The sequence below is a fragment of the Arvicanthis niloticus genome, chromosome 17 (assembly GCF_011762505.2).
Source record: "Arvicanthis niloticus isolate mArvNil1 chromosome 17, mArvNil1.pat.X, whole genome shotgun sequence".
Lineage (NCBI taxonomy): Eukaryota > Metazoa > Chordata > Mammalia > Rodentia > Muridae > Arvicanthis > Arvicanthis niloticus.
Window position 1 is genome coordinate 42,136,032 of NC_047674.1, and position 288,358 is coordinate 42,424,389.

At 41.4% G+C, this 288,358-nt stretch overlaps 2 protein-coding genes across 4 annotated transcripts; one reads left to right on the forward strand and one right to left on the reverse strand.

Annotated features, from left to right (window-relative positions):
- The first annotated feature begins 60,139 nt into the window (after positions 1-60,139).
- Smap1 (small ArfGAP 1) lies at positions 60,140-136,467 on the forward strand. 3 transcript variants are annotated; one of them, XM_034521359.2, is made up of 11 exons: positions 60,140-60,497; positions 99,439-99,572; positions 107,112-107,197; positions 108,387-108,462; positions 111,824-111,904; positions 117,346-117,426; positions 121,745-121,835; positions 128,997-129,124; positions 132,636-132,801; positions 133,556-133,863; positions 135,530-135,938. In XM_034521359.2, the coding sequence occupies exons 1-11, from the start codon at positions 60,380-60,382 to the stop codon at positions 135,662-135,664; spliced, it is 1,404 nt and encodes a 467-aa protein (XP_034377250.1). In that variant the 5' UTR covers positions 60,140-60,379; the 3' UTR covers positions 135,665-135,938. The 3 variants fall into 3 exon arrangements, with proteins under 3 accessions (XP_034377250.1, XP_034377249.1, XP_076771261.1); XM_034521358.2 differs by lacking the exon at positions 111,824-111,904 and having other exon boundaries at positions 60,230-60,497; positions 135,530-136,467; XM_076915146.1 differs by lacking the exons at positions 111,824-111,904; positions 117,346-117,426 and having other exon boundaries at positions 60,230-60,497; positions 135,530-135,897.
- Positions 132,950-215,432, reverse strand: B3gat2 (beta-1,3-glucuronyltransferase 2). Its single transcript, XM_034521360.2, has 4 exons — positions 214,740-215,432; positions 166,204-166,348; positions 137,039-137,187; positions 132,950-136,959 (listed from the first exon to the last, which is right to left on the reverse strand). The coding sequence occupies exons 1-4, from the start codon at positions 215,331-215,333 to the stop codon at positions 136,873-136,875; spliced, it is 975 nt and encodes a 324-aa protein (XP_034377251.1). The 5' UTR covers positions 215,334-215,432; the 3' UTR covers positions 132,950-136,872.
- Positions 215,433-288,358: the final 72,926 nt, after the last annotated feature.

The following is a 288,358-nucleotide window of genomic DNA, read 5'->3' on the forward strand; positions in this document are numbered from 1 at the left end:
TGTCATCAAGCCATCTTGACACAGACGCACAGAGGAAAAAGTCCAAGAAATAAGAAAAAATAGGCGAACTATATCTATAAGTGTTATACATTTTGATGTTATAACTAACTATCAATAAAATATTGTCAAACCACTTTTATTTTAGTTTTTTTTTAAAGAAACAAGAATGAGGCTGTAGGATGGTGACCTTTGTAGCCACCTCAAATACAAAGCCATTAATCAGTCTCAGCAATTGTGCTGGGTAGTTTTATCAAGCTAGAGTCATCAGAGAGGAGGGGACCTCAATTGAAACAGTACCTTCCTAATATCGGGCTGCAGGTAAGCCTGTAGGGCATTTTCTTAATTAGTGATTGATGGGAAGGGCCCAGCACATTGTGGGCAGTGCCACCCCTGGGCTGTAGCCCTGACTTCTATAAGAAAGCAGGATGAGCAAGCCACGGGAAGCAAGCCAGTGAGCAGCAACCTCCAAGGCCTCTGCATTAGTTTTTGCCTTTAGGTTCTAGCCCTGTTTGAGTTCCTGTCTTGGCTTCCTTCAGTGGACTGTGACTCAGGCTATATAATCTAAAAAAGGAGCTTATCCTCCACAAGCTGCCTTCGGTCATTGTGTTCCTTCACAGCAATAATGGTAGCCCCAAGACAGCAATATTGTGTGTGTGTGTGGTGTATTCCTCAGGCACTGAGTGATCTAGTATTTGGAAATATTCATAAGAAGTCCAAAAATAACTGTGGTTCACTGACTCATTTACCTCAAGCATATCAACCATAACCTATTAACACGTGTTAATAGATGGACCACAGTGTCAAGTTTTAAAGACAGAACTTGCACAGACGTGATTCATGAATCAGAAAGCACACAACCTCAGTGGTTCAGGGGTCCATGAAGGTTGCACAAAGAGAAAACTCTTATCACATATTCACCAGAGTGATGAAGCTCCAGCCGGAGGTTTCTGACTGGTTGAGCTAAAGCGTTGTTGTCTTAGGTTATCACCATTCACTCAGAGTAGAGGTTGGTATTCTTAGTTGCAGCTCAACATCTGGAGTTACCTCAATCCAGTGAATTCCCAGCTAAGTATGTCATCACAGGGAAGGGTAAAGGGAGGGATGTGGAGGCCCAAGGGTGGCATCTGGGTTCTGTTATTGAAGAATGAAGAGAAGCACCTGGAGTCCACTCTCCTAGGATAGGACAAGCTCGTTTCCTGAGTGATGAGGCAGATGATGGAAAGGTGCAGGTTCGTGGCATTTATTTAGTAATGACTGCAACTGTATCACTAGGGATCATTGTTTATCTGATCTTGCTTTAACTAGTGAAATAGTTGCAGTCACTAAAAATCTCTCAATCAAAAGGAAAAAAGAAATCCTAGTGCCAGATAGTTTTAACACAGAATTCTACCAGATTTTCAAAGAAGAGTTAATGCCAATACTCCTCAAAATACTCACGAAAGAAAAATAGAAGGAACATTGCCGAATTCATTTTATGAGACCACAGTTACCCTGATGCCCAAACCACATAAAGACTCAACAAAGAGAATTATAGACTAATTTTTCTTATGTGCATAGATGCAAAAATAATCAATAAAATATTTGCAAATCAAATCTAAGAACACACCAAATACATCCTTCACCATGATCAAGTAGGCTTCAGCTCAGAGATATAGGGATGGTCAAATATTCAAAAATCAGTAAATGTAATCCACCATATAAACAAATTGAAAGATTAAAAAAAGCATTTGATCATTTCATAGATGCAGAAAAGTCCTTTGAAAATCCAAAATACCTTTATGGTAGAAGTCTTGGAGAGATTAAGGATACAAGGGATATACCTAAACATAATAAAGACAATTTGCAGCAAGCCTATAGCAAAAATCAAATTAAATGGAGAGAAACTCAAAGCAACTACTTTAAAATCAGAAATAAGAAAAGAAGGCTACCCACTCTCTCCTTATCTGTTCAACATAGTACTTGAAGTTTTAGCTACAGCAATAAGACAACTACAAAAGATCAAGGGGATACAAATTGGAAAGAAATAAATCAAAGTATACTTATTTACAGGAGATATAATAATATACACAAGTGACCCTAAAAATTCCACCAGGAAACTCCTAAAGCTCAGAAACACTTTCAGTAAAGTGGTTGGATACAAGATTAACTCAAAAAAAAAAAAAAAAAATCAGTCGTTCTCCTATGTACAAATGACAAACAGACTGAGAAAGAGATCAGAGAAACAACATCTTTCACAATAGCCTCAAATAATATAAAATATCTTGGGATAACTCTAAGCAAGCAAATGAAGGTCTTGTATGATAAAGACTTCAATTTGCTGAAGAAAGAAATTGAAGAAGATATCAGAAGATGAAATGATATCCCTTGTTCATGGATTGCTAGAATCAACATAGTAAAAATGGACATTCTACCAAACGCAATCTACAGGTTCACTGCAATACCCATGACAACTCCAACACAGTTTTTTACAGACCTGGAAAGGACAGTTCTCAACTTCATAAGAAAAAACAAAAACGAAAAGGGAACATTCAGGATAACTAAATTGATCCTGAACAATAAAAGAATAATAAAAGAACTCATAAATAAATAAACGAACAATAAAAGCCTTTTTTTTAACCAATTCCATATCCAATAGATCCAATCCCCTTAATCTCCTTTAGTTGTCTTCTTGCTCTAGCTAGAACTTCAAGTACTGTATTGAATAGTTATGGAAAGAGTCTCATTCCTAATATCCAAAATATATAAAGAACTCAGGAAACTAGATATCAATAATAATAATAATAATAATAATAATAATAATAATAATCCAGTTAAGAAAATGGGTACAAATCTAAACAGAATTCTCAGTAGACGAATCTCAAAGAGCTGAGAAACATTTAAAGAAATGTTCAATGTCCTCAGCCTTCAGGGAAATGCAAATCAAAACAACTTTGAGATCCATCTTACTCCTGTCAGAATGGCTAAGATCAATAAAACAAGTGACAGTTTATGCTGGTGAAAATGTTACACAAGGAGATCACTCTTCTATTGCTGGTGGAAGTGCAAACTTGTACAGTCAGTATGGAAATCAATATGAGGTTTCCTCAGAAAATTAGGAATCAATCGACTTCAAGACCCAGGTATACCACTCTTGAGCATATACCCAAAGGATACTTCCTACCATAAGGGCACTTGCTCAACCATGTTCACTGTGGCTTTTTTTTTTTTAATCTAGGAAACAACCTAGATGTTCCTCAATAGAAGAATGGATTAAGAATATGTAGTACATTTACACAACACATTGTTACTCAGCTGTTTAAAAACTGAAATCATGAAGTTACAGGCAAACGGATGGAACTAGAAAAAAAAAATTATACCAAGTTAGGTAATTCAAACTCAGAAAGACAAAATATGGTATGTATTAACTTATAAGTGGATATTAGCCATTAAGTAAATAATATATATAGACTCAGAAAGATTAGATAAATAGGGGTCTATGGGGAGGATGCATAGATCTTTCTGCAAAGGGGAAATAGAATAGATTTTAGGGGTGGGCTAGGGTAGGTGGGGAGGGGAGCATAAAGGATCAAGTGGAGGGGTGGGTAGAGGTGGGAAAGAGGGAGACAACCTAGGGAGAAAGAGTGAGAATTAGGGAACATTTGGAGGGTGGTACAGTGGAGATCCTAAAATCTAGGAAAATGATCCTAGTGAAGACTCCTAGTAAAAGAAGATGCAGAGTCTCAACTGGCCAGCTCTTGTAGCCAAGTAAGACTTCCAGTGGTGGATCTGGGTTGCATTCAATTAGTTGTTGGTCAAAGGGTGCCCGTGGAAATCCCCAGACAACTCAGGCTGATGCTAAAACAAAGGGTTGCTTTCTGCATAGACCCCTATGCTCTAGTGTCTTTGGTATGGAGATTTACTCTGCAGGTTCCTGAAAAAGAAATGTGGACATAACCCAGCCACAAATCCTTTGACCTACAATCTGTCCTGTATGCAAAATATGCCAGGGCAAAGGCAGCTGGTGTCACAGAACTTGTGGGACTAGCCAACCAATGTCTGATTTAAGACGCACTCCATGAGAAGGAACCCATAACTGGCACGGCTTGGGAAACCAAGAACCAGAAACGAGATAGCCTACAGTCCTAGGGTAACACCACACTGGTCAAAAAATAGATAGGTAGAAGATGGATAAATAGACAGACAGACAGACAGACAGACAGACAGACAGACAAGCAACTAACTAAAAGATAAGACAAACCTAAAAGGTGTAGATGTATGTGGTGGTCATCTCTGCTTCAAATAATTTTATTTTTTAAGTTGTTAATTTAGAAGTTATTTCTTATTTTCATTTCTTTTAATTGTTTTTTCTTTTCTTTTGCCCCTGAGACACCATGAAGAGTAAGTGACTAGTGAGAAATAAACCCTTTAACTTGTAAAGAGATTTTATTTACAGATGGAGCCTGAGGGTCTCTTTGGAGCACTGATTGCTTTTCCTGTGAGAAGGTTGGTCCCTAGTTCCATCTTAGAGTTACATAGCCATGTCTACAGTGGTATTAATTAGCTGAAATTTGTTTTGGGATTTTGAATCCCCCCTCCCCCCAACAAAAGAATAAAGAAACAAGAACACCTTCAGTTAAAAAGGAAACAGACATAAGTCCCACAGGTAGAGCTGCCCCAGAACATCAAGGTATTGTTAGTGTCCTGGAGAAAAACCTTTCTAAGAAGTGAGAGAAAAACAGAGTCCATTTTCCCTGAAACTTTAACCAGTGCCTGTGGTGGTTTGAGTGAAAATGGCCCCCATAGACTCATAGGGAGTGGCTCTTTTAGGAGGTGTGGCCTTGTTGTGTCATTATGTTGTGTCATTTAGGAGGTGTGTCATTAGAATGAGTGGGCTTTTGAGCCTGAGAACCTAAAGCTAGGCCCAGTGTCACTCTCTCTTCCTGATGCCTGCAGGAATGTAGACCTCTCAGCTCCCCCAGAACCATGTCTGCCTGTGTGCTACTGAAGAATGAAAAATTATAAAAATCATTTTTATAGAATATATACATATATAGATGCTTTTTAAGTTCTTGAGGAAGGGTCTCCCGAGTATGGGGGTCTTCACTACCATGCTTGACACCATGACAATTACGGACTCAACGTCTGTACTGTAAGCCAGCCCCTAATTTAATGTTTTCCCTTTATAAGAGTTGTCATAGTCATGATGTCTCTTCATAGCAATGGAAACCAGTAGGAAAAAATATGACTGGGGAACCCAGGGTTCCTCCCGCCATGCAGTGGGCAGTCGGCGGGGAATGCTTTGGGTTCCTCCAGCTGGAATTTGGGCCCGGCTGCTTATTAACTAAAAGCCTCTCCATGGTTCCTCACAGCTCCTCATGAAGGCCCCAACACACGAGGAAGTCCTTGGGTTTCCAAAACCGGTTTATTGACATGGCGGATGGTGGATGGATCTGGATGCATACCCCATAAAACCTAGGGCAGACCTGAGTTAAATAGGGAGGGGAGGAGGGGGGAGGGGCTGGGGAGAAATGTTTAATCAGCTCCACCCTCTGGCCTTCAGGTACCTTATTAGTATGTAAATCTCTCTAGGGTCTGGATCACTCCCTCCTGTGTACATGACTGAAAGGTGAAGGTGGAATGGAGATTAGACCTTGTGTTAGGCCCGACAGAAACCCTAACTAAGACAGTGCCTAATATCTGTGCTAAGCGAGAAACCTTGAAGGAGAGTGAAATAATTTGTTGTAGAAACTAGACCCTTTTAGGGTTTAAAGAAGTTCCTTTTGTGTCAATTTGATGGGTCCATGTGTCAAATATTAGAGATTACAAATACAGCAGAGGCTATGCAACTTTTAGTCATGAACTAGTATGACGTGGTTTCCCAATGGCTGGTTTGTTTCATATACCCACCGAAGCAAAGAAGAGGCTACACTGAGGTGACATGTTTGCCCCCATAGAGCTCCTACAAATAATATTCCTAAAGCAATGACTAGTAAAGATGACCATGACCCGAGGTAATAAGGCCCAGTAAAGATAATAACCAGATAATAACCAGAATTGACTCACACTTACTTCAACTGTCTAACAGTCAGACATAGATTATGAACAACTATGATTAACATGCTAATAGTTTAAAAACTGACCCTATCTAAAAAAGATAAGCAAAATAGAAATTGCCATGGCATAGATGCATAGCAATGAGAATATAGTATATAAAAACAACAACCAAAGAATGCAGCAGCTGAAGTTAATCTGTTCCGGTTTCAGTGAGGACTCTGAGGACCTGTGGTTGGAGGAAGTTGGGAGTGAAGATGCTAGCAGAAGGAGTGGCTATATTTGGGGAGACTTTGGAGCTTCGTGCCATGAGGAAGGGAAGTGATAACCAGAGCTTCTGGAGCCACAGACCGCAGAGGCACCAGCTCCTCCCTTCTGACAGATGGGAGCATCACCATCAGATTCTTACTCAGGAGGCTCCAGGCTTCTCTGGGAAGGAAGGAAAAGCAACAGGAGGAAAAAGTCTCATCCTCTCTGTAACTTGTTCTGAGGTCAGAATGGGGCTCTGCTCCTGCTTTGTAAGTTCTAGGTCTATCCAGAGTGGAAGAATATTAGTGCTTACCTCTGCTCAGGAATAACGGCTTTGCAGGCTCTTGAGAATCAGCTGGAACTAGTGCACTATTTATGACTTCTCTGCTCAATTCCTACACACCAGGAACTCAGGTATACCATACCATGTCAGCAGGGAAGACTTCTGACTAAGGTGCAAGAGCTTACCTAAGATGCCAAGTAGTGGTGGAATACAACTTTAGTCCCTTTGGTGATGATGTCCCAAAGGCTTATCCATCAGTTGCAGTTCAACACTTCATCACTCTTTGATCTGGAGGACAGATTTTCTTCATTCCAGAAGGGCAACTCTCTGGCAATACTGTCCTTCAGAATCCCTGCGGTGGGTGCAGACCCTGAGAGAGCTCTTTGTCTCTGCAGTCCTTACGGATGATGTGGTAGGGAGATGCTTGGGCTCCATTGGAGGTGGTGGGATGTCATTGGAAAATCTTGAGAGCTTTGTCACACCTGGGTCCAATTGGACCCTTTGAGTGCAGCTTATTGAGGTGCATGTCCTCCTTGATGGCAGCTGCACCTGGTGAGTGGCATTCAGCACTGTCCAGAAGGGCTAGTGCCAAGGGCTATCCTGGCATTCTGGAAGGCATCAAAAAGGGTGTTTTGGAGTCGATGGTGATTGCATGGCCAGAAGCTGCTTACTTTTGGCAATTTAACTCTTATTTAACTCTTAGCTATTTTGTGGCCAAAAGCTGCTGGCTTCTGGCAATTTAACTCCTGCTTATAGCAGCAGGGGATTAAGAAAAAAGGCTGAGTTATCTGGGCTCTTTTCTTTCTGGCTCAAGGGCCCCTCACTGGCCAGGAGAGAGGCTCAGGATTCCTTAACTCTTTTTAAGCCAGAGAGGAGAGAGAAGGAAGAAAAAGAAGAGAGTCAGGCAGACACACACACACACACACACACACACACACAATTAAAAACAAAATAACTCTTAAAGAGTAGAAATAAATAAATACAATACTTAAATATTATTTTATTTATTATTATTTATGAGTACACTGTAGCTGTCTACAGACACACCAGAAGTATGCATCAGATCCCATTACAGATGATTGTGAGCCATCATGTGGTTGTTGGGAATTGAACTCAGGACCTCTGGAAGAGCAGTCAGTGCTCTTAACTGATGGGCCATCTCTCCAGCCCAATACAATACTTATAAGTGGTAATAAACATCTGACAGTAAGGCTTGGAGAGTAGCAATCTATATGAAGTTTCAGTGATGGCTCTCTCTCTCTCTCTCTCTCTCTCTCTCTCTCTCTCTCTCTCTCTTTCTCTCTCTCTCTCTGCAACTCCAACCCACCTTCTTCATTAAAAAAAAAAACAACTACAGACAGTAACTATTTAAATAGTGTAATGAGTTCATGTGCATCTTGCCATGGCAAATAGAATGAATACTTGTCTGAAATGCTCCTAGAAGCTATTGTGTAAAAGTAAATATTTTATAAAATAGTGTAGAAACTGGGATTATTATGTGTGGTCAACCATGTTAAGTTTTATTTGACTAGGGGATTATATCCTTTTATTAGTTTGAAAATCAATAATTTCCACAAATTCTACACTCTTTTCTTCAGGGATGTATCCACTTGTTAATGTTGAAAAAAAAAAAAGTGTCTTGCAGGTGGGATTCCAGGTGTGGGCATCTTCTTTGTTTCTTTTCTAACCATCCTTCTTGCTGGAAGCACAGAGGTCTTTGTGCTCACAGATAAACACTAGGTGTTGCTTTTAACAAAATCTCAAACATTTGATTTTATCAATAAAGATGGGGGAGCCAGATGCTGGGGTAAAAGCCTGCTAGCTCAAAGAGGCAGAGGAAGCATTCAGCTGACCTTCCTCTTCAGAAGATCTCCCCAAAGAAAGCTTTCTTTCTCTACACTGTCTCAAAATCCACTCAAAATGAATGCCCCTCTTTCTATTTCCTGTGCATCTCTCTGTCTGTCCTCCTGACTTCTCCTCACTCTCCATTTTTTTTTTCTTATGATCACTTCCTGTGAAGTGGTTGCTTGCTCCATCTCTTGACCAATGGTTGACTTTATTTAATCCCGTTTACTATAAACAGAAAACTCTTGGATTAATGGTGTGTGCTGAGCCACAACACAACTAGAAACAGTTTTTCCTCCAGTAAATAACACAATCTTGGGGTTCACAGTGTGATAAAATATCCTGCAACAACTAGGAAAACCAAGACTGCTAAATATACAAGGCTGCCTTTTCGATGGAAAAGATGTATAAACAGTGTTCCACCCAGAAGACTGGGAATGGAGGTGGCTAACAGTCTAGGTGACCCCTGAACTATCTGTAGAACCAGGCCATACCTACTTCCTCCAAGTTTCCACAGTTGGACCAGAGATGGCCAGTAGTCTGGATGACTTCTGTACTATCTTCAGGGCCACAGGTTCCCCCAGGATCCCATAAGAAGGACCAGAGATAAATAATAGCCTACGTGACCTCTGTGCTATCTGTATGATCCATACCAGATCCTCACCTAGGCCCCTAAGATAACACATGTAGCCTACCTTTAGAATCCATCTTCATTGAAGAAGTGGCACGTGATTCAGAGCATTTTCATGTAATTATTCATCCTTGTGTGTATGGGATCATGTTACACTAGGAAACTTTTTTTCCAAATTGTACTGTACTTAAATATGCCTCAAATAAACTGTCCAGTATTAGACTCTAAAACTTTGAACCAACACCAGCTACTGAGTCCTGTTGAACTGGATTTCTTTCTTGCCTCATGTGGATCTAATTATCCCACTGACCAGGGTATTTGTAGAGACCCTGGATTCAGTCCTCTCACCCAGGGTTTAGGGCCCTAACTGAGAGAGTAGAAGTCATCATGGGTTCTAATTAGTCCTCTGAGACAAAGCGTTTATACAATTACTGAGATATCTGTTGAGATCCAAGGGCGCAAAATAATCAGAGCAATAGGTCTGCAACTTTATACAAGTGACTGTAAAATGTAATCTTTAGTTTCCTGAACAAGGACCATCATAGATGTTAATCACTGGAAATGCATAGGAACTAATGTAAACAGAGCCCGTGATAAGGAGGAGAATAAAATCCTTGTCAAGCTGAGTACATTCAAGTATTGCTTGGACCTTCTCAGAAAAGAAAGGTGCCAGGGAGTGGTGGAGAGAATGAATGTTATGCTGAACTCCGCAGGGTGACCCAGTGGACTTCATGGCCAGTCTGGCTTCTCTCCACCCCAAACCAGGCATAGAGTGGCAAAACAGCTGAGTTCCAGGGGATGGGGAATGAGGAGCAGTTGCCAACTCTCTCTCTCTCTGTGTGTGTGTGTGTGTGTGTGTGTGTGTGTGTGTGTGTGTTACATCAGGAATGTAATCAATGTAGTTTGATCAATGGTCCCTTCATGGGGAAAAAAACTAAACCAGGCCCAAATTCTAATACAATTGCAGCTAGGGCAGAAAGCACCTAAGCCAGTGTTGCTTAAATTCCCTGGTTATTCATTATATGGATGATATTCTCTTCCACTGCTCATCTCATCAATACTTAAACATGATTGCTTGGTGGTAAATAAACTGAAAGAGCAAAATTTTAAACTTTGGGCCATGTCAATTTGGTACACTTCTATCTGTGCATCACTGCTAAGGATTTGACTCTGCCCTTTAAGCTGCTTTCTGGAGACTCTCAAGCTAAATTCTATAGGAAATATAACACCTGAAGCAGAGTGGGTTAACAGTGATGCTGATAAAACTCTAGCTCATAGAAGTCATCCATTACTTCCTTGCCCACCACTTTTCCTTCCTTACTCCTCACTGACTGCAATTATACATCAACTATGAGGTAATGGTATTATAGAAATTTATGCAAACCATATTCTCCAGGGTGATGTGTAACTCATAATTTATAAGAAATTAGAGACCTAATAATGATGGGAAGGACACATATTAAACAACTTACTGGTAAAGAACCTATAGAACTAATAGTGCCCCAAAAATAAAATTCAGGGAGATTACTTGTTCCATACTGAGAATAAATGGCAGGTTGCATCATCAGGATACTCGGGGTCTATAGACAATCACTATCCAAAAGATCCCCCTTTAAGATCCTTTGAAGATACCCCATGGGCGTTGTCTAAAATTACATCTAAAAAATCCTATAGAGATTGCTTTTCTAAACTTTTTTTTTCAGATAGCCCTTGAAAGGAGAAGGAGCACGTGTTTTATATAAACCACGTGTTACACACATACACACACAAAAGAAAGTTGTGCCCACTCTGGGTTATAAAGCTCCACAGTGTAAACTTGCTGTAATTGAACAGCTATTAGCTATTTCTCAGCCATCGACTGGTGTAACTGACTTCGTCTATATATTAGCACTTGAAGGACAAGGATGCTCTGAGAGCCGGAACTGGCCTACCGTGATAGCAGAAGGGTTGCAAATGGGGAAATGGAATGATGAGAGGGAATATTTGGAACAGGGTCCTTGAGGATGGAGTCTGGCAAACAGAAAGTTGGGAAGAATGGGGTATGAGTATCTTGGAGACAGAAATGGAAAAAGAGCTTAGTGTTCTTCCTCGGCTGAGTTTCCTTGCTTTAAAAAACAAAGGATAAATAAAGAAATAAAGTAACTCAACTATTGGAACATGACAGTGATATTGAACTGCTGGTACCGTTGCCCACCTCCTGGACTACTTGATGTCCACCCTGCCTGCCCTTGGGGGTTGGGAGTGAGGTGGAGTGGAGTCAACAAAGCAGACTCTGGAAGCAGGTGAGCAACGCTGCAGCAAGCTCATCTGAACACTTCTGTAAGCTCCTTTAATACCCTCCACCTGTGCCCCATTGGTCCCAAGAAAGCATCTCTTCTAAACAGCAGTTCTGGATTGGCTGACATTGTTTGCATCAGCAATCCTTGGTCTCTCAGATAGTCTTTATATTAGATCCTCCTGTAGGAGATGCCTTTGTGTCTGTGTGGCCCCTGGCATTTATGTACAGGCAGCCGTGCAGTTACTCCCTCTCTGTGATGGTTTGTATATGCTCGGCCCAGGGAGTGGCACTATTAAGAGGTATGGTCTTGTTGGAATGGGTATGTCACAGTGGGTATGGGCTTCAGAACCCTCATGCTAGTTGCCTGGAAATCAGTATTCTGCAAGCAGCCTTCAGATGAAGATGTAGAACTCTCAGCTGCTCCTGCACCATGCCTGCCTAGATGCTCCCATGTTTCTGCCTTGATGATAATGGACTGAACCTCTGAACCTGGAACCTGGAAGCCAGCCCCAATTAAATGTTGGAACCAAGAAAGGTTTTTTGTTTGTTTGTTTGTTTGTTTGTTTGTTTTGTTTTTTGTTTTTTTTTTGTTTGTTTGTTTGTTTTTTCCCTTCTGGATAATATGGTGGCAACAGAATGCAAACAGAATTATATGTTGCTCAAATTCCCTTGGAGCCAGGAAGGAAGTAAACCAGAAATGCAATCAATAGAAATTAAGATTATTTTGACCCCTCTTTGCAACAGGCAAAGAGGCACCTTGTTGATGTTGTTCTTATGTCAGTCAGGGGCAGAAAGAATGGCACTCCTTTGTTCATCCTAGCTTGATCCCTGGCTTGGAAGCCAAAGTTGTCGTATATCTAGGATTCATAAAAATAGAATTAAATCAAATTCAGGTATCACAGTACAAGAGGAGGAAGACAGGCAGAGATCTGTGGACTGTCACCCACAGACCTGTCTTCCAGCACAAGGCATAGGCAGGACACAGACACCCGCTTGCCACCATGCTATATACAGCATGGATGGAGGATGTCACCCAGGGCCCTGCCAGCCTAGTGGCCAGCCTGTAGTAGTAGAAGCTACCACAATATACGACTATATGGTGGTCAGATGGGAGAGAAAGGGAAGTGGAACAGCTTGAACATTATGAAGAGAGATGGTGTTGGGCCCCATTTTGGCCCTGGTTTGAGCCTTGTGGACAAACTCGAACCTGGTTCCAGTTTTAAGACCTATCTCAGTCACTTCCATGGGGGGGAGGGTGGCTCAACAAGACCCGTTTGGCCCTGCCTCTGCCCCCCTGATGCTGATGTAGAGCTTTGCCATTGGCCCTGTCAGTCATCCATACCCTCCTTCACCCTTCCCCGCCCTCAAGTCATCTCACCCCACCAAAACTCCTCCTCCCTATGCTCTGAGTTTATATAAGCAAGAGGCTGATACATTAAAGTTGAGTTCCTGCTTCCACAAGACTCCGCCTCGGTGTGGCTGTTCACAGGTCGCCTACGCTCACTATCTCGCTCAGCCCTGGAGAGACCCGGTTGGACCAGGACCTCCCTCTTCTCGCCTGGACCTGCCGGCAAGGAGGCTGACAAGATGGAACTGGAGACTCAAGGGTGGAGAGGAGTAGTCTGTTAGAGTGGCCAGCTCTGCCATCTGGGGCCGTGGTGAGGTCCAGCCCAAGCTGCAACTGAGGGCCATGTCTGAGTCCGTGACTATGCAGGGGCCAATGTCCCTGGTTCATATTACCTTTAGAGAACACTGGGATGCCCCTGGTTGGGAGAGCAGCCGGAGAACCACATGGAGGTCCAGGGCTATGCATAACTGGCCCCATCCCTCAGTGGATGAGCTGATCCCATCTCTCACTAGAGGCAGCATAGTGAAGCTGATACTGGTGGCTGGTATGTGGGTGAACCAGCTCCATACCGTGATTGTGGGAGACCTGACCCTGCCATTCATCTTCTGTGGGATGGCACTGGTGCAAAGATGATGACCCAACCCCCACCCCTCTCCAATTCCAGCAGTTGGGAAAGCTGCCCATAGAGTCATTAGCTCCGAAGAGCTAGCTCCGCCCCTCACCCGGTAGCAGCCCTTGGGAGAGCTGGCCCTGCACCTCTCCTGGATAGTACAGCAAAGCTGACCGGTGGTGGGGGTAGAGTCCCTGTCATTCTGTTGCCATTAAGTGGTTCAGGTATAGGGGTGATGCCCTCCACCCCGCCTGTCCCTCACCACCTTTGCCATGGTCCTGGGGTCATGTGAGCAGGTGAGCTGGCTCTGCCCCTCGCTGCCTGTAGCACTCAGAAGGGCACTTCACCTGGGAACTACAGTGGAGCAAGCCGTGATGGAGTATAAGTGAGCCAGCTCACAGAGTGTGAGACTGGAAGAGCTGGCCCAGTCCCTCAGGGGCCGCAGCACTAGAGAGCACCTTGACTGAGTAGCATGAGAGCTGGCTCTGGAGGAGAGGATGTGGGTGAGCTAGCCCTGTAGGCATGAAAGGAGGAGAGCTGACCCTACCTCCCGCATTGGGCAGCCTAACCAGAGAAGTGCTGGAGAGCTCACCCTGATGGTGTGGATAAGGAGAGCCACCTCAGCCACCACCCAGGCTGAGAGACGGGACTCTGAATTGGTCCACTCCAAAATCTATGTCACCTACTTACTGTTGGGACCCATGAAACAGCTAGTCCTACTGTTCCAACGCTGCAGAATATGCATGCAGGATAACCGGGAGGAGTCCTGGTTAGGACCCAATATTAACAGAAGCCAGAGACCCCGAACCAGATCAACGGCACTTTGCGACGAACAGTTGCAAGTGAAGACGTGTGGACAGAGGGATATACTGTGAGACACACTGTGACTCGCTACAGCTTCCGGGATAAGACGTTTTCTATGCTTTGGTTTTGTTGTTTGTTTGCTTGCTTGCTTGCTTGTGTATTTTATTGGAGGGAGGGGGCAGTCGCAAAGGCGAAGGGCAGATATGAGGGGACAGGGAGATGAGCAGGACTGGGGTGCATGATGTGAAACTCACAATGAATCAATAAAAAATTTACAAAAAAGATTATTTTGAAAATTTCACCTAAATTTGGGTACAGCCTAAATAAATGTTACATCAAAGTTCGGGCAAAGGCCGGGCGGTGGTGGCGCACGCCTGTAATCCTAGTACTTGGGAGGCAGAGGCAGGCGGATTTCTGAGTTCGAGGCCAGCCTGGTCTACAGAGTGATGAGTTCCAGGACAGCTAAGGCTACACAGAGAAACCCTGTCTCAAAACAAAAACAAAAACAAACAAACAAACAAAAAAAGTTCCAGCAAGTTCTTCCTCCATGAAACTGTCATACTTTGATATTGTTCACATTTTGCTTCATTTACATTATCAGCTGGATATGTATTTTTTCATACTTGCATGGAAAAATCCAATCGTTTCCTGAGATTTTTTTTTTTTTTTGTAGATTATTTTGTAGATTAAAAAAAGATTTTCTGGGATTATTTCTCAAGTGCTCCTGAATATCCTGCTACGTAGTGGAAGAGTCTTCTTGAGCTCAAAATTAAAATTTTCCTGACTTTTAAAGGTCCTAAATCTTATAGCCATAGCTTAAGGTCTTTAAAAGTTAATGACCAGGTTAAGAGCACTGGGTCTTCTCCCAAGGACCCCAGTTTAATCCCCAGCACCCCTATCAGACGGATCACAGGAAATCTGACACATGTGGTGTCCGCAGACATATGCATTGGCATGCACATGTCCACACACATCTATGTGTAATTAAAAAAAAGAAATTAAAAAAAGACTTAAAAGTTAATGGCCACTGTTAATTACATGGATGTCGTTTGTTTCTTACTCTTGTGCTTGCCCTTGGTGTGATAAATAATCACTCTGACAAGGCGGGAAGCTAGAGGAGGCTGGCCGTGGGCATTCGTATCCTCTAGTAAAAGCTTCATTTTTTATTCCAGGCTTCTAGTGTGTAATTACTAGTGAGTGTTTCTCCTATCAGCTTGGCATCTGGAACTAGGGCTGTCTGGGCGCCTGGTCTGCTGTCAGGAATGTAGAGGTCTGTGCTGGAATTCACTACAGGCACACCCTATACCCCTATCTAGTCAAAGCACAGCCCTAGGCGTGGCGTGGGGCCAAGGAGGCCACAGAAAAATACCATGTGTCATATTGGAAACATCACTTTGTCAAATAGCTCTCTCTGCATGTCCCTTTAAGGACTCCCACTACAACTGAAAACTGATGATGGTCCTGCCTACACTAACAGATGCTTTAAAGAATTTTAGAATCTATGAAATATTAATCATATTGCTAAAATCCTTTACTATCCACATGAGTATGAAATAACACCAGCAAATACTTAAATGACAGATATAAAAACTAAAAAGGGGTATATGTACCCACTTAAATCACCCTCATTCTATGCTGCATTTCCCTATGCTGACTTGAATTTTTAAACTTTTTTTTTTTTTTTCACTTTAAAGGATGATGCTTTCTCTGTTGCCTGGAAGCATTTTTCCCTAAAGGAGACACAACTTAAAGTATGTGTGCAATGAAAAGATCTTGAAACTAACCAATGGAAAGGGCCCGATATTCTTCTAACATCAAGGTGAGGCAATGCTTACGTCTATCTAGAAAGTGAACAAAAGCCCATGGCATGCCTGTAACAGGAGACAGTATGATACTCTGCCATTCTAATTATTGTTCTTAAGCCTTTTTATTGCCAATGTCAGGAATGGCTATTGGAATACAAAGAGAAGTCTCCAAGACGACCTGTATGATTAATAAAACTACTGACATTAATTACAGCAAAAAAAAAAAAAAAAAAAAAAAGCTACCAGAAATTAGTCAAGAGATGGATAAATTGAAGACCACAGTTTTACAAAATAGATTATTTTTCCTTCAAACATATCTTGGTTGTGAACCATTTCCTAGCATGTGTTGCTTTAATGGGCCAGATTTTTCCCGTACTTTTGTTTGTTTGTTTGTTTGTTTTTTGTTTTGTTTTTTGGTTTTGTTTTTTTTGTTTTTTCAAGACAGGGTTTCTCTGTGTAGTCCTGGCTGTCCTGGAACTCACTCTGTAGACCAGGCTGGCCTCGAACTCAGAAATCCACCTGCCTCTGCCTCCCAAGTGCTGGGATTAAAGGAGTGTGCAAACCACCACCCGGTGTTTCCCGTAGTTTTGAAGGTCAAATTTGCATAAAGAGATAGACAAAAATCTCTCCAGTGACCTTGAAATGGTTGTCAAGGTTAAGATGGTTTTCCCCTTCTTTCCTTGGCTCCGTTTCCTATCCTCACAATGCTCTGTACTTGCCTGTATTAATTAGATTGGCCATGGAGGCAAGGCATCCAACCTTGCCCTCTATCACAGCCACCAGCTTTTCTTTTATACATTAGAAGGGAGGGAATAATAGGAATGCAAAGATCCTTATGTTCACAGATAAGCCCCAGAGAAACCAGGAATGTTAAATATGCTAGGCTATCTCTTCAACAAGAGAGATGTATAACCTGTTTTTTACCCAGAAAGCCAGGAATGGAGGTGGCTAATAACCCAGATGACCCCTGCACTATTGGTAAGCCAGGCCATTTCTACCTCTCTCAAGCTCCCAAAAGCAGGACTAGAAGTGGCTAACAGTCTAGGTGATTGATATCCATGCCAAGACCACATCAAGCGCTGACCCCTGCCACTGCCCTAAAGATAACACATGTAGCCTAATTTTAGAACCCATCTTCATGGAAGAAGTGAGATGTACCTTTGAGAAGAGTTTCTATGTAATTCTACTGCTTTATGTATATGAGATTGTATTACACCAGGAAACTTTTTTCTAAATTGTTCTATACTTAAACTATGCCTAAAATAAACTACTTGAGGTCAGGCTCTCGAAGTTTGAACCAACACCAGCTACTGAGTCCTGTTAAACTGAACTTTCTTTCTTTCTTTCTTTCTTTCTTTCTTTCTTTCTTTCTTTCTTTCTTTCTTTTATTTACATTTCAGATGCCATCCCCTTTCCCCATTTCCCCTCCCTAGAAAACCCCTATCCCATGCCCCCTTTTCCTTTTTGCTTTTACACAATTTTTTAAAATGTTTATCAAAGGCGTTATAAGTTTGGTATTGCTCAATCAGAAGTGTAACCCAATACCCAACCTAGATATATAAACTATCTTTGACTGGTGGAGACACGTGAACATCTGCCTCCATGCCCCCTCCTCTTTCTCTCTCTTTCTCTCTCTTTCTCTCTCTTTCTCTCTCTTTCTCTCTCTCATCACCTAGCTTCTCCTCTCCTTCATCTTCTCCTCTCCTTACTCCTTCTCTTCCTCTCGCTACTCCTTCCCCCTTGGCTCCTCCTACATATCACCCTTCCTGTTAAAATAAAACTTTTCTCTCTAAATACAATTAGAGCATAATTATGCCTATTTGTATCAGTGAGGCACGAGATAGTCCTAATACCCAATCCATCATTTTGTTGACTAACCAGAACCTCTGCCATCTCTCCTAACTAAAACACTTAGTTTTGAACCAGGCTTTTTTTCTTGGCTTTGGAATGAATGTCAGCTGAAAACCATCCACTCAGATCTTTTCTCTCAAAATGAATAGCCAGGATTGGCTATGAGACTATAGGTTTTCAACCCCGTCAGAAATCCAGAATGACTGAGTTAACTGAAATTATGGGAAGCACAAAGCATGGCTTCTAAAACTTAGCAAATTTATAGAGACCACTGAACACCTGGACAGTCCCTATACTACAGAACGTTGGAGCATCCAATCTTCAGCCTTCTGGCCCAGAATCATCTGACAGACCTTAGTGATGCAGGATTATTAAGGGCTGATTACTCTGTCTAGGCAGATATAATCAGTCGACTATTCTGCAAGTGTGTCCTTTTCTGGACAGTAATTTGTCTGTAGATGGAGAGAGGCAATTCTTGCCTAGTGGCTGTCTCCCCACAGCTGGAGTAACTCCAAAGATGCTCAATTTCTTCTTAGAATCCAAGGCAGGAAGCTGTCAGGAGCAAACAGGTCTCTAATCAAAATGAACATTAATATAGAAATGTTTGTAACGTCAATTCTGTAGACTTCTGATGTTTTGAAAACCAACTATCCATGTAAGGCAATCTGGACTGTTGTCTGTTAACTCCTCTCAGCTATTTCTAAATAAAATATAGAAAACACCCTAACAATAAACTCAAAGCCATGAATTTGCTATAGTCCCTTAACTCACAGGCTAAACCGAACTACTTTCTTATCCTCAGAAGATTGTTAATATGCTAGCCTTGGTGGTGGCAGAGCCATGCAGGAAAAGGAGAAAAAGAAAGTAACTGATTGTAGAATTCACGATTTGTTGATAGTTCTTAATTTTTTCTCCTTCCACTGGAAGTATACAAAGCAGTACATTCAAAGCCTGCTTAAGTTAGGTCACCTTTATTCTGTAGTGTCAATGCCCATTTGTTTTGGAATAGTGGATTTTCCATCCTCAATTAATCCAGCATAGATAATCCTCACGAGCATATCCCAAAGCTAACTTAATCTAGATACTCCCCAGGCATTCCTGGAAGTTTCCCTCCTATGTCTCCTAGATAATTTGCGGTTCTTTCAAATTGACAGCATGTACCATCACATGGGTTTATTCGTTTCTCTTCTGTCCAGTTTCCCAACCATCCCCACTTTCCTTCATCTTTATATTTGAACATTTAAAACATCATTATTTCTAAAACACAAAAGATAGAAATATATTCAAATGTGAGTTTGGTAAACAGGGTTCCTGAATAGGAACACCCCTTTCCACATGGGATTGAAATGGAAGGAGATATTTACTTCCAATGAGGTAAAACCTGTGGATGGAGCAGAGCTAGCAGGGTGATTGCTGGAACCTCCTTCAGGTGCAGGAATAGAACATTACATGTGTGTTCCTGTGCAGTTTACTGATAGCACGGCCCATGTAATGCTCCCCACAGAGGAACTAAAACATGGACCATTAGAGAGCTACTGATACAGTAAAGAAGTGCCTCTTAATAATTCAACAGAAACACTAACCCAAGAAGGGTTTAACAGTCATTTATTGAAATGAGCACTTTACTGTCAGGCTATTTTCAGTTAGTAATTTCATCCCCATTTTGTGCCAAAGGTTACTGCTTTCCTCTTTTCTATTTTCTATCTAGTTGCATGAAACAAAATATTATTTTTTCATTACTTCTTTTACCTCTCTGCAAAGGGATGTATCTTTTCGCTCTCTCTCACTTGTTTTTTACTAATTTTTCCCGGAGTATAAAACAGAATCTTTGCAACAATAAAGACATTTTACAGAAAGGGGTTTTGTTGTTGTTTTTACATGTTCTTTGCCTATGTTAATCTGAACACTCCAGACAGAGTTTGAGGCCAGCCTGATCTACATACTGAGTTCCAAGCCAGCCAAAATCACATGGTAAAACCCTGTCCTTTTTTTTTTTTTTTTTTTTTTTTTAAAGAAGTTTTGTAGAATGAATATTTTAAAAAATTCTGGTGCGGAGTTACTACCCACCTTGATGGCTTATGTTCCTGGATGAAAGACACACACAGCCTTTGTATTTTAATTTTAAGCATTTAATTTGTATTTAGTCTGTATTTTAAGCAGCAACAATAGCTGGGCAACTGCCTAACCTCCATGCTGTTAGAATCAACTTTTCTACTCATAACTCCAAGTTACTACTTACTAATTTCTGTGTTCCATCTGGGCTGCTCTTGACCCAACTGAGCAGTCCTCTGGGCCACTTTCTCTTAACCCTTTTACTGGGGAGCTCTTCTCCCTCCTTGTCCACTCTTCTTCCAAGGCTGCTTGGCTTTCTCCTTTACTCTGCTTCCTAGTCACACTCCAGAAACTTAAACCCCACCTCTCTCTTTTCTCCCTAGTTATTGGATGTTGGCATCTTTATTCACCAATCATAATTAACTGGGGGCAGGTTCCCAGAAGCTACTTGCAGATTCCAGATCTTGGGGGCCAGCGTTTAGCATTACAATAACAGCAAAAGACAAAAAAAACAAAACAAAACAAAAACAAAACAAAACAAAACAAAAAAAACAAAAAAAAAACCTCGACAAAGTTTGGCTGAGACAAGCTCAGAGAAACTTCACCAGCATACAACTTGTGTTAAGAAAGTGAGAAACCCTTGGACTCTGAAAGGGGTAGGTTAGTTCTGCTTGCTACTGATTGGAATGGTTGAGATAAAGGATTCCGTTTAGGAAAACATAATCAAGAAGGAGAATGGAAAGAACCATGGGCAGAAAGAACCTCAGTGGGGGTGGGAGAAAGGAAGTCACACAAAAGCGGTCAAGGCAATAGTCTGAAAATAGCCCACCAAGTGAAAGACCATGTGACCTTGGGTTATGCTCATCATTGGAGCTGGCCTCATAGGATGGGGCTAGCGGTATAACTTGGTAACTTGGTGTAACTAGGGCATCTGTCTTGACTGCAGAAGGCCGGTAGGGTCAACCCCCAGCCCCAGGAGAAAGAAAAAAGGAATAGAAAAGAAGAAGAGAAAGAAGCAAGGCCTAATGGCTCATGTCTTTAATTCCAGCTAGGCAGAGGCAGAGGTGGAGGCAGAGGCAGGTGACTCTCTGTGAGTTCAAAGTCAGTCTACTCTACAAAGCAAGTTCCAGCTGTAAGAACTAAATGTGAATCTAGAGTTATATAGATTTGTTCCTTTTGCAATTTCACTTTATTATGTATGTGAATGTATGTGTATGTGGGCAACTGTGTGCTACAGGATGTATGTAGAAGTCAGGGGGCAACTTTGGAAGTGTGTTTGAAAGAAATAGAAACTGTTTGAGACCCCTAACCAATAGAATAGAGCCTAAGACCCCTAGCAGATAAAGTGGAGCCAGGCTGGCTATGTTCCAGGAACTTAGCTGACCACAAAAAGGCGGAACCCAGAATGCAGGTCAGCTGGTTCACGAGCTCTAGGTTCTAAGAACTGTCTAACCACAAAGTAGATAGTCGAGCAAGATTAAATTCCTGAGAAAAGCATGTACAGGGTGTTCCCCACATGACTGACTAAAGGATGGAATGGTACTTTCCACTGATATTCCCCCTAACCCCCCTTGGTTTGTGGTTTTTTCCTTTAAATACACCTCACATTCTGCACTGGGGGGTCAACACTCCTCTGCCCCTGCGTGAGTTACGAGTCTTGACCTCAGCCGGCTGATCCCAAAATAAACCTCTTGCTGATTGCATTAAGATGGGTGTGTCTTGTGAGTTATTGGGTGGCCTCCATCTTCCGAGACTTGAGTGAGGGTCTTCCCTCTCAGGGGTCTTTCACAGCCAATCGAGGGCTAAACAGTGAGGCCTTATTTCAAGAAACAAAGCAAAACAAAGCAAGTTGGAGCAAGTTATGTTATGGGCTAAGTTAGCTAAACAGAATAAGAATGGGCTATTGGCAGAGGAGCTGGTTCATTCAGTAAAGTGTTTACTACGTAAGGATGACTGAGATCCCCAGTACCCAGGTAAAAACCCAGGTGTGCTTCACTTCTATAGCCCAGCTAAGGGATTAGGGTAAAGATGGGGAAACCCTGTAGTTATCTGGCCAGCCAGTATAGTGCAACTGGGAAGCTAGTTTCAGTGAGAGACCAGGCCTCAAAAAATAAGGTGGAAAGGAAAACACTCAATTTCAGCCTCTGGCCTCTGCACACACACATACACACACATGCACACATATATGCACATTAACATGTGCACATACATATACCACACATACAAATAATAAAAAATAAAAATTAAAGATCTAATGAATAAATAATATGTAAATATTTATATAAAGATATTTATTAAATAAATAAGATAATCTAACAAGATGTGCGTTATTAAAAAATAATTTCCCTACTATTGTAAACATCTCTTAGGATCCTCCGGGGACACCTAGGATCATGTGTAGAGAAGAGTATGTGCTAGATCCTGATAATACAAGAGCCACTAACCACAGGGGGCAAAAAGCCTTTGAAATATGAGCAGTCTGATCTTGAAACTAACTAAGTTACTTTATTTTTTTTTTAAACTATTTATTTATTATATGTAAGTACACTGTTGCTGTCTTCAGACACCCCATAAGAGGGCATCAGATCTCATTACAGATGGTTGTGAGCCACCATGTGGTTGCTGGGATTTGAACTCATGACCTCCGGAAGAGCAGTCAGTGCTCTTAACCACTGAGCCATCTCACCAGCCCAAGTTACTTTAAATAATTACAATTTAAAAGGAAATGGTCATACAGAGGCAGTGACTACCTTATTGGAGAATTCAACAGTAGAGACAACAACAACAAAAAACCTGTGTATTTGGGTTAGAATTTAGAATATATTACTCTAAGAATTCTTCAAACTTAAAAAAATATTTTAGCTTTTTAATAGTGATTTTATATTTTAATTAATTTAGGGTTTGTAATAATTGGGGACACATCTTGCGTGATCCAGTGACTTGCTGGAAAATTCCATCAGTCTACTGAATTATTTACATATTCATTTATGGAACCGCCAGACTCAAATGACCATAGGTGGTGAGACACAGGGCCTATCTGTGTTCGGCTCTTCTGTCCTTGGTATATTGATTGCTTTTTCATATCCCTTTCTTTATGCCACTATGTGGCTGCTGTAGGCTGGAGCTGGAGTCACCATGGGTGAAAAAAAGCGTAGAGATGGCTTATGGGTAAGGAGAGCCGTATGGCTACCTCACAACACAGCAGATGAAGAGGAAATGGCTAGGGCTTGGGTTGAAAGACAGGAATGCCTCTCAGTGACCTTCCTGCTGCTCCCTCAACCTCTCAGGGACTACACAACGCCATCTATCCATCCACTGACCCCTGCTCAGCTGTTAATAAATAGATGTGTGATTGTTCTACTTTCCAAAACTCCTCAAGTTTGTCCAGTCTCATCATTAGCTAGTGGTGACTTCAGGAGAAGCTGCATCTTTGTTGTAATATCCTAGTTGGGAATATAGGAGTATTTTGAGGGACACAGAGGTGATTGTGATAATCCAGCAAGGTTGGGCAAAAGCTGTCCTGAGACAGGCACCTGAGACAGGCACCTGAAACAGGCAGCGCTATATGGAGCTCGAGTCTCCCCTCCAACAGTCTATGTGAAAAACTCTCCAACATACTAAGCAGTATGTGAATGAGTTTGTGAAGCAGAGTCCACATCATCTTTGGGTTGGCAGTGAGCACGTGACTGCGTTACCTCTTCGTATTCCCAGTCCATATTCCATCCTGTGTCCTGGCCTGCCCTGGGCTGGAGTAACTCTGGGGAGTCAGCCCTTTTCTCACCTGCTTTGCTGGAGCACGGCTAGACTGTGGGCCCCAGCAGCCCCTACTCAGAGTGCCACGTCATTGTCTCTTCAGGCACACATCCCTCCTCACCTGATGGAGGTGAACAGGCAGTTCTAAAACCCAAGTTTTCTGCATTTTCCAGGGATGATTTGTCTAGCTTCATTTGAAAACCCTCCCCTTGCGGGCTTTAGAGCCACAATCATCCGTCTCCAATTAAACTCTTTGCAGTTCCGAGGGTGGAATCCAGGGCCTTACACACACTGGACAAGCACTCTGACCATTGCCTACACTGGAATTTTATCTTCCCAAATTTTCTTTTTTTTTTTTCTTCTAATTATTGCTTTGCTTTTTGTTTTCATTAATTAATTTATCTATTCACTTTACATCCCTATCTTAGCTTCTCCGGGTCCCCACCTCACACAGCCCCTCCCCTATTCATTTGCTGCTTCACCTTTAAGAAGGAGGAAACCCCCCTCCCCGCCTCCTTCACTCCCCTAGCACATCAAGTCTCTGCAAGACTTGGAGCATCCTCTCCCAATGAGGCCAAACAAGGCAGCCCAGTTAGGGGAATAGGATCCACAGGCAAGACTCAAGGACAGCTCCTGCTCCAGTTGTTAAGGGACCCGAATGAAGACAAAGCTGCACATCTGTTACATATGTGAGGGGGGCCCCATGCTTGCCTTTTGGTGGGTGTTTTAGTCTCTGGGAATCCAAGAGTCCACGTTAGTAGATTCTGTTAGTCTTCCTATGGAGTTCCTGTCCCTTCCGGCTCCCTCATCCTTCCCCCAACTCTTCCACAAGACTCCTCACGCTCGTTAAATGTTTGGCTGTGGGTCTCTGCATCTGTTTCAGTCAGTCAGAGGACAGATGCCCTAACAGGCCACTATGTGGCGCTATAGAGGTGAAGGCCAAAATACTGACATTGCTAGGACCACTGGACATCCTTCTGAGGAAAGTTCATAGAGTAGAGCTGGCCCAGGAAAGGATTGTGTGTGTTACACATGAAAAGGCTGGAGGGTGGGGCTACCTAAGTTCCTGGGGGACCACGTGATTCCAGTACAAGGCCAAGATTTTGGATGCAGTGCTTTTAAGTTCAGGGTTTTCTCTCCTGGGTTTCCCTGTTCTCGCTTCCCTTTGCAAATGCAGTATTTTCTCTGTGCTATTGTATATTGGAAATATAATTTAAAAAAATAGGGGCTTGCATTAGGTAAGATTATCTGAGTCACTTGCTCTTTGGACCCTGGGAGCCCCCGTGGGTCCAGGTTCAAAGAGACTTTGAACATTTAAACACTGTTGTGACTGTTTCAAACTACAAGGACTTTTAGAGTGCACTAAATTAATTTTGCATTATGAGATGAAAATGAGACTTTAATTCTTGCTTTTTATAGAAAATACAGAAGTGCAGAAGCAAATAGAGGATCATCCATATTTCTAATTCAAAGATCAATTGATGCATTCACTATGCTAATGATGATTTCTTCTTGACACGGAGGAGATCCGTCATCAAAGTGGGTGTGTTATTCGTTGCTGTGAAGGAAATCATATGCCCTGGAGAATTGTGGGGTCTCTAAGTAAGAGGGAGTCAGTTAGAATATGTGCAAGAATTCTCACCTTGGTTGAAAATGTTCTAAGAGAGAGCTGAAGGAAGAAGGGAAGGGGTTTTAGTCTGTGTTGGCTACTGTCAAAAAGCAGGGCAGTTCTATAATCAAGAATCTATATCATTTTTGCTCAAAGGAAGGACAGGCTGGAGTGATAATAAAATTGTAATCTGAAAAGAAACAAACCTTATGGCATTATGTTCAAGAGAAACATTTGGTATTGTAGGGGTAGTACATTAACTCTGTTCATACTCTTCCTCTTTCTCCTTTCCTCCCAGTCTTCCTCTCTCCTCTCTTCTTCCTCTCCCCTCCTCTTCCTTTATGGTGAAGTGATAAGACTCAAGGACTCATGCAAGCTAACCAAGCTCTCTACCAGGAAGCTCTAGTGCAGTACACACTTATCTGCTCTTAGGCAAGATTACAACGTATCCTTATTCACCTCATCTTATTATCTCAGTGTAACTTAGTCTGAGGCTCAATCACTTTGTGGCATGCCAGCTCTGAAGACTAAGGACTACAGCTGCTGCTGCTGCTGCTGCTGCTGCTGCTGCTGCTGCTGCTAGTGGTTGTGGTGGTGGTGGTGGTGGTGTGTGTGTGTGTGTGTGTATGTTTCTTCCCCCATTCAGGTATTCGTTCAATAAATATTTAATAATCAGCTATTTATTCAATAGCTGCCTTTTCTTTTTCTATTTTTACATGTGTGGCACGCATGCGCATTTGGCATGTGCATGGTTGCACTTGTGTATGTACAAGCGTGTGAAGTCTGAGGCTGATACAAAATTCATCCTCCACTGCTCTTCCATCTTACTCACAGACGCTAGGTCTTTCAGTTAAGTCATATCAATGATATGGCCAGTCTTGTTATAGCCAGCTTGCTCTGGGGATCCCCTGTCTCTGCATTCTGAGACTAGAATTACAGGCTGTCTGACACACCTACCTAGAATTTATGTGTGTTTTAGAGATTCAAAATCCAACCTTAAGCTTCTGATCCTCCTGTCTCCACCCACTGAATGCTGGCATTACAGGGTGCCACCAAGCCCTGTTTTTTAATAACTGTTATTTAGCAGCTATTTATAGCACAGAAATAGGTCAGAATGTAGGAGAGAAAGCACACTGTGTGTTTGTCTGGGGATTATATTCTACTGTGAAGATGAATAAACTTATTGGGAAGGACAAAATGCATGCTTTTCTTCTGTTCTTACAACAATCAACCAGGGAGACTTCCATGCCCTCAAAAGGAAAGAGTTCCTTCACCAGGAAGCTGCCTTGGACACCAGCTGGGAGTTCTTTAATCCTCCTCAGTTCTGATGCTGTCTAGTTGGAAATAGTATCAGGTCAAAGACTGCTTGCTACACACACACCTCAGATGCCAGCCACAAACCCTGCATTGTTTTCCTTGTGCGGATGTCATACTAACTATAAATCGGGATTCCCCACAATCCTCTCATTTGGTTTGATGGATGTGATGGTTGGTTTAAATTTCAGCTTGCTGCAAATTCTAATCACATGGGTAGAGAGCCGTGCTTGAGGAATTTAATTGTCTTAGTTGACAGAAAAGGGCTCAGCCCACTATGGGTAGTACCACTCCCTAAGCCATGCACCTAGACTGCATATACAAAGTAGATGAAAGCCAGGAAGCATTTGGCATGCATACTGGCTAGGATGCATCATTTCCCCGTGGTTTCTCTGTCAGTTCTTGCCCCTAGCCTAGAGTTCCTGCTTTGGTTGCCCATGATGATAGACAGCAACTTGTAAGCCCCAAACAAACAAACAACAAGCCAAAAAAAAAAAAAAAAAAAAAAAAACCCAAACAAACAAAAAACAAAACCCTTTCTCTTCCAACGTGCTTTTGGTCAAAATCTTTTATTGCAGCCACAGAAAAGCCACCTAGGACAGTTAAGTGCTTGAGTCTCTCATAACACTCATCGGAATATCTGTGCTTTCTGGTTCATTACAATGGGTATCTGGGATGACAGGTACAGGAACATGCATAGGAAGCTACATGGAACTCCCCTGTGCTTGGCTGGCTTTTATGAGGGCTTCAGTGCACAAGCAAGATGGAATTGTGGACAAGTCTGTATAGATGTGATTGCAAAAGAAGGCCGTGAGTTAACACTACTCAAGCATGTTGCTAACTGTTGAGAGACCTCTGTGAGGCCGCAGGACCATCGGGAATGGCAAAGGTAGACCAGAAGTTTCCTTCCTTCCTTCTTTCCTTCCTTCCTTCCTTTCTCCTTCCCTTCCTCCCTCCTTCTCCTTTTCTTCCCTCTTTCCCTCCCTCCCTCCCTCTCTTTCCCCCCTTTCCATCCCCCCTCTCTTTCTTTTTTCTTCCTTCCTTCTGCTCTGTGAAACCCCACAATTGAGCCAGAGACTTTTTTGATCTTTAGCCTAACAACTGAATTGTTTTGGCAAAGGCTCAGAGAATTATTTTATGGTCATCATCAAGATTGAAAGGTATTTTATTAGTGCGTATGACTCATCTTTTTTATTCTAATTCATTTTATTTGTATGAGTGTTTTGCCCGCATATGCATATGTGAACCGTGTGCCTGCAGAGGTCAGAAGAAGGCACTGAATCCCTGGAACTGGAGACTGGATGGTTGTGAGTTACCATGTAGGTTCTGGAGACTCAACGGTAGTGGAGGGAGGCAGTCCTTTGCAAGAACAACAAGTGCTCTTAACCACTGGACCATCTCTGGAGCCTGTCTATGGCCATATTGGGCAAGAGAAAGTCTATAGTTTCTTGGGTGGTAGGGAATCAAGGTTATCAGGAACTATCGAAGAAAATGAGAACAACAAAAAAACCTGTGACAACAAACAGGCATGTGCATATATAAAACAAAATTAAACGTGGTAACAGCAAATGCTGTGAACAATACGGGGTAGAGACAATTTGCAGTGCCGTGGGCTTTATTTTGGAGAGGTCACTTTTGAAGTGACTGAAAGTGGATGACATGAGAGAACAAAGCACAGGTCAGAGGGAAAAGAGATTCATGCAGAGCGGGACATTGAAAAGCTGCTGGGCTGAGGGGAGCGTCAAGCAGGCTGGTGCGAGATAACGATGTGTTACCGGGTCTTCAGGAGGAGGTAAGGTCCAAGGGAGAGGTGGGGGAATCAAAGTCACGTAGGCCTTGCAAATGATGATAAAGTGTATGGATACTATTCGAAATGTGATGGGAGTCCCTGAAAGGTTTAGAACGGAAAATGAGAATCATCTTGTGCACGGGAGTGTATGTATGTGCACGTGATGTAGTTTTATTGTGGTACAACCGGTCTACAAAGAGTTGCGTGTTTTTTGAACAGTCACTCTGGCTGATAGAGAGGGCATGTCCGTGGGAAAGCATCAAGGGAGAGGCATGATAACCAGCCAGGAGACTGGTTAAAATGTAACTGTGTGGATGAGGATGTAGCTCAGTGGCAGAATACATGCTTAGTATGTACCAGGTCACAGGCATGATCCCAGCACACAAGACCCATTACCCTTATTAGTCCAGGTGAGAGAGATTGCACCGTCACGGTGGCACCCTCGAGAGCTCTTGTCAGGGAGCTGGACAAAAATCACAGTCAGAGTGAGGATCAGGAAGGAAAGAGGTAATCCAAAGACTTGGGTCTAGGAGCACTGGGCAGGGCAAAGGTCCTTTCTGGTAAGCGGAAGGGATGGGATGCCAGCAAGCGGGGAGCTCCAGCTTGTGAGAACATTTCGGGTTCCTAATTAAATTGATTTAATTTCCTTAGGGGAATTCTACTTGTCATAAAGAAGCAAGACTTCTGCAGAGTGCGAAGGGAGAGACTGTGCTGAAGGTGCGAAGAAAGAGGCGAACGTGTGAAAACTGTCACCATGAAAAGTGGGAGAATGGTCTCGCCGCGCTCCTAGATCTGGATGAGCGTCTTTCCAAAAAATTGTGTTTTGGCTAAAATGCCAGGATTCCAGTGTGCATGTTGGGGTTGCAGCTTGCTAGCCTTGAGTCCTCCTCTCTCAACAGTCATCACTACTGCCAGCTCCCAATGAGACCTAAACCTTATCATATGAACACGTGAGCAACCCTCATAAGTTTATTTGTAAGCCCTGGCCTTTCACAAATATCCCTTCCATCTCTCTAGCTTACCCACCCTAGCATCCGGTTGAAGTTTGGTCTTTTGCTATGTATTGTAATGCTAAATACTGGTCCCGCAAGGCCTGGTTGTCTCCAAGAATGAGAGACTGCATGTAGACCCAAGCGCTACTATGTAACCTTGCCCCCCCCACCCCGCCCCCAAATTATCCCTGATTGGTAAATAAAGATGCTGACAGCCTATAGCTGGGCAGGAGATAAGCAGGGTTTTTGGGTCCCAGGATTGGGGGTCTGAGGAGAGGAAAGGAGGGAGAAGAAAGTGGAGAGAGGGGAAGATGCCATGGGGTAAGAATCTTGAAAACATGACCACGAGGGCCAGCCAGTTGGAGTTAAGAGCAGCTCAGAAGGAATGTGGCAAGTCATATTGTGGGGTTATTGGTAGGGAAATAGACACAATAATTTAGAGGGTAGATATATGCCCAACTTCAGTGCTGATTAAGGCTTACTATAAATATAAAGGTAGTGTGTCTTTGATCTGGGAGCTGAATAACCAAAGGGGTCAAGGAGGGCAGGGGATAGAAAGCCCCAATTTGAAATTAAAAATGTTCTACAAACAGCATCCCAAGTCAACAGTCCTTAACTGTACTCTGCAACCTATTCACATCTCTAGCTCCGCCTCCATGTGGATCCTTCTCTTGCTCAAACAGCTGGTGGATCGCCAGCATCTTTTGAATACACCACTCACCCAGCTCTTCTCTCTTCCTTGTGCTCACTAGGCAGACCTCCACAGGGTTTACATAGAATTTCCCATGCACTTTCTCTCCTTTTCAAACATAGCTGGAGGGGAAAGAAAAGAATCTAACCTAATAAGTCTGCTTTAAGTTTAAGTTCCCAGAGTTCGAGGATGCCCTAGATCCCCCTGAGTGGCCATGGTATTTCCCTTCATGTAGTCATTCTCCCACCTGACCTAGTGACTTTATTCTCACATCCCTAAAATCATCAACTGCGTGACTTTTGCTCTTGGCTAAGTATCATTGCGAATGTTTGGAATGGAATGTGTGCAGAATGGAAGTTCCCATGAGCCTCCACTGACCCAGTCACCCTCAGCATCTGGCTACCTGTATTCTGACAAGTGACAGCTCTCATTGTGTCCTGGTTCCATCCACTGTCATCACGGAGGTAACAGTCAGGCGGCGATTCTCTCGTCTCCCTTCTAGTGCTTCCATTTTTCTTTTGACTCTTGGTCTTTCTACAGTTACACATGCTGTAATTTTTTAAGCTTTCACCTTTTATTAAAAGAGTGTGCGCGTGCACACATGTGCCACAGTATGCCTGTGGAAATCGGAGGACAACTTTCTGGAATTTGTTCTCTGCTTCTACCATATGGGTCCTGGGGATCCTTATTTATCAGGCTTGGTGGCAAGCACCTTTACTGCTGAGCTATCTAGCTTAACCTTATACTTAAAAAAAATAAAATAAAATGCCATTTAAGGGACTGGGAAGATGGCTTAGCAGTTAAGTGTGTATTGCTCTTGTAGAGAACCTGAATTCGGTTCCCAGCATCAACGCCTGGTGTCTCGCAACTACCTGTGGCTCTAGGAGTTCTGATCTCCTTAGGCACCTGCATGTGGCACGCCACACACACACACACACACACACACCACACAATAATAATAATAATAATAATAATAATAATAATAATAATAATAATAATAAAAATTAAAAACACTGTTTTTATGAGACAGGATCTTGTAGCCCTGGATGTCTTGGCATTTGCTATGTAGACCAGGCTGGCCTTGAACTCACAGAGACCCATCCATCTCTGCCTCCTGAGTGTTAGAATTAAGGATGTGTTCCACTGTACTTGTCCTTGCTTCCCTCCTGTCTCCCCCTTTTCCTTCTACCATGTCTTATCAGACTTACCTTGATAATATCCCACTGAAATTTCATATCGAAAAATCTGCTTGCTTTCCAGCCTGTTTAATCTGTCTCCTGCCTTGATGATAATGGACTGAGCCTCTGAACCTGTAAGCCAATCCCAATGAAATGTTGTCCTTATAAGAGTTGCCTTGGTCACGGTGTCTCTTCACAGCAGTAAAACCCAAACTAAGACAGTCTGACACCTTCTCTGGCCTTCCAACCCCACACCAGTCAACACTCCCCAATTCAAGATCGAAGGCAACGTCACCTTCCAGATTTCAAAATTTATCATCTTGACTCCTCCCTGTCTCACAACCCACATCCAGTCCAATAGAAAAATCTGTCCCTCTCTGACTATTGTGGGCCACCTCAAGTCTTCCCTAATGGCTCCAAAGATCAGTACTTTATACCCTGTGCACCAGTGGCATGTGCCACACCGTTTTAGAAGCCTTGAGTGCATTTAAGAGAAGAGGAAGAGACTATGGGGAGATTTCTAAGCAAAAGAACACAAAATCGTGGAAGAGTAAAATGATATATTGAAAGCCAGCTGGTAGTTTCACATGATTCACAAGAATGTACAAGATCTACCTGAAGAAATACAGAAGGAGCTATTTGGTTAGGGGTAGTGTATGTTTTATTTTGTAGATAATCAGAAGTCACTGAGAAGTTTAGGGAAAATCAGATGGAAGATAAGCTACAGGAGGAACATATCTAGGGCCAGGGAACAGCCACAGGAAAAGCATATGGGCCGGTGAGGTGGCTCCGTGGTAAAGGGGCTTGCCACTAATCACTATGACCTATGCGTGTGTGAGTGTATGCATGTGTGTAGTAGTATGTATGTATGTATGTATGTATGTATGTATATATGTATGTTCTGTGTATTGTGTCTGTGCATAGAGGTCAGAGAATGCCTAACAGGAGTCAGTTTTCTCCTTCCACCTTGTGGGTTCGGAGGATCAAGCATGGCAGTAAGTGCCTCCACCTGTTGAACCATCTCACCAGCTCAGTTTATCAGTAATTTATCTCAATGTTTTTACAGCCAAAAAAAAAAAAATACTCTTAATATCAATCAACAGTTTCAATAAAAGTTAAATCAGCAGAAAGATCCATTTCAGAACTGAGTTGTTTAAAAATAGCTTGCAATTTTGCATTTAAAAGGAACAAATGACGTTATTTCCAGGCATCTTCATTAAAAATGAAGCTTCTAAAAGTGAACATTTCAGTAACTTAATAAGTGAATTGAGAGGAAAGTGAGTCAGAAGTTTTTGTTTGAGAAACAGTCTCCTTCTGTAGCTCAGGAAGGCTGAGTGCTGGGGTAATAGATATGAGTTCTGGCTCAAAAAAGCCTTATAATTAATGCAGTATAGAAATAAAATATTATTTTTATTAACTAAGATTACAATTAATCCAGTTAATGAATAAGTTAAAATGTTTTTGTTAAATAAAGTCAAAATCGCTTCAGGAAGTTCCCGAAACGGACTAGATTCACTAAGCCCCTTGCTCCCCTACAGTAAATAGTAAATACTGCTGAGAGTCACTCTCTGAGCTCACACAAGCCCAGTCACCTGGAAGAAGCAGAAGCCAGCTAAACTTCCCAGAAGCAACAAAGACCAGCTGAGCTGCTTGGAAGAGGCTCTGACTAACTGAATCCCCTAGAAAGGATCCTTCCAACCTGCTGAGCTGCCTGCAGGCTGTGCAATGTACAGCAGATTTCCAGCTTTGGTGAGCTGCTCCTCGTTCTGGGGGTAGGCTTTGATGATTCAGTTGTCTTGTAAGTAACCCCTCACCCAGATTCCTGTAAATAACCCCAATAAAACTGGTATCTGGACTTTGGTGGTATCAAGACTTTAGTCTGCAATAGCCCTCCTATCTGGGGTGAATATATGAGGATGTTGTGTCTCCCCAGGAAAACAATATTTCATTTCATGTATCACTATTATTCCTAATGTGAGTAGTGAAATATTTAAAAAGGAAAGTTTGTTTATGGTCTAACATATAATGGCACCCTTTTTTGCTTGCTTGCTTTTAATAGTCATAAATTGTCCATTTGCCCAGAGCTCTGAAAATTATGTAGTTGGATATGGTGTGTGAGAACTGAGGGAGATAAGCCTGTTACAGTGAAGACATTCTTAGTGTTGGCTTGAGGGAACATTTTAAAGAGTTAAATGGTATGTGGAGAATCTGAGAAATAACACAGCACTTTGAGGATTTTAAGACACCTTCAATATGGTAACCTATAAAAGCCTTTTTTTATTAGTATATACTGTATATATATATATACATATATTATATATATACTATATATATATATATTATATATATAGTATATATATAATGCACATGCATTATGTGAGGGTCTTACTCTGTGCTCTATTGCTGTGAAGAGACACCATGATCACAGCAACTCTTATAAAGGAAATCATTTAATTGGGGTTTGCTCACTGGTTCAGAGGTGCAGTCCATGATTGCCCTGGTGGGACACATCAGGCCACACAGGCAGACATGGTGCTGCAGAGGTAGCTGAGAGTTACACATCTGGATGGGCAGGCATCACAAAGAGAGGCTGGGCCTGCCTGCCTTGAGCCTTTGAAACCCCAAAGCCCACCCCCAGTGACACACTTCCCTCCACAAGGCCACACCTCCTAATCCCTCTCAAGTAGTGTCACCCCCTAGTGACCAAGCATTCAAATCTATGAGCCTATGGGGCCATTCCTACTCAAACTACCACAATGAGTAATTTCTATAAGCAATATTGCAGAAGCAGTAGGATCTGAAGGTCAGAATATAAACATGACCACATAATCCATGCTATAAAGATTCTTCATCAGTTTTATCCCAATACCAATACGATAGCTCATTTTGCGGCCCTGCCCAAGGTGAGTCATCCATTAGCTATTGTTGGGCATTTAGGTTGTTTCTGTCTTACAGTTTAATATAAATTTCATCAAGAGTCTCACCTGAATGCCTTTCCAGTGGAAATATTTCTGAAGTCAAACTAAAAGTAACATTTTCAATTTGTCTGCCTAGATCTCTTTTACACATACACACAAAGGCTGATCCACTTCTGTTGCAATTCCTAGGACTAGTGTACATAAACACTATTACTCACTGTGAAAGGCGAAAAGGACCCAGTGAAGCTGACCTCACGGGGGATTGCCTTTATGAACCTCATTTCCGTTATCCAGGCTTCCAGTGGAAAAATGCCTGATCACTTTTTTTTGTTGTTGTTGTTGTTTTTTGTTTTTCGAAACAGGGTTTCTCTGTGTAGCCCTGGCTGTCCTGGAACTCACTCTGTAGACCAGGCTGGCCTCGAACTCAGAAATCCGCCTGCCTCTGCCTCCCAAGTGCTGGGATTAAAGGTGTGTGCCACCACCGCCCGGCTGCCTGATCACTTCTTAGTGAGGAAGGCCAGACCTGACAGGACAGCCAGGGCTATACAGAGAAACCCTGTCTCAAAAAAACAACAAACAACAACAACAACAACATCAACAACAACAACAAAAAATGAATAAACCTCAGCTACCCAACAATCAGCTGAATGGATTGTCAAAGGAGGAACTCCAGGTGGAAATAGGTTAAAGCTCTCTTACTGACATAATTGAGCTGTTTTTAGTCACCTGGAAACTCTTTGAATGTAAACAGGCCACTTGGGGGTCCATTTAGACACTCCCAAGTGACCACTGCAGTCCGCCATCTTTCTCTTGCCCTGTTTGATTCAGTACAAGCATTAGCGGCTGCTCCAGGCTCTTTATTTTGTGGTCAGCTGACTTGAAGAAGTTATTGCACTTTGCAAAATGCCAACCTTATATTTGGAACTAATTTGCTCCCACGGCAGGATCTGGCTGATTAGAACTTCAGCTATGTCTAAAGAAAATTCTACGGTTAGCTGCGTCCCTGGGATGCATGCTGTCTCACCGGGAGCCTGTGAGGAAACAGCTTGGTAGACTGAACTTATTCTCCGCCTTTTTTCTTCCCAGGAGCCTTCCACAAAACAGCTGGCCTTTTCTAAAATGAAGTTGACTAGCCATTTATGAGATTTAAGAAAGGACTAATTACTATTGTCGGCTGATTGGGGAGCGTTGCTATTTTTATTTTAAAAAGAAACCACATACAGAGAAGCATTTGTTTGGTGACTTGCTTGTAAAATTACTTTTCACTAACTATGGTTTTAGAAGATGACCATTGCACAGAAAAAAATAAGCCCAGCTATTTATTATTATTATTATTATTATTATTATTATTATTTCAAATTTTTAGAATGATTCTATCTTAATTGTAGTCACAAAGTGACATGATTTTGTGTTTTTTTTTTTTTTCAAGTAGAGGCGAGAGATAGTGACAACCTTGGCCTGTACTTTTTACAGGTATCCTTATTAATTTTTCTAAGTGGAGTCTAAGGCTATTGTCCCTTTACAAGCCTTTTCTTTAGGATCCAACAGAGATGGCAAGAGATCATTAGAAAAGACTATAATGACCCATTCCAATATCTCTGGCTCCCTCCTGACTTGCAGTTGAGTCTTCTGACACTCGGCCAAATCTTTATCGTCAACAAAAGGACCATATGTAAGACAAAAAAAAATTGTTCCTATGGACTGCTATAATGAAAAAAAAAAAAAAAACTTTTAGCCGGGCAGTGGTGGCGCACGCCTTTAATCCCAGCACTTGGGAGGCAGAGGCAGGCAGATTTCTGAGTTCGAGGCCAGCCTGGTCTACAAAGTGAGTTCCAGGGCAGCCAGGACTACACAGAGAAACCCTGTCTTGAAAAAAACAACAAACAAAAAAATGAATAAAAAAACAAAAAGAAAGAAAGAAAGAAGGAAAGAAAGCAAGCTTTTAGAATGGGTGATTTATAAGCCAGAGAACCGCTTACACCTCTGTAGATTAGAAAATTCAAAATCAAAGTACCAACAGCTCTGGTGTCTAGATAGCATCTGATCCTCATGTATGTTGGCTCCCATGTGTCTTCAGTGGGCAGAAGGACTCTGTTCCTTTAAGTTTCTTGTAGAAGGGCACAGCATTCATGTCTTAATCACTTATTCAAAGGCTCTGTTTCGTGTGTGTGTGTGTGTGTGTGTGTGTGTGTGTGTGTGTGTGTCTGTAGGTCAGAGGACAATCTTGGGTGTCATTCCTCAGGAGTGTGTCTAAACTTGTTTTTTGATACAGTCTTTCATTAGTTGAAAGCTAGCCAGCAAGCCCCAGGGAGTTGACTATCTTTGCCTCCGCAGCTCTGGGATTAGGAAATGTACCACCATGCCTTATATTTTCACATGAGTTCTGGAGATCAAAGCCAGGTACCCATGCTTGCAAGGCAAGCACTTTATCTTTCCAGCCTGAGGCTCAACCTCTTAAAACCACTGAGGAGTGTGAGCATGATTTGTTGAATTAATCACAAAATTTTCAGGGACTACACAGACCATAGAAAGTATTTTCAGGATTGAAGACCCTAGCTTCTGGCCTTGCTACTGCTCTTCCTTCACTGTCTACAGCTAGCGAGCAAACGGTTTTTAGCTCGATACTTGCAGCTCAAGAAACAGCATGTCTCTTTCCTCTTTTCTACATTCTTTGTGAAATATCAACTCCAACTCCTTCTTTATGTTTGCTTCTCCATTGGCTAAGTTTACTCGTGATTAGACTTTTAGTCTGCAGGACAGATTCCTAGCCATGTCCCTGTCCCGTTGAAAAATAAATGCAGACAAACAACCCCTAAAGATAACAACTACGAATTGGGAGCCCATTCACTGTTCTTTCATAGGACCTTGCCCTTAAGCTGGAAATAACACCTACATCCAATTTCAGTCACCTGTTTAACTGGGAGGTGATCTCCTCTGTAGAGCATAATATTCTTAAGAACACTGCTCATACTTTTATTCCATAAAGCATGAGATGTACGACCTGATGCCTTTCTTCTTGGAATCTGCAATCTAGTTGTGGAAAACAAAGTATGTGGAAAGCCAATTGTCGAAGTCCAGCTTCGACACCAGGGGGTAAACTGAGTCACGCAGCCTGGTGTGGCGTCAGCAATTGGGTCGATGCTGAAAGCAGTTTGATGTGGGTCAGCACTAAGAGGGGCTGATGGGAGTTGGTCCAGATAGCAACCTACAGGGGCTGCTGTCTGTAGCAGCCAGCAATTAGAGAAAAGAAAGGAAAAAAAAAAAAAAAAAAAAAAACAGACACACACACACACACACACACACACACACAGTGGTTGAAGTAAAAGCAGGCTCCAGCGAGGTTTTTTTCCCCCCCTTAACCCCTTTTTATACCTCTGAAGACAAAGCTTTTCTATTTAGAAGGACAATTACCTCATATACACAGGTTACACATTTTCTGGAAACAATCACCACAAAGACATATTCTTCAAAACCAGATTAAAATCATTACATGAGAGGAAATTACAACAGGATTATTGATTATGCATTTCTTTTCCGAAACATATCTAACTAAACAATTCTGTCTATCCTGCTTTCCACAAACTCTTTGTAACCCCTAAGCCATAATTCTCTTGTCATAGATGAACAAAGTGTAAGCAGGCCAGATCTATAGCAGCAAGTTTCTGCCCACGCTTGCTTGATAACAGCCTGTACTTACTAAGGAACAGGTTATCTGTCTTATGTCTTATTACTGGTGTCCCAATCAGCTAGATGAGCTAATCATCTGTTCTCTGTTCTTATTCTCAGAATTGTTTATTTATTCACAACCTTTCTGTTCCATGGTACTCACCAAAAACCTGTTATTACGTCCCTAGATTACAAAATCAAGGAACTCAGGCCCTACCTAGAGTGAATGCTTTCTTTAGTCATTAACTGTCCTGAGTCTATTTTTCTTGCTCCTATAATCATGTGCTTGCAATGCATGAACGCTCACTGACTCCTTCCTCTAACTCATGAAGCTCTTGCCCGTCTATGAGGAAGGGGCTCATTCTATTTTTGGGAAACTTGCCCAACAGAGTGAGCTATCACCCAGGAAGTAATCACACCAGGCTATAGGCAGTGAGGGTCTCCCGGTGTCCACTCACACCACACTGAGTCATTGGAAAATATGGCAAGAACAAGCAGGAGAAAGTGCATCAGTAGCAAGAAGCAATGTCAGACAAAGTCTCTGGGGCCACGCCTTTCCATCGTAGCTGCGTGAGACGGTGAGCTGTCTCAGGGAGCTCATTTGGCCCCTGTAGCTCCTGCATGGCATCTACCAGCCAATAGTAAAAATAAAACAAAACCTGAAGAATTTATAAAGAGTGACAGCTGAAACAATCTGAGGAGTTGCCATGGGGAAGTTAAGATTTGATTGTTCAGATGTTGGTGTTGCCATAGGCTACGGAAGAGGGCAGAGGTCGATATTCTAGGAAGGGAAAGTGAAATAAACAGTAATATGGAAATTGGGATGAGGGGGTTGGAGAGATGACTCAGCAGTTAAGAATGATCGCTGCTCTTCTGATGGACCCGAGTTTCGATTCCAGTGGCCGTGTCAGGTGGCTTACAACTGCACATAACTCCAACTCTGAGGGATCCAATACTCTCTCTGTCTTCCTTAGACACTTGCACACATGTGGCATGTACACACACACACACACACACACACACACCCTAACTTACTAACTGAATAATCTTAAAGGAAAAGTGGAATGAGCCTTAAAATGTATAAAATCTTCCAGACATAGGCATAGGGCACGAGGAATCAGATGTAGATAAGTAAAAGAATGAAGCTTAGGAAAGAATGCTGTGTGTAGTAAGATGTTAGCTTGGTCCTTAACAAAATGAGGAACCAGTATAGTGTTCTAAGTGGATAATTTCTGTATGGGGTGTTGTTGTTGGTGGTGGTGGTTTTGTTTCTGAGACAGAGTGGTACTGTGCTCCAGACAGAATGTTCCAGACCTGGATGGACTGGAACTCACTAAGTAAACAAAGTTGGCCTTTTTGATGGTTTGTCTATGCTCTGCCAAGGGAGTGGCACTATTAGAAGGTGTGGCCCTGTTGGAGTAGGTGTGTCACTGTGGTGTGGGCTTTAAGACCCTTATCCTAACTGCCTGGAAGCCAGTCTTCCACTAGAAGCCTTCAGAAGAAGATGTAGAACTCTCAGTTCCTCCTGCACCATGCCTGCCTGGATGCTGCCATGCTCCCACCTTGATGCTAACGGACTGAACCTGTAAGCCAGTCCCCAATTAAATAGTGTCCGTTATATAAGAAGACTTGCCTTGGTCATAGTGTCTGCTCACAGTAGTAATACCCTAATTAAGACAGTCTTGTGTTTGGAGTGATCCTCCTGCTCTGCTTTCCACATACTAAGATTATAGGCATATGCTACCACATACTTTATTTTTTTATTTACTTATTTATGTTGGGAATTAACCCCAGAACTTCACTCATGCATACTAGGCAAGCACTCTACCACTGAGTTATACTCCCAGCCTTTGTGTGAGCTGTTGTTCTACTTGACTTCAAGACATTTTTTTTTCCATCTGCTTTTATGTAATTAACCACTGTATTAACTTTGACCTTGGCCACACCACTTTAGAGTATTGGGAGTTTGTCCCTTGGGGTTGCTGGGGTTGAGTGAGCAAGTCCAGGCTGGTCTCCATGGTGATGAGCTTCTCTTTTATTGCTGCCGAAGTCCACTACTGTGTCTTGTTGGTTTTATTTTCCTGCTGCTTCTCAAGATCACCCACTTCTTACCATCTCTATCAGAGCTACCCTGATCTAATGTCATTACCTCATCCAGACTCTGCCAGAGAGAGAGAGAGTTAGCTGGTCCCCTGCATCCACCCTTGCCTACATCCAATCTGTTCTCCACATTGGTGCCAATAAATTGTTTTGTTCTTCCTCAAACTATAAATCTGTTGATGTCAGGCCAGCGTTTTAAATATACAACTTCTGGTTACTCTTAAGTTAAAGGCAAAAAATCTTTAATCATAGGCGACAAACTGTGAGTTCAAGTTCCTCGAGAAACAGATGCTAAGATGGGACTAGCTATGAAAGGTGTTTCTCAGGAGGTACACCTGTCGAGAATGAGTGGGAGGTGGAGCATGTGGAAGACTGTCAGACCCCATGCAACTCTAAGGAAGAGGAAGGCAGGCTAGACAGGAAGAGGCTCAGGTTGCCACAAAAGTTCTGAGAACACATTGGCAGGATCAACTGGGCTCTGAGCCAACGTTGCTGTTAAAGGAACTTCTTGCCTGAGAGTAGTTACCTACCTGGAATACCTGGGTACATCTAGGTTTTGGCTGTGAATTATTGACCCCAGGGGAAGTATGAGCCAGTGTGAGTACTGTAGTGGATCCGGAAGGGTCACAGCTCAGATTGCTTGCCCGAGGAAAGCTGAAGGGGTTGGCTTTTAGGATGACAAAGCTCTGAGTGGTTGGGCCCTTTCCCACTTTCCCAACCACATCTTGTACCATGAAGCCTTTGGTATTTTCATCCTAGCTATAGAAGTTAATTCTTTGAATGTGAACATTAAATGTTTTCAGCCCACTTCTGAGTGCAAACACCAGTTCGTGCTCGGTCAGCTCAGTTTCTAGGCTCGTGTCTCCCCTGGTATATCCTCACAATATTAATGCACTTGCTTCAGACCATTGCTTCTGTGACTCCTTGATGTCTATCTGTCTTCTTCTTTAGACAATGGACTTCAGACAGAAATGGGTCCTTCTCACTTGTGACTATTGTGCAGGATCTTCCTCTGTACATGACATGTACACAATTGCTCACCTGCATAAGACCAGCACACTATGGCATCTATTATCCTCTCATAGCAGGAGTAAAGGGGAAATCTTCAAACTCTGTCAGGCCGTGGACATGAGGTCTGATCTCCATTCAACCTGCACCCTTCAGTCACGTACACAGGTGGGCACAGGTGGGCGTCATAAACAGGCCCCAGGCCCTAGAGAGATTTACATACTAATAAAGTACCTGAAGGCCAGGGGGTGGAGCCAATTAAGCATTCCTCTCCAGCCCTTCCCCCTTCTTCCCCTCCCTATTTAACTCAGGTCCGCCCTGGGTTTTATGGGGTGTGCATCCAGATCCATCCACCATCCGTCATGCCAATAAACCGGTTTTGGAAACCCAAGGACTTCCTCGTGTGTTGGGGCCGCGCTGTGAGGAGTGAACAGCCGGGCCTAACTTCTTCCTGGAGGAACTCAGAGCATTCCCAGCCAACTACACACAGCCTGGCGAGAGGAATCCTGCGGTTCCCCAGCCAGTTTTTTTTACCTATAAAACTCTTAACTGAGATCATGCCACTCTTCTCTCCCATCTGGCCCTATATTAGCTGCAGGGGTCTCAGGAGATACTAAACTAGAATATAAAGTAGAACTTTTAGATGACATCACCTAAGCTGGCATGGGACTTTTCTTCAATGCAGATATTTCGGGTCACTAATGCTCATTTTGGTGATACAGTTTTCTTTGAATTTCCCTGATTCTGTAAGCATCTCCTTATTCATTCTCCTCCAAGTAGCGTAAAGTCATTGGGTTTACCAAGCTAGAATTTGATAAACCTGTTTCTTTGGTGCCCTATCTGGATTCATTTCTCTACAGGAAAAATACAATAAATACATCTTCCCTGGCTGGCCAATGGTCTATGATCAAAATATTTTCCTTGAATGAGTGAATGAATGAATGAGTGAGTGAGTGGATAAATGAGTGACAATAAGAAATTCAAGCCCTTTATCTGCTTGCAACTTGGGTACTTATGGCCTTTAGCTGCTTTTTCTTCCTCACTGATAGTTGATGATTGTACCCTTTGAAGTGACACCTGTAGGACCTGAGAAAATGTCATTAGGTTAGTGAGGGTCAAGGAGTGTTTCAAAAAATGGTCCATCCAGCTGGAAAGAGCTGACGAGCTAAAACTATTTTAAAAGGTAGCTTCTCAGATATCTATTATATGATATGGGTTTTAAAAAAAAGAGATGCACTGGCTGCACCACTTACTGAGAACTAGGAGGAAGTTGAGCTTGGGTTTGCAGAGTGGCTTTCTTATCTGCTTGCTTTATCCCCTGTTTGTATGTTGATACACGGTCTTATTATGTAGCCCTGGCTGGCCTGGAGCTCACTATGTAGATCCAAATTACAATCACCCTCCTGCCTCAGCTTCCCAAATACTGGGATTATAAACATGTGCCTAGCCAAGACAGACTCCTACATAATGCCATGTTCTAGCAATAGTAAGACTGCAGCTTGCACAAGAGGTCTGAAGTCCATTGAACATCTGTGAGAGATCTGTGGCGACAGCCGTGTTTCAGGAGTTGTTGGTAGAGGAGGCAGGACAGCTCGCCCTCTCTGCTCTGAAGGGGCCAAAGCAAGATAACCATGGGGTGAAGTAAAATGTTGATCTGGAATCCACTATGCAAAGCAGATGGTCAGAGCTGCCAGGGTAAAGTAGTAAGGTAGAAATGTAGAAATAGAGTGGGAGCTGACAGATGGAAAAATGCGGCACCAGAAGTGATGGGAGGCTTACAAAGGGCAGTAGGGAAAATAAAACCACCATGGCAAAGATTCTTAGAGCCTGCAAAGAGTGTCCATCAAAGTTGCTGGGACCTGTGGCTTTGGGCACATACAAAATTAATGATGCTAATGCATCAGAGGGTGAAAGTGGAAGCTGGGACTGTAGAGCCTGCTACGCCCATGCACCGAGGGAGACACAAAGCATGAGCCAAGAGCTCAGCACCAGTAACTGTAGTTACAGGGTACCAGGAGAAGCTTTGCTGCTGTATGCATGACCATTACGTGCATTGTTACATCTCTTTTCATGGACATACAATAATTGCACATGTTTCTGGAATGCAGTGATCCTTCCATACCCGCATGCCATCTGCAATAATCAATTAAGGGAAATTAGTATTGCCACCTTCTTACATCTCTTCCACTTCATTGGCCAAGAAAACTTTAAATCCCTTCTGGTTGTTTATAAAACATGGTATGAATTATTGTAAACAGTTGTTGCTGCTATGCAGAAAATCAGGACCGTTTCTTCCTAATTTATTTGGGTATCTTTATTTGACCTTTCTCCCTCCTACCCCTCCACACACTTTTTCTAGTCTCTCCTGAATACAGTACTTCTCTTCGTGTACAAATACTATTTGGTCTATTTTATTGGGTTCTGATATCTATCATCCATCTCCACCCCAATCTCTTCTGTCTGCCCCAACACTAGGTAGGAGAGAAAGAAGGTTAGAGGGAAAACGTAGACCTCTTTAGTCTATTTTCTGCTGATTTGGGGAATCATTTTTTTTTTTTTTTTTTTTTTTTTTTTTTTTTTTTTGGAGAAAATTGAATCTTCATCTTCAGGATATCCCCAACCAACAATCATAAATAGCAATGATCACAGCAGCCAGGGGAGCAGCAGCTGCCACAGACCCTGTCAGAGCTCTCCCATTTATACCCATGCCAGAGTTCCCAGAATTCCAAACATACACTGCCTGCAGCTGGCAAAAATTACACCCCTTCAAGAACATGAGACATTTATAGTTAGTGGCCATGGACAGTCCCGATCCTACCCCTGCGATTAAAACAAAAACATATTCATATAATATAACTGAGTTTTTAAAGAGCTGTAAGACAGACATAGCTATACAACGAGCACTTGTCTAAAAATCAAATTAAATCAGAACAAAAGAATAATGTGTAAGAATGAGTTAAGCTATGCTCGGTTTCCCCATGCTTCCATTTAGATTCATGTTCCTCAATACCTTTTCCAATAATCTCGCTACTGAAGTAGTATTTATCACAACAAAACGCACATAGCCTGGAGATACAGGTAAAGGAGACAAACCCAGGCAAATCACCACTCCAAAGAAGATACAGATAAGATTCTTAGTGAGACCAGGCTTGGTGACACATGCCTGTAGTCCCAGCCAGGAGGACCATGTATTTAAGGACACCTTGGGCTACATAGCAAGTTCAAGGCCAGCTTGAGCTACGTAGGTAAAATCATCTTTAATAGCCAGGGTGTAAGTGTGTAGTTCAGGGGTAGAGTGATCATTTAGCTTGCACAGAGCCTTGGGTTTGATCCTTAGCAAGACACAGGCACATGTACACACACACACACACACACACACACACACACACACTTCTATAATCTCAGAAAGCCTTCACAAAAATGGAGTGTCTAGTTGTTCTCCATCCTGGTCATCACAGGCAATTATAGGTCTAGTGTCTACAGCTGTACATTAGTTGTGATAACTGGAGTCATACAATATATTTTCTTTTGTTTACTGCATGTAATGCTTATCTTATTTCCAGGCATTGGTTAGTGTGATGGCTGTTTTGGTTGTCAACTTGACTGTATCTGGAATTAACTAAAACTAAATGGTTGGGCATACCTGTAAGGGGATTTTCTTAATTAAATCATTTGAAGTGTGAAGACAAGTTTCTTATTCATCTTTATTTTACATGCATTGGCATATTGCTTACATGGATGCCTGTGAAAGGTGTTGGATCCCCTGGAACTAGAGTTACAGACATTTGTAAACTGTCATGTGGGTGCTGGGAATTTGGAAGAGCAGCCCAGGCTTTTAATCACTGAGCCATCTCTCCATCCCCAAGACCCACTTCACCATTAATCTAGCCACGCATCCTGCTTCAAGTATCTATAAAGGACATAAAAGAAGGAAGGTTGCTTTCTTTGATTGTTCTTACTCTCACTAGTAAGTCCATTCCTTCACTGCCTACTTCTTCCAGATTCTAGCATATATTGTAGGGTAATGGGGGTCCCATGTTTGCTCCGCCACAGGGCTCCGCTGCTCAGGGATGCGGGATGAGGGAGTGACCACGCTTATTAACCACGTTGTTACCAGGTGGGTGTTGGGCCGTAGGGCAGCCCTGGAACACCGCTCTGGGGGTGAAAATGCGCAGTCTGAGGTGTGGAACAGCTGAAGCAGGCTGGGGGTCCCTGGACCTGTGTGACTAGTCTGGGGCCTTCTGGTTCTCAGGCTGTCAGACACCCAGGTGCCTCTGGATGCCTCAGAAGAGCTGAGAAGAGAGTAGGGGCGGTGGGCTGGATTTAGCCCGGGGTGGGGATGGGCCGGATAGTGGGGAGCTCCGGCTGGTCCCACAGGGAGAGTTCTTGGATTGATGGCTGTAGGCTTAGGCTTGGGGTTGGGCTTGGTGGTCATGGCTGGGAGCATAGAGAGGCCTTCTACAGGAGATTAGACATTGGCTTTATAGGCAAAAGCCTTCTCCATGGCTTTCTATGGCGGATTTCGAGGAAAAGAGGCAGTCCATAGTTTTAAGACATTTATTGTCATGGTGGAAAGTGGATGAGTAAAAGCATACCCCACTTCTCAGGGTAGGCCTAAAATTAAATACCCTTTGCAGGGAGGAGTGTCTGGGAAGGGAAGCTAATTGGCTAAGCTCTTCAGGCCTTTAGGTACCTCATTAAAATGGAGATCTGTCTTGAGCCTATGTGACCACAGGTCATGCCCTCTACACGTGGAGGGGCTTGGGGCATTGTCCTTACATGACTGATAGCCACAAATCTATGGGGGGCTGTGGCTAGTGACAGAGGCCTGGTACCCAGAAACAGGCAAAGTGCCTGCCATCCCTTCAGGGTTTCCAGGGTTTCAAGCCTTAGCTCAACCAGAAACCAGGCTACCTTTCATGGTCCCACAATATACTGAAGACCAGATAAACCATTCAGCTTTGTAAACTGAACAACTACTAGATTATTGGGTCTTCCACTGGTAGGCAGCCATTGTTGGACTAGCTGGATCACCGCCTCTAAGCCATTCTAATACATCAGATAGATAGATAGATAGATAGATAGATAGATAGATAGACAGACAGATAGACAGATAGACAGCTGGCTCTAGTCAGGATTCTCTACAGGAACACTGACTAATGTACCTGGGTTGTTTGGGGGTTCCCATGGAGCCTCTTTGGCCAACAACTTGATTAGGTATAGCCCACTCTTGGTACTGGAAGATTCACTTGGTGATGTCTAGTCTCTGTCTCTCCCTAGCTTTTGATGAGATAGCTTGAGAATAAATTCTCGTCTCCCCTTCTGTTAGAGGGTCCAATCACACAGATTACTCTCAAAGATACTTCTCATGGTAGCCTCCTTTCCTCTAATCATGGGTGTAGCGGGAACCCGATTAGTCACTGGAGATGCCGAGAGCACTACATGATGAATGGGTGATGCTTCTGTAGAAGCTCAGGGATGAGTGAACTCAACTTGGGTCACTGTTGTAAGACACAGACTCAAAGTCAAGCAAAGAGCAATGACTTTTCTTCTTGTGAGACCCAGGCTGTTGGCATACAGAGAAAAACCACGAATGCTCGTCATTCGTGTTGGTTGGACACATGCTTGTTGCTAGCCTACTGAGGGGACATTACTCACTGGCCATTGCTCTTCCGAGTCCACAGGTACTTGTTGAGAGCTCTTGGTGCCCTTTTTGGGAATTTGGCATTTGTCACTGGGCTCGGACAAGGAAGTAGGCTTAGATAAGAATATCAAAGGGCTGGAGAGATGGGTCAGCAGTTAAGAGCATTGTCTGTTCTTCCTGAGGTCCTGAGTTCAATTCCCAGAAAACTACATGGTGTCTCGCAACCATCTGTAATAGGATCCATGCACTCTAGTGTGTCCAAGGAGAACAATGTACCCACATACATAAAATAAACAAGTCTTTTTTAAAAATATAAAAAACAGTGACCATGGGGCTTTGTTTACTACTTTACTTAACTATTCCCTTGTGTGATCCTTTTGCCTACGACTTAATTACAATCTTGTGTGATCTCCTAGTTTCCTACTTAACTTGACTACTTTGTCTTTGATCTAAGCACTGACCATGTTTATTGGATGTTCCTAAAATGATATAAAAGCAGGTTGGAGAGAAATGAAGCTGCTTCAGCCTCAGTATACGGGCTGGAGTCATGTTATGACTTTGTCTAACTGTTTTTCTTTTTCACTCCTCCCTCCCTCCCTTGAGACCCTGTTGACTGACTGAGCTGGCTTAGTCATGTACTACCAAGTGGATAATATCTATGATGATGGTATCAACTGCACCAATCCTAGGCTATGAAAAAGCAGCTCTCTTTGGAAGGGGTAGATGGGTGCTCTGTTTTAGGGTGTTGGGGAAAAATGGACTTCAGGAAAAGGATAGTAATGAAGGAGTGACATAAAGAAGTCTAAGTAGTAATGGGATAGACCATCTCCAGGCCTCTGCCTGGCGGCCTTTCTTCATTGGTATCTGGAAGGCAGCATGTGGCCTTTCTCTGGATGCCCTGTCATTGTAAAGCTCTCACCTTGGGTGAGGTGAACCAATAGGTCTCACTGTCTCCAGCTTAGTTCTCCATGGCTGACCTGGGCCACAGTCTCCAGGAATAACATATTCAAACGAGACAGTACTCCTTCCTCATTTTCTTGCAGAAAGCTTTTGTTGAGATGGGGTGGAGAGGCGCTGGGTCCTGGTAAATGACAATGTAAATGACAATGTAAATGACAATGATTACTGGCAGTGGCCAGTAGGGGTGGAGATGGCTACCTGGACACAAGCGAGAGGCTGCGCCTCCTGATGGCTGTTCACCGCGAGCACACTCATTCTGGTTGTCTGTGCTTAGGCTGGAAACAGAGCCAAAAGATCATTTGTGCATTTTTCCAGCATCATGAAGGACTAACTTTTTGATATATGGTTGCCTTATTATTCCCCTGTTTCCAGGGGCCATGGCACTATCCATAGATTCCTCTAATTCTCTATTATCCATATTTATTGAAATAGATATAAAGCAGGGGTCCTTTCTCTTAACAACTTACGGTTAAAGGCTGGGTACAATGATGAGTGCCTTTAATCTGAATACTGAGGAAGATGAGACAGGAAGGAGGGAGGAGTGTGACTTCTAGGCTAGACTGGAATACTTAGTGAGACTCTTGTCATAAAAGCAAAACAAAACAACCAAAACTGATAGGAGTTACTCAGAGGTAGAGGGAGGCCCTAGATTCTAGGGCATTGGTAGGAAGTGAGAGAAAGTCCTTATAACTTGGTATTTGCCAGTACCCCAGTGCCCCATGAACAGGAATAATTTCTAATGTGCAATCTACAGGCCTAAATTCACCCAGTGTTAACAACCAACATCCTTACTTTGTATGTAAAGACGGTTAACGTGAGGTCAGATGTGCAGTTATCTATGTGAACATGAAGCACACGCTCTTTTCACAAATATTTTTCAGAGTACTGTCTATTCCACATGAAGCGGACGATGCTCTTTTGCTCTGGACATTCAATTTATGTTTCAAGCACACTTGGGATAGTCTAACACTGGTACATGGATCAACACTAAAAACGGGTCAAAAAACCCAGAACAGAATGAAACAAAACAAAATATCACGGCTGGAAGAAGGCTGAGCTCTTGTTACTGCCTAACTCACTATCCAGATCTACAGGGTAAATTCATTCATCGCCTGCGAATCTCTTTCTCATTACCATGGGGGACCAGTCCCTTACAGTCATCACCATCACCATCACCATCACCATCACCATCACCATCACCATCACCATCACCATCAGCACCACTATCCCTAACACCACATCATCACCAGTATCACTTTCATTCCCACCACATCCATGAAACAAAACCCAAAGAACCACATGCAACAAACCAAACCTCTCACGTAAGTTTTGCATGGGGGCTAAGGCAGGGAGATAACAAAGAAAAGGTCATCTTGGACTGTATTGTGAGAGTCTATCTCAAACTAAAACTAAAAACAACAGAAATGAACTCTTTTTTTTTTTTTTTTTTGAGACATGTATGTAGCTCAGGCTGGCCCAACTCACTATGACCTCTAACTCACAGTGATCCTCTTGCCTTACCCTCCCACATGCTGGGATTACATTTTATGTATGCTATACTACTCCTGACCATCCTCACTTGTGAGGATGGATTGGTACAATGTGGAACTGCTGCTGCTGCCGCCGCCACTGATGTGCAAGGATCTGAGAACACTTAAGAACAGGATCATTTCCCATAAAAGCCACAAGAGGACCAGTGTGGAGGATGTTAACCCCGCCCCTTCTCTGACCTGCCCCAGCACAGGACAATTCTATACTTGCTAATTCATTACGTTGAAATCCTGCAGAGACAGGGCAGCAGCAGGGTTGACTCCTCCCCACCCATCAGAACCTGTTCCCCATCCTCCCTTTGGCTTCCCACTGCCCCCCTGGGGTCTTCTTAGCTTTAGAGGCAAGTAAGGAGGAGGCGGGCTGAGGAGCCCAAAGGGAAAGGATTGTTCCTTAAAATCTTCCACCTCTTTAGACTCATCGAAGGCGGAGTGGCAGCGCGGGGTGGGGGCTGGGGTGTGTTAGGGGAATGTTGGGGATAATCTGGCTGCTGGAATGAGTAGGGCAGAAAAGACAGGGAGGAAGCAGCCACTCTGCAGGCTGGGAAAGATGCACAACCCTCGTTAACGTCTGGCGCCTCTAACAAAAATTGCATATTCCTCAAAAGCAATTTTTGAAAATCTTCTACTCTTTGAAGCTTGATTTTAAATAGCCACACCTTCCACGAATCTAATGGGATTCCAAGCCTCTGGGCATGCTCACAAGGGCTTAACCTGGGGACATCTTCTCTTTTCTGGAATTTGAAGTTCTCCTGTGCGGACCCTTGATGCTTCTTATGGCCGGCATGGAAAGGAACCCCTGGTCCTCACATAATAATGAAGCTGCCTCCATGGGCCGAGACTGGAATGGAGACTGTGGCTGGAGAGGGATGAGAAGATTTGGAAGTTGGAAAGTGGATGGAGCTGAAACGTGTGGCTAAGCGGAACAGCTAGTATAATAAAGCTGTTATGGTCTTACACAAATCTTTCTGTGTATATTATTTTCATTTCTCTTGGAGTAGAATTGTTGAAATATAGATGCATATTTGTAACTTGTTTTTCCACATGCTTACACAATTCCATATTCCTGCTGCCAACATGACTTTTAATTGTTTACCAGCTTAATATTAATATTGCCAATTTTTAAAAAAAAGATTTAGAGTCATTAGACCAGGTTAAAGGTGAAACCACGCTGCTATTTTTACATATATTTCCCTAATGACTAATAATAGGCTTATTGGTGGCTCGTGTACCTCTTGTGTGTTGTCTCCAGATCTTACCATTGTATGGCTCATTTGGCTTTCTCAGCCAGTCTTTTGTCTCTGTCGTGTATTCCAGATGTGGCCACTGCTTTAGTTACTTTTCTTTTGCTGTGGCGAAACACCATGACCAAGGCAACTTATTAAAGCAAGTGTTCAGTTAGGCTTACACTTTCAGAGGATGGAGTCCATGATGGCGTGGTGACGGGAACAGCTGGCAGCTGAGAGGACACTGAGAACAACTGGAGGCTTCTGGAATGTCAAGGTCCAACAGAGCCACACCTCTTTTCTTTTCTTTCTTTCTTTCTTTCTTTTTTTTTTTTTTTTGGTTTTTGTTTTTTTTTTTTTTGGTTTTTCAAGAAAGGGTTTCTCTGTGTAGCCCTGGCTGTCCTGGAACTCACTCTGTAGACCAGGCTGGCCTCGAACTCAGAAATCCGCCCGCCTCTGCCTCCCGAGTGCTGGGATTTAAGGGGTGTGCCACTACTGCCTGGCAGGGGCCACACCTCTTAATCCTTCCCAAACGGTTCACCAACTGGGACCCTAGTATTCAAACAAAGAAGCCCATGGCGGCCCCTGTTAATCAAACCTCCATGTCCTCTAAATCTAGTTCGCCTTTTATTTTTAATTTTTGAAGGTTTTCACTTAGGGTAGGCTGACCTCAAAATCATTATGTAGCAGACAATGGCCTCGAACTCAGAAATCCGCCTGCCTCTACCTCCCAAGTGCTGGGGTTAAAGGTCTGAGCCACCATATTTGGACTATATTTTACTTCATCTTCAAGAGCAACAAACTTGAAATTTAAAGATTTTTTTTTTTTTCTTCTATGACCAGTACTTCTTCTGTCCTAAGAAAACTTTGCCTATCCTAAGGTGATAAGGGATGTATTTCAAATAAACAATTTAGTTTTAAACAAGCAATTTTAAACAAACCTATACCAATTTCCATTTTTTTCTTCCTGTTAGCACGTGGTTACTTTTAGTTGAGAGTTATGAAGATGATAATTTTAGTAAGAAGGTAAAATGTGACACCAGGAGAAAATGTCATGTGTATAAAATGTCTCATCACAGAATTCCTTAAAAAAAAAAATGGATTCTTTAAAAGATTAGAAAAAAAAGAGGTCATGCTCTTTCATGGTCCTTGTTTGTTGAGGATTGTCTTAGGGTTTTACTGCTGTGAACAGACACCATGACCAAGGCAACTCTTGTAAGAACCACATTTAATTGGGGTTGGCTTACAGATTCAGAGGTTCAGTCCATTATCATCAAGGCAGGAACACGGAAGCATCCAGGCAGGCATGGTGCAGGAGGAGCTGAGAGTTCTACATCTTCATCTGAAGGCAGCTAGCAGAACACTGGCTTCCAGGCAGCTAGGCTGAGAGTATTTAAGCCCACACCCACTGTGACACATCTACTCCAATAAGGCCACACCTCTTAATAGCGCCACATCCTGGGCCGAGCATATATAAACCATCACAAGGCCACTATTGCAAAAGAACCTTAGGTTTAATTACCTAGACACAAAATGATTCTGTTGCTCACTATTTGGAGGCTGGGAAGTCCAAAGGTACAGTGTATGTATATATACTCTACCTTTGGAGTGTGTGTGTGTATACACATACATATGTATGTATATATACACATATATATACATTTTTCTATATATATGCTTTCTCTATATATGTAGATGTATCTAGACCTCTATATATCTAGATCTCTCTCATATATACACATGTATATATACGTATATATGTATATACGTATATATGTATATATATGTTCTCTATATATCCTTTCTCTCTATATATATGCAGACAGATATATCTAGATCTCTCTATATAGATATATCTAGATCTCTATCTCTCATATATATACATACACATATATGTATATGTGTATACATATATGTATATATATGTGTATGTATATATATATATGAGAGAGAGAAAGAGAGAGTGGGGAGGGAGAGAGAGAGAGAGAGAGAGTCACAGTTGCCCTCCTCTTCATGCAATCTCATTTGGCAGGAGCTTAGGGCCCCTTGTATAAGGCCCTAACGCATTCATGATGATTCTGCCTTAATGATCTAATCCTCCACAGCCTCACCACCTGACACCATCAAACTGAAGTGTAGCTTTCCATGTATTCATGTCAGAAGGCCACAAACATTCAGATGGATACTCATTCTCAGCAATGCATGCCCTCCTTACATTTGTCTAACAGTTAAAGAATCTAAGGAAAAACCGACCAGCCAGTTTGTAGAGGCTGGGGTGTCTGTGGGGATCAGGGAACAGGACAGGAGGACGAGGCTGCTCTGGGATGAGTGACCTCTTGTTGATGGTCCTCCCCTGAGGCTCAGCTGTCAAAAGAAAGGTATCTGAGTGGTCACATGTGTACTATAAGGGTGGTGGCTGTCAGTCATTCCTCAAAGAGGGATTATGGTTCAAAGTAAAACAGGCATCACCACGATAATAAGCAGAGGCAGATTCAAGGCAGATCCCTCCAACATATCTATTGTATATGTATCTTTTAGCTTGGATTTATGTCTCCTGCTTACATAAAACTAAATAACTTTGAGTCTTTCTTCCAGTGACTGAGCTTGTTGAAGTTAGAGTCTTGCTGGGATCAGACCTGTGAGGGCAGAATGTACTCAGTCAGACCTCTTTAGGGTTTGCTGCTAGAGCCACTTGCAATTTCGAGGTTGACATTTATGAATAAATAGAATTTACCCTTCTAAACTGAAATGCAGATACTGTGAAATATATAATGGAGGGGGAAAGACTGACATACTAAATAAAGTATGGTGTTTTGGTCAGGATTGGAAGAATTAGAAGCTATATTAAAAAAGGAGAGAAAGATGGATCAGTTGGTACTCTGATGATCTGAGTTCAATCCCCAGACCCCACAGGGTGGATGGAGATGATCAACTCTCAGGAGCTCTCTTCTGTTTTCCACATTCATAGCGCAGTGCAGAAGTGAGTGTATACACACACATTAATTATAAACATAACAAGGAATTTGAAAAGAAGTGTCACAAACTGGATTTATAAAACAGAACTGCATATGTTAGATTATATATATTTTTAAAAGTTACTTTAAAAGGTATGTTTCAGCTGGGCATGCTGTAACATGCTTTTGATTCCAGCGCTTAAGAGGCAGATGCAGGAGGATCTCTATGAGTTGGAGGCCAGCATGGTCTGGCTATTTAGGGAGTTCCACGCCAACTTGGGAACACAATGAGACCTTGTCTTGAATATATATGATAAAAATAAATATATTTAAAATCTTTATATTATAATATATATAAAATAAATATATGAGATAAAAATAAATATATATGAAACAAAATATAAGATAAAAATAAATATATTTGAGACATAAGACAGTAGAAAAGACCAATTATTAGATGCTAATTTATTTATTTATTTAGTGATTTCCTTAAAGCACTGTTTGCACTGTCTGTTTGCTAAGCATGACGTTACTTGCTGACTGGAACAGAGTGACCTGGATGAAGGGCTGAAACACTGGGTCATTGCCTTTAACAACCTGCTGACTGCAAAGTATGCTTCTATAAAATCCTGCTTGCTTGCCAGCACCGCCCTACGATTTTAGAGTATAAAGTGAGACTATCAACTGAACCTTCAGGAGCTGTATTGGCTTAGTTCCACCCGTGACATCTCTTCCACTCACATTGTTTTCAGAATGCTTATTCCAGAAAATTCTCTCTCTCTCTCTCTCTCTCTCTCTCTCTCTCTCTCTCTCTCTCTCTCTGTGTGTGTGTGTGTGTGTGTTGAATTATGTTTCTTAGTTTCACTTCTGGAAGCTAAATGTTTTCATATGTAAGTACCAACATTCAATCTCGGTTACTCATTCATTCATTTATTTTTCTCAGCAGATATTTGTTTAGGGCTTTGGTGTGTATTAGCACTGTATTGAAAACCCTAGGTAAGGGGCTGGAGAGATGGCTCAGTGGTTAGGAGCACTTGCTGCTCTTCTGGAGGTCCTGGGTTCAATTCCCAGTACCCACATGGTGGCTCACAACCATCTGTAATGGCAGTACTGAGAGATACTATGCCTTGTTCCAGCCTATACACACACACACACTGCATGCAGGCAAACACATAAAATAAAAATAAATTCATCTTTAAAAAAAAAAAAAAAAGAAAAAGAAAACCCTAGGTAAGCTGGTGTTTGTGTAAAATAGTTCATCAGCTATCATAGTAGAAAGGGATGAGGTTGTAACTGTTTGGTTTAGTAGTTCTTGTGGGTTGTTTGTTTGTTTGTTGTGTGTGTGTGTGTGTGTGTGTGTGTGTGTGTGTGTGAGAGAGAGAGAGAGAGAGAGAGAGAGAGAGAGGAGAGAGAAAGAGAGAGAGAGAGAGAGGAAATTCCAGGTCAGCTAGAGTTACACAGTAAGACTCTGTCTCAAATATATATGATAAAATAAATATGTTTGAGACTTCTATATTATAATATATATGAGATAAAATGTATCTGTATATACTATATATAGCCAAGGTTGGCTTTAAGCTCCTGATTCTTCTGCCCCCACATCTTGAGTGACATTATAGGTATGTACTACCGGCTCCTTCCTCTTCATCAGGTGTTATTCCTCTGTATATAGCACCACAGTACTTGAAACGTTGAAAGAACTCAGGAATATATTGTTGGCTGTGAATGTGAGGAGGAGGCAACTCTCCTGTAAAGACAGAGGGTTGGGGCATGTACAAGGAAAAAAAGGGACAATTTCCAAAAAGCTGTCACAGATATTTCATGACACTTTAACAAACCGCTTAGGAGAGTAAAGTCTAGAAATCAAGAATTTCCACAGTCCCAGGGCTACACAGAGAAACCCTGTCTCGAAAAAAAAAAAAAAAGAATTTCCACAGTCAGACTTGAGGGCAAGCTGCCCCTTCCATCCTTGTATCAGGCCTTTGCCTTTAGAGACATGAAGATAGCTTTTCGGGTTTCCAAGCAGCGTAGCAGTGACTAAGGGATTGGCTCCACCCTGCTGGCTTCTGGTAGCAAGTATGGCCACTAAACAAATGTCTGGGTCTCTGTTGCTGTGCTAAAAGCATGAAGAATTAGGAATCTGAAAAATTCCTTTTCCTGTGCCGAGCAGTGGAATGTTGTGAATTCTTGTATAAATCAGCACTTGCTTCATAACGAGCACTGGGAAAGAATGCATTTCTGAAGGAAGATGGGGGAAGTGTGTGTGGGTCATCTTCAACAGAAACTTTACTCTTGGACCAGTGAGAAGAATCACATGCCACCAAGCCTGATGACCTGAACTTGATCCTTGGTACCCACATGGTGGAAGGAGAGAACCAACTTTCAAAGGCTGTCCTTTGTCCTCTACATGTATATCATGGCAAGCACACACATGCACATGTGCATGTGCACAATGAAAATAAATAAATGTTATATATATGTATATATTATATATATAACATGTTATATATATAAATGTTATATATATATAAATGTTATATATATACATATACATATATATACATATATATATATATCATGCTTTCCATGAAGAAACGCATAATGGTGTTTGATCATACATCATAAAAGTGTTCTACACAGTTTTTAGGAACCACAAATAAGTAGTCCTCTCTGGCATAACTGTTTTTCTTTTTCAAAACCTTTTATGTATTTATTACCCACACAACCAATTTACTCAATTTCAAGCAAGTTAAAAAAAAATGTCAGATTCCCAATTTAAACATGACCAATTCTTCAGGGGTAAAGAATCTTTCAGCTCCATCTGGTACTGCTGATGGACTCAGCATCTGGACCGCCATGACTCAGCATAGGAAGTCAGTTGTTCCATGATGTGTGAATCCCTCCAGACTGAGCGTGGTGGACTTGTATTTGATTTTATTAACAGTTTCTATGTGAATCTTTGGGGGAAAACTGGGGATGATTTTTGTTTTATTTCTTGGCTAGGTATCATTTGATTTTGAAAGTCTCGTGAGATGACATTTCAAGAAATTAAGTCAGGAGTAAGATGCAGGAATGAGAAGAGAGGCCTCTTTGGTGCATCTTTAATATATATTTATGTACATGTGTCTGTGTGTGTGCGTGTATGTGGTGTAGGAACACAAGCTACCACATAGATAGCACCATAACATGGATGTAGAGGTCAGAAGAAAACTTGTGGGAGTTGACTCTCCTTCCATCCTGTGGGTTCTAGGGATCAAACTCAACTTGTCAGATTTGATGGCACACATGCCTTTCCCTGCTAAGCCCTCTAACCTTTCAACAGCCTGGTGATGAATCTTTTAAATCCAAAAGGGAAACAACAACAACAACAACAACAACAACAACAACAACATATGTACTTTTCTTTGAAGGCAAAGTTGAAGGCTGTGTAGAGGAGTGACATCATTTTGGCCAAGTAGCCCTTCTATAAAACAGGACACCCAATCCTTGGGTATCCCCAATGGCTCTCTATTCCTCTAGCTTACGACCTGCAATACACCAGTTAGGTATATTGTATCTGTTAGGCTGGTGTCAAGCCCTTGAAATAATGGTGGCCATGCTGCTGACCAGGAAGTCCTTAGTGAAGGACGTAGCTTGTTATAGGATGGTAACAGGCAGTATATATGATGGTGACAGGCAGTTGAATGGTGAATGGGCAGAGTGCCAGAAGGGCCAGCCCCATCTGTCCAGCTCTGTCATTGCCAGACTGAAAGACTTGCCCCTTCTCTTCTTGATCTGGGTTAATGGTATCACTATTGTACCTGTCTCCCCACTTAGAAGTCTTGATGTTTTTCTCACCTCCTTCCTCTCACCCCCCCCCCCCCCAATAGAGTCAGCTGCCAAATTTTGCTGCTTCTAATTTTAAAACATCACTTGATTCTGTGTCTCTCAAATCCTATGCTATTTCCTTAAAATAGGTCTTCGCCATCTCTTCTCTGGACCATTACTGAAGTAATCCTATCATCTGTCCCTCTGATAACAGATTTCCCCACCCAAGTTCTCCACATTGCCACTGTATCACCGAGTGCAAAGCATTACTGTATACGTTGATATACTGTATCACTGAGTGCAAAGTCATTTTGCCTGATAAAAGCGCCTGTTGCAAACCTCCGGCGCCTGGAATGCAAACCCCGTAGCTTGTCTCAAAGCTTAAACACCTTGCCTTTAATCTACTTTTTGTGCCATGGCTCCTGTTTCTTTCTCTGATCACATTCCAGATCCCTCTGGCCTTGTATGGTCATGTCTTCCATGTAATCTTCTGCTTTAATAAGTCTGTGTACTTTTTAAAAAAGTCATCACGTTTTATTTTTCCTTTTCCATCTTCAATCACTTGCTTTCCTACATTGGCTCAAATCAAGTTTAAGCATCTTCTCCTCTGTGAAGTCTTGCCTAATTTTCATCATGTAACACTGAGGTCCCTTTGCTCTATGTTTTACTGTTGCTGCAGATATAAACATAAAACCTATGTTTTATTCACATGTTTGTATTAACAATAGACAGTAAGCAGCCGGGTGTGGTGGATAGATGCCATTAATCCTGGCAATCAGGAGGCAGAGGCAGGTAGACCTCTGTGAGTTTGAGGCCAGAGCCTGGTCTACAAAGCAGAGTTCCAGGATAGCCAGGGATACAAGAGAGACCCTGTTGGGAAAATCCAAAAAACACCCACCCACCCATAACAACAACAACAATCAAAAAAACCAACAAACAAGACAGCCCCAAACAAAACCAACCAACCCAACAAAACCATCACAACCAACAAGTATAGATAGGAAGCTTTTGGTTATCATTGGGGTAGAAACCAACTACTATTGGTAAATGAGAGCAGTGTTGTCCCCGCCCCCAATGCTTCGTGTCACTGTCTTCCTCTCTCCCCACTACAACCTTAATACAAATAACTAGAGCTCAGTGGCTTCTAGATTGACTACCCAGAGGAACACTTTTCAACCAGGTCACCATCATTCACTTGTTGCTATGGAGCATTTGAAGCTTGCTCATACCACATAGGAATGAGCTGTCAGTGTAAAACACACACACACACATATAGGTATATATATGTATACATACACATGTAAACACACACACACACAGATCAGAGGACACTAGGTTGACACGGGGTTGGAGAGGAGGTAGAGGAGGAATGTATGTGATACATTGTATGTATGAAATTCTTAAGGAATTAATAATTTTTATTTTTTAAAGGGATATTATATACATACATACATATATGTATATATACATATATACATATAGGTATATATATGTATACACACACACATATATATGTAAACTTGAGCCAAGTGGAATTTCAGGTTGCTAAACTACATTCTTGTATGTTGCTTGGAACATCTTGTTGCCATATTGTGGTGGTTTTAATGAGAATGTCTTCCCTAAGCTCAGATATTTGAATAATTGGTCCCTAGTTGGTGACATTGTTTGGGTAAATTTGGCCATGATCTTGCCGAGGAAGTATGTCATTTGTGTCAGGATTTGGGTTGTAAAGCCTATGTTCCCAGGATGCTCGATCTGCTTCCTAGTGGCTGTCCCAAGATGGCCCCCAGCTTCTGCTCCAGTGACCATGTCTTCTGCTCACTACTGCCAGTGCTTCCCTGCCATGACTGACTTTTATCTCTCTGGAATCTTAAGCCCAAGAGGGATAGGTAGAGTGTACCACAGAGAACCCTGCTTCCTGCCAATCTTAGCATGCCTCCTATCACAGGCCAGGCTATGTGTATTCTGCTTACATAGGCCCACACAGTATTGCTGATATTATTACAGAGCAAGCCAATTCATTCCAACTGGTTGGCTGGGTTCAACCTTAGTGAACCTGATGGGCTATAATTGAGAATATCTTCTTTTTAAAGCCATCTATTCTTGCAGGGAGGAAATGTTTACATCGTGTTGTGTAGGAACATCTTCTGAAACACACTGCCAGTCTTCAGGAGACTTGTGCTTGGCCTTCTTGCAAAGGACCATCATAGGACGGGACAGTGAGGCTTATGGAAGGAACCCTTACCAGACTATTCAGTCATTTGTATGTGATTCTGCTCTGCTTGTATCTGGTCTTAGGAAGGGGGTAGAGGATATAGGTGGAGGGAAATGAAGGGAGGGAGTTCCATGTTAGGCTGCCAAGGAGAACTCATCATCCTTACTGGGTGCAGACCTTCCAGTGTGGTTATTTTAAGGTGGAAGGTTAAGTTTAAGCCTAACAAGCTCATTGGTTCTCCTGGGTGAACTTTGTTGGAATTACACCTAAGTTTGTCTTTGGGACCTTAGGAGAAGGAAGAGACTTAAGTTTCTCCCAGGGAAGGGATCCCAGCAGTACATGATTTCTTAAAGTGACATCCCTTTAATATTTTGCTTTTTGATCACTTCCCCTCTTCCTAGATGGGTTTCATTGCCTGGTTTTAACTCTTCCTCTTATAGCATGGCCAAGTGACTTGATTCTTTTGCCTCATTTTCCTGTATATGAGGCTATCAATACTGTTGAGAGCTGTAGGGCTATACAAGTGAATAGTTTATTACACAGAGTAGCCACTCAATAAATGTTATCCCTAAAGCACTGTCTACTTTTCCCTAAAATGTAAGACACTTTTAGCCCCATTTCACTCCTCCGTATCTATTTCCAAACTTCCCATGCACAAACATGGGCTGCATCTATCCAATATAACTATAATTTGAACATTTCCAGGGCTGTGCAGGCATTTAAATGCAAAGGAAACAAGTGAAAGTCACTTCCCAGTAAAAAAAAAAAAAATAAAAAAATAAAAAAATAAATAAAAAAATTCCATTTTCAGGTCCCTAGAGGCTTCAAACGACGATCAGGTGTCAGGACTGGGGAAACTCGCCCTGGGGAGTGCCAGGCGCCTCTCTGGAATCACCTTGGGAGACACCCGGCACGCGGCCCGCTGGGCGCATGCGCAGCGCCCACCGCTCCATCCTCCCGGAAGCCGCGGCTCTTCCCGCCCCTCCCCTCGCTGGCTCGGGCGGAGCGTGCGGCGGGGCCCGGCGAGGAGGCGGGACACGTCGGCGCTGCCTCGGCCGCCGTCTCCCCTCCTCCGGTTCCAGCCGCGGCCGCCGTTTCCTGGGCCGAGTCCGCCCGCGGCCCCAGCGGCGCCAGGTGCCTTCGCCCGCCCGGCCTTACCAGCGCCGTCCGTCCGCCCGCCTGCCAGCGTCCCGGCCCGCCGCCCCGCCGCCCCGCCGCCGACATGGCGACACGCTCCTGCCGGGAGAAGGCTCAGAAGCTGAACGAGCAGCACCAGCTCATCCTGTCCAAACTGCTGAGGGAGGAGGACAACAAGTACTGCGCCGACTGCGAGGCCAAAGGTAGCGCGCGGGCTTGGTGGCCGCTCGGCCGGGGCCGCCTGCCACCGTGACCTTCCCACCCTCCGCGGCGTCGCGTCCGCACCGGCCCTCTCGGGAGGGCGGGCGGGCGGGCGGGCGGTCGCAGGCTCTCGGCTCGGCTCGCACGGAGGTCGCGGCCTCAGCCTCGGGCTTCCGAGCCGGCGTCGCGACGCTGCCACCGCCTCGGGGCGCCGGCTGGGTGGTGCTGATAGGGCTGTGGGAGCCCTCCTGCCTCAGCCTCAGCTACTTCGTGGGTGGAGCCGCCCTTAGGTCCTAGTCCCCTGGTCGACCCTCCCTTCCTCCCTTCCACGGGACCGCGTCCTCCCTTTCCCCAGTGGTGCGGTGTCCCAGATGGAGCCCTACTTGCCTGTCCACCAGACAAGTGAACAGGGCGTTTACTTCTGCTTCTGAAAAAAAGGACGGTGTTTTGGGGTGGTCTGAAATGTCACTGCATAACATAATTGAGAAAGGGTTTTCATTATTTGTATACACTATGTCTCTCTCTCTCTCTCTCTCTCTCTCTCTCTCTCTCTCTCTCTCTCTCTCTCTCACACACACACACACACACACACACAACTCTGGATGTTATAGCAAGGAATTTGATTGCATGTGTCCTTCGGAAAGTGAGCTATGTTCATGAAGAGTTCAGTCGTTAGATTCTTCCTCCCAGACGACCCACTGGAGAATTTGCGGACACTGGTCTGTCTGCTTCATAAATGTGGAAGGTGCATTTGAAAGATACAAAGAAGAAGAAAAACAAATCATTAATTTTAATTCAAGCAGAGGTGTCTTCTTGAGCCTTTGAAACACACTATTTTTAGCTGATAACGTTTTGCTTGGGGATGTGATTTATTTCTAATGTAAGTAATGTCGTGGGGAGGCATGTTGCAGATTTAAAAATCCTACTTTGTATGTAGTTAGGAAAATATTTAATTGTAAGTATGTTTATTTGATTATTCGCTTGGAAATAGGTAGTTGGTTGTAGCAGAGACAGCCATTGTGAATGGTGCTTAAGGTTCCTGCATTGTTTAACATACTTTTTTTGAGTTTTTTTTTTTTTTTTTTACTGTTTTCTCTCAACACCAAGCAAGAGTCCATTGCAGTAGGCTGAGTGGTATTTGAATAAATTGAGTCTTATAACATCAGTATTGTCTCTTGTGTCATAACAGTTACATGTATACACTTGAATTAGAATTTTTATGTCGCACTTTACAATATTCTAGTAACTTGACTGAGTCAACTACGTAGTTACCCGACATAATCGTTATGCAAGGCATTTAAAAGAAGAGGCATGCCTGATTTTTGTAGTAACGTTTATTTACTCGCTTGGTACTTGATTCTGCGTGTGGGTATTTGGAAATACTATTCTATATTGAAGCTCAGTCACTCTCTCATCTGTTTACTTGTAAAACACTCAAAAAAAAAAAAAAAAAAAAGGTTATCAGAAGCTGAGGAAAAGACTAGTTCACGATTCATCATCTTAAGTCCTAACACAGTTAGGTAAAGATTCGGCTAACTGGGGAGCTGTGACTAAAAGCCAGTGATTCAGGGCTGCAGAGATGGTCTAGGTGAACAGCACTGGCTGCTCTTCCTGAGGACCTGGGTTTGATTCCCATCACTCTAACTCTAGTTCCAGCAGGTCCCGTGACCTCTGCTGGCACCTGTAGCCACCAGGCACGCAGATGGTACAGAGACACATGAAGACCCAAACATGCTTGTGAAAGAATTATGCAAGTCACTAATTCCTTTCATGAATACAAGTAACTTAAAAAATTAAAATTTTTTTCCCCAAAAGAGTGTTGCAGACAATCAGATTTTCACTAAATGTATTAACTTTTTTTTTTTTATTTACTGTTTTTGGGAGATGGAAGGAAAACAATTATGTTCCTCTTTAATTGGGTAAAGAAGTTTTACTTCTGAAGAGTCGGCAGCAACTGTTTTGATCACTGTTGTGGAACCACTGAAACCAATCCATGCATATGGAGTGAATAGCTTTTCAGTTTGCACCTGTTTAGTCACTTAAGTAGTTTTTCCTTCTATCTTGAGAAGTGGGAAAGTAGGATAGACTAGTATCAATGGCCCACAGGTTCAGCTTGAAGGCCATGGGATCTGTTGGCAGGAATTTAGATTATGAGTTTCTACCAAGTCTAGAATAATGATTTTGTAAATTATCTTTATAATTTGTACAAAATATTTTTGTAAATTATTCTATTGTTTTATCTTGATACTTCAGGAAATAGTCACTGGTATGACCATTTCATATCTTACTTAAGTTTTATATTTGTGTGTGTGTGTGATGTTTGTGTACACTGTGGGATCAAACACCATTGATTCCATATGCTAGACAAGCATTTTACCACTGTTACATTCCCCGCCCCCCTTTTTGAGATGATTCTGTCCTCCTGGTTAGCCTCAGTCCTGTAATTTTCCTATCTTTCTTTCCTGAGTATGCATTACTACACACTGTGTAACTTTATAAAGTTTTTGTGCCTTTGGTATGGGCAAGTCCATTTTGGCATATTCTTACAGTAGAATCTTTGGCTTTTTGTATGTTTTTGAATCTATTGTTATATATGCCAGTAACCATAATAAATGTAGGTGGTGAGTTGTGTTTTCTTACTTTAAAAAAAAAGATAGCCCATTATTGTTTGAGAACATGGAGCTAAAGGAAAGCTTAGTTTATCATGTTACCTGATGATACGTAGCAGAGGCATGCCAGTTGGATTTTGACATTTTCTTAGTCATTAGCTTGTATTTCTGGTACTGACAGTATTCATAAGGAAGGAGGACACGATGGCACAGGTTCTGTTCCTGCTCTTGACCCTGTTCTCCAGTACATTATACAAATGGAGAGTAAGAACTGACAGATGGAGTTGCCCGGCTCTGGCTCTCACTGTGACTGTAGGAGTTTAAAGCGGTTCTTGTGCTTCTTAATTGGTGGCAGTTTGGGCAGTGGTGATGTGAAGTCATCTTAAAGTTGCCATCTTAAATCTAGTTTTCAGAATTTAAAGCTTCATTCATAAGTAATACTGGCTTTGATTTTTCTTTTAAATATGTAAAAATTGGGATGAAAATGATTCTCTTGCTCAGTAAGTTTTAGGGCAGTTAGAAACTCAAGTTTTTGAACCCTAGAGTTAGTTTTGTTCAGACTTTGTAGTATTCAAAGGGTAAGCTGCGTGCTTAATTCAAAGACTTCTTTATTCCGTAGGTCTTAAGGACAGTTAAGAGCTGGATTAGGTTTTGGGACAGAAACTTTCGTAAGACTGAAAGGAGTATGTTTAACAGAGACTGAATATTCGCAAATGAGTGATTGTGAAACTGTGTGCTAAGTGTAATGGTAGCAGCTATAAGAAGTTACCTTCTGCTTCTTCTAGCCCTTTCTTTCTCTGGGCCTTGACCTTTGCTGACTGGCTCTTGATTCCTAGAGCGCTGCCTCAAAGCCTTTGCGCTAGTTCTAAGTATGAGCCTTCTGGCTTTCTGTTGTTTCAGCTTTTGTTCATCTTACATTTTGCTTAAACGGCCTTTCTAGGGAAATAGTTCCCTTCCCCTTCATCCTCCCAGACTAACTGTACTTTCATTTAGACACTTGTGACACTGTCCTAAATCTTACCACAATTATAATTAGACATCACTGAAGTAATGATTGGGCACTTCTTATTTCTATTGAATGACAGCTTTGAAGGAGAAGAAGTCTTGTTTATCTTGTTCAGAGTAGCTTCTTCAGCCTAAGCACAGTGAATGATGTTTGGTAGGTAAATGGAACTCAGCAAATACCTTTTGGTTGTAGGAATGAGTGTGAGAATGAACAGAGCCAGAGTCAGGGAATCGGTGTGCGAATGAGAGTACATTGTAAAAGGGAATGGCATTCGGAGGAATCCTGTGTGTGAGTCAGAAGACTTGTGAGTTGAAGATACAGTGGATTTTCACTAGCTAGAGCAAGAATTAGAGGACATAGCTGTATATACCCAGGGTACGGTATGTTCTCTGTATGGCCATTTGATTTTGGTGAGCTGTCTTTAAAAATGATCAGATTTGGTTGAGATGGCAAGGGAGTCGCTGAGTGAGATGATTTTTACTAGTAGTCAGAGGCTGAGGGTAAGAGGACTGTGCTTCATGTAATGCTAGTGTATGAACCAGGATGTAGAGCAGGGGGTAGATACAGAGCCACTGCATCTAGTTTTTGTTAGGAGTTGAAGGGATCATTGAAAGACCTTCAGGAAGTTAAAACTCAGGAGTCATTTTGGACTCTGACCGAATCATGCTGGTGTTGTCATTGCCTGACTGCCATAGCTGCCTTTCACTCTCCTAGTTGGTGACTGAGAAGATGGAGACACTGCTAGACTCTTTGGTCAGTTCCTAATGTAGTGGCATGGCTCAAGCTGCACTTGTGTTTCACATCCCTAAAATTGGCCGACTCTAATATGTTCAGACACCTTGCCTTTTAGGGAGTCTTTGCTTTCTAATCTCTTCAGAGAGTAGAAACAGCTGAGCATGTTTGCTTGTAAGAGCCAGCCAAGAGTTAACCAGGGCAAGGGGGTTAGAGAACATGGTTTAGTGTGTTTGTTATTTTAACCTTGCTAGAGAAAAGGCTTGTAAAAGAACTTTTCTGAAAAGTCAAGTTTACCCTGAGGAGCTGACGTTCATGCTTACAGAATTAATCTATATATACAGAGGTGTGTAGCTAGTCTTTGCTACTTTGTGGGGTTTTCTTTTGTCCCTCCCTTCGTCTCCCCATCCTGGGTTTATTACTCCTGGGTCTCCTATTACTAGTTAGGAGAGAAAGAAGGATGGGGGGGGGGGGATACAGAGATCTCTGAATCTAATTTATTTCTTGTTTCTTCTTTGCTTGTAGTTGGTCTTTCTACTTTGTGGGTTCTTCCTTTTTCCCACCCTTTACCCCCTCCCCACTTTACCCCCATCACTATAGGAGAGAAAGAAGGATAGAGGGGAGAGAGATCTATGAATCTAATTTCTTTTTTGTTTCTTCTTGGAGCACAGTTACTAACACACAATGACCACCAAACACCAGCTCTGCCTCTTGGGGTCCTACCATTTTATATATCTCCTGAAAAGTTCCCTGAATTGCAGCCAGCAAAAGCATGCCACTGCTAGAACATGAGGCAACTCATAGTTAGCTGCTCCCAAGCAGCCCCATATCCCCACACCTGGGATTAAAACAAAAATACATTATTTTACTATTTCTGTTTTTTGGGCTTTTTAAAAATACTTTCATTTTTAAAAAGTTGTAAATCTGAAAGTTCCCTCAAATGTTGAAACTTGGTCTTTGTAGATCTGTTATTCTCAGGATCCTGCTGATGTGACAATCATGTGTAGATCCCTGATATCAGAGCTGGAAGTCTGACCAGTGGAAGTATGTCACTGGTTCCTCTGTGACATACTATTTTAAAACTTGAACTGTATTTTTTCTCCTTGTAACTTTTTGTCCTTAAAAATTATTTGCAATATTCTTTTATTACTTGACTGTAGTTTTCCTGTAAAATGCACATACCCTCATGCTTTTACACACATACCCTCATTCTCTCTCACACAGACACACACTTTCTCACAAAGACATTTAGTTTTACACACACACACACACACACACACACACACACACACACACACACACACGAGATCCCTGAAGGATTGGAGCCCTTCCCACCCTTCCCAATCCCCAATATAAATGTTACTGACCTTTAAAAAGCTTGAACCCTACTTGTCACTAAGACTGTAAAACATTAGCCATTCTGATTCTATAAATCACAGACTCAAGGGTGTTTTCCTTACTGCTAATGGTACCACCATTAGTGATCTTTGCGGGCAGAATCTAGCCATTGTTTTCTTCCCTAGTTTTCAGTTTTCTCAAGTAAGATCAAAGAAATTGAGAGGGTGTTTTAGTTAAGTTGTAATTATGAGAAAAGTTGACTGCCTGTGAGCTGACCACTGCAAAGATTTTCCATAACAAATACAATTTTGCTGGTAGAACAGGTCGGTGTTTTCTGGACAATATTAGTTTTTCTGCTGCTATCACCAAACAGTTGAGGTTTGATACCTTAAAGGAAAGAGCACATAGTTTGAGAGGCTGTGGGGAAGGCCCCTTGTCTGTATCAGATGGGGTGTGAGATAGCTTGTAGGCTGAGATCACTTAAACAGGAAGACAGAGTGGGAGGATGGAGGTTTGTTTTTATTATAACAACTCAAGCTCACAGGAACTAATTAAGATCTGGTGAGAATTGCCTTTAAAGGGGAGTACTCCTAATGACCTATTCACCTATTATAAGGGTTCATTTGTGTGTGTGTGTGTGTGTGTGAGAGAGAGAGAGAGAGAGAGAGAGAGAGAGAGAGAGAGAGAGAGAGAGAGAGAGAGTGTGTGTGTGAGAGAGAAAATGTGTATGTATGTGTATATGTGTACAGACAGAGGTCAACATTGGTTGTCATTCTTCAGGAGCCTTCTGCTTTGCAGTTTGAGATTGACAGCTGGGGCTTGCAGATTTCGATAGGCAAAATGAGCTGTAGGGATTCACCTGTCTGCACTTCCTCGGTGTTAAGTAAGCATGCAGTTCAGTGCTAGCTTTTTATATGTGTGCTAGAGATTAAATTTAGGCCACCGTGTTTGTGTGGGTAAACTAGAACTTAAAGTTTCACCAGCTCTCACATTACACTGAGGACTAAGCTTTTAGAACGAGTCCTTGATGGTCAGACTACATTCAAACCATAGCACACCATCATGAAGATGAAGTACCATGCTAAATATCATTGTTTCTGTACAAAGTTTTTCAAGTCTTGTCCATAAGTTTGTTAAATATTTCAATAGACATGCAACCCTTATCAGTTAATGTCAAATCTGTGCTAGACCTGCAGATTTCATGAGAACTTTAGAGGTGAGTTAGCTCCAGTGTAACTTTGGTAAAGGTTCTATCTTATCCTAATATTATAATGTTTCTTCTAGGAAATGCTATACATACGTTAGATATAGTACTTAATTCTCAAACCAGCATTTTGAGGGGATGTTCCTTTCATCTGTTTACTGATGAGGAAACAGTCTAGAGTCTAAATTGCTTTATCAGTGCTATATAGCCAAGAAGTGGTAGAACCAGGGCTGCTGCTGCTTCTTTTTTTAAATGTTATTTAAAAAAAGGGTTAGGTGACTACTATATTTCAGATCCTTTTTTTAGGACCTGAGAGTCAAAATAGGAAGGAGGTACATGGAGCTCTAAGAATCTACCAATCTGCTGGTGTGCACAGAGTTGCCTGATTTGCGGTCTGTTCTTGCTTGGCAACCAAGAACTAGGATTCTGGGATGGTCTCTATGAGTAATAATAATGAATCTCTTATTGTTCCCAGAATGTTTCTGAATAGATGTCCCCGCCCTACTTTTTCATTTGCATGTGTAGAAGACAAAGTCTACTTGGCCAGAACCAACAGTGTCTTAGGCATTGAGTCTCTAGTGATCATCTCTGATAGTTCATGTATTGTTAAAACCCATGGCTACAGTAATCCAGTGTCTTCCCAGTGGAAGAAAACTCCTTACTCCCGATGCCCATTGCTAATTGTACTTGCTATCTTAAGTCATAGCAGCATCAAATACAACTTCATGTTGAACTCTTTGAGTCCTCTAGCAAATGGCTGAATCTGAGGGTGATCTTAGAGACTGCCCATCATAATTGGTGATATGTGTTCCAGTGTATATCATACAAGGCATGTTGAAGTCTTGGCATGTCTGGGCTGACTCCACAGCCTAGTTTGTTAGTAGTCTAGCTGGCTAGAATGCCACAGAGATCTCCAGTCTCCCCAGCACTGGAATCATAGACAGCTCTGCCATGCCTGGCTTTTTATGTGGCTCTTGGGGGAATCTGAACTCATTATGAGTGTGTGACAGTGTTTCTTCTGACTGAGCCGACTCTCTAGCTTTAAATGTTTATATTTTACAAAACTTGTTTTTACTGAAAATTTAGGTTTTGGTGAGTCAGCTTACCTGGTATTCTCTTAAACCATTTCAAGCTGTATTATAAACCTTGCAGTAATATTATAAATTGAAGAGTCCTTTTGTTTTTTAAAGCCTTCTCACCGTAATACTTCCTTGGATGATTGGGGTTCAACAGCTCTCCACTCCTTTCAGTTGACTTTCACCTCCAAGCCTTCTTCCCCTTTAAAACGTTTTAGTTTATTTGTTTTTTTTTTTTTGTTTTTTGTTTTTTTTTGTTTTTGGTTTTGGTTTTGGAGACAGAGTTTCTCGGTATACCCCTAGCTGTCCTGGAACTCACTCTGTAGACCAGGCTGGCCTCGATCTCAGAAATCCGCCTGCCTCTGCCTCCCAAGTGCTGGCATTAAAGGTGTGTGCCACCACTGCCTGGCAAAAAGTTTTAGTTTAAACAAAAATATTTTAAGATTTATTTTTACTTTTTGTATATGAGTGCTTTGTCTGCATGTGTTTATGGAGGCCAGAAGAGGGAGTTGGAACTGCTGGAATTGGAATTATAGACAACTGTGAGCTGTGTATACTAGGAACTGAACCTCATTCCTCTACAGGAGTACCACGTGTTCTTACTGGGCCATCTCTCCATTTCCTTACTATTATTATTTTTAATAGTATCAGCTTAGTCTAGAGGTATACATTCAGCTGATAATGTAGCTTTATTTTGTGTAGGTATGTGTGGCCTATGTTTGTAAGTGTGCAGATGACAGATAAGACAGAAGGGGATATTGGTGACTTCTTTTAGCTCTCTCTACTTTATTCCCTTGAGACAGGGTTTCTCACTAAACTGGAGGCTTGCTGTTGAGGCTGGGCTGGTTGGCTAGCAAGGCCCTTGGGATCTGCCTGTTTGTCCTCCAATGCTACAGTTACAAGCACACAGCCATCTCTTTTTATGGCTGATGGGATTTTAAAATCAGGTCTCTCTCTCTCTCTCTCTCTTTTTTTTTTTTTTTTTTTTTTTGCAAACCTTACTGAGCCTACTCCCTAGGCTCTTAAAAAATACTTTAAGATTATTTATTCTAATTGTGCTTGTATGTGTGTTTGTGTGTGTGCATGTACGTACACATGCTGTGGTGGGTATATGAGAATGTTTTAGTTGATGGTCATCTTTTTACACCTTTATACGTTTCTGGGATTTGTGGTAATAAACTCAGGGTTCAGGCATCTGTGGTAAGCACTTTTACCTGCTGAACTATCTTGCCACTTCCACCCCATTAATTAAATGTGTGTGTGTGTGTGTGTGTGTGTGTGTGTGTACACACCATGATATACATGTGCGGTCAGAGGACAACTTACACAAGTTGGTTCCCTCTTCCCATTATGTGTGTCTTGGAATTAAACTCATTGGGTTTGGTGGTAGGTGCCTTTACTCTAAGCCATCTTGCTGGTCCTACAATACTTCCTTATACTCTTCATTAAAAAAAAAAGTATCTATAGGTTAATATCCAGGCCACGTGTATTTATCAGTATTAGTATTGTCTGCTTGATGTATCAGCTAGAACTATGTTTAACTATCATAGTATTTAGCTACCATATAGAGAACTTATTTAAAGTTTTACTTTATTTACACACTTTGTAAAGCTATCTGAGTCATGTGCCAGCATTATGTTCACATATGTTGAATGGTAAATGTGAGGATTTTGAGTGCAGCAAGGAGAGAGAATTGCAGACTTTTAGCAAACTTCCATAGTCTGTTCTCTACCCACTCAAGCAATTATTTTGGTCTAGGTTTCACAAGAGGTCCAAGTGATTGATGATAGAACTTCAGATGTGTGATCTTGATCTTTTGTAAAGTGACTATTTCAAAGACCAGTGATGTGCTCAAGCCCAAGATTAAAAAGCTATGAAGAGAATTCTGTGGGCAGTCATATTCAGGATAATTTTATCTTCTGATATAAGAAAATCCCTAAGAATTAGTTTAGTATTGATGTGTTTAGTTTATGTATTTCTGCTCCTGAAAATTACTTGTGGTGTAGAATGGAGATGATATCAGAAAAGAAGCCGAACACATTTAAGATATACAGTGTTCCCTGGTGCATCCACTTCCTGTGATACAACTGTGTACCATGGACCTTGCTTTTGAACTTAGATTTTTATAAAGGATGGTGATTTAGTTGTATTTAAGATAGCATAGGACAGTGATGAACTAGTTAAAACCAGTCATTTTTAGAACAATCACTTAAAATACATTGAAAAAATATTGTATACTGTCTTTTCAGTGTACATATTTATGTAGAAAATTCCAAGAATTTATTAAAAAGAACTATTAAAACCAAGAATTGCGTTTATTCGGGTTGTAGGAATCAAAATGAATATATAAAAATCACAACCATATATACTAGCAGCAAATATTTTGAAGTTGAAAAATTTCTGTGATGGTGGCATAAGTATAAAAACCTCAGGATGAATTTAATAAAATGTGTGCAAGGCTTGTACTCTGAGAACTTACAAGAGAGTGTTATAAAAGCATGAACAGATACACCATGTTCACGGATTAGAAAACCTTGTTTTAAGGATGACAGTCCTAATCTCTGATTATCTTTGTCAGAATCATAGTTTTATTTGATTTAGGATTTAACAAGTTGATTCTAAAAAACAAAACAAAACAAACAACAATAAAACCTGAAATACAAAGAACCCTCATAAATATTAAGGATTCTGAAAAGGGGGAAACTCTAGGAGGTCTGACTTCCTGACTGTTGTCAACACTGTGATGTTGTAAGGATAGACATAGATAAGTGATAACCTGGAAAGATACTGTGGTCTCTTAACTAAAGTGACAGGAACAAGGCAGCTCAGTAGGGAAAAGACACTCTTTCGCATGTAGCAACAGAGTGTACTTGGAGCTTTAGAACATAATAAAAACTAAAATGGATCATAAAACTAACTTTGAGAGTTAAAAATCTAAAACTTTGAGAAGTAACATGAGAGAAAATCACTGGAATCTTGAGGTAAGCAAAGCTTTTTTTGAGTATAACAAACGTAGGTTCTATAAACATAAAAGTGAAAAAATTAATTTCATTACCATTAAAAAGTTATCTTTTTTTTTCATTTTTTTAACATTTATTTAATGTATATGAGTACACTGTCACTGTCCTTAGACACACCAGAAGAGGGCATTGGATCCCCTCTTTTTTTTTTTTTTCTCAAAAGAAAAAAAGACAAGCCATAGCTGGAGAAAACAAAGTATCTGAAGAGTTTTTGCTCACAATATGTAAATAAATACTGTCAACTCCAAGTAGCTATGGAGCTGTACAACTTTTTGGCTCTGTGTTACTAGAATTTTTGGTGTGAGTTGAAAGACTGACTTCCCAGGATTTAGAAATCACTAGTTTCCAGAAACTTGAAACAGGAGAGGTCAACCTGGTGCTTTAGCATAGTTGTGCATCTGTGAGCTTCCTTTCTGACTTAGTGTGCTGCTTGAAGACTGGAATGTTGCTTTTATCCTTGCCTGTTCTGGAAAGCAGATCATACGTTTCTTAATCATGTACTTGCGGTAGCCTGTCTAACATACCAGTGACTCAGGGAGTTTGGAAAACAGAATTAATTTGTAATGTATTGTATGTGCAAAGAATTCCTCTGCCATAGATCTGGAAAAATTTCTCAATTTTCATGGCTGTTTTGTTAAAATGAATTACTGCTTTGTTAATAGACAACTGGATCAGAGGTTTTCCCTTTGATTTATGGTTGTCTTAACTCCAATGTGGCTGAGTAATAAGGCTGTTTTTTGAAAAACCAACTGTTCTTATGCCGTAGAGGAATGAGATTTTAGAGCAAACTGTTTTGCCTCCTGACCTGGATGGAGAAGGAGGATGTGATATGAAGACATACAGTTTACTGGGGTAGATCGCTCAGAGCAGAAACCAGTTGTAAAAGAACTGAATAGTAAATAAGTGAGTATATATATATATATATATATATATATATATATATATTATGGTATAGAATGATTTTTTTTATTATCAGTCCAACCTAGCTAAGCTTTAGGTTTTTGTAGATCATGAATATTCACATTCAGACTATATTTATAATACATACCAACTATGGATCATTAGATGCACAGCAGACTAGTGGCATTTTATATGTATGTGTCCCTGAAAATATTTTAAAGGAAAAACATAATTATTCTTTATTAAACCCAGGTAATCAGAATTAAAAATTCTCAGGGGTCCCCTTTGTAGAAAAAGGCCTTGAAATTTTTCTAAGTTTACCTCCAGGAACTCAGCTAGATTCTTAAAGGGAATATCAGAGAAACTACTTTCGCCTTCTGCTGAAGCAGGAAAAGGAGCCATTCTGAATGAAGTTCTGTACACCAGAATGCTTAGTTCTTAATATTTGTCTTTAGGAAAAACTGTTAACTGGATCTAAGTTAATTGTCCGGAAAAAAGAGCAATGTGCTTTTGTCTGACCACTGATGGGAGGTAGAAAGCCAGCAAATTACAGTCAAGAGACAGCCATAGAGCTCATTGAAGGACTGAGAAAGTCCTAAGACTGGAGTATGCTCCTTCTTCCCCCATACCATAGTACCAAAGACTTATTTTCAGCAATTCTTTTTTACCAATCATTAACAAAAATGAAATTTAAAAAAAATAGTCGAGGTACTGGAAAATGTGTCTGTGGATACAATATTTATATAATATTTCAAGTAAATTTGCTTAAAACGTATAAATATACAAAGGACTAAATTATAGTGTCAAGTTGAATAAATTTATCTAATATTTATTAAATTCTTTTAATTCAAAAAGTCTTATAGACAAGGGTATCAGTCCCAGTTAGAAACATAACCAAGGAACAAGTTGTTACTGTGTCATGGTTTTATTTCTGACATGGTGGAAAGTAAATCTAGGGCTTTGCTCTTGTTAAGCAGGGCCATCTTACCACAACCTATACTCCTAGCTCAGGAACCGATTTTTTTGTTTTTGTTTTGTTTTTCCAGATGGGGTTTCTCTGTAGCCCTGGCTGTCCTGGAACTCACTCTGTAGACCAGGCTGGGCTTGAATTCAGAGATCCACATGCCTCTTCCTCCTGACTGAGAGCTTGGAATTAAAGGTGTGTGCCATCTCTTCCCAGCAGGAACTGAATTTTTAAGGTTACTCCCATTTAGTTAAAGGTTAATATTTATTTTTAGCCCTTGAAGTGTTCATATTCAGGTTAAGTCACCTGTGCCTACCTCCTGGGCTCTGGGATCAAATGTATGTGCTAGTCCAGCAGGCTGCTTTTAGAGTACATACTTTAGCAGATTAGTGACATAAATGTACATGCCCTTTAAAATGTTTAAGGGAGATCTTAATTACCCCCTTTTAAGCCTAAGGTTAGTATTGCTTTATTAGCAATAAACTTCTAATAAATTGCTTTATTAGGTCAAATGATATGAAAACAATGTTAGAACCAGGACCAAGAAATGGAGGAAAAGCAGAGATGGGGCCCACTGATTTTAGATCCTGTAGACCAGCATTAGTGTGCAGATCTCACTTTAATTGTTCAGTATTCAACTTTTCAGCCAATAAGGGTGTGGTTATGTAATCACAGCCTAAAGAGAGGAACACATGCTCTCCTATGGAATCTAATTTGCTTGCCTGTGATTCTAGGGTTGATTACCCAGGGTGGATTTCTGTGAAGACAAGGAAGCAGCCATCACCCTGGGCTCTGGTTCTTTGTTCTGTCTCACCGGTTTACTGGGAGCTTCTTCAGCTCTCAAACTGTATACATCCGGGTCAGGACAGGCACGGGGGACCCTGTGGTCTTGCTCTCCATCCCACTTCCTCCTCTGCAAGGTTCACTCTCACATCCTACAGAACAAGTTAGGAGATTGCACTCTTGCACATCTTTAAGACTCATATGAGATATATTTTTGAAAAGAGGTTTTAATGGGAACTAGAGTATGTGCTGAGTGTTAGATCACACTGGGAATTTTTGGTAGGCGCTATCTCTTGACTTTCCTTAATTGTTAACTTGACTTTGCTGGTTGGTTTTTTATCAACTTGGCACAAATCTAGCCAAATCTTGGAAGAGGTTATCTTAACTAAGAAAACACCTCCATCAGATTGGCTTGTAGTAAGTCTGTAGGGAATTTTCCTGATAACGGTTGCAGTGGTAGGGTCCAGCTGACTGGATGTGGTGCCACTGCTGGGCAGATGGTCCAATGTTGTATAAGAAAGCCAGCTGAGTAAGCCATGGGGATTGAACCATTCCTCCAAGGTTTCTGCTTCATTTCCTGTTTTGGGTGCCTATCCTGACTTCTTCAGTGATAGACTGTGATGTGAAAGTGTAACATGAAATAAATGGCTTCTTCTCCAAGTTGCATTTGACTGGGGTGTTTTATCATAGCACTAGACACTGACCAGCGTAGAGTTAATTGAAAACATCGTCAGTTGATAAATTATCTTTATCAAATTGGTCTTCCAATCATCAAGGTCTGTCAGGGATTATCTTGATTGCCTTAGTTAACATAAAAAGGCCCAGCCAACTGTGGGTGGTACCATTTCCTGGGCAGTTGATTTTTGGGCTCTATAAGGAAACCTACCTAAGCATCAGGCTGTGAGCCAGCCAGGAAGCAGCATTTTTTTCATGGTTTCTGTTTGGGTTCCTGACTTGATTTCCCTCAGTGATGTACTATATACTGTGATCTGTAAATGTTAAGCTAAATAAATCTCCTTTGCTAACTTTTTTTTTTTTTTTTTTTTTTTTTTTTTTGTCAGTATTTTTAGCACAGCAACAGAAAGATGCAGGAGTAGTGGTGATATCTGGTCTCTTTTTAGAGAGTTATAAAATGCAAGGGATTATTGATTTCTGAAAATAAGATACTCAAACAAAATGAAGAAAATAATAATTGAGTCATGGCAGTACGTATGTGGGTATTCAACTATATTGTGTATGTAATATATTAACTTTTATGTAATCTTTGTTGAATTACTTTTAAAATAAAGATCAACCATTTTGAACATTCTGAGAGTCTGTAAACATGAAACTCAAAAAAAAATGTAAAATACCATTAAATGATTGAAAAGGCAGTATGCCTTAGGACTAATAAAGTTTGCTTTTTTGCTCTTTATGATAAGTCCTAATCATTTTAGGATCTGTGTCAAGAAAAGTATAGTGTTTGTTAAACCATGTTAAAATGTAGTAATTGATCTTCTGATCTGATTTTGCCATCATCCTCTTTAAAGAAGATAAGGAAAGTGTATCCTGAAAACATACCAGAGCCTCTGTGGCTTACTACTACTGTGGATGTGTCCCAGGTTACTTAACAGCTTGCCTTCCTTATCTGTGGATTTTGGACCCATGGATCTAACCAATGGCAGAAGAGAGATTTTTTTTTTCCCCCAAAATTTATGTGTGTGCTAAACATGTAGACTTGTAATTTTCATTATTAGTTTATAAGCAACGCAGCATAATAACCATGTAGATGACTTTATATGGTATGGAGCATAAGTAATCTAGAAATAATTTGAAGGATGCAGAAGACTGTATGTAAATTGCATGCAAATATGCTGTTACTATTCATGAATTATATTATCTACTGTGTGGGAGGAGGGACATTTATAATCAAACCCTACGTGAGTACATTTCACAGATACTTTTTGAACACCTAGTATTATGTAGGAAATGGGTTCTGATGGCTGTGCAAAGTGAAGGTGTGAAGTTAGGGGAATTGTGATCTCAAGACTGCTACTTAGAGCTTCCCATGGGGCATTGATTTTACCTTCCTTGCCTTCCCACTCCCCCTTATCCTCTCCGTTTCTCCCTCCCTCTCTCCCCCTTCCCTTCTTCCTTTCCTTCCTTGCCGTCTTTCTCCTCTTCCTACTCTTTTTCCTCCTTATCTTCCTTCTCCTCATACTCTCTCTTTATGTAGACCAGGATAGTCTTGAACTCTCAAGTGATGGTATTACATGAATGTGCCACCATGCTTTTTTTTTTTTATGAGAAGAATGGAGTCCTGGCCCATTTAACTAAATACTTGAACATCTTTCTTCTTTCTGTCTTCGTTCTCATTGTAATCTCCTCTAGTGTCTGGATTTTGGCTGTCACACTTGCTTTTGGACTATGACTATCAAGTATTCATCTGTAGGAAACAAGACTACTTCCAGAAAGTATACTTCCTATTGCTTGAGAGACCACAGAAGCTTTCTGGCTTCCTCCCTGTGGCTTTCTCTGCTTTCTTATAGCACCCAGGATCACCCTCCAGGGGTGTCACCACCCACAATGGGCTGGGCCCTCCCACATCTATCACTAATTACAGAATTGTCTTACAGGCTTGTTTTCAGCCTGACCTTTTGGAGGCATTTGCTCAGTTGGGGTTCCTTCTTCTCAGATGACTCTAGCTTGGGTTAAGTTGACATAAAAACCAAACCAAACCAAAACAAACCCCAAAACTAAACAACAAAAAAACCTAACCACCATAGAGTTCTTTTTTTATTTTTTACTTTTTATTCTTCTCTCATGACTGAAGTTTCCCTTCTCTCTACTCTGCCCAAATCCACTCCTCTTTTTGCCTTCAGAAAAGAACCTGGGAGGTTGATTTCCTCACAGGGAAATCAATGGAATATGGCAGAACAAGTTATAGTAAGACCAGGCACAAACCCTTATATCAAGGCTGGATGAAGGAACCCACTAGAGGAAAAGGGTCTCAAACACAGGCAAAGAGTCAGAGACAGCCCCTTCTCCCACTGTTTGGAGTCCCACAAGACCACCAAGCTACACAACCATAACATATATACAAAAGAACTAGTGCAGACCCATGCTTGACTCTATGATTATCCATGTAGTCTATGAAGCACAAGGTTCTTAACTATAAAGAAATCAAATGGAGTTTTTAGTTTCTCATCTTCCAAGTACAGAAGAAGGCATACCAGAAGTCCAATGCAATAGACTGCAAGCAGATCAGCAGGATTGTCCATGGCGTTTGCCTTAGCAGCTGCATCACAGCGAGTGGAATACCTACAGCTTGGCCCGGAGAGAACAAGTTTCCTTAGACAGCCATTTAAGGATGCAGCCCTTCCCCCATCATCAGATGAACAAGATGAATCAGCTTATGAGGTAGTAGAGTCTGAGTGTTCTAAAATATGAGGGAACAATTAGAAGATGATCTCATTTACTGAGAAAAAGGCTAGTGCCACACTGTAGGAAACTTAAGGTTATTCTCTATACTGAATATTTGCGACTGGTAAGTATTTTTAAATACTCTAAGGGTGTTTAAAAATAATCTGTCCCTGACTGCTAAAAACTTTCATGCTTATAAATATTCATGATAGCAAAGTTTTATGTGTATACTTAAATTTCCTCAGAATAAAATCTAAAGTGTATGTTCATGTGTATCAAATTTAAAACTATTTGATCTATGTCGTCTGTAGTGATGGGGCTAGCTAATATTCCCATCACTAATATGTCAGCTGGCTGACCTGTACCCAGTCTGCTAGTGGGTTTTTATATTTTTAATAGGATTCCTTGATTTGATTGAAGAAATGATTATTTTGCTATTATGCATTTTCATCATAGTTTTATGATTAAAAAAGTTTAGTATACTTATTGGTCATTTCTGTTCTTTTGTGAGCTGTTCTTCAGTTTGGGAGGGAGAGAGCCTTGTACCTCTTCATAGTGTTGGTTACTCAGTCAGACCAAGAGAATATAAAACATAGGCAGCATTAGTCTGGGCATGGTAGACTGTAGCCATCTAGCCCTGTATTCTACTCATTTTAGCTATGAACAGGAAGCAGTGGTGTATTTGGGAAAGCATTTGGTGTCTGCTCTGTAGTTATAAATTATATGAAGCTTAGAGTTAGAGGGGTCTGGTCTGATCTCTCCATATGAGACAGATATACCTGCTCTTGCTGACTTGCTCAAAACTGTGGAGCACTAAAGTAACATGGGAGTGAATGCAAATTTTGTGTGTAAACATCTGTGAGGTCACAGATTAATGTGTTCCATGTGGCCCTCATAAAAATGTTAACTCAGCTTTGAGATTTTTTATCATTTTCTTTAGATCCATTTCATTTCTTTAGCTTTCATTGTACATAGTAGAAAAGGAGGTAAGTTTTGAATGTTGATAATCCTAGTCAAATTACATTTAAATAATGGCAACATTTGAAAAAAAACCCAGTTATTAGAATGAGTCCTGATTTTATACAACTGTTTAGTCATTTTGTTAAAATATGAATCAGATTATAATGTAAAATCTTTCAGCAGTTGATTCCTGTTTGATGGTGGCTGCAGGGTTACCAAAGCAGATGGTTAGCTCATGCAATAAACTTGTAAACAATGCAGAACATACTTAAAAGTATTTAGGGGTGCACATTTAGCTTAGAGGTAGAACACTGTTTGCCTAGTATGCACAGACCTGGGCTCAGTCCTCAGTACCACGCAGAACAAAAAACAAACAAAACCAACAACAAGAAAAAAGGAAAGGTCAAATACCTTGTATGTTCAAGAGAGAAATTTTACAAAATGTTGATAGAACACTGTGAAGGGGTAAAGAAAAAAATTCTATAATGTGCTTGCTTACCCGCTCGAAGTTTTTAAAATTGTTTTAAAGTTAACATACAAAGTCATAGATTTCATTATGGTACTTTTCACACTCTTATGTCATTGTCCGTTTCCATTAATTCCTTTATCATACCTGCCCCTTCCTCTTCCTAAATAGTTTTTTCTGCTTTCATGTCATGAGAACTCCATTATCTCCATACCCCCAAGCCTTCTTCCTTCACTCTTTGAAGGTCATCTTTGCTTTCATGCCCTACAGATAGATAGACACACATAAACACATAAACCCATAAACCCATAGACATAGACTCTGATTGATGTATATTGTTCTTTTAGCTCCCCCATTTAATTCATTTCTGCCCTGATAATTATTCTTGATATTTACTGCTTTTGCATGTGGGAATTTCTTGGTTTTCTAAGACCTTGAGATCATTATGTTAGTTATTTGAGATTTTTTTTTTTCATGTAAGCTCTTGTAGCTATCAGCTTTCCTCTTACAACTGTGTTAGCTATACCAAAGGCTCTGGTAAGTTAGGACTTCATTTTCATTTGATTCCAGGAATTTTACCGTTCCTCTCTGATCTCAAAAGTAACTCATGATTTAAGAGTGTGTTGCTCTGTGTCCAGCGTATGTGGCTTCTGAGTTTCTCTTGCTATCGATGTCTAGTTTGATTCCACTGTTTATTTCAGTTCTACATTTGTTAAGACTTTTTTTTTGTTTGTTTGGTTTTTGGTCGAAAATATGTTATAGAGAAGGTTCCATTTTGTGGGTTTTTCAGGTAGGTTGAGCAATTATTTTATTTCTATTAGCATTTGAGGTTTGCTGGTTTACTGTTTTGGACAAGATGGATTCCTTCCTACTTCTTTTCTTCATGTTCTTCTAATGCAGATTGTTTTTTCCTGTGTTCCTGTGATTTAGATTGATGTCCCTCCTTCCTAATACATAGCATCCTTTTCTGAACATCTGCGGTGGATTGATAGGGCCCTGTTAGCATTGAGAGCCTGGCTAGTTTGGGATGATGAAAACAGTCTTGACTCTTCTGCTGTTGGCTCTGATTGCTTTTTCATTCCTCATCCTTCTTTCTTCTCTTTCTCCCTCTCGTTTCTGCCTTTTCTTTGTTTTCCCTTTCTTCCACATGTTTAAACTCTGAACTATAGTGTCATTACATCTGTGATGATACCTATATTACAGGGTATAGAGGAGCTTATGAAGTAATAATGTCTAGCAAAGAGTTTGGTAGAAGAGGAAGACTTTGTAATTCTGCTCATTTTATAGAGACAGTCATTAAATTACTTTGTAGGAAGCATTTATGAGTTATATCTAATTTATGAGTTGTTTCTAAACAATACAATGTGACATTCTAGGGTTAGTAGGGTTAGGCCGTGCAAGAATACTTTATGGAAGGCTCAAGAAAAGTAATTATTTTACAAAAAAATTATTTTTCTTTTCTGTAGACTAGATATTATTGATTAGAGATTATATAGCAGAAGCCTTGCTGTGGTGGTTTGAATAAGAATCCCCACCCCACCCCACCCCAGAAGGCGATTGATTATGTTTGACTACTTGCTCCCCAGTTGAAACAGGCAGGGGATAAGCAGAGTACATTCTGGCTGTGTGTGTGCAAAGTGTTGTGGAAGCATGAAATGGTACGGAAGGACAGTGAAAGGAAAAATGATGACGACTAGATTTTGGGGAGGGCTTTAGTTGAAAAGTTGATTTTTTTTTTCTTTCTTTCTTTTTTTTTTTTTTTTTTACAAGGCATATGATCAGACTTAAGTGAGAGCGGGGCACAGTTGTTTCAGGAAGGGAGAGCTTTGAGAACAGATGTGCACTTCTCCGGAGACAGGTCTGCGTCCCTGGCTGAAATTAAGGAGAGAAGATAGACTGAGGCTGGTTGCTTTTGGGGAGCGATTAGCATGGATGAATTTGCCAAAGTCATAATTACTGGACTAACTAGAAGCTTGTCTAATTTAGAGGCTGGATGACCAAGATTTTAGCAAGGAGGGAATAAATAGAATCATGGAAGAAATCTGAATCAGAAGTCTCAAGGAAAAAAAAATTTCAAAGGCGATCTTCTCAGGAAAATTAAATATGATAGGATATAAAGGAAACGAAAAGAGCTCATTTTATTTTATTTTTAGTTGACATAAAATTATTTTCTGAGGTGGGCATAGTGGTGCATGTCGGAGCCAGAGGCAGGCGGTAGGCTAGCACTGTTTCTCAAACTGTAAATGTGCCTTTGTCATTTTCTAGCATCTTTTCAAAATTTCATTCATTTCCTTGTGTTTAATTTACTTTTAAAACAATGTTTATTTTGCATTGGAAATTCAGATAATGTATACTGTGTCTAGAAAATGGTTTGTGATTTATTTTTAAGCTGAGGAAATATTGTTAATATGTATGTAAGTAGCCCTTGAAAGATGATTTGACATTTTGTTATTTTGTTTTGTTTGGAGGATGATAGTTAACTAGAATAAACAGTTAAAATGTACAAAACTAGGTTTCTAGGGATATTATTCAGTTGTCAATATACTTTTAAGAAAATATACATTCATTTTTAGCACAAAGTACAGTACCTTTTGTGTAAGTGAATATTTGATTTGACTTCCCACAGTAGAACTTGTTAAACATTTAAATGCAGTATATTGTGCTGTAGTGTACACCCTCTGCTGGTGAAAATGTATTATTGCTAATTAAACAAAATCACTTTAGTAATTACTTTGAATGAAATATAATACTTTGTAACTTAAGAGTAGTCACTCTTAAGTAGCGTGAGGAAAATAAGGTAGAGTTTGGGGAAAATGCCCTTCCTGTTTAAGAGGAATATGTTCTTTTTGCATAATAAATTACATAATAAATTGTTCTGTTTAAAAGTAGTCTCCTGGTTAAGAAATGCTCACCTGTTACACGAATGATTGTTATTGCGTTGTGGCTGTGTGTGTGTGTGTGTGTGTGTGTGTGTATGCGTGGTGGTAGTATTGTTTTTTGAATTTTTCTGTGGAAGCTACTACTTATATGTCTCTATTTAACTGAATTTAAACTGTAGACTATCACACCCAGGGTGGACATTGATATAATTCACCAGTGACTGAGGTTTTACTTACTACACTCAGGTGTGTGTATAATATATGTGCATCTCACATGAAGAGTTAGAAGGGTTACAGCACCATAAACCTTAGCCTTCTTCTCATAAATACACAAACCTTTCTCCCACCTCTTGTTCCGTATTACTAACTTAGGAAGCCATGGGTTTTGTTTTTTTTTTCCTACTTCAGTGTTTTTATTTTATTTTAAAATGTTTTTTAAACATTTAAGATAGAGAGATTGCTCAATTGGTAAGAGTATGCACTGCTCTTGAATAGGATTTGTGTTCAGTTCCCAGCACCCAGGTTGTCTGGCTTATGTATACGTATGCACACAGAAACATAGACACGCTATGCTGCTCAGTTTCTGTCAACTTGATACAAGCCTAGACATACTTAAGAAGGAATCTTAATTAAAGAACTGCTTCCATTGGATGGGCCTGTGGGTCCTGTAGGTATGTTTTTGAGGCATTTGCTTGATTGCTACTTAATATAGGAGAACTCAGATCGCTGTGAGATGTGTCATCCCTGGACAAGTGGTCCTGGACTGAGTAATAAATGTAGCTAAGGAGGCCATGAAGAATTGGGTGGTAAGCAGTAGTCTCCGTGATTTCTGCATCAGGTTTCTGTCTTGGTTCTTGCCCTGCCCTACCCTTTCTCTGAGACGGACTATAACTTGTATGCTGAAATTCCTCCGTCTCCACGAAAGCAAACTGAAGCTCCATTTCTGTGATGTGTCCAACAGTACAATTGGCTGAGTTGTAATTACAAACCCAAACTGTCTTTAAAAATTTTTTTTGTTTGTAATAATTTTATATTCCTACTTGTTACAGTTTGAACCTGAAATACCCTCCACAGGCTCATGATCTGAATGCCCGACCAGTTGGCACTAGTTTGAGAGATTCTGGAAAGTTGGAAGAGGGGCCTAGCTGGAAGAAGTTGGCCTTAGGTGGGGGCTAGGTCCTTAGAGTTATATTATTCCTTGTGTCTTCTTCGATGTGAGCAGTTGTCTTCTGTCAGTACTCTTATGACCATGATGTCCTGCCCCATCTCATTACATGTAACGATGAACCAAACCCTCTGGATGTCTGAGCTGAGATAGCTCCTTACTCTTCTGTTGTCTATGTCAGATGTTTTGTTAATGGACACAGAAGTAACTTATAAACTGATAATGTGATTTTTTTCTGTTTTTATCTGTTGTATCTGTAGTGCTAATTTGATGTTTTCATATATGTATGTATGTATGTATGTATGGATATGTGCATGTATGTATCATTTTAGATCTGATTTGTTCTTTATGTACCCAGAGGAGATAGGCTCTCGTTGAACATGTTTTAGTCTTTCCTACAACCTAGTAACTCAGTGATAGTAATGTTCCTAACCCCGCCTGCTTCTGTCCCCAGTATAAGTCCCATTCATTGGCTTCTTTTCACTCCATAGAATTTAATGACTGGTAATTTTTTTGATTCTAAACATTTGAATTTTACTTATCAGTTCTAGACACAACTAACTACTATTGGTTTTATTTTTTATTTTTTTGAGATACATTTTTGTTATGTAGCCCAACTATGCCTGAGTTTATCTTTGTGCCGTAGCCTAGATACTTTTCCTAGAAGTAAACTAAATTCATTGTAAGGCTCTTAATTAGTTTTATTTGCCATTTCTTGATAACTAATCTCTTCAGGAATGCTGCTTTCTATAGTTTGTTTGCCTTTTAAGTTGTTTTATGCAGTTTGATAAACTCATTATACTTATATACACTGAAATGGGTGTTTTGTTTTAGTAGTAACAAATATGGAAATAAATTACTTGTAAATGTTTTCTTTTTACTAAAATTTGCCTGTCTCTCAACTTTCTTAAGATAATAGTTATGTTCAGGTTTATTTATAACATTTGTCCTCATGAAGTTCTCAGGGAACTTGGAGAAAATGACAGAATTACCGATGTTGCTACTATTCCTGTGTTCCAATGAAATCTTGACATTGCAGGCCAAATGATACAAATTATCCATTGTGTTATTCTTTCTGTGCTCTGAAGACTAAATCAATTTGTAGAGGAAATTTTTAAACATGTGTTCATTTACATGTTTTATTTTACTTTCCTAAACACTGCTAGCACATATTTTTCAAGTCAAATGGAAACATTTGGTTATGTTCTGTATCATGTTATTAAAACTGCTTTGTGTATCATTGCATTCACTTTTATAGCTTTGAAACCATTGATTACATAATTATAGTTTGCTGTTCTTAATGTGATACAAAATTTTTCTTCACCTTTGTAGTCCTTGTGCTAAAAATAAAAACAAAGCCAATTTATTCTATAGTTCTATTTGTTAAACTTTTTATTTATCAGTGTTATTATATATAACATCAGAGCCATTAAATGGCATTAGTTAGCCATCTGTTATTTGTGAATTATTGGTAAAAGACAGTTAGACTCCACAATTAGTTCAAAATGTTTTAGCTAATACTTTCCAGTGTTCCTTATATGAACCTTTTAAAACAGTATCAGTTCTTACACTCAGAAACATTAGTTATCAAAATTATTTCTCTACTGTAAGATGGAAGTTAATAATTTTATAGCCCTCTAAAGACAATCTGTCCCTCTGTTTGCTTCATTGGAGTATATATTTTATGACAACAGAATAATCCATTTTTTTTGCTAGACCTCTATCATCTAGAATGCATCTCGCATACAGTGAACATTCAGTTCTTATGACAGGAGTCAGAATAAATGAATGACTAATGAGCCTTTTGAGATTTTCTGCTCATCTGACTCTTGTCTGCTGTCCAGTGCAGAGCTACACAACATTCATGGCTACTGTCACATGACACTGTCTCTGGAGAAGACTGTGGCTCATCGTCATTTTTGTTTCCTTTGAACAGTTGACATTTTCATATCATATGAAATGTATAAGAAGCATCTTTCTGTCTTACAGAACTATATACAGTTGAAGTGAACTACACGGAGGGTACAGTCTTTTAATTGAAATGCTTGAGTAGCAGGTAGCCTTGTCTACAAAGATGAGGAGAAAATATATACAGTATATGTATTGTGCTTTGTTGTAGGACCTATATTCTTGAAATGTTGAAGTACAGTTAAAATTTCAGTTATTTTAGTTGTGGAGAGTCCATATAAATTGTTAGTTCCATAGCCGTAAACTCTGAATTAGTGATTCAATCTCTGCTCTGTCTTAGAAGATGAGGCATCAGTAGAAAACTCCTCTTCATTCAGGGTTCATTTTGAGTATAGAAATATGGCAATTTATTATTTCTACTAAGATAAGAAGAACTGAATGGGGCAGAATGGTGGCACTTGATTAGGAAAGGTACTTGTTCGTCCAAATCCAGACTTCAGTGAGCTCAGTGTCCTCATTCCTAGGCGCAGCTGTGGTGGGACAAATGTCTTAGTTTTGATTATTAATATCCACCATGGCTTATCTTCTCACAGAGGATAATGTCTTAGCCAGATCCAGTCTCCTTCCCATTAGACCATGATTCTTTCCCCTTTTATTAAAAATAGATTATTTTATACACTCTCTCCCTTTGTTCCTCCTGTTTTCCCACACCTCCCCTCTTTTCCAGATCCACGCCCTTTCAGTCTTTCATTAGAAAAGAACAGGTTTCTAAGAGATAACAACAAAACATAATAATGTAAAGTATAAAATAAAAGAAAACCATCACATCAAAGTTGGACAAGGTAATCCAGCAGAAGGAAGGAGCCCAAGACAAGGCAAATGAGTCAGAGACCCACTGGTTCTGCATTCAGGAGTCCCATAAAAGTACTGAAGTCTGTAGTGTATATGCAGAGGGCCTGCTCCAGACCTGTGGAGGTCCCGTTACTACTGAGTCTCCTTGAATTCATACGCAGTTTGCTCAGTTCAGAGGGCCTTGTTTGCTTGGTGTCCTCTTAACTCTTTTCCACTTCCTCATCCGAGGGGTTCTGAGCTCTAAGGGGAGGAATTTGATGGAGACATCCCATTTAGAGCTGTGTGTTCCAAGGTCTCTCTTTGCCTAATGTCTTAGTGACCTATAGTTCTTAATTATATTTACAAAGACTAAAGAATGTGCCACTGGAAAAGTAATGCAAATTTTTAGTCCCTGTCGACTGTTAAAAATAATTTTTTCATACAATATATTCTGCTATGGTTTCCCCTCCCTCTGCTCTGCCCAGTTCCCATCCCATCCACCTCTACCTCCTTCCTGCTGTCTCTCATTAGAAAAAACAACAACAACAACAGGCATCTAAGGGATAAAACCACATCAGAATAGGACAAAACAAACAGAAGGAAAAGAGCCCCCCAAAAAAGGCATCCCATAAAAACAAAACCGCCAGAGTTGGGAGGGAGATAAATAAAATAAGATTTTTTTTTTTTTTAAAGAAAAGCCCCGACAGGACATTCTGAGATAAACAACCCCCAAATGTTCGGTAGTATAGGGGCTTTCCAGGTGTTCAGCGGTCTGTATAAATTGGCTAAGTTTTAGAAGCTATGCTTAGTGCTTCCCATAGTTTTAGTTAACTCAGTCATTCTGGACTTCTGACAGGGTTGAAGACCTATAGTCACATAGCCATTCCTGGCTATTTACTTTGAGAGAAAAGATCTGAGTGGATGGTTTTCAGCTGGCATTCATTCTAAAGCCAAGAAAAAAGCCAGGTTCAAAACTAAGTGTTTTAGTTAGGAGAGATGACAGAGGTTCTGGCTAGTCAATAAAATGATGGACTGGGTATTAGGACTATCTTGTACCTCATTGGTACAATTAGGAATAATTATGCTCTAATTGTATCTTGAGAGAAAAGTTTTACTTTAACAGGAAGGATGATAGGTAGGAAGAGCTAAGGGGGTAGGAGTACTGAGAGGAAGAGATGGAGTAAGGAGAGGAGAAGATGAAGGAGAGGAGAAGCTAGGTGATGAGAGAGAGAAAGAGAGAGAAGGGGGGAGCATGGAGGCAGATGTTCACATGTCTCCACCAGTCAAAGATAATTGATATACCTAGGTTGGGTATTGGGTTACACTTCTGATTGAACATTACCAAACTTATAAAGCATTTGATTAACATTTAAAAAAATTGTATAAAAGCAAAAAGGAAAAGGGGGCATGGGATAGGGGTTTTCTAGGGAGGGGAAATGGGGAAAGGGGATGGCATCTGTAATGTAAATAAAATTAAAAAATAAATTAATTAATTAAAAAAAAAAAAAGAAAAAAAGAAAAGCCCTGACAGGACATTCTGAGATAAACAACCCCTAAATGTTGAGGGTGTTTTCTGTTGGCCAACTATTGCTGGGCATGTGGTCTACCCTTAAGAGTAGTTTGTTCCCAAGTGAGACTTCCAGGGAGAAATCTGTTTCAGTTGTTAAGTGGTTATCAAATTGAGATAGCTTCTGGGTTAAGGAGTGTGATGTGTACATTTCCCTTTTAGCTCTAGGGCCCTGTCTGGTGCAGACCCATGCAGGCCATCTACATGCTAACTCAGTCTTTGTGAGTTCATTTGTGTATTGGTCCTGCCATGTCTAGAAAGTCTGGTTTCCTTGATGTTACTATCCCCTGTCTCTTATACTCTTCCTGACTCTTCTTCCACAGGGTTCTCTGAGCCCTGAGGGGAGCGGTTTGATGGAGACACCTTTTTAGTGTTCTGAAGTCTCCCACTCCCTGCAGATTGTCTGGCTGTGGGTTTCTGTTCCCATCTGCTGCAAGAGGCAGTTTCTCTGATGATGGCTGAGTAAGGCACTGATCTAAGAGTATAGAGGAGTATCATTAGGACTCATTTTATTGCTGCATTCCTCTTCTAGAACAGTAGTGTTTGGTTTCCCCTTAGGTCCCTGGTCTCAGGTACTTGGTAAGCCAAGCAGTAATGGGTATGGGTTCCATCTCATGGGGTGACAGAATGTCACTATTTCTTTACCCACTGATGGACTGGCACTTAAGTTTATTCCGCATTTTGTCTTGTTAATATGCTGCAGTTAAAGTAGGAGGGTTGTTATTTCTTGTTTGTTTGTTTTTTTTTTTTAAATGGGGGAGGCACATACCCAGTAGAAGGTCTGCTGTTTTGTATAGTGATTCAAGTTTTAATTTTTTTTGAGACTGTTACATATTATGCTTTATGCCTTCACTTTTTTTTTTTTAAAAAAAATCACGTTTTTCCTTCTTTCCTTTTCCTTTTCTCCTTTTCTCCTTCCCCCCCCTTTTCCCCCCTTTCTCCTATTTCCCCCTCTTTTCCTCCCCCTTTCTCCCCCTTTCCCCCCTTTTCCTTTTCCTTTCCTTATTTTCTTAAGACAAGATCTCTTTGTTGCTTTGGCTGTGTTGGAACTCACTATGTATGTAGACCAGACTGGTTTCAAAAGGACAGAGCTCCACTTACCATTGCCTCCAGAGTGCTGGGATCAAAGAGGTGCATACCATACTTGGCTATCACTATCTTCCTAATAGCTTTTTAAGTATGAAGTGATCTGATTTGTATTTCTTGATGATAATGATGTGTTAAGCACCTATTCCTATCTGTGCTGATGGTTTTGATTTTGTTTGATTTGTTTTGTTTTGGTGGTATTAATTGAAAGATTTTGTGTATGCTAGGCAAGTGCTCAGTCATCAACCTATATCTCCAACCTCTCTAAAATTTATTATTTATTTTATATTTGAGGCAGTTCTAGCTAAGGTGAACAAGTTGCTTTGAACTCATTGTGTAGAGCAGGTAAGTCTTGAATTTTTGATTTTCCCTTCTTAGTCCCTCAAGTAACTGAGACTGCAGACATGCATCATCAGGCTCATCTTTTGGTAACTATTTTCATGTCTTCTCTAGAAAAGGATCTGATAGACCTTAATAGATTTAAAAAAATAAAATCTTTGGGGTTTCCTACATAGGATCATATTTATCTCTACACAGGGAAAAGTTCGTGGTTTCCTTTTAGGTTTGGATGGCTTTTCTTTTCCTTGTTTGATTTCTTTCCTCCTGGTCCTCTTCCTCTTTATTTATTTATTTATTTATTTTTGTTTTGTTTACTGTTTTTTGAGACTGGGTTTCTCTGTGTAGTAGCCCTGGTTGTCCTCAGTTTGTAGACCAAACTGGTCTTGAACTCACTGAGATCTGCTTGCCTCCTCTTCTTGAGTGCTGAGATTAAAGGAGTGCGCTCCACATCCAGCCCTTGTTTGATTTCTTTATATAGTATTTCCAGTACAGTATTGAACAGAACTTGTGAGAGTGGGCATTCTTATCATGTGCCAAATGATAGAAAGATAGCAGTTTTCCCTCATAGACTGTGTTTGCTGTGACTTTTTATAGATTGCTTTGATGAAAAAGTTCTTTCTATACCTATTATATTCAAAGTTTCCTATCATGAAATGATGTTGAGTTTTTCCAAGGGCTTTTTTGTATGTGTTGAGATGATTCTGTACTTTTATCATTTGTTCTGTTAAAGTGATATATCACATTTATTGCTTTAAACCAACCTTATATCCTGAAACAAGTACCCTTTCCTATCTGGCTTTTAGATTAGATTGTTGTTACAATCCACGTGGCAGGAAAAGATATTTAGTATGATTTTGATTGTCTTAAATTTGTTAAAAATTGGTTTGTGTCTTAATGTGTGATCTATCCTTAGATGTTCTGTGTACATCTGAGAAGAATGTATGTTTTTCTATTCTTAGGGGAAAAGTTCTAAATAGGTGTGTCAAGTCTGGTCTGCAGTTGGGTCATGTGAGGTGTCCTGTTGTTGGGTATGAAAAGAGGTTATTGAAGGGTGCTGCTTGTAGTTTCTGCTTTCTGATCTGTCAGTATTTGTGTTTATACGTAGTACTCTGATACATGGTATGTATTCTTTCATAACTATTACATATTCATGTTAAATTGATCCATTTGTCATATAATGTGACCTTTATCTCTAGAGATAGCTTATGATGGAGATTCTTTAGTTTTCTTTGCTTTCATTTCTTTCAGTTCAAGCCTGTATATAATTCTAAAATGAACTTCTCATGGACAATAGGAAGCTAGAGCTTGTTGTTGAATTTTGAGACAGGGTCTCTCCTTATGTAGCTCTGGCTGGACTGGAACAAAATATGTAGACCAGGCTGGCCTAGAATTCACAGAGATCCACCAGCCTTTGCCTCCTGAGACCTGAGATGAAAGGCCTTGCCCGTCACACCTGGCCCTAAATCTCCCCTGCTCTGTATCTTTTTATGACTTTAGTTCATTAATTCTTAAAGTAATTGTCTGTAAGGATTTTCTGTTACCCTGTTGTTAACCTGTGTTTACTAAAATGTGCATGAATGTTATGGTGTTTGTGTGGAGGTCAGAAGACAACTCCTGGGGTTTTGTTTTCTTCTACCACGTGGGGCCCAGGGGTTGAATTAAGGCTGCTAGGTATGGTGGCAGGCACCTTTATCTGCTGAGCCATTTTGCCTGGCCTTTCCTTTTATCTTTAAAGGATAGTATTGCTAAGTTGGCAGTTGCTTTTTTCTGATGTGATGTTTTTGTCCCTTTTGTATTGAAAGATGTCTTACATATTGAGTAAGTTGTGACCTCTTTTGAAAAGTTCTTTTTAGTGATTTGACAACAGTAATTTAGAGGTTTCAGAGTTGTATCTGCTAATTGTAAACTAAAGACTGCCTTAATTTTCATATCAGACACTGTGTTTGGTATGCAGCACACAGAGATCACTAAATGAAGTCCTTAATGACAAATAATTGTTTCTCAGAAAAACTAGCCAATTAATTATTGAGTGGGCCCTGTTTATATTCTCATATTCTCATTCTCTCTCTCTCTCTCTCCCTCCCTCTCTCTCTCTCTCTCTCTCTCTCCCTCTCTCTGTCTCTCCTTCTCCCCCTTTTCCTCCTCCTCTTCTTCCTTCTCCTCCTCTCTTCCCAGCCCTCTTTTATATTTTTACAAAATGTTATGTCAATTACTGGCCATACGAAGAGGTTCCCTAGTGAGAAATTAAACTGTTTAATTTGAGACACACTAACAAAAAAAATTGAAAGAACAGAAGGTGCTGTTGTTTCATACTCTCTGAAGGGAAACTATATGGAGGTGCATATTTAGGACAAAAACCCAAAACTAATCAACCAACAACAACAACAACAACAACAACAACAAAAACCCTCAAAAACCAGAGGAGTAAAGTCATGAGGAGAAAGCTTACCTATGACAACAAGCAGACTATTCTTGTTCTGTCATATTGGGTTGGAATATGAATGGAGTCATGCTCAAGGCAAAGCAAGGATAAATCTTAAATCTTGTAGATATAATTTAACCTGGAGTTGTGAAAAAGAAAATTTAAAAAGGATCATGCTCAGCCTGGTCATACAAGCAACATAGAGGAAACAGAAACTTTTAAACTGTTGGTGTTACAGGCTGAAATGATGGAGACTTTAATCTGGAAATAGAATTCATAAGAAAGAATTTACTCTGTTCTGGTTTGCTTCTTGTTGTTACAATAAAATAACCTGACTAAAAGCAATTTGAAGAATGGTTTGACTTAAACTTTCAGGTCACAGTCCATCACTGAGGGAAGGTAGGGTATGAACTCAAGGCAAGAAGTTAGAGGCAGGATCCATGGAGGTGTGCCACCTGCCAACTTGCTCTCGGCATCACGCACAGCTTGCTTTCTTACAGCTCAGACCCATTTGTCAAGGGTTGGTGTCAACTACAGTGAGGTAGGCCCTTCTATATCATTAATCAAGACAGTCTCTGTAATCTCTCTCAGATATAGCCATGGGCAAGTCTGATCCAGGCAGGTCTTCAGTTGAAGTTCACACTTCCCACTTGACTCTGTGTAATGTTGACAATTTAAAGTAACGAGGACACTCGCCCTCTTACGCTGCCTACTCTATGTGAGGACATCTGTGACTGCTCAGATAACTAGTTATTGCATTCAGACGATCATTTCTAGTGCTCGTCTACCTGGCTGCTCTGCGGCATTGGACACAGTTGATTATATTTTCCTCAAAGCCTCTCTCTTGGCTTTGCATTGTTTTCCCATACCCCATGATTCAGTACTCTGTTCTATCTGCTCTTCGGTTGCAGGTGTTATCAAAGACATTTCTCCATACTGAACTTTAGTCCTGTATTCTTTAAAATGTGTGTGTGTGTGTATAAGTATGTACGTGCATGAATGTTTTGCCTGTATGCATGTCTGTGTACCACTTTTTTTTTTATTGAGAACGTTCTCTTTTTTTATTTTTCATTTTATCTAAATGGGTGTTTTATGTATGTCTGTGCACCTGGTGCTGGCAAGAGGCCGGAAGATGGTGTTGGATCCCTGGAACTGAAGTTATAGATGGCTGTGACCTGCCATGGGGATTCTGGGAATCAAATCCAGGTCCTCTGAAAGATCAGGTCCCTTCAGCTACTGAAGCATCTCTGCACCCCTGAAAGGTTTTATCTTTTAATACAATATGTTTTGATCCTCTTTCCCCTCTTCTTGTTTCTTCCAGATCCTCCCAAGCTTTTGGGTTAGGTGTGGAGCTGTGTCTACTTCTTCTCTGTGTTGGGAACCCATCTGGCTTTTGAACCTTTGCAGGCCTGTGTGCTTACTCCCTTAACATTTGTGTCATTATTGCACAAGTGTATCTTGTAGCAAGTTGCTGTTGTGGGTTGCAGACTTTGTAGCTGGGAGATATTGATGCTTTTCTTTCGCTGGTAGCATGCAGAATACCTTAAAATACCACGAATGCTAGTCAGTAGTGGTGAAGCTTCTAGGTTGACACCAGCTCAACTTCTCTTGTTTGATAACATACATAAGTGTTGTCTTAATAATAGAGCTTTACCATCAGGTTATGGAGGGCATCCAAAAGCTCTGGCAATAGCCTGTGATGTGTAGGAGTTGGTCAGTGACTTAACCCATTTCTGATGTTGGAAGTTTTACTTGGTAGCAAAAGATACACAGTTGGGGTATTGCTCAGTGACTCAGTCCAGATTGTTTATATGTTTATATACTTAAGTCTCCATTTGGTTTTTAAATGGTCTTCAGTGTGTGCTGTTCCTCCCCATATTCCAGCCTTTGCTCTTCTCTTCCATCCCCTTCCTCCTCAGCCCTGCATTCTAGTTTCTCCTTTATCTTCATGACACTGCATTGTATTGACCCTTCCTTGGAGGATCTTCTCTTACCTGATACCTTACTAAGTACCTGGCCTCTATGTTTATATGGATTACAGCACACATTGACGCTTAAAAGCTAATGTTCACATGGAAGAGAAAACATACAATGTCTTTTTGTGTCTGTGTTATTTCACTCCTGATATTTTTTTTCTAGCTCTGTCCATTTACCTGTGAATTTCATTTTTCTTAAGACCTGAGTAATCTTTCATTGTGTAAATGTACCACATTTTCATTATCCATTCATCAATCTAGGCCTCTTTCTGTTTCTGCTATTATGAGTAGAGCAATGTACATGGATGAGCAAGTGTCCCTGGGCTAGGGTGTAGAGTCTTTTGAGTAAGCTAGATCTTATGGTAGATCAATTCCCAGCCTCCTGAGGAACCACCACACTGACTTGCATAGTGTCTGTATAAGTTTGCACTCCCAAGAGCAAAGAGTAAGTGTGTCGTTCCCCCTGCCCTGCATGCTTGCTACCATGGCTGTCATTTATTTTATTGGCTGGTTTATGGTTAACTCTCAAGTAGTTTTGATTTGCATTTCCCTGACTAAGCATGTTGAACATTTCCTCAAGTATGAAGCCATTTGTGTTTCATTTTTGAGAACTCTTTCTTTAGTTCTCTACCCCATTTTAAAATTAGTCTTAACAGTGTTCAGTTTTTTTTTTTTTTTTGGTTGTTTATTTAGTGTAGATCCTATATGTCAGATGTATAATTGGTAAAGATCTTTTCCTATTTTGTAGGCTGTGTTTTGCTCAAATGGCAGTGTCCTTTGCCATAAGCTTTTCAGCTTTATGAGGTCTCACTTGTTAATTGTAGGTATTAGTCTGTTCCATACTGGTGTCTTGTTCAGAATGGTTCTGCCTGTGGTAATGCACTCAAGCCCATTTCCCAAGTAACCTTCCTATCAGACTCAGGGTGTCTGCTATGTTGAAATTTTTGATTCATTTGGAGTTGAGTTTTGTTTGTGCATCACTTTTGCGCCTGGTGCTTGTGAAGACCAGAACAGGTGCTGGACCTCCTGAAACTGGAGTTTAGATGGTCTTGACAGTGCTCTTAACCAGTGGGACATCTCTCTAAACCCTAACAATATTCTTAACTGCTTCCTGGATATTTTTATTTCACTGTGTCACTATCACTTAAAACATTCAGCAGATTTGTAAGTTTCAAGGCTTTACCAGTACTTTACAGGTATGTCTAAAATATCTAGGATTTTGTGTCTTGGCCTTTTCTTTTGTCACTGTATTTTCTGCCACTAAATCCTACAGTTATTTCTGCTGATAGTCACATTTATTTCCATTCTTGTTGGTCTCATAATTATTAGTCCCTTAAAACCATTGGTATATTAAAGCAAATCAGGCAGTGCATTAGTCCTGTCAGACAGTTTCAATTTGCAGTAGCCAACTATGGTTTAGAAATACTACATATTGCATACTGCCTTGACCAATATGATGGAATCTCATACTCTGTGATTTACCTGTGATTTATCACTTTGTTCAATGTATTCATGATGTATGCTCTACCTGTCCATTGGTCACTTAATATCTGTGTCACCTAGTTGGTATCATTGTGCTTCTGTTTTAGAAATAATCCTTACTTTACTTAATACTTTTGTTAAAGCACAACTGTATTGATGATGGCAATTTGGATATGTCAGAGAGAGCTGTCTAGTGCTTCAAAGCTTTAGGTGTCATCTCATATCATTTGAAGAAGGGTACAGGACAGTATGGTAAAATAGATGTTAGGAGACAGTAATCATCTTTTCATAACTTTTACTATAGTACATTGTTATAATCGCTCTTTTGTTATTGCTTATTGTGCCTAGTTTGTGAGTTAAACTCCATCACTTTGTTACCAGGCAAGTGACTCTACTCAGATGAAAATATGAATAAGCAAAGCGAAGTTCCTATGGTATTAGCAGTTCTAAGTTTAGCTTGCCCCAGGATCTTGTACTCATGCTGTTAAAGCTCTAATCTTTAAGTGCCAGTCATCCAGTAGCCAACAGCTGCAGTTATATACAGCTCTGAACTTAGAATGTATGGCCTCTGCTCTTAGCTGCTTCCTGGCAGCCTGGACTGATAACTTGCTTTCTGGGACTCTCCAGCAGTCAGCATTTGCAGCTCCTCCTTCCTTGTAGCAATTTGCCATCTTTTGCCTCTGCTCTTTGCCATCTCGCATCACTTCAGCAGTTCATGGTCACAGCTTTGCACAATTCTTAATCATCACCATTTTCTTGAGCTATCATCTGTCTGCTGCTGGGTGTGTTGTTTGCTCTTTATTCTTCCAGCTCAGTGTGCTATACCCATGATTAGTCAGAACTAAGCAAGAAACACTCAAATGAGGCTTTATCTGGGGTTAGGCTGGGGGTGGGGCAGTGCACAGGAAAGGAGGACAGGTAGACCCATGCAGTGTCTTGTTCATTAACCACAGCCTTTTACTTTAATTAGGTCAGCCTGCCCCAGCTGTTAGTGCCAGGGCCTCTCTGACCAGATTGAAGACTGCTGTGGATGTCCAAGTGTTTGTGAGTGGGAAGAGGGGATCATCATGGGTGGCTATAGGCAGAGCCATACAAAGGCTCTCATCAAACTGTTATGACCAAAGTGAAGTCTCCAGGAGCCTTTTGCAAGGCATGTGGAGTGGCTGTGATTAGAACAAAGTCTCTTGTGGTTTGAGTGGCGCCCGATACAGTTGTGTTTCTCAGTACCTGGAAGGAAATCTCTGGGGCTGTTCTGTTCATGTGAAGCCTCCCGCCAAGCATTGATAGTGGATTGAGGAAAGGCTCCCTGAGCAGCCTTAACATTGCCCGTGTACAGCTCCAGAAATGGCTGCTTGATTGAGAGCTCCCACAGTTTTGCACAACAGTGTAGCTGAAGTTGTGCTTGCTACTACCACCAGGGTACACCCTCAAGTGAGGAGGCAGTATCATGCGGAGTCCCACTGTAATTAGGAACCACGGAGGCAGCTCATTTTTGGCCTCCATCTCTGCCCCACCTGGTATAGTTACTTGGTTTTGTTCTCCATGGCTGCCAAAGGGACAGGTAAAGGATTTAGCAGGTTTGAATCAACCAGCCCAACAATTCCTGCCTCCATAGCTTCAATCATTTAAATAGGAAAAACATTAAGGGGTGCTTTCAATATAGATTTAACATGAAATTAACATTCTTCAGTGAGCTTTGTCTAACACTACTTAACCCTGTGCCAAATACCCTTTCAGAAGGTTGGGTCCCCCTGACCTGCCTAGATAGATAAATATGTATTAGGTGTCTGTCTCTGTGTGTATGTGTGTAGTCTAAGCTTCTGCGTCTGTATCTTGGAACTCATTTCCTATGGCTTGGTGGGTTTTCTGTGTGATTCTGTGTGCTGAGTGTTTAAATCGAAGACTTAAGAATAATCTAGAGTTTTGCTTTTCAAAATGGGTTTAGTGGATGGCAACATGGGCATCTTGGGGACTTACTGAGAAAGCAGAATTCTTTCAGTCCAAGGACTGAAGGATGTGCCAGTTCAAGGACTGCAGAATTAGAGCCTTCGTTGTCACAATATTCAATAAAACATATATAGGTAAGCTGAGATATTGGGCACCTTATTCACCTTTCTTGGTTTGACATTTAACTACTAAATTAACTAAACTACCTATTTTTCTATTTTTACCTATTTTAGATTTCTGTGTAAATTTCAAACTATGCTATATTGTTACTTAATAAATTGTGAGAAACAGCTGGGGGGTAACTGAAGGCAGAACTGCAACTCAGAAAGAAAGGGAGGAGAGAGAGAGAGAAGATTGTGTGTGTGTGTGTGTGTGTGTGTGTGTGTGTGTGTGTATGTGTATGTTTTCATCCTTTCTGTGTGACAGAGGGATCTGTGGATGTGTTTAATTTTTACTATTTTCTAATGACTGGCTTCAGTGTGGTTTTTCTAGAATGATGAAATTAGATGCTTAAATAACTTGCAGTTTTTAAAAAAGCTTAATACCTATATATGGCTTTTATGAAGCTATGTTTTTCATAATCAGGTAACTTTTCAGAAACCCAAAAACGTTTTTTCAGAAGCTTCCCAGAAACTTAATTTTTCCACTTAAAAATTCTACAAGCAACATGTGAAAATAATCCAGAGAAAACTTAAAATTTCAAATGGAAAGAAGACATTTAAAACATAAAGAATGATAGAGTCAGGGCTCAGGTTCTTATATTCATGTTAGTGTGTCTGCTGTGTTCTCTAGGATTCCTTGACCATGACAGAAATAAATACCATTTATAGAACGTCAGTTTTTGTATGTGCATTAAGTGTTAGTGAAACAAACACTTGTTTTGTAGCCAGTGCCCTCCAGGCCTGCACTCTAGTGCCAGGCATTCTTCTCTGACCACATCCTCAGTTCTCAGCGCCAGGCCCTGCCTCCGCCCCATGACATGTGGGGAAGCTTCCAGTTCATATGGATTATATTCATACATTTTCAACATCATAAGTGGTTTAATACTCTGTATTTCTTTTAAAATGTTTTAAAATCTGATACTTTTGAGATTTGTCATGAGATACAAGGCTTGTTGAGACAGTCTTGTTTTCCTTATTGCAAATACTTCTGTTTTAGATGTACAGTAGAGGCCTTTTATAGATTAAAGAACATTTTGAGAGTATGAATGTTTTCATGTTTCTTGATAAACATTTCTTCTTTCAAGTACCCACTTGTTTTCATTGGCTCATTTTTGTGTGTGCCCTTTTTTTATTGATGGTTACATTTATTTAGATGTGCTTTTGCTATTTACCATAGCATGAACTCTAACCCTCATTTCTGATTCTCTAGTTTTGGAATGTATACCTTTCATAGATACATTAAAAAGGTTTTTTTGTTTGTTTTTTGTTTTTTAATGAGTCCTCTGTACTTGGACAGCTACTCAGGATGCTGCAGGACAGTCACAAGTTTGAGGCTAGCCTGGACAGTTTAATTTGACCCTGTCTCACAGAAAATTGATTGATTGATTGATTGTTAACATTTTAATCACTATCTTGTTTAGTTAATAGCTTTTCTTTGGGGCATATGTTACTGCTGTTCAAATATTCGTAGTGGAATACTGTTTGAGTTAGTCTTTTTAACTTTTTATTGATTGATTGTATGTTTCATGTCATGTATCCAGTGCTACTCATCTCCCGTCCTTTCTTAGCCACCCTTTGCTCTTGTAATCTTCCCACCAAAAGGAAAAAAAAAATAAAACAAGCAAACAAACAAAAATTTCACCATGGAAGCTGTAGTGTGTCACAGTGTGTCACATAGTATACCCCTTTGTCCACCCAAAAACGCCGTATCTGGGCCTGTGTGGTAGCTGAGTTGATCAGCTGGCCATTTCTCCAATGCTGGTTAGCTCTCCAGAATTGCTCAGGTTAGCTTGCCCCAGGGCAAGGCAATGTGGCAGCTGGCAGGGGGATGGGGGCCAGCTCTGGGTTGGCTCACCCTTGCCTTTGCCACTAGGGCCAACTCTCCTGAGCTGCCTAGGTGAGGCTTCAGTGGCAGGGCAGGCTAGTCACATCAGCCTGTTTTCTCCATTCTCGACTCTACAGTTCTGCCTCTCTTCTCAGTGCTCAAACCATTCCACTTCTCTGTCTCTCCATGACTTGCACATCATAGTGGCTCGCCTGCACGATGGGCCTCTGGGTGCATTCCACCACTTGGTGGTGGCCAGGCTTCTGTGAATTAATTAGTTTTAAAGTCTTGGAGTTAGGAAAACATTTCCAGGAAAGTAACACAAGTAGAATAATTAATTTTCTTTTCTCTCTGTGTGTGTGATGTATGTACATAAATATGGGTGTGCATGCTCTTGTGTGCTTACCTGGAGGCCAGAACAGATGTCTGGTATTTTTCCTATGGATCCCTGTCTCCAGTGCCATCTTGACAGGATTTCTTACTGATCCTGAAGCTTACATTTTGGCTAGGGTGGTTGCCCAGGGATTGTCTGGCTCTACCTATCAGTGCTGAGGTTGTAGGGATGCACAGCCATGCTTGGATTTTTATAAGGATGCTGGGGATTTGAACTCAGGTCCTCAAGCTTGGATAACAAGTGCTTATATCCACTGAGATACCTCTCTAGTCCTGATTAAGTTCTTAAAGATTGATTTATAAACTTTTAGTGCAGGTATGGTATGGTATTCTCTCAAACTGTTGTCAGTATCATTTAAAAAAACAAAACAAAACAGAATTTGAACATGTGATTTCTGTAAGCTTCTGTTAACAATTGTATAAAAATTAGACTGCAGCTAGAATACAGTCAAGATGTTTTAGTTTTTAATGCCTGCCTTTCCTTGCTTCTTTCCTTAATTAGGTCCCCGATGGGCTTCCTGGAATATTGGTGTGTTTATTTGCATCAGATGTGCTGGGATTCATAGAAATCTTGGGGTTCATATATCCAGGGTCAAGTCAGTCAACCTAGACCAATGGACACCAGAACAGATACAGGTAAACATTACGTTATCAAGAAATTATTAAAAATGTATTTTAAATAATTTAAAATACTTAATTCTTGTGTCTAAGGATTAATACTGAAATGCACACTGAATTGGCATATGCTAAATAAAAATTTTGAATGTTATTTCACTTATTAATCCACTGATATTAAATTCTTTTTGAATCTGTGGTAGTCAGTTTTAAATTTTTTTCCCCCTAAAGTATTTTTTTCATTTAAATGTTTTAATTGGTTGAAGACATTTGCTTGTATAATCCTATAGTTTTACCTGCCAGTGGAGGGAGTCTGGGTAAGATTAAGGGGGGTGGGAGAGATCACCTCTTGCCTGAACATTGACTTGAAGGATTTCTCTTCTGTGGAGAAGTGTTGCTGGTGTTCAGAGAGGCTAGTAGGAGATGACAGTCCAGTGAGAAAAGGTTACACTGACAGTTTTGGTTTATATACAGTAGTTAGCTTTATTATAGTTAAATTTTACAATTTTAAGAGTTTGCTATTTTTTCTGGGCGAGAGTTTTAAATTTTTAAAATCTTTATAATCCTTATGTAAAAAAGTTACTTTTATTGGTCTTACTGTGTAATTTACAGTAAAATCACAGATTTTTATTTATGTTTTTATGCTCTTTGAAATTGCCATCAAAAATTCTGAATATATCAATATACAGCCATCTTCTGGTATTACAAAAGATTATTTCTGGGATGCCTGGTAGATACCCAAAATCCACTGATGCTCCGGTGCTTTCAATAGCTGGAATAATATTTGCGTGTATCCATCTATCGTGTTTTAAATCATTCTTAGTTTCTTACAGTATTGGATACTAGGTAGATGCCATACAAGTTGTTGTTAGACCACTTTGTTTGGAGTAATAAAAGAAAAGAAAGTGTCTGTCTCTTTCTCTTCATTTCCCCCTTACACACTCGTGTATGCATGCACACACACACACACACACACACACACAAATATATATGCTCAGTACAGATGTGTGGTTTGACTTTGATATTTAGTCTGTAGTTGGTAAGATGCTACAGATGCAGAGCTCAAAGATACACAGGACCAACAGGTATGTTGTTGAACTTCAGTAATATGCATAGCTCAGAATTAGAAAAAATAAACTTGTGTGCTTGTAAACTAAGATAACAGTAGAATTTCCAAAGATCTTTAGGCTATAAAGTCAAGTAGAATTGGTTTAATTCTATCTTAAAATGAGCATTTGAGGTTATTGCTGGTAAAGGCTGGCCATTCAAGGAAATGTTATCTTTTGAGTATTTCCAAAATCCCAGAGAAGCGGCCATACTCTTTAGATGAGAGAAGTAGACTTTTGGACACTTTATGTGAGATAGTATTCTTATTCACATCTCTGTAGCAGATGGGGGTAACTAAATGATGTTGTGATCTTTCTCAAGAAAGAATTGTGAGTAGATTAAAATATGTAAGTTGTATTTGTAAAGATTTATAGAGGAAAAAACATTGAAGTCACAAGTATGTGTACTTTTTAATGGCTCGTTTTAAACTAAGGTCAAGACATAGACTTATTAGGCACTCCTGCTCTTTGGAAATACTTTTCTTCTCAATAAGGCCATTGAGAAGATTTGAATAGCAGATTATTTGAGGCAGATAGCTGTACAATTTAGAGTATATTTTCCCCATCAGAACTCTAGTTAACTGGTTTTCTGTGATATAAATAATAGGTACATAGCAACTTATTAAAGGGTTGGGGATTTTAAAAATAATGTACAATATTTGAAATTATATTTGAACATGATGTTGGGGTATGCTGTGTGAAATTGTGTTTCTGTCCTTCCTCGCCTATCTAAGGCATTCTCTGATTGGCTTTAATAAAAATCTGATAGTCAATTAGCTGATCAGGAAGCGGAAGGTAGAACTTCCTGGAAAGAAGAAAGGAACTCTGGGAAGAAGGAAGGCCTTTCTCTTGGAGACATGGGAGGAGACAGACTGATCACAGACCTAGAGTGTGTAGCTAGCCATGTGGCTGAATGGGGCTAGGTGTTCCTGTTAACTTAGATGATCTAGTTGAGAGTCTGTCCAGCCAAGGCCTAAGGCTTTGAAATATTAAAAGGTCTCTGTGTGGTTATTTGGGGGAAAAGCTGGTTAAGAAATAATTGCCACTGTATTAATTTCCAACATTAATTAATATACAGGGCATAATAATCATTTAATTTACAATTAGCACCCAACATGGGGTATTTAATTTGGTGTTATTTGTCAGCTTTTTGAAATAAGAACTATTTTGGACTTTATATTTGTCTTTATAATTGTCTATCAACAGTGAATGCTTTGCCCAACATTTTGTCATAAGAAATCAAGTAGCTAACACAAATGGCCAGGCATTTTGGTCTGAATAGTTAGATAAGAGCCGCTATCTGTCTTTTGAAGTTGCTTTTTATTCAGATCTAAAAGTCTATTGTATTCCTGTAGTGGTAAAATGTTCAGAAATGCCGAATTGATACCATGCCATTTTATTAGTTTATTTACCACTTAAAAAAAATTGTCATGTCACAGAGAATGAGTCACAGATCTTGGTGAGCTTTTATAAGTGTTGACAAATGTCACCAACACCTTAGTGGAGGTAGAATAAGCATTTCTCACTGTAGAGTTTCCTTGTGTCAATTTTCTATCAAATCATCCGAGGACAAGCACTATACTGATTTCTGTCTCTATGAACTAGTTCTTAGGGGCCTTTTTTGGCTACCCCCTGGGGGGTTATACAAACCTGTTAACAGCATTCCTATAGGTCATTCATGAAAAAGTGTGAGTCTACCAAAGTCTAGCTTGGGGAACTAGTGAATTTATTGGTCTTACTAATAAGGGTACAGGTGAGAGTTTACCTGCAGTAGCATGGGTGTATCCTCCAAACACCACCAGCAGAAACTCTTACCCCAGCATAGTGAGTTCTCCCCTATAGCTGCATAGGTGGAGGTTCCTCTCCTAATTCATTTTCTATAGTCTGTATATGCTAGCACCTCCAGAGACTATGAGGCCATGTACAATTAGGGAAGAATTATGTACAGCTAGATAGTGGGTATTGTAATGGAAGGAGTGATTAAAATCTGGTGAGGGTCCAGTCACAGTCAATAAGCTAGATCTGGGGTGTCTCTTGCAAGAGGTGCAACTGCTCTGATGCAGATGGTGGCTCTTATGCTCAGTGGACAGTGCTGTGCATAAATTGAAACATGTGTCTTGGAAGTCATCCCTATGTAGTCTTCATTCATATCTGGAAAAGTTATGGTTGTAATGTGGCTTAGTGTTCTGTATTCAGAATAATTTTCTAAAGGCTTTTTGATATGAAAATACTTGGAAGGTATTTATTAATCAAAGTAAGAGAAGCAACTTCACCACATTTAAATCTACTCTGTGTCACCTTATAATCACTATTACCACTCCCATGATACTTAGATAATCATGCCTACTATTTTCAAAGATGCTAATCTTTTTAAAAAATGCTTTACCAAAAGAATTAACCAGGTCTCAGTCCAGTTAAACTTTTAAGTTTGAGGTATGTATGGTTTTATAAAATGTAGCCACTTAGCATGTATTATTTCAGGGTTATTTATTAGCTGCTATTAGAAATGCCAAGTTCTCATCACACACACACACACACACACACACACACACACACACACACACACACACCAATGTTGTATGTTCCTTCATTTTTTAAATACATCTACAGAACATGCTGTTTTAGAGTTGTCGAATGCTTATTTTTAGACAAATATTTTTTTATCAAAACATTTTTGTTACTCTTTAAATAAAGTTACTTATGTTTAAAGCCTTGACATTCTTTATTTTAATGGGGTTTAGGGTTAGACTGAATGTCTCTGAATGTGAGCTTGTCAGGTTCTGCATTTGTTTGTTTGAACACAATTCTTACCATGCATCTTAGTTGGCCTGCAAGTCACTGTGTGGACTAGGCTCACCTCTAATTCATGGAGATAGATCAATTACCTCTGTCTCCACGTGCTGAGATTAAAGCATGGATGCCTGTGCCCAGCCTGTTGTCATGCACTTCTCAAATTTTTGGAGAGGATTAATTTTTGTATGGTTTATAAACATATCTTTCACATTTGAGTTTTACAGTGATTATTCTTTTAAGTTTACCCATCGTCTATGAATCATTACTTATTCATTTTAATCTTTTCAATATCTATATTGAATTTGAACAATGAAGAATGCCCTGGTTATTAAGAAATGATACTTCCAATGTTTTTAGCTTGCTCAAAACTTTGCACTGAGTAAAACAAGTCTATCATTACTAGAGTGGTTTGTGTCAAGGCTAGACTAGCAACTAGAAGTGTTGAGATTTGCTGTTGAGTGGGCAAGCACAGATACATAGATGACTATGACTGCCCCATTCCTCAGATTCTCTCATTGTAAGCTTAGTCCTTTCTGCCTAGCACAGTAGCTTGAAAATATTTTCAGTACTTACCTTTGAATGAAAAAGCCACTTATCACTGTTAGCAATATGATTTAGCTTTCCTCATAAGTGTAATCCACCCTCAGAGGATAAACCTTTTTCTTATCTCAGTTCAAAAGAATGTGATAGGATGCTCAGGTTAAATATAAGGGATAGGTGTTGCTTTTCATCCTGAAAGAAGTATTTTTAGTACATTTTTGACTGCTTATATACTCTGGCATAAAGCAGAAAGATTATTAGTAAAATGTATATAAATGTTTATAATTTTATTATTACCTAGTTATTGCTAGGAAAACCTATTACGAGGCAAATTGGTAGCCTTTAGCTTGACTTGCCTGCCTCAATATCAATTTTAAGTCTCAGAAAAAGTACTGTGACCAGCAAGATGGGTCAGATGGTCAAGATGGTCAAGACACTTGCTGAGCTTGATGACTGGGGTGTGTGTGTGTGTGTGTTAAATATATAGATAGTACCTGCATGTTGTGTGGTCTTTATAATGTTCCTTGTATGTATGTTTCAGGGCTGCCCATTTGGTATTGGACAAGCATTTGGTGTGTCTTCCCTGGGGAAGACTGCTCTCCCACTGGGTGTATTCCCTAGTTGTCTGTAGTTTTTGTGCAGGGTTGAGCCTCTTGAGCTTTCTTTCCCCTAAGCATGTCTGTTACTGCTACAGTCCTTGTTGAGCCCAGTTTTTTCCCCTCAGTTTGTTAATTTTGCTTACTTTTGTTTTGGCTTGTTAGACAAACAAACATATAACAGACACAGATTCAAATGTTAAATTGACATCTTCAATTCTTTTTAGCCTGTAAAATGTCTTTTTTTTCCCTGTGAGTGAAATTCAGTTTTATTTAAATGCTACATTAAAATGAATTTGGATTATAAATTCAAGAGAACATGCCTCTAACTACATTATTGAAATTAGAACTAACTAGGAAGAAAACAGAGTGTGCTTACAGTAAAATTTTCTCAGTGTGCATTCTGACCATTTGTACATCAGTAAAAAGGGTTGAGAGAGAACCTGTTGTACTTAGCAGAACAATCCTGTACCCTCTTTATGCCTCAGGGTCCTAACCTCTAAAATGAGAACCAAGTCTCTGAAGCAGAGCTTGGTGTTTATAAACCATGTAAGACAATAATCCTAGTTTTATTGCACAGAGGCAAAAATTAAACTACTGATGGTGGTTTCTGTTGGTTCCGTTTGGAGTTGAATTATAAAAACTTAGGCCTGTTACATCTCAGTTTTGTTATGTGTAAAATTTCTGTAATACCTATCTCAGGGCAGTTTAAAATGCAACCGTGTATTTGCACATGTGTTCACACGTAAATAAAAATACATGCACATAGAGAGCTGAGGCTAATGCGGGACCATACATTAATAATGTCTTTCCTCTGTCGGTTACAGGACAGAGCTTTTTCTGCATTTCTAGTATGTGATATCTTGAAACTCTGGGGACAGCTGGTTCATGCCACCTTCTTTCTCACTTCCAAATGACAGCTGTCTTTTACAGCCCGGTGTCTTCATCCTTGTTTGACATTGCCTCTTCATCTCTGCTGCTCCTCGGCTTGGCTCTTTCTTCCATTGTTCTCTAGTCTACTTTTAGAAACCGTGTTCTCCCCAAAGTTCTCTCTGTATCTGTGATGTCACTGAGCTTCTCCAGCAGTCCTAGGACACAAACAAACCACGATTCTACACAGTCCTGTTCTGGCAGCTGTGTCCTGTGGAGTAGCTCATTTCCTGTTCCCCCCTCCTTCCTGATCTTTATGCTGTTACTTTGCCTGCTGTCTAGTTGCAGTGAGTAATGTCACTAGAACAGTGTTAACAATTGGTATGAATTACATGTGTGCCAGGATGAATCTTTACTGCCATACTTAAATAGATGCATCAGTAGATATTGGTAGTGATTAAGTATGCTTGGTTTTCTTAGAGAGGATTGAGTCTGCTTCCCAGGACCCCAATGCTGCTCAGCAGTGATCTGTCACTCCAGTTCCAGAGGAGCTGATGCCTTCTTTTGGCCCCAACAGGCATCAGGCACACATGTGCTATATATATATATATATATATGAAAGTAAAACACTCATATACAGAAAATGAAAATATTTAAAAAGATTTATGATTATAAAAGCATGTCCATTTATATAATCTGGTATACGTAAGATATCAATTATACACTGCATTCTTCTATGTTTTCTAAATTCTTAGATTTTTGAGAGAGAGATTTGTTACTAGCTTTGTGTATTCTGTACCTGAAGTGATTAAATTGTAACAGAAGTGTGTTATTTAGATGATAGTTCTGAAGGTACTAGTCTAAGATTAGGCTTTATTGCTTTTGGCTATATTGAGGTCAGTGGATGACAATGGTGGGGAGTGCATGGTGAAGTGAACTGTCCTATTCTGAGTCAGGAGAGGCCCTGATGCTTCCCACTGGCTCCACTTAAAGGTCCCATTGCCTCCCAGTGGTGCCACTTTGGGAAGCAGACCCCTAACAAGTGGACCTCTGGGGAAAACTACAGAAGCAGTCTAGACTTTTATGTGGAATTGAGCCACTAATGTACAAAGGTGGTTTTTTTGGGGAAAAACTTTTAGTAGAATCTCAAAGGGTGGTCATTACAAGCAGCCAATCCACTTATGTGAGATTCTAGGCAGTGCCCTCTCTTCTATCAGGCTTCCATGGTAATCTTTCTAACTTTAAATTATGAAAATTCTAGAATAAACTCTGTAGTAAATTTGATCTTAAGTTGGTAGTCCTGGAAATGCCAGCACTGTTCAAACATTTCACTTTTTGTAAATATTAGAACTGCCCACAAAATGTCAGGGATTTTAGTTTCAAGAAGTTACAAGTACAAAGGTAGGGTTGCATTCACAGTCAATAACATTTAGTAAATCATGGAGTCACATGTGTTTATAAGATGAAGGATTAAATATAATGCCTCTGTTTGAAACTTGAATAATTAACCTTATAGTTAGGATTTAAATTATTATCTTAAGGAGAAGAATATATATTGGAATTAGTAACGGTTACTCAGGAGTTGTATATGTGTGTGTCAGAGTTACTTTTGTTTGTGTGAATAATGAAAAGACTTGTCATCTTTTTTATTACAGTGCATGCAAGATATGGGAAATACTAAAGCAAGACTACTTTATGAAGCCAATCTTCCAGAGAACTTTCGAAGACCACAGACAGATCAGTATCCTTTGAATTTATATATTGTATATGTAAAACGAGTTAGCGCACTTTTACCATTAATATATTATGTTGATATTTAGGAAGAAGTGAACTGTATTATAGTATCATTAATTAATGGAAATTACCTGCGCAGGTGGACATATGATTCCACCAGTGCTCAGAGGTAGAGGTATAAGGTCCTAACTTACGTGCCAACTTCCAAGTTTGCTACATAGTGAAAACCTGTTTCATGGAAACCAGGAGTAGGGATGTAGCCCACTCTCTGAGTGGTTTTGCCATAAGCAGTTCATGGGAAATGAGAGCAACCAAACCCACCATAGCCCTCATTAAGTGATTTCCTTGGATTAAAAAATAATGTTGTAATGCATTTTAATGTTTTCTGAATAGCTTTCTGTTAATAATTAGAGTCATAATGCTTTCACCCGCCTTAATCTTTTATTTTTATAAAACAGTATCAAACAGATAAACTTTGACCTTGTATAATTATTTTTTGTAATACTCTTTACTAAGGTAATGCTGAAAAGCTTTCTGGTTGTAAGTGGAAACCTTAGTTGTAGCTACTGAAGTTGTGCATTCCTTGTCTTTGCAAAAAAAAAAAAAAAAAAAAATTTGGCCACTATTTTAGTATATAGGAAATTCTGAGTTTCTCCCATTCATGATATCACTGGTAAGGTAAGAAAAATCATGTTGGAATCAGCCACTTAATCTTTCTGAGTTGTTAATCCATTTATGATGTGAAAATAGCCATTAGATTATAGTACATTTACCCAGTACATTAACTGAGTGTTGACAGAAATTTAACAAATGAGTATATAGCATGTAGCACACACTGTTGGCTGTATTCTGAGCACTGCATGGATGCCAGCTTATTGAAAAATGAACCTGAGCTAAACTGAAGGTGCTGGATGTGGTGGTTTTAGAATTAACAATTATGCTGGTTTTTTTTTTTTTTTTGTAAGTTGGACTGATTTATTATTTGGTTATTTGGTTATTTGTTTTGAATGAGTTTTCCTGAAATAAATACACTTTCTGTGGGATAAAGAAAAGTGGGTTATGGACCATGTACAGAATAGATGAGCAAATGGGGATTGAGGAATAGAGAAATTAGAGTGGGCCATTTGGAGGGGAACAAATGAAGGGAAATGTACATGGGACTGAACTCACTTTTTCCTTAAGTTATCTGTCTTCAGAGCAGTAGAGTTTTTCATCAGAGATAAATATGAAAAGAAGAAATACTATGATAAAAATGCCATAGCTATCACAAATGTAAGTAAAACCCTCCCTTTTCACCAATTGGTGTTTATAAGTAGATTTCAAAACAGCTCAATTTGTTTATTGTAAAACATGTTAGTTACAGCAATTTAAATACTGGGGTTTTTTAGTAACAATGTTGAGAGCTTGTAAAGTAGTTCAGGTTCAGCTTACTTGACTGGTGGTTCATGGTGCTGGGCCCAGGGAGGGGGGATATTAGGAGCCGTGGCCTTGTTGGAGTATGTGTGACCTTGTTGGAGAAAGTGTGTCACTGTTGTGGTGGGCTTCTAGACCCTCCTTCTCGATGCCTGGAAAATCATCTACTGACTGCTTTTGGGTCAAGATGTAGAACTCTTGGCTCCTCCAGGACCATGTCTGCCTGCATGCTGCCATGCTTCCCAGCATGATAATAATGACCTGAACCTCTGAAACTGTAAGCCAGCCCCAATTAAATGTTGTCCTTTATAAGAGTTGTCTTGGTCATGGTGTCTGTTCACAGCAATGGAAACCCTAAGATGTTGACCTTTCATTAAGGGAATTAATTATGTAATTAAAGAGAAGTTAAAGCCACCAGTTGAAAAAAAAGAGGGGAACAAACATTACTTTGCAAATTCTAGAAATGAATGATAAAGAAAATTTGTAGTCTATTTTCCCACTGTCTCTAAGGGCTTATCAGGGGGACCAAAATATCTGAGCCTATTTCTTTGTTCTAGCCTAAGATTTAGATTCCTGCCTGAAATTACTTCTTTGTTCTAGAAATCTAGGCAGATTCCTGCCTGAAGTCCACTTTTTTGTCCTTGGCCAATGTCAGATTTTTCCCAAGCAGCCCCAAAAGCTCCCTACCTCTCCTCCTTTTTTATTTCATAAATAAGACTGAGCCTGTCTTAAGTTGTCTTAGTTGGGTAAGAATGCCTTCCTTACCCATCATGGAATATGCATTATCAAAAGCAGTCCACTTATGTCTTCGTTGTTAAGGCTCTATGTAGAATCTTACCTGTCCTTGGCTTGCCAGCCTGTTAATTTAATAATAACTCTGTCTGGGGGTCCATTTTTAGTTTCAACCCATGTACTTTGGCTTCCAACATGTTGATGTTGTCAAAGACAAGCTTTAACATGATGGACTGGAATAAAAGTATTCTCAGGGCAAAAAGGACTAGCATGACAAGCTATATATGCCATTCTTGAAGCTTGACCAAAGTGGAAATACTGACCTCAGAAAAGTGTCACACTGATGCCTTTGCCTCTGCTTCAGGGTCGCTGCGAGCCAAGCCACTGGAATCCATCATGAGAGTGAGAGAGACTAGAATAGATCTTATTGCTAGGGATTTGTTTTTAGTTATAAGGAATGCCTTCAGCAGGCTGCCCTGGTGATGCTGACCTAGAATCTTAGTCAAGAGCCTGATGCAGAAGGATCCCCAAGGTCAAGGTATGCCTGGGCTACAGAGTGAGTTTAAGGCCAACCTGGGCTATGTCCCCGTAAAGAGCAATCAATGAATACTTGGATTCCTAGAAAAAGCCATGTGAGATCAGAAAGAAAGAACTACTCAAGTGGGCATTTGAACTAGAGGGTCTAACAAGAGTAAAGGTTCCCACAGTCAGTAGAGGCAGACAGGAGTTGAGAGCAGGAGGAGTTGTAGGCGACTGACGAGCAGAGTGTAGCCAGAGCAGGGAAGAAAAGGGTGATACAGTACACGAGGTGTGATCTAGATAAGGAGTGTGGACTTTGTCCTTACATAAGGTGTGTAAATCACTGAAGATAAGTTTGGATGTGAGAATTACTTAGTGTAGAGAGTGCCTAGGAAGGCAGGAGAACTCCCAGCTGACAGTAGTGCTCTCCACAATAGGGCAGCTGGTGAGGGTTGAGAAGTAGATGGTTTCCAGAGATTGAGAACTTCCGAGAGAATATACTCTTTTGTCCTCTCTTACACCTCCTAAAGAGGACAATGATCACTTTTATAATAGATTGTCCTTTTGTTTCTGGATCTTCTGAATTCCTGTCTCACTTTTCTTTCTTTCTTTTTTTTTTTTTTTTTTTTTTTTTTGCTTTTTTACAAATTTGTACAAAGAAGTTTTATGATACAAGTTACCTAATTAGTGATCTCAAGTTTTTAATCCCACATATCCATGAAATTTAATAAATAACTCTAGGAATCACCAGCTTTCAGTCAGGCTTTAAAGTACAGTTTGACCCAGTCCTTTCTCCTCTTTTAGACAGCATCTTGTTATGTACCCACTCTGGCCTGGAATTCACAAAGATCCACCAGCCTCTGCCTCTGAGTGCTGTGGATTAAAGGTGTATGCCAGCATTCCTGGCTAGTTTGACATTCTCTTAATGGAATATCTACATTTCCCTGTGCTGTGCATTTACTTTTATGCAGGGCTTGGTTTAATATTAAGTGGCTAGTTTACACAATTACCAGATTCAACACTATACAAGGGGGAAACAGACTTCTGAAGTGATTCAAGAACTACTGTCATAACTAGCTAGCAGATTGAAGGAGGACTGGGCACCTTGGAGTATTATTTTGACATCATATGATGGCCCATCTATAATAGCAACTCCAAATCCCCGTAGGCACTACCAGTATGACAGGGAAATATAGAGACATCAGCTCTATGGCTCCAAAGATCTGCCATGTATGTTGTAAACATATTCAGTTACATTTGTGTAGTAAAGAGAGAGCAGTAAGAGAATGCTTCTGTTAATCATGTATGCATGTAGACACTGGGTAGGAAGATGTGTGCAAAGCTTTCGAGTGACTTCTCTCTCTGCTTTAGTAACCACAGGGCAGCACTGGGGCTTCTGTCTGCACTCCCCTCTTCAGGGTCTCGTGAAGAGATTACTTTGTAATAACTCTCTTGCTACTCATCTGTTATACTAATCCAGGCTTTTCTCCCACTCTTTGCCTATGCTTTCTTAAACATCAGATTAAAATTTTAATTAACTGTTAATATTTTCCTTCTTTATTTTCGATTTTTAAAGTTATTATCAAAAACAAAAAAAAATATTTTTGCTTTCCTCCTATGTTGCATAAAACTTTTTTCTTGCTTCAAACTACTAGAGTTTTAGTGGTAACCCTTGACTGCTAATGAGTTATCAGAGAAAATTATACTTCAGGTAGTTTTGTATGGTCTTGTTTAAGTACAATTTAAAAAAATCCATTTTAAATATGTACAATTTCTACTACTATGTCTTTTTAAAAATATTTCACATAGACATTGTTTTAAAAACATACTTATTCTTGATGAAATATTTAACATTCTTTTAACTACTTTCATCAGAAATGCATGAGTGTTTGAATCTTTCTGATGTCTGTTGGTTTTGACCACTGCCTTCTCTTCTTTCTCCTTCCTCACTTTGCATCTGCACATCTAGATTTCCTCTTCTGACGCCCCTCTCCAGCCTTTGGTATCCTCCCCTTCTCTGCAAGCTGCTGTTGATAAAAACAAATTAGAGGTATAGTAATGTTTTCCCCATGTGCATTTGTACCGTTCATTGCTAGGTGGGCTTCTCCTCACAATGCTGTGATTTAGGAACACCAGTTCCTAAAGAATTCATGCTTTGAATGATCTCCAGAATGAAAAACGTCAAATACATCAATCTACTGAGTCTTGTTCTGTGCAGTTGGTATGATTAAAGGTTTCAGCCTATATTAAACTTCAGAGTGACTGATTTGGGAACTGTTACTATATGTAGCTGTTAAGTAACTTCTCTGTTGCTATATTCATTACTACCTTAGGAATTTTAAAGATACATTGCTGTTGAATTCTTTAATATGTAGAGTTTTGGTCAAAATAACCCTTTTCTGACTATGATGTTGTTGCTATAAGCATTTGAAAACTAATGTCAGATTTCCTTTTGAAGAAATATCAACTGTTACATAAAAATACATATTTTATAGGATGGTGAATTTAGAATGGTCAGTGATGGTTGTTAGAGTATATTCTGAGTGAAGGTGAAGTTACAACCACTCTGTATTCTTCAAGTCTTGTGTGTGCACATTTGCAAGTTTAAATTTCCTTTGTTTCTACCTTTTCCTGTGTCTACTTCTTGATAAACGGCATGCTAGACTTGTGGAACACAAAGCCAAGTAAGATGTAACTGTACCCTTGTAGACTTTAGAGTCTAATGGGGACAAATAGGTAACTGTGCAGTAGTTTATAATGCAGTGTGTGTATGCTGTGATTGAGAGAGCTTAGCTACTGTTATAGAAAATAAACTTCTGCGTTTTGTATTCTGAGTAGGCACTTGCTAGCTCTACGGATCAGGAGGTATTCCAGGTAGAGAAAGCAGCTCGTGGAGAAAGTATGGTTAGAAGGCCATGTTTAAGGACTTGCAGGTTGAATAGTATGAAGGAAATAGGCCTGCAATGGGGAGAGAAGTAGGGAAAGGCCCGAAGAATCCACTGAAGGCGACTGGCCTTAATCTGAAGGCTGTGGGTACTTTAATAAGGAGTGTTAAGGGGAAAGAGGTGAGGATCGGATTTTCATATTCTAACATTGTTCTACTGGCTCTGCTGGGAAGTCAATTTTGTGGTAATGAGTGAAGAACAGCATTAAAAGCCAGGCTTAGTCTGATGTTTGGCTGCCTTCATCTGCATCTGTATTAGTCAAGCTCTGGCAGTGCCTCCCAGGGGACAGCTGTGGGGGGAGTACCTCATAGAGGCAGGAGTGGGGGGAGGGGATGGGGGTTTGTGGAGGGGAAACTGGGAAGGGGGATAACATTTGAATGTAAATAAATAAAATAACCAATAAAAATTATGAAGAAAACCCAGGCTTAATCCAGGGATAGATTGACAGAGATGTCTGCTAAAATGGGACAGAGAAAAGAAGAGTAGTTTTGAGAGGTCTTGAGGTGGAGTATGTGGTATTTAATAACTAGAAGAGGGGGATGCTTTGGAAGCCTTTGCTTCCATTTCCAATGGGATAGTGACCTACAGTGAGATAAGAATGCACGTTGGAGAAAAAGATCTGACTTGAAGAGAGAAAAGGAACAGGAGATGAATTTAAAAAGTTGGGCATGTTTTTGAGGTTACAGATGCCTAGTAGATACACCTCAGATACAGAGGTGTGAGAAGTAGAGTATAAATAGCTTACTGAACTACCCATTTCCATGAGAATAGCAAGTTATCAGAACATGCAGTGCAGAATTCAGGGTAAATGGGCTCAGATGATTTGAATGTTCAGTTTAAGTTTGGGGAGCTCTGTTCTTTTCCCAGTCTTCCCTCTTTTCCTCCACCTTCCCTTCCCTTATTTTGAGACAAGGTTTCAGTATAGTTCAGGGTGACCTTGAACTTCTGATCCTCCTCCTGAGTCCTGAGATTGCAATGTGTGTCACCATGCTTGGCTATTGTCCTGTCTTTTTCCTGTCCTACTTTTCTTTGCCTGTTTCTTCTTTCCTTTTTCCTTTCCTTCTTTCCCCTTTCCTTTTCTTTCCTGTCCTCCCCATTCTTCTTTCTTTTTCTTTCATATTTCTCCTCTCTTCTTTTTCAGCTTTTGATTATGTGCGTCATCTCTGGGTCAAACTCTATGATCCTGTTTTAGAGCCCAAGGTGTTAATGTTGCCTCTAAGCCCAGGTCATTCTGTAACTGGAATCAGTTGTGTTTCATTAGCTGAAATTCTAGTACAAAGGGGACTCAAGGCATGCACCTTGTCCTTATTAATGTAACTAAGTACATTTATTTTGGGTGCTTTCATGTATGTCCACCAATCCTGGTGATTGAGATGCCAGCCTTTTCCATTTATGATGTTTTCCCTAAAAAATCACTTTGTTTCTGTAGGGGTTGCTGTGTCAGAATACCACATGTGCTGTAGCTTATGAACAGCAGTAGTCTATTTCTCACTGTTCCGGAGGCTGTAAAGCTCAAGACCAAGGCATGTGTCTAGTGTGGGCTCCCTTGCTTATTCATAGACTGACATCTTGCTGTGCTCTCACTTGGTGAAAATGGGTAAGACTCACTCTGGGGCCTCTTACAAGGACACTAATCTCAGTCATAAGGGTTCCACTCTTGTGACTTAATCACCTCCCACAGGCCCTCACCTCTTAAGTCTGTCTCACACTGGCGGGGATTTAGTCTCAGCATACATAGTTTGAAGTGGCCACAAACATCCCAACCATAGAAATAACAAACAGCTCTGAGAGGTGAAGGAGCAATTTACTTTGCTTATAATACAAGGTAATACGCTCCACTGTGCTTCAGCACAGTGCTTAGCATCTGTGGCCCATCAGCAGAAAGGGATGCTGATTAGTTGTTGTGTTCCTAAATTTTGTTTTGTCATTTGTAAGAAGACAGCATTGACAGTAGTTTCAGATAGTTTTTTGTCATGATTAAATTAGACTAAAGAATTGTGCATAGATGTATTTTGGAAATGCAGGTTTGGTTTAGGTTTTGGTTGAGTCACATATAAATAATGCTTCTAGCAACAAAGGCTTATATTTTACTTTTACTCTGAACTCCCAAGTAGTTGGGCAGATAAAAAATATTCTGAGAAATAACCTCCTTCCTAGATGGCTTTTTCTAGACCAGTTTGATATATGCTCATTTGGTAGTTGAAATAGATTGCTCTTTATGCTTTATCACTTTAGGGATTCAGAAAGTACAACTTTATGTTACATTTATTTTGTTCTTGAAAAGCATGATTGAAACAGATGGCTGGAGAGGATTGTAGTCTTATAAGGAGCCTTACATTGAAACTTTTTATCTAGGTTGTTCCAATTTGCCTTTCTGTTGTTATAATAAATACTATGACCAGTAGCAATTTCAGGGAGGAAAGAGTTGATTTTGGTTTACACTTGTAGGTCACAGTTCATTATTGTGGGGAGTGGGAGGAAGAACCTAAGCAGGAACTCCAAGCAGAACATGGAGGAATGCTGCTTATTTGTGCTGTTTGCTTTCTTATGTGACCCAGGCCCTGTTTATAGGAAGGGGACCCTCACAGGGGCCTAAGCCCTCCCACATCAGTCAAGACAAGCTTTCCTATGACCGACCACAGACTAGTCTGACCAGGCAGTTGTTGACTTGAAGCTCCCTCTTTCCTGCTAACTATATGTTTCTAGTTGATAATAAACACTAAGACAAGGTTCCGGAAGCTTAGCCTGTATTCCCACTGTGCTACACATACACTATTTGTTGGCGTCTATACAAGTGCACTTACCGGTTTACCATGACTCACACTTCTTGTCAGTAAAAGGAGAAGGTAGCAGGTGACTTGCTGTACAGTTTTGCTCCTATTCTTTAGCTTATAGTTGAAGGCATTCCCATTTATGCCATAAATAGACTTGTGATTTTTTAAAATTTTGGGTGAGTGCCCAAGTTTGTTTGTTTGTTTCTTTCTTTCTTTCTTTCTTTCTTTCTTTCTTTCTTTCTTTCTTTCTTTCTTTTTTTTTTATATTTTGCCACAGGTACTGAAATATAATTTCTCATATTGGTATCCTGCTTTGTAGTTTACACTGTTCTGTTTTCATACCTTCTAAAAATAAGTACATTAAATTTATGTTGACTTCAATGAATACTTGTAAGCAATCACTATATAGCTATTATCTATCAGTGTGTAAACTGAATGTTGTTATCACTCAAGATCTCTCTTCTGACTTTCTTTTAATTGCTTTACTCCTTGTACGTTAGAGGTAGTTAACACCCTGACCTGTCCACTATTGTCACTGTCAGGTTTGTGTTTTTATGTGTGCAAGCATGTGCTTTAAATTATTTTATTATTTTGTAGCTTTATACTGATATTCATACTTCCAAAGAATGTGTTCTTGTTTTTGAACTTTATATGAATGTTATGTGTCCTTTGGAGCTCAGTTGGTCCACATCATAGCCTAGGAATTGCACTGTTCTCTACTGATTTGCTGTGGAAAATGAATAAGCACTGACAGAGGCCACCTCAGACTTGAAGGCAGCTACAGATTTACTCTGCACATAGCTTGACTGTTTTATGTACTTGTCTTTTAAAATCAATCTTCCTCTCCCTCCCTCCCTCCCTCCCTCCCTCCCTCCCTCCCTCCCTCCTTCCCTCTTCCTTACCCCACCCTGTGTGTGTATGTGTGTGTGTGTGTGTGTGTGTGTGTATCTTTAAGATTTGTTGTTATTGTTGTTCATTCTCCTTGGAGTATAAACCATGAACATCATAATACCATCATCTTGGTTTACTGTAACTGTTTTATACCAGTTATTTGGTTCTGGCCCCATGCACTGTTCTTAGTATTTTTAATGAGAAATTTTTATATTTTTTTATAAATACATAAAACTATGATAATGACCTGAGAATAATTTTGTGGTTACTTTGGAAATTAAGATAGTTTTGTATTTGAGCTCCTGTGTTTTCCTGATACAGTTTTACTTTATATCACCATGACTGTCTGTCCTGTTGGACATGTGATGCATGACTTGGGAGTCAGAGGCAGTCTTGAGTTTCAGGACAGTCTGGCCTACAGAGTGAGTTCCAGGATCGCTAGGGTTATATACTGACACACTGTCTCAAAAAAAGTCCTATCAGTTGGTTTACTTCTTATACATATTGTGTGTGTATAAAATATTTCATACACACACACACATATATACTTATCTATATACATATACCCATGTATAGTTATATAGTCTGATATAAACATGAGAATTTGCTGAGTGGAGTTCTTACCATTTAAAACAAATTCTGAAGTTTAAATTGCCTTACTCAAGTTTTGAGTAATCCTGTGTATTGTCATTTAGCATATAACATGGATGAGAAAATGAAATTGCTTTTGACTTTAAGATTTCAGTAGCATGTGGACAGTGGAAGCACTTGATACGTCTGTCTTTCTCAAATGATGATTTAAACTAATAAAACAAAATTGAACTAAACACTTCTAAAAGTTTTAAAATGTAAACTTATGAAAACTTTGGGCTATGTTTTAGAAAGAAAAGGAAAAAAAAAAGGACGAGAAAAAGAGAGAAAAGGAGCCAGAAAAGCCTGCCAAACCACTAACAACCGAAAAGGTAACGTTTCTTTTTAAAAAATAATCTAAAATTACCATCATATTGTATGTCTATATTAAAGACTTTCTGGATATTTATGAAATTCCAAACATTAGCCTTTCAGCAAGTAATTATACAGTTAATCCTCCATACTGGGCATAGCCTTCTGAACATGATTTCTAGTCAAATATAAATGTGGGTGTACATCATCTGAGATCCTCACAAAACAAGTGTCCTCTTCTCAGAGCCCCTGTGACTGTCATGCACAGTGAGACTGCAGTAGATGCTGACAAGATAGAGATGAGACCTAAAAGCTCAGGGAGGATTTCGTGTGTCGCAACGTGTGAGCTAGATCTTGAAGCATGAGTAGGTTCATTGTGGGAGGGAAGAAGATGCCGGACTGAGAAGGCAGCCTGAAGGCAGTTTTGGAAACTGGAAATAAAGTGTGAGTTTGGACAAATCCGTGTCTGTATCTGAGGAGCAGTGAAAAGGACAGCCAGAGGGGTAGAGTGCGCTCACAGCATGGCATGGATTTTCCGGTTGAGGAGCGGCTCTGGAGTACACCTCTTCATGACTTCTCTTTCCTCCTCCCTCCCTTCTATGGCTCAGGCCAGCGCAAACTCTTTTCTTACAGTTGTAAGTTACATTTGAATTGATGTGGGGTGTGTGTGTGTGTGTGTGTGTGTGTGTGTGTGTGTGTGTGTTTGTTCTAGCAAGTGTACACATGTCCACCAGAGAGTGTGGAGGTCAGAGGACAACTTCTGTAGCTGGTTCTCTCCTTCTACCATATGGGTTCTGAGGATTGGACTCCGATCACCCAGGCTTGGAAACAGACGTCTTCAGTAGAGATGAGCTCTGCTGTCTCATTAGCTCCAGGCCAAAAGTTTGACTCCTTCCTCAGCCTCTTAAGTGCTGGCTGATAGGTGTGTGGCACCTCCCTGGCTAATATGTGGGTTTCTAAAGGAGTTGGTGCACCTAATTTAGAGGCTTTTTTTCCCCCAGGACTATTTTGGCAGTAGTATATAAGAAAGGTGTGATAGACAAGCTAGAGTTAAGGAGAACTTTGTTTTTGTAAAGAAACTGGCTGTACAATTATGGTGTGCGGGTTTTGAATGTTTTTCATCATACATGTGTGGAAACATGGAAAGAGAATGATTAGTAAGGCAGTGTACTTGATTTTAGCTTTTGAAAATTTAAAAGTCTACTTTATTGAAGCAAAAGTTACATAGATCGTGTTTACTGGTTCTCTCTTGTCAGTGATTGGAATGAGCACTGCCCTCAAAGAGTTATAAAGTAGTCTTAAGTGTTGAATATCTGTGAAGTATCCAGGACTCGCGTTCCTCAGATGTCCACTACCTGACCTGGCATTTGAAAGGTTAACTTTAAATGAGTACATAATCAGCTTGAGATAACATTTTATTTTACAGTGAAGATTGGCTACTGTGTTCTTACATGATATTGTAAATCCAGAAAGCATTGAGTAGCTAAGATAAGTTAGTGCCTTATAGAAAGCAATATGAGATGACAGTAATAGTTAAATAACTATACAGTAAAGTACCCTGAAGCCTGGCATGAGGAACTGTTGGAGTTGTAATAGCTTTTTAATACTTGGTTACTATTAAAGTAACTAAAATGAGGGTGGGGGAGAGAGAATATGAATATGTATATGTATATGTATATGTATATGTATGTCATGGTAGAAAGTCATATTTTAAGTTCTGTTACAGGCTTTGTAGTAAATTAGAAAGATTTTTTTTCCCATAGAATTTCTGAAATGTTTTTGTAGTCTTTTAAAGTTTTATTGCAAGTGAAGCAATAAAATAAGGAAGAAATCCAGTTACTTTATGTGCAAAGCTTTCATTTCCTACTTAATGAACGAAAGCCTTTTGCATAGTAGGCATGGAAGCTGTACAGTTCTTTTTGAAAATTAGAAATTTTCTTAAATAGAAAATGAGGAAATACCTTCTCAGCGAGTGCTTTATCAGGAAGTAGTTTTGCTGAGTTAATGCTTACTGTTAAGAATAGTGCAGCAAGGTATAACATTCAGTTAGACGTGTTGCTGAGAAGAATGGAATCATCTAGAACTTTACCGAGTGCCTAAGGTAGTTTGCACTTAAATGTCATTTTGAGCCCTTTAGATATATTATTTCATAGTCTTTGCAGTGCTTGAGGCTGATATGATTATTCTTTACATTCATTGCATGAACCTAAGAGATACAGGCTGGGCAGTTTATTCCTGATCACACAGCTGCTAGGTAAGATGTAGCTGAGCTGAGAATCCACTGAGCAGGCTGCCTTGCTAGCATGCACGATGACCAGTAACACAGTGTGAGCACTGTCAGTGTATCTCTAACATCCATAGGGAATAAAAGGAGGGGAACAGGTGAGGGCAGAGATCAACTCTAAAGTTTCTACTACGTGCTGTTCATTGTGCTTACTGTGTTGCATGTATAATCCTGGGAAGCTTCAATATAGTTATTATGCAGATTTAATGCAAAAAAAAAAAAAGAAACGGGAAATTCAGAAAACAAGTTGGCTCAAGGTGACATATAATAATTGGTGGAGCCCATCTCTCTAAAGGGTGGTTGCTCAGAAGGAGTTTCTGTTACCTTACTGTATTAGCTACTGTTGTTGCTGCTGTGAACAAATACCTGACATAAAAGAAACTTAAGGGTTTATTTTGGTAACATGGTATAATAAAAAGAGTATGGACTTTAGAGTGAGAAAGAACTCAGTGATTATGATTAAAGCTTAATTTTAACTAGGTTGTGATATATACTGTAATGCCAGCAGCCAGAATGGGGAAGCAGGAACTTGAGGCTACATATTGAGACAATGTCAGAAAACATTTATAATGAAACAAATGATCTGAATTTAAAGGTGTTATTACTTATGCCTGTGTCTAAAACTGAAGACATAGCTAATATGTAACATATACTTACGGTGTATGATAGACGGTAACAGGCTTTTGAAACATAAGAGTGAACAGTCTCCTTCCCTGACATGCACATCCTGAATTCCTCACAGATATGTCCACACTGGCCTCCAGCAATGTGTCAGTTACCGTTTAAAATTTTCCCCTTGAGAATGGGTTTCTGTTTTCTTACCTTGTACTTCTACGTGTCTGCCTGTCTTCCCTGGTTTGGGAGCTATATAGCTTGCCTTCTGGCCTCATTTTACTGATGAATCCAAGAGAAACGGTTTGTTTACATTTTCCCTCTTTGTACTTGTTAAATTGCGCAGCTTACAGATTACATATGTGCTGCTCTCTGTATTAACTAGCCAGCAAAGGGATGTTGTTACCTCATTTTTGAGGATCACCTGTTAGACCTGTTACTTAAAGGAACAGGAAATGTCAAAACTGTGCAGACAGCTGGAAAGTAAGCTTTTATTCCGTTTTAGTCCGTGGAGTAGCACTGTAAATCACAGAAAGATTGCACAGTCAGGCTTTTACAAATAAAACCATAATTTGAGTGGGATATCTGCTGGTTGGGAGTCTCCTTAGAGTTTATACAATTGCTTTATTTGAGTAGACTTATGTTCTTGCTTGTTGGAACAATTTGCTTAGTAAATTGTAGATCCTCCTAACCTGATCCTCACTCACATAGTTCACTGAGATATTCTAATAAGTGGTTCTCAACCTTCCTAATGCTCTGACCCTTTAATGTCCTAACTCATGTTGTGGTGACCCCAAACCAAAAAGCTATTTTCATTGCTATTTCATAACTGTAATTCTGCTTTGGTTATGAGTCATAAATGTAAATATCTGTGTTTTCTGATGGTCTCGGGGCCTCTGTGAAAGAGTTGTGTGACCCCTAGGTTGAGAGCCACTGCCTTCGAACTCCACTCATTATGATATGCACACATCCATACATACCAACAAAATAATCAAATAAATAGAAAAGAAAATCTGGGCCTGATGATGCATTCTTGTGGTCTCTGCTACTTGGGAGGTTGAGGCAGGAGGCCTGCAAGTTGAAGGCCTACCTGGGCAACTTAGTGAGACTTTGACTCAAAATAAAAAGTAAAGTAGGTGTTAGGAGTGTAGCTCAGTGATAGCATTTGCCTATCATATAAGATGATAGGTGCAGTCCTAAGTACTAAGGGGGAAAAGGTATAATAATTTTATTTAGAGGTTAAATTTCAGTATTCACTATTCAGGGGTCTCATTGTATAGAAATTACCACTGTAAGTTCAAAGACCATGATTACCTGTTTAAAAATAATAATAAATGCTTTAGGATTCCTTATACTAACTTCATAAAAATTATGTATAAGTGGGACTTAAATATTTGTTTGATTAATAAAATAATCGATGAATCCGTTGATTTACTTCAAAGCTGCAGAAGAAAGAAGACCAACAACTTGAGCCTAAGAAAAGCACCAGCCCCAAAAATGCTGCAGAACCCACTGTTGATCTGCTAGGACTTGGTAAGTGTGATGGAAATGCAAAACAGTTGAAACCTCCTTGGAATGAACATAAGGTCCAGTTCTTCAGTATTATATCAAAGATGTGGTGTGTGAGGTCTGACGAGTGTGCCGAGCTCTCAGAAAAGGCACATTTTAATAAGGAAAGCCAGTGTCTGTCAGCTTTGTCTTTACTGAAATACAAGTAATAAATTCCTTGGGGGCGGGGAGAAAGAAAATAGTCTTGAAGCTTCATAGATGTGACATTTCAACATTTAAGTAAAGATCAAGTCATGCCCCCGTTTCTCTTAGCCCTCCCTCTATGCTTAAAAAAACTTAAGGGGATTTCTGCTGTCCCTTTCATAAAATAATTCTGGATAACCTCATTAGCAAATATAGAAATTCAAATTTTAATGAAATTTTATAAACATAAGCAATGCATTTAACAATTTGTTTTGCATATACAAATTGTTGATACATTGGTTTTATGATGACAGTTTTGTACACACAGTGTCTGACTGCATTCACCCCTTTTTTACCTCTGACCTCCTCCCACTGCTCTCAGTCCTACCTGGTCCCTTCCACTCTAATATTAGTCAGTGAGTTTAATCAGAGTTCCTTACAGGAGTATAGATCAAGTATGTTTTTAAGATGTGTGCAACTCACCAGTGGCTTCAGCACTCAAGAAAATGTCTCTCCCTCACACATTGAATGCCCATAGCTCTTCAGGGAGGGCTAAGGCCTCATGAACCGCTTTAAAAAGACTCCATTTTAATGACAGCTGCTGAGTGCTCAAGAGTGCCTTGGGCATGCCATTCCTGGAGGACAGCATTCCACAACATCCCATCCTTTTTTTTGTTTTTGTTTTTTTTTGTTTTTTGTTTTACCTCTACTTCCCTGAGCCTTGGAGTGGGTGACATAGTTAGATACCTTGTTTATAACTGAGCATTCGGTAGTCACTTAGGTTGAGACTTCGACCATTTGAGCTTCTGCATTAATCATCGCTCACTGCAAAATGAAGCTTCCTTGACCAGTAGCAGGAATGTATGGGCATAAACTGAAATATTTAGAAGACAATTTCTTAGGCATATCACACTGATTGTGTAAACAGATATCTTAGTAGTACTTTTTTTTTCTAAACTAGGGCCTAGCCATAAGCTTTTGAAATGTTTATAGTAACCAATGTTAATTCTCCCCTGAGAACTGAACCTCAAATCCAATCAGCAAGTGGTTGCTCACCCCTATAGTCATGCCTTGTTGTATCAGTATCTTGTCTGTTAGGTTGGTAGTACAGTGCACAAATTCACAATTTCCCCCTAGAAAGCTTGCATGGTACTTTCTGGAACAGAGAAGGAATGTCTACTTCAGTCCTAGCTTGATTTCTATATGCTCTATAATCAGAATATGTAGTGTATTCAGCAAAAGAATCTTGCCTTATAATTCTGGTAAAAAAAAAAGAAAAAAAAAAAAAAAACAGCATGCACTGTTTGGGGACCTTGGGGCCTTCCTGGCTAACACCTCATGGAATTAACACATCTCTGGCACTCTTTGATTAGGAATGAAATCTGAGAACAGCTTTGTCCGTGTATACAAGGGTCCCTCTATTCAATGTCTATCTTACTCCTTGTGTTGTTGCTTAACCTGTAAGCATCAAGCATCAGACTTCCCTCTGCCTTTTTCTGACACACGACACATTTAAGTTGCTCCTCGAGCCTTTTTATCTCCACTAGTTCCTCTTCTGCTTTCCGGTTCCATGTGTTCTACTACTCAGTCCTGACCGACAGCCTCTCTGTCTCTCATGGGACTTTTCTTGTTTTCTGGCCTGTACTTGGATTTGGGGTATATATTTAAGATAGGTTTGGTAGAATTTGCTGATGAGTTAATTAATACAAGAAATGTGAGAAAAGAAGAGTTAAAGGTGCTGCTAAGCATGTTCTTGACTGGACACTCAGAAGATAGAATCTGCCATACAGGTGGGAAAGTCTGCAGGAAATCTGGATGGAAGATCAGGAGTTTTGGTTGGCCATAGTTAATTAGAAATATTTATTACACTAAAGATCTAATTTTAATAGAAGGGGATCTTAATTAGGTAGTTAGATGACTTAAGAGTTTAGAAAGAGGTCTAGATGAGGAATACAAAATTGGATGTTATTGGCTTGTAGGTACCTATCATTGAACATTATGAAATTAGATTAGCTCATTAACAAAGTGAAAATACAAAGGTTAGGAGAGAAGAGAAGGGATGGCTACTTCAGTCCTAGCTTGATTTCTGTATGCTCTATAATCAGAATATGTAGTATATTCAGCAAAAGAATCTTGCCTTATAATTCTGGTAAAAAACAGCATGCACTGTTTGGGGACCTTGGGGCCTTCCTGGCCAACACCTCATGGAATTAACACATCTCTGTGCCTTGTGGTTTTCAGTTATTTAGAGGCCAGGAGATAAAGGACCTAGAAAGACTTAGGTGACCAGAAACGAGTGAGTGAGTGAGTGAAATGCTGGGGTGAGTGATGAGTGGGACCGCTGTAACATCCCCTTGTAAGTGAGGTCACAATGTGCTCGTTACTGCTGTGGTGACAGAGTTCTTCAGAGTGGTGGTGGCATATAGGAAAAAAGGTTTACCCTCATGCCTGTTATGTCATCTGAAGCTAGCTAATGTTCTGCTGCCTCAGCTTCACTGGCTCCAAGTTGACAGCAGAACTGTCAAGCAAGAACTGGTCAAATGTCTAAAGACAAAAAGTAAAGATTTTAGGTTTTGTTGGCCATAAAAATCTCTTGTAATAACTGCTTAACCATAGATAATACTTGACTGAATAAACTGTGTTCTATTAAAACTTATTTTGTAGAAAAGACAGAAGATCAAATGTGTCCTGCAGGCCAGAAGTCCCCATTCATTGCTGGCAGTTATGGCAAAGGGACAGGAGTGCATAGCAGGTTATTAATGAGCATTTCAGTGGTGACATAGTAACTTAAATACCACTAAATATGCAGGTAAAATGTGGAAGAGAGGAAGGAATAAACAGTTGTCTTGTGTTTCTGACTGAGCAAGCAGAATGAAGGCTAAGAAATCAGTGCACTTAACTCAGACAAGAGTAACTTGAAGCTGGTAGGGATGAAAGATAATCAGTTGGATTTGAGAGACCGGGAGGCCAACAGGGGGAGAAATAAGTACATATATATAGAAGCATTGTCCTCTAAATAGGGGGAAGAAATGGAGCAGTTATGACAGGGGGATATGAGCAGGAAAGAAATTACTCTTTAATGGGTGACATTACAAGATGTTTACTGTTAGAAGTGAACTTGTAGAGCAGGCAGGTCTGATTCCAGTAACAAACAAACAAACAAAAACACAAACACACCTCCTGTAACGATTTCTCCCAATGACCTAAGGAGATTAGATCTAGTAGGAAGAAGAAAACACTGGCCTTTGAGATATTCATAACTATATTATGTAACTACATAACTACATAAAGTAAACTGCAAGGCAGAGAACAGATCAATAATGTTATAGCTGAGTTGCCACAGTTGATCCTCAGACCTGAAAGTGGAAGAAATAAGTGATTGTTAGCTGATGAAGTCTTGGGGTTGGTTACCTTGCAGCCTTATTGCAGTAGCTGAGTTGAGAGTTTGCTCATTACCTCTGCTGATACCAGCTTGTATAATAATTAACTACTGCCATCCATACAAACAACTATCAACAAACAAGAGTATCCAGTAGCTTCTATGGGCTAACCTTCCTGACACACTCGGGATTGTATCTGCTACCACAGCACTCTTTTAGACAGTGGAAGAGCTTTAGGAAACTTTTCAGGAGAAACCCCACATTCATGCCTTCAGGTTATTGGTATTTCTAGACTCATTTAAAGTTAATTTAACAAAACCTGTTATGAATGGGATTTAATGGGTTCATGAAAACTCATGAGGCTACAGAGAATCAAGGAAGCCCTTCCTAGGCTGGAGAGATGGGGCACAGTACATCCATCCATACAAACAACTATCAACAAACAAGAGTATCCAGTAGCTTCTATGGGCTAACATTCCTGACACACTCGGGACATTAGTGTGCTCTGCTCTTGCATAGAACCTGGGCTTGGTTCCCAGCACTCATATCAGCAGGTTCACAGCCACCTGTACCTCCAGGTCTCATGCATATTACCCTCCAAGACTCACAATTAACAATAAATCTTTAATTCTTTAATTGATAAAAGTACCTTCAGCTCAGAGAAAACAGTGATCCTAAACCTGGATCATATTGGTGTTTGCTTTAGGCAACAGACTAATTTCCTGCATAGGAGCGTTTCTTCCTCTCCACTGAGACTGCCTGTTTAACCCCTGCCCCTTTATGCAGAGAAGGTGTCCCCGGAACCCTTCAAGGTCCGTGCTTTAAGTGGAAGGCTTGAGAAGAACACTTGTTGGTGTGGAACTTAACCTTCCTGGTTTCAGTTCCACATTTTATAAACAGTTTCTACAATGTTTTTGTCTGTGGCCATGTGTGTACTGAATGCACACTGTAGGGCAACTTAGCCCGTACTAAACATTGACCAGCAGCCTTGTTTGCTTGAATATTCTACCACACCCCCAACTGTCTCTGTCTCTGTCTCTGTCTGTCTCTCTCTCTCTCTCTCTCTCTCTCTCTCTCTCTCTCTCTCTCTCTCTCTCTCTCTCTCCCCTTCTCTCTCTGGGTGGGGCTACGAGCATGCGCATGTCTTTGAACTTCTAAGGGTGTCTGAGAGCTTCGAATGCACTTTACACCCAGATAGTATTTCATGAAGTCAAGTATGACTGAGCTCAGGAGAGTGTGGGCAAGGCTCCTTCTTCTACTCAGTATTATGGCTCCTGCTCATTAGACCAGGCCTGACCTGAGGTTGGCCAGGCTGCAGTGCTGATCCCCCTGGCACAGTAGATGAGGAGCTTGGTGCAGAGGATTATAAATGGAGTAGAACAGACAATGCATGAGGGCAAAGATTACTTTTTAAGGGCATCTCAGGTGGTTTTTTTTTTTTTTTTTTTTTTTTTTTTTTGGCAAGTTAGCCAAAAAAAGAAAACAATTTAAAGCTTGGAGTTTTAAAGTGGTTCATGTGACTTGAGCCTACAAATTAATTCACTTAGGGTTTATTTCATCCCATAAAGCAAGGAATATATTTTAATATGAAGGAATTCCAAACAACATTTGACTAAGGAACAAAACCTTTAAATGACTTCTTGACTACAAAATAAAGTTCCTTGAACAACACAAACGTTTAGAAGGCTTCAAGAACTTGACTACTAAGAAGGGCACGGCTGAGTCTGCTAGGGCTTTGTTGGCTCAGTAGGTACCTGAGGGATTGGACTTCATAGTTCTTTGTGACAGGTTGTACTCAAGGCTGAATGTTCATGCTCTGTCAAAATGGTAATGAAAAATACAACATCTGTTTGCCTATCACCTTCTTACCCACCGTAAACTAGTTTGGCAGTGCATAAAATTTTATGTTGCCCTTTGACATTATTTCATCATCTTTGAAAATAGATGGTGACCACTGATGACTCTGCTATTCAAGTGTTTACTGGGCACCAGTAGTTTGTTGAACACTAGTAAACATGTGAAAGCAATCTGGGGTATTTACAGGCATGTATACAGGAAATGGAGGCGCAGTTTTAAAGGTAGAAAAACGTGCTGGAGGCAGTTGCTTCTGGAGACTCAGTTTGAAATCTGGATTAATGCTAAAGTTTAACTTAAGTGTGTATAAATGCAGAAACAAGAAATAACTTATCTCAACTTATTATGGTGATTTACCATGTTTAACATGAATAACTACATTTTAAAAATGGTTTTCAACATCTTAGTTTTTATTCTGTCAATAAAGGACATGCTGTAGTGGTCCTTTGATCAGAAGACTTTTACCGCTACTGTGTTGTAGTAATTTTCATTAATTGAGGGATGATCTTATCCCAGTTGTTTTCCTTCCATCTGTTTGTTGCTGACCCTACCCATCTATTCTTCTACACATCACTGAACTTTGTACAAAGACAGTGGAACGGGAAGAGAGAGAATCAGTATTTGAATGGTTTTCAAATGTTTACTTCCTTTACTTAGTACAAGTAATTATTAAACATTTGAAAATTGGGCCTTAATTTGAAAAATTTAGTTAGGAATGTTAAAACGTAGTTAGGAATGGTTGTAATTATGTGGCTTTTTAAAGCATCGTATCAAATACATAAAATAATGCATTTCAAGATGACATTTTCCATATATCTTTGGCCACACAGCCTGCTCTGTTACTATCCGTTTTTTCCAACACACTGTTCCAGTGACCCTATGACTTTTGCAAAAATGTGGTTTGGAGACAGGTCAGACAGCTCACTGGCCTAGGGATCAGATGTCTGTCCTATAGCTAAGACACATGAACTTTGCTACTTAAAGACTAGATGATCCACAACAGAGTCAGTCTTCAATCTCTCTACCCTAGTACTTGGAGACAGCTAAAGTTTCACATTTCATGGGGCAGAAATCACAACATGTCAACATTCTTTAAAGACATCTAGGATGAATAACGAAGATGATAATGAATCCTTATCTGTCTTTTTCAAATACTGAATATTAGAAACTGACCTTCAGAATAAATTGAAACAGTAATTTTTGTGAAACAGGCCAAAGTTAGCGAGCAAAGACAGCATGTTTTAAAATTCATTGGGAACTTGTATTTACTGAAGTGTAAGGTTGAAATGTTTCAATTAAGGTTATTAGAAGTTATTAAGAATTGGCTCTTCAATAATTTTGTGTAAGTGTAGCTTTTGTAGTAATAAGGAATATTTATGGGAGTGATATTAAAAGCTTACCATTAAAATACCACGTAATGAGAAGTCTGGGATAGAGAGAAGCTGGAGCTGGTGTGTTGTTGTATATGTGTGGTGTGGGTGTAGGTAAAATCAATCAGTGACTTCAAAAAAAGTAAGTCTTCAGACTATTGTGAATTGTGTGTTATCATTTGTTTAGAAGAGGTAGGAGTTATGCCCGGAATCCAGTAGAAGTCTACTTCTGGGAGAGGAAACAAACTGAAGTGTTCTCTTTTAAGTCCTAGGGTGCAAGGAACACAATGCTTTATTTTGAATTGTTCTTATTTTTAAAAAAGTAAATTTAAAAAATAGAACCCTGTTTCCTGTAATTTAAGAGATTCTATATTGACAACAATGTATATTCCTTTCAGATGGTCCTGCTGAGGCACCAGTGACCAATGGAAACACAACCACAGTGCCGCCCCTGAATGATGATCTGGACATTTTCGGACCAATGATCTCTAATCCTTTACCTGCAACTGTCATGCCCCCAGCTCAGGTGTGCAGTGAAATGTGGTTCTTTGTGACAACACTTCACTTTGAAATTGTCCCTGAGCTATCACTGGCTGAAAAGCTATTCTTTAGTCCAGGATTCAGCAAGCTAGTCTGTGGTTTTATTTTGTTTAAACAGATAGTTTCATTCAAACACAGCCGCTTCTGTTGATTTATAGTTTTTAGCTACTTTGGTACCACAGCTATTGAATGGTTACAGTAGAGTTTGTTAGGACCCATACAAGCAGACTTCAGCATTGTTACAATTTTAGGGAAACAACACAATTTACAATGTATTTTTGGGGTGGGGATGTGTGAGATAATCTTAGCCTGACCTTAATTCACAAGCCTGTGTTATGAGCATTGTTGATGCTAATATATTTGATTCCATAAGTTCTGGCAAATTAAATGTTTGTATTTTTCTGAAGGTAAATTAGGCTTTAAGATAGTCTTAAAATGAACCTTACTAAGTAAAAACCATTGAATACAGCAATAAGATTTCTAAAATACTAATGGTTAAGAAATTAAGTTATATATTTAGTATTACATAGAATTTCCTTCAGATGAAACATTAACTTTCAAGGTTCAGTTTAAAGTTACTCGGAAGCCTGCTGCAAGCATGTTCATTCCCTAGTACAGTGGAACACAAGTAGCCAGTTTGTTTCCTGAAAGGCATTTGAGATGCAGTGCTTCTTTTCTATATGAAAAGTGGAGCCACGTCTGAGTTGTGTGGCTGTAAAGATTTTCATATCTTGTCCATGTATCATTAAGACTAATAATGTTTTATTATACATATTTTTGTTATGAAAGTTATTATATACTTACCTTGAATATAACAAGTAAATTTCTTGGGAATTAGGCTAAAGTCATTATCAACTTTGACTATAGCAGTAGTGTGTATTTCAGCAAAGGTAGCTAGCTCATTGGTGTCTTTTGACTGAGGGCACTGTGGAGATACTTCATTCAGTATGCTTGCCATGTAAGCATGAGGTCATGAGTTCTGATCCCCAGCATCCACATAAAATGGGCACAGTTGTAACCTCAGTGCTGGGAATGCTAGAAAGACAGGTAAAATCCTGAAACTTCATTGGCTGGCCAGCCAGCCTAGCCAGATGGAAAGCTCCAAGTTCTAACCTTAATGCTAGTCAAGTTCTAGCCAGTTGGTAAGCTACAAAGACTAACCATCATGCCGTGTGCACTCTGATTAGTACCTCATAGGATGGTAAGGTTTTCTTTTCTTTTCTTCCTTTCTAAAAAAGCCTTGTTTGCACACACACATTCAAGGAGGCTGATAGAGAACATTAACTTCCCCCAGAACTGGAGAGTTACAGGAGGTCATGAGCCACCATGTAGGTTCTGGGGAAATTAACTTGGGTCTTCGAGGAGAGCAGTAAATGCTCTCTTTTTTTCCTGTGTCTTATTTTACATACTTTAAATTTCAGAACAAACTAAAACAATAACTGCACAATACCCAATCATGCTGTTCTGTGGGAGGGAACTTTCCTGCCTTAAGGCACAGAACAGAATAGAAGAGATCCTTTAGATTTGAGCAGAGAGTAAATGCTCTTAACCATTGACTTGTCTCCCCAGCTCCAGCATGGTTCATTTTAAAAATAATATCATAATTCTTTTCTTGAACACTGTTTATGAGCCAAAGTTATGCCAGTTTTTATGCCCTATAAAATAATTTATAAGATTTACCTTTTATCCAAGCTACATGCTAAGATTAAAATCCAAGTACATTTTCAAATACATTTGAAATTTGCCAATAAAGTATAACTGAGATGTGCATATTCATATGAGTTCTGAGCATATGTAAATTTTAGTCAAAGATTTACACAGGTATAAAAATGGCCTGGGTTTACTGTCTACGTGGAAGTAGCTGACCGGAGTGTACATGTATAGAGGGTGGGGGGAACTGAGCTCAGCAGTCCTTTCCTGTCTACATAGGACAGGAAGGGAGGGAGTGGGGAGATAGACAGACAGAATATAAGTATATGAGAATGAGTATGTGCAAGTGCTGATACCAGCCCTGGGGTCCCGAAAGGCCAGAAAGTCTGAGTTATAAAACGGCAGGCACTCTGGTGGTGAAATGATTGCAAACACACCACCAATAGACCAGCAGATTCCAGTGCTTGCTAGGTACGTGGCTTAGGCTGGCCAGTTTTAGCCAGTGTCTATTTTGAGGTAGATGTTCAAACTTACTTAGATAATATTTAGACCATGAGACTGTTCTTCAGACTATTCTGTTGTGAAACCGGAATTAGTATTTCCCGGAACATTTGGACGTTTTTATGATTATGTCTCACTCATCAAGAATGGAACCCAAGGTGCTGAGTAGATTCCAGTGATGCACAGAAGTGATGTGATATCATTTTGTTATCACTGTTAATAATAACTGCATAGTTATCCATTTCATTACAAAGTACCTGTGGTTACGCCTGCCCTTATTTTATAGGACAGAAGTCAGGTGACCCAAGACTCAGGAGTAGGGATCAAGTCCGGCAAAACTGGCTAGGAACCATTCTATTGACCACTGTAATGCTATGCTTCATTAGTAACCAAAATACAGTCAGATTAAAAGACACTATTAGGTTTAGTAGTCTGTCGTGTCTAATTTCTTGCACATTTTAGAGTTTTTACAAAATAAGACAGCCTTTTCTGTGTCACTTACAAGTCTTACTCAGTTAGAGTCAAAATATGGGTCTACTTAAATAAGTTTGAATAAAATGCTTTGATGGTAATTTACTGCATGATGTTCTATCCAGAACAGTAAATGTGTGAATTTAACTTCTGCTTGTTAACCCACCTCTATCTGAAGTTTCAGAAGAATATGAGCCAGCATTTACTAGACTTCAGAGAATCTTTTATTTTTTCATTATTTAAAACAAATGGTTAAGCAAGAGTGTCAGTTGTAATTCTGTAAATCTTTGTGTAAGATATAGTAAATTAATGGAAAACTTGTTTTATAGTAAATATCTAAATTACTTTTATTGATTTGCCTCTGACTAGCATGAAGAATATGGCTGACTATAGGTAGCTAGTTTTCTGTACTTTCTGGATTAGATGCATTCTAGTATTGTAAAAATAAACCTAGAATAGATGTGTAAATGTTTTATGGTATAGCTTTGAAAAGATAAAAGCTTTTAATCTACCATTACAGAGCCTTTGCTTCTGCAAGTTGTAACATTCTTTATTCCGAGTGACCCTAGTTCTTGAGAGAATTGGTGACAGTCTTCAGACTGAACCTGCATGTTGTCATACCCACTGTGATCCAGGACCATGAGCTGGGAATGTGTGGCTGTGGGGGAGCTCTGGTCTTCTTGGTTTTCACTACAGGTCCGCCATGACATTTCACCGGCATTCCAGATGCTTGTGTGGGGGCTGGAAAATGATCTTGAGAGATGTTAGCATTCTTCTCTTAGAATATACTACCCAGTTCATAATTTTATGTGAACTTCAGTAATAGATGAGCTGTGCTGCATGGAAATTAACAGTTTCTTTGGTGTTTTGCCTAGGGGACTGCCTCCATACCTGCAGCTGCTACCCTGTCTACTGTAACATCTGGGGATCTGGACCTGTTTACTGAGCAAACTACAAAGTCAGAAGAAGTAGCAAAGAAACAACTCTCCAAAGACTCCATCTTATCACTGTATGGTACAGGAGCACAGCAAAGCACTCCTGGTAATTGACATGGTGTTCCAGTCAGTTGACATGGTGTTCAGAATACATCCTCTGAAACTACATCAGTTACATTTTTCTATGGTAGTAGTGGATGCTTCTGTTGCAGCTTATATAACTGAAATGAATGAAGCATTAGAATTAAACAATATAGGATTCACAAAACTTTATTCATTTGAGACTTAACAAGTTGTTCACATATCACTTAATATTGCTCTACACGTTTATAAGACAGGAGGTATTCAGGAATTACTGGCTTTGGAGTTACATGAAATTTGACTTTGTGTATACTTTTGTTTCCTCTGCAGATAAACAAATAAGCAGTCAGAACTATACATACATATACTTATGCAAAACTTGGAAGTATCTTTCATTATAGTGAAATTATAAGCATATGATTTATTCAGTTTTAATCCATCAGACCCTTCGTCCCAAACTAAGTTTATTTCACATATAGACTGAAACTGTGTGGCCCACCCACCCACTTCCTCATAAAACAAATAACCACCTCTCTACCTGCTTGGTTGGTTTTTGGGAGAGCAGTGATGCAGGTCATCAGGAGCAGCATGTACTCTTAGGCTGTGCATCTGTGCATACATCTGTCTGCATCCTAGAAATACCAGGCTCTGAAGGTTGAGGCTTGGGTGGTTTTCAGCTGTCTGCCCCTTTTCTGTATCTGGAGAGGAGTACAGCCATATAAAAGAACCTCTTGTTGACCCATTCTTTTCTTTTTTTATTCACGGTTCTTACAATATAGGTGTGTTTATGGGACCCACAAATATACCGTTTACCTCACAAGCACCGGCCGCGTTTCAAGGGTTTCCTTCCATGGGCGTCCCAGTGCCTGCAGCTCCTGGCCTTATAGGAAATATGATGGGACAGAATACAGGCATGATGGTGGGCATGCCCATGCACAATGGGTTCATGGGAAACGCACAGACTGGAGTGATGCCACTTCCTCAGAATGTTGTTGGCCCTCAGGGAGGAATGGTGGGACAAATGGGTGCACCACAGAGTAAGTTTGGCCTGCCACAAGCCCAGCAGCCTCAGTGGAACCTCTCACAGGTAAGGCTAACATCCTAATCCACGTTTGTATTTTGGGTGCTTTTATTTATTTTGAAAGCCATTGAGGAACATAAGAAAGGGGTAAGTTTGATCGGATCCAAGTGTTTATAGGTAAATGACTAGTTACTGTCCTTAATAAGAATATTCTAGAAATAAATGTTAGGAGTTTCCTTCTCCCATTTCAGACTGTAACGTAGTTGTAATGGCGAACATGCCTGTACTAGCTAGAAGTTATCTTGGGCAGCATATAAGAGACACACCTCAACTCCTTGGCTTGGTGCCATGCTTACTCGGCTCCTAGGTGAGATCTCTTTATAGTCCACTTAGACCAGAGTATCTTCACTGATAAGCTTGCATCTTTTTTATTAATTCTTATCAATGAGAAAGAAATCCAGCTTTATATTCTCAAAGCACAGTTTGATGAGGGGGTCAAGGCTGCCTCTGTCACGTGGTTACTGCCTGTTGACTTATGAGGGACATCCATTGGCTCAGGAACCCCGGTGGTGAGAGTGTAAACATGCTCACCTCAGGTGTTCACTGATAAATTCCATGTCTGTCTGGCTTAGGTTAAAGCAAGGAGTAACATTTCTGTTGTCGTTCCACACACAGAGATTTGGTGCTCATGGTTCCAGTCCCTTTCCTGCTTGATGGTCCACCATGAATCTTACAGGAACCAGGACCACTAAGACCCCTTCAGAACATTGCCTGCTAACTAGCATTCACAAAACCACTGCATATCTTACAAGTGCTCCTCTGCGGTGTATAGGAATATACACACACAATGCTTATGCATTGGAAGCCTCAAAAATTGTGTCAGATATTAGTAGCAACTTTTTTGTGACCATGATGCTGAGGCTTGCTCAACTCAGGTTAAATTACAGGAGAGCTAGTGAGGAACAGTAGTTCTGTCAGCAAGGTCATATAAGTCTTCATGAGCAGAAGGGAAGATGGAACCTGCCTGCCTGTAGACACATTTGTGGTTATTATGTCTTGGGTTTTCAAAACAGTAAAAATAAAATTCTGCACAAAGAACACAGTTAATGTTGAGCATAGGTTTGGAACTATTTTCCGTAAATCCTGCATCTCTTGTTCTGTCACCAAACTGGGTAGTGAGAGAACCACTGTGCTAAGAGCCTGATAAGTATACTGGATTCGAGCCTGGAAGAAAAGTGCATACAGTTTATTGTATAGCATATAGTAAAATTCAATTTTAGCTGTTTGTCACTATAACATAAAACCTAAAACATATGCTATGTGACCTTTATAATGTTTAGGAAGTATATTAGGGCCATTTAGGATGTTAATAGAGAATTACAGGTATTTTGTAAATATTAGGGTAGTTTTAGGATGTTTTACTTTCTAAAATTTCTCAAGTCCTTGGGAGTCACAGAAGAGTGATGGACTCAGTCAGATACAAACTCAAAGATTACTTTGGTGTGTTTTTCAGTTGTGGTTAATCTAGAAAGTGAACTAATTATGGGTCACTTTATAAGTAATGCCTAACTCAGAAAAAAGTAGTTGTTTGATTTCAGTAGATAGACTTCTGTGTGGTCTACCTCCAGTGTCTGGACTAATTTTCACATCCGATGAAGTGTCTGGCTATAGCTAAAGAGTCAAGAGTGAAAAGTGAATCATCCTTGTAAACTGAGCCTTTTGTGTTTCACAGATGAATCAGCAGATGGCTGCCATGAACCTCAGTAGTGCAAATGCTAGTGCAGGTTTCGGACAGCCCCCCAGCACGACAGCGGGGTGGTCGGGAAGCTCGTCGGGGCAGACGCTGAGCACGCAGCTGTGGAAGTAAGACGCTGCCACGGAGTTTCATCCAGAACTGACACCTGACATTCCTCGCTACAAAGGCATCTAGTTCCCATTTATTCATGTACATACATATTTTTTCTTTCCCCCATTTGTTCACATTAAGAATTACCTGATTGACCGTGTTGGTCTGTGCTGATTAAATTTGATGTGAAAGCAGGTTGAGAAACCATCTTATGTGGAGGGCAGCTTTGCTCATATTTCCCATGATGTCATAAACCACATTGAGAAGCTGCTCAGTTAACTTGCATAATCGGTTTTATTCTCAAAATTATAGCTCTAACGTTTGCATATAAGGGAAGTAGTTATCATGTTAGTAATACCTCTAACAGTATAAACCCCACCCCCAAATTAGCCAGTAATCCTGTAGGAAGGTACTGTATGATCAAATGTTTAATCATATAAATAGAATGTAAATGTATCACTGAGCACTGTTTTCTAGTGTATCAAATTCTTTTATTCATCACTCACTCCACTGTGCTGTTGTTATGATGTGCTTAACAGGGAACATGGTTAGTGAACGCAGATAAACCTGGATGGTACTGTAAAACTCAATGAAGGTTTCAGAGTTCAAATTTCCATTGCCTCTTGTAATGTGGACCTCTTCTCATGTACATAGTGCTAATATGAAGACCTTTATCTGCACTATATGCACACAGGGTAACTAAAACAAAGCCACTTTTAATCCTTGAAGGTATATCCAGGTTTATGACAGTAATTGTGTTTACATTTTATGGTGCCTAGTATTGATAAAATGTTATTTCCCTATATTAAACAGATGAATCCACACACCTTTTTTATTTGTGGGTTTTATTTCCTACAGTGTACACTGCCATCAGCTTTCCAAATATTTCATGTTGTAAAGCCAGGAATTTAATTGGGAATATTTAATTGACAGAATATTCTAAAACCTATTTCATTCTACCAGTTATGAGATGTCTTGGTGAAAGGGAGGGAGGGAGGGAGCAGTGAGATACCCTGGTGTTCTTTTCAGTGTCATGTAGCTTCACTGTACAAACATCTTCCAATTCAGAGAACACATGCAGAACAGATGGAGACAACACATTTTGTAGCATCCAGGTAGCTGTCGAAATGGATGTCTGTTGGCTGACAGGAAAGGCTGGAGGCAAAGGACCAGTACCTGAATGAGCAGCAGGCGAAGCTCCAGACTTCCTCACCTGCTGGTCCTGGCGGCTACACTTCAATGTTCACTGTGTCCAGGTGGTACTTTGGCTCATTGGCTAGGTTGACCTTCTCTGTCCGAGTGTGCCACACGAGAACCTACGGAGGAAGGGAATAATTTAAACAGCCGCACTGCCAGCACTCAAGCTTCAGCTGCACGAGGGAGATGAAGAAGTACCTTGGTGCAGTTACTAGCTTTTGGTTCCAGTTCTTCCACTGTTGTGATCTGCTTTAGAAAGTCAGATTCTTGCATCCCTGGCTGGGACCCGCGGCGCTTAAATACAGCTTTCGGATTGGACAAGATGACTTGCAGACTCACGGCAAATCCTTTGTATGAAGTAAAGAAAAAGACTCAATTACTGATATTCTTTTTCCCTTTGTAATTGTGGTCACATAAAAAAGTACAAATACCGGGCTGGTGAAATGGCTCAGTGGTTAAGAGCACTGACTGTTCTTCTGGAGGTCATAAGTTCAAATCCCAGCAACCACATGGCGGCTCATAACCATCCATAGTGAGATCTAATGCCCTCTTATGGGTGTCTGAAGACAGCTACAGTGTACTTACATAAACCTTTGGGCTGGAGCAAGAGGGAGAAGGGAAGGGTGGGGAAAAGTACAAATATCTACTACATGGTTAGATCTTGGTATTCACACTTTAGTAAGGAGCATTGCCTGCATATAGTCTCTAAGGAAAATTAGGCCATGATTTTGTACACTGATGACACCTGCCACAAAATATGAAGTCTGTTGATAATCAAATTTCAGAAACTGCCTCAGAGAGGCCACTACAGCTCCACATTTAATACTCGACACTATTGCAGAACTAACTCTCCTTGTGGTGTTCCAGTGCTGGCCCAGCCTTCCTGACTGCTTTTGACAGTGTTAATGTGTGTTTATCATCAAGGTCAGCGCTGTTTCAAACGACTTGACAAGCTTGGTAGAGGTACTGATGATCATGTGAAACAAGTATTACTTAATGTATAAGCATGAAGGGGGAGCTTAGAGATTAGTACAGGCAGTTGGTTTTTGTATTGGAGTGCTTAAAATCGAAAGGATTTAGCTTAGTGGTAGAACACTTGTCTCACGTGGAGGAGGCCCTGAGTTCACACTTCAGCACTGCAAAGTCAGAAATGTGAGCTCCTTCCAGTGATTGGTTATATGACAGAATCGTCACTGTTTAACCTGCTGTAATACACTCCTAATGAACTCGACAGCCAACTGCACATATGACTCTTTTAGAAATCTGCAGCCTGAACCTTTGCTCCTGACAGTAAACTTAGGCCCTCTAGGAGTTGCTGGGTTGAGAGCCATGCTAGGAACTTCTTCATAGGAACGTGTGTTTACTCTTTCATTAGCCTTTTTGAAGAAGCATCACACCATCAGACAGTAACAGAAGACCACATCACTCATATGACCTCCAGATATCCTGCTGCTCAGTCATGTGCCCTGGACCCTGCTGCCTCTTGTGGAAGTTAATGCTTAACTATGCACAGACAGTGCTCTAGGAAGTACTGAGTGAAGCAAAATCAGAAAACATAACTCGTAAAATAGCCTTCAGACTCCAGTATCCTTCACTAATTCTGTATGAAAGGACCCAGTGCATTCTAGTAAGCAACACTGTAGTCTTTTGTTTTTGATTTGATTTGGTCCTTGCATTTGAGACATTGGCCAAGTCACGTTAACTCTGTAATGCCCCCATTTCTTAATCTGCAAGAGAAGTATGAAAGCTCAACCTTTGTGTAGGGGAGCATGCAGAAAGACTACTGACTTTGGAGCACTGTGCAAAAGACTGCAATATATAAATAAACTTGCCACTGTGTAAACAGTACCAAGAGGGGTGGGTAGTACCAGCCTCCATTCCCAGCTGCCAGAACCCTGGTAGACAGGTAAAGGGCCTGCGAACGTTCATGTGGCCAGGCCACATGTATGTCATGTGACTTTGATAAGGCATCTAAAGTCTTCATCAGGGACTTCAGCCACACAACCCAAACTTGAAGGTGGTAAAGTGCCTTTTCTCGTCAGACTAGATTGCATTAATGTTAATGACTTCTTGCTTTTTGTCATGTTCTTTATCTAAATGCAGGTCTGCCCTTCTCCATCATACTGGGGCTTCTGGAATATTCTTTATGTGGCTTCAAGGCACTGCTTTTTATATCCCTATTTTCATAGCACACATAGTGATCCAAATTATGCAGAGGTAATTCTGAAGATATAAACCATCCAGACCTATTTCCTTCATTGTCCCTTAGTATGTTAAACTCACTGTCTGCAGCTACGGAAAAATTCAGATGAGATGAATATTTTCTCCATTTCCCTGGTTCAGGAATATTTCATCATAGCCTAGATCTATGTGGCAAAAAGAAGCACAGGCCACATCCAGGCCTGAAGCTACCATTGTTTTTGTTGGGTGTTTTCTTGTCCTCACTGTGCAGTGGTTTGCACCTGAACAGCAGAGCCCTTAGGGAAGGGCTGACAAAGTAACCTAGTTCCTAAAAAGGGGGGCTGGAGGGAGAGGGAGGACGTTATCCAGAAGTTCATCATTCACCTACTTCAGTGGGTTCTGCCCGTTCTCTGCTCAGGAAGCAGGTCACAGCCGCAGCAAGCAAGCATCATAGGGCATCTAGGCCAAGCTGGGTTGCTTCCGGGGAAGTCCGCTGCCCTGATGAGATAGCATGCTGAGCTAAAGTGCTGTCTCTTGGAAAGAGGCAGCAATTTTAGCTCCTGACCAGTGATTTCCAATCTGCTGTGAGTGTCTTGGATTTTTCTTCAGTTGTAAGTATTTGCCTCGAGCATTGTATCCTTACTGGATTTGGCTTTAAAGGTTCTGCTGTGTCTTTGGAGGTATTGGGGATTCTGACAAAAACCATAGAAGTGGGGTTTTCTGTCTGGATCAGTTACAGAAAAATGTTTTATGCCAGTGAAAAGTGATTGAAGACAGGCCTTCCTTAACATCTAATGGTGCTCTGGAGGGAGGGCATATTCCTCACTAGGCCCAGGGACAGGGTTTGCCTCAATAGATGACATGCTTACTGAATGCATTAGAGTCTAACAAATCCATTTCATTTCTAGACAAGATAAAAACCATAGGAGAATTGGAGAAGAGATGGCTCATTGGTTAAGAGCACTTGCTCCTCTTCCAAAGGACCCAAGTTCAGTTGCCAGCACTTGTGTCTTATTTCACAGTCATCTTAACCCCAGTGCCAAGGCTTTTGACACCTTCTGACGTCTGTGGGTACCAGGCACGTCCTTGGGTGCATGTATGTACATGCAGACAGAATACTCTTTAGCAAAAGACATATGATTAAATAACAAGAAGAGTGTTTAGTCATTTGGGGTGAAACACATATGATATAGACTCTCTAAGAATAGGTAAATGTCAACCCCCAAACTGTCAGAGTTTCTCTGAAGAGGCCACCCCACAGGAAAGGAACCGCCAAACTCTTACTGTCTCCTTTGGTTGACAACTGAGAGTGTGAGGGGGCTATATAGCAAGAATTTGCAGAGCAAAAAGCTCTGCTGGTGGGTAGAGGTTCTCAAGCCTTCAGTGTCATCAACTGATGCCCACAGAAGTTCCCAAAGTAGAGAAGCAGGAGGAAGGAGTTGTCAGTTATCCTGACTCACTTAGCCTAGGAGTGGTCATGTTCTCATTAGCAAGAGCACAGCAACCTAGTGAACATGGGCAATGACTAGCTAGTGTGGGGTCGAATTAGCTCTGAAAGCTCAGATACTCCTGCCTAAATGTAAAAACAAACCTTGAAAAGATGGAGTGCCTTCAAATAACTTGATCATGTCCCAGTACAAAGATCAAGAATATTTACTTACATTTATAATATAGTATATATTGTTTGTATGTTCATATTACATACACATGCATGTCAATAATTACCCAACAATTTAGAATTCAATTCAAAATGTCTTAGAACCAGAACTTCCTGGGAAGAAAGAAGCAGGAAAAGAAATACTGCAGCAAAGAGAAACAAATCCAGAAATGATAAAGATGTGACATTAGAGTGTAAGTGTTTCATATTCAAGAAGAGATGTGAGCATCCTGAGAGAGAAGAGAGACAATGCCATCTCACTGACATAACTACAAGGAGATGTAGGTGTCCTGGGTAGAACTAACATCTGAGACAAAAAAAGAATAAAAGCAAAAATGATCTTTAAAAGTTCAATAATAAAGATTAAATATATTTCAAATATATGGAAATAATCACAGAGTAAATTACAGATCAAATCCGGGGAAGTGGGAAAGTGGTTAACTGAATGCAAGAGAAAACAAGCCATGAAAAGTTTGAGTCTAACGAAGTACCCGGAAGCTGTTGTGAGGCTATGCATGTGTGCGCACAGTATAGAGGCCAGAGATCAGTGTTTGCTGTCTTCTCCCACTCTCCACCTTATCTGGGGGTCAGGGTCTCTCACTGGAGCTGACCAACTGGCTAAACCAGCAGGCCAGCAAGCCCTCAGATCCTCCTGTCTTTTCCCTTACTCTTGCTGCATTTACAGGCTTGCGCCACCACGCCCAGCTGTTTACAAAGGGGCTAAGGATCTAAATTCCAGCCCTCATGTCTGTGTAGCAAGCATGTGACTCATTGAACCATCTCCCCAACTACAAAAAATCTTTTTTTTTTTTTTTAAATACAAGCTCTTACTATGTTGTACTGACTGCTGCTCCAGTAGGCTAGCTTGAGACCTCCTGTCTTAGCCAACTAAGAAGCAGAGAATATATTTATATATATAGCATTACAGCAAGCATGGCAAAAATCTCTAAAATCCTTTAAACTAAACTAGAACACTTTTATAAGCTAGAAAATATAAATAAAACCCAAGTACTATTACATGTAAGAGCAGACACAGGGAAGAAGAGAGAATGCAGAAGAATAAGGAGTGAGAAACGGCTTCCGTAGGCTCAGTGCTTGGCCAAGTTTGGCCTTGCTGGAGGGAGTACTTCACTAGGGCAGGTCTTTGAGAGTACACAGCCACACCCTACTTAGTTTCCTGACTTGAAAGTATAAGGCCTTGGCTTCCTAACTCATGCCACCACGCTTGCTGCTTGTTGCTGCACCTGCCCACTATAATGGCCTTCTGTTCCCCTGGAATTGTAAGACCCAAGAAACTTCCATAAGTTGCTTATGGTCATGATGTTTTAATCACGGCAACATTAAAGTCACTAATACAGGGATAAGCATGTATCCATAAGCATCTGTCTGTAAGTTCTCGAGAAGTAGAAGGCACAAACCCTCAATATGGAGAGAAGAGGTTCTAGTGACACGAATAACAAAAAGTATTAGCTTTATGACAGTTTTGGACATCTCATATTAAAATAGATTGAAAGATGAGCTACCAACACATCCGACAACCTAGAACAGTCTAACAAAGAAATGAAGTTTACGGTTCAGCCACCTTCCAGTACTACAACTTTCTAGGGCCAGACAACCCTCAGCTGTGAATCCCAGAAATCATGTAAAGAATGAACAGAAGTTCTACACTACTTTTTCCTTTTACTAAAAAGGGAAGGAACACGTCCTCAAATTATCCCGAAGGCCAGCCTTGCCCTGACACACAAATCATGCAAAAGCATTACAAGAAAACTACAAGCAGAGCTCATGCAGGAAGACAGCCTCCTCAAGGTTCCACAAGTCCATGCTGGCATGGAAAAGGCAGTAAGCCATGGCCACATACGTTAATCTCAAGGTTGGGACTTGTCATGATCTCAACCGTGTAATTCACTATTAGAAAACGTAAAAGGAAAACTATCTTGATAGATGGTCTACACTCTTTTTCCGAAATTCAGTATCTTTTTTATGACTGGGGTTGGGGGATGGATATCACTGAACCAATAACAAATGTGACATTTTCAACTTGATAAAGGGCATCTGAAGAAGGAGAGGAGAAAAACTAGAACAGAGAAAACAACTGACATTTTACTTCTAGCTGCAGACTGACTCTAACTCCTGTAGGTTCTCATGAGACACAGACAGCTACTCAACAATGCAGTGGAGATCCTTGCCATGGGAAAAAAGCACCTCCCCCCATTTGCTTTTAACAAAATAGGTGACACAGATGGGCACAAAGTCTGTAAAGCAGGGCTCCTCTGACCCAGTCGGTAGCCTCAATAGCAGTTGCCAGTGTCTCCTGCTGGACTGTCACCAACTTGGTCTCACCACCATGTACCTGACCCACTAGCACATGTTCTTCTCTTACTCTGCAAAGAAAATAATTTTGTATGCCTTGGAAATCAAAGCCTACCCCCATTTCCTGCAACATGACATATTGATACAAGGCCTATATAGTCTGATCAGGAGATACTAACAACTTTCTGAATCACTTCCCTAGGGGTATGGGAGTCTTGACGTGATCTTTTTTTTTTTTTTTTTTTTTTTTTTTTTTTTTAATGTGTGTAAGTGTTTTGCCTGCATGTATATCTGTATGCATGTATAACATGCATGCCTGGTGCTTATAGAGACTAGAAGACAACATTGGATCCCCTGAAACTGGAGTCACAGATGGTTGTGAACTCTGTGGATCCTGGAAATCAAACCTCAGTCTTTGGAAGAACAGTCCGTGCTGTTAAACTCTGAGTCATCTTCCCAGCCCCTAGACATGTTCTTTGAGTGTTGCTAATAGCAATTAATTTCAAAAATCTCTCTCCATCCACGTAAGAAAAAAAATGATTACAAACTCAAAATAAAACACACACACACACAGACACATATATACATACTCTAGTGAGAACTTGTGGGGAAAGAAAGTGGTACCACTTCTCTCTGGAGTCTCTGCTTCTCATAGCTCTTCCTGTCAAAGCAATACATACACTGCCTCTTGGAATATAGCATGTGTGAATTTCAGTACTGTTCCTGGTTCAAATATGTGTTTAAATATAAAAACACATATGTGGCCACTAAAAGGATGTCTTAGTAATTCTTCTGTTGCTAAGAAGAGACACCATGACCAAGGAACTCTTATTTAAAAAAAATTTTTAATTGTGGGCTTGCTTACAGCTTCAGAGGTTTGGTTTATTGTATCACAGGAAATATGCGGGCTCACAGCTAGACATGACGCTGGAAATGTAGTTGAGAGTTCTATAGTCTGATCCATAAGCGGGGGGGGGAGGGAGGGAGGGAGGGAGAGAGGGATCTAGAGAGAGAGAGAGAGAGAGAGAGAGAGAGAGAGAGAGAGAGAGAACACCAATCTTTAAAAGAACTAATCTTTGCCATTGGCTTCTCTTGTTTTTTTTTTAGCAAAATCATTTTACCTATAACTAAAAATTTTGTGGTTGGCAAATATATTTCATTAATGTATATACTTAACATATGCAATATCAGAGTGTAGGTGTGTGTGTATAGGTAGGTGTAGGTGCACAGCACATATACGTATATACATATATCATATATGCATGTATGCATGTACACATATATATATGTATATACACATATACATATATACATACATCATATACATATACACATGTACATATGTACATATATACATATATATATATATATATATATATATATATATATATATATATATATGGGTGCATATGTGTACATGTGCCAGAGGTCAGAGGTCAATCTCAAGTGTTGGTCCTCAGAGCTCCCATCTTGTTTTCTAAGGCGAAGACTCACTATGTGGAGGACCTGAAGCTTGATGATTCTTGCCAGCAAGCACCAGAGATGCATCTGACTCTACCTCCTCAGCTCCAGGGTTACAAAGTGAATGCCACCATGCTTACAGTTTACATGGTGCTGAGGGTAAAACTTGGGTCCCATGTTTGTGAGGCAAGCACTTTATGGACGAAGTCACCTCTCCTGTTGCTAGGGCAGCAGTTCCCAGTGTGCTGGCATGACCTCTTGGGGTATGGGGTGTTGTATCAAACAACCCTTCACAGGGATTGCATATCAGATATTTACATTAGGATGCATAACCAAGTAAATTATAATTATGAAGTAGCAACAAAATAATTTTATGGTGGGGGGTCACCACAACATGAGGAACTGTATTAAAGGTTGCAGTATTTGGAAGGTTGAGAACCACTGCCCCAGAATATTTTTACTACTGAAGACATAAATTTGATTAATAGGAAGTATAATTCTTCTAGCTTTGTGTTCCCTGCCCCCACCAGAGATTGTTTTAGCCATTGTCAACCTCTTGCTTTTCCTTATGAACTGGATGGCTCTCTTAATTTCTAAAAAAATTACAGCCACAATTTTGAGAAGATTATTGTGCAGCTGTGACTTAGTGTGAAGAACCTCACAGTCTTCTCTGTACTTGGGTTTCTAATCTTTTAACGAGAAGTCTTTCCATTCAGTTACTTCATTTCATTTTAGTTTCCATTACACAAGGGCCTTATTCGTCATTTCAGCATTTTATTATTCCTGACATAACTGTGAAGAAAACCAGAAAGGTGAAATGTCCTCATTTTCTGCTTGTTTTGCTTTTGTATCACTATGTAGCCATGTAGCCATAGCATGGAACTTGCTACGTAGATTAGGCTGGCCTGAAATTCTGAGATCTGCCTGCCTCTGTCTCCCAAGTGTTGCGATTAAAGGTGGCTCCCATACCCGACTGACATTTGTGCTCCTGTATCCCATAGTATTGGTAAGCTCATTTGTTACCCCAGTATTTTCTCTTGTGAAAGTCTATGGAGATCTAGACCGGGGATCTCTGGTTGATTGGTATTGTTGCTCTCCCCATGGGGTCACAAACCCCTTCAGCTCCTTCAGTCTTCTCTCTAACTCCTCCATTGGGAACCCCAGTGATCAGTTTAGGAGCACATAAGGAGGAACCCATGGCTCCAGCTGTATATGTAGGGGAGGATGTCCTTGTCAGGCATAGGTGGGAGAGGAGATCCTTGGTCCCATGAAGGCTGGATGCACCAGTGTGGGGGAATTTGAGGGCAGGGAGGTGGGAGTGGGCAGGTAGGTGGGGGCACATCCTCATAGAAGCAGGAGGTGGGCGGATGGGATGGGTTTCTGGGCAGGGGGAAATGGGGAAAGGGGATAACATCTGAAATGTAAATAAAATATCCAATAAAAATTTAATTAAAAAAAAAGTCTATGGCTGATACAGTTTTACTTCCTCCTTTCCTGGCTTCACCCAGTGTGGACACTGCTTTTTCATTCTCTTAGTGAGTTGTCTCTCCAACCCCTGCCTAGTATTTTTATTTGAATTTTGAACATTTGAATTTTGTTAACTTTTTTTTAAAATTTTGCATCTATTAACATGACCATAAGGCTTTTTTTCTTTTATATTCACATGGTATATCAATGTTGACTTTTGTATCTGTGCTTACATTCCAGGGATAATTCACAATGATGGACATGAAAAAAGCTTTTAAAATGATGTTAGTGTCTATCTGTATGTCTCTCACATATGTGTGTGTGTGTATATATATATATATATATATATATATATATATATACATATATTGCATCTATACATCTATATATAAAAGGGAGACAGACATAATTACATAATTAATTGTTACATCTTTGGTATCAAAGTGATACTGATCTGCCAGATGACTCAGAAAATATTTCCTTTCTAAAATTTGGAAATGTTTGTGAGGGATTATCATCATCATCATCATTATTATTATTTAATCTTTTTTATAGTCCAGTTGTTAATTTTTCTTTAGATATTAGATAGAAATATCAAGAGAAGCCATCTGCACTGGACTTTTGTTGACTACTGATTTACTCACTGTGTTTTTTGTTTTTATGGAATGGCTCAGCTTTTGTTTCTTCTTGAGTCAGTTTTAATAGTTTAACAGTGAATTTATTTTCACCTAGATGCCTTAATTTCAGATACATTTTTTTCATAATACTCTGAATTTTTACAAAGTTTCTTTAAGGTTGGTGGTTAATAACTTCCTTTATCCCTGACGTTAGTAATGAGACTTCACCTTTTTTTGCTGGGAACTCTATTGACAAATTTGTGTGTATCTGTGTTGTTTGTTGTGTGTTTGTGTGCATTGCATTGTGTGTTGTGTATGTTGTATGTTTGTGCGAACTCAGTGTACATGCGTGTGCTCACATAAGAGTGTACAAGCAGAGGCCAGAAGATGTCGGTGTCTTCCCACACTACCTGCTACCCTATTCCCTTGAGGCAGGGTCTCTCACTGAACCAGAACGTGGGCAGGTTAGCTAGGCTGGCCAGCAAGGAAGCTCCTGGCATCTGCCTGTGTCCATGCCCCAGCACCCGTTACATGAACATGCTCAGCTTTTACATGAGAGCTTAGGATTCCAACTCAGGTCCTCAGGCTACACCGCAAGCTCTCTTACCTGTCAAGTCAAGCCCCTAAGTTTATATGTCAAAAGGACCTTTAGTTTGAGTTTCTGTTTGAGTTCGCTTTTCTAGTCTGTATATGGTTCATTTCATTCATTTACTTATTGGGTATCTAATCATTTTCAAATTACCTTTGGTTTTATCTTTTCCAGGTATCCTATGATAGAAGGTTACAGGATTAGCTCTCCCCCTCTCCCCCGCCCCCACCCCCACCCCCGCAGGCATTTAAAGGCCTTTAACCATTCCATTAGCTGCACTGTATAGGTTCCATAATGCTACCCTTCTATTTTCATTCATTTCAAAATATTTTCCAAATTATTTGATTAACTGCTTATTTAGAAATGTGTTGTCTAATTTTTATAGGCATGGGTTTCACAAACCCCTGTGGTATGTGTACTGATATTTAAATTCTCTTCCTGCTTAGCTGCTTTTCTGTTGCCGATAACAAAATATCCCAGACTTCAGTTACAAACAACTAGAATTGACTTAGGCTGGAGAATCAAGGACACCAGGAAGGCAAGGGCATCATAACATGGCAGAAGGCCAAAGGCAAGCAGGCAGGCATGGAAGAGAGGGATGGGCTTGCCTTGTGACGACGTACTCTGGTAGCAACCAACCCAGTTTTGAGAGAGCAAGAACTTCTGCCTGTTTCCTGTTTCCATGGTTCTAAGGCTGACAATTTACACCCCCCTGCGTGACAAAACACACCACGACAAAGGCTCCTTTCTAACCCACCATGCCTGGCAAGCAGACAGAGCTGCTGGCATGTTACTTCTCCTCAATTTAGAAGCATTTTCTTCTGCTGGAGAGCATAAAGTTCTCAGTCAGGATTCTAGAGCAGATTAATGGACCTCTCCTCAGGCTTGCCGTGGCTCGCTCTGCTCCCCTCCATTCCTCTCCAGCGCCTCTAATTACTGTGTAGTTTCTTAAAACTCTTAAAAAAAAAACAAAAACAAAACAAAACAAAAAAAAAAACAAACACTTAAGCAGTCATTGTTCTCCGTGGGGCCTGGGGAACTACACGGTACTTCTAAGAGAAGTGCTTTTTGGAGGCAGTTCATTTAAATCTCTAGTCTGAAGACAACAAAAACACAATCTTCTACAGCCATGGTCAGGCTGAACGTGGATGGTGATCCTGGGAGCCCAGTGTGAATCGCACAGCCTTAAGTAACTGAACTCTGCAAATGCTCACCTATGTTTTCTGATCAGGAATGCCTTTGAAGTTTAGAGGCGAAGGGACTTCGCTGGTTCAGAGACCACTGGGAACACAACCTGCGCCATCCTGTAAAGGGCAGATGCAACCACAGAGGTGCATGCCGGCACTGTTTCATGTTCTCAGGCACTGTTAGTTATTTTTAACTGGCAGTAAAAAAAAAACGAACTGTACATTTTAGTTGGAAGAAATTAGAGATTTACATTCTCCATGGCATTATTAAATGGGTCATGCTAAACTACTCCACAAAAACAGAAAAAAAAAAAAAAAAAAAAAAAAAAAAAAAAAAAAAAAAAAAAAAAAAAAAAAAAACCAAAACCAAACTTTTGTCTTGTTCCAACCCTGGGTAACAGCAGTGGAAGCCATTCCTAACTGCTTAAGGGGTTCAGTAACAAAACTGTCACGTGTGTCCTTTCCCAGCGCTTAGTGGGAGCCTTGTTGGGTTCTGATTCTAAACTGCAAGAAGTTTCCTGATGACCTATAATGAAATGGCATGGCAGTATAGGATAAGGATAGTCACTGCAGGAAGACTTTTAACCCGATGCTCCTGGGTTCACATTTCTCCTTTCCCACTTTTTTAAAGGTGCTTTGGTGAAGTGATGTCAGTGGACCATGCCTCATTCTCTTCAAATGTGAAATCATGATGTTTCTTTCGCTCTTATGAGCGGTTAAGGCAGGTAGCACACACAGCCCTGCAGCCGAAGACTCACCAGAACTAAAGACGTCTCTTATCCATTCCCCAGGCCAGCTCTAAATTCCTCATTTCCAAGATTATACCAAATAACATCATCTTTCAGTTTTCAATTTCATTGGGCCATTATTCATTTGTTCCAGAAAACCTTTCCAGGGATGGTGGCACACACCTGCAATCTCTGTGCTGGGCGATGGAGACGGGAGGACCTGGAGTTGAAGATTATAATTGACTACACAGCAAGTTCAAAACCCATTGCTTGCTCGGGTTAGCACTGATGCTGCTGCTGGGCAAGACATGGTCCTCTCTGGTAACTCTGAGTCCCGTTAGGAAAATCAAGACAAGTAGGGCCAGGTCCTCAGTGCTACAGAAGTCTGTGTAAAGCATGTTGTGGACACAGAACAAGGAGAGTCGAGGATATGGCTGCAATGAGGGAAGTCTCTGAGAGGGAAATATGAGGTGGATCTTGCATCAGTTGAAGTCCACCCAGAGGAAGCGGGGAGGCTTGAGGCCAAGCTGTGATGGGAGGACCAAGCTTTCAGTTCACCTTGAGCTCGCTGCCATTCCTAAAATCTTTCCTGCTCTTCAGCAGGTACTAGCGATTCATCGACTGATAGCTTTAGGAAAATTCCTGTGGCCACAACACAGAGACGGCAGGTGTGGCAGCTACACCAGGTGGTCCAGGGAGAAGAGACAGATGGGAGCGCACAGGCTGGGGTGTCTAGCATAGACAGTGATGAGATTCTGGCTGTGGGCGGGACTCGCAAGGACCTGAAAGTATTTTAGACTTCTTGTTGCTCACTAGACGAAGGAACAATACAGACAGACCTCACTCCTAATCAGGTAGGTCTAGGGCTCTGCTTGGACATTTCCCATGGGCCACGTTGTCACTTGTCCCAAATCTTGGACATCTAGGTCAACTTGCAGTTTACTCTGTGAAACACTTGTCTTCCTCTTTAAGGAGGTCGCTTACAGCCTCCGAGTTACTTCATGCAAAATCCCACAGCTCAAACCTTTATCTTAACGTGGCCCAGCTACAGGCGGTTTGACACGGATGCCAGGAGCCTCAAGGCGTTTGTCCATAAGCACATGCGCAGTTCTCAATTTCTGTCTCAAAACGATCTTCCTACGCCGTGATTCCCTTTTATTATGTGGACCGGACATAGCCAGATTCCCTCCCAGGACCACAGAGGCAATACCTACAATGCAAAATGGGAGGACATTCTGCCATCCATCCTGTGCTTTGGTAAACACCCGGGGCCTTTGTGCCCCATGGTCATCTCTGGACTAGCTGAGGTAGAATTTGGGATACCAGCTTGATGCTTCTTCAGCCCTGCCACTCTCTGGCTCCTTAAGTCTCCTCTTCACAAGTATTAAAGTCTAGTTTGCTATCTAGTAATTTCTAATGCTCACTTTGAGTTTGTGCCAGCATGTATTTTTTTTAATAGGAATGTGTATACATAGCGTGTATACATGGAGTTGAGGTTCATGCACGTCTGCACACGAGGAAGCTGGAGGAGGCTGTCATGTGTCTTGCTCTGTTACTCTCTAACTTCCTTTGAGACAGGGTCTCTTGTTCATCCTGGTGATGGAATGGTGGCCATCAATCATCAGTGATTCTTTTATAAGTGCGCCATTTTGTAAAACACGTTCTGGGGCTGGAGAGATGGCTCCATGCTTAAGAACAGATAATGCTTGTGTAAGTGACTCAAGTTTGGTTTTCCAGGACCCACATTGTTACCCTGCTCACAAGGACCAGGAACTCCAGCTTCCAGATGCAAGACCTGTCCCTTCCCAGGGAGCTACACTCAAGTGCATATACCCACACATGGACACATGGACATATTCATATTTTAAAATAATCTTGAAAAAGAGCACGTTTTGCTGCTGTGCTTGACCTTGGAGCAAATCAGTCTTTGCACATTTATTTCTGTTTTGTCTTAAACTAATTTTATAAAACTTCCCCTTCTTATAACTTTGACTGTTTTCCTTCCTCTAATAATACAAAACATGTCTTTTAAATATTATTAAATGTTTATGACACAAAGAGTTGACTCTACTTTCTTAATCACAATTTTAATTTAATCTGCAGTCATCTAATCTAGCTCTCTCTCTGGAAGAGTGCACATAGTGTTTACCGCCTTTTGCTTGACCCACACCAGGTGTTTAATAGCTGTTTAATAAGTGCTCAAATTTTATTCCAAAACTTTATTTTCATATTATTTCTCTTTCTGGATTCTAAATGTTAGTTTCTTTGCAGCTCTGACAAAAAATGCCCAAGATAAGCTACTTAAAGAGGGACTTCTGTTTGCTTCTGGTTGCAGAAGGCTCCGCCCATGGCTGCTTGGCCCTGAGGCTAAACAACATGGCAGCAAATGTGTGGTAGAGGCAAAAGTGTTTTCCTCATGAAGTCTGGAAGCAGAGAGAGTAAAGAGGAAGGATCCAAGGATAAGAAGTCCCCTGGGGGGGGGGCACAATTAGGGACCCGGTGCCTTTGACCAGATGTCCCATTCTATTCTCCCTGGCTCCCAAGTGTCATGTTATGAATCCACTCATGGATTAACAGGCAGCTGAGGTCAGAGGCTTTGTGATCCAGTTCCTCAAAGCCCATCAGCTGGCAGTCAAGCTCCAAACATGGCCTTTGTGACATGTTAGCTCCCAACCAAGTGCTTTAAACTTTACAGCCATGATAGCTATCATTCATTCATTCATTCACTCATTCATTTCTTCATTCATAGCGGTAAGGGCCTCTGACCTCACTGTTCCCTCCTCTTCTGGATTTAACTATGTGGTGGTTTAGATGAAAATGGCACCCCCTCCCCATAGACACATAGGAAGTGGCATTGTTGGAGATGTGGCCTTGTTGGAGTAGGTGTGGCCTTGTTGGAGGAAGTGTGTTATTGGGGGATGGGCTTTGAGGTTTTGGAAGATCAAGCCAGGTTTAGTGGCTCACTATCTTGTCCTTCTGCCTACCCATCTGGATGTAGCCACCTCTCCAGCACCATGTCTGCCTATGTGCCACCATGCTACCCACTAAACCTCTGAAACTGGAAGCCAGCCCCAATTAGATACTTTTCCTTTATAAGACTTGCTGTGGTCATGGTGTCTCTTCACAGCAATAGAACCCTAAAGCAAGCCATCTCCCATTCCTTTTTAGTTCTTTCTTCTAATTGACTTTAGCTAGTATACTTTTGTAGGGCATGTGGGTCCATGCTACCAGACAGGCACAAGAACTGGTAAGGTTGAATGAGCTCAAACCCTGGAAATCTCAGAGAACTGAGATGGGCGGGAGTGGAGCCCTTCTCTACCTGCTCTGGAACAGGTAAGCATGACACCCCACTGAGGACCATGGGCACTCAGTCACTAGCCTAACACCTGGAGTTCCATGCTAATGAGGTGTCTAGATAGCCTTGGGCCTTCAGCCAATCACATTCCCTTCCTGGGTATTCCTTCCCACAAGAGGTATATAATAATCCCTGGTTCGCCACAAATAACATGTATTTGTTATGTCATCAAATAAAACAATATGAACAAGCAAGGATTGTCTCAGAGAACTGCTTCACTAAGGATTGCCATGGTGGAGGAAGCCTTTCACTAAAAAGCCATGTGCTTATGACTCCTGAGGAAGGCCTTCTCCCATCTAGCCTGTCAGAGTTTCAGCCCTCACTCCAAATCAGACAGGATTCTGTTTATTTGGGGCTCCACCTCTCCTCTCCACCTGGTATGCAGATGCCCTGAGGGGAAATGGTTCTTGAATCCCTCAGGCTGTATGTGGGTGGTGCCCAGGTACCTAGAGGGGGGACCAGGAATCACTGTGGACTCCCAGTTTCTCCCAGGACATCAGGATGACATATTTTCGGTAATTTTTCTTTGAGAAAGTGAAGAAGTTTTACTGGATACAAATGTCTAGGGCCCATTTCTCTCTCAGAACTCTGGGCTCCTCTTCTGTCAGTCTGTACTATTTATACAAGAGTCTCAGAAATCTCACACCAGTCTGATTCCCAGAGGCAGGCTCCCTCAATAAAATTCTGGATGTTCTTGTTTGTAAATCTTAGTACAATCTCTTTAAACTCAGGGCTTTTTCATTCAGTGAGCAAAAGTCCACAGACTTTTTGCCACACATACTGGGCAAAGTGCCAGGAAAGGCAGCAGCCGGGGGGGGGGGGGGGCGGGGGGGGGCAGGGGTGTGATCAATGTCATTGTTGACTGCAATCATACACTGTGGTCACAGTTGTTCTCACACAGTGAGAGAATCTGATGGTGACTGGCGGGTCTCAAAAGCAATGAAGCTGGTGTCTGGAGAGGGTGGAAACATTTGTTGTTGTAGGTCGGATGGTATATGTGACGGCCTGTGGTGATGTGGGGACCACGGGTCTACTTCACCTGGGAGCCAAGGGAAGCTACTGAAGTGACTACTGAAGTGGGAACCTGACGGTTCAGCGAGTGTCACTGGGACACAAACAGAAGCCATGGAACCAGGTGGAAGGTTACTCTTGGCCCAGGTAAGACAGGGCGAAACAGGACCCAGTATGGTGGTGCAGCAGACAGCCTGGCAGGGGAAGTGGACTTACTAATGTCTCCCTTCTAGAGGGGTCAGAGCTCAAATTCAAACTGGGTGGTGAGCCAGGGTTAAAGGAAAAGATATTCGATTTTTCTTGATTTTTCTCTCACACGTATCTGTCTTATTTTCTGATCATGACCTCTCACTGAACCTATTGGAACTAAGCATTTCCTGAGTTTCCCACAGCTTTCTCTGTCGTTTGGTTGCCATACTGTAGAATCGTCAGTGGTAGCATTCCATCTACTCTTGAGTAGGGAACCCCTCCTAGCAGTCCCGTATGCCTGGGGCCACTGTGCCGTGGCTGCCTCACTTGGGACTGTTCAGATTTCCTGCTGTTGACTTACAAGAGCCTTTTCTTCCATGGCTTGCACGGAGAGGTTGGATACTCAGCACCCTCGGAGCGTCCTTGTCTAGTCTCTAAGTGATGTTTCACTATCGCTGCCAGCTCTTGTTTTTATGACTTCACAGCCTCAAGAATCCCATTGAAGATACATAAGGAGAGAGCAGAGAGCGCGCGCGCCTGTGTGTGTGTGTCTGTGTCTGTGTGTGTGTGTGTGTGACTGTGTGTGTGTGTGTATCAGAGCTGAAAGGGAGGAGAGGGAAAGGCAGGTTGGTTAATGGTCACAAAATTACTGTCAGGATGAGTAAGTCCCACTGTTGTATAGTACAGGAAGGGAACCCTGGTTAACAATACCATAGTGTACATTCACACTAGGGAAACTCCGACTGCCTGTCCGTATTAGGAACGCTTTATTACTGTGATAAAATACTACGACCAAGGCACCTACAGAAGAAAGAGTTTACTTGGGCTTATGATCCCAGAGGATTAGTATCCATCATGGCAGGGAATTATGGGTGCAGGTGGTAGGTGTGGCACCGGAACAGCCAAGAGCTCACATCTCAATCAGCATGTAGGAAGCACAGAGGGACACTGGCAATGCCATGCGGCTTTGAAATTTCAAAATGTGCCTATCAGTGACACACTTCCTTGAGAGCCATGCCTCCAATTCTTCCCTAAACGGTGTAACTGGGGATTTAATCATTCAGACGCTCAAGACTATGCTATGGGGGTCATCTCATTCAGACCATCACATCCCACCACAGATGATCCCCCAAGGGATGAATATGCTAATTACTCTGTCTTAGCTGTGTCACATTTGACATATGTCACACCTTACCCCACAAATACATACAATTCTGTGCCAATTAAAAAATCATACATATTTTAAATAGACCCTCTTATATTCTCAATGGAGACAGGCACCAGAGAGGAGTAATGTTTACCCTAATTACTGAGAAACACAACCAACTGCTTAAGTGAAAATTGTCCCGCTTCCCCTTTTGCTGGGCCAATAAAGGGAAATTTGTATCACTGTGCACCCCAGGTTTGGTAATGAGGCCATTCTGCCTGACACCCCTAGAATGACTCAGGGCAGGGCCTGGGCAGCATCAGGTGGGGCTGTGACCCCAGAACAAGTTATGGGCAGACATAGTTATAGCTCCTGGCTACCTATACGTCCCGTTCTTATCCCTGGTGCCATCCTATAACTATCTCAAGACAATAAAATACGAACACCAGCCTCTACACTGGTACCTGGCCCCTCCCCTAATCAACGAGAGGCAAGCATATTGGTGATTTTGATGTGTAGCCCAATGGGGACCCGTGGACCAGAACTTGCTCCATCTCAGCATCTTTCCTGTTTAAATTTCCTTGTTAGGAAATAATGGCAGTGTTGTCTCAGAACCAATAACAAGGCAGTAACTCTTCATTTTGATAAAAATCCTTAGAGCGGAGAAGGGAAAAGTTAAAATTAATGAATTCAGTAAACACTTCAACTGCTACTTCCAGGTACAGAAGCTTCAGCTGGAGACACAGAGAGAGACTGGAGCCCTTACCGGCTGAGGCGGTCAGGACACCGGCGCCACCTTGTGGACACATAAATAAGTGCTGGATTCCAGAGGCTAAGTGGAGGATTAGGAAAAATCTCCCAGAGAAAGACATTACTGCATCCTTGATGAGCCTTGTTCGGGGGACTAGAAATTGGCCGGCAAATACAGAAAGTCAGGGAGACATCCTACCCTCGGGCTGAGGTTAGCGCATGCCACTCTCGATGACCTGGCCAGCCAATAACAAAGGGCAGCAATGGCTGAACCTGACAGTTGGTGGTGGCTACTGTGCTTGGATTGAGGGACCAGGGTGTCCCTGGGGATTGGGCAGTTCTGGCTGGTCTAGGAGTCGAGGGAGCCAGTGCAGAGAGGAGCATAATAGCCACAGCAACCAATCCATGTGCCAAAGAAAAACTGGCATCCATGCAGCTCTTAGTTTAACCAGAGAGAACAACCATCTTAATTCTAATTATTTACATGAATAATTGCTATACCTCTTTAACAGATCTGAGACATTAAGTTGGATCTGCAGATGTTCTTTGGAAAATGAGGGTGACTCAAGTAGAAAAAAGAAAAAGAGAATTCTTTTAACTCTTTTCCCCATAGGTTATGAGTATATCCAGCCATCAAATGCATGCCTGGATTCCACAGACCATTCACAGAGGCAGCTGGCATCAGACAAACATCTTACGGATCTAAACATTATCAATGGCCATTGCTGTTGCAAGCTTGAGTGCTTTTGTTTGGTTGGTTTACTCAGCTTGGAAACTATAGAAATGAACACATACCTGCTTCTGAATAGCTCTTTAATGATCTTTTATCATGTAATGGTTCTCTTCTCTTATTGATCACTCTTTTCTTGGGGTGTTTCATCTAAAAGCCGGGGCCAACATTTATCTCTGCATGCCGATACGCAGAAGGGTAGCGAGAAAAGATCCACCAGCTGGCCGAGAAATGAGGTCCACGGGTCCAAAGTGGAGTTTGCATGCTCTGAAGTTACCAGCTTTGGACTGAATTGAAATAGCCCAATGCAGGTACAGATCCTGACATTCACGTAACAGCAGGCGCATCTGCACGCACACTCATCTGAACTCCCCACCACCCAGAGGGCAGGTGGGATGACCCGCATCGACAGATCAGGAAGCAGACCGTGTTACTGGGTTAGATTTTTGCCATGTGCTGCCCGCTGATGCCCAAGTGGGACCTGGAGGCCAGCGACCCGCCTATCCACGGCTGCCTGCATGGATCTGATTGCTGTATTAATCAAAGCGCGCTAACCCAATTCATCTAAAATCAGGTGATCTCTAAGTCACACTCATCCTCTTTCTTGGTTAAGACACATTACATCCTTTGGGTATTTACAGTGTTCTGCTAGGTGCTTGTATGCTACGTCTTAAGAAGAATTTCATTTTTTTTCTGCTCTGCAGAGAAAGAAAATGGAGGCCCAGACATCAAAGACTGGGGTCCCATGGCTGTAAGTGTCGATATGGGATTTGAAACAAAGTGGGAAGGCCGCCTCTGTAGCCACAAGGACATGACTGATTCCCTTATCTTAATCGCTTAAGCCCCATACAAGTTACTTATGTCTAGTATTAGGCCTGTGTGTTGAAATGAGGAAGATGAATAGCAAACTGGTGAGTGAATTAACAGCGAGGATGCACACAGGGAGCCTACGAATGCCTGCTAAGTGTTCAGCAAGCAACGTGTAATTATTGAGTTGGCTGGATTTCAAAGACATGAGGAAAATATAGGTTTCCCATATCCTTAGTTCTGAAGAAATAATTTATTGTATCGCTACCTCAAGGGATCTTCCGATCTTCTACTGTATAAACAGAGCAGCTGGAATTGAAGTGGTGCGTGCACTCTGGAACCTGCTGCCTGCCCCTCCTCCACTGCCCTGCCCCGCCCCCTCAGCAGCTGCGCCAGAGAGAGTTCCCTGACTGTTGAGCACCCAGTTGCACAGAGCTGCTTACCCATTTCCACTTCACACGGCCGGCCGCCATGGCCGGAAGTACCCTGTGAGCTTAAGTTCTCCCCGTGTGCATCTCTACAAAGCACCTCGGGCTGCAAATGGTCAAGAGGTGAGCCGCAGGCTGCCGATCGCACTACCCGGCTCCCAGCTGACTGTTTTCTCCTAGAGACCCCCACACAACTCCAGTGAAAGCCACATTACACCAGCCCAAGATCAAAGCCTGGGCCAGTAGACACCAAAAGGGACTCTATATCCTACAGAGCTTTCATGCGTGGAAAACAGCATGCTTGGACGACAAATGGCTCCAAAAGAACAAAGAGGCCATGCCACATTTTTACAGTATTTCTACTTCGAAAGCAAGTAAACGTCTTTGTGTGATCACTCGTGTGGCTTCGGTGGTCATTTGATCCAAGATACCTCTCAGGTTTTGAGGGCTACTGACCGACAAAGCAGGCGCTCCAGTGAACTGCCCAGGGGGACCCCTTGGCCAAGACCCTCACCATAGTCATGCCCGCTACTTGCAATAGCATCCTAAAAGGTTCACCCAACAGTGGGCAGGCAGGATACCCTCTGAGACAGGAGAACACTCAGCCTCCCTCTCCTCCTCCCGCGAGCCAGGGTTATGGCACACACAGAACTGGACACAGAGGAGCACAGAGTGGTCATGGCTTCTATCCACAGAGGCTGTATTCCTGCCATGGGAAGGCAATGGAGGGAGTTTCCGTTACAGTGAGAAGGATCTTGTGACTGCGATGTACGGGAGCTTCGAGGCGTCACAGTACGGCAGGTTATGATGGGGGCTGCACTAGCTCAATTTAGGGTGTTAGCAAAGGCTTTCTGTGAAGATACCCTGTATGGAAGGATTGGATGGATGGATGGATGGATGGATGGATGGATGGATGGATGGATGGAGTGGAACCGAGCCTTCCTGGAAGTAGTATCAATGGGGCTGTGAGGTGAAGCCAGGCTGTGGCGGTGGTGGGACTGAAGAAAACAGGACCCCAAAATCTGGTGGAAGAGGCAAGGCTGGTAGGGTTCTGCCAGTGGAAGCTACAGTGGTCTGTGAATACCTGTGAGCAGTGGGCCGCCAGAATCCAGTTTGCATTCATGAAGGATCGCGTCTACTTTGGGGTAGAGCACGGACCACAGAGGGTTAAAAGGTTAGTTGTGGGGTGGTGCAAGAAGCAGGCGCTATGTCTGACTTCATTGCTAGTCACCCTAGACTCCACAGTCCTGCACCAGGACAGCATTCCCACAATGCATCCACTCAGACACATTAGTGAGATATCTTAGAGTTTCTATTGCTGTGACTAAACACCGTGACCAAAAGACGGGTCAGGGAGGAAAGGGTTTCTTCGGCTTATACTTCCGCACTGCTGGTCATCACTGAAGGAAGTCAGGACAGGAATTCAAACAGGGCTGGAACCTGGAGGCAGGAGCTGATGATGCAGAGGCCATGGAAGGGTGCTGTTTGCTGGCTTGTTCCTTCTGGCTTGCTCAGCCTGCTTTCTTACAGAACTAAGGACCACCAGCCCAGGGATGGCACCACCCACAATGGGCTGGGCCCACACCCATCACTCAGTAAGAAAATGCCTACAGTCTGATCTTATGGAGGTGTGTCTCAGGTGAGACTCCCTCCCCTCAGATGACGGTGTCACGTTGACATAAAACTTTTCAGTGCACCAGGTAATGGCATTTCCTCTCCTACTGTGCTCACTCTTAACCTTACACAGTTGTTATTCCTGCTCAGAGGCAGTTCCAACTACCTGAGGTTAGCATATTTCTTAACTATAAATTATAATTCAAGCCGGATGGTGGTTTTGCACACCCCTGGATCCCAGCAGAGAGAGGTGGATCTCTCTTTGAGTTCAAGGCCTGGTCTACAGAGCCTTGAACAAGTTCTAGGACAGCCAAGGCTACAAAGAAAAACCCTCATCTCAAAACATGAACAAAACAAAACAAAACAAAACCCCAAAACAACAAAAATATTTACAACCCAAAAGATAATACAAACTACATCATTTAATCATTTAAAACTAAACCAAATTTCACTTTAACACATCAGTTGCTTCCACGTCACACAACCGAAAAGATGCTATAATCTAAATGTCTGCTGATTTATAACCACAAGATGAAATGGCTCCTTAAAATGTTATCTCCCCAATGACTGTGGTATTTAAGGCCACCTCTCACCTCCTACCTCTTACCCTGTCCCTATTTCCCTCTTCCCAGATAGCTGCAGAGCCGCCAGCCGCATCTGTCACTCACACTGTACCTGCTGATGTGGCTGCAAATATATTTCTAATAACACTAAATCGCCTATTTGAAGTATTTCAGACTCTCCACTAACCACAGGGCATTGTACCTCATCATCACTAAGTCTTCACAGGTTGGCCCCAGTTGCCTTTCGCTATCTGTTGTTCCCAAAACGTGCCCATTGAGATTGCCCCCTGTTTGCTCTGGGCTAGCAGAATCAGATGACTCTCAAGTGCCATCTCTTCTCCCACATCTGTCCTGAATCTGAAGAAACAGATGTTCTCTGTACACTGAATTTAGCCCAAACATATTTTATATTTTCTATTTCATGCTACCATTAGAGTTGGCTCTGTGATCTCTCCTCTCCCCGCTGGTTCAACTCTCTTCCTTGGCTCCTCTCCCGACCCCTTCTGTGACCAAGTGAGGTGACGGGTCCCCAGGATACAATCCCAGGCAGCTCTATTCTCCCGGAACAAAGGTCTCTTTCTCATGGCTTTCATACATCTGTGAGCACTGGACTCCAGGCATGGGATTCAGAGAACTGCCAGCACCTAGAATGACATTCCCGGTAAGTCACATGTGAGAAACACTTCACGGTCTCATCTCAATTGCGTCAGTCATGAAACGTCTAAAGTGCCAAGTGAGCTGCTCGGTCAGTGTGAAAAAGGGACAGATGCAGCTTCTCCCTTTATCACTCAGCAGGTGACCCCCCCACTTGACAACAAGACCACTTTCCAGTCCTTGTTAATACTATTTCTATCACTATTATTATTATAATGACATCCCTCATCCAGAAGTAAAAGGTGATTCTACCAGGAGAACTGGTCCATCCAATATCCTGGTGCCATGCCCCCTAATTTCCTTTCCATTGGAACTTTCAAAACTTCCCCTCCCTCTTTCTATCCCTCCTATACCCTCACCTGCACTGTTTGAGACAGTGTCTTATATAGTTCAGACTAGCTTCAAACTTGCTATATAGTCAAAGTTGCCCTTGAACTCCTGAGCCTCCTGACTCTGTCTCCCAAATAATGGTATTACATGCAGGAGAGAGAGAGAGAGAGAGGAAGAAAGGAGATAATATTCTCCTGCTTCTGAAACTGGCAACTACCTTTCTCTTCCCCCAAAGGTCTAGAATGGGCCCCAGAGTCTAGAATCCCTACTTCCTGGTTAGATGGTGAAGCCCAATGGTCAGAAAAAGCTATGTCAGCATAACCCCAAGTCTTAAAACAAGAACTTGCCCCAAATAACATGACTGGTATTGACAGGACCTCGAGAGTCACGCTATCTTTGCCTCTCCCAGGAACCTCTCCTTGTAGGCCTCTTGCTTCACACACCCACAGCACCCTCTGATTTTCCTGTCCTCCCCAAATCTCTATACCCTTTATGGATAAAACATCCTGTCTGCTCTACTGGAAAGCCAACTTCTCCATCTTGATGACAGTTTGTTCCTACTGGGTGCAGCCCCTTTGTTCTCCTGTCTTCCATACTACCTATGCTCCTGGCTCTGTATTCACTCTCACCTACAGTGTGTGGTATTTAATAACCAGATGCACCATCTGTTTCCCTGTCCTTTCTCTCCACTACCATGTTCACAGGCACACCCCAGGAACTTCATCTTCCCTGGTTCCATCTCCCAGGATACAACCCTAGGCAGTTCCACGTTCCCTGAAATGAACTCGTCTTTTCTCGGAGATTTCACATTCCCACGGTGGTTGGACTTTCAGGCGTTAGGAAGACTTTCCCGGTAAGCCACATGTGAGAAACACATCATCGTCACATCTTATTTCTGTCAGCCATGAAATATATAAAGCATCAAAAGTGACCAGGATATCACCTAACGAGCCTCTGGTTTTGTATATGAACATATCAGTACAATGGAGTTCAGAAGCCATACTTGGCCTAGGGATCCCTAAAGTGTGGCTTATGTCTGTCTGAAACACTCAATTTTATGAAATATGTACCAACTTTAGCTGATTAGTACCAGAAATGGGGCACATTCAGTTTGTTTGTTTGTTTGTTTTATCAGAATAGAGTGTTCACTGTATGACAGACACTCACCCAGAAATTGTTCATGTCATTATTAACAGAGTACAATGCCCTGCTTGCTGCCTCCTAGACTTAATGGTAAGGTACATGTAGACATTAATAATTCAACATAAACATGACCAAAATATATTTTATGAAGACATTTTAATATAAAAATGAACTATAAACATATATATATATATATCTCAATATAAGGATCTCAGCATTAAGTTCTGAATTTAAGCAAATCTGGATCCCCGGGTTGGTTTCAAATTACTTTCAGCTCAGCTCTTTCAAGCAATGTTTGTTACTGACATTTCCACAGAAGTGGCCGAAATGAGACTGTCACTTGAAAGTAATTCCCTGCCCACAGAGCAGGCCTAAAAACGCTGCGTGGACTGCCTCTTTGAGTCAGTTGTCAGATGCCAGAGTTATTCTGGGAATAGAAGCTGGAGGCACAGCCCTGTAGAAATACTCCAGGGTCTCCTGTTGGCTTGGCAGAGCAATGTACACCCAAAGCCAAGAGCAAGCCACAGGATGGCTGCCTGCAATGTTTCCTTCCCATCTCATAGGGATATTAACTTAAGGAGTAATGATTAGAGAGTTTTTTAAATACCCCATAGAGTAAATCCTTTCCTTTAAAACAGTAATACCATGTCATCCTCCAGAAAGTATGTCACCTCTGCTTCTGTCTAACATCGTGCACACAGGAAAACTTCAAAGCAGCGTCTTATGTTATCTGAGAGAGATTTTCAGCATTAGGAAAGTCCAACGTGACACCAAAAGACAGTCTGAGTGCTGTATGTAGGACGCTAGGCAGGAACATCTCTCTTCCACATCTGCTATTTACACGAACTTCAGTGCTGGGCAATGCTGTGGCTTCACCAAAACACCAGCACGCTGGGTCCTGAGGACGGCCGCTAACCATGCTCAAGAGCACAAAGCAGTACGCTTCACAACAGTTACATGTTGTATGTTTTCTTAGTCAGCTTGATAAATACTAGAGATATGCAAAGTCCAAAACATGTCATAATCAACTGCCACAGAGCCATTGAACACAATGCCCTGCAGGATGCAGCCTCTGGCTTCTTTCTCCCATTTTAAAGATTCTCATTCACACACACTTATTCATCCATTCTCATTGCCATTCATTCATTCATCCATTCATTCATTCTCATCATTCTTATATTCATTTATTTATTCTCATATTCATTCATTCTCATCCTTCTCATATTTATTCATTCATTCTCATCATTCTCATATTCATTCAATCTCATATTCATTCATTCATTCTCATCATTCTCATATTCACTCATTCATTCTCATCATTCTCATATTCACTCATTCATTCATTCTCATCATTCTCATATTCATTTATTTATTCTCATATTCATTCATTCATTCATTCTCATCCTTCTCATATTCATTCATTCATTCTCATCATTCTCATATTCATTTATTTATTCTCATATTCATTCATTCATTCATTCTCATCCTCATATTCATTCATTCATTCTCATCATTCTCATATTCATTTATTTATTCTCATATTCATTCATTCATTCATTCTCATCCTTCTCATATTCATTCATTCATTCTCATCCTTCTCATATTCATTCATTCATTCTCATCATTCTCATATTCATTCATTCTCATATCCATTCATTCATTCTCATCATTCTCATATTCATTCTCATACTCATTCATTCATCCATTCTCTCTTTCTCTCTCCTTCTCCCCTCCCTCTTCATACTAATGTGAAAATGAGGAAGAATGTATCTAATACGTGGACCTACAGACCTGAGAACTCTGTTCCCCATTCCTATGTAGACTGCACAAGTAACCTCTAAGCCAAGATGAGCATTTTAAAGCTTCAGAATGAGGGGATACTTCTTCAAACCCAGACTTGTTATCTTACCAACCAGATCACCCATATTTCTGGGCTTCCAGAAATATCAATAATTTACTGAAAATTAAGATGCAAAGCAACTTCTTGTGGGAAGTGAAGTTTTCTTGAAGATGATATGGTACACCTTTTTAAAGTAAGAACTCCAAGACAACAGATAGACAAGACATTTTTACGATATGCACATTTCATTGTGGTTTGGAAATGTATTGAAATGGACAGAAAAGTTCTAACAGTGGTCATGTAATGGGGGGAAATTTTCATAGAATTTTAGCAGTAAAAATATCTCTCAGGTCTTGCAATAAAAGCTCCCAGTATGTCTTCCTTGAATTTCAGAAATACCAATTTAGAAAAGAGTACTAGGAATTATCCAAGCTGCCCTCACCAAACTGCTCATGTAAGGTAATATGCATCCTGAAAGCTCTCTGGGGCATGGTCCTGAGACAAGATCCATGGATGTGGACCAAACATATGTCAGCTGGCTTCTCTCAGAGTGGTGAACTGTCACTTGGATGTCCAGCACATAAGCCTCTCTCTGTGTTTACCAAGGTGTGGCACTGGGAGTAGGCAGGCAGTGGGACTCTCATGTAACTACCTCTCTTACCACAGGAGGACACTGTGTCCCAGAGAAATGGAAGGACTTTTCCTGGTTTCTCCAAGTTGCCTGTTCTAGCTTAGATCATAGTGAAAAAGATGTTCAGTTTTTTTTTTTTTTTAAACACTCATTATGTTTAGCCTTGAATTTTCAGAGCCACAGACAAGACTGGATGGGAAGGGACTCTTATGAGTCCCTAGAATCAATAACTGACTATGGGATGCCTAACCCCAAATGATATATCTACAGTGCAGCCCTACTCCTAAGAGAAAGGCAGAAGAGGGCGTGAAAGGTCATTAGATCCAAAGGCCCAGGATGCCTGCTGTTAGTGCTTCCTAGACATGACGGGGGAAGTGTACCCATGAACTGTCAACTGTACGGTTGACTGAACAAGGCCAACGTAATAACAACATCACTGATATGCCAATGTCCAATGTGGACAGAAGAATTGCATGTGGCTCCACCCCACAGGTAATCATTGGCTGCTGAGAGGGGGAATTAGTTTGCTGTAGGGAGAAGCTGCTGCATAAGTGTCCAATACCAATTGCTCAGTCTAGGACACATGTGCATGCAAGCAATGCTAAACAGACTCAGTAGGATATATATGTATATGTATATGTATATATGTATATGTATACGTATATCAGTAACAATTAAAAAAAAGGTCATGAATTGGGCCACTGAGGCAATTGGAGGGGGCAAAGGAATGTTGAGAATGAAATCGATGGAGTTCTCAACATTTTTATTTTAAACAAAAAAGAATCATCACACTCTCCCAAGCCATGGCTTACCTGCCTCTCAACTGCTCCAGCTACATGATTCAGTTGAAGTGTGCCGGCATAGCTTTGAGGTTTTAAGAACTAAAACTGAGGAATGTGGACAGTGGATTTGGGCCATGGGGCAGAAACAAGGGATCTAGATTAGCCAAGGCGCCAGAGACCACGGCAAACATCTTCCTTTATGTTCTTTTGTAGCCTGTGAAACGAGGCCCAAAACTCATTTGTCTTTTCCTATGATGCACTGTGACAAATACTGCATGGTAGCCATTTGTGAGCAGTTCATCCTCAACTTCTAGAATTCTTTATAATCTTATTCCCTCAAAACTTATAGTATCAGAATAAAAGCAGCAAGTCCAGGTTAGAGCATAGTAGTCATGCTGTCTGAGCACAGAGGCTCTGACTGTGGTTGGCAAATACACATGAAAGACGTAGGAGAACCCAAGACAGTGCTGGTGATAGATGCAATCGATTCTGAAAGCTTTCTCTTCATCTTGTCAGTTATTGATTGTAGTGATCGTCTTCCCTCTAACCCTCAGGTTCCACACCCCATCCTAGCACAGCATCAGGAACATCAATTCCTAGAGCCCAGAGAAAATGAATCCCTTCCTGACAAAGCAGTGTTTGAAAACTTTGGGATCCACATGGGTCTACTTCGAGTCAGTTGGTTGGTCAGGAGATGAAAACTTTAAAAGATAGTTCTCTTCAAAAAATAATGGATTTGTGGAAAAACAGAACCCAATTTTATGTTTTAGCTTTTAAATATATTAGTAAACCACTAAATTTATCAATAAACATTAAAATGACTTGCCAAGTTTAATTTTTTACCAAATTTGTCAATAAAAATGACATATTTTAATATATTAGTTTTCTAGACAGAGGCACCAAAAGGTTTAGCTAATAGACTACATGGCGGCTCCATTATCTCTAAACCTGCATGCCCAACCCAATACTGGAGCATGAACATTTGTGAGACAAAGGGTAGAGTGGGAGGCTATTTTCTAACCACTTCCAAAATGAACTTCAACTTGAACCATCAAGGAACCGATTTAGAATATTCAAATAGTTCTTCTGATGAATGAGGTGCATTCAAGGGATTTATACAAATTGGTCTTTCCCAGCTTCATCTAGGCCCCATCCAACAGGGACAAATGTCCCATGCATATTTGCTCACCAGCCATGTCGATGGCAAAAGGCCTGTCTTCTCTCCATCCAGTGTACCAGCCAACAACTTTGCCATTTTTCACCAATGGACGTTCATAGCGTCGCCCGCCAACTAGACCCACAGGCCAGACAGAAACTTTGCGGGTGGTCCTCATCTACAAAAGAGGAAAGAGATGAGCATAACTTTTATTAATATGTAGTGATCCATGTGGAAAGAATGAAGTTACTATGGTTTCAAAAATGTCCAAAGGGAATCTTCACACACCCTCCCCCACCACACACACCCAGTTCACTGTCATTTTGACTTTCTCAATGTCTTTGGTTTTGCTGTTCATATAGATGGCCCAAGACTTAAAGAGAAACAAAGGCATAGTAGTGCATGCCTTTAGTCCCAGCACTTGGGAGGTAGAGGCAGGTGGATCTCTGAATTTGAGGCCAGGTCTACATAGTGAGCTCTGGGACAGCCAGAGTTCCACAGCTCCTGTCTAAGAAAGGAAGGAAGGAAGGAAGGAAGGAAGGAAGGAAGGAAGGAAGGAAGGAAGGAAGAGAAAGAAAGAGAAAAAAGAAAGAGAAAGAAAGAAAGAAGAAAGGAAGAAAGGAGAAAGAGAGAGACAGAGAAAGAAAGAGAGAGAGAGAGAGAGAAGAGAGGAAGAAAGAAACTAGGTGTCAGTGCCCCAATATCTCTTATTTGAAGCCAGCCTGTAATTATCAAATGCTTCCCATTTGTCTCCAGATTGAATCTACTTGAGAATTAACTCCCTGTTTTCTAAAGTGAGTCATTTTATTCCCTAGGAAGCTTCATGATGCAGTAAGTGAGGTCATTCAGAATGACTTTCTCCAAACTTTTCATTTTTATAGACACATACCTTGGCTGGGAAGCAGAGGCAGACAGATCTCTGTGAGTTCAAGGCAAGCCTGGTCTAAGTAAAGAGTTCCATCACAATAGTAAAAAGTAAATGACATCATGGTGGTGGCTGAAGCATGAGGTTGGTCAGTCACATTGTGTGCAGATGTGAGCAGGAAGTAAGGCTGGGTCATAAAACCTCAAGGGAGTTCACAGGAAGGATCTATTTCCTAAAGGTTCTAAAATGTTCCCAAACATTGTCACCAGCTAGGGACACCTGTAGGGGGTTGGTCTGATGCTGCTTGTATTCTAATGCTAAATACTGGTCCTCAAGATTTGGTTGTTCCTGATGAGAAGATCTCACAAAGTGATGCCATGTGAACCTTAATACCAACTTAACTGGTCAATAAAAGGATAGAGACTATGGTTGGGCAGTGGAGGGAAAAGGGTGGGACAGGAATTTTGAGAACAAAAAAAGAGGAGAGGAAGATGGAGGAGGAAGAAGCAACTGCCATGGACAAGAACTGCATGGCCAGGAGAAACAGCAAGTAACAAGAGACCTATATCGAGGGAATAAGTTAGTATAGCCCCAGATCTGCCCAATCTAGGCTTATAGCTTGTAAATAAAATATCTGGATTGTGTGTCTTTTATATAGGCTTGTTAGGATTATAAATTTATATTACAGACACCAAGTGTTCAGACACAGGAACCTATGAGTGACATTTCACAATCAAATCATAAAAGGTAGTCTTACCAGATTCACAAAATTAAACTAATTTCTTTTGTGTTATCAGATAGTAATGGACTAACACTGGAAATAAATAGCAATTACAAACTATGACAATATGTGCAGATTGAGTAATATACTCTTGAATGATCAGTGGATCATTCAGAATCTAGCAATTAAAACTTCTTAGAATAAAAATACAACCAATTACAACCTTTGGGATAAAGGAGAGAGATGTGCATGAAGAAAGTTTACAAATACAAATATTTACATAACAAACAGCAACAACACAGATAGATAACGCTGCACCTTAATATTGTAGAGAAACAATAAGCCAAACACAAAGGAGTAAGTGGATAGAGATAATATTAGAGTAGAAATTAATGAAATGGAGACTAAAAGAACAAAATAAAGAATCAATGAGACAGAGTTGGATCTCTGAAAACATAAAAAAAAAAAAAATGTCAAACATCAGTCAAGGGAAGACCCAAATAAATGATCACAGATTTTGAAAGGAAACATCAGAACAGACACCAACAAAACCCAGATGATCTTTAGGAAATACTTTAAAAATGCATTCTAAAACACAGAAGAACTAAAAGGAACAGATAAATTCCTAGTCCTATATGATCTATCAAAACCAAGTCAGGAGGATGTAAACAACTTGTACGTAATGATCAATGAGGCTCAAACTGTTGCACGCACCTCCCATGTCCCCTTTTCACCCGTGGAAGAGAAACACGAGAGGCAGAATTCGGGTAGTTACCACAGAGGCTTTACTCTTAAGTGAAGTCCGCGGAAGGGCTGAAGACAGGAAGAGGCCCAGCTTAAATACACCCTAGAGTGATGTACTCACTTCTGATTGGCTGTTCACTCATCACCCAATATTACACCTTGGGATTGGCCAGTGACTTTGGCGGCCTTTCTGCCTTTGCAGCTGCGCAGCTAATTGTTTACTAGTGGAGACACGGGATGCCCGCGCCATCTTGGAATGGCGAATGCTGACTGCGGCTCCCAACATCAAACAATAATAGTCTCCCAGGAAAGGGAAGTCATGGTCAGACCAACTCATCACCCATTCAACTAGACCTTTGTCGCACTTCAATGTATCTTCATGATCAAATCCCAGAAGAAACAGTAATAGAAGAGAATTCCTTAATAAATGAAAAACTTATGGCAATACTACACTAAATGAGGAAAAACTCCAAGTATGTCCTCTAAAATCAGGAATGAGACAAAGCCATCTCTTTTCTTCCTCTTTGATCAACACATTGCTTGATTCTTTAACCTTTAGAAAGTAAGGCAGGGGAAAGAAATGAAAGGGATACAAAGAGGAAAGGAAAGAATCAATATTCATATCTGTAGAAGGCATGGTCTTACACTTAAAAAAAAAAAAACAAACTAAAGACCACGCTAAAAAACTCTTATGAGTTTTAATACTTTTAGCCAGGTATCCAGATACAACTAAATTGTCTTAGTTAGAGTTATTACTGCTGTGGTGAAGCGCCATAATCAAAGCAACTTGGGAAGAAAAGGGTTCATTCAGCTTACACTTAGATCTACCACTGTTCATCATGAGAGACAGTCAGTACAGAAACTCAGACAGGAAGCTGAGGCAGGAGCTGATGCAGAGGCCATGAAGGGGTGCTGCTTACTGACTTGCTTCCTATGGCTTGCTCAACTTGCTTTTCTATAGAACCCAGGGCCACTGGCCCAGGAACAGCACCACCCACAATAGGCTGGGCTCTCCCTCGTTGATCACTGATTGAGAAAATGCCTTACAGCTGGATCTCATGCAGGCATTTCTTCAACTGAGCCTATTTTCTTTCTGATGATTCTTGGTTGTTATCAAGTTGACACACAAAACCAGCCAGTACAGGGACCTACCTAACACTAGGTCCTATGACACAGAGGGGTGATACTGTTTTTCTCCTCCTGGCTTGTTCTGACTGCTTTTTTGTAGAACCCAGGACCATTAGCCCAGGGATGGTACCATCCACAATAGGCTGGGCCTTCCTGTACTAATCACTAATTTTAAAAATGCCCTAGAAGTTTGCCTACAGTCCCATCTTATGTAGGCACTTTCTTACTTGAGACTCCCTCTTTTCAGATGACATAAAACTATCCTGCACAAAAATCAACAGAAAAATTAGTAGCTTTTTTATATAGTAATAATGAACTTGCACAGAAAGAAATTAGGGCACAACTACACTTGGTATAGTGGTTTGAATAGGTTTGACCCCTCCCCCCAAGTGTTTGAATGCTTGACCAACAGGGAGTGGCACTATTAAGGAGTTGTGTCCTTGTTAGAATAGGTGTGGCCTTGTTGGAGGAAGTGTGTCACTGTGGAGTGGGTGTTGCTAGTCTTCTGTCTGCCTTTGGATCAAGATGTAGAATTCTGAGCTCCTCCAGTGTCATGCCTGCCTGGATGCTGCCATGTTCCTGCCTTGATAATGAACTCGAACTCAGAACCTATAAGCCAGCCCCAATTAAATGTTGTCCTTACAAGAGTTGCCTTGGTCATGGTGTCTGCTCACAGCAGTAAAACCTAAAGTAAGACACTCGCAGTAGCCTAAAAAAATTAAAGAGTAAGTATAGCAGGTGAAACCTATATAATGAAAACGTTAAGATTCTAAAGGAAGAAACTGGAGAGAGGCAAAGACTCTTCATGTTTGCAGATTGGTAGGGTCAGTATCATGACAATAGCTATGTGACTGAAAGGCAATCTACAGACCTAACACAATTCCCATCAATTCATAGGAATAGAGAAAAACAAAACTTCAATTCACAGGGAAGCACAGAAGACTCTGGATAGTGAAAGCAAGTCTAATCAGAAGGGAAAATGTGGTCACTATCCTAACACCAGACCTCAAATTCTAATGTGGGGAGAGACAAAGTTGGCATGGTATTGGTATGAATACCAAGAGATGACTCAGCAGTTAAGAACACTGGCTGCTCTTCCAGAAGATCCAGGTTCAATTCCCAAGACCCACATGGCAGCTCCAGTTCTAGGGAATCTGGCTTCCTCATACAGACACACGTTCACAGGGCACATCAATGCACATAAAAGTAAATACATTTTTTAAAAGGCAGTTAACAGTTAGACAATGTCATATAATACATTTCTAAAGCTTACATTGTTAATTTGTTACTTTTTTAAAAAGGTAATTGGGAACTAGAAAAATGGCCATGTCTCAAAATAAATAAATAAAATGGAAAACCTACACTGAGATTACATCTCGCAATAGTTACAATGACTACAAACAAGGGGGAAATGTTAGCAAGAATGTGGGGCAGGGACAAACAAAACCCTCATATACTATTGATAAGAATTTAAATCAGTCAAGACACTAGAGAAATCAGGATGAAGATCCTTCAAAAACCTTAAAAATGTATCTACCCTTTGACCTAGCTACACAGCCCTGGTCATGTACCTGAAGAAGCTGGCATCAGCAAACCACATGCATACTTGCCCAAATACATCTACCGTAAGTGTGTCAGCAGATGAATGGATAAAGAAATTTGAGATAGACAGACACATAGTGTAGCCTGTTCAGTCATCAAGAACACAACTTATATGTCATTGACAGGAAAATAGGTGAAACCAGAGATTATCCTGTCAAGTTCAATAAGCCAGACTCAGAACTACAAATGCCATGTTTTTTTTTTCCCTCATAGGTGAACTCTAGATTTAAAGAATGTACTAAAAATACATGTACAGAGAACAATTGTAAAGGGACAGCCTAAGTGTACCTGTATAGGTTATGAAATAGTAGGAGTTAGAAGATGCAGCCAGGGGAGGGGTCCATCGTATATCTGGGGATGTTATAGAGAACCAGAAGACGTAACAAACTCATGCTCTACAATGACAATATTTGCTAAAACGACCTGACCATCCATATGACAGAATGTAGGACAGTGACTCTCAACCAAAGGTCATCATCCCTTTGGGGGTTGAACGACCCTTTTACAGGGGTCACATGTTAGAAATCCTGCCTATCAGCTATTTATAATTCATAACAATAGCAAAATTACAGCTTCTAAGTAGCAATAGAATAATGCTATGGTTGGGGGTCACCGCACCATGAGGGTCTCAGCATCAGGAAGGTTGAGGACCATTTATTTAGAGCCACCAAGGAAACAAGCCGATGATGTAGATCTTGATCAGTGTTGCCCTTGAAACACATCTGTGGGTTGACTCTGGCAAGAATTATTAAAGCTGGAAGACCTACTCTGATGTAGGCAGTGCCTTCCCTTGTGCTGTATGTAGGAAGGACTACATAGAAAAGGAGAAGATGAAGCTGAGCCAAGGGTTCATTTCCTTCTCCTCCCCGAGAGAGGATGCAGTGTGACCGGCTGCCTCAAGCTCTTGCTGCCATGATGTCCGTGTTTTGTTCTACTGGACCCTGGAGCCACAACAAACCCTTACTGTCTTAAGCTACCTTTACCTTATATTCTATATAATCAATGGGCAAAGTAACTTCATGTAGATACATATCTAAATGCCCCACAAAACACATACATACATACATAGATACATACATACATACTTGTATATCTATCGACCTATCAATCATCTATCTATCTATCTATCTATCTATCTATCTATCTATCTATCTCATATATCGTCCATTCATCCATCCATCCATCCAAACGTCCATCTGTCTATCTGTCTGTCTGTCTGTCTGTCTGTCTGTCTGCTTGCCTGCCTGCCTGTCTACATACATACACACGTGAATGACAGGACATAAAAGAACAGGGACTATTTGTAGGGCACATGGGCAACAGCGGGAGGGTGTGACAAACAAGGGAGGATAGTAAGCTGTGCCTTAGGAGTGAATCACAAAGACACACAGGATTGACAACGTCATTATGACCCTCATTATTAATGTATACTCATTTTAAAGAAATTATCAAAAGTGACAATAACAATGATTGTAAATTGAGAAATAATTTTATGAGGAGAAGAGAAGCGAGTTGCCGGGAGGGATTTTCAAATGCGATGGGGATGCAAGTTGTGCCCTGAGCGTGAAGTAATTAGATCTCCCATCAGCCCAGCATTCTGACTCTATTCATTGTTCACAACCCACCTTGTTCTAAAAAGATTTAAAGGCGTGAAGCGTCCCAGGCAAAGAAAGTCTGACGCTGTTCCCCCTCGAATGGGAAATTACTATTTTTATAGTTTGTTACTTTTATACTAAATCATTTATGATTACTCTGCGCTAGTTCATATCAACTTTCATGATGATTTTTTTTAAAGGTCTATGGAGTTCTACCTCACTGCAGCGCGAGTAAGCGCATGTATAGGTCAGGGTCCACTTCCGACCTGTATACAGGTCAGAGCGTCTGTACGGCTGATTTAATATGTCCCATTAGGCCCTGCCTTTCTTTTCTTTTCTGTTGAGTATGGACATCTATATGTGGATATGTACCTAACTGTCCTGGTACAACTGAATTACGCTTGAACCTTTGCCAAAAAAAAGTTGGTTGTGAACATCTGAGTGGGTTTGCTTCTAGAACCTCTGCTCGGATCCATTGTCTGTGTATGTATGTATTAACTTTGGGGGCCAAACTTTTGGAATGCTGTCACAGCTCTGAATCCCTGGCCAGGTGGTATCAGTCCCCTGACAGTTTCCTTCACTTCTGAAGTTCTTTTTTCCACTGTTCTGTGTCTTTTGCATTTCTATGTGAAGTTCACAGTCTGTCAACTTTAGCACTGACTGTTCCAGCATAGAACTGAAACATCAGTTTAATGAGAACAGCACCTTTCAACACAATTAAGCAAACAAATAAATACATAGACCAATTACTAAGGTTTCACAATATAACCCTTACCCTAATTTACCACATATTCAAGCTCTTCCTCCTTATGTAAAAATATAGCAAACAGTTAAAAATATATCCTTGTCTTCCAAATACACAAAGAACTCAGTTCAATTTGGTACGCATGTGTTATTTTCACTATCAGAATGGTTTATATCTTTAAGACACAAAGAGTAGACCCTTGTGTTTTGGTGGGAGTGTATTTTAATCTGCTATCATTTCCTTTCACAGGTTTCTGTTTTTAAATCTCTCTCTCTCTCTCTCTCTCTCTCTCTCTCTCTCTCTCTCTCTGTGTGTGTGTGTGTGTGTGTGTGTGTATGTGTGTAGTACAGGCACACAAATACAGGTACCTGTGAAGAGGAGGGAGTCAGGTTCTTCGGACCTGACATTTCAGGCCCCCGAGAGTAGCCCTATATGGGTGCTGGGGACTGAACTTGGGTGCTCTACAAGAGCTGTATGTGCTCATGATATCTAAGCTATCACTTGAACTTCTCTTTGTCTTCTTCATAGTACGTAAAGTTGTGCTCTGTCATGAACATCCCAAATAATGCCTGACAGGCTTGTGTGTGCCATGCACTCATTTCAACATGGAGCTAACAAGTTGTGTGTAAAAGAGACAGCCACAATCAAACAGGAAGGACAAGAACAAAGGGCAAAAGTTTTTTTGGGGGGGTGCCAGTGAGAAGGCTCAGTGGGTTTGAGGTACATGTATGCAGGCTTGACCACCTGAGTTTGATCCTTAGATCCCACAAGAGCTGTCATCTGACTTCCACATGGGTACCACTGTACACACACACACACACACACACACACACACACACACACACACACACAGAGAGAGAGAGAGAGAGAGAGAGAGAGAGAGAGAGAGAGAGAGAGAGAGAGAGAGAGGAAAGAGAATAGATAGGTGGCTAGGAAGGGAATGATTAAGCATGACCATAGAATTTAAGGTGTTTTTGTGTAGGCTTTTCATTTAAATTAGGCCATGAAAGATACATAGGATTCAGCCCACAGAATAGACTGACCTAGGAAGCTCAGAGCTAATATTAGCTGGCAATTCACTCTTGCAGAGGACACAATGCTGATGCTGAGGTGGTGGGCAGGACTATAGAAAGCCGGTGATGCTGCAGGGTGATGTTTGCAAGTATGCTAATTATTTTACAATGATATTGTCATTTAAATAGTTAAAATGCTGAGTGTGTCCAGAAGCCCTTGGATCTGGGTAGCGCCTTGAGATTCAATGGTGAAGGCATTGTCACAGAATCAGATACTCAGTCCCTGAATACAGGACCAGTGTCCTCTAAAGAACACGGGACATTTCAAAGGAAAATAGCACAGCTGTTTGCAGGCTTCTTCATTCCCTCCTGGGATCTAACCTTTGTTCTGTGTCCTTTCACTCAGCCTACGTTCCTTAAGGATTCTCTGGCTGCTCTTGGCTCAGAAGGGGAAAAATGTTACAGTAACATTAGTAGTAAAAACTGTTATCACAGCAAGTAGAGCACCCTGTAATAACTAAAATATTCTCCACATTTTAAAGCTTTGTTACTTTCCTAATGCAAAATAACATTTATATAATAGTTACTCCTGCAGGCACCTGATTTGAGTCCCAGTCTAAACAGGAAGCAAAGCATGAAGGAGTTTTAATATTATGAACAGATCTGGCTGCCAAAGGCACTGTCTTCCTATTTACTCAATACTAATATAATATTCTGTCAGCTAATTCTCCTGCCAAAGCTTTCAATTAAATGGACAAGCTTTAAACAGCAACGCTAAACAGCTCGATGTACGTCCAGAACAGTTCCTCCACCCTCAATGGCTACAAAAAACACACAAGATATGGTCCGCATTTCCTCAGATTTTTTTTCCCTAAGCAATTGTTAACAATTTACTATAAGAACAGTTACATGAATGTGGTAACTCCTAAAATATTTTTGTTAATTTTTAATTTTTTTATTGAAAATAATTTTTTTCATACAGTATGTCCTGATTACAGTTTCTATCCCTCTACATCTCTTACTTCCTCCCAACCTCCCTTTCCATCTGAATCTACCCCCTTTTCTGTCGACAGGCATCTAATTGAGTATATAGTAAATATAATAATATAGCATAATGTTATCAAACAAATTCTAGGCAAATGGAATATAAACCAAACGAGCAAAGCAAAGCAACCAAAACAAAACAGCCATTAAATCAGCATCTCCTCTAGAGAAGGAGGAAGGCACCGTGGATACACTCCATAATGGCTGGCTCTTCCCAATATCCAACTCCCATATCATGAGCCATCTGTCTTTCTGCAGCTTTAAACTGTGACATTTTGGTCCCTCCCAAGGCAATGGCTAAGATAGGCGCCCTCAAGGACTCAAACATTTGAACTAGTTGCTGCTTATCTCAATGCTATTCATCCCACATGGTATCCTGTCTTCTGCATAACTATGAATCTTGTGTGTGTGTGTGTGTGTCTGTGTGTGTGTGTGTCTATTTTTAATTTCTATGTAGTGCCATTTCTACTTTGTGAACTTTGGAGATACATAAGCAAATTATTTTGAGGATTAAAAATGCCAGAAAGCAGAAATGGCCTTAAGATGGCATTCACAGCCTTTTTCCTGTCTCACTGGGCAGAAGAGCGAGTCTATGTCTTCAACACCTCTTTAATGTTGACCACATGTGCTCGTGATGCACGTTTAGCTCTGAGCAAGGGATGCAAGGTCTTTACAAAGCCAATGTCCTGAGAGAGAGAATGCAATTATACGACCCATTGCAAGACTAGTCATGTATGTATTTTTCCTGGTTACATTTATAAAGGAAATGGTATTGTGAGAGAATATTGAAGAATGTCTGGCCTGATCCATGGACTGTAGTAGCTTCCTCAAAGACATCGGCAAGAGCTGAGCCTAAAGCATGGACAGCAAGAACCACTAAGCGTATTGTGGGAATCCTGAAAGAGACATCTCACTGTGTTTCCACTGCGTGCTTTCATGAGTGATTGGTGGCAGATGTTGGCTTTAGGGACTTCAGTCCCTGGAGTGAGAATTTGAAGCAGAGGCTCAAATGATCCACCTGGTAATGGAGGAGTGCAGCAAGCTTCATTTTGAACATTGTGCAGTTTGATGAGGATGGACATGGTTATGGGAATATGGTGATTGACAGATGAACCCACGCCAATTAGCACACACATATTTTCTTGTGCCAGAAGCAGAGGGTTTAGAAGCAGTGATATGCTGGTAGCGGTGAGCACAATTAGAACTCAATTTTTGTTCTTGTACTGTCTTCCAATAAAAGGAATTAGGCTGATGTAAATAAATAGATGGTTTTAGGCTTCGGTAAAAAAAATATGCCAGATTTCTCTGAGATATCTTGTAAGCCCAGAAATCAGGGAAGTGTTCAGAAGTCAAAGCAAACCAAATGTTAAATCTCCCACCTGTGAGTAGGGGCATATAAAAGACATACACTAGTCCACTGAAAATCTTTCTTGCCAAAGCTAGAGTAGCATGCATAGAGAAACTGATCACAACTGAAGCTGTAAAACAACCAACTATAAACCTGCATTAACCTAAAAAAATGAAGAAATAGTCAAATCTTGCATAAAGAATTCCAAATAACTTGCACTGATAACTCCAAGAATGTAGATCAGAACTCTCTACTTCATATGCATGTGCTCTGCCCAATGATGTCCTTCCAAAGAGTCCAAATGGAAGAGGGGGGAGGGCATTATCTCTACAGTGAAGGAACCTGATAGTCCTAACTTGGCCAGATTATTAAAGTCAACATCATCATTGATAAATCACATTCATCTTATGTGCTCTTTATAGGATATGCTGAGATGGACCCTTGTAGGTGAGCTAGTTTCTTATAGAAGGAACCACAAATTCCCAGAATATAACTGACTCTAGGCCTGCAGTAGAAACTACAGTAGATGAGCCTGGAGCCTCTTGCAATGCCAGAAGGTAATGGGGACGTTCAACAACCAACCAAATAAAAAGTTTAAGTGAACCCATATTAATTGAAACCTAATGGCTAATTGTGGAACAATAAAGTACACAGTACCATGGCAATGGTCCCCTGCCCTGTGATTTGCTTCTCTAGGCACCACAACCTCAGTCTAATGGTTCCACCTGAAGGATATCCTACAAGTTGCTGACCAATACATCCACAGCATGGAAAATTGTTGTGTCTGAGGAAATTCACAGGATTGGAGATCAGCACAGGGGGGATGCTTGCTTTGCACGTGTAAGGCTCTCAGTTGGAGTTTCAGCATGGCAGAAACACTACATTTTCAAAATACAAGAAGAATTCTCATGTTTGTTGTATTAATAGCAATAAACAAGGCATGGAACCAACTTATATATATGCCAGTGTCCAACAATGGCATATATATATATGCCATATATATTTATATACATGCCATATATATGTATATAAACATATATGCCATGCCTATTTATATACATGCCATATATATTTATATAAATTATATACATTTATATAGAATTATATATATGAAAGAAATAAATATATAATAATTATATATTTATATAAATACATATGCCATATATATATATATATATATATATATCACAAAAAGATGAACAAATGTAATAGGCCCTGCCATTTGTGACATTGCCAACCCTGAGGAACCATGTTAGGTGCAGGAACATGGGCACTGAAAGAAAAATAACACATTACATATCAAATTATCAAAAATATAGAAAATATATGTTATGACCAAGGGAAGCTAAGGATAGCAGAACACAAGGAGGGATCGTGGCTAGGATCCTAGAACAGAAAAGTATCTGAGACATCTCGATGAAGAATAGACTATGCTTAACATTGGCTTATTGTAGGGATCATAGGTACATCACTAATGTGAGGAAAGGGGAAACTGAATGTGGAGTACATGGAAACTTGGTCGTATCCATTTTTTTTTTTTAAATCAAAATCTGTTTTAAAAGTAACACCACATATTTTTGCTCATATGTGGATACTAGCTGTGAATTTTAAGATTTGTGTGTTTAACTTGGAGTGTCTATAGAGGCCAGAATCCTATAAAGCATCTAGGGGGAAGAGCCTCAAGAGGCAGGAATAGTTATTTAAAAGTAGAGAAAGGCAGAAATGGGAAAGATGGAGAAGAGTTGGGTGTGGTGGGGGAGTATTAACCCAAAGTACAATGTTTGAAAAGCCACCTAGACATCTGCTTTGTAAGCTAATTAAAAATATATAATTAGACTTTGAACAAGAAGACTTTGAATGGTATATCTGTTCTCAGAAGTCATAGGTTAATTAAACACAAACCCCAGCATGGAGTATGGGAAACCTCCCTATGAGCTGATTCTCAGGGAGGCCTCACAAATCCACAAGCAATGTTAAGTGGTTACCATCGTCAACCAGAGCTGGATGGAAAGACCCTGTTGCTGAAGACACCACGTGTTCCAGGAAATAGAGATATCAAGCTGGAACTGAACCAGATGCTTGTTCCCTGCTGGAGGCTTTCTTAGTGCTGGAAGGTGCTATGGGAGACACTGGGTAGAGAAAAGCTACCTACAGTCTCACTCAACTGTGAGCTCCTGGAGCTACAGGAAGGGATCCCTAGAGGTGTGAGGATAGCATGACTGTTAGGGGCTAAACAGCCACTTTCTGGTTGAACTTCAGGTCCCCTCCACAGGAGGGAATTCATACCTACAACTCTCTATACCTGGTCAGAAGCCCACGGCTGTTGAGGTCATAGGCCCTCGGGGGAGAACCTAATTACTGCCAGATTGCTAAACAGGCATATTGTCAATGGCTTCTAAGTACTTATGCTTATATCCACTGATTTCTGCTGCTTCCAGTCTTGGCCAGAGAAGTTTCTTTATGTAGTGAGCAGTGGGTAGCGTGGAAACTCATAACTGGTCAAAGTCTGAAAATAAGTGACTGTTGAAATCTCAGTCCTAAGTGGGGTGGGTTATCTGTATCCTCCCTTCAGAGGCTCAGGGGACATCTTGGAAAAGGGGCTATAAAGAGCTTAAGATGCCGGGCGGTGGTGGTGCACGCCTTTAATCCTAGCACTTGGGAGGCAGAGGCAGGCGGATTTCTGAGTTCGAGGCCAGCCTGGTCTACAGAGTGAGTTCCAGGACAGCCAGGGCTACAAAAAAAAAAAAAAAAAAAAAAAAAAAAAAAAGATTAATAGCCACAGGATGGAGAACAGTACTTTGGCATGACATGGCTGTTCCATTCATAAATGTGTGACATGGCTGTTCCATTCATAAACTCATAACAGCCATAACTACCTACACAAGATATGCACAGGTTTGGTCCCACCAATGCCATCATGAATTAGGGAGGGGCTCACAAAGCTGCATCTCCTTTTGGACCTGTTGACAGCAAATGGTTGCTAGGGGAAAGAGCCATTTTTCTCTGTGGTGTAGCTACTGATAAGTTACCCCTGCTCTAGTAACTAACCTTCTAGCTATGCACATGCAAGAAGGCCCAGTTAAACTCAATAGGACACACACATATGCACATGCACACTCACACACTCACTCACTTGTGCACACACACATGCATACATTCAAAGGACATGAAAGTAGGAAGATATTTTGAGCAGGAGTTCAGTAGAAGTAGAAGAGGAATAAGAAAGGGTAATGATGGTGAATATGATAAGAATACACTATGTGTGTGAAATTATCAAAGAATGTGCATGTGTGTGTGTGTGTTTTAAAAGTCTATGTAGGTTTTGAATACCTGCTTTATAAATGCCCAAGGAATCGCTGTGCCTACTCACTGAATATGACTTACTCTGTTTTCCAGAGTCACGTTTCTTGTCCCAGTTACCTATGCTTGTGCAGACTGGTTTTGCAAGCTGGAGCATGTGGCCATATATGACACTACAGGGAAGCTTGGTTTGGCCTATTTGTTTTATTTTAAAGTGAGATTTGTTGACTGATGTCACGCTATATCCTTACATCTCAGCACCCTGGAGAGTGAGCTGACCATGAATTGAATGCCAGCTTTGTCTACAAAGCAGAACCCTGGAGCAAGTGTATGAGAACGGAAAAACAGAAAAGTGAGATGTATTAAAATTGAAAACTTCGGACTTCTGAATGTTTAGCAAACTGGGCTAGCCTTTCATGTGGCACCCGTGGCATGGAGTGTTGATGTGCCTTTGTTCTTAGCTCCTTTGCCACGGCCAGTCTCCACTACAGCCCAGTGCTGAGTCCGTGCCAGTCCTGACTCACTACCCTCTTATGCTGCTGGAAGAGACATGCCTGTCTTTAAAGTGGCAAATAGGAAAACAGACTAAACAAAGATGTATTAGAAGAAAGTAGGGAAGTTGGATATGTGGAAATGAGGAATGTTCTTCTGCACTTAATATGTATAGAGTTATGTAGAAAAGAACATTCAAAATTAACTAGAACATGAATCATGAGAAATATACGGGAAGGGCACATGGTTAACATTACTGATAAATGAAATATATGTTGATGTTTCAGTCCTTTGAGTTTTAAAACAAAGGAAACCGTGTAGACACAATCAGCATAAGTACTAAATACTTAAGGTGCGTGAACCTGTGACCCCTGGCATTGGCTACATAGGAGGGGCTTCTGGACTCTGCTTAGTATAAAGCCACAACAACGTAGAATTAGTGTAAAGGGAAATATACAAATAAACGGAGGAGACCGGAGAATTTAGAAATAGCTCTGCTCACTTACGGTCAATTGACTTTTGAAATGCCAGCAGGACAAGCAAGGGAAAGAACAGTGTTTTCAATATCTAAGACACGAACAAATGGACATCTGTGTTGGGAAAAAAATAGATACAGAGAAAAAGAGGGAACTTGCTGGCAGTTCATAGGAATGCAAATCACTACAGCCATTATGGAAAAACAGTGTGGAGATGCCTCAAAAAAAGTGAAATCAGAACCACTATTACCCAGCAATCACACTGCTATGTGTACATCCACAGGACGAAAAAAAAATTGGTGTGTTTGAGAAAATTCACAGGACTGGAGATTAGCACAGGGGATATTTGCTTAGCATATGCAAGGTTCTTGATTGGAGCCTCAGCATGGCAGAAACATAACATTTTCAAAATACAAGAAGAATTCTCATGTTCCCTGTAGAATTAATCACAATAACCAAGACAGGAAACCAACTTAAGTGTCCAACAATGAATAATTGGCAAAGAAGACTCTCAATACAGCAAATAAAAAGATGGATAAATAAGATAGGCCTCGCCATTTGTGGCATTGCTGACCCTGGAGAGCCATGTTAGGTCCAGGAGCTTGGACGCAGAAATAAAAATAGCATATTATCTCACTTATATGTGAAATTAAAAAAAAAATAAATGAATAAAGCACACAGAAGAAGAGAGTAAGAAGGTGGCAACCAGTGACGGAGGCAGAAAAGAATTGTAGAGATGTTGGTTCTAAGAAAAATAATTTGGTTAGAGAACAGAAGTAAGGCCAAATGACCCATTGTTCATTATAGTGACTACCACTGTTAAAAACACATGGTTAAAATTGCTAAGCTTTTAAGTGTTTTTACCACAGTAAGGAATATGAATTAATACATGAGCTAATTCACTTGATCTAGCCATTCCATGACACACACAGACACACACAGACACACACAGACACACACAAGTTACATATCAAAAGATTCCAACATTTTCTTCTAAAGATAAATCTTGTTTTAGATTTATTTTGTATCTATGAGTTTTTAGGTTGCATGTGTGTATGTGTCCCGTGTGTGTACAGGTTGGACCACAGAGGTAGATCCCCTGGAACTGGAGTTACAAATGGCTGTGAGCTACCATGTAGTTGTGGGAGGCTAGGAACTGAACTCTGGTTACTGTGCAAGTTCCAGTAGCTTAAAGGAAACAAACAAACTCAAGTTTAAAAAATCAACAACAGGAAACAGATTTGAATAAGCATAGAAAAGACCACTGCCACCAAAACCCTTGCTGCTTGCCATCAGGTAACTGTGGAAGTGCAAATTGAAACTCCAGCCAAACTATTACATACCCACAAGGAAGACTAAAATGGGAAGACTTAAAAAGTCCACTGGCCCTCTGGCGTCTCTAGGAAAGAAAGGTATGAAAAGCATGTGTGTTCACAAACCTTGTAAGCAGTGGCCGTGGCAGCTCCTATCAAGACAGCCCCAACTGGGAAACAGCCCAAGTGGACATCACTTTGCAAACAGATAAAACCAGTTTCCTTTCTCTCTCTGTTTCTCTCTCTCTGTTTCTCTCTCTCTGTTTCTCTCTCTCTGTTTCTCTCTCTGTTTCTCTCTCTCTCTCTCTCTCTCTCTCTCTCTCTCTCTCTCTCTCACACACACTCACATATATCCACACACCTACCTCAACAACAGATAGATCAATTTCAGAATACATGCATATATATGACATGTATACACACATACATATATGTATAAACATATACAAAATGTATGTATACATATATGTATACAAATATATATACATATATATAATGTATATATACATACATGTATACAAATTCATACATACATGTATGCATACATATTTGTATACATACATATTTGTATACATATATATGAAATGTATATATACATATATGTATACATATATATGTATACATATATGAGGTATATATATACATAAATATATGTATATACATACAAACATACATACATATACACATATATACATATATATAATATAGGAAATATAGAAAATAAATGATATAAATGATGCCCTTTGCCACTTACATGATGTTCTAGAACAAACTTACACCTCTAGAGAAAAAGCACATTAAAAATTTCTAAGTGGAGAGGACTACAAAAGGTCAGATGATAAACCTATCATCAAGGGTTCATGGATTTGCTACAATACAGCAAACAATACATTTAAAATGAATATATTTTATTTTAGGTATGTTGTCCTCAATATAATTGAAAACAAAAGCAATATAAGTATGGGGCTGCTTTTTATGTTTGTGTTTATTCTGTGTATATGAATGTGTGTGTGTGTGTGTGTGTGTGTGTATGTGTATATGTATGTGTATGTGTATATGTATGTGTGTGTGTATGAATGTGTGTGTGTTCGGCAGGTGTGTGTGTGTGTGTAGGACAGAGGGCATTTGCAAGAATCAGCTCTCTCCATCATGTGAGTTCTGGGGATTGAACTGAGATGGCCAGATCTGGCTACACATACCTTCACCCACTGAATCATCTTGCTCGCCCAGGTAGTAGACTTAAATATGAACTTGTGATAGCAAGAACTAGAAAAATGATTACTTGAGTCACCATAAGCTATTTAATGCCCAGATATTGGCTCATAAATAAAAATATCTACCAAAAGAAAGCAGGACCCTGTGAAAAGTGGCTGATTAAGACTGACACAAGAAGAGCTCAGGACGAGCCTAGAACACGTTTAATGGTGGAAAAAGTAATTGAGGGTTAGAAACAGAGAAGGTCATTGAAGACAGAGCTGGCCTATGGGGCTCCCAACACAACCTGGACAATCTGAGTAGCAACAGGAATGACACGGATGAATGGACTGAAGCACATGGAGGTGGGTGGGGACACAGTACCACCAATGACTATAAGCTAGGTAGCTGTAGTAATCGTTTTTTGTTTTTTTGTTTGTTTGTTTGTTTTTGGGTAAAATTTTCTATTGCCTCAAAGTACCACCTTATGGGTCAGTGAATCACGACACGAGGAAGATGTGCTTCTGCGACGAGAAATTTGGCAGGAGAGCTACTCCCTTGACCTGTCAGGCTTGCCATTGCCACATGAATGAGAAGCTGCTTGAAAGCCCATGTGACCTCACTGGATGAAGGAGCTATAGGGATAGAGATGACTCCTGGGGAGAGCAAACTGCAAAGTGAAGGGGTGTGTGCACGGGTGCAGGGGTGCAGGGGTGACATATACACACTCATCAAGCCCCAAATCCTGAAGCATTTAAATTTCCATTTCCTCCAGAGTTTCTAGGGAAGTAGCAACTGTTGTAGAGAATCAAGCGTACACTGATTATGTGTTGTGGAGTAGTTACTGTGACAGTATCAGGGGAGAACAAGAGAAAGGACTGCTTGGGAGAACTGTTTGGTTTCTACTATAAAGATTCATGTAACTATTACCAATCACTATTTTAATCTTTAAGTGGATATCAAAAAAGGAAAACAATATAATTAAATTATATTTAGTGTTTCAGAAAACTACACACTAGCAAGTCTCCATGTTCTCACATGCTAAGCTGTTGCTCCCTTTGACAATTATTCTTTGCTACACACCCCTGCTTTTCTCATGGCAAAGAGCCTGTTAGTACTTACAGTGTGTTTAGCAGGTAACAGCAGTGTTTGTCCAAATGGGTATGGTGCTCTATTGGCATACAGATTTTTTTTTTTTTTTTTTGAGAAACAGTCTCCAAATTGAAGCTCTTCCACCCTGGATAGCTTGAGAAGATCCAACTTGAAACATTGTAGTGTAGAACAGATCCATTGCCCCAGGGAGTAAATGGCTCACAAGTCTCAGGAAGTCACTGAAATTCATAAGACTCACAAAGCCCTTCTGCTTCCAAATTATACAAGCAGCAAAGACTCCTGGGAAAAAAAGCGGTTTTCTGACCTGTCAAGCTGCCTCAAATCCTGCAAAGAGCTCTAGGCTTGCTAGGTCTGTGAGTTGTCACACATTTAGGGTGGGCTTCTCAATAATGCAGCTGTCTTTGAGTCTTCCAGGTTCTAGTAAGTAACCCCAATAAACTCACTGGATTTCTAAGTTGGACTTTGCTAAAATTACTTCCTTGGTCTGTTACTGCTGAACTCTTACTGGTTGTTTAGAGGGACCAGATGTGTGTTCACACTCTAACCCGAAGGAAAGTCATGCAACAGGGCTTCCAAGCAGTATCAGATGGTTTCCCTCATCCATCCACAGACATTTATATGTTCTAGCCACTCAGATATAAAACAGCCAAAGATATTGCAAAAATTATAAATTAATAGCACTGATTTGAAAGCACATCATGTCTTTCCTTTTAGAAATGATCTATGTAGTGCTGTGTCAGGAGGATGGAGAGAGACAGAGGCATCTACGTGGTTGCCACTTTTGTTGGTACATAAGAAATGGCACAGTTCACCACACTATCAGTCATTCTGGACATCTCCATCTAGTCTCTTAAATTAACACTGGTTCAGCCAGGCAGCGGTGACGCATGCCTTTAATCCCAGCACTTGGAAGGCAGAGGCAGGTGGATTTCTGAGTTCAAGGCCAGCCTGGTCTACAGAGTGAGTCCAGGACAGCCAGGACTACACAGAGAAACCCTGTCTCGAGAAAACCAAAAAATAAAATAAAATAAAATAAAATAAAATAAATTTTAAAAAATAAAAAAAAATTAACACTGGTTCAAAGATTTCTGCTTCTCTGCATAGGAGTGTGCTTGTGTGAGGAGATTCTCATTCTGTTTTTATTCAACTTCTTCATATAAAACTAACTACATAGCCCTTATTCTTCTCAGAGAAAAGGGAAGGTAAAGCTCTCCATGGTACTCAAAGATCCTTAAATGCTGTGTATTAATCATGTTTCTCGTCTCCAACCACCTAAAGTACTCTCTTGAAACAAATTTGGAGAAAACAGAGAATCCCGTTTTATCCTTAGGCAATGCAGTGTTCTGCTCCTCTCACAGAAACGAAACAATATTCTTTTCTCTCTTATTTTCCAGTCCCACCTCTCCCCATTTAAGACCATTCTATCTCCGGGTTTCTTCTCTGGTATTTAATTAACATCTAATATTGCTCAACGAGGGATTTAAGGCAGTTTACACAGACACACAGATAAAAGAAAATTGAACAGAGGTGACTGGAAAATCAATAGCTTTCCCACAGGCATGCAAATATAACGGAGAGTGGCTTTCACATCGAGGGCAAATGTACAAAAAAAAAAAAAAGCGCTAGACACAAACTTACTGAGAACAGTGCAAGAAACACATGGAGGAAAATCATGAATTTCATTACAGAAACTAAATGGCGCCAACACAGTTTTTAGCTGTGGCAAAGACTATAGGATGCCTTGCTTGCTTAAGCCTCTCCTCATTTCCTCATTGATTGTCATGATTTCAGCTTGATTCCTATGGAGACCGGAACATCCTCCAAATGACTGAGGAAAGACTGCCTCCCTCCCAGTGTCAGAGGTCACTAAAGATCATCAGTGATTAGTTTGGGTTTTGGTGGTTCTGGTCAGCGTATGTTGCAACCAGCTCCGCTCTACCTGGCTTGAGACAAAAGACTTAAAAAGCCTGGTTAGTTACTATGTTGCGGCCTGCTCCGCTCTGCCTGGCTTCAAACTGCCACTCCGGTCGTCTTCCGGTCAGGGTCTAGAGGGAGAGAGAGTGAGGATGAAGAGAAGAGACGCAAGGAATGGAGACAAGAGACAGAGGTTCTGATCAAGTATCTGATCAAGTCTCTTTATTTGAAGGAAAATCTAGGGTATTTATACACTTTTGCCACGTCCCTTGTAGGCCCGTGGATATGACATAAGTGGCTAGAACATATATGATGATTTTCTTGGAGGCGTGGCTAGCATGTGGATAGCTGCTTACTAGCCTTTCTGCTAAAGGTCGGCTCCCAACAAGCGCATGTGTAAAGAGCTTTGGGAAAGGTTCCCTCATCCCTCTTTTCATTTGGCACATTGCTACATCTGGCTGTGTGCAGTCATCTCTCAGATAAGGGGTGTACCAGCTGAAAAATACAGCTAACATTGTGAGATGATGGCATGGAGAGAGAGGAGGAAGAGTCTAGGACTGCCACATGGCCTCATCCTATCTTCTCTTCCTACCTCAAAGGACTGCTCCAGGTGTTAGTATCCAATAGGACAGTGTCAGATGAGCTGAACATGGGCACAAGAACTCACAAATCAAGTCTGGTCCTTAACAATAGCGTTATTGCTATCGATATTGCTAGTGATCCATCTGCCTGCTTCCCAAGCCAAGCAGCTTTGCAAAGCACACATTACAAATGATGCGCTGAGAAGATGCAGGGACCAGGGCACCTGCCTCTCTGTTCAACCCAAGGAATGTGAGACCAAGCAACAAACGTTTACTATACTGAGCTCGTGGGTTTGTCTACAGCAGATGCTACATCCTAGTAATTCTGCAGATGCAGTAGCAACACATGCTTATTGTTCAAGGGGATTCAAGCTGGAGTTTTTATAATTTGTAGCCCAATACTTCCTATTTATCATGTCTGTTATTTTTATAGACCAGAAGTCTCAACAATATGTAGTATTATTCATGTTGAAGCCCAAAAGGAGGCTTATTGCCAATGGCTTCCCGAACAGAGCTATTCTGGGGTATTAGTTAGGGACTAGGCCATAAAAGCTTTAGACTATTGGGAACACATGTCATGAATTTATAAAAAATCAACAACTCAACCCATCTAAAAAAGATGAGTTGCTGCAAGGTCAAGGGCTGGGGTGGCAGGCACGGTCTCCAGGGAGGTCACTCACACCCGATCCACAGGGGGAGGCAGCTTTCCATTGCAGTGACCATTTACTAAGCAGGCTCTTTGAACAGCAGGACTGGAGGATATTTTTTTCTCTCTCTCTCACAGATTAGCAAGCCACTAGAGTGCTGTGGTATTGAATACAGAGAGGCACCTTGTGGCAAATTCTAATTTCCCAAATAAATAGAGCATTCATGAGCATTCTCCAATGTGGAGAGAGAGAACGAGAGAGAGAGAGCGAGAGAGAGAGAGAGAGAGAGCGAGAGAGAGAGAGAGAGAGCGAGATAATTTCACTGTTAAAGGCAGCACACTAGAGGGCCACATAAAGCCCTATGGCATCATTTGCCTTTAAAGCGCTGCATATAAAGCACTGTATGTTTTGTAAGGATGTGTAAGCTCAGAACAAGGCACGGTGCTTGTCTAGGACAGAGTAGTAGAAGGCATAACTGGAAAGAACGACACTCTTTTTCTCTAGACACGCAATCGACAGGAAAGAAAAACACTTTTCTGGGTTTATCCTGGTAGAAAATGTCCTCAGATTACATGACAAATTAATAAAAGATTAAACATGGGAAGGGTCTCTAAGGTGATAGACATGGATTACATTGGTAAAGTGTTTTCTAAAGTGATACAAAGACTTATTAGAGCTTTAGTAAAAAGCCATTTCAAAGGGTAGACGATGGCTCAGTGGTTAAGAGTGTGGACTGTTCCTTCAGAAGACCTGAGTTTGGGTCACATCGGGAGGCTCACAGCTCTCTGTAACTCCTACTTCAGGAGATCTGACACCTTCTGGTGTCTGTGGCCACCTGTACTCATGCACACATGCCTACCACACACATATACACAAATTAAAAGTAAATCTTATTTTAAATGTTATTTTGTAGTACTAGAACAATATATCTGTACTTGGGCAGAAATATAAAAATATAAATAGATGTTGAAAGAAAACCCAAGGCAGAAAATCCAATTATCAACTAGAGAATGATGGGGCTGTATACCCAGTCTGAGCTTCACAGCAGGGTTTATTGAAATAAGTGTTTGTTTACAGATTATTACCTTCTTAATTGAGAGAAGAGAATTAGAAAAGCAAACTGGATAAAGAAACAAGAACTAACTATATACTATTTACAGCCGACACTTCTAAGTATCAGAACAGAGAGCGGGCAGAGGCGGGCGGATGAGAAATGCAGTAACAGACAAGCGAGCACGTGAAAGCTATTATCGCTATATTAATACAATACATCAGTAAAGGAGCTTTAAAAACAGATATCACAAGACAATCAGGGATGCCTAGTGATGAAGATGAAGGTCAATCCATCAGGCAGAAAGTACCGAGTCTGACTGTATGAGCACCAAGAACACAGATTCAAAGAACTTGAGAGCACAAGCTGGAGCTGTACAAGGAGGAAGAATTAATGCTCGCGGCCAGAACGTGACTATTTACTTTGTCTTGATAGAGTAAACAAACCAGCAGGGATAACAGAACATCTGAGCATCTCTCAGCCTCACTGACACACATAGAACACTGTATCTAAAGATACATAGTGTAGGTTCTACACACAGTGTAGGTGCACACAGAATACATAGCACTATCACCTGCATGCTGAGATATAGTTCAAATGTTATATTCAACTGAGTGCACGTAGCTAAGGCTCGCACACCACAGGTCGACTGCAGAGCAAAAGCAAAAGCAAAACACATCAGTGTTTGGAAGTTAACAAACTTTGAATTACTTAGTGAAATTATGAAAACCAATATAAGTAACTTAGAAGAAATAAAAGGGGGCTGGTGAGATGGCTCAGTGGTTAAGAGCATTGACTGCTCTTCTGGAGGTCATGAGTTCAAATCCCAGCAACCACATGGTGGCTGAAAACCATCCCATAATGAGATCTGATGCCCTGTTATGGGGTGTCTGAAGACAGCTACAGTAAATAAATATTTATTTAAAAAAATTTTGAAGAGAGAAATATGGAGACAGCATTATAGTGTATGGATACATTTGTAATGTATATATATAGTATATAGTATATGAATATATCACTAATGTACATGTGTGTACATATAATTATACATATGCTATATGTATGTATGTATATATATGTGTGTAGCAGGATATTTTCCCCACAACATTTACCATAAATTCAGTAATTTGGGAGGAGCTAATGTGGGAGGAGTAAGGAGAGGAAGAGGAGGAGCAAAGAGGCAGCGATGTAGGAGCCATGGAGAGCCACGCATGCATGTATCGAGAGCAGTCCTCGGTAACAATTTATATCTAGGTTAGTTAATTGGTTAACACTTCTAATTGTGTGGGCATCTTGATAACTGAGCATTACCAAATATATATAAAGTTACTGGATAATCTTTAACCATTAGAGTCTCATTTCTACCAGGTTCCAACGTGGATGGCAGGATGGTCTGGGCTCAGCCCAACTTTGTGGAGACAGCATGGGAGATTGGCGGAGCCATCTCCCATGCTGGCATCTTGTGGGTGCAGGGCCAGTATTCTGGCCCACCTGAGCCAGCAGCCTGAGCTAAGGCAGCAGCGAGAACACAACGCCATTCGTGGCCTCAGGTCTTACCTAGTCGGAAAGATGGCAGCTCCATAACACAAGACAGATCGGGTGCTGTTAAATATTACATTAACATATATTTACATATAATATATATGTACACACCCACACACATGTATTGGCACATCGGAAGCTGCCTTTGGGTGGTGTCACGAATGAGAAGAATCAGGATAACTAAGGTAGACTATTCCCAAAAGAGAAGGATGGAAAGATCAGAAACAATAAAAGATGTGACTGGACAAGCTGAAAAGCCTTGTAAAACAAAAGCCGGCTATAGACACAGGCAGCAGCGTACCCCTTAACATGAGTTCCCTAGTGGAAGAAAGGAAGCTAATGCCACACCCACACAGCAAGCCAGGAGACCCCAATACAAAGAGAATTGGGAGTCTAAGTCACAGGAAAAAGCCTCAGAGCCTACAAACCCTAAGCCCAGTCCAGGGCTTCAGCGAGACCATTTCATTGTGTTCCATACCTCAGAGAGCTCTACCCTGCGCCCATCTTGATGAGGGCAGGGTATTATTTGAAAGTGAGCTTCTCTGGAATCCTAAAAACAAGGACAAGTCACAAGTCAGAGAACCTGGGGGTACCCTACTATAGTCTCTGGGTGGGAGGTGGCCCTACAAGTTGTCTGTGGAGATGGAGAAGGAACTCGGCCTGAAGGGGACTCTGGTTGTAAACAGCAAGGTGGTTTGGTGGCTCTGTCTTTTATGGCAAGGTGCAAACTGCATCACCTGAAGTTAATTGAGGGCCTGGAGGCCTGCTCTAGTTGGCTACAGTATCTGGAGCTGCTTCTCTGCCGAATGGTTTTCAGAAGGACAGGAAATTCTGAAGCTCAGTTAAGGTAAAACTCTGCCTCCATGTCTTCCTCACACCACAGCATGCTCAATGCTGGTCAGGAACGTGAAGCCATGGTGATGGGGGCTGTTTTCTCCCCTGCCTGTAACCTCACTTGAGAGACGCTCTTGGCTTACAGATTAACCAGTTCTGTCAGTATGGTTCTCAACACCACGATCAAATATCTGACTAAAAGCAATTCAAGGGAGGAAGGGTTTATTTTGACTCATAGTTGCAGAGGGTGAGTCCATTGGAAGGCACGGGTATGAGGCTTGTCACAATCAGAGTTGGGTCACCCACACTTAGGATCTTGTCCCCTCAGTTAAGCACATCTGGAAGTACCCTCAATGACAAGCCCAGAGGTGTGTCTTCTAGGCGACTCAAAACCAATCAATGAAATTGAACACAAACTGGGAAGACTCCAGAGCGAGCAAGACCCTCACTGGCCAGCAGAGGGTGTTGGTGCACAACAAGGAGGTTTCTTTTCTCTTTTTCTCTTTTTTCTCTTTTCTCTTTTCTCTTTTCTCTTTTCTCTTTTCTCTTTTCTCCCCCCCCCCTCCTTCCCTCCCCTCCCCTCTCCCCCTCCCCTCTTTCTTTCTCTCTCTCTCTCTCTCTCTCTCTCTCTCTCTCTCTCTCTCTCTCTTTCTTTCTCCTTTGAGACAGGGTTTCTCTGTGTAGCCCTGGCTGTCCTGGAACTCACTCTGTAGACCAGGCTGGCCTCAAACTCAGAAATCCGCCTGCCTCTGCCCTCTGCCTCCCAAGTGCTGGGATTAAAGGTGTGTACCACCACTGCCTGGCAAGGAGGAGGTTCTTAAGGTGAATGCAGTCTCAGGAGATAAGTGATCCCGATGAGCGCAAGATCAGGACCAGCCTCAACAGTGGGAAAACCAAAAACCTCCGAATCCATTGTTCTCTCTGCCTGAAAAACTTGAGTTTTATTCAACCCAGAAAGAATTCATCCCTACTTCATCATTCAGTTTCTTTCTTACCCTTTATTTTAGTTTTGTTGTATGTTTAGTGTGGTTTTTAATTTATTTTACTTTTTTTTTTAAAAAAAGCTTTCTTTTTTGTTTTTTTATAATTTATCTCTAACTATTTTTTTCATATATTTTGTTTTCATCATGCAATTGGATTTATGTCACCTTCGGCTGTTCACTCTGTCAATTTCAAATATTTTTCAATGTAATGTTTTTAAATTTAACTTTTGTGTCTGTCCTTTTTTCTTCTTTCTCTTTCCCTGCCCCATTCATTTATTGCAGTTGTTATTTTAATTTTTTACTCTAGATTGTATTTTCATTTCTAACATTATTATTTTTGTTTTATTTCTAAAGTCATTGATGATGAAAATAATCTCTGACTTTAATAGAGTTAATATATTTCTATGTCTGGTTGGGTTTAGTGGTATTGCTCTTATGACCTTTTCCCTCTCTGAGTATTAGTGAAGACTGAGCCCTCAAGAAAAGAAGGTTCATTAGCAGAAGATTCCCATATTTTGATGTTTTGTGTGTGTGTGTGTGTATATATATACTCAGCCCAAGGAGTGGCAGTATTAGAAAAAGTGTGGCCCTGTTGGAGTAGGTGTGTCGCTGTTAATATGAGCTTTAAGACCCCCATCCTAGTTTCCTGGAAGTCAGTATTCTGCTAGCTGCCTTCAGATGAAGATGTAGAACTCTCAGCTCCTCCTGCACCATGCCTGCCTGGACACTGCCATGTTCCTGCCTTAAGGCAGGAACCCTAACTAAGCAGCAGTAAAACCCCAACTAAGACACAAATAAAGCTAGGAGAAGCATTCAATCCAACACATGAACCAATTGCAACACTGAAATATAAGAAACATGAAAAGACAATGTGACATGATTCCTCCAAAAGACAGTAAGGAAACTAAAGGTATTTAATGCCAGAAATAGAATTCAAAAGCTTAGGAGTCAAAGTGATTGATGATTTCAGAGAGGATACAAGCAAGCAAATGAATGGAAGAAAAGTATAATAAATGAAAATAAAGTATAGATGATACTGAATAGAGGCTTTAGCAAGAGAAAGCTAAGGACAAGAACAATCCATTGAATTCTGCCATGTCTTTAAAGAAGAAATACCACCAATGCTCTTCAAACTGTTCAGTCAAACAGAAAGAGGAGTGCTAAGAAACTTGTTGAATAAACTAGCTTTATTCTGATACTAAAACCGGACAAAGATACAAGAAGACTATACAGGTCACATAACCACAATCAAGTTGACTTCATTCTAGACATGCAAGGATTCCATTAAAAAAAACAGCATATCAATGGCCAGGGCCAGAAATCATATTGTCTTAATAGATGCAGAAAAGACCTTTAATACAGTTCAATATCCCTTCATCATAAAATTCCAAAAGGGAGTTAAAAACTATAATGACTACACCTCAATAAAATGGAGGCTTCATATAATGGACTTAGAGCCTACATTATAATGACTTATTATTACATTATACATTATAGAATGTTGTCAACAACTGAAAGGATTTACTCCAACATTAGGAATAAGACGACAGTGTCTACTATCTGCAGTCTTGCTCTATATCGTGCTTAAAAAAGATCCAGTCATCAAATGGTCAAATAAACGGAACAAGCAGATTTCAGAAGACAGCATACAAGTGGGCAAACGTATAAGAAACAGTTTTCATTGTCCTTAGCCACTGGGGAAATGCAAATTAAAACTACCCTGACCTTCCACCAGAGTGGCTATCATCAATGTAAAGGACAACAAATGATGGCAAAGAGGTTTAGGAAAGAAATCATACACACTGCCACTGGGAATGTGAGCCAATGTGTACACTATGGCAATCACACTGCCGGCTCCTCGAACACTACAGACAGTGCTGAAGAGATGGCTCAGTGTTTAAGAGCACTGGCTGCTTTCACAGAGGAACTGGGTTTAGTTCTTAGCCCACAGGATGGCTTATAACCACCTGCAATCCATCTCTAGGCGGTCTGATGCCCTTTCTGGTCTCCATATTTGTAATGCATGTACATAGTTGGATGAAAATACACATAGGAAGAAAAAGAGAAATGCCATGTGATCCACTTGTACCGTTCTTGAGTATTCACCCAGAGGAGTCTAAGTCAGCATCCCCCAGCCCCTTCTCATCCATGTTTGTCACACTAGTATTCACAAGATGTTCAATCAAGGTGGATGTCCATCAAAAGATAAGTGGATAAAGAAAGTGTGTTTGATATAAATAGAAATGTTAATCTACCTCTAAACTCACTATAATGCTGGTTATAATGAAGCTTCCATTATGTTGAGGTATAATCTTTCTGTTGCTAATTTCCTTTAGGAAACACCCATGTTTTTATATGTGTCATATGCATGTTATACATACCATATGTGTTATATATGATATATGTATATGATACACACATATATATTATATATCACAAATTTTATTATGTCATAAGGTGGGACAAAATTATATCATCTGAAGGAGAATGAACAGAACTTGAGCTATTTTGGGATACAAGCCAGAGTCCAAAGACCAAACGATATTTATGTGGATTTTCTCTCATTGGTAGAACAGAGATTTACAATATATACATATAAGACATGAAATTAGAAGGGACTATTTTGGGTGGGTGATGACAAATAAGAGAAGAAGATACAGAGAGAGAGAGAGAGAGAGAGAGAGAGAGAGAGAGAGAGAGAGAGAGAGCAAGCATAAGACAGGGTACTTAGAGGAGAGACCATTAGCCATGTATATGCTATGCCTGTGCAAGACATCATGATAACACTCATATTCTAATTTTTAAAAATAGATCTAAAATTTAAATAGTGTGTGATGCTTCTGAAATGTGCCCACAAAAATGTATAACTATAAGCATGTATTAGTAAAGTTAGAAAAGGGGCTGGAGAGTTGGCTCCGTGGTTAACACTGGTTACTGCTTTTGTGAAGGACCCGAGTTCAGTTCCAGGCACTCATGTCAAGAGGCCCACAACAGCCTATAACTCTGGGGGATCAGAGCCTGCCTTTTTGGACACCTAAACATATGTGCATATGCCCTCAATACATATATAATAAAAAACATAAAAAAATATAATATATAAAATATAAAAGATATTTTAAAAGATATAAAAAACCCTCAAAATTGAAAAGCAAATTAAAAACCAAGAAAAGTAAAGAATACCAACAAATTAGATAATAAAGACAAAAAGTGTGTGAGAATCCTTGCATGTGAATGTGACTACCAGCATTCAATTCTCAGCTCCTTGCTTCTAGCGAGTGGCCTGAGGCAAGTGAGCAAGGGCCTCCAAGGCATGCTTCACTGAGCCTTTGGGTGCAATGTCACTGCAGCACCTCTGGGATTATGTAGAAGATTAAAGGAGGTAGACTATGCAAAGCACCTTGGCTCTGGTGCATAAACAACTGTTGTGTGATGTCTTCTGTGGCCTCTGTAATTAGCATCATATGCCAGCATCAGTAGCACTCTGCTTAGCTATTGGGACCTGTTACCAGGGCAACAGGGAAGCCCTTTTCTGGTGGAGGGAGTGAGCAAGCAGGTTAAGTGAGCTATCACATGTGGAAGTCAGAGGTCAACGGAGGGCATTATTCTCCACTTTATATTTCAAGTTGAAGTCTCTCATTGAATTTGGAGTTCCTTGACATGACTAGGGTGGCTGGCCAAAGAACCCCAGAGATCCACCTGCCTCTGTCTCTCCTCAGCTCTGGGGTTACAGATATGATACCCAGCTTTTATATAACAATAACAACAACAACAACAACAAACATTTATCATATAATTATAGTAGTGGTGTGTGTATGTGTGTGTGTGCATGTGTGTGTAAAGGCATGGATGTGTCATGAGGTACATGTGGTGGCCAGACAACATTTAGGAGCTGGATTTTTCCATCCACTACTGGTTCCAGATGTTAACTTGGGCCATCAAGCTTAGACAGTAATGCTTCTACCTAGTGAGCCACCTCACTGGCCTGAAAGCAGCAGGTAAATTTTATAGAGCCATGTCTAGAAAGGAGGCCTTCCCTCTATTTCTGGATTTAAAAGTTAAATCTCTGAAGGCGGTCTGGGGTCACTCTAAAGAGGAATATCACTGAGAATCAAGTGATGTTGACAAGCATGCCTACAGAGGCCTCTGTTCTCCAGAACTGAGTACAGAAGTCCTGAATGGCTCTGGATGACCCTGTGAAACATGTACCCCGTTATGTCCTGTGTTTAAAAGTGCGAGCTGGCAGTGTGCGAGACACTTTCCCACTTGTCTATGCTGTGCAACGTTGTAATCTGCTTATGATGAGCATGCTTCAGTCATAGAAGTTTTAGTTCTTAAAGAAAACTCAAGACTTATTTTTATCTATATGCATCTCTGTGTGTAGCTAAACACACTGGAGAGCAGGTACCTGCAGCAGAGGCCAGAAATGAGCGTTGAACCCTCTGGAGCTGCAGTTACAAAGGGATGCTAGCTTCCCATTGTGGGTGCTGATAATTTATGAATTTATGTCTTCTGGGAGAGCATATTCACTCTTCATGACTGAGTCATCTCTCCAGTCTCTGGAGTTTTCAGTTCTATTAGCAAAATCTGGTTATAGTTTTCAGATAGCTGGACAGAGAGCCAAACCAAAACATAACTCATCAGAGACTATAAACAGTAATGGAATGTTTACAAATGAAGTAAATTGGGAGGAGAAAATAAAAAAAAGACCAAAACAAAAAAACAAAAGAACAAAAACAGGCAAACAAATACGGCTGAGAGACATTAAAGACATTGTAAGTGGAAAGGCGCCCCACATTTATAGCTCATGGGACTTAACAATGTGAAAATGTAATTCTGCCCAAAGTTGTCTGTACGGATCTAGTGCAATCCCCGAGAAAAGTCATAATGTGTGCTCAAAAAATAGATTAATAATTCATAAAGAATTATAAGCCTCCTTGAGCAGCTAGGACAATCTTAAAAAAAGAACAAAATTCAGGGCTGACACTTTCCAACTCAAACTTATTACAAAGCTGTGATGATCAGAACTGTACAAAGAGCACAGAAATACACCTTCACACGTATGATTTAGGGTTTTTTCTTTTGACAAAGTCAATTATTTTCAGGCTAAGTCAAAGAGTGAGGAACAATCTTTTCAATTGATGGAGCTGTAAAGACACAGACATTCATACACAAAGGGACAGAGCTGGACCTGTAGAGTCTACTTTATACACAAGCGCTCAACATACACAGCCCTAGGAAGAAAAGAAAACTGCATGGCAGTCTAGCGCTGACTCCCTCAGGTGTGACATAGAAGCACACACACACAAAAGAAAACATGAGTTTCAAAATTAAAAGCTTTTATTCATCAAAGGCCAGCTTTAACTCGATAAAGAGGCAACCATTTGTAGGAGAAAATATTTGCAAACACCTGCCTGGCATAGATTAAGATCCAGAATATGGGAAGAAGTCCTGAACCTTAAAAATTAAAAAAAAAGTCAACTGGCAAAGACTTGAACAGGCATTTGTCCAGATGGTCAAACCATCCATTAAGAGATGGTCAAGTCCTTAACTATCAGGGAGATGAAGAACCACAGTGAGACCACACTGTGTGCACTGCATCTCAGGTGGAAGACACTTTTTGCCTTTTTTTTTTTTTTTTTTTTTTTTTTGACTGACACTTATCCAAAAGCCAGTGTTGTTTAGGGTGAGGACACATCAGGCTGCTCTCTGCTTGTGGAAATGGAAGTGTCTAGAACCATTATGGCATACATCATGGCAGTGTAAGAAATTATATATACATTGGCACTTTCATCCTAGCACTTGGGAGGCAGAGGCAGGAGGATCTCTGTGAGCTCAAGGCCAGCCTGGTTTACATAGTGAATTCCGAGATACTCCAAGGCAGGAGACCTTGGCTCAAAAAAAAAAAAAAAAAAAAAACCTAACAAAAATGTATAAATATGGATCATTAAACCCACATATAAATAAAGTCTTCGGCCCTCATCAAAGAAACTTTTCTTTGCAACAGACGGAGACCAGTACAGGAAAACAGACCCAATCAAAATGCAGATTTGCAGAGCCCTGTCCCAGTAGATTCATGTAGAAAACACTCTAGAACCTAAGATTTAAAAGCATTGAAGAAGAGGCCATGAATTTGAAGGATAGTGGAAAAGGGTATACTGGAGGGTCTGGAGGGAGGAAAGGGATGGAAGAAACATTTTAATTAAATTACAATCTTAAAAATCAACAAAAACCAAACCCAGACACTATTGCTGATGCCAAGAAGCACTTGCTGATAGGTGCCTGGTATAGCTGTCCTCTGAGAGGGTCTGTCAGAGCCTGACAAATACAGATGCAGATGCTCACAACCAAACATGAGACTGAGTGTGAGGACCCCAATGGAGGAGTCAGAGAAAGGACTGATAGAGCTGAAGGGGTTTGCAACCCCATAGGAAGAACAACAATATCAACCAACCAGACCCCCAGAGCTCCCAGGGACTAAACCACCAACCAAAGAGTACACATGGAGGGACCCATGGCTCCAGCTGCAAATGTAGCAGAGGATGGCCTTATCTGGCATCAACGGGAAGGGAGATCCTTGATCCTGTGAAGGCTCAATTCCCCAGTGTAGGGGAATGCCAGGGTGGGGGGCAGGAGTGGGTGGGTGGGGGAGCACCCTCATAGAATCAGGGGAGGGGGATAGGACAGGGGGTTTGTGGAGGGAAATCCAGGGAAGGGGGGCAACATTTGAAATGTAAATAAATAAAATACCTAATAAAAAATCAAGAACAAAATAAAATAAAAATAACAACAAAAAAAGAACTGCTGCAAGCTTCAGTTAATATTTCTAATTTCTTTTTGTTCTCAAACAATTTAGAACAGGACCCTCGGAGGTAATTGCAACCAATAATCAGACCAATATTCTATAGTAAAATCCTGAAAGCACATTTCACAATAGTGAAAAACACCCTGGTGTCCATCAGTGAATGAACTGATGAAGAGTGTGTAATAGAGGTTTGTAAAGAAATGACATCATGACAGTCCTCTGCCAGACAAAGGACTAGGAACACACACATACTAATTGAAACAAAAGTCTAAATAGTGTATGATACCACTTGTAGAAAGTACTCAGAAAAGTCAAATTCAAAGAGAGAGTGTATCAGATTGCCTGGTTAAATATGTAATTACAGATATACATTTTAACCTATTGGGGGGGGGGGGGGGTGGCACTTGCCTTTAATTCCAGCACTCAGGAGACAGAGGCTGTGTTTGAGGCCAGCCTGGTCTACAGAGTGAGTTCCAGGATAGCCAGGGCTACACAGAGAAATCCTGTCTTAAAAAAAAACCAAAAACAAACCCCAAAAACCCTCCCCAAAACAACAACAACAACAAAACCACAAAACCCAAACAAACAAGAAGCAAAAATTTAAATGACAACAGAAAGACCAGTATTTTTTAAAAAAGTGTTTACTTAACATATTATAATGTTAACAATGTAAATATATATTTAAAAAACCAAAATAACAGGAAATTTCAATTTTTGTTTCTCCCTATTGTACTTCTTGCTTAGAGGGAAAAGACATAATGCCCTTCCGTGACAGGGTGCCAACCATCCTTAGAGGATCTTGTGCAGTGCTCGCTGCTGTGGGTGTGAGTCGTCAGCACCCTGCCCTTCACCCCTTCCTTCCCCTAGCTCTTACATTCCCTCTTTCTCCCATGATGTCCCCACATCTTGGTGGGAAGAATAATAGAGAAGCCCCATTTGTGGCTGGGTAATTAAAAGCCATTTATCTCAATACCGAGACCAGCTATGAGTCTTGGCATCCACCGCTGACTGCTGCAAAGAGAAAAAAATGTCTCTGACCAAAGCTAACAATATCACTCATCTATGGGTGGGGACACAGTTATTTAGAAGGCAGGTTGACAGGCACATCACGTCTATTTACCGAAATGGCAGCCGTAACTTCCCTCCTAGGGCCTGTGGCCTCCCCAGCCATAAGCTTTGACTAGGTTTACAGCATCAGATGTAAATATCCTCTTGTGGGTTGAGCATCAAATCCTGTCAGAATATTTATCCTATAATAGCCATGCCACTGTTGGGGCGAAAGCCACATCTCGCCTAGCTGGTTGGTATTACTGCACATAGGGTCCATGGCTACATGAGACTGTTGATGATTATCCTCCTGGTAAAACCTGTGCAGCACCTTCTGGCACTGTGTGGCTAGCCCGCTGGGACAAATAGAAGGCTTCTTTCTAGCGCTCAGTTTGACTTTTCTGTCTGAAGATGTACTCATGTAATGTCTTCAGTAATAGGCTAATATCCCATTCCAGTATCCTCCAACAACAGTGGCAGCTGCCTGTCCTGTTTTGGGGGAACAGCAGTGGTCCCTCTGACCAACAACCTATTTTCTGGTATGCTGCTGGCACTGGGATTTTCATTTAATAACCTGTGACTTCTGGGAGAAGTTTTATATACCCGCGTGGTCTCTCCGTTCAAACTTCATTTAAAATATCTGGATCGATTTATCAAGTGTCAGATTTCCTCATGAGTTTTGATCGACATCCCCTCTCCTTGGTCCCCTCCCCACTCAAACTTTTCCATCCGCAGGGGTTCTTTCTTCTAATTCCACATCACCTGTGTCCTATAACCTCTCTCCGTTAAAGAATCTTTCTCCTCTCTCTCGTGGGTTTCTTTCTGTTTTTCCAGTCTGTATGCACACTCTTCACTCCCATGAAAATGCTGTATATAAAGTTACAAGCTAGGATCCACATGAGAGAGAGAAAGAGAAAGAGAGAGAGAGAGAGAGAGAGAGAGAGACAGACAGACAGACAGACAGACAGAGAGAGAGAGAGAGCGATGTCATGCGTGTTAGAAGCACGCACATTAATGTAATGCACCAAGCTCTGTCCAGCAGCAGAAAACAGTAGTGTGAGGAGTTAAATACACTGATGAAATCAAAAGAAATTCACGTTAAAGAAAGCAGACACTAATAAGCAGCCAGAAGGTCTCAGAGCCTGTCTCTGACGGCTCATGCCACACAACGCCCCTGTAAGGCAAGGCTGTCACCCCTGAGAAGGCAGAAATACTCTCGCAGCACGAGCAGATACAGCTGGGGAACTCCACAGAATAACTGAAATATCCCCAAACTGTCATCTGGCCTTTACAAATGACACTGGTATTTTCATCTCTCAATGCTAAGTTTATTTAGAACAACAGGTTCACAGATGGGGTGGGGCCAAAGCGCTTATTTCCAGCACCCGTGGGGCAGCACCCTGGGGGCGACTGAGAGTCCAGATTGCTTCAGATACAGCATTGAGGTGGCTCTGTGATGTCTTGTCCTCCTGGAGTCTCTCCACAGCTTTCCCAGCATTCCTGATTTCTGGAGAGGAGATGCTCAAAGAGGTGGGGAAGTTATCTTGTTTACCTAGTATACCTCACCTCACTGACACGTTTAACCAGCAAGCTTCACTCCACTGCTGCTCACAAGCACCTAGCACATCTCTATCAGACCTGTGAGGAAGCCAAATGTTAGGCTTTGTAACCTCAACCTAACCTCAGGGACACTATGGAAATGAATTCAGCAGCATCACAGACATTGGCTGCCCAGGGTGGGACCTAGCATGTTGTTGCAAACATGCATGTACACATACACACAAGCATACCTCCATAAGCAGGATCCTCTGAGGTTGTGGGAGTAGAGTTCCTAGGTCAACCAGGCCTTCAGGCCACATATACCTCTTTATTTAGTGTCTTTCTACCAGTCCATTGGGTTTTAAGGACTGAGGTGCAGTCCTTGGGTAGGTATAGAGACAGTCTATGGAGATTCAGGCACTAGGAAAGGAACAAACTCTCAGGTTTCAGCAGGCCTCTGAGAGTTTCCTTCAGGCTGACCCACTGAATTTGGGCACATTCTGTGCCCCTCCTCCCAACCTTCACTGCAGGGCAACATTCTCACCAACCCTCAATTCTACCAAATGCATGTCTCTTGTGATAACAACCTCTCCGGCACCAAACAAAAGTAATTAGAAATATTGCTGTCTTTATTAAGAAAGTCAATGTCTCTAATGAATGGGTAATAAATCCTTCAGGGATACAAGAGGTTTCTAATTATTCATTCAACCTAATTGAAAGAGATCCAGCCATCAATACATCGCTGCACAGGGGTCACCGTGTGATTTTTTGGTGTAAAGCTGAAGAATTAAAAAGCTTTAGAAATAATTTTTCCATGTGACTTTCTCAGGTCAAAGAGGCTGACTGAGAGAAATATAACTTATACTGTATTCAACCCTTAGTGCCACAAAAAAAAAAAAAAAAAAATTCCAAATTGTATTAAAGCTATGCTTACTAAATAAATTTTTGGGGTATCACCCTGCAATAGTTTTTAAGACTCTGTTGTATACGTACAAGTTTCATGCACCAACATCAGTATATTACACTGGAAATCATATTGTTTATGACTACTTTAAAGTGATTTTTTAAAAGACGGGTTCAAGGGGGTATGAAATTTTACAAAATTCCTTTGGAAGTTTTTGCAGGCAGAAAACATTGAGGACTCCACATCAGTGGCCACATTCTAGCCACAGAGATTTTAGTAACACAGTGATGGCTGAGAAAGAGAAGCAGCCACTTGCATTCACAGACCCGGGAGAGCCACTAGGAGACCTATGGACAAGTCCCTCCTTATCACTTCCTGTCACCCCCATGGTCTTCACTCCTGCAGGAGAGAAACTGTAATACTTAGACAATGGAAGCAAGATACTACCCAGCCCTGCTTCCCTGTAAGCTCTGTGGGAGGCCAGAAGTCCAGTATCCTGGCTAAGACCTTCATGGGGATAGGTTCTAAGCAAAGGCAGCCACTAGGAATCTTAACACCTCCTCTTACAGGGGCTAGAAAGTAAATACTCAACATCCCAGGAAATGAACTTAAACATCCGATCCCTGCTTCTAATCAGTTGGTTTATAAACTTCCTTCTTCCCCACGAATCTGTCCTTTTATTTATAAGATACTACTCTTTCTCACCTAGCCAGGACATAAGCTGTCTATCACTCGGCGAATACGCCCTGGGTCCATGCCAGATGCCAGGGATGCGCAGAAACAAATGGAAGCAGAGCATACTAAGCTTGTCTTAGGCTCTCACGCCACTGAAGCTACCTCAGCCCTCCTAACCCAACCAAACCCAACCAAATCCACCCTTCATGTCTCAACCCAGATGCCCGTTTACTGTCTGTGCTGGCAAGTTTTATGTTAACTTGACACAAGCTAGAGTCACTTTAGAGGAAAAAAATCTCGATTGAAAAATGTCCCCGCCAGACTGGCCTGCGGGCAAGCCTACATTACATGTTGTTGATTGGTAATGGTTGTGGGAGGGCCCAGGCCATTGTGGGTGGCACCAACTCTGAGCCAGGAGTCTTGGAGTATGTAAGAAAGCAGACTGAACCATGCTCTGAAAGCCTGTCTACCAACTAACTGCTCCAACACAGCTGTTGTGTGCTCCCAAAGTTTTGATTAACTGTCCAGGCTTCTATGTGATTTTATTTATAGCCCTGAGGCACATGTGAATACCAACACGGTTCCCAGGCACAGAAACAAACATTTCTCCACAAGATCCAAATGAGAGTGTTATCCTGGAGCCACTGCTTAGGATGGAAGCGGTTTCTGACCAAGGCCTGATGGTACTACACTGGGCATGCTCTCATTAAACACTTACTTGTAATTGATCCCCCTCCCCCGTAGTCATTATAAAGAACTCTTATCAGTACGGAAGAAAAATAATCTAAAAATCTTTCTGTTTTTGAGACCTGTTATAGGGGTCAAGTCTCAAGGATGAGATGTTTGTTCTCTTGAAAGAAAGCCATGATAAAGAAGTACTTCTGACAAGCAGAGAGAGAGAGAGAGAGAGAGAGAGAGAGAGAGAGAGAGAGAGAGAGAGAGAGAGAGAGAGAGACAGAGAAAGAGAGAGCAAGCAATCAAGACAGCCAGACAGCCAGAAAGAAAGCAAGCAAGCAGGCTGAGCAAGCCATGGGGAGCAAGCCAAAAGACATCACTCCTCCATGGTCTCCGTATCAGTTGGTATCTCCAGGTTTCTGCTTTGAGCTCTTGCTCTGACTTACCTGGATGACAGACTACAGGATTGTCTTAGCTAGGGTTTTACTTCTGTGAGGAGACATCATAACCATGGCAATACTTACAAAGGATAGTATTAAACTGGGGCTGGCTTACAGTTCCAAAAGTTTGGTCTATTATTAGCATGGCAGGAAGCAGAGCAGCATGGAGCTTAAGGAGCTGAGAGTTCTACTTGATTGGCAGGCTACAGAAGGGGACTGTGCATTGTTTGAGCATAGGTAAGACCTCAAAGCCTACCTACAGTGACATACTTCTCCAACAAGGCCACACCTCCAAATAATGTCACTCCCTGGGCCAAGCATATATAAACCATCATACCATGGGCATAGATAGTTTTCTGGTGTTCCCTTCAGTGATCCTCCACCTTCTACATCGAGGAAAGGGTGGGGAGGGACTGAGCTTTGTAGCTTCTGTGCTCACCATTCACAGAAGTCTCCTGAGGATGACATAATTTGTCTTCTCCCTCACTGACATAATTTGACTTCCAAGTAGTGAACCTGGACTTGAACCAGAGGCAAAGCATTCCAAAAAGCCTATCTGTGTTCCCTACCTGCACCCAGCCTTGCAGGTGTGAAAGCCCAACGCTCAGCTGGCTCTTAGCTTCATTGACAAACCTCCTACTTTTGTAACTATTAATAAGGATGCCTTCCTAACATGAATATTCATTCACCTTCTCCCTGTACAGCATGAAAATTCTCAAGTTACTATTTAAGGGGTTCAATTCAATCTTAACAGAGACATTAAAATGATTACCTGAATGCCATTTGGGGTGCAGGGCTGTTTTCTGGTGTCAATATTTTTTTTCTGGAGTAATAAATTCTTTCAGCTTCTAAATCCCCTATAATTCAGTCAGTAAATATTTAACGAGCACTTGCTACATGCTAGTACCGCTCCAAACACTGGGGTTATAGAAGTAAATAAAAGAAAACCCCTGCCTTTGTGTTCCAGCTGGAGAAGCAGCCACAACACGTGTATCATAATATTTAAGGTAATATTAGTAGTAGGTTACTGCTTTCTTTTTACTATTAGACACATAAATATTTGCCTATCAGCTGGGTATAGAAGCTTAAACTTGTAATCCCATCCTAGGGAGACCAGTAGGAAAGGTCACCCTGAGTTACATACCAAGATCCTATGTTAAAAGGAACAACAACTTGTCATATATATAAATATATAAGACAATTTATTCATTTATTTATTTATATCAATTTACTCCCTATCTTATACAAGCTCTGTCAGAAAAAAAAGTTCATTTTCCTAGTGGGCATTTCTGCAACCAGATCCAAAACCAAAGCTAAATAAAGGAGCAAAGTGTGATCTTTGCACTCTGTGTGTATTTTCCAACTCATGGATTTACACAAAACATGGCAGTTTCCAGGATAAAAAAAAAAAAAAGAACACAATGGGCATGATTTAAATATCACTTGCAAATATCGACAATGGAAGATGTCTTTGCAGGGACAGCTTTAGGCAGACATGCTAAATTTTGTCCCAAAGAGCAGGACCGATCTCCAACAGGTAGGAGATGCAAGCATGGCTTCCCTGACCTCTCATAATGTCAGCCCTGGACCCTACTGGGACATCTTTCAGGTCCCCGAATATTCCACATCCCATTCCTTCAGTTTCTCAAATGTGACTCTATCTCGAGACAGCTCTTTCTTCCTCTGCCGTCGCCCACAAGGTCCTTCGTCCTTCAGTTCTCAGATAAAGCATCACTTCCTCACCACTAAGGACACATGCATTTCTCCCAGTACACACCAAGCATAGCACACTTAGTCTGGACACACACTCAAGGAGCATCTTCCCTGGGTATAGCGAGCGTCCAGTGTTCCAGTAGATGCTCAAATCACATGTGTTACGTTGTGATGGTGATGGTCTTTAAGGTCAGTTACATAGGAGCATCTACAGAGTGCTGCACCATTACTGCTAAGACATAATGTGCTCAGTCCCTGGGGAAAGGCCAGCATTGAACACTTTCAGTTTTCATTAGAGAGCTGAAGATACAATCTGGTCAACCCACAGACCCCACTTGTGATGAAATCCAATGAGATTATAACAGGGTTGAAAATCCAATTGCCCATCAGTGTCCACCAAGTGTGGTAGCATAGCCCATTCCCTCGTGTGTCTGTGGTGACATGGGTATAAATGAACCCAGCATGCAGCTTGTACTCTAACAGTCTAGTTCTGTAACAGCACATGCAATTCTCTGCCCTTGTCAATGGTACTAGGTGACTACATTACTGCCTTGTCAATTTACTGTGTTTTTATTGTTACATTAGAGTGAAGTATACTTTAAAAAGGACAAGAAAACATTCTGCCCTGTGCTGGATGAGTTCATGCTCACGGTGTCTTTGATTTACACCAAGGGGTCACATAGGTCTGTAACATGCAGGCCCATGTTAATTCCCTCTGACATTCATACGATGACCTAACTGCGTACCACCTCAGTTCTTTGGATGCGTCCCTACCATCCGAGCTGAAGGAACAATAATGGCCTTCAGTTCAAATGGACTATACACAGTACTGATGGTTCTTATTCTATTAATGGAGAAGGCTGATATTAAAAAAAATAAAGAAAGAAAACTACTGAGTTTGTTATTTGTGAAAAAGGACCAAACAATCTGACATCAGGGAAGAACATGATTTCTCCTTTTAGAAAAGCCAACTTGAGGTTCTGGCTTCTTCCTTCCTTCCTTCCTTCCTTCCTTCCTTCCTTCCTTCCTTCCTTCCTTCCTCCATCCCTTCTTTTGTTTATTTGTTCCTTTGTTTTCTTCTTTCTTTTTTATCTTTTAAGCACAAAAGACAACTCAACTAGTGATTTATTAATTTTGCTTTTAATCTAGGGATAGTCCTAATTCCAGAAGAACAAGAACAATCCTACCAGCAGGTAGGTGGTTCTCAAAGAGCTGGCCACCAGCAGCTCACATCAGCTGCATGCTGCTGCACACTGAGAGTTCCTACAGGCACATCTGTGTGCCTGCTGGAGAGTGGACAGCAGCAGCTATCGGCATCCACACATCCAGCTCAATTCAATTATCACCCAGCCCTGGGCCCTGGAAGTCCTTGCATCAAACGCTGTCCATTCTGAGAAAACAGAAGGCTAGGAGATCAAGTTGCTGGTATGTACACACCTTAATGTTTATCTTCAGAAAGTGTGTGTGTGTGTGTGTGTGTGTGCGCACGCGTGCTCAGGTATGTGTACAGAGTGCTTATGTGTGAGCGTCCATGTTCATGAGTACTCAGCTATGCTTGTAGCTGAGCTGCACGTACATATAGTTCACCTCTGTGTGTGTGTCTGTGTATGTATGTATGTGTGTATGTGTGTGTGCCTGTGTATGTAAGTGTGTATGTGCCTCTGTATGTATGTGTGTGTATGTGCCTGTGTATGTATGTGTGTGTGTGTGCCTGTGTATGTATGTGTGTATGTGTGTGCCTGTGTATGTATGTGTGTGTGTGCACGCTCAGGTATGTGTACAGAGTGCTTATGTGTGAGCATCCATGTTCATGAGTACTCAGCTATGCTTGTAGCTGAGCTGCACGTACATATACTGCACTTCTGTGTGTCTGTGTATGTGTGTGTGTGTGTGCCTGTGTATGTATGTATGTGTGTGCCTGTGTATGTAAGTGTGTATGTGTGTGTATGTGCCTGTGTATGTATGTGCGTGTGTGTGCCTGTGTATGTATGTGTATGTGCCTGTGTGTGTATGTGTGTGTATGTGCCGGTGTATGTATGTGTGTATGTATGTGTGTGTGCCTGTGTATGTAAGTGTGTATGTGTGTGTACCTGTGTATGTATGTGTGTGTATGTGCCTGTGTATGTATGTGTGTGTGCCTGTGTATGTATGTATGTATGTATGTATGTATGTATGTGTGTGTGTATGTGTGTGTGTATGTTTAGGCAGGTGTCATCCATTTTGGGTTTTGTCTGTTGCTTGTGAAGATGCTATTTCACACAGGCCTGGAGCTCATTAGTAGGCTAGGCTGGTTGGCCAGTGAGCCCCCAGATCTGGGATTACAAGCACACCACACCCACACCTAGTATCGTTTTATAAAAACATGGATTGTGGAGATCAAACTCAGGCCCCCGTGCTTCTAAGACAAGTGGCTTACTGACTGAGCCATCTCCCCAGCTCTGGAGATTCATAACTACTATTCAGGAACTCATCATTTAAAAAATTATCAGCACAGTTTACATGCATATGTAGCAATTTTCAACTGATATGAAAAAAAAATTCTCCAAAATCAAATGGTCTAAACAGAAGTCAGAAACAGCGAGGGAGACTATGAAATCATCCTAAGATCAAATGGCAGGGGTAGTCGGGACTAGGGGTTTGTTGGCTAAGGTATGCGAAGTTTCAGTTAGTCGAGAAAATTCAAAGCAGACTATATATAGTGCAGCATGGTAAATGCAGATAATAATCATATATGTTTTAAAATTGCAGACTATATTAAACAGTCACCATGAAGAACATATAGATGACTGCTGGTTAACTACCTATAGTCTTTCAAATCATATATATATATATATATATATATATATATATATGTATACACACACATACACACACACACACCATGTTGTATGCATGTCTATGACTCTTATCAATTTTAAATAGCTAAAGGGCTGTAGTTATAGCTCAGGGGTAAAACACCTGCCTCACATGAATGAGGGCCAGAATTTAGTCCCCAGTACTGCACATCCATAGAGTTTAAAACACAAAATTAAAGAGTTGCTGCAGTCAAGAAAGATGACCAAACACAGCGGAGACAGGCAGCACCTCAGCACCTCAGGAGACTTACTTCTGTGTCATGGTTTACACAACTGTGCTTGCTAAAAGGGAACTTCTGGGTAGCCAGTGGTTTAGGCTAGACAAGGGTACTAGGATTCAAGTTCTTGTCTCTGCATCTACCAGCTATATGACCTTTACCAGGTAGCTATTTTAAATGAAGATATTATTTATAACAACTGGTGGGAAACACTGAACTATAGTCAAATTTTATTGGTTTAAATTCCCTCTTCAAAAGACTGCTTTCCCATCGAAATACAGAGGTATGGGGTATTGGTAGCTATCTCAGCAGGCACCGTCAGCCTGAGTTACTATACGTAACTATAAGTTACTATAAGGACTGGGTCAGTGAGGGGACTCAGTTAGCAAAGGTGCTTCCTGTCCAAGCTGATAACCAGACTTGGATTCCTGGAGCTTACATGGCTGAAGGAGGGACCAATTCTTAAAATCTGTCCTCTGATCTAGGAGACACGATTTCACAGTAAACTCCTGGTCCCTCTGGCTCTTACATAATCTTCTGCCTTCCTCTTCAGCAAAGATCCCTGGGCCTTGGGTGTAAGGAATTGTATTACAGATGTAGTGGTTGAGACTCAGTTCCACCATTTTCCATTTTGTTTGCTGTAGTCTTCCATAATTATATAGAGCAGTGGTTCTCAACCTGTGGGTTGAGGCCCCTTTGTGGGTGAATAACCCTTTCACAGGGGTCACCTCAGACCATTAGAAAGCATAGATATTTGTATTACAAGTCATAACAGCAGCAAAATTACAGTTATGAAGTAGCAACAAAAGTAATTTTATGGTTGGGAGTCATCACGACATGAAGAACTGTGTTAAAGGTCACAGCGTTAGGACGATTAAGAACCGCTGGTCTAGAGAATATTTTCTGACATTCATTTAAAACTGTACAAAAAAATATCAAGCTCAACTGAAAAAAAAAAAAAAACATTATGGTTTTGCTGCTGCAAATTGGAAAAGCATTCTATAGACGGCTGTAACATTTTTACTTATGTTTTGGAAGAGAATCTGAGAACCATACAAAACCCAAATTTCATGCTTCACTAGCCCTGTGAATCAAACATACAATAATGTGCTTCCTTACCAGCCTGCGGAATATCCTAGCGTAAGAACGACTTCAATCTCCACAGCTCAGCAGGGCCAAATCCCGTGACACTTGCTCGAGCGCACACCTTGAACACCACCCGCGGTGGTTAAATGAGGCTGTCGACTTTTGTTCTATTTGCTTTTTCAGCATGTCTTAAAAGCAATTACTATTCTATTACTGTTCACACAAGAGAAAATTTACCAGCTCGTAATTTAGAGGCAAGTGGAACAGACAGAGGAAGACGTAGACACCCACTCCACTTTCCAAGACGCAGCAAACAACACACCTAAATGTTTCGAAGACATACATCCGTCATACCAAATGATACTCTGGGCATGTCTTCATGCCTATTCATGAGAGACTCATCAGTGGAAAGTAGGCAGAGAGGAGAAGAAAGATAGGAAAACAGAACAGGAAGAGGCAGGTCGGCTGTGTCTTTTAAACCCAAATTGTTATTTCTGGCCCATTAAAATATCGAAATCCAAACGGAAGCCACTGGTCTCTGAGGAAAACTATCAAAGCAGAACCATCACTTAAGTAATAATATTCATTCAGGGAGCATAAGGAAAAAAAGCCTATAGATCTAACATTTCCAAAGCTGGCTGCAGTTTTACAGTCACTAAGAAATAAAACAATAAACTCACGTTTCATCAGTCCTATGGCCTATTACCATGGGCTCAGAGGGAAAGGCATAATACTCAAAGGGTACGCTCAGGGTAGCCTTCCAGACCACACCTACAGAAGCTTCTAGGCTTCTCCTAAGCTAGGCAACTAGGTCAGGGGAAAAGAAAAAGAGAAAATCAGGCCTGTTCTCAAGGTGTACTTGGTGTCTATTGGGAGGGGCTGCCCAGCCTTGTAACCACAAGTGTCTGTTTGGGTTACGGCTCCAGTAAGCAGCTTTGCAGAAGAGAGAGCATGTTAGTGCTTTAGAAAAGTGGCAGGACCGCAGAATTCAATGCCATTTCTCTGTCTGCCCAGCACACAGATGGGTAACAGCAGCATCCAGAATGAAATCCCAACCAGGGGTCTTTGACCCTTTCGTCCACTGCTTTCTGCAAATGCCTCCCACGCAGTCTCATTAGCTGACTCGGGTGCCACCTGACTCTCTTGGTTGGTTTTGTCTTCTGTCTCATCTTGTTAAGGTTAAAGTTTTGGGGTATTGCCTGGCAAGTGCTATTTAAAAAACAAACAAACAAACAAACAAAAAACAAAGCAAAAAAAAAAAAAACCCTTTCAATTTAATTGATTTCCAAAGGTAAAACTATCTTCAGCTGAAAACATCACTTTAAGCTTGGGAAAGCCTTGAAGAACAGACATCTGGTCGATAGTGCTATTGAAAATATGACCAGCTATAAAGTCCCATTTATCTGTACTTGTGGCTTTTATTAAAGCAGCCCAAATCCTTAGCAAATAAGCTTTCCCAGAAAGCTGATCGATGGAGACAGGCCAGCAGGACTATCAGTGATCCCTCAGGGACAAAACCCACTGGTGCTCACTGAGAGGACTGGAGTAGCTGAGGAAAACCTGCAAAGACCCTCCTACTACCCCCTCCTCAGGAAGACAGCTATGGCTCACACTCAGCTTCATTTGCAGATGGATTCAGATGTCTACACAGGATCGTTCAGTGGGAACATTCCTTTCCTGGCATCATGGCTCAGTGAGAAGGAAAGCTGAAAATTAGTCAGTCGTACAGGAGGGAAAAAAAAAAAAAAAGATGCTATCCCAGCTACCAGAGAGGAATAATTGAATGCAGATTGCCTGTTGCGTCTTTAATTTAATTTGGAGGCCTTTAATTTCTTACTTTCCTTCATTTGAAGCCAGTGCTTGGTGAGCTAATTTGTACCTGCTTCATTCTCTTCCTTTTATCTTGCCTTTTTTTTTTTTTTTTTTTTTTTTTTCATCAGCTGTGGAGATCAGAGCTCTATGAACAAAAGATGGAGCTTGCTTTGAGGCATTCTTTCCTTACATACTACGAATTACTTAAAAACAAATGTGTACATTTGGTCAATAGGAAGGCCTGAGATACAGGCCTCAGCTCTGTAGCCTTTCTTCCTCTCTCCCCCAGGAGCTGCAGCACTGAGTAGTTTATGAGTTTCTCTCTCTTTCTCCAAGGGAACAGTGTCTAGACTGTAGTCCACCTTGAATCGTTAATTCCAGAAGGGGTGCAGAGTGAGTCACCCCATCAATAAAACCAAGGACTTAAAGGCAAATAAACACCAAATTCTGGAAAACATACAAGAGGATGCGTAAAGCCCACTAATCAAGCACATTGGGCGTCATGTTGAGACTGAGATAAGGAGAATAAAATATGCGACACACATTAATAACAATAAAAAGCCCCGTCTGTAAGCATATACCGCTGGGAGAAGGGGACTGGCACGCTGAGGACAGGTACTTGCCTTAAACTGCTGTCTGAGAGAGAGGTTCTGAGGACTGAGTGTCCTACATCTTACGGTGACAACAGACAATACACTGCCATGTATTTTGTGTCTCTTCATAAAAAGTTACACCCGGTCTGAAAATATTTATTGGTAGTAGGACACTACTTCCAACTGTAGGAGACGGCAGTGCCTTAAAATTTCTCTTGCTTTATTTTTTAAAAATTATTTTCTCGTTGCCAATACAATTTTTTTTTCTCCCAACTCTTTTCCTCCCAACTCCCTTCCACAGGCCCATGGGGGGAAAACATCACCAATTTCCTTCTGCTCTTTAACTCCCTCCACACAAACCTTCCTTTCATCAGGGGAAGTCTCAAAGGAGACTGTATCTGAATTGTCTCCCTGGCTGCATGTGCCAACTTTTCTACTCGTGCCAACACCTCGTGCCAACAGGCTGAACACTGGGATAGAAGCAACTCTCCCCCCTTCCCAGTTTAGCCCCCCCCTCAAATGTCAATTAGCAGCAATGTGCACTATTTCTCTTAAACAAGACTACACGTCATAGGTAAAGCGACTTCAGAGTTGGGCAAGTTGGCTTAAAAATAAACAAGCATTTGGAGTTACAAGTCTTTGCTTCAAAACACAAGTCCTCCTTTTAGAAGAAAGAGCAAAGAAACAACTCAACTTTAAAATAAAAGTCCAACTTTAAAACAATCGTTTGGAAACCCTAATCATGGGTAGAACAAAAGCCACGCTATACACTAAACCAAGCTTATTTCTCTGGGGAAATGTGAACAGCAAGTCGCATGGGATGAGAGACTAGAGAGCAATTATTGCTTTATTTATTTATTTATTTATTTTTATCCACGGAGAGGGTAGAAATGGAGGGTGGCAAATAATTTTTAAGCAACCTGACATTAGGTGAAAGCACGCAGGCGGGGGCCACTTAGGGTATTTGATTGCTGGACACACCGTTGTTTAATGAATTTAGTATCCTGCTCACACACTATCCAGTTTTCTGGGGGTAACGGAGGAGCTGGGAGGCAAGGGAGTCGTTAAGAGGCTGAATGTTCGGGAATTTTAGGTGGAGAGCTACAGTCCCACGAGGCAAAGAAATTAAGATTTAATTCAGCTGTAACTAAGTGCTGGGGAGAGAGAAGGAGAGGGAGGGAGAGAGAACCATCAACTCTTTACAGACCTACAACAGAACAACCTCGAGAAAGGCCACCAGCTCTAGCTGCTGCAAGCCGGTTGCCTTCCAGGGAACACAAGCCACTTCAGCAGCAGGGGGCGGGGCGGCGCTCAGGAACTCGAGGCAGCAATCTTTCCAAGCCAATAGTGGCTTGATAAATTCTACTCAGAGCATGGTCCAGCAGGCCATCCGGAGGATGCCTGGGACGGGGTAGGGGTGGGGCCTTAAAGGCAGGGCAGAATAATTCTAATTCATTTGCTAATGCAATAGATAAGGACGGAAGGAAGACCCTCCCTCATACAAGTCGGTGTTTGCACCATGGACCAATTTTGCACCAGGGGGCTGGCTGTAGTAAAATTGATCGGTCCCTGAGCTGAGTTGTTACTGTTTCCATTATCCCACACGTGTCTCCATTCAGAATCACCTGTAGGCACTGATCCAGCCTCCAAGAAAATCAAGCCCAGCTCCAGCTTTGGGCGTCATCCAGTTGAGCAAATCACCTGTACTATTTACTTAGCACAACTCACGACCCGGCAAGAAATCTGACCACACAACTCCCCCACCAACACCCCTTCTCCACCCAGGCAGCCGGTGGAGAAGGCTGGGGACTGCCTATCTGCAGCTGCTCCACGCTGAGTCCAGAATGCGTGCACGGAGAGACTGAGAACTCAAAAGTGCACAGGAAGCACAAAGGGCATGCAGCCCCTCGGAGCCCAACTGCCCCTTGCCCCACCCCCCACCCCCAATCGGGGCCGGGCCACTACCTCCTGGAAGAGCTCCAGACTGTAGGTGTTGTCATCATCAGCGAAGAAGAGCACGCCAGGTTGCGCGCTCTGATGCTGATGCCTCTGGCGCAGCCAGGCGAGGCCGGCGTTGCGCTGTTCGGTGGCGCGCGGCAGCCACGGTCGCTTGTAGCGCCGCGGCGTGGGCACATGCAGGTGCGTGTTGGGCAGCCCGGCCCGAGCTAGGAAGCGGCTCACCAGCTCGCTGCGCGTCGCCCGGTCCTCCACCAGGATCCAGTGCAACTGCGCCACCTGGCGGAAGGTGTTGGCCAGGCGGGTGAGCTCGGCTTTCTGCACGGGGCGGCTGTAGGTGGGTGTGATGGCATAGATGGTGGGCAAGCGCGGCTCCGGCTGCAGCCGTGGCCGAGACTCATTCCGCTTCACCGCAGCATCACGCCCCGGGATGCTCCGCCGGAGCGGGACTCGGGAGCCTCCACAACCCACTGTATGGGGAGAGAAGTAGGGGCGAGAAGTGAGTTGGGGCGCGGGCCTGCGGGGGTCCACGTCCAACATGATGATGACGATCAGGATCCAGGGCAGGAGGATGAAGAAGCGGCTGCACAGCGCGGACTTCATGGTGCGCGCTCTCCAGCGTCTCGGACACCACCCCCGGCAAGGACTAGGCTCCGGGTGGGGGACCTCTGTGTGCAGTTTGGACGGCGGCAGCGTCAGCTATCAAGGAGCAGCGGCAGGCGCGCTCCCCATCCGGCCCGGGGCGTTGCGTGGACCTGGGCGTTGCGGGATCGGCGCAGATGCACCGCAAGCTAGAACTCCAGGAGGTGCAGGAGGACAGGCTGGGGCCCTGGGTCACTCTGGATGAAGTCGGCGGGAATCTGGACGCGGTCCAGCCGCGCTCCGCAGGTCCCGGAGTTGAGCCGAGTGCGAGCCAGGCAGCGGTCCCTGCTGCGCTCTTTTCAAGAGGAGTACAAGCCTGGAACCCACCGGCCGTTGTGCTTTGCCGCTCCGTCCCGCGTTGCTGCAGGCTAAGAGGATCTGGCTGCCGGCCTGGGCGAGTGCTCTGGGACCCTTTTGAAGGTGGCCACCGATGATGCTGAGGGCTTTCCTCCGTCACATGTCGGCCCGTGCAGCTGCGATCCCGGGTGGACACCGAGGATGCTGCGCCCCTAAGCTCCCTCCCGTTCGAGCAACGCGGCAGAAACCTGCTCTCCCGCCGCTCTCTTCTCGGAACCTCTCCCGGCTCCAGACAGCAAGAACCCAAAGCAGGGAAAGAAAGAAAAAGCGAGGGGGCGGGGGCGCTGCAGACTCCGGCGTCCTCCTAGCGCTCCGGTGGGAAGATAGCAGCGTTGCTACTGGCGGAGAGGGGCTGCGGGGCGGAGGCGGGAAGGGCCAAGGCTCTCTGCGGGGGTCTGAGCCCTGTAGCACCAGGCGCTGCCTGCGGGCAGAGGCAGAGGGAGGGAGGATGATCCCTGCTGGGTTACGAGACCTCTGCCTGTGGGGGATGCTGTTTCAGATTGCCACAGGATTCAGCTCTCTGAACTGCAGCAGGGTCTTTGGAGATTAGCCAGGGAGACCTATTCACGTGCGGACAAGTCAGGAGACCTAAAGAGGACAGAAGGAGAAAGAGGGAGAGGGCAAAGCGGTCCTTCCCTTGCTCCCAGCTTGGAGGTTGTTGTACAGAACCTCAGCGAGGAGAACCACGTTCTCTTGAAAGGCAGAAATCAATAGTAGCCCACGGAGATGGAGGGGTGCCGCACTTAGGTGTCTGGCTTGTGTGCCAGCCCATTCCAAAGAATCAATTCCAGCGGCTCGGCCAACAGTTGCATCTGTGGGGGAGACATTTTGACAACTCCTCCGGCTGAGTATGTTTAACTTGTTTTTGTTCCTGTTGGAGCCTTCCCAGTTTGCAGGCACAGGAATTAACCCTCGTGACCTTCCCTGTAATCCTTTCAAGGAGGCCTTGGAAGTGGAATGAAGGAGCTGAAGATGGAGACTTAAGGGAATTTCCTGCGGTCAGGGGCAACTGACTTAGTGGAAATAGAACAAGGTAGGTGTCCTGGATCGAACCCACTGCCACTTCAGTGCACGTCATCAGCATGGCCTGGCTGTACGTGACTGGTCTTCCTAGATGATGCCATCAAATCAAGTGGGTCAGAGGATGACAAGCAGAGCCACGGAAGTACCTAGAAGACACTCGCATGTGTAGAGAATGTATCAGCATAACCGCAGGCTGTCTTTATCAAGGGGCCATGCTGCTAGTCACATTCCAGGGAGTCTCCACCCCCGTCCCCCGCTCCAATAAATCATTTCTGACCCTGTGTTCCTCCACAATCTGATGACTATGTTCCGGGGGAGCAAGCAGCACGCTAGGGCAGATCCCCCACCTCCACACAGCTCTGCCCTTCACCTTGGCTCCAGTGTCTGGCACTTGAGTAGCTGTGATTTTTCAGAACTACTCTCTTATGTTGTGGGGTAGTCACCAGAGATGGCTGCTCTGACATGGGTTTAAGCAGATATAAAGCATTTATTAGCCGGCTGGTGACTACACTGGGTGTTTGGGATCCCAATGTAGTGCTGAGCTTTCTCAGGGATAGCTTTTAAGCACAAGAAAAGAAAAACACAAAACCACCACTACCAGCATCACCACCACCAAAAGCCCAAAACAAAACAAAAACCAAAACCCTACTTGTTTTGGGTTGACATACTTCAGTTAACAAGAACAGTCAGCTAGAATTGGAACTACAGAAGCTAAAAAGCAAGGTTAGTATATTCTGAGGCTTCTCTGGACCATATGGACTTTGCTGGATTAGGCCTTCCTTGGTTTTTGTTTTGGCAGGTGGTGCTATCTACATGCTGAGGTCTGTACCTTGAATGGTGCTTCCACCAGTCAGTTGTATTAGCTCTAGGTGTCTACTAGGGGCCTTGTTACGTTTAGACTTGAAAATCTAAGAGTGAGTTCCCAAACGTTCTTCCTTTGCCCACAATCCGAGTAAGTCCTAGCTTTCAGTCCCACCTTTCCTGTGTCACCCAGAGCCCAAAGTTGAGTCCAAGATCCCAGAACAATGATCGAATTAGACTCTTCTACCTCAGGGCATGATGTCTGTGCCAGCATCCCAAGGGAAAGAGACGTGAGTGAAAATCAGTACAAGCTTTTCTTAAACTCAAGATGGTAACACACACAAATGTGTCCAAATTCCTTCCCCTTTTCAAAGTTGTTGCTGATTCTTCCAAACTCTGTTGGACATCTCAAATTTGATCGGGGAGAGATACCTAGAGATATTGGAGGTGAAACTCGGTGGAACATCTTTGTTAGTCTCACCACACTGTAAAACTGTTCTACATCGTGTTGTCCTCAGGAATGGGACTAGTCAGACACTTTGACCACCAAGCATGGGATCTAACTCGGGATGTTAGCTAGCATACAGGATCACTGATCTCAAACAACCCCCAAGATATTATTCAAGGGCCATCGACGCTGTGGTGAAACACTGTGATCAAAAAGCAAGCAGGGGAGGAAAACGTTTATTGGGCTTATACTTTCATATTGTAGTCCATCACTGAAGGAAGCCGGGAAAGAAAGAAACTCAAGTCAGGGCAGGAACGTGGAGGCAGGAGCTGATGCAGAGCCCATGGAGGGATGCTTACTGGCTTGCTCAGCCTGCTTTCCTATAGACCCCACAGATGGTACCACGCACAACGGGATGCTGCCCTCCTCCCACCAGTGACTAAATAAGAAAATGTCCTACAGGTTTGCCTGCAGTCCAATCTCATAGAGACATTTTCTTGAGATTCCTATGTCTCGAATAACTTTAACTTGTCAAGTTGGTATAAAACTAGTCAGTACAGTCCCTACCTTGTGCCTAGGTTTATCTCCTCCCTTGGGGATTCTTAGTTCCTGGGTTTGGTTGCCAGTCATACCACTTTCTACTTTTATAAATTGAGTCAGCGAGCCTCTGAAAGTCTGTTAATATATTTTTTAAATTATTTTGATTTCTTGGGTTAGCATTTTGTGGTGTTTTGAATGAGAAAGCCTCTTCTGGGTTCACCTGTTTAAACATAGGAGGTGTGGCCTTGCTGGAGCATCTGTGTCCTGGGAAGGGGCTTTGAGAGGAAACATCTAGTTTGCTTTCTCTGCTTGGTTGCCTGTTGAGATGTGAGCGCTTCCTGCTCAGGAACACCACCTGCTGTGTTCCACCCACAACCTCCGGAAATATAAATTCCAACATTCTCTTCTATACGTCTCTTTGGTCAGGGTGTTTTCTAATAGCAACAGAAGCCAGTAATACAAAGTAATACAAAGTAGTGGGTTTCCTCTTGTCTTCTTTACACACATTGTTATGCATTGTTATGTTTTGCTCTCATTGACTCCTCTCCCTTGCTGTGCCCCTCCCCCACTCTCAGTTGTCCTCTCAGTTTCCTTATCTGAAAAATGGGGTAGTAATATTTAATATATTCCATGGGATTTTGAAAAGATTAAAAAGAGTAAGTTAGACATCCTCAAGGGAGGGGATAAGAGTGGGCACAAGGTAATTTTCAAGAAAAGTTGGCATCACCAAGGAAATCTCTGTGAGTCCTAATTGTCATAAGTATAAAATGAAAGGTGTTTTCTGAGCAAAACTGGCTATAGTTGGTCCCACATATAGGGAATCGATCCCAGGTGGTATGGTCTGGTCTCTTCCTAAGTTGGTGTAGGAAGATGTGGAAAGGAGAAATCGGTTTACCCCAAATAAAGCATATGCAATAAAGATGGCATGATTCTAAGTGACATTTATTTCAAATGTCTAAATGTGCTATACTTACTGTTTTACATTCAGTGACTCAAAATGTAGCCCCAAATCATTTATGACCAAATCTAACTAAAGATGCAAAGTTATTAAGAATGTCCATCAGAGGAACAAAAAACCCCTGTGGTGGTTTGAATATGTCTGGCACTATTAGGAGGTGTGGCCTTGTTGGAGGAAGTGTGTCACTGTGGGGGTGGGCTTTGAAACCTCCCTCCTCAATGTCCAGAAGTCAGTCTTCTCCCGGTTCCCTTCAGAACAAGATGTAAAACTCTCAGTTCCTTCTCCAGCACCATGCCTGCCTGGACGTTGCCATGTTCCTGCCTTGATGATAATAGACTGAACCTCTGAACCTGTAAGCCAGCCCCAACTTAATGTTGTCCTTTATCAGAGTTGCCTTGGTCATGGTGTCTGTTCACAGCAACAGAAACCGTAACTACAACAACCCCTAGACCTGAACACTTTCTAGTATAAAACATGTATTTAAAATATGTAGTGTTTGGGCTGGAGAGTTGGCTCGGTGGTTATGAGCACTGCACTGATTGCTCTTCCAGAGGTCTCAAGTTCAATTCCCAGCAACCACAGGGTGATCTTGGCGCCCTCTTCTGGTGTACAGGCATATATGCAGGCAGAACACTGTACATAATAAATGAATCTTTTAAAAAAATTTAAAAATATGTAGGGTATATCAGGTCCTGGAAAGGAAGTCATTGAAGCTAGCTTAAAGAAAATCTCAGGCCCATGAACTGCCATTCCTGGGTAGCTACTGCGCCTTTCCACATAGCTCACACTCATGATATTCATACATAAAACAATTGCAATTTGATCTGTGGCTGATAATGAAGCTTGGTGGAAGTCACTAGAGTAATTAAAATAATTACCCAACTTCAGAGCCTCCGCAGTTCCTCTCAGTGTTTATTCTCATTTAATCTCTCTAATTATTTGTGTAGCGAAGTGAGCGTTGCTTCTCCTGTACTAATGAAGCCTTGGATTGCCAGCCTCTCTGCCTTCGTTAGTTCTCAAATACACAGAGGTGAAAAAATAATCCCATCCAGGGAGTTGGCAAAAAGCATGCATCCTGAAAAACGTTTGCCGTTGTTGTGATGAGGGATCTACGGCCATGACTCAGTAGCACAAAGATTTCAGGATGATTAGCTCACCGTGGTGAATTGATCCTTCTTGACATTTGAGCCTGGGGTTTTGCAAGTGTGACTAAATCAACCTTCAAGTGGGCATCGGGGACAGACATCCTTGGTATTCTTAGTCAAGCAAGAAAGAGATCAAGGGGGAATAAAACCCTTATACAGTTAAGTGCTTATAAATATCTAAATGATGATAATGTGGTTCTGCTCATCACTTGATAGACTCAGAACTAATTCATGTGTGAGTAATGGTTTAATATGAAGGCATTGACCACGCACGTGAATATGAGTGCTTTCTGTCCAAATATCAGACACAGCTACAGGAAAGAATTCTGTCAAGTGATTCTAGCCCAGAATTTCAGAGATAACCATCGTTTTATTTGGTAACTGGCAGAAACATGACATCCAGAACTTATTTTAAACGGCTCATTTGTCTATTTTCATAAATCTGAATTCTTTTATCATTTTACAATTTTCTTTTTTCTTTTTTCCAAAATTACACTTTACAATTTATCATTTTATCCCAGAATTGTTTGAGATTAGAATGCTTTCTTAAAATTTTAGGTATTTGCAGCTGTGAACAAAATGTAGTTTGTTCAGTAAAATGCCTTTTGTTCTTTTAGATTTTGTTTACATGCATATGAGTGATTGGCTTGCATGTATGCATGCTTACGTACCACATGCCTGGTGCCCTTGAAGGTCAGAAGTGGGTATCAGGTCCTGGGACTAGAGGTAGGAGTGATTGTGATCTACTATGTGGGTACTGGGAACCAAACCTGGGTTCTCGTGCTGCAGTCCCCACCATAATAAAAGAAGAGAGGGGGCTGAACACAGGCATCCATTCTTCTCTGATTCCTGACATAGACACAATGTGATCAGCCAATGAAAAATAGTCCTGCAATCCAGCCTTCCTCACAATGAGTCAAAATAAATAATTCTTCCTCCCTCAAGTGATTGATTGTCAGGAACTTGCTTGCAATGTTGAACACTCTCAAACAGAGCCTTTTTCAGCTTGTGGGTTGTGATCTCTTGGGGTGGCGGTGTTGTCAAATGACCTTTCCACACGGGTAGTCTAAGACCATTGGGAAGCACAGATATTTGCATTATGATTCATAACGGTAGCAACATTACAGTTACAAAGGGGCAGTGAACATAAATTTATGGTTGGGGGTCACCATAACACAAGGAACTGTATTAAGGGGGTCACAGCATTAGGAAGGCCTCTAAAGGCTCCATTTGTCCCCGAGCCCTCCCAGTAAGGAGCTTTGAGGGGTTCCACATTCTGCAAGGCTAGTCTTTAAAGAAGCTTGACTCCTTTCACCAAATTTTGCTTCTGGCCCCTGAGTGGCCATTGACCTTTGAGCTCAGGAAGCTCAGAATCATTATGCTAGTGAGAGATGGGTTTTAAGATTGAGACACTAGTATGGTTGATGGGCAAGAGATGCCTGAGAGCCTAGATAGGCAAGAGGTTGGATGTGGGGTGGCTGATGAGAGAAAGCCTAGTAAGTGAACACTGTCTTTCATGACTGAGATAGTTTCCTGTGCCCTCATAAGTCCTTCCTAAATATTTATGGCATCATCTAGCTACATATGCTTCTCCCACAGCATGGCTCCACCCGAGGCTTAGATTGCAAACTTCAATAGAAAGTGCTGTCAATGACAACAGTCTGCCATATTGGTGAACATGGCTCGGACATCTTTGCAACCAGATCAAAGCAGCTGGGAAGACGGCTCAGTGGCTAAGAGTATTTTCTACACCAATGTCAGGGTCTGTGTTCAGACCCCCAGCGTCGACGTAAGACAGCCAGCAGTAGGAAAGTGTGAATTTTAAACATTCTGTCTCACACTGAGAACAAAAAGTACAACTTCTAAATTCAGACTGTTTCCTCTTGGTGGTAAGTTTTAAGGAGCAAAATATAAGAAAACTTTATGAAAAAAAAAAAAAAAAACCCAGAACCTACTTCTTCGGTTTGTGTTTCTCCAGACAAAGATGCTTGTTTGCAAGGGTTGTTGGGATGGACTCTTTTAATAGGTATTTCAGTGCTGAGAACAAAAATTTTGTTTTGAGCCAATGGGTACCAAGTGGAGATGAGAAAGTTCTAGCCACTGCCCTGCTTTTGAATGAATCTCATATCTTGTTGCCCCATTTTCTCATACATAAAAAGAACAGGTGCAGATAATCCCTTGCAAATTTTCATAGAAAATGTAATTGTATCATTTACTGTTCCCTTTCCTCACTCCAATACATTTTATGTCCATTTCCTCTTTCAAATTCATGGCATGCATATATATGTACATGTACACATATATGTATATATACATAAATACATACAAAAATAAAGCTTGCTAAGTCTGTGTAATGTTACTTGCATGTATGTTTTCAGGGCAGAGCATTTGGTATTGAATAACCAATCTGTATGCTCTCCCCTGGGGAAGACTATTTTTCATGCTCTCCGCATTCCTTAGTTGCCTCTAGTTCTTTGCCTACGGGTGAGGTTTCCCTGTGACATTTCCCCCGTCTTTATTATCATGTCTACTGGTGTCATCTTTGTTCAGGTATGTATTAAACTTTCAACATCCTTTGCTCTTCTTGATACTTATGACCAGCGTGTATGTGTGTGCGCGCGCGTGCGCGCGCGTGTGTGTGCATTACTTTCAATTCATTGTCTTATAAGCGTAAATATATATTACATCAGCAACTCATCCCTAAAATATCAGAACCAGAACAAGGGTCTGTGTTTTAAGTTCAATTTCTTCATATGGTAATTTGCTGGGTTGAATTAGTTTATTTTTATTATTTTTATACTATTCACCTACTAGCCTGCAGTTAGACAATTGAAATGCCAGCATTGATTAGTTTCTGGTTCTCCAGAGCCAAATTAAATGTGATGTGGTCTGGACATATGTTTGGTATCTAAGTGAAAGATGAATCCCTTAGAAGAGAGGGTGGTCTCCTTATTCGTCTGCCCTCTGGTTTATAGTCAGTCAGTCTTCTTGGAAAAGGTCTTTTAGCCTCAGAGACCTAGTTGGCAAAGGTGCCTAGTGAGAGAGAGTGATTTTAAAGTAGAAATAATTTACAGGGTGCAAAACTGAGTCTAGTTGTTTTTCAAGAGAGATGACTCAGAAATCTATTCAAATAGAAAACAAGCAAGCCGGTGAAGTCATCATTCACAGACTACAGCTTCATTGCTGAGAAAGTGCTAGGTGAAAGCTCTCTCGTTCCAAATGAAGGGCATGTTCTAGTCTACTTTCCAGTGACTGGGTCTCTGGGCTCTTGTGGTTGAGGTCCTCTCGCTGTGTAGCATCTGGACACTTGGTTCATTTGAAGTTGGTCATAATAAAACACACAAACTAAGTATTATGTGAACAGTACACATCTATAGTGTGTGAACAGTACACATCTATAGTGTGTGAACAGTACACATCTATAGTGTGTGAACAGTACACATCTATAGTGTGTGAACAGTACACATCTATAGTGTGTGAACAGTACACATCTATAGTGTGTGAACAGTACACATCTATAGTGTGTGAACAGTACACATCTATAGTGTGTGAACAGTACACATCTATAGTGTGTGAACAGTACACATCTATAGTGCTTAGAGATTGCCTGAGACTCAAGGGACACTCATGTGACATGGTGCCCAGGGAAAAGTGCTACTTCAGGATCAGGGTCCCATCCTGGATGGCCAACCACTCTTTAGATATCTATCTAGCTTGCCTTTACACTTGATAAATGGGCATAGTAACAGTATTTTCTCTTGTTGCCCCTAAAACCAAGAGATGCTTTATATAAAAAAAAAAAAAAGATCATAGAATGAGTTCTGTTTGGTGCACTAAACATGCTTTAATGCAACCCTACAAAGTTAAAAATAATGCTTCTTTCCTTTTTATTCCAAAGCCAACATTTCTTTTTACCACTTTCACAATTATCTTTAGTTGAATGGATAATTGCTCCGTATATGTAAGTTCTTCAGCATTTGAACTTGTGATTAAATGAGTTGGGACATAGACAACCCTTACAACAATAACGTAATAAGTATTCAGTAAGAATGGACTGCTATTATTGTTATCATCATCCCGAAAGGCACACTTCTGGTCCATCAATGGGCAGTGAATCGGAGACAATTCAAATGGGACTGATTGCTTGCACTTTTAAATAATCAAGTAGTCATTGTAATGCAAAAGCACAAATTAGTGGTGAAGAGGCCTGGATTTTCGGACAGAAGATTAAGGTCTCACTCTGGCCCCTCCCACTTTGTCTTTTATAACAGTAAGAACCAGGAGGAGCAGGGCAGTGTTTCCCAAGGAATGGCTTCCACAGTGTATGAGTCAACCACGTAGAAACCATGCTACAAAAAATGTTCATCCACATTTGAGGAGAGGATTCTCTCTGAGTCCAAGGATTTATCGCTACTTCATGTTTTCTCGTTTTTGCTGTCTGTACCAGAGATCCGGTAAATGGAGAGAAAGGGGTCTTTACGGCTCATCTGTAGCTGATGAAAGACAAACTGCAGGAATCGGTCCATGTCTACCTTTCAGTGCTTCCTTTAACACAGGGCATTGCCAACCAGAAGAAAGACAAATCACTGTTGCTTCAAACTGAACAATGTGTGTTCTTTTAGTAACTGCGCTGTGAGTACTAGTCTACTATCCAGTGGCTGGGTCTCTGGGCTATCACGGTTGAAATCCTCTCTCTGTGCAGGATCTGGGTACTTGATTAACGTTGGTCACTACTAGAGTAGGCAATGCCTTTCAAATCTATTTCTCTAATTTTCTTCTCACTTTCATTTTCTTTGTTTCTTCCCTGACTCTGTCCCCAGGACCGACTTCTTTTTCACTTATTTTGTTCCAAATAAACTCAAACATATATACCAACTTGACATTGTTTTAGTGGTACAGACTTGTTACTTAATGTTTTTTTCCTATTTCTAATAAAATACTCAACAGTATTTATGTGCCAGTCTTTTTACAGATGTGGCAGCTAATCTCAATCAGCAACTTTATTGGGGGAAGGGATAGCCTGGATGGTTATTAAAACACATTTTTAGGCATCCTAATTAGGGTGTTTCTAGAGATAACTGGCCTGAGGAACTGACTAGAAAGACCATCTTGAGCACAGGCGGCATCACTCACTACTCTGTGAACTTAAATGGAACAGAAACTGAAGAAGGGGACAAGCATTCTCACTCTACCCACCCACCCCCTGCTGCCCCCACCCCCCCACCCCACGTTGCTTGATTCCAGATTGATTATTTACTTTGGTGATAAAACCAACGTTGGGTATGTGGCTACCTTATTTTTGAATTCTCATGAAGATCAGGAGAAATTGGCTTGAGCTGGTGTTAAATCTGAGCTTTCCTTTGCTTGTGTTGGGTATTGTTTTTTTTCTAAGTAAGATATAGTCTAGGCTTCCAAACCATCTTGAACTGTAGGGTAGACAGACAAGGACATCTAACCCTTGGGCCTTATTCTTGGTTGTAAATGACAAGGCCTTCTGGGAGATGTGTTAGGATGCTGAAAGGCATCTGTGTGTGGGTTTGTCTATCCTGTCAGAATTCCAAAGGCAGTGAGAGAAAGCTAAATCCAGTCCCTTCTCCAATTTAGGCTTTTGTTTTCCAGCAGGTATATGGATCCCTTTACAAGACCTCCTTCCTGTGTGTCATGGGCTCCATCTGGTCATCTTGTAGACCTAGTTGTATCGTCCTCCCACTCAGCCCCAGAAAGCCCATAAATCTGGCTGAGGAATTTGCTCCTGGACCACTGTCCCGCTTCTGTCTTGTTTTTCCAACTGATAATCAATATTATTTTCCTAGCTTGCTTGAGTGCCATTGACTCTGATTTATGAGTCGATAGGTGGTTGCCTAAACAAGACTCGGGCACCTAGGACACCAGTGGAGATTCTGACATGGAAGGGGAGAAAATTGTGAGCCCACAACTACAGACAAAGGACCGTGTGCAATAGGGGAATACCAAGAACAGAAGAAATAGACTTCTGCTGGGAAGAGCACATCAGTTGGTTATCGAATTCCAAGTGGTCGGCCTTCAAATTATGTACATATGGGTAACATTTTATAGATTGCGTGTGCCTCTTGGGTGCTGGGATAAAGACATTCTCCATCATTAACACTCTCTAACTTTGTGTTTGTTGATTAGATACTGGCGATCTAATCTAGGGTCTGCACTTGACAGCACATACTGTGCTGCTGAGTTACCAACCCCACCTCCTTCACCAACACTTAATTTTTTTAAAAAATTGACATTTTAAAAGTACATGTTTGAAATGGCAATAGAAAATGAGTAGAAGTTGTCTGTTACCCGTGTCCCCACCCCACCCCCAGCACTGTCAGAGCACTTGAGCTAACCCTGAGAGTGGCCTCTGGCTTCCACAACCTACGTTTGCACAGAGTTAGGCCATCAGAGAGTTATAAACGTAAACTCTGGTCCCACTTCTTCCCGTGTTTGCTTTTTACCACTCTGCCCTTTGCTCCACCGCAGTCAATCGCTCCAAAATGTCACTAAGGTGAGACCCCAGAACTGTCCTGTGCTGCTGTACAAATATTGTGAGGGACACTGTTCATGTCACAGTGTTCTCTCTATCAGAGCCCAGGAGAGAAATTTTTCTCTGGTCTCTCAAACGTGGGGATGATTGTCTGCTGGTTTGTTTTGTCTCAAGGTTTGTTCCATGTGCTAATACATGACCTTAAAAGTTACTGTGGAAAATGATCATTTATTTTGGGCATGAAATCTCTGCTCCAGGAACTCCAAGAAGAAACTGTGGGTGGCTAGTCTCTGCACCATGATGTTTGCAGACTCATCTGGAAGACTCCTGGAAGACTCCAATGCTCCAAGCTATGGATTCTGTGTGTGGTGTATATGATTCGTTATACATAGTGGTTGGGCTTCAAATCTGAGCCGAGGGAAGGGGAGGGAGAAAGGACCAGGAGAGGACGAGAGAATGGTAAGTAGAAGCTGAATCGTATTTTGTGACCCAGCTGTGAACCCCCCCCATACTGTCATTTCTCCCTACCTGTTGAAGCATCCCCCAAATGATTCGCCAAGTTCAAGGAGAAGAGAGTCTATCTCCTGCCTGAAGGGCATGAGGGGCTAGAAATCCCGAGGTGTTCACTTAGGAGGTCCTAAGCTAGGGTTTCCCTTAAGGCCTCGGATGCACAGCGTACTCTACATTATAATTCCTTGGAAATCCCAGAAACAAAATTGAGCCTAGTCACCACAGGAGGGTGAGGGGTGGAGGACTTCATGCTACATGTGTGTGCAGACCTACTCAGGCTTCATGTAACTTCCTCCTTCTTTCTATTTACTTCATTTTCTTCATTAATATGTGTGTTTGAGTGTGTGTGTGTGTATGTGAGTGTGTGTGTACGTGCATGTGAGTAAATGTATGTATATGTGTATGAGTGACTGTGTGTGTATATGTGTGTGAGTATGTGTATGTGTGTATGTGTGTATATGTGTGCATGAGTATGTGTGCATTTGTATGTGTGAGTGTCTATGAGTGTGTATGTATGTGTATATGTATGTTTGAGTATGTGTGTTTATGTATGTGTGTATGTATGTGTGTATGAGTGTGTATGTATGTGTGTGAGTGTTTACATATGTGTATGTGTGTGTGAGTGTGTGTATATATTTGTGTATGTGTGTGTACATGTACATGCCATGGTTGGGGTACAGAGATCAGAGGGCAACCTCAAGTGTCAGTCTTTGCCTTACTTCCTGCTCAAAACATGATCTTTTTGAGACCTTGTAAGTCAGCTTATCTGGCCCCTGAGGTTCTGGAGAAGCCCTGTCTCTGCCTCCCGTTTCCATAGGCACACTGGGATTACAGATGCTTGCACTGTAGCATCTGGCTTTTACCTAGGTTCTTGGGTCCTCAGGCAGGCACCTTTACCCACAACCTGATCTTCCTCATCATTTTTTTACTTTATTTTATAACATTATACATAACATTCTAAATTACTATAAATAATTGTGGGAGAAGACTAGGATATAAATAACTAAAATAAAGCTCCAGGAAAACAATTATGTCTGTGTACCAAATTCATCTCAACTGAATAAGGATGAGCAATTCAGGAATCAAATCTCAACAAATGCTCTGACATGCAAATTCTAATCTTAATTTACAAATGGTTTGGAATGAAAATGTAGAAGAATAATTCATCTTTCAAATAAAATTCCTGATACCTGCAACGACATGGTTTTGATCATCTTGGAACGTACCTTGAATAAGTGAATTTTACTTTGTAATTGCGGCTTGGAAATATGATTTCAAATAGTTCTGCTAGACTTGTTTCATCTACTTAAGGTATTTTGTACTGTGGCACTTAAAATTAACATGACTTTTAAAAAGCTAGGCTACAAATTTATTAAGATTCTAGGCTTAGCTTTTTATAAAAAACACAATACTACTCAGTTTTTCAATGAAGTAATTATGTAGTCTTTCTATCTTTTCCACTGAAGATGAGTTTCTCATGATGTAATTAACATTTTACTTGACACATCTATATCAGGGATTTCTTATCTGTGGAGAGCAATGGGTTTTATTAAATGTGCCATTTAGCATATTAGATTTATTATTATAATCAAATTTCATTTTACTTCATTTGTTTAGCATACTACTTCTGGGCTGCAAAACCAATTTATTCCTCTGTGTCTGAATTGATTATTTTATGAGAAGGTAGCCACTATAACTATTAAATTTAAAAATTACCACAGTACAACTTGCAATTGCAAAGCCGAAATGTGATGATTCAGGAAAGGGATTAATTTAATGGTTTGTGACTATTTCTCATGGACATTCAACAGAGGGCTGGAAAGTGTTCTTAGAAACCATGACTACATATTTGAATCTGAGTTCTTACTATAAAGATTAGAACAATTACTTAAGTTTTGATCAATCTTTTATCAAGTTTTAAGGCAAAACTGATGACATTATTTAAAAGAATTCATTAAAATAGCAATCACATGACTGTCCAATAACTATAACTGTGTGGGTATATAAATAACATGTTGTATTGAGTCACTGTTTTCTTGATACACTTTTCTGCTAAGGTGAAAATTTCTGTGTCTCTCCTCAACTCCTGTTGTAACCATCTCCTCTGTGGCGGCCTTAAGGGATGAAGCATTTGGGGAGGTAATTAAGTCACCATGAATCTGCCCTTGCCATAGGATCAATACCCTTATAAAAGCAATTTAGAAAGTTACCCATCCCTACTTCCACTTATTCGTATGGGCTCAGCTCTAGATAGCTGCCCCCACCTCCCGATCTGACACTTGAGGGTGCAGAAAAGAAGGTGTTGTCTTAGAAGCAAAGAGAAATCCCACAGCAAACCTGCCAGTGCTTTGACCTTGGACTTCCCAGTGTCTGATACTGCACATGAAGAAACTGTTTCTCCACTCAGTATACATAGACTAGGACTCAAATCTCTCTTTGTCACTCTCCCTCGAAATGCTCTGTCCATCTCTCTGGACCGTTCTTTCAAGAGTCCTATCTAAACCCCCAAACCCAGCTATGAATGAAAGTTTGCTGGATTTCTCATTCCTCCCGGGTAGACTCTTTATCCAGCTTTGCACTTGGCTTGAGGTGTTTATGGGCCTTAGCATCGCATCACTGTAGCGTTTTGTAGATATTCTCCATTTTCCCCCAACTTCCTTCCAAACACTTTGCTATTGTATGGTTTCTTGATGGGAACAATATCTTAAAAATTACTCAATCTGCTTGTTACAGATCATGACTAGAGTCTGAGAATGTAGCCTGTCCATAGATATCTATCTGTCTAATGTGCGTGAGGTCCTGGGTTCAATCCCTTGCACCGGGGCACAAAACAAACCAGAAAAAAAAATGATGAATTTTAGTCTCATGAGTACTATAGTAAGCCCATTGAGGTGTTGGGGAAGAGATATCACAATCTCCGAATATGGGCAGGCAAGTAGGAATTTATAGCCACAGAGGAGGCTGGGGTTGGTGGCTGGATAACTGGTAAGAGGAAACGTGATGGCTGCTTTAGGTTGTCAGCTCACCCTTGGGAAGAGAGAGACTCAGCTGAGGAACTGCCTCCATCAGATTGGCTTGTGGGGCATTTTTTGAATTGTTATTGTAGGAGGAGCCAGCTCACTGTGGGTAGTATGAAGAAAGCTAGCTGAGCAAGCTAGAGGGACCAAGGCAATGAGTAGATGTATAGAAAAAGCTAGCAGAAGTCCGGCATGGTAATGCATTTCTTGTAATCCTGGCAGTCAGAAGGCAGAGATTGGTGGATTCCCATGGCTTGGTAACAAAGCAAGACTTTGAGACTTTGTCTTAAAAAACAAAAAACAAAAAACCAAAAAACAAAACACTCGCACGCGCGCGCGCACACACACACACACACACACACACACACACACACACACACACACGGAGAAGGAGAGGGAGAGGGAGAGAGAGATGATGGAGAGAGGGAAGGGGAGGAATGGGGAGGGGGAGGGGAGAGAGAGGAGGAGGGAGGGGGAGAAGAAAGAGAGGGAGGGACGGGGAGAGGGGTGGCATTTTCTGCTTCTATCTCCTTCCTTGTGTTCCTGCCCTGGCTTCTCTTGATGATAGACTGTAACCTATAAGACGAAGTGAGCCATTTCCTCACCAAGTTGCTTTGGATTGTGCTGTTTATAACAGCAACAAAGACCAACCTAGGACAGCATCAGGACCGGGGTAGATTCTACCTCATCCAGTGTACAAGATCCTGCCTCAAGACGGGGCTGGGTGATCAGACATCTCCTGGAGAATGATGGGAGATTGGGAACCTGGATCAGAATTGAGGGTGATCATAATTACTCATGGAGGCATTTGCTATGCTTTCTTAGGAGGTTCTTTGCTAAGACTGTATTTGATAAGAAAAGCCAGAGAGGCCAAAGCTGTGGAAGCCCAACTAAAGCTTGGTGTCTCTCAGAAGTTCTGTCTCTTAAGAGTCCTGTCCAGGTTGTGCCCATAGGAGATCTCCCAACATATTGAGTGAGTCTAATTATAACCCCCAATCTGCATGCTAATGAAGTGTATGTGAAATACATAATCACAGCCCATGAGACAGTGATAGAGCCGAGACAGTGTGAGCCTGCTGTGCCGTGTGTGTGTGTGTGTGTGTGTGTGATATTAGTTTTGAACAGATTACATATATTCTTATTTTTCTTATCATACTGACCTGAAATTTTAGCCATTATAATGATCCTGTATCTCGACTCTTCTTGATTTTTCTCCCACTCTGAAAATATGTATAAGAACGAAGATTGACTCAGCGTAACCGGATCTGTTTGACAGATAGGTACAATTTGACCCAGCGAGGGTAAATCCTTCCCTGGATTCTCCCATCACACGCAGTTCATATTCCTCTTCAATTTTCTAAACAAATTGCCAAGGAGCCATAAAGGAAACTGATAATAGAAACCATTTCACAGTCATTCCTAACACAAAAATCCTCAAGCCTAAAGTACATCCATACAATGTGTGCAATGGCAGATGATAATCTTTTAGCTCCCCAGTATCCAAAGAGGGAATAGAGGCCGGTGACCTTCAGAGTTCAAGGTCACCCAGCTTGCCAGTGACACAGTTTAAAAATAGAACTTAACTTGTACAATCAACCCCCTTTTCAAAGCTTTAAAACATATGTGTGGTGTGTTCATTGGGGCGCATGTGTTTACTTGTGTGCATTTCTGGGTGCACATACGTGCGCGCATGCGCAGATATGTGTGGCGTGCACCACCGTGCTAGACTTTTTTTTTTTTAATGTGGAGTCTGGGTATTATCTAATGAAGTCCTCATTGGCCCTAAACCATTTTACTTCCTTAAAAAATATAATTAATTTACGCCCTAACCATTTTCCCTTTGCTCCTCTCCTCTCAGTCCTCCCATCCACCCTCCTCCCACATCCACTCCTCCTCCCTTTCTCTTCAAAGAAAGGGAAGCCTTCCGTGGCTATCAACCAGTCTTGGCATATGAAGTTGCAGTAAGACTAGGTGTTTCTTTGTCTATTGAGGCTAGACAAGGAAGCCCAGTTAGGGGGAAAGGATCCAAGGGCAGGCAACAAGACAGAGGCCCTGCTTCCACTGTTGGGAGTCTCACATGCAGACCATGTTACACAACTGTACTGTACGTGCAAAGGGCCTAGGTCAGACCCATGCATTCTCTTTAGCTGGCAGTTCAGTTTCTGTGACTATATAACCTGGGCCCAGGTTAGTTGATTCTGTAGGTTTTCTTGTGGTGTCCTTGACTCCTCTGGCTCTTACAATCCTTCCTCCCTTTGGTTCCCATGATTCCCCAAGCTCTGCCTAATGTTTGCCTGTGGGTCCCTGCATTTGTTTCCACCAGGTGCTGGGTAAAGCCCCTCTGATGTCAGTAATGCTGGGTCCCAGTCATCACGCATAGCACAATATCAGTAACAGTAAAAGGGGTGGTCTCTTATGGCATGGGTCTCAAGCTGGACCAGCCATCGGTTGGCCTCTCCCTCAATTTCTTTTCCATTGTTACCTCAGCACATTTTCTAGGCAGGAAAAACTGTAGGTCAAATGTTTTGTGGCTGAGCTGGTGTTCCAATCCCTCCACTGGAGATCTTGCTTGGATACAGGAGATGGCCTGTTCAGTCTCCATACCCCTCATTGCTAGGAGTCTTAGCTAGGGTCACCCTCATGGACTCCTGGGAGTTTTCATTGCCCTGGGTTTCTAGCTTGTCCCAAAGATGCTTTCATTCATTCCAGCTGTCACTCACAGCACTCTCTCCCTCTGTCTTCCCCGACCCCATCCCTCCTGTTCCCACCCCCAACCAGTTCTCTCCCGTATCTACTCACGAAGTCTGTTCTATTTCCCCTTCTCAGTGAGATTCAAGCAGCCGCACTTGTTACTTAGTTTTTTTGGGGTCTGCAGTTGTAACATGGTTATCCTGTACTTTATGACTGATATCCACTTATAAGTGAGTACATACCGAGTTTGTCTTTCTGGGGCTGGGTTACCTCACTCATCTTTTCTAGTTCCATCTATTTGTCTGCAAGTTTATTGTTTTTAATAGCTGAGTAATACTCCATCGTGTAAATGAACCACAATTTCTGTATCCATCTTTTGGTTTCATTCCACAGACTCTAGAGTCTCTCTCTTACTTTCTGTAAACCACCACAGTCAGAAATGCAAGTTGGACTACAGTTGAGTCACTGGCTTTTCATGAAGATTTTTGCTTTTCTTGATCTACGTGGACACTTGACACTTTCCTTGTGTGTTTTATTGCTCCCAAATGCCTCATTCTAAGGTGCCATGTGAGATATTTTCATTTGTTGGGAAGTGAAATATTTCAAAAATGTTCATGTTTCCAGCATGGGAAAACATCTAAATAACACCTTTCGGTTTTGTTTGCACTTATAATATCCATTGCCTTGTTAGTTATGGCGGTAGCATTCTTCCTGATATTATTTTCTAAAATTTGACTACAATTTATTGACAACACAACCAAGTCCTCTTCTAAGCATCCACCCGCCCACTCTTTAATTAAGCATCTAGGAAAATTGCATCTGTCACAGAAAAAGGTAAACTATCATCTCCCTGGCTTGCTTCCCTCCTGCATCTTTTGTATTAGCTAAATCAGAAGAACTCTCCTCCCTGTGAAACTAAACACTGACTAGCCCAGATTTTTTTTTTTTTTCTAACGCAGAAGCCTCTGTTGCTCTACAACCTACAATGGGATGATCTGTGGAAGACAAGAAGGCAGTTTGGTTTGACATGAATACGTAGCTGGTGTTGGTTCAGTCTTCAGGAGTCTGGCCCCAGGTGCATTCTTTTAGGCATAGTTTAGCACAGTGCAGTTTAGTGAAAGCTGTCCCGGTGATAATTAACTCAATCCTGTGTGCCCCATAAAGCGCACATAAATCTCCTTGGAGGAGCAGCAAAGTAAGCTAAGGAAAGATCAGACGTGACTACGTTGACACTCTGTAAAGTACACGTGATAGCTTCTATAAAGTTGGGATCTATATATTGACAGAGGAAAGCAGGCTTATAATCAGGGGCTGGCTGCACAGATAGCGCAGAAGTCACTAGGCTAGACCACATGTCTTCTTCCTGACTTCTGGGTGGATTACAGGTTATGCTTTCCTTCCCTCAAAGGAACAAGCCTGTGTACTAACGTCCCAGAATTCTTTCTGCTGTATCTGTGAGTAGAAGGGCCCCAGTGCCTTTTACATTCTTAATCTAAGTGCGTGTCATGGTCCTGGGACACTGTGCCAAAGTCACTCTCAATTATTTATTCAGGAGCAAGCCTCCTAGACATAGGTGAGCACATCTGGAGGGCCAGTGACAGGCTCCATAGGAGTCCCTTCTACAGCAAATCTAGATGGCGTGGGGTGGTCGTTGAAGCCCCAAATGCATATGAATATGAGTTACACGATGTGTGGTATGTATTAAAACCATCATGGGACAAGTGGAATGTGGGTTGCGTTTTGAGCTTCACGTAAGTCATGCATGTTTGCTCCTCTGCATGCTCTCTGCAAACGGTGGCTGCAGAGTAAGAAGAAGCAGTGGTTTAAAGGCATCTCCTCTGTTGTTGGTGCTTTGCAGTTCTGTTGCCTGACTGTGCTATGTATGCCTTCTCTTCAAGGACTCTGGCATGCCTTCCAGACACCCTGAACCCTTCTCCTCAGGGGAGCCAATCTCAATATTTATATTTTAAGTGAAAGTGAAGTGTATAGACACGGGCCTTATTTTTACTATTAGCTCACGTTAGGTTTTTGCTAGCTAGATTTTTACACTTAAAGTATTTATTATTTATTTGTGTGCGTGTGTGTGCGCGCGTGCGTGCGCTCGCATGTCCATATACATTTGAGTGTCCTTGGAACCCAGAAGAGGATATCAGCTCCCCTGGAGCTGGTAGTTGTATGCTAACCAATATGCCAGGGAACAGAATTCTGTTCCTACATAAGAGCAAGTGTTGGGCCCCATTTCGGCCCTGGTTTGGGCTTTGTAGACAAACCGGAGGCTGGCTCGAGTTTCCCCAGCCTTGTGGGAGAGCCTAAGCCTGACTCGAGACCTGTTTCAGTCACTTCCATACTGGGGTGACTCAGCAAGACCTATTTGGCCCTGCCTCTGCCCGCTGTTGCTGATGTAAAGCTTTGCCATTGGCACTGTCAGTCACTCCATACCCTCAGTCACCCTTCCCTGTCCCTTACGTCATCTCACCCCACCAAAACTCCTCCTCCCTATGCGCCAAGTTTGTATAAACAAGAGGTTGTTACATTAAAGTTGAGTTCCTGCTTGGACAAGACTCCTGGCCAGGTGTGTTTCTTTGGGCTGCTGACACTCACCATCCCGCTCAGCTCCCGAGAGACCCGTCTCAACCCGGACCTCTCTCTACGTTCCCCTGGACCTGCGGGCTTTAAGGAGCCGACAAGCAATGGGTTCTCTTGATCACTGAGCCACCTCTCTAACGCGTAGAGTTTTATCCCTGGACTTAAGAAACACAGATGAGATACATTCTTCTACACTACGGCTGTTCTACCTAAACATCGCAGAAGGCACATACGGTGTCTTTACACCTCCTCTTCAACCTTAGTTTCCCAAGCCCAGTAGCTGTGACTGGATTCTGGAGCCTTGAGTCTCCCGTATCCAGCCCTTTAGCATTTTATGCTCTGTAAACAACGGCGGCGGAAAGTTTCTGTGAAATGAAGAGTTATAGAGTAAAGGCGTGCTTGCAAAAAAAAAAAAAAAAAAAAAAAAAAACCCAAAAAACAAAACAAACAAACAAAAAAAACCAAGGACAAACCCGTGGTTTCCATAGCTTTATCTGAAGGGTTTTAATAGCCTGCTGTTTTGTGTTTGCTTCACTTATGGTCTTATGTTTCTTGCTTTTGTTAAACTATTTCTTGTGTTTCTAACCTATTTTAAGTTGGTTTTCTCTTCTCCGAGGTGCTTGAAGCTTCAAATCAAGCAAATATCTTCTGGCACCAGGTAGGATGTATAAACACATCTCAGAAGGCCACAGGATAGTGAGTCTTAACATTTGAGACACATGGGATATGTTTTAAAGGAGAAGTAAGCACAAGATAAAAGTGTGCTGGGATGGAGTCTGCTCAAGATGGGGTTTGGGCTCGCTGGACTCCGAGGTCAGCGCGGAGTTAATCAAAGGTGGTTGCGGTTCAGCTATTGTTAAGAACTATCCTGCAGTTTTATTGCTGTTGTGGTACTCCGGTGGGTGGAAAGCACAGCACATAATTGATTTTTTCTTAGGAGACTGAGGCTCTTGATGGCTGAAGGCTATCATTGTACACATCAATTTGAACCTCGACATAATTGGATATATAGAAGGTTCCAGAGATGGGGCTGGCTTTTTATCGAACCAGGGCATATTTGTAAAGTTGATTTAGAAAAATTAAATTAAAGCACATATGTTTGTGTGTGTGTGTGTGTGCACGTGCGCATGTATATCAAGCATGCACACACATACAGACACACACACACACACACACACACACACACACACACACACACACACATTATGGTGGTAGTGACACTAAATAAGAACCTTAGTCTACTTCCACACAAAGAAAGACAGACATTTCAGTAGAGACTTCTTGTTAAGTTCAGTTTGCCTGACTAATTTAATTACTTGTTGATTGAGACGTCATTAATTACGCTTCTGGGGGGTATGTCACTACAATCAGGAGTGTGTAACCTCCTGACTTCTCACCTGCAAAGAAAACTTGGATAACTCTCCCACTGCATTTGTTTCCGGCAATTCAGTAAAATGTGGATGAAGAACTTTTAAATGAAGCGAATCAATTACTTTTGGTAGAATACAGAAAGAAAGGAAGGGGGGAGAACAATCTTATTTGTCAATTTGCGGGATGATTAGAGCCTTGTGAGAATATTTAATTTGAATAAGTGATATGTCAATTAAATTACTAGACAGAGATAGGAAAATCACTCAGCATCTACCTAGTGGTGGATGGCCGGCATCTTCCATTGCTCCTTAAATATCTATGCATTTAAAGTAAGAAAAGCTATTTTTGAGTGCTGACAGATCCATGAACTGGGATTGCAACCACCATAGAGCACATTTGGTGTCTTCTCAAACTTGAATTAACTGGTTTAGTTATTTGGTTTCTCAGATGAACCTGGGGATTTTCAGTACAGCCTCTGTTTGAGAGGGCAGGTAATTAGATGTAAATGAGGCAGAAGCTAGAGGTTGTGTGTGTGTGTGTGTATGTGTGTGTGTATGTGTGTGTGTGTATGTGTGTGTATGTGTGTGTATGTGTGTGTGTATGTGTGTGTATGTGTGTGTTGTGTGTGTGTGTGTGTGTTGCATTTGTGATTAGAAAATCACAAAGAAAGGTCAGAGAGCAGGGGTACAATGTTCAAAGCTTCACCGGGAAGCCAGCACTTTGAGAGGTATTGTGACAGAAACTCACTTCCAATTATATAAATATGAGGAATGTATTTACATTTTTATTAGCATTAATGGTCACAACTGGGAATCTAAGTGCCATGTACTGAAACCAGTGTCGACCAAGACACCACAAGGCATCAAGCAAAGAAAGGATAAGACTTTTAAAAATAAGTCGGAAGTATCATCCAGCTTAGATGGATTTCTTTCTAAAATGGGTAGACCTATATGTCGACTCCAGTGTCACCACCTGCCATTTACCACATTGCTGTGATATACATCCTGTGACAACAGAGACTTAATGGAGAGGAAGGCTTATTTTAACTCACGGTTCATGATGGGGATGGCAAGGAAGCAAGTGCTTGAATTATGTCCACCGTCAGAAGAGAGAAATTGATTGGACATGTGCTAGTGCCCGGTTAGCTCTCCTCATTTCACACAGCCCAGAACTGCCTGCCCAGGAAATGGTCCCACCCACAACTAAGACGACTCCACCCCCATGAATTAATAGCATCATGAGTATCCCCCACAGGCATGCCTAGAGGCTTAGAGTCCCAGGTGGTTCTAGAGTCTGTCAAATTGACAACACCCTCACAGCACCTCAGGTACAATCTTAGTTTTTCTGCAATTTTGTATATCAAATCATAACTCTTATCATGAAAAGAGAGGCATAGAATTGATTTGAACACCACACATGTGCATTCTGTATGCTTATGTGCTGAAGTGACAGAGATGATAAATATTCTTTCCTACCTGTGAAAAATTTGAGCAGAGCACGTGCCAGAAAAGGTCCCTGAATAGAATGTTCATTACTGTTTTAATATTTAAGGAGAAGAAAATATGCATTAAAAATTGGTCATAGTGAGCTGGAGAGATGGCTCAGTGGTTAAGAGCATCGACTGTTCTTCCAGAGATCATGAGTTCAATTCCCAGCAACCACATGGTGACTCACATCATTTGTTTTTTTTTTCCTTTTTTTAAAATTTTTATTTTATATTTTATTTACATTTCAGATGCCATCCCCTTTCCCCATTTCCCCTCCCTAGAAAACCCCTGTCCCATGCCCCCATTTCCTTTTTGCTTTTATACATTTTTTAAAAATGTTAATCAAAGGATTTATAAGTTTGGTAAAGCTCAGTCAGAAGCGTAACCCAATACCCAACCTAGATATAAAAACTATCTCTGACTGGTGGAGACATGTGAACATCTGCCTCCATGCCCCCTTTCTCTTTCTCTCTTTCATCACCTTGCTTCTCCTCTCCTTTATCTTCTCCTCTCCTTATTCCATCTCTTCCTCTCAGTACTCCTTCCCACTTAGCTCCTCCTACATATCACTCTTCCTGTTAAAGTAAAACTTTTCTCTCAAAATACAATTAGAGCATACTTATTCCTATTTGTACCAGTGAGGTACAAGATAGTCCTAATACCCAGTCCATCATTTTGTTGACTAACCAGAACCTCTGTCATCTCTTCTAACTAAAACACTTACTTTTGATCCTGACTTTTTTTTTTTTTTTTTGGCTTTAGAATGAATGTCAGCTGAAAACCATCTACTCAGATCTTTTCTCTCAAAGTAAATAGCCAGGATTGGCTATGAGACTATAGGTCTTCAACCCCGTCAGAAATCCAGAATGACTGAGTTACCTGAAGTTATGGGAAGCACTAAACATAGCTTCTAAAACTTAGTCAATTTATAGAGACCGCTGAACACCTGAAAAGCCCCTATACTACTGAACGTTGGAGCATCAAATCTTCAGCCTTCTGGCCCAAAGTCATCTGACAAACCTTAGTGATGCAGGATTATTAAGGGCTGATTACTCTGTCTAGGCAGATATAATCAGTCAACTATTCTACATGTGTGTCCTTTTCTGGACAATAATTTGTCTGTAGATGGAAAGAGGCAATTCTTGCCTAGTGGCTGTCACCACACAACTGGAGTAACTCCAAGGATGCTCAATTTCTTCTTAAAATCCATGACAGGAAGCTGTCAGGAGCAGACAGGTCTCTAATCAGAATGGACATTAATATATAAATTTTTGTAGTGTCAATTCTATGGACTTCTGACGTTTTGAAAACCAACTATCCATGTAAGGTAACCTGGACTGTTGTCTGTTCACTCCTCTCAGCTATTTCTAAATAAAATATGGGAAACCTCCTAACAATAAACTCAAAGCCATGAATTTGCTATAGTCCCTTAACTCATAAGTTAACTGTCCCAAATCAGTTAAAAAAGTTAAAGAAGGACTGGGTCTAGGCCTTGTATTCCTAAATGTGTTATACAGGCACGATGCCCATGAGAGTATCAATATTCATCTCACTTTTATATTAATAAGAAGCTTGTCCCAATGAAAACCTTAAATTTGAAATCAAAGTAAATTTTGTACCATTTAAGAAATTATAACTTCATCTTGATAATTTCTACCAATAGGTTATGGCTATGCAATAAGTCCTAGCTAATCCTCCCTGTTCCAACAGAACCACTACTTTTCCCTAGAAAGACAGACCATTATTAACCACATTAGTCCCCAAGCCCAGGGAATAGGGGCGCTGACTCTTCTTTAACTTCTTCAAGCTGATTACCAGCGTTGAGATATTAGAAGAGGGGTGGGGGGGGGGAAGAGTAAATTGATAAGCCTCTGATGCTGTGTCTTCACTGAATCCAGATGGAATTCCAGGACATCGGAGGTTTGGGCAGGTCTGCTCAGTATGCTTGATGAGTAGATACACCAAGGCTGTGTATTCTGCAATATACAATTCTCAGAACAAGTTTTAGTATCAAGAAAAAAAAAATTTTCCCCTAGGGGGCTGACATTTTCTTAAAGATGTTGGTTCTAACAACTTTTTTTTTTTCCTTTTTAAAATTGGTTGTAATATTTACATTTCAGATTTTATCCCCTTACCCCACTTCCTCCCACCACCCAGAAAACTCCTATCCCATCCCCCTCCTCATGCTTCTATGAGGCAGTGACTGCCCCTACCCCCCCCATTACCCCCTCCCCACCCTCACATTCCCCCTCACTCTGTGTTTATTTTTTTATGGGACCAAGAAATTCCTCTCCCACCTATGCCCGACAAGGCCATCCTCCCCTACATATACCTCTGGAGTCTTGGGTCCCTCCCTATGTGTTCCCAGGCTGGTGGTTTAGACCCTGGGGGGCTCTGGTTGTTTGGTATTGTTGTTTTCCTCCTGGGGTCACAAACCCTTTCTGCTCCTTCAGTCCTCTCACTAAGTTCTCCATTGGGAAACCCCTGATCATATCAGTGGTTAACTGTGAGCATCGTCCTCTGAGTGTGTTAGTCTTTGGCAGACCTCTAAGGAGACAGCTATATCATGTTCCTCACATTATGCACTTCCAGACATCCACAACAGTGTTTAGCTTAGGTGGCTGTACATGGGATGAATACCCAGGTGGAATGGTCTCCTGATGGCCCCTCCTTCAGTTTCTGTTCCATGTTTTGTTTCCATATTTGCTCCCTTGAGTATTTTTGTTACTCGTTCTAAGTAGAACTGAGGCATCCCCTCTTGGTCTTCCTTCTTCATGAGCTTCATGTGGTCTGTGGGTTGAGTCTTCGCTAATCCAAGCTTTTGGGCTAACATCTGCTTAACAGGACTCACATCATTTGTAATGGGGCCTGATGCCCTCTTCTGGTGTATGTGAAGAGAGCAATGGTGTACTCATACACATAAAGTGAATAAATAAATCTTTAAAATAAAATGGTCTTGGCATAGTATGCTTTCCATAATTAAGTACCCAGCTATGCCTGTTTTCGCTGTGAATCTTACGTAGCCATGCTAAAAACTTTTCCCATCTCCCCTCTTACAGATGCTACTGCATTTAGTGTGTGCACAGATAGCAAGCTGAGAAATCACTGTAGAACCACTCTGCCAGGCACAATTTAATCTTGTATTGTAAACATTCACCTGGAAGTGGGGAGGCTGGCGTAATCGCTAGGGAAAGCTTTCTCTTCGCTCCTTTCCAGGTGAGCTACTGAAAAGGCCACTGAGAGGGTTAACAACGTGGACTTGAGCAGAGCTGGTGAGCAACATTCATTTAATCAGAATCGACTCTGGCCCCGAAGCCCCCTGGCTTTCTTAACGTTCTCTGTTCTGCCTGATAAACATGGTGTGCCCTACTTCCTTCTGTAAAAGCTACTACTCTAAAATGCATTTGATATTTTCCTTCATATAACGAAACACTGATAATGGCGCGTGCAAACAAGGGCCTGTCTCCTTTTTTTCTCCACTCACTAGCAAGCTAATTGGATAAAGTACCTGTGAGAGGGGCTGTCATTGGGGGTGCTGAAGTCAGCAGTACCTGCTTATACATGTGGTATAAATTTTGGCAGTTGGTCATCTGGCCTCCTCTGTGGTGTGTGTGTGTGTGTATGCATGCTTGTACTTGCTACCTTATTTTCTTTTTAGATTTTGTTTCAACTTGTATCATGTGTGTTTGTGTGTGTGTGTCAGGGAGGGGGTGTATGCATGTGAGTGCAGTGCCTGCCAAGGCCAGAAGAGACATCAGAGACTCTGCAGCTGGAGTTACAGGCAGTTATGACCCACCTAATATGCCTTCTGGGAGTCTTCCGCAAAGGCAGCAAGCCCTGTTAATCACTGGACCATATCTCCAGCTCAACCTCGCTGTTTATTCATTTGTTTGATATGGTCTCTCACTAACTCTGGTGATCAACTCTTTAGCTATACTGGCTGGCCAGATTGTTCCAGGATGCTCCTGCCTCCGCCTCTCCAGCACCGGATTGTAGACTTTTAAATGTAGGTGTTAGGAGACCCAACCTCAGGCCAGGCCATCATGTTTGTTTGACACTTGCCTTCCTGGCAGCCACCTCCCTGGCCCCTGTGTTTTGATTTTAGTGAACAGTTGTTCAGGCTACAGTTAGGATGCAGGGCTTTCATTTTGCCATTAGCTAGTTGAGATAAAAGGATGCAAACAACATTTTATGAGCCAAAGAGTAAGATAAATGGAAACCAGAAATATTCGTGTGAAAAGAAGACGTGAAATTGGAGTATATATACCCCAATGTCCTCATAGGTACGGCACCTGTAAGATATGGTATATGATTATAGCGTCGTTTGATTCATTTCCACATATACATAGGCAGAATTTAGACCATCTACTCGTTTGCTTTTCTATTCCTGTGATAAGATGCCAGGCATGAGGCAGCTTATAGAAGGAAAGGTTCATTTGGCCTCAGGGTTCCAGAGGCATAAGCATCCATCACCTTCATGGCGGGGAAGCAAGCACGCATGGACCCTGGAGCAGCCGAGGGCTCACATATCAAACCAAACAGGAAGCAGAGAGTGAACGGGGAATGATGTGTGTGTTTTTAAACCTCAAAGCTCACCCACCAGTGACATACTTCTTTCAGGAAGCCACACCTCCTAAACCTACCCAAACAGCATGACCTGCTGGGGACCAAGTATACAAATGCCCAAGTCTGGAGGGGGGGGGGGGACAGAGTATCTCATTTAAACCATCACATACATCCACAGTAAACTTTATTACCTTCAGACATGTGTCAGTGAGGGTAAAAGAATATTTATTTTTGTAAACCCAAATGGCTAGATTTCCTCAAACCCCTCACTACCAAGACATCAAATCTACCTTGCTTGCTCCAGCTTGCTCAGCTATTACTTGATAATAATAATACCTTTGTTAATAAAAGCTTGAAAGCTAAGAGAAATGGACTAATGGGCACCCTTTGGTATTCAACAAATAAGAGCACCCCAGAGGCTGAAGGCTCAGCAGTGAAGAGCACTGGCTACTTTCCCAGAGGTCCTGGGTTCAAGTCCCAGTACCCACTTGGCTGCTCACAATGCTCTGTAACTGCAACTCCAGAGGCTCAGACAGACCCCTGGCCGGAATAGGTACCTACACTCACAGAATATACCCATGGGAAGATATGCACACTTATATATCATTAAAACTAATAAAAATAAATATAAAATAATAAATAAAATTTAAAATCTTGTTTTAAAAAAGAAGGACCAGTCTATTTTCTTTACATATGGGAATGAGTTGGCTCTGGAGATTTGAAAGCAAGTAAAACAGAACAATAGAGAACAAGGGAAGGAATTCTGTACCTATTGCAAGAGGCTGGACTACAGTTATTTCAGTTCAATATCCCTATGTGAAGACTTAGCACCTACCGAATCCATTGGATTTTAATATCAAAGTATTATTTTTAAGGGTAGACTTTTTTTTTAAGCTACCTCCAAGAGTATCTAGGGTAAGTTTAGTCTCTATGTTGTTTATGATGAAGTTTGAGAAAATCTGTTTTGGTGACATCATAGGGTATGTGCATGCATACATAAATCATATTCACAGTTTGACCATAGAGAGACAAGTCTGTGCATCTTTCTAATGACTTCTTAAGTTATTTCCAAACACACCTGCCTGTTCATCCCATGATACTGACTTTGAAGGTTCTAGAATTTAAGCGAAGCATAGCTTCCGGTTTATGGAGAAATAGTCAATGTAGGCCTCTTGTTAACATCTATGTCCTTAGAGGACATTTTGAGCTCCTGTTGACAGTGCCACAGCAGACTCAAAGGCTGTCTGTGGCTGATGCACGTAGGCCCATCTTAGCTAATTAATCTTCATTGTTGTAATCAAGTTTCTGTGGGTAACGGGGCCCATGCAGTAGTGCAGTATAAATAAATAAAAAAAAAATGAATCTTTGCATCTTGCCATTACACAGCGGGAGATCAGATTGTGTGAACATTTCATTTTCGTGAGGGATGTGTAGGGGAGACTTTGAATGAGAAACAGGAAACTTAAATAGCTTTGGGCTGTCCGTTACTCTCTGGGACACAGCTTGCTGACACGTCTCTGAATGCTTCTTGTTAATATTCTGCTCTTGCCCTCCGACATGCACCTGCTAATCTGTAGCCTTAAGTGTTTATAATTGTCAGGTAGGCCAGTGAAATCCTTGGTTGCAGAGAAGCTAATTTATCTTAGGGCCTGACTGAAAGTCCATCTGCATTTCAATAATATAGAGTGTGCCACAGGATAAAAGCAGCACTTAAAAATATACGTTCTTCAAAGTAGTATGGTTCGGGCCTCAGTTTTGAGAAGGGAAACTTCAGAGGAGGGACAGCAGCTTCTGGATTAGTTCCTTTACATGCGGGAATGGCAGTAATGGCGCTCAGCTTGTCTCAGAAGTTCACGTATGGGCTTGCAAATGGTTGCGAATGAGTTCAATGCAAAAGGCTCTGCCGTTTGAAAATAGCAAGCCAGAAATTTGACAAGTACACACTGTCAAGAACACCAAGTGGTGCGTGGGAATTTCCTTGGACTGGCCACATGAGAGGACATAAACACAGCTTTCCTTTGTCCAGCGGGTGGTGATATGGGGAGCTCAAGTCAGTGACAGTAATGCCAGCTCTGATTTACTATGGTCACATGATCCAGATAATTAACTTGAAAGAAATGAGGATTTATTTAGCTTGTAGACTCAGAGGCTCCTCTCCAATATTGGGTGGACTTGTTTTCTTGGACCCCCTCCTAGTGGGGCTAAATAACACTGGCAACCATAGAATATGAGGGTGTAGCAAATATTCATATTATATAGCATGAGAGAGAGAGGGAGGGAGACAGAGAGAAAGACAGAGACAGAGACACACAGAAAGAGACACATAGAGAGAAACACAGAGAGAGACACACAGAGAGACAGAGAGACAAGAGACAGAGAATAAGACAGAGGGGGTGAAGAGATGGCTCAGTAGTTATGAACAGGTACTGCTACTCCAGATGACCTGGGTTTGGTTCTCAGCACCGACATCAGATGGTTCACAACTGCCTGCAACTCCATCTCTAGGGGATACATTGCCCTCTTCTGGCCCCCATGAACACTGCACTCACATGTGTAGATTCACATTTTTTTTTTAATGTAAGGAGACCAGGATTGGGTGCGATAGCATATGTCTACAGACCCAGCACTTGAGTAGCAGAAGCAAGAGGATTACTGAGTGTTGCAGACTAGCCTGAGCCAGTAAGAGCCAGTGTCAAAACAAAACAAACACAACAGCAACAGCAGCAGCAGCAGCAACAGCAGCAACAACAACAACAACAGGGGAGCTGAGGAGATAAAATGAATGAGGCAGGGTGTTTGCCAAGCAAGCATGGGGACCTGTTCAAATCCCTAGCGTCCACATAAAAATGGACAAGGTGGCACGTGAGCCTGTAATCCTAATACCATGGAGGCAGATACAGGATGCTCTCTGGAACTCACTGGACAGCTGGTCTTGCCAAAGACATGGTGAAGTTAGGTTCAGCAAAAGACCATGTCTCAAATAATGGTGTGGAGAGCAATATGGCAGACACTCATGTCAACCTCGGACATCACACATAAAAAATACTCACGTGCGCACGTGCGCACACAAATGTCTATACGTGCACACACAAATGCATACACATGAACACACAGAAGACAGAGAGACTAGAGCTTTCTAATCCCCTTGAAGGGGTGGATAACAAGTTCTACACAGCATAACCCTGCAAATACATGGATTTTGGGGGCGGGAGTGTCACTAGCCAAGCCACAGCAGTAAAGTATATATGAACTAGGAAATCATATTAAACACAGATAAGTAGAACAGTCTGCATGGTAAAACACTGAGGTCATATTACAGAATAGTCTCATGGCTTTCTCCTTCCTAGCATCTACAGACAGACAGCATAGTGTTCTACAGTCCACTGCTGTTGCCCACTACCAGGGTTACCCTGTATATCTTTATGCTGATTGAACCATGTTTCATCGTGGCAGAATGTAGGTATCATTGTCATTTCTTGGCTCGACATTTTTCTAACAGAGACATCCTGGATTCGACCCATTGGGTTTTCTGCCATTACATCTTTAAGTGGCGACCTCATTCCCATTAACACCTATAGTTATACCCTGTTTTGTTTGAGAAGGAAAGTAGGATGCATGTGTGCTCTGGGCAATGGCATGGCTATGGTGAAGAAGCAAATGCGGAAGGAAACCAGATGGGTGTGGCAGCACATGTTTGAGATTACATAGATCACAGATTGATGCTGCCTGGCCACCCAGCCGGACTGACTGTTTTCTAAATCCTTTTATGGTAGAAGGTTATTGGCCAACAGGAATGAGAGAAAAATCAGACGCAACACAGGGCATAGACCAGCCAGGTACTTAGCAAAAACAAGTCACCTCTTGTTTTCCAGTATTCATGTTTCTAGAAATAAAATATAAAATACATTTTGCAAGGTGGAAACTTATGGATAGTGTGAGCCCGTGAAAAGTCACGTCTTTTTTGCAACATGTGAGGCCATTTTTGTGTTATTCGGTGTACCTACACTTTCCAAAGCCAACTCCTAGACCTTCAGGTTAGCCTCTGATTAAATGACAGCCTTCTCTCTTATTTAATTAAATAGCAATGAATTTGAAGTCAGTGGACGCTATGGCTTCAGGGAAAGGTTAGCGCTCACTGGGTGTCCACAAATAGAAGAAGTTCATTTCGTTGTTACACCCCTTCAGTCCTCACAGGTGTATTCTACAGACTTATTTTTATTTCTGTGTCTCTGACTGTATGCTTTGTGTCTCTCAATGAACCTAGAACTTGCTGTTTTTGGCTAGATTACCAGGCCAGCTGATCTCCAGAACTCACCTGTCTCTGCCTCCTTCTCCCAATGCAGTGGCCACAGACCCACTCACCACACCACTGGTGTTCTTAGTTCTTAGCTTTCTATCCTTATGTTCTGAAGTGGCACTGGATCTGATTTCAATCTTACAGTTTGTAGGGTTTGGGGGCAGTGGGAAGACTTGTTTTGTTGTAAACAAACACATGGTTTGTTGCAGACACTGTTCAGTAAGCGCTGGACAAAAGTGTGTGTTCTGCTGCCGTTGGAAGGAAAGTTCTGCATGCTTGTTCAGTGCGTTTAGTCCAAAGCAGACTTTAATGCGGTGTGGCATTGTGAATTTCCAACCGACTGATGGGCACACCCATTGTAGGAAGTGGAGTATGGAACTCACCCTAGTACTGTGCTGTTCTCCATCTCTCGTTTGTATTCGTTAGTGTTTGTTTTATTCATTTAGGTCTGCAGTGTTAGGTACCCATGCATATCTGATAGTTACAGCCTCTTGGTTAATCAGTCTTTTTACTCTTAGTGGCCTTCTCTAGTTCTTGTAAAGTTGCCAGATTTGAAGCTCGGAGCTGTTGGTGTAGCTTCCTGTCCTCTCCTTTGGTTGCCCCTGGTAACTGACATGGGGTTGTTTCTCTTTATGCTTTCACCTTCTGCTCCTGTCTTTTCTAAGACATCTTATGGTGGGATTTTGCTTTTTAAAAATTCATTCAGCCAGTGAGTTTTGGTTGGAGAATTTAATATTTTCAGCATTATCATCAGTAGGTAAGGACTTACTATAGTGATTATGTTATTAGTTTCTTCATCCTTTTTTACTTTGGGATTTTCTAGTTGTCTGTGATGCTAACTTGAAAAGTGTGCTTCTCTTCCTATTTGGTTCTGTTGTGTTTTTTGTTTACTGTTTACATGACATTTGTTAAACATCGCATTCTTACAATCTATTATTAATGCCAATAATTTCTATTACAGTTCTGACCCTCTATATATTATGTATTCTTTAATGAGTCATTACTGCTTTAGCTAGCCTTCACTGTTTTGACTTTTAGCCTTCGTATGCTAGGAGACCACCATCATTGTAATGAAATATTCTAGATTCGCACCAGTGGGTTTTCTTCATTTATTTGTATACATCATAACAATCATCATTCTTTGTCTTTTGAAGAATTCCCTAAGCATTTCTTGCAAGGGAATTCTAGTGTTGATGAAAGAATTTCCTCAGCTTCTCCCTCATTCCTCCCTCCCCCCCAAGATTCTATCCTTTATTTTGGAAGTAAGGCTTTGCTGGGTATAATATTCTGATATCTTTTGCTGTTGTTGTTGTTAATTCATAAGTGTGTTGGATGAATTATCTAGTCTCTCCTAGTCTGCAAGATCTCTTCTGAAATATTCAGTGTATCCTATTGGAAACTCCCCTTTCTTTTCCCCCTTTAAAAATTCTTCTTATCAATTAATTTGAAAATGTGTGCCAGGGTTTTGCCTATATGTATTTATGTATGCCATGCATCTGGTGCTTGTGGCGGTCCTAAGATAGTGTTGAGTCCCCTGAAAGTAGAGTTATTCATAATTGTAAGCCACTGTGTGGGTACTGGGGATAAAACTCAGGATCCCTGGAAGAGTGACAGGTGATCTTAGCCACTCAACCCTCTTTACGTCCCCCCCGCCCCCAGTTAGTTTTAAAGTGCTTTGGCGATGGCATTTCTGTTCTGACTATATTTAGGGATTGTCTCTCTCATGGATCTGGATGTTTATACTCTTCCCAAGGCATGGCGAATTATCAGGGATTATTTCATTAAATAACTTTTCTACTTCTTTCTCTGTTCCTTCTTCTGGAACTCCCATGATGGAAAGCTTTGCTCACTGACCAGTACCCATAATTCTGTAGGCCGTCTTTACTCCTTATTCTCCCTTTCTCTCCTGCCCCCCACCCCCCAGCCCTAGAGTTATTTCAAGATACCTGTACTCAGTTCACAGATTTTATTTCTTTTGTTTGGTCTTCTCTAGGGCTGTGATGTGCATTGTATTGATAAAGTGTCATGTGCTATTTTAGCTCATGGAGAAGAAGGATTTAGAAGCAGGACTATACCCCATCCCATTTCAGATCCAAGCAGATTGTCCCAAAGTACTTCCCAAAAGCCTTCGTGTGGGGCTGCGCTGCCCCTGCCCCGAGGCAGCTCAAGAGTAAAAACATTAGTGAGAAGAGCTAGAACGAGAACCACTTCTGACAGATCCCAAGAGATGTTACTTTTGTTTATCCTTGTTTGTTTACAAGTGCTTGTAGTGGGAAGAAACTGGAAGTCCAGCCACATGATTCCGAGCCATGGAAAGAAAGCACAATCCGGAATTTCATCTGGTTGCCTCAGTTTCCCCAGTTGGTTCTGAGTGCTTATTTGACGATGTTCTTTGCCTCTGTTTCTCTTCATTCTTTTATTTGGAAACCTCACTGCTCTGCCCTAGGCTGTCTGTTGGGAACTCCAGCATCTGCCTTAAAGGAGCTTCTTCCTCTGGGATTTCTGCTGCGTCTATCTATCTATCTATCTATCTATCTATCTATCTATCTATCTATCTATCTATCTCTCATCCGTTGTGGGTCCCAGTTCCAGAAAGCTTCCCACGAAGATCTCTGGCCCGGCCGGGTGTTGGGGTTCGGGCCAAGGGGGTCGAGTGCGAGCAGGGAGGGGGAATCGCCTAACCCTAACCCTAACCCTCTGCTGCCTCTATTGCTGCCTCTACCGGGTTGTTCACTGTTGCCACCCAGTTGTTCCCAGGTGGTGCACCTGTCTCTGCGCTGAGCTGGTCTGGGCTGAGCCGGTGAGAAGCAAGGAGCACCGGAAGGCTCCTGGAGGCACTTCGGGAAAGCAGATCTCTTTCCAAGTGTTACAGCTCTTGTGACAGAAACTCTCAGACCATAGGATTATTCTCCCACACCTTTACTTCTCCCGAATAGGGTTCTTATGTTGTGGCCTGAGCTAACCCACGTTTGGGGGCCAAAATGTTGTGGACCGCTCTGTCAATGTTGAAACCCACACTGCCAAAAGCCTTGGGGGCTAAACTGTTAGAGCTTACACTGCCCCAAGCTGCTCAGGTCTGCGGGTCGGGGTTCTGCAAGAGAGAGAGTGAGGACGGATGAGGAATGGAGACCAGACAGTGTGATTCAATCCCGTTTATTCTTCAGTCTCTCTTCTTCTCTCCAAGTCCCAAGTCTTGAGGTCCTAGTCCCTAGTTCCTAGTCTCTAGTGCCTCCAAGTTCCAAGTTACTTCTTCCAAGTGCTAAGTGCCTAATGTCTAATTCCAAGCTCTTTCTCCAAGTGCCAAGACTCAAGTGCCTAATTCCTACTCCAAATTGTACTCTCTGAAGTGTCTGGTTCTCTGTTACTCCAAATTGTTCTGAACTCTCCTGTCTGCCTCTCGCCTTTTATATGTCTCACTTCTAAGCCACGCCTCTAAGTCACGCCTTTAATCATGCTCTTAGGTCTTGTCTCTAAATCTGATCTCTAAGTCACACCCTTAAGTCACACACCTTTAAGTCTCACACACCCAAGGGAAAATCCTGGGTATCTAAAGCAAGATGTTATCAGGGTGTGCTCAGCTGTTGTAGGCTAATGTAATCAAGTCTCTTTTCAGAGTATATGGCTCAAGATGGCTGCAAGGATGATAGCTGCCTTCTGTTGGCTCCCCACATTCTTATATAAAGTTTTGGGGTGGGTTGGGGGTCTGGCAGCAGGCAACTCTTATTGGCTTGGTCTGAAAGCTTGGAGATACCTCATTTACATGTGGGAGAGCTTGAGGCACTGTTCTTACATGACTGATGGCCATAGACCTCTCTGTGGGAGGGTTTGTGGAGGGCTGAAGCTGAGTGAGAGGTACCAGGGGGCCCAGGAGTACCGCCAAACTCCTACTGTCCCTTTAGGGTCTCCGGGGTTTGAAGCAGACTCAACTGGGTACCTCACTGCCTCTCATAGCCCACCGCCCCACAATCTGTCTATCTTGTCTGTCTATCAATCACCTATAAATCAATCAATCAATTTATCATCTATCTGTAGATGCTATCATCTATTTATCCATTATCTTTTGCTATTTATCCTTTTACTTCTGCTTACTGATATTTAACAAACTCAACCAGAACAGAAAGCATGGCCTTCATAAATCACTCTCTAGCCCATATGGAACAGCTACTAAAGCCCCCATTTGCCTTTAAGATTTTTTCTTGATTAAAATTTTAGCTCCACGATCTCTGCTTGGTTCTTGTTAACGATCACTGTCTGTGGAATTTCTCACACAGATTGCGAATTGTTTCTTGATTTCATTAAATTAGTTACTTGTGCTCGCTTATATTTTTGCCAAGTTTCCTCAAGAGCATTATTTGAATTTCCTTTCCAGGTAAAACATAAATTCCATTTGTGGGGACAGTTGTAGAATTATTGTGTTTCTTAACTGGTAAAATGCTTCTTTGCTTTTTCATGTCTTTAGAGACCCCGCGTTGATGCCTGCTGTCTATGTACCAGGCTGACCATTTCCAAATCTAACATTTTAAATATCACAAGAGGGAGCATACACTTGTGTATGGGTCTAAGGGTGATGGTTTGCAGTGTGTGCTAGCTCAGGTTGTGTGTAAATACAGCCACCCGTGGGTGTATAGGCTTGTGCTTTGCCTTTGTGTGTGATCAGTAGTGATCCAGGCTTCAGGAATCTGTGACAGTGTCAGTCACTGCATTGACGTTTACAGCAAGGTTCTGTAGATATGCTTGCTTCTGTCTTCTCACAGTGAGGAGTATTAGCTGAAGGTGTCTCCTCCAGTGAAGCTAACACAACATCACAGCAGCAGTTCGATCCAGGGAACAGTTGCTCAGAGAGGCTTTGAGTCAGACACCTGTGCATTGAGTGCTTCTTACCAAACTACTTCAGGACTTGGGAGTCGAAGTGCAGTTTCATGCTTTAAGACACCACAGATCCAGTTTCCCAACTAAGTCAAAGGTTTTTGCTCCAAGGCCCACTTTAATAGCTCAAATGCAAGGAGCCAAAATGTAGCTCTAATTCTAGACACAAGATATATCAACACTCTGGGACCTGGAATCAGAAGGACACAGTGGCACCCCAGGCTCTGGGATATAAGGACCCATTCATACATTGTTTTGGACACTTAAATGTTATGGCAGGATGCTAACAGGATGCCAGGCTCTGTGATACCAAGTGCAGCAGCATCAAAGAACCAGGGACAAAAAGGTGCCACTGTGACTTGATACCCAGGGTGTAGGGAACAAAGCAATGACATTTAAGAAACCTTCCCTGGGGAGACACAAACAAGTTCCAATCACTTCCTTATAGGGCTCCCAAACCAACCCAAAGTGTATTTTTTCCAAAGAACAAGTTGGGCAGCCCAATAATGACCTTACTAACAGCACAGGTAAGGGATTACTTACAGGAGCAACTCTGAATCAGCTGCATGATGAAAGTCTCACTCACATGTGGATGACAATTTCCTCATAGCTACATCAATGGAGTTTCTTCTTCAAAAGCCTTCCATAGCTTATATATTATAGCACCTCCAAGACCATGAGGCTAAAAATAATCAGGCAGAATTGTATACACACTGGCTATAAGGCATAGGAAGGAATGACCAACATCTCAAGTGTCTATTCAATGACCTTTCTACATCCTTCTTCTATGAGCCATGCCCGCAGGAGCTGATGCTCTTGCAGTCTTCCTGTCTGTCTGTCTGTCTATCTATCTATCTATCTATCTATCTATCTATCTATCTATCTATCTATCTATCTTCTATGGCCTGTGGTGCTACCATGGTGAATCATGTGGAACTGAAACTTTCCCAGAGACACACTATCCCACTCTCTCAGCCCCTCAGCCCCTCAGCCCCTCAGCCCCTCAGCCCCTCAGCCCCTCAGCCCCTCAGCCCCTCAGGGACTTAGAGATTTCACCAACCTTTGCAGCTGCAGTTTCTGGGACATTGTAGACATGACGCTTGATTCACAAGAAATCACACTCCACTCCCTAGACAGAACAGGCATAGTGCCCCACCTGTCTGGAACTGGAGAGGCACCACAGTCTAAGTTACTGTCTCTCTGGGGAGTCGATTAGTCATTTGTACAACAGCATCCTCTGAATATTGCATCATCATCTCCACCAGAGCAGCTGTATCTACAGAAGCCCCTCAGTGTCAGGCTTCTTCATTTTAGGGAATCACTCAGCGGGGAGTGGGTTCAGAGCCTGACAACTGACCAAAGGTATTCAAATTACAAAGCTTGTGGGGATCAGTGCTTTTGATGGGGGTGAAGGAATTATGAGGTTCTCTTTTTAAAAGCTTCTTAAACATTTTTGCTTCCTTGGTCACATAGACACAAAATATTATTTAAAAAAACCAAATATTTGCTGATAATAAATCATAAATATTTTAAGACAATTCTTTGTCCTATCTGCAATTTCACCACTCATTAGAGATGAAAGCCAAACTGCACACTAATGAAACATATGTTCTTATTGATTTTTACACACACAATTAAGTCTCAGTTGAGTATTTGACACTACAGGACATATATGAACATCTACAATGCATTTTGGAGTTGGTTGGCACCTTGCTTTTATGATTGTCCATGCTGAGCCCACTGCTTGCCATCAGGACCCTGTATGAAATTGCAGAAGTATATTTTGTTGAGAGCTTTTGGTGCCGCTTCTAGGAATTTGGCATTTGTCACTGGGCTTGGACAGGGAAGTAGCCTCAGAGAAGACTATCAGAAACAGTGACCTTGGGGTTTGCTTACTTCTCTACTTTGCTGAGTTACTACCTAGGTGATTTCTTTGCTTACTACTTAACTATTACCTTGTGTGATCCTTTTGCTTACTCTTCTGCTTGAATACTTTCTTGGGTGATCTCCTTGTAACTACTTTGCTTGATACTTTGTCTTTGATCTAAGAACTGACCATGTTTTTGGGATGTACCTAGGATGATATTAAAGCAGACTGGGAAAGAATAAAGCCGCTTCAGTACGGGCTGGAGTCCTGTTATAGTGTTGTCTAATTGTCTTTGTCTTTTCAATCTTCCCTCCCTCCCTGAGACCTGGTTGACTGACTGAGCTGGCTTGGTCAATATTTAAAGTTATCTCAGAAATTGTTGGAAGGCCTGTCCTAATCCCAAGTCAAAATTCATTTAGAAATGAACCCCGAGTTAGCAACTCAAACAGCAACTTGTAAAACTCAAACCTTCTGATACAATCCAAATTTATGCTAATACTTAAATGATGAGGAATGGCAATAGGAAGGTATGGTCTCTGTATTTGGGAGTTAAGCGATTGGGTGTCTGTAAGAGCAGAAATGAACATGTACTGTACAGCGAAAAGACTGAAATCTATAACACATAGTCTGGAATCTGAGCTGAGGTGCAGGCTGCAGGGTGTGCCGGTGTGCACACTGCACAGCACACGTACTGTGAAGGTTGACGCGAAGCCTGTGAGCCAACACACATGACCTCTGCCAGAACCGTCTCCAATTCATTATGCATTCGATTTTTAGTTTTTAGTCACTGTGGGGTGGTCAGAAACCTGTTGTTACCAGTTTCTGTGGTCCCCATTTAGTTCAACGACTCCATTTAGAGTCATGCCCTGCAATTTAAGAAGGCAGGCTCTTCTTTATCTCTTCTTTATAGGGAGATGTGTTTTTCCTGCTTTGCAGGGGGGTTTGACTGGAGGAAGCCAAGATGGCAGCCATTTTCCCTCTGCTGGCTATGCAGCAGTCCAGGGGCACTTCAGCTCTCCAGTATTTCTCCAGTGCTCTCCTACTGTTAGGGTATCAAAATTCAGCTGTTTACTTGTTTGGGGTTTAATGGTAAGGAGAAGGACTGAATGCCTCACCTGCAGAATTTGCGGTGCTCTGATTTCTGTGAATTCAAAGACAGAGGAAACATAAAACGGAATCAGCTTGTTTTAGCTAGCTATGGGCCAACGATTGGTGTTGTGAGCCCTTTGACTGAGGCCTGTGACCACCCTTTAGGATTCTGGGGCTGGATCTGCACTTCTTCACTTTTGTGGGCTTTGCTGAGAGGCAGCAGCCGAGAAACACAGGACACACTGGAGAAAGTCAATACTCTCACTGAGCGTGGCACACGATTTAACTCTCTAGCTTTCTCAGCTCCTTTACCCTTCTCTTTGTCACATACACAATACACATACAAGCACACACACATACGTACACACATATGGATACATGGATACATAACACACACAGATACACACATACACATACATGGATACACAACTAGCTACACAGACACACACATATGGTATCCAGATATACATACATGGATACATAGTTACACACAGACACAGATACACATACATAGATACATGTACATACACAGACACACACATATGGATACATAGATATACATACACACACCTACTGCACACATACACACAAACACATAGAGAGACATACACTACACCTATAAACAGATACAGACACACACATCCACACAGAGACAGAGAGACATGCATACATTTACACACACACATTGTATATATACACACATATAGACATACACACAAACACACACATGCAGAGATACACAGATACCCCCCCCCCACACACACACAGCTACATACACATGCATGGATACACAAATAGCTACACAGTCACACACATATGTTACCCAGATATACACACATGGATACACAGTTACACACAGAAACAGACACACATACATAGATGCACATACACGCACAGACACGTATATATGGATACACAGATACACACAGACACCTACTACACACACATACACGCATACACAGACACATGCCACACCTATAAACAGATACAGACACACATATCTACACAGAGAGACATGCATACATTTACACATACACACACTGTATATACACACACACAAACAGATACACAGGCACACTGATACACAGATATATACACAGATATACACATATACAGATACATATACACACATACATATGGACACACACACACACACACTTTCTGGTGTATTGTAGATGCTATATATCAGAAGCAGGAAGCTGATTTCTGGCTCGACTATTTTCTGAGTCACTTTCTACCTGCTTTTTGGGTGCTCAGTTTTCTGAGGTGCATTGCTAATGCCCCATCCCTTGCCTTCTTCATTCCTCTTTTTTCCCTGATGTGAAAACATCCCAGAACATTTGCATATTTGGCTGTAGTCAGAGGGTTTGGATGGGCTTTAGTGACTGTGTTGGCATAGGTTTTTCCTTCTCTCACTAATCCATAGGCAGGGCCTGGCTGGCGGGGGTGGGGTGGGATTTCACCAGTGCCCCCAAGAGGGAGTGAATCGATAGGACTGTCGCTGTTTCCATCTGTCAGGGTGACATGCCAACTGGCTAATGCTGAATTATTGATACTCTTTCCCAAAGTGAGTTAAGCAAACAATCCAAAATCAGTGAAAAGGGGGTGGTCGGTCACAAATGAGGTTAAATCCATTTTGTCACAGGAACAAGAGGCTGATGGCTGCCTCGAAGGCAAATCTGCTTGATTTATGTTACTGCTGCGAGGCCCTCAGTGCCACGAAGGGAAACAAACCAAAACATAACAGAACAACAGAATTAGCCTTCTTATCGAAGAGGCTCCAGACGACTCTCCATAGGAGCCTCGGTGACTGGAAATCTCCCCTTGGAGCCCCAGCGGTGGGATTCCCATTCAAATAACTAGAAAGGAAGGTCCTTCCTGGTCAAAGCATCATCAAGGTTTCCTTGTGTGATTAGGGTTCTTCCATGGCTTTGACCTTCAACTTTGAAGGTTACGGCTGGGCACAAAGCCTCAGTGGCAAAATTCTCACTCTGAATTGAGATTGGAGTACAATGAATGAATCTGACATATGACAAGCTGCTGATTCTACTGAGTGGTTTCTTGGGCGATCACAGGCTTACTCGGTCTTGTGGAGTCTATCCATTGGGGGAGCATATTATTATTATTCACTGGATACACAGCTGCTTTAATTTAAAACAAAGGTACCAATCGGGGCTTGTCCTGAAATCATGGATGCTCCAGGCCGCCAGGGGCAGTAGCTAGATGGGAGAGTTTCTCATTTTCACTCATTTGGATGGTCCATTTATTCAAGTGCCCGCTAAGATGTGTGCACAGAGCAGAATGGGTAGAGGATTGTGTCTCACGAATTTCAAGCATTCTATAGCACCTTACCTGGCTCTATTTTTTTCAGCCATCTCTCCCCAAGCCCAGTGAAGTGTTACAAACATGAGTTTACAGCACCATCTAGTGGACAGGAGGGGGGCGGTGCAGAGAGAACAGTCTCAACCATTTGAAAGCCAAATCTGGGGTATGGCCCAACCGGTTGTCTTGCTCACTGTAGGGTACCCTGAACCTCTTCTGGACAGCAAGAAGTGTGGACCCGATACAGGAACTGCTTCTGTGGTGTGGTCAGTACATCTGTGATGGGCAGGCAGAGTAGAGAGGCTGAATATACAAGAGCAAGCATCCATCAGCCCATTTTGCTCAGTGGGGAAATCAGTTATTAATCAACAAAGAGCTATCGATTTCCCAGTGCCATCTCAGCCAGAGAGAGGTGTGTCCATTGTAACTACTAACAATCAGTGTGCCGGGAAGTTAACCACTAGCGACTGTGTCCCTGGCTTCAACAAGCAGATCATTAAAAGATGGGAGACCTCGAGCTCTCAGAGGGACAGTTGGAGGAGACTGAAGAATTTTAAACAAAACATGGAACTCATTTGCATTCTGTAGTTCAAAATAAGTGGAGTAATTAATTCTCTTCTCATAAGAAGCATTTGAAGGCTGCATACTTATATACCATGAGACTTCTTTTGTTTAACTAAAAATGTAATTATTGGAGCCAAGAAGGAAATCAATAATTGACAGATGTTTATCAAGCGATTGCTAGAGCCAGACACTTCTCAAGGGGACAGACATTCTGTTGCTGTTCTTTGGTTTGTAGGAAATGCTTGGTTTCATATGGCACTGACAAAGCACATTGCCAAAACCTGGAACCAAGGTTTCTCTAATTTTATATACGTACATGTCAAAGTTACATTAAAATACCAGTAAGGCCTGAGGAATATTTCTGAAGAGAGACACAACACTCAGACACCCTCAGCTGTTGGCTTTCTTGCTCCATTTTGTTTCAATGGGGTTATTTTTTTTTACTGATACTAATTATGTGAACCTTCAGTGCGGTTTCTTATGAAAATTATCCTTTAACCCAGCAATTTTAGATTAATGACTATACAGTCCTTTAGGATTTGAACCAAGGCCAGGTTCCTAAAAGCTTATTCCATGGGGTCCAATCAAGGGCAGAATTGATGTTGGATAACGCTTGCCTGGATTTCATACAAGATTAGCTATTCAACCAATCGACTGTGGAAAAAGGTTGACATCTTTCGGGAATCTGGTGAACTGGAGGCAGAAGAAAACAACAGCCCTGCCCCCCCTCCCCCTGCAGGGACTTGAACCAAAGGTCTTTCCAAATCTATGCTCCTTAAAGGTTTCAGCATTGAGGTACAAGCCCAGCCATAATTTTGTTTACTTAGTGTACCATACCGGTAAGGGCTGGGAAAAAAAATAAACAAGCAAGAAACAACAGCTCAGAGTAGTTTTTTAAAAAAGTTTTTGTCGTAAAATGATCTCTATGGGTATTTCAGATGAAACACACATGTCTGAGGATTCAAAGCTAACATTTACATATGAGCAATGTCACGTCTAGTTTTCTGTCAACTTGACACAATCTAGAGTCGTCTGAGAGGAAGGATCCTCAACTGAGAAAATGCCTCCATAAAATGGGGCTGTAGGGCATTTTCTTAGAGACTGATGTGGGTGGGGCCATCCCTGGGCTGGTGGTCCTGGGTTTTATAAGTAAGCACGCTGAACAAGCCATGAGGAGCAAGCCAGTAGGCAGCAACCCCCTATGATCTCCGCATCAGCTCCTGCCTCCAGGTTCCTGCCTGGTTAGAGTTCCTTCCCTCCGTGGATGGAGATTCAGGATATGTAAACCAAACAGAACCTTTCCTCCTCAAGTTGCTTTTGATCCTGGTGCATCATCACAGCAACAGTAGCCCTAACCAGTTATCTTACTCAGAACGATTGTCTCCAGCTCTGTGCATTTGCCTATGAGTGAATAAATAAGTAATTTTGTTTTTTCTTAACAGATGAATACAATTCCATTGTGTAAGTATATCACGTTTTCATTATCTGTTACTCAGTTGGTAGGTACTTACTTAGACTGTTTCTATTTCCTGGACACTGTGAATAAAGCACCAGTGGACATGGATGAGCAGGTAGCTCTAGAGTAGAACATAGCGTCCTTAAGACATATCCCACCGAGTGATATAGCTAAATTATATGGAAGATCTACTTCCAGCTTCCTGAGGAACCTCCACACTGATTTGCATAGTGGTTGTTCCCATTCACACTCCCACCAACAGGGATTAAGTAAGTATTCCTCTTTCCTTACATCCACGCAGGCATTTGTCATTTATTTTGTACCTCCCCCCCCATATTTACGTATTATCATTGTCAACCATACATAAAATGGTTACAATCAAGAAAACTAATATACCCAGTAGCTCATGTACTCATAATTTCTTTGGGTAAGAACATTTATGATCTACTCTCTTAGCATGTTTCAAGTGCACAAGACATTATTAATCACAGTCCCCAATTGTACAACGTATATCTACAACTTACCCTGTCTGAAATCTGTATCCTTTGGCCACCCTCTCTCCATCGCTTCCAATGTTGTTTCTCGTTTTATTTGGAGACATGGTTGGTAGATTGTTTTCATGGTTCAGACTCTGGAGACCCTAAGACGAATATGGCAGTTTCCCCAGGTGTTAGTCACTCCTTGTCAAGGAGATAGAATTGGTGCATGTAACTACAGTGCACCATGATGTTCATCTTTAGTAGTGCTTAAACTTTAACACCGAGATACTCAGTCTTACTCCATCTGGGGTAAAAGATGTCTGGGGAAAGGATTTCTGTTCCTGAGGGACATCATCTGGCCTCAGTGACAGAACATCTTCCATCTGGCAGCCTGAATGAAAGGGAAGAATAAAAGGCAAAACAGGACTTGCTTTTCTCATTTCTGAGTGCTTGTCTGTTGCTGCTGGTGCTGCTATCCCCCACTGACATCAGAGTCCAGCCTCCTCTTCCCCTCACTGTGCTCCCAGCACCATCCGCTTCTACAGACCTTCTAGGCTCCTGGTACTGGATCAGGGGGGCTGAGCTTCCTGGGTTGGGCAGCTACTGGGTTCTCTGTCTCTCCAGCTCTGGAGGATCTGACACTCTCTTTTGGGATTTGGAGGCACCTGCATGTATGTACATACATAGGTACATACACACATGAATAAAAATATAAAAATAAATTAAAATAGATCATGGCAAGAAACTGTGTTGAGGGGTTGGTGACACTAAAGGTCATCAGTAGGGCAGAGAGAGGAGCTCCAAATTTCAGGCTGGCCATTCTAAAGGACCTTGTATGTGAGTTAAGACTCAGGTTATCAAAAAGTTTTTCCAGGACAGGAATATGATCGGACCTGTTTCTATAACAAGAAGTTGTCTATCATTTAAAGAAGCAGGGCAAGCAATTAGAAAGCTGCTTTGATAGTCCAGGTAACAGATAATAAAGGCCATTAGTAAGACCAGATAAATGGAGATGGAAAGGCACCAGCAAAGAAAAAGAGATTTAGGAGGCAGACACATTGTAATTAGGGCCTTAGGGTTTCCATTGCTGTAAAGAGATACCATGATCAAGGCAACTCTTATAAAGGACGACATTTAATTGGGGCTAGCTTACTCTTTCAGAGGTTTAGTACATCCACAACTCTCATGGTGGAAACCATGCCAGATTACAGGTACACTTGATGCCGGAGGAGCCAAGAGTTCTATATCTTGATCTGAAGGCTGCCAGGGGATGGCATTCTTTCTACATTGGGCAGAACTTGAGCATAGGAGACCTCAAAGCCCACCTACACAGAGACACACTTCCTTTAACAAGGCCACACCTCCTCCAATAAGGCCACACCTCCTAATAGTACCACTCCCTATGGCCAAACATACAAACTCATGAATCTATGGGAGCTGAACCTATTCAAACCACCACCTATGTATTCTGCAGCAGGCGAGGAAAAGAAAAGAGCTGAGGATGTGGTCTGTGATAACGTACTGGAGTTCCTGTGTGGGAAGTCTAAGTTAACAGACTATAACAGGTGGACTTTGAAGGAAAGTGGCTAACTCAATTTAGGCAAGATTGGATGTGAAAGTTTCTTCTTTTTGTTGTTGTTTTAAGGAAAAAAGAAAATGAACAGGAACAGGTTGTTAGTACTTGTGTCAAACAGAATGGAACTAATGTATCAGTAATGAAATGGAGTCTATATTTGTCCTTAAAGCATTAATGCAAGCAAAGATACATTGACATCCTCCCTTCTTATTTCAATATAGCCAATTAAGATCATGGTTCAAGCACTCAAGGACACCAAGAAGTTATTCAAGCCACTGTGCATATATAGACTACTTAGAATGTGCTTGCAATGTTGGGAGATGAAACATGAATACTTGAAGTAATAATAAGATTAGACTTTAGATACCCATCAACTAAGTGATATAGATTGGGGTGAGTGGAAAGACTCAGAGAGAACCCCCACAATTTTTTCTTCCTCTGTTCTAGTTTCATTTTTGCTGTTGGGACAAAATATCCCATTAGAAAGTAATGCAGGGGATGAAAGGGTTGTTTTAGCACACACTTCGAGCCCATTATTGTAGGGAAACCAGAGCACTGGGAACTTGAACCGGTTACACCAACAGCATCCTTAAGAGCAGACTGAAATGCATGCATGCTTGCTTTCTAGCTTATTTGATTGTGCTCAGCTTGATCTGTTCCTACACAGTTCAAGACTCAGTGCCTTGGAGCAGCCCACTTTCTGCCTGGGTCTTCCCATATATTTTAAAGCAATTAAGACAAGCTCCCAGACACATGCCCTCAGGTTAACCTCATCTAGATGATTAATTTTTAAGTTTATATTTAGAGTTTTATACATCAGTACTGTATTTCCGTCATTTCTACCTCTCTCTTCCCTCTCGAACCCCTTCCATGTGCCCTGACTCCCTCTAAACTTTATGACTTCTTCTTTATTACTATTACTTTACAAACATACCTATGTATAAATAAATTCAATCTTAGTTATATTTAGTGTTACTTATATGTGTATATGCTTACTGCTAACCACTTGGGATAAGATTACCTATTAGGGAGCTCATGGTTTCTTTCTTTCAGCAGACATTAATTACAGGTTCTGTTTCCACCATTCACACTGGCTGTACTGTCATCACGCAGATCTTACCCAGGTGACTCTATTGTTGTGATTTCATGGAGACAGCTTCGCTGTCATATGTAGAAGTCACTTGCTCCTAGCAGATACCCTGGTCATCTGGCTCTTAGAATCTTACCACCTCTTCTGTGATGCTCCTGAGTCTTACAACACTTTTCAGTTGAGATTTCCTGCCCAGGTTATTCCAGCTTGTGTCAAGTCACTAATTAAAGCTAATTATCACATCTTTACCAGCTACTTCTTTTCTCTTATACTTCTTCATCCCCTACAGTACAAAGTTGAGTGGAAAATACCATTTCAACACAGATAAAATGTGAGAGGTCCCAGAAGTTCTCACTGATGGGGTCAGATGTCAGGCAGGGAGAGCAGATGTTGGAATCTTTCACTGAGCTGATTAAATACTGAAGAATCTGATTCCCAGGAGTTTTGAAGATTCTATGTGTCTTTCTATTTAATTAATTAACCAGTTAATTAATAGGCAAGGTCTCAGTAGGTGTCTTCGGCTGACCTTGAATTCATAGCAATTCTGGATCAACCCCACCCCTGTCCAAACCCCAGTGCTGGGATTATAGACATGAGCCAGCATGCTCAGATGAGATTGTCTTTGATAAATATATTTTTAAAACATTGTTTGACATAAAAATAAAATAAATCATTTGGCAGTTTCATATATTTGTACAATAGGCTTTATTCATTTCCTATTCCAATTTCTCTCCTCATTTCCCCCTCTCTCACCCACTCATGTCTATCTTCTCAACAAGTCATTTTCCTTGTCTCATATCTTCTTTTTGTGTCTGTCATAGTTATGGTTTCTATTGCTGTGATGAAACACCACGACCAAAACAACTTGGGTAGGAATGGATTTATTTGGCTTACCCATTGTCCATTGAAGGAAGTCAAGGCAGAGACTCAAACGGGGCAGGAACATGGAGGCAGGTACAATGGAGGAGTCCTGCCAACTAGCTTATTAATCCCAGGTATCTCAGCCTGCTTTATTATAGAACTCCAGATTGCCAGCCTAGGGATGACACCACCCACAATGGACTGGATCCTTCCTCATCAATAATTAAGAAAATGTCGGCTGGATCTTATGGAGGCATCTCAATTGAAGGTCTCTGCTTTCAGATGACTCTAGCTTGTGTCAAGTTGACATAAATCTAGCCAACACAGTGGCCCACTGAGTTGCTTGAGCATAGGCAGAAGTGAATCGTGAATCATAAGCACTGTTAGATGCTACAGTACTGAAAACACAACACCCTCCTCCTCAGGGAGGGGTGAGGATTCTTAGACCTCTCCCCCATTCATGATGGAGTATACAAGGGAATGATCTTGTACAGATATCTACAGATCCATTGATTTCACAGTGTATATTTTTGCTGTACGTTTCCCCACCTTCTGGCTCTTATATTTTCCGGTCTCCTCTTCCATGATCTTCACTGAGATTTGGGGGGCTTGATATAGCTGTCTTTTTCAGGGACAGATCACTCCACCATAACGTATTCTTGGCACTTCGGGCAGATCTATGTTTCTGTATCTGCATCCACTGCAGCGATAAGCTTCTCTAATGATGGCTGGGCACCGCACTAATAAAGAAATATAAACAGGAGTGTTTTGAAGGCTTTTTGACAGCATGGCCATTTTGCAAAACAGTTTTAAGTTCTCCACTGGGGCCTGTGACCTCCGCCAGCCATGGCCTTTTGACTAGATTTATAGAACCAGGCATAGACATTTTTCCCTATGCAGCACACCTCTAATCAGAAAGCAGTTGTTGACTCCTATAACAGTTGTACCATTATTGCACCAATGGGTTCATCTTACCTGTGAGGTCATTATTGTAGTTCACAGCTGTGCTGATGTGCTGATGACTAGCAGTGAACCAAGCAATTTCCGGCATTTTCTGGTCTGTATGGACTATCATCAAATGCTCATAAATCCTGATTTACCTTTGAAATTACATTGTCAAGTAAGTTCTCAAGTGACATTAAGTGGTGCGGGTCTGTGCCACATTGAATTGCAAGATGCTAAGACACTTTCCATCACATGGTTGAAACAATGTTTCAAGCTAGACAGACTGGAAAATATTGCTTCTGTCAGTTGCAGAAAGTTCATTGCTCTGGCCTTACCTACAGATTTTAATGTCCACAACTTGGACTACTGGTGTATTTTCCTAATCGCTTTAAGTCTTGATTAAGTTTCTTCTATGATACAACTGTGCTAATGAGGCCAAAGACGCCATTGTGCTTTCTGGCATCCTGGACCTAGAAGACAGTTTTCAGAGATGACTTTAGGGGTTATCTGGGTCTTAAGATTAACCGATTTCATTGCAATGATGAATGCAAATACTCTCCAGCTCCAACGCAAGCAGATCTGTGTTTGAGTTTTAACTTTGATACTCACTGAGTGAATAGCCTGGGGCTGTTCACACGCTCTTGGATGCATAGTCATTAAATTCCTTAATCGTCAGAGATGTGTGTTGGTGTCAATATTTTCTCCAGCTAAGTGCCCAGTTTCAGTTTCTTTTACCTGGAAATACTATTTAGGATGTGAGGAGTAAATGATCTAATGTGTGAAAAGCTTGTAAGACAGGCTTGCTAAATAAATCAACAATAGCAACAGCAATGCTTTAGGGGCTGCAGAGGTGACTCAGAGGCTAAGAGCATTTGCTGCTTTTCTAGAGGACCCCAGAATGCCTGTATCAGGTGACTCCAGTTCCAGTGAATATAATACCCTTTTCTGGCCTCCGTAGGCACCAGACATGGCATGCACATACTGCACAGACATACATACAAGCAAATATCAATACACAAATAAAGTGGAATAAAACTTTAAAAAAACATTAGATTTCTATTCATAAATCTAGTACGCTTTAATAGTCACTTTATAAAGTAACATTTACAATCTAACTCACCAGTGCTTTAAAGCATACTTAAAAATCCATTGTTCATGATTTTTCTTATTTTTCCAAGGAAAGGAACACCCAGAAAGACAGAAACTACCTAAATAATTCTCATAATCTAAAATGATCACCCTATGAAAAAATATGGGGAGCTTGGGGTGTTAGCATAGAGATGGGAGCGGTAGATGCAATCTATTCTGGGGGACAAAGGAGCAGTGGATCTGTGGAGAATATGCATCCAAATGGTTAAAGAAACGGGGAGGTAGGGCTGGGGTGTAGCTCAGTGTGGAGTACTTGATGAGTGTGTGAGGTCTTGTCCTCCATTCCAGGCACTGAAGAATGAAGATAAAAAGCCCATTAGCTCTGAGGATAATTATTAAGATGATTTTTCAACTGAGATAAGGTACTGTAGATGGAGAAGTTATGTGTATTCAATACACCATGACTTATTTAAACAGTAGCTTCTCAGACCAGTCTCTCAGGTAGAGGTGAAAGGGCTGTTCCTGGTAACTTTATTGTATCCTGCTTCCAAAATGGAACTTACGTTGCATGCTATTCTGGCAAAGGTTTTTTGTGGTTCAAATGAAGGCCATGCTACCAGTTCTAGCACTGTTTTCTAAAGCTATGGGGACACTCGTTCTAGTGAATTTGGAGATTTAGGCCTTAACTTCCTTCTCCCAGTGTAAAGAAGTCCTGGTATGACCAGGCAAACCAGAGGACCTGTGATGACCAGCTCAGGTAGAAAAGTATCTCTGGTGGTTACAGCAGCCTATGTGCTGGGAAAGGAACTCAGAGCTTGAGTAAACTTCTCAGATTGCCCATGTTGCGGACCTTTTGATAAACTGAAGAGATAGTTATCTAATGTTGAGATGCCTAGTGGGGAATGTCCGAAGGACCTGCCTGGAGGAATCTCCTTTAAAGGTCTCTCCTGGGATTCTGGGAAGATAAGAGTAAATCGTGACTGACAAGGGCTATGCAGGCTGCCCCACAGTGTACAGAGCAACTGAAATAATGGTAAATAAGGGTAATAAATAACATTTACCGAACAGTTTCTATGTTTTAGGAGAATTCTGTCCTGCCTTTTGTATGTAAATCACACAAAGGCCATGTGCTAAATACTTTTTACCAAACCTCTGCACTCGCCTCAGCTCACTTGCAAGGGCATATTTGGACTCCAAACAGCTTAAAAAACATAAAGAAACCTGACTCACCACTGTGAGCATCTAGTGGCTTTCAGTAATAGAGGCAACTTTATTTTGTAGGCTACTGGAAGACAAACACATTTTGAAAAGCTCTCAGTGGGCGCATCAAAATGATTGAAACACATTCCTCCATCATGTGCTCTCTAGCACCCCACAAAACAAACGATGCAGAGAAACCCAGACGCTTTTGACAAGCTTCCCTTTGACAATGGGAGCCAACAGCACTCCCAAATCCCCTCTGTTTTTCCGCTGCATACTAATCCCAGAATTTATTGGTTTGAATAGATTCCCCAAAGAGTAACTCTTGACTTAAGCATTCAGCACTCAATTCTTCAGGGGAAATTTCCATAGCCTGCATTAATAATCATAAGAATCAGAAACAGTGTTACTCGGAGCACAAACAAGACGTCCTGTTCTCTCACACAGAGACAAGTCGTTAATGAACTGATAAAGTAGGACCTTGAAAAACATCAAAATTTACAGCATATTCCTTGTCTTTTGGACATGTTTTCAGCTGATGACTCTACTAATGTAATCCAGAAGCGTTTATTGTGATATTAAGCAGTCAAGAAAAATACTGGTGAGAAAGAACTAGCTACGCAGTGTTCTCCTTTAAATAGTAGGCCAGATGCAGGGTGGGCTTCGAGGACATAGAACAAGTGCAGGAGCCCATGGCCTGGGCTCAGAAGGGCCCTACAGTAGATTTTAGGCATAGCTGTTATCAATGTGGAATTTTTAATAGTTTTATCACTTACCTTGCTTTTTGTAAATTAAGATCGAACAAATGAAGTGTGAAGTTGAGCAGGGATAAGTATATCCACTATCCCTTTCCATAATGTTAGCTTGTAGTATTTGTGATGTGTCCTGAGCACTGGATTCTAGTGGACAGGCATACATGGGTTTTTTTTCAAGGTTATAAAACTAAGAATGCTCTCTCTCTCTCTCTCTCTCTCTCTCTCTCTCTCTCTGTGTGTGTGTGTGTGTGTGTACCTATCATCTTATCTATTATATGTGTGCATGTATAATATCATTCAGTTTTATCTATCTAATCTAAATATCTGTCTACTGCCTATCTACCAATCATCAATCAATCAATCAATCAATCTATCTATCATCTATTTATCATCCATCTAAATATCTGTCTTCTATCATCTATCTATCTATCTATCTATCTATCTATCTATCTATCTATCATTTATCTATCTAAACATCTATCACCTATCTATATACATCTACTTATCTAAACATCTATCTATCATCTGACTATCACCTATCAATCGATCTCCATCCATCCATCCATCCATCCATCCATCCATCCATCCATCCATCTAATTTTAAATGTCCGGAGTCATTGTAAAAACACTGAATAAGAATGAACAATAAATAAAAGAGTAACAGTACTAACACTCCCACTTTCCATGTGACCCAGCATATGTGTGAGTGGAAGGGAGGCAGTGGCTTTCTAAAAGCCATGAATGATCAAGCATCCCAGTCATATTCTTTCTCATTCGGCTGTTGCTGTATTAGCTAACCGCTCATGGAGACATTAATGACATAAAGAAAGGGAAGATCAGGGAGGCCCATGTTCCTTTTCCTTTCAGTCTGTCTCTTCTTGTCAATAAGCTGCAGGCAAAGTGTGTTGGCAAAATGAGTGCATGTTATAAAGTAAAATGAAATAGTCATTTCTTTGTGTTATTTCTATTGTTCTGGTAAGAAATATGTGTGTATGTATATATTTATAAATGTATACACACATATATACATATATCTATATATTTATATGTATATACATATAATATAATATACATATATATAATGTATAGCGTGTGTGTACTTCAACTTATGAATTGTATAATATGGCTTTTGTGAGTTAACTGTATTTAATATACAATATAGAGGTGAGTTTTAAACTTTGTGCTGATAATTTAAGAATGGAATTTCTACTTGGGAGGCAGAGGCAGGTGGATTTCTGAGTTCGAGGCCAGCCTGGTCTACAAAGTGAGTTCCAGGACAGCCAGGGCTACACAGAGAAACCCTGTCTCAAAAAACAAAAAAAAAAAAAAAAAAAAAAAAAAGAATGGAATTTCTATTTTCTTAGACTGTCCTTTCATAGCAGATGCAAACCATACCAAGATGAGGGAGTTATAGAAGGTCAGAGCTGTGTGCTTGACATTACAGTTCCTAATGGGATATCTCCCTGATTTTCTGAGCAAGAGGCCCCTGTGTATTCTAGCAATGGGACTTGTAAATTGCCTAACAGGTCCCGTTTGGGTAAGCCATACTGTGTCTGCAGATAGCAGTGGTGAAGTTGCTTCCTTCACACTCCCTTTCATGATGCTATTCCAGGTTTTCTTTTTCTTTTTCTTTTTTTTTTTTTTTTTTTTTTTTTCCGAGACAGGGTTTCTCTGTGCAGTCCTGGCTGTCCTGGAACTCACTCCATAGACCAGGCTGGCCTCGAACTCAGAAATCCGCCTGCCTCTGCCTCCCAAGTGCTGGGATTAAAGGCATGCGCCACTACCGCCCCAGGTTTTCTTTTTGATCACACTTAGCAGTGAAGTCGCCTCTACCTTATCTTGGAAACAAATGCAAGCTTTCTGCTGCTGATGGGGGTGGATGGGGCTGATGTCCAGGGTGAGACAACCTGGTTGCCACTTTTTACCTTGATTGAGGAAGAGCATCCAGCCCTCCTGGGCTCCTCTAGTTACCGACCTAATGTATACAGTTACATTTGTATGCAAGTTTTCTTACATTCCTCCTGCCTGGGCTGATGTTGAGAAGCAATATAAACTCTACTCTCTACTGATCCCCTGATTTTAGGCTTTTGGGTATGCTTTTACCATAAGCAGTGGCTGCTTTATTTGTGAAATAATTTAAGAAAAAAAACAAGTCATGGACTCACATGTACAAAATGAATGAAGGCACGGGAGTTTAGAATGAAAGGTGAAGACCTCTAGCTCCTGCCTTTAGTTCACTCTGAGAACAGTAACTGCCTAAATAACCCCATGGATGAATTGGTGGCATCAAGAAACAAAGGAATAGTGATCCCCAAACAACTTCCCCTTAAACCCCAGTATTTCAGGAACGAAAGGAACAGACAGAGTCTGGATTATCCTACGATATTCGTTACTGTGGGAAAATCTGCTGAGCAAATGAGTGCTGTCAACATGGGTACAGCCATGTCAAGGACTCAACCCTTCAGACCATAGGAGCAGTAAAGCCTTCCCTGGGAGAGGTCAGAGCCTTCTTCTGGTACATGTCGAAATCTTAATAGTGTGTGAAGAAAACATTTACCACAGCTACCTCCACCTCTGCTACAGAGAATGTTCCTGCGAAGGCTAGCTAACCCTGCCTCCTTGTTCAGCTAATGTAATAACCCTGCCTCCTTGTTCAGCTGTATGTAATAGCTTGCCTTCCGAGTTCAGCTGTATGCAATGACCCTGCTTCCCCATCCTGCTGTATACAATAACCATACAGGCTTCAGGTAAACTGTGACTCTCATTGAGAGCCTAGCTCACTTGATTCCAGCATTTTTTTTTAGATAGATAAGTATACATATCTGTCTGTCTATCTATCTATCTATCTATCTATCTATCTATCTATCTATCTATCTATCTATCCACACACACACACACGTATAATTTGCCAACTTTTCATCCCTTTGGTACCTCACTTAGGTCAGTACCTAAGGCCATACAGAGTGAGGTAGTTTATGATGAGGAAGAATGGAGAGAAAACAAGTTGAGTAAGACCAGGAATTGGTTAAGAATGAAGGAAATATTGGAGGAGGGGCTGTAAGTAGAAGGGCAGAACATTGAGATACTGCTAGGGTAATTGGAGCTTAAAGATTATGAAAGCCATTGAAAATTATGATTATGTATATATGGGGGGGGGGCTTGAGAGATGGCTCAGGGCCTTTCCAGCTTGCTTTTATGTCAACTTGACACCAGCTAAAGTCAATCATCTGAAAGAAAAGAACCTCAATTATGAAATTGCCTGCATAAGATTTGGTGGTAGGCAGGCAAGCCTGCAGGACACTTTCTTAATTAGTGATTGATGGGTAGTGCCACCGTGAACTGGATTCTGTAAGAAATCGGGTTGATCAAGGCAGATGAGGAAGCCAGTCCACAGCATCCCTCCGTGTTCCTGCCTGGTTTGTGTTCCTCCCTTGCCTTCTTTCAGTAGACTGCAATTCAGGATATGCAAGCTAAACAAACCCCTTCCTCCACAAGGCGCTTTGGTTATGGAGTTTGTCACAGCAGTAGTAATTCTAACCAAGGCAATAGATAAGGGCATGTGACACTCTAACAGAGGACCTGAGTTTGGTTCCCAGCATCCCTGTCAGAAGGCTGACAACCACCTGTAAGTCCAGTTCCATGGGAACTGACATCTTCCGAATTAAACGGGCATCTGCACTCATGTGTACCCCCCCCCACAACATGAACACATAATTAAGAATAATAAAAGTAAGTCTTAGAAAAGAAGTGCATGGATGGGGGAGAGGACAGAAAGGGAGCAAGATTGAGGGAAAGCATACAGGTAATAGGCATGTAAAATGGTAGCGAGGACTCAATTAGCGCTGAAACAAATGGAACACCCATAAAACCTAATCTAGAGATATAAAAACGGAAACAAAGCAAAGTATGCAGGAGTGAAGACAAAAAAGAAACAAGTGAAATAAAAAAAAAGAGAGAGGAAAGGTATTCTGTCATGAGCCAATGTCTCTTGGCTGCTAATAGCTTCAGATAGTGTTCCTCTGTTCCTTTAGCTGTTTGTGGATTTGATTCTGCTGGGAAGTGTATCCTGTTCAGATCTGTTGGATAAGGTTGGCTGCGGTATTTTTGTAGAGACTAAGGATGAACTTCTGTTGCTAGCAATGGGAGTCAGCCCTCCTGTAGGAGTTTTCCAGTTCTCTGCATGGGGTGTCACTACATGGGCAGAAACTGTTTCCTGAGTGTGTTGGGCGGTCCCATGTTTCCTAGGTAGATTTCAGTGTCTGAGGTGCTCCATGTATCTGTGCACCAGGTGTTTTTGTTTGGCTGACTCCGGCTGCTTGTGTCTATGATCTTAGCTTGCAACAGTTCAGAAGAACGTATAAAGTAAGACCATATATATTTACATGTTTTTGTTACACTTCTTCGTAGTTAGCATGTGTGTAGAGGTCAGAAAATAATTTGCAAGAATCATCTCTCTCCTTCTACTGCATAGGTCCCTAGGGATTGAACACAGGTGGTCAGGGTTAGAGGCAAGCTCCTTGATACACTGACCCATTTTGCTGGCCCCTAGCCATAGTTTTGAAAGTTAATACAAAATGAGAATACTGCTAAAAAAAAAAAAAAATTACTAAAAAACAAGCAAGCAATCAAGCAAGCAAATGAAAACAAAACAAAAGTACATAAAAGGAAATAAAAGCATGCATAAATAAATAAAATACATACATACATGCATACATACATACATACATACATACATACATACTGTTGGGGTGCTCCTTCTGGGCTCCTGAGATTTAAGACCTTCTGGATATACAAACGGGGGCGGGGGGAGGAGGCAGCTACACCTGTGTATCTTACTTGTGGTCTGTGCTGCTGCTGAGCCTGTATTGGGCAAGTGTCTTGTCCACCAGAGCCAGCCCCACTTTAGTAGCGTCCCTTCTTTGTGTACCAGGGCCCTCTGCTGGCCAAATATAGTATTGTAGTCTCTCAGTAGGACCAGTTGTCCGGCATCCCCAACACTCCTGGGACAGCTAATGTTCTGGCTGGGAGTGCAGAAAGTGATCACAGCACTGAGAGCACTGAGATCTGTCTAGGCAGAGGATCTGACATTGTATTTTTAAGTTTAAAAAATTTTCTCAGACTATAATGTAATTGCATCATTTTCTCTTACTTCCCCCTAACCCTTACCATGGGCCCATTGCTCTCTTTTAAATTTATTGTCTCTTTAAAAAAAAAAAAAAACTGTTGTTGTTGTGTGTGTGTGTGTATTTCTACATACATAAACCCAACCTCCCCAGTCTGTATAATGTTACCCTATATGTTTTCAAGGCTGACCATTTTTATTGGATAATTAAGCAACTGCCACTTTACTAAACCAGCACACTCCCAAAGTACATTCTAAATATTTGTCCTTACAGTCACAGGCAAGTGTAATCCTGACCCCTCATCAATACAACTCCTCTTTGAAGTGAACAGAGGCCATTTCAGAAAACCACAGCCAATCAAAATGCAGAGTTGTGGACTTCCGCCCCCAGTGGCTACATCTATAACACAACTCCTGTACCTAAGGCTCCTCCAGGATCATTGCGGAAGAGGGGGGAAGGAAAATTGTAAGAGACACAGGAACAGGAAGCTTGCTGTGAGCTTGAATCTCCTGGAAATGTGAGAAGCTACACCCACGAGGTCTTACCAACATGACCTCCTAAACATAGACGGTCTAAAAAAGTGAACAGGGGCAGTTCATGAGGCCTCAGCCCTGCACGAAGAGCGACAGGCACCAAAGGAATCCTGAGAGCTGGCATTATGCTTTTAAGATCTCCCGAATATTAATCACATGCCGTAGGGATGCAGCTGTGGGTGTGAGGTAGACTGTTCTGTAGTGTGTTCTGCTCTAGAGCAGTGAGTGACCGATAAGTAGCTAAGTAGCTCCAGAAGTTGACCCAGGTTCCTGGTGGTCAAGCCCAGGGTTACTCGTAACTCCTTGATGAGACCAGCTATTAGCCACTGATGGCAGGACTACCTGACCCTGGGCATGTCACTCTCTGAGCTGAGACTTCTGCTCTCTGCATCTTCTCATTTGGCAGTATTCTGTCCACCTCTCTTCATCGCTGCCTCGAGGGATGCCTCTCATTCCAGGGACTGGACAGGTTCAATTCAGGCTCTCTGACTTGTGGGTGTTCCCTTATTTTAGTTCCTCGGTGCATCTCACTCCTAAAGCATTGGTTCCCTTCAGAACGCTGCTCATCCTTTCCCTTGGAATCATACAGAATAACAAAATAGGATTCTTTCTCGCGGAAATCCTTCTGAATCTTTAAACCCATACGGACAAACACCAATCACAAAATCAAACACCCGCCTATTTGCAATAAGACTTGAGAGTTATTGATCATGGGGATAGGATTGACAGTCTTTTCTTACCAGGGCCAACTTCCTTGGCTTTCAGGCTTTTCCTTGCCTCTTCTCTACAGACAAGCTGCATGACTCATCACATTTGCTCTGTGTTCCGCCTAGCTAGCTTACTTTTATTTTTTACTTTTTATTATTTTAATGGACCATCTACCTTTATCTCTGTGATTTTCCGGTACCCTATTGTTACCTTTGGGAATGAATAGAGTCTGCCTTTCTTACTGGGACTGGGTCTCTCTCTCTCTCTCTCTCTCTCTCTCTCTCTCTCTCTCTCTCTCCCTCCCTCTCTCTCTCTCTCTCAGAAGAAATGTGGCAACCTCAGTCTTGTGGATTGTAAGTGCTGCCAACATCCTTTTCAGGAATGTGACTTCATCTTTCCTCTGCCCTTGTGGTTGGTAATTTCCTATGGATGGTTCTTAATTTTACATTTGTGTAATAGCCCGGTCTTGAACTTTATACCTTTTGTGGTTACTTATAAAATCTCATCCCTGTCCAGAAATGAAAGGCAGATTCTTTACCTTATAAAAGTTTTATAGTTCTGCCTTTTGTGTTAAGTCTTTAATCTGATTGGAGTGACATTTTTATATCATATGGGGTAGGAATCCAGTTTCGTGTGTACTTTGTGAATGACTAATTGACTCATTGCTTCTTTTTGTTTGTTTGTTTGTTTTTTTGTTTTGTTTTCGAGACAGGGTTTCTCTGTGTAGCCCTGGCTGTCCTGGAACTCACTCTGTAGATCAGGCTGGCCTCGAACTCAGAAATCTGCCTGCCTCTGCCTCCCAAGTGCTGGGATTAAAGGCGTGCACCACCACTACCCGGCTGACCCATTGCTTCTAAACTGTGCAATTTATTAAATACTTTCCCCTTTCCCCTCTGGCACTGTTTCTGTGGTCGATTCAGTTCCTCAGACATGTCTGCCCTGGGCTCTCAGTTCCCTTTAGTGACCAACATGTCTGTGCTAGTTCCAATTCTATCCCATTTTAAGTTTAACCTAATTAATTTCATGACGAATCTTCATGTCTTGTAGAACCAATTCACCTACTTGCTCTTCCTTTGGTGTTTTGCTTTTCCATAGAAATTAGATGGGTTTTTAAGACTTAGAAAAGTCCTGTTTGGATTGTGATTGTAATTGCAGTTTGTCCATTGGCAAAGATGATTTACAAATATTGTCTTTCTATGTATTCAATCCTTTACATTTTAAACAAAATTCTATAATTAACTTCTTAGTGTTTTTGTATGTTTTGATTTTTATGTATATAATTATATCTTTGTTGCTATTGAAAATGATGTCATTAGAAACCCTTTCACCTATGGCCTGTGAAAAGCAATTGACGAGTTCCACGTACTACATTCTTCTGTGTTTCCTATGAAGAGAATTAACTACTATTTAGAAGGAATGATAAATTTGTTTCTTCCTGGTCTTTCTCATAAATATTGAATAAAAGTGATGACAGTAGGTGCCCACTTCTTTTCTTCTTTCCCCCTCTCTTTCTCTCTCCCTCTCTCTCTTCCTGTCTCTCTCTTCAGACAAGGTTGTTTTTAAATTAACTATTTAGCTAAACATAACCTTGAATTTCAGATCCTTCTGTGTCCACCACCAGAGTGCTAGGATTACAGGCATGTACCACCAAGTTCAGTGCTGGAAATCGAACCTGAGTCTTCATGCACACTAGGTCAACACTCTACCAGCTAAGCTACAACCCCTTGCTTCCAATCTTAGAGAAAGAGAATTATTTCAACATTTCAGCTTAACATTTCCTTTTGTATATTATATATACATATAATATATGTTGTTTAGCATGTGACTAAATGTCGGAAATAAAACCGCTTTTAAACGAGGTGAGCTTTATCTTAGCTCATATTTTGAAAAGGTTCCTGGTGTGGTGTTTATATCAGGTTGGGCCTGTGGTGAAGCAGAACCTGGTGGCAGGAAGCATGCTGCAGAGAAGACCTCATAGCAGCTGGGATCAATGGAGTCAGAATGGGGCTGGGATACCTATGATGCTTTTATTAAGATTTCTTTGTGTGTGTGTGTGTGTGTGTGTGTGTGTGTGAATGGATGTCAACAGGAGCTAGAAGAAGACATGAGACCCTCTAGAGCTAGAGTTACAGGTGGTTGGGAGTCACTGGGGGGTTCACTGGGGGCTGGAAACTGAACTCACATTCTCTGGCAGGGTAGTCGGTGCTCATAACCACCAGGTAATTCCCCAGTAACTTTATGCTCCCCTTAAAGGCAGTCACTCAAAGATCTAACTTCCTTTTTCTGGGCCCCATCTGTTAAAGGTTCTAGTTCCTTCCACTAGCACCACAGGCTGTGGCCATGACTTTGGTATGTTACTTTCTGTTCTTTGTCAAAACAGGTCTATGTTTTAATATTCAGTATCTTCATCATCTTCACTTGTTCTGCCCTGCATCTCCCACTGCTTTGTTGACATGACATTATACCATGTTTACCTTTATGTATAGTGTATTTATACTTACTGATTCAGTACGCTGTTCTCATTCTAATCCATCAAAGATCAGGTGTTCACTGTGCTATAAGCTCCTTTATCATTTATTGTTCTTCTCCTCCTCACTTTTATTCGATACAGCAGGAAAAGGGTCTGTGTTTCAGCATTTGAAATATGCTCCTCCTGGTCCCTGTTGTTTTATGTTTGCTCTGAGAAATCAGCTTGGAGCTGGTTTCTGCCTGCCCTTGGAGCTTTGCCATCAGTCCGGATGAGCTGGAGTCTGTCTTGTAGCAGTTTCTCTGCTTGAACAATAATCTGAGGGGTACAAACTCTTGGACCATGTGCTCTCAATCCTTTTTCATGAATAGACTTCTAGATATGTTTATGGCCTATGTGTAAAACTATCCATAACCACACTTAGAATTTTCTTGCTGTCAAGTAAGCTTGAGGTAAATTCCTGCAACTTCCCCTTGTATCCTGCATCTTGTTCTATCCAAGGGACTGTGAACTTTGCCTCTCAGACAGTGCTGCTTCCTTCAGAGAACTGTGTCTATCTCTTGGTTTGAGTCTTTTAGCATCTTCCAGGGATACCACCTCTGGCAGTTCTTCCATTAATACCACAGCGAGTTTGCGTTCTTGCCTCTCAATCTGCTTATTGTTTTCAAATGATACTTTAGAGGAGAGGGAAAAGCTGCCATTTCTACTTGGCCATTTAAAACCTTGGCGGCAGGCCTTCCACTTTGTCATAGGGATGATTAGACCCTGGTCCCATCTTCCACTCCATCCCACTCTCGAGGCTTGTTTCCATCCTAGGTCAAGAGCAACAATAGCCCTGTATCAGTTGCAGATACTTCCTGCTGGATAGAACAAGAAATGCTGGTAAGCAGTGTAAAGAAAAGAAAATGGGCCAGTACTTTTAAGTACCCTTGAGAGACCATAACTAGCTACTGCAATATTCCTGTAAGATTGAAATTACCACCCTTTTGGATCTAGCAAGAGAAGAGCTTGCGGCTTTATCCTGGAGCAATGTACGTTTCCGCCCCAATTCCTACCTCCCCTCGCCTAGAGACTAACTCTCCAGTAACTTCCCACACAGATCACATCCCTGGTGCGACTTTCATAATAGATTATCTAGTGATTTTCTTTTGTGAGTGTACGTGGATTCCTTCCTGAACTGATATTCACACACTGGAGTCTGTATGTACGTCGCTTCTGTATGTAACCACACTCTACATTTACAAAGATAACCAATAGTTTCCTGGCTTTCAAAGCCAGCTCAAGGCAACAAGAAGGGCACTGGCCAGACTGATGGGAGACTACGCCATGTTTACACATACGTGGGGCTTCAAAAAGACTGCAGAACGGGAAAGAAAGGGACACTGGATTTGTCTCACATGAATGAATGTTGAGGCGTAGTGCAGAAGGACAAAGGTTCTAGAACCCAAATGCCTGGTTCACACCAGCTAAAACACTGTCTTGAACAAGCTTTTAATTTCTCTGTGCCTTCTAACTTCCTGATGTGCTTCTCACCGAGTTATCCAGGCACTCCCTCCCTCCTGGTTTCTTTTTCTGTTAAAAGGGAACAGATACCATAATAGTGCCCCTAAGGTCTTTCTGAGGAATGCAGCCATGTATAAAGTATTATCTAGCTATATGTTATGGAGCCATATATAAAATATTACCATATATAAAACATTACCTAGAAATACATGTTGCTGTTATTATAGGGTTAAGTCTGCTTTTCACAATTTGTTTTTGATTCCTTGTAAATTTCACATCCTGTACCCCAATCCCACTCATTTCCCAGTCCTTCCATATCCGGCCTTTAGCCTTGTAACCTCCTTTCCAAAGGGGGGACAAAATCTCATCATGGAAGTTGTGGTGTATCACACAATAAATCCTTTTGTTCAAAGAGCTTTACGTGGAAATATTAATGGCAATGACTTATTGGTTCCATTCGAGACCTCTGGCTCCTACTATACTATCAATACTTGATCCTCATTGGGATTCCCCTCAGATATCCTGTTGCCCTGTGTCGTGGAGATCCTGCAGCTTTGGACCTACATGTAGGACTGGCCCCTTCACGTGCTGCAGCAGTGATGTTGGGGTAGATGCTGGGATGGACCAGCTCATAGGGCTGGATTTGGGCCTGGGTGGTAGTTGAGTTGGTCAGCCCACCGTGTCTCCCGAGCCTGTTCTACCGGGGCCAGTTCTACAGGGCCCAGGTGAGGGGTGGAGCCAGCTCAGTGGGAGGGGCGGGCGTAGGGATGAACACATGGATAAGACAGGAAGATGAAGACATCAGTTCAGACATCCGCGCTGCCTTTGGTGGTAACATGAGCCATGGACATTGACACAGACCCCTGCTGTGTTAGGGCCACAGACCCAGATATGGCCCTTTGAGGTAGCACAGGTCCAGACATCACCATAGCCTCAGGTGGCAGCGCAAGCCTCTCATATCAGGCTTTTCTTTATAGTTCTACCTCTTCGTGGTGCGCAAACTGCTCGCTTTGCTTTCTCTCCCATCTCTCCACCACATACTTGCTCATCATGGTGGCTCATCCTGGCCTGTGCTGCGCCGTGGACCAGGCCTGTAGCTTCTGGCTGTCTTCTACTCCAGCCCCTAAATTTCACCTTCAAGGATGAAACAATGATGAGGCAGGCCCAGTTCTTAGTACTGAGACTCGAGGGCATTGCCTGGGTGGGTTTGCAAATGCTGTCACATAGATATAAGGGGACAAGCAGCTCATGTGAAGGGCATAACCATTGCCCTCCATAACTTAGTTCTGCTCACTATCCTTGCTGTCCTTTTTAATGATCCTATGAATAGTGCCTCATCGTTATCAATTCAGAAATGAGGATCGCACAGCAGAGCGACGTTGCCTAGGTTGTGCTGCTCCTAAGGTGTGGAAACTGGGCTCAGTTCTGAGTTTTCCTTCTGTTCTGTGCCCATTTTACTGGACTGGAGTGATATGGAGGTTGTTCACAACTGCCTCTAAGTGACATGTGAGATGTTTCTCAAACGTCAATGTTTGCAGTGTCAATTCCTAGGAGCAGAGACTCTCAGACTCAGAAGACTGTGAGGCTTAGAAAAGAGACTAAAAATTTTCTGTTGATAACTTGTCTGTTACGCTCTTGAAGGTCTCATATTAAATCCAGAAATAGATTACATAAAATTCTTACAAACTCAGCCCAGCAACTGCATGTATATGTGTGTGCAATTCTTTCTCTCCTTGGCATATGCCCTCCCTCTTTCTTTACTACGATGGAGAGTACTAAAAATTTTCCCACTGTCACTTCATAGTGACAAAGGAGATGACGGTAAGCTTAGTCAGTGGCTTGTTGAGGCTGGAGACATGACTCACTGGATAAGAGGTGGTACCGCTTTTGCAGAGGACTTGAGTTTATTTCCTAGAACCCACACAGGGCAGCTCACAACCACCTGTAACTCCAGCTCCAAGGGATCTGGTGCTTCTAAACTTACGTGGAACATGACCTCCCTTTCCGTAATTAAAAATAATAAAAACATTCTTTCCGGTGACTTGTTACCTACTAAGTCCATTTACTTGCCTGTATCACTTGTTTCTTACAGAGACTCGGTGGAGTAAGAAGAGCATTCTTTCCTGATTTGTAGCGAGGTTCAGAGACATTTTGGGTTGACCATCACATCCCTGGTCACTAGCAGGGTGTGAAGCCAGCTTCCCCTTTAACTCCCGTTCTAGTTCTTTCTATGGCATTACACAGCAACACAAACCAGCAAACTTTGGGCAAAGCTATAAAGATGTTGATGCCTTCCATCACACACATATGAGCATCCAGATGTGTTTTTGTGGCTGTAATGATCAATGACCTGCTAAGCCCAAGTCTTTTAAAGCTGTGTTTTGAATATTGATGGTGGCGAGCTAAGCAAATTACAGGCCAGAGAGCAGCAAATACATAGGGGCCATTAAACACGAACAAAATGACTACTTCTGAAATCTGTTTATGGGTCTCATAGAGACACACACAGATGGATAAAAGGAGACCAGAACCAGCAGCTTCCTTGAATCCATCAAGAAAACTTACTCCAGACAGACTGTGGTTTCTAACGGAGCCTCTTTTCCTGTTTCTTTTCTTACCATTTTTGACCTCGTTTTCATAACATAGTAGTTAGTAATTCTTGGAAGTTTTTTATTTTTTGTAGGTGAATTTTTCTGTTGTCTCATATGATCATTTTTATTAGGATGCAATTTACATATATATTTATATGTCTTTCTGCTAGGTTTATGGGAGCTATGTGTAAATGCTGGAGAGAAAGCAAGGTGTTGTAAGCTGACTAGTGTCACAGTTACTCAGTGAGTAGAGTTTTTGGTGTATGCATTTGTTTAAAATTTTATGACATTCATTGTGTGCACGAGCGTTTTTTTAATGCACATAGGCATGTGCCACATTGTACACATGGATGTCAGAGAACGAGCTGCAGGGGTCAGTTTCTTTCTTCCCACCATGTAGGAGCCGGAGATTGAATTCAGGTCATCAGGCTTGTCAGCAAGTACACTTATTCTTTATTGGCCAAGTCATCTCACCAACCTTCTTTGGAGTATTTTAAGATATAATCCTGAGATGGGCATGGTGGCACTCATCTTTAATGCCAGGTATACAGAAGCAGGTGGATGTCTATGAGTTTGGAGCCAGCCTGATCTCCAAAGTGAGTTTCAGGACAGCCAAGGCTTCACAAAAAAACCCTGTCTTGGAACAACCAATAAGTAAGTAAGTAAGTAAGTAAATAGATATAACATAAATACATAGTCTCAGTCAGTTGTGATGGCTCATGCTTTTAGTGTTTGGGGAGTCAGAGATGGACAAATCTCTGGAGAGGCCATTTTGGTGTACATAGAAAGTTCCAGGCCAGCCAAGGCTACATAGAGAGACCCTGTCCCAACAAACAAATAAACGAACAAACCAAACAATAAATTAAGATATAGTTCTAGAATAAGTGATGTCCAAATCACGGTCCTCAGCCGTATCTAAATATTCACATTGCCAACGAACTGGCTGGGGCTGGAGAGTGAGAGATTTGCTGGCTTTGTTATAAAGTAGCTTTATGGAAATCAATAGAGTGATTATAATTATCAAGTGTATTGCTGCAGTGATATTAAGGACCATAAATCAAAGGCATCAGCCGAAGAATAATGATGGTATTGTGTACAAACAAGAAAGCCTGATGTCATTTGAGGAAGTGGCCAGATTCTATTCTCTGGTTTTCTAAGTGCTGAAAATAAGTGGCTTTTTCCCTCTGTGTTTTAGCATCACCCTGATAGCAGTTTGTCACAAGCCTTACAAAGCAAAACCTACAGTTTTGTAATCACTGACAGGCAGTTGGAAGGGAGAAGAAATCCAATCATGCTGAAAGATTTGGCTGGAATTGTTTCCACCAAAAATGCCAGGAGTTCATTTGTCAAGGCTGTGTGCTCCCACACAGCACAAGAAAGCAGGGATGTTCCAGAACTGCTAAGGGCCTGATATGCTAATTCATGTGGGTCTTAGAATGATAGAGTTGGAGAGACTACAGAAAACACTGCCTGCTCACAGGATGCCCACACTCTCCTCCCATCTCCGGCATGTCCATATGAAGCTATCTCTTCTGGAGTAGCACATTTTATTAGAAGCCAATTTTGATGGGGATCAGTTTTTTTAGAGCCACTAGGCATAGTATCTGAAGATTAACTTCATGTAGAGAACTCTTCAGTCTTTTCTCCAAGGTGAAATACTCCAAGGTGTCTCTCATATTTCACAATCCCCAGCCCATTGCTTTACCGTTTGGGCATTAGCAGGCATGAGCCATCCATTTCTTGAAAAGTAGTGCCTGCACATGAAAGGGACCAGTGCAGAAAAGAAGAGAGCCAACACCTTTCCTCATTCCTGGCATTTCCTATTATGTGACTAATTAGTGCCTTTAGCTGCCATACCCTGAATTATTAATTTATTCATTAAGGGCTTACTAAGTTCAATAAGTACCAGGCACTGACTGTATAGAAGCTTGGGTTTATATAACAGGTTGATAACTGCAGACTCATGGTTCTCTCTTTGTAGGTGGAGCCATCAACCCAGTAACCCACATTTGATATAGGCATGTAATGGTTCTTTGCTTTGCAACTACAGAACAAATACTAATCTCTACCATTTTTATGCTAGACATTCATATTGGTTGCTTTTCTTATGGCTATGACAAAGCACCTCCACAAAAGCAAAAGCAGCTTGGAGAAGGAAGGCTTTAGTTGGGTTCACAGTGCCAGGGCATAGCCCATCATGGTGGGGGAGGCCACGGCAGTGAGAGCTTGGAGCAGATGGTCACATCTACAGTCAGGAAGCAGGGAATGGTGAACGCTGTTCCTCAGCTTACTTTCTCATTTTCATTTAGTACCAGTGAAATGTTACTCCCACATTTAGAATACACCTTCCTACTTTAATTAACACGGCCAAGAAAAGCCCTCATAGACATGGTTTCTTTGAGAGGTGAGTCTGAGCTTTGTCAGATCAACAGTCAATATAAACATCACACCATTGTAACTGAGGTGCTTTTTGCGATTTTTGACTTAATTCCTCTGATGTTTAATGAAAGTGAGCATTATTTCATGTTTTTTTTTTGGGGGGGGATCCACATGCTTATTAGAAGTGCTCTTCATAGTAACTAAAAGATGGAATCATTCCCGTTGATGAATGGATAAAGAAAATATAGTATATTTATGTAATAGAATACTGCTGAGTCACAAAAGAAGGAAATCTGTAATCCTTCCTTTCTTAAACAATGACTTGGATTTGCTTTTGGTTGTTTTTTTCTCCCCTGTAGTCTGATAATTCTCTAATATTCTTCTAGGCCTAAAATAAAAAAAAACATTTCTCTCTCTCTCTCTCTCTCTCTCTCTCTCTCTCTCTCTCTCTCTCTCTCTGTGTGTGTGTGTGTGTGTTGCAGAGGTGGGGATGGGGAGGACCAGAATGAGATCCTGTTATCTGGCCCAATACGGTTGGAACTGGAGAAAAGTATGGTAGATAATAAGCCATGCAAAAAAAGATAACTTCCAAAACCCTAACTCATTAATGGAAACCAAACAAACAAGTCAGTGCCCATCATTCAGAACAGTGCTTGCCAAAGATGCAGGAGCATGAAGGGGATGAAGGACAGAAAGAAATTAGAAGGACTTCCGGGTTACGGAGAGTGTTAGGTGTAGAACGGTGGATGGATATGATCAATGGATTGTGTATGCATGTTTGGAAAATAGAGAAAGACATAGGGATGTGTATAACCAATGCTTTGATGATTATAATAAAATATAATAAAAAGTGATGAAAATTCATTTTCTAGGCTACTCATGATGCCAGGAATCTGTCTTACGTTGGGATTTGAATCAGAATGACCCCTATAGGCTCATTATATTTGAATGCATGGGGTTTGCAGTTGGTGTGGAAGTGTTTAAAAAGAGCTAGGAGGTTTGACCTAATTGGAGGAGGTGTGTCACTGGGGTGGGCTTTGAGTGGGGGTGTTTTTGAAAAGATTTGTGTCACTCCCAGTACTCTTTCTGCCTCTTATGCATCAAGATAAGAACTCAAAACGACTCCTGTTGCTATGCTTTTGCCTCACCACCGTGGGCTCTGACCCTCTAAAACCATAAGCCCAATTAAATGCTTTATTTTAAAAGCTGCCTGAACATGGTGTTTTATCACAATAGAAAAATAACTGAGACACCCTACTTGCAGCTGCAGATGTCACACGATGGACAGCCTAGACAGCATACAAGCTCTGGGGAATTCCTTCTTGGTCACAGTCTCATAGTAATCAAAGAAATGAAGAGCTGAGAAGGGCTGGGGGAGGTACGGGGGAAAGGTAACCTTTGGTTACTTTGAAAAAGTAACCAAAGGGGTCCATACAGTCAAAGCACATTCTATGTATGCAGGAGAATCCATAAGAAGACCCCTTACTCTGAAGTATCAATAGATAGTTAAAGGGCTTTAAATATACACTTTACCTAGTTACTGTTGAAGCAGGGAGTGGCCAGTTGAGTTAAATAGGAAGTTGGGCCTGGAATCTGTTCTCAATGCTGAGCCCCTGCTTGTCCCTTGCTTGTCCTGTAGAATTAAAGCAATGATTAGCAGTATGGAATTAATTGGTACAAATCACGGGAGGGCTTTCCTAAGCTTCAACAATCCTCCAAGCTGATATTTGTCATTTTCCCATTGTCACTACCATGTTACAGGTGGTGGGACTGTATTTATACCATTCTTCATTTCTCCCGTGTTCACCAGTGTATCACGGGAAGCTTTGCTAAGGCTGGCTCAGGTTGAGCTAAAGTACAGAAGACATCTAAAATCTAGTAAGAATCTTTCACGGACAATTCTCTCCTTATCCTCTACATGTCCTGGCCAGGGATGTAGGGATGTCTCTATCTGATGGCAGAAAAGAAAAATGAAACTTAAAGAAAAATAAGTAACTTGGAAAAAGTCATAGCGAGGATGGAGACGAGACCCTAGGGTTTCAGTCCCAGGTACAAAGACTTCAGGAGCCTTGCCTCTTACTCTGTTGAATAAGCTTTAGATTCCCTAGGAAAGCTAACATGAGAATGTATGTTCTTTGAAACGTCCATACTTATATTTCCTGAAGCCCGAGGACACCCCATTAGAGCCCCACTGCCTTGTAGTGGGAGGTATTAAAAAAGAGGCGTATTGCTGGCTCCCAGCTTAGCAGCCATGTTCCCATACTAATGCCAGCACCGGCCGTGGCGGTCTCAGTGGTGCTGGCCAGGGCTTCCGAGATGTTGGCATGGCTGCTGCCTCCGCCCGCCTCTGTGGCTCTTGGCCTGGTCCCTATGCTAACCCCGCTACCTCCATGGCACTAGGCTAGCCCCATGCCATAATCACCATCCTCGTGGTTAGATATTATAACCAGGTAAATCGAAACTCTAAAGCTTATAGTTAACCAAACAGATTTATATATCAGCAAATACTCAAATCCCAAGATGTCCACACAATTTAGACAAATTATCCCAGTTATCCTAACCTTTAGATTTCATATCTACCTATTCTACTTGAAGCCACACGGGTGGTCCATGTCAGCTGCCATTTTGCCTTCCATGCTCTCTCAAGTGTTTCCACATCTCCATCTCTGTCACTTTTAGCTCCTCCTCCTTTTTCCCTGTCCAATCACAAGTCTCCTGCTGCAAAGCGATTGGACAGAGAAATTTCTGCCACACTGCCTGGCTACCAACTTGCTGCACCCAAGCCTCCTTCTGGCCATGTTGTCGCCTGTATTTTCTCACAGGTATCTTTCTCTAGAGTGTGATTGGCAACCATGTGCCCTAAGACTGGAGTGACTGGCACTTCTATTCTGGAAGGTTCTGAGATTGTCTCCTTTCATCTGAGAGAGGGGCGCTCACTGCTGTTGTTACACGGATCCAAGATTTGTGTTATCTGATTATCACTCTAATTACCCTCACACACAGGAAAATGCAATCCTCCAGTTAACACATATTCGCAATGAAAATCCATCCGCTTCCTAGTAGTTTGGGCTTCCTTTATTCAGCCTCCTCAAACCATCCTGTAAAGAATAACTCTTGGGCTGGAGAGATGGCTCAGTGGTTAAGAGCACTGACTGCACTTCCAGAAGTTCTGAGTTCAATTCCCAGCAACAACATGGTGGCTCACAACCATCTTTAATGGGATCCAATGCCCTCTTTTGGTGTGTTTGAAGAGAGGACAGTGTATTCACGTACATAAAATAAATAAATCTTCTTGTTCTTAAAAAAAGAATAAATCTTACAGTCTCTCTATAGTTTAACAGGATCTTAGTTTATAGAATTTCTAGTTTTGACAATAAGCAGAACAACACTTATTCATGCCCAAGCCTTTTGCTGAGGTGGTGGTACAACCTCAGCTATAGGCTCTTCCTATGGTCTGGTGTGTAATTCAGCAAAGCTTAGACCCATCTACGATGTAAAGAAGCTATTCAGAAATCGCTCTGGTGTTCTTAAGCTCCCTGTCCCCTTCATGACATTTATTCTCTCCTTAAAACATCTGCAAGTCATTCCTGTTGGTGCTAAGGATGAGGGCTTCAAGAACATGAAGAAACAGGTGTTGTACCATCCATCAGTATTACCTTGTACACTTGAGATTGATCATTATGTCGTAGGTAACCCGCTAAGGTTGTCTAAATTTATTCTTTCCATTTTCATCTGGGAGTAGTTTGTAGAAGCTGGAACTCAAAACCAACTTTCTGTATGTGTTTAACATTTGAATTATAGACTACTGACATGTTAATATTAACATGTTAATATTAACACATTAGAATTAAATAAGCATAGATTAAACACATTATTATTGTGACAGTTCTCTCCAGTTTGTCTTAGTTACTTATCTATTGCTATGATAAAATACCATGGCCAAGGAAATTTATAAAATAAATCATTTAATTTGGGACTTAGGGTTTCAGAAGGTTAGATTCATGAGCATCATTGTGGGGAGTCTGGGAATGGGAAGGCATGGTGCTCTAGCAGTAGTTAAAAGCTTACACCCTGATTCATAAGCAAGAGTCAGGAAGGATATTTAAAATTGCACATATCTTTTGAAGCCTCAATCTCCCCCAGTGACACACATCTTTCAACAAGGCCACACCTCCTGATCCTTCCTAAATACTTCCACCAACTACAGACCAAGTATTCAAACCTACAAGCCTATGGGAGCCACTTTCATTCACATCATCATGCAGTTCTTATTTGAAATGCTTTGTTGAGGACACTGTACGAGCTGTGTCAAAGTCAATGCTCTGTAGCTCCAGTTTATGAAGTAAATGGGTAAGATAGCCCTTCATATGCGGTGCTTGTCTCCAACCGTATTTATATGTTAAAATCCTAGCACTCAAAGTTATGATATTAGGAGATGGGGCCTTTTGGAAGAAGCCTTCCTGAAAGAGTGCCCTGAGCAAAGAGGTTTCATAGAACTGGTTTATTTTTCTTCCCAGTGTGAGCTCAGTGAAGAGGCACCTTGTAGACACTAAGTCTTTCACTGACATGACCTTGGATTTTTCACCGTTCAGAAATGCAGAAAACAAATGTCTGTTGTTTATAAGCCAGCCAACTATACGATACTTTCCTGCATTAGCCACAAAATTACAGTCCATCCTTTAAAATGACTTGGAATAACAAGAACAGCTAAATAGGGATACGATAACTATTTTATTTTAAAAATCATGCACCTTAAAAATGGATCATCCACAACACAACCTTATCAGAAACAGGAATGGTTAAGATTTCCTCGGAGAAATTGTCTTGGGATTGACAGAGAGGATAGAGGACATCCTGAGGACATCCTGGGGATGATGGGTGATGGGGTTCCTAGCCCATCCTAGCCCAACAAAGGCATGTTGAGGCTCATATGAAGGCTGATCATTGTGTGCATGTGTGAGGATCAGAGGACTTATCTACAGGTAGGAAGAAGGAATTTGAATTCTGGCAGATACTGCACACAGTGACTATGCCTGAAAAACCCAAGGGGCTCAGCCCATGGTACACCAGTCAACTCCAAGTATTATCAAATCTACTTCTTCATGGGTGAAAGTTTCATTTTAGTTGAATTTCATTCTTCAATATGTATTGGCTTTTCAAATAATGGGAGAGATCAGTGGGCCAGATTACAAAAAAATAAGGTAAAAAGCCATTAAATGTGGACCAC

Bases quoted from the DNA above. Each gene is read 5' to 3' on its own strand.
- Smap1 (XM_034521359.2), top strand. From the start codon at position 60,380: ATGGCGACACGCTCCTGCCGGGAGAAGGCTCAGAAGCTGAACGAGCAG. The intron at 107,198-108,386 runs GTATCCTTTGAA...ATCTGTCTTCAG, and splicing joins CGAAGACCACAGACAGATCA to AGCAGTAGAGTTTTTCATCA. The intron at 133,864-135,529 runs GTAAGGCTAACA...TGTGTTTCACAG, and splicing joins CTCAGTGGAACCTCTCACAG to ATGAATCAGCAGATGGCTGC.
- B3gat2 (XM_034521360.2), bottom strand. From the start codon at position 215,333: ATGAAGTCCGCGCTGTGCAGCCGCTTCTTCATCCTCCTGCCCTGGATC. The intron at 166,349-214,739 runs GTAGTGGCCCGG...CCTCTTTTGTAG, and splicing joins GTCTGGAGCTCTTCCAGGAG to ATGAGGACCACCCGCAAAGT. The intron at 137,188-166,203 runs GTGAGCAAATAT...CTTCATACAAAG, and splicing joins TTTTGCCATCGACATGGCTG to GATTTGCCGTGAGTCTGCAA.